The sequence below is a fragment of the Callithrix jacchus genome, chromosome 5 (assembly GCF_049354715.1).
Source record: "Callithrix jacchus isolate 240 chromosome 5, calJac240_pri, whole genome shotgun sequence".
Lineage (NCBI taxonomy): Eukaryota > Metazoa > Chordata > Mammalia > Primates > Cebidae > Callithrix > Callithrix jacchus.
Window position 1 is genome coordinate 47,124,707 of NC_133506.1, and position 288,358 is coordinate 47,413,064.

At 46.5% G+C, this 288,358-nt stretch overlaps 2 protein-coding genes across 7 annotated transcripts; both read right to left on the reverse strand.

Moving 5' to 3' along the window:
• Positions 1–6,712: 6,712 nt before the first annotated feature.
• Positions 6,713–174,374, reverse strand: ATP9A (ATPase phospholipid transporting 9A). 3 transcript variants are annotated; one of them, XM_078371998.1, is made up of 28 exons: positions 174,328–174,374; positions 140,074–140,218; positions 136,178–136,291; positions 124,684–124,792; positions 107,133–107,191; positions 105,798–105,849; positions 103,467–103,561; positions 96,207–96,287; positions 94,203–94,278; positions 85,105–85,181; positions 83,199–83,359; positions 79,266–79,408; positions 77,488–77,600; positions 63,844–64,056; positions 47,282–47,443; positions 40,586–40,678; positions 38,960–39,043; positions 36,631–36,801; positions 33,520–33,618; positions 30,801–30,890; positions 30,542–30,686; positions 29,062–29,126; positions 24,419–24,574; positions 20,967–21,031; positions 19,362–19,470; positions 18,405–18,462; positions 15,231–15,434; positions 6,713–11,503 (listed from the first exon to the last, which is right to left on the reverse strand). In XM_078371998.1, the coding sequence occupies exons 1-28, from the start codon at positions 174,351–174,353 to the stop codon at positions 11,367–11,369; spliced, it is 3,102 nt and encodes a 1,033-aa protein (XP_078228124.1). In that variant the 5' UTR covers positions 174,354–174,374; the 3' UTR covers positions 6,713–11,366. The 3 variants fall into 3 exon arrangements, with proteins under 3 accessions (XP_078228124.1, XP_035154834.1, XP_078228125.1); XM_035298943.3 differs by lacking the exon at positions 174,328–174,374 and adding an exon at positions 173,655–173,996; XM_078371999.1 differs by lacking the exon at positions 174,328–174,374 and adding an exon at positions 143,038–143,159.
• Positions 174,375–190,121: 15,747 nt separating this feature from the next.
• Positions 190,122–207,987, reverse strand: SALL4 (spalt like transcription factor 4). 4 transcript variants are annotated; one of them, XM_017972116.4, is made up of 4 exons: positions 207,772–207,987; positions 196,266–197,285; positions 193,805–194,085; positions 190,122–192,486 (listed from the first exon to the last, which is right to left on the reverse strand). In XM_017972116.4, the coding sequence occupies exons 1-4, from the start codon at positions 207,899–207,901 to the stop codon at positions 192,067–192,069; spliced, it is 1,851 nt and encodes a 616-aa protein (XP_017827605.4). In that variant the 5' UTR covers positions 207,902–207,987; the 3' UTR covers positions 190,122–192,066. The 4 variants fall into 4 exon arrangements, with proteins under 4 accessions (XP_017827605.4, XP_002747722.4, XP_078228127.1 ...); XM_002747676.6 differs by having other exon boundaries at positions 194,958–197,285; XM_078372001.1 differs by lacking the exon at positions 207,772–207,987 and adding an exon at positions 205,789–206,202 and having other exon boundaries at positions 194,958–197,285.
• Between the last annotated feature and the right edge of the window lie 80,371 nt (positions 207,988–288,358).

A 288,358-nucleotide genomic window follows, 5' to 3' on the forward strand; every position in this document is an offset into this window, starting at 1 on the left:
TAGTGTAAAAAGAGAAGTTTTTAATGATTGGCCAGTTCTATGATTTTCATTCTCCCTTCCAAATCCCCAGGTAAATGGATTCTTGAGGAGTCCCCTTGCCTTGTCCTCTGGCTGGATGCACCCCGCCCATGAGGGGTACGTTCTCCAGTCAGGGATGCCCAGGCCACCCCAGCAGGTTGGAGGCAGGATCGCCTCCAACTCTGGACAATGGCTGGGGCCACAGGATCCTGGGCAAGTTAGCAAATCCATGAAAGATGCACAGGAAGATTCAAGCTTGGGGCTGGGCGTGGTGGCTCACACCTGTAATCCCAGCACTATGGGAGGCCGAGGTGGGTGGATGACCTGAGGTCAGGAGATCGAGACCAGACTGGCCAACACGGTGAAACCCCGTCTCTACTAAAAATACAAAAATTAGCCAGGTATGGTGGCACCTGTAGTTCCACCTACTCGGGAGGCTGAGGCACAAGAATCGCTTGAACCCAGGAGGTGGAGGTTGCAGTGAGCCAAGATCTTGCCACTGCACTCCAGCATGGGCGACAGAGTGAGACTCTTGTATCAAAAAAAAAAGAGAGAGAGATTCAAGGTTGGATATTGCGTCTGCCCCCAAACTCTAGCCAGACAGGGGCATAAACCATTCTGATGAAGGGCTTTTGAGATTGGTGGAAATCAGGCCTTCTCCATTAGCAGCAGGCTTGAGTGATAATGACAGCTACTGTTTCTATGTCTGCACTGTCTCCAATGCCATCAGCCTCATGGCTGATCCTCACAAATGGGGTTCCGGCTCCCAACAACAGGCAAGGAATGAAAGCTCAGAGAACTGAAGGAATTGCCCCTATCTCACTCATTAGTAAGTGGGGGAACTGGCGTTCAAACCAAGCCTGTGTCAGTCCCAGCTGGGTCCAGGCCACGTTGTCCCCAACTCCAGCATACCCCCTGAAATGGCTCAGATTCATTTCTACTCCCAGCCCTTCAGGAGTCAGAAGAAAGGTCAGGCTTTCTCTTGGGGTCTTCCCCAAGCGTGACCAGACCTTTTAGAGCAAAAGCCTCCATGTCTGCATAAGCCTGGCTCTCAGATTTATTTCTGGCCTGATTTTCTCGAATTCTGGTAGTGATGAGCTGCCTGATAAAATTATGCTAAGTTATGTGCATAAAGAGTAGCATCTTAAACTCTAATTATTGGCTGCGTCTTTGAAGAATTCCCGTGCAATTTCCAGAGTAATCAGCTCACCTCTTTCTTTAAGCCTGATTAGCTGTTTGGGCCAATTTGAGCCCCCACCCCCAGCCCCACTCGAATCAGCGGGGTTCTGGATGTTGTTAGCTACTCCAATTGCCTTTTAAAAATCTGTTTCACATAAAAGGACAAATGAGAATGAATATTTGGCCATCTTTAAGACACTAACTACATTCTTTTCCACAGCCTGTTCTCGTTATTCTTTCTTTCTTCAGGAGGAATTTGAACACAGCCTGGGCTCTTGCAGTTCATGACAGCAAAAGGCTTCGTCTTCGAAATCTGACCCAAGTGGGCATATTCGGGAAATGTGGCAGCTTCAAAGAACATGACCCAATTAGGTCTTCTCTACCTATTCCCCCTCCGCACTCACCTCCCAGCCCCGGGCAGCTGGTTTACGCAGCCTGCTCTCCAGGACTCTCGAAGGAAGTTCAGCTACAGGCTGAACAGAGACCCTTCGCATTATTCGCTGGAAAAGCAAGAGGAAACTATCCAAGGACTGGCTTCTTCTCTCCTTTATTTATTAGTGTGGTTTATGTTAATAGTCATGCAGAGCCGCTGGGTAGGGGAGTGGGTTGTGAGAACAGGTGGGAAAGGCTCAGTGGAGTGGGGTAGAGACAGAGTGAAAACGGGCCCTCAGGAGTGGTTCAGCCTAGAGGGTTAACTTGAATAACACTTGCTCATTCTGCGACAAACTCCTTAGCCTGGATGCCAAGGTCTGCAGGCCCTCCCTGTCTCCCTGACCTCCTCTCCTCCATCACCCCCTCAGTCTCAGCACCCCATCCCTGTGCTCTTCCAACATGCCCAGCCTTTCCTACCCCAGGGCCTTTGCACACACTTCGACTGTAATGTCACTTCCCCAGATCTCTCTGAATGATGCTCTGCCTTTGCAAACTTGCCCAGGCTCCTGTGGCCCAGCCGTTGTTCAGAGTTGGAAATGAACCTCCCTCCAGTACGCTGGGCTGGCCTCAGTATCCCTGACTGGAGAACATACCCCTCATGGGGCTGGGCGTATACAGCCAATGAGAAGTCAAAGGGACTCCTCAAGAATCTATTTACTGGCCGGATGCAGTGGCTGACGCCTGTAATCCCAGCACTTTGGAGGCCAAGGCGGGCAGATCACTTGAGGTCAGGAGTTTGAGACCAGCCTGGCCAACATGGTGAAACCCTGTCTCTACTAAAAATACCAAAATTACCCAGGCATGGCAGGGGCCTGTAATCCCAGCTACTCAGGAGGCTGAGGCAGGAGAATCACTTGAACCTGGGAGAAGGAGGTTGCAGTAACCCGAGATCACGTCACTGCACTCCAGCTGAGCGATACAGCAAGGCTCCATCTCAAAAAAATAAAAATAAATAAAATAACCATTTACTTGGGGATCTGGGAGAATAAAAGTAATAGAATTGGCCAATCATTAAAAACTTATGTGCATTAAAACAAATTCATTAATAGAATAGAAAGCAAAAGTTGCTTGAGTTAAAAAACCATGAGGCATGAAAGAATTGAGGGAAAGGGGGTGGCTGGTGCCCACGTAGATGGGCAGGGGTGCTTCACCACTGGCATCTGCTCTTACAGGGTCCAGATGTGCACAGCTCTCTCCTTCCCATCCTGCAGTGCTCTGCTAAAGGGGTCCATCACCCGGGAACCCCTCTCTCACTCCCATCACTTTCCCCACCTTTATTCTCAGCTGGTTGTCATCCTCTGCCTAACGCTTAGGCTGCTTTATCTTAGGAAGCTTTATCTCCACCTGACGTTAGAGTCTGTATCTGTTTGTCTATCTTACATACACGAGTGTAATCACTATGAGGGCAAAGACTGGGCTCGTCTTGTTCTCTGCCATGCCTCCAGCCCCAAGAACAGTGCCTAACAATAAGGAAGTGCTCAGTAAATATTTGATCAGGCCGGGCATGGTGGGTCACACGTGTAATCCCAGCACTTTGGAAGGCGGAGGCGGGCAGATCATGAGGTCAGAAGTTCAAGACCAGCCTGGCCAACTTAGTAAAACCCTGTCTCTATTAAAAATACAAAAAAAAAAAAAAAAATTAGCCAGGTGTGGTGGCAGCTGCCTGTAATTCCAGCTACTTAGGAAGCTGAGGTAAGGAGAATTGCTTGAACCCAGGAGGTGGAGGTTGCAGTGAGCCAATATCGCACCACTGCACTTCAGCCCGCGCGATAGTGCAAGACTCCATCTCAAAAATAAAAGAAAAAACATACGATCAATAAAGGAATAAAAATGCCAGCATATTCCACACATCTCCTACCCATCCCCTGACACTTTTTCCCTTTCTTCTGGACTCTGTAATCCTTCTCAAAGGAAGTAAAAGATAGTCCTGGGTTTATCTGGACTTGACCTGATCAAAGAAAAAAAAATGTATTTCTCTTCAATCTCGTGAAAATGAACAGCACAGGCTTAGAACACCAAGGTCTTAATGTGAGCACACAGAACCTGCTGGCTGAATTCTAAGAAATGAGCCCTGGCCTGCCATCAGGCATAGGCTGTGGGGCTGATGACTTCACATGTGACTCAATTACCCCAAATTTTAGGAGGCATCCGTTTCAAAATCAAAATCTCGACATGAAAAGTGGAGGGTGGCTTTGTTTGGGCATTCCTGCAAGGAAGTAGGCTTTCTGGAAAGATGCTATGTTGTAGATAACTCACCCACAAAACGGGGCAGGCGGGATGGGGAGGAACCCCAGGATTGGGCGTATTTCTCAACTAAGGCTTTGGATGCAAACTGATCTGGGAATGCGTGATCCTCCAAAAATCCACCAGCCCCCAAACTGCTCGAGTTACCACTCCAACCACAGCCACATGGAGAATGAAATTAAATCCCACGGAAAGATTTGACTTTTTTAACATTATGCAATGTTTGGGTGAAAAAAGGGGGGTGGGGGAGGGATATCAGAAAAAAAAACCCATCTTTTTCCCAGAGTTTAGCAGAGCTATTTCTAGCTTTTAATGATACATTTCACCATCACTTCATGGGTAGTTTTGAGATGCACGAAGGCGGGACCCGTTCTGTTATGTAACCCATTTAAAGTAGGAAATTAGCAAGTCCTGAATGAATTCTGTCACTGTGCTCCCACTTCTGGAAAATTTGGAGCAACTACAGTTCTATTTTGAGGTGAGCAAATCCATCATTTATAGACCTCCTCACAAATACCACAGGGCTTCATGTCACCCTGAAAAGTTTCATAACAAAAACACTTAAAGTACTTGGGGTGTTGGAACATTTCGTCTCAAAACCTTATTAGCCTGAACAGTGAATTGGCAAAGCTTCCCACTTGCCAATTATTCAAAAATGCAAATATCCCAGAGCAAATAAATATTCATCTCTCACACTCTCCCCCGCCCCCTTTTTTTTTTTTTTTAACTAAGTCCAGCAAAATATTCTGGTCAACAACATGAAAAGAAATGTCTGTTTTTCACGGAGCCTCTGGCCATGAAACAAATTCTGAAGCTATGAAAGCACCGTCTTGAACCTCAGGGCAGCTGGGCACGTGGGGTCCGGCTGGTTGTGGAAAACAGGAAACAGAAATCTCTTTCAGTCCTCAAGCTCCCCCTAGCGGCTCCAGCGGGGAAGTGTCTGCACGTGGATGCAATTTCACTGCAGGCAAAGGCAGAGGCCTAAAGTCGCACAGGGCTAGCGCACGTTTAAGGAAAAGCATGTCGGCCTCCACCTTTGGGAGCACGTGCCTTCCTTCTCCCCAGGGGGGAGCCTCTGTCATGAGAAAACACAACAAAGTTACAATTATCTTTCTAATCCTTACACCGAGGATGGCACTTTCCACTGAGAAGCAAAAAGAGGGAAGCAGCAGTTCACCCTGCAGAGAGCTACTAAGGATACCATTTGGCCGGACGGAGGTATAAGGTGCTTCCTGAGACACATGAGCTTATACCTCTAGGCCTTTTCACAAATACAGACAAATGGTACAGCTGACATGTGCTGATTAAATTAGGATTTCTCCAGCCAGGCTCAGTGGCTCATGCCTGTAATCCGAACACTTTGGGAGGCTGAGGTGGGCAGATCGCCTGAGGTCAGGAGTTCAAGACCAGCCTGGCCAATATGGTGAAACCCTATCTCTACTAAAAACACAAAAATTAGCCAGGCGTGGTGGGGGGCGGGGGGAGGCCTGTGATCCCAGCTACTTGGGAGGCTGAGGCAGGAGAATCGCCTGAACCTGGGAGGCAGAGGTTGCGGTGAGCTGAGATGGCACCACTGTACTCCAGCCTGGGTAACAGAGGAAGACTCTGACTCAAAAAAAAAAATTAGGGTTTCTCAATGTTGGCACTTTTGACACTTTGGGCCCTGCTGTGGAAGCCACCCCATGAATCATGGGTGTTCAGCAGCAGCCCATGCCTGGAACACTCCTCCCCCCCCACCCCCCCAAGCTGTAACAACTGAAAAGGTCTTCAGATGCTGCCACACCTCCCCCGAGGGACAAAAATCACCTGACTGAACTCACTGGATTTCAACCACTTCCTACACAACAGCCTAAAATAATTTGTTTGTTTGTTTGTTTGTTTGAGATGGGGTCTTGCTGTGTCACCCAAAGTGCAATGGCACAAACGTGACTCACTACAGCCTCCACCTCCAAGGCTCAGGTGATCCTTCCGCCTCAGCCTCCCAAGTTCCTGGAGCCACAGGCTTTAGCCAGTACATGCAGCTAGTTTTCTTGTATTTTTTGTATACGGGTCTCGCCATGTTACCCAGGCTGGTCTTAAACTCCGGGGCTCAAGCAATCCTCCTGCCTTAGTCTCCCAAAGCTGGGATTACAGGCGTGAGCCACTGTGCCCAGCCTTAAAAAGGTTTTTTGCCAGCCGGGCACAGTGGCTCACACCTATAACCCCAGCACTTTGGGAGGCCGAGGCGGGTGGATCACGAGGTCAAGAGATCGAGACCATCCTGGTCAACATGGTGAAACCCCATCTCTACTAAAAATATAAAAATTAGCTGGGCATGGTGGCGCGTGCCTGTAATCCCAGCTACTCAGGAGGCTGAGGCAGGAGAACTGACTGAACCCAGGAGGCGGAGGTTGCGGTGAGCCGAGATCGCGCCATTGCACTCCAGCCTGGGTAACAAGGGCGAAACTCCGGCTCAAAAAAAAAAAAGTTTTTTGCCTAAAACTTAACTGACTCTTCCTAAATGTTCCATCCCTTGATTTTAAAAAATCCCAAAGATTCCAAAGTCATGAAGGACCGTGTATATAAATACAATATGGAGCTTATGGTTTTCATCTTTTTCTATTTACATCCATCACCTTTTGAAATTCTGACATGTCTGGGATGGACAATAGTACAGAATAATAAACAACATGCAATGACTTTTTTTTTTTTGCAAAAACCAAAATAATTTTTTGAACCGGAGTTTTTTTTAAACATTTCATGTACCGTGAAATACAGAGAAAATAGGAGCATAATAATAAAAGTCCTCGTTTTGACACCAGAATGCATGTTTCCATACAAATTAAAATAATCCCTCAAGGCAGAACGTACACAAGCTTTATTGGGCAACAGCAACGGGCCACGCTGGCAAACAATGAAAGCAGAGTCGCTCGGAAACACGGAGGATCACGTGTGTCATCACAGCATCGAGAATTTAAATCATCTGGAAGTTCCTGCTAAATTAAAGCAGACTGTGCCAGAGCTCGCCGCTAATCAAAACACGCCGTCCCAGTGAAAATGTGCAGTGAGGATTACACAGAGAGAGCAACTCATGAGGAGCCACAGACTCTTACACGAGCTTACAGTAAGCCCCCGCAACAAAATCATCAATGAGCCACAATTTGTTTCTTGCAAATGCCACGCCCCCCACCTGATCCCAGAAACACGAGAGTCACTGACATCGCCCAGCTATACTGACAGACTGCGCTTCAGACCATGCTGTGGCAGAGAAGGCAGAGCCACGGGTCACGCCACTTTGGCCTGAGAAGGTGCTTCAGAGCATCAGGTCAGGGCTGGCTGGTCACGCTGCAGGATGCTTTGCAGTTCCATTCAAAAACATCATATATTTTTTTCCATGAAGAACTGGACATAATTCATGGGAATATTTTAAGTATATATAAACAGCAAAAAAAAGCTATACATTAAAAGAAGGGGAAGAAATAAAATCTGTTGTATTTACAAAGCTCCTTGTATATTTTTAAAATGAAAACAAAGCTGGGAGTGATAGAATTTTAATGCAATGAAAACCAATATTTCTTTAAAAACCTTTAGATCATTCTCTCTCTTACACACACACACACACACACCATACACACACTTCAAACGTACAGAAAAGGTTAAAGACAAAAATAGCTGATAGGTGTTTGCTTTAAGTAGGATGGAACAGAAGAATGCGTATGTCCCATTTGCAATTTTGGCAAAGGTTTAAAATGCTGGCCTAAAGGCACGCACGCATGCCCAACCCACCCCAGTAAAAACAAGACAAAGTATAAAAAGAAAAGTCTGGTGGGGGCTAGGGGAGGCATTAACATATCAGTTTCCAATGAGCACAAAATTCAAACTACATTCACAAGTAACACAGCCTACATTTTCAGCAGAGAAAAATCGGAGGAAATGTTCATAAAGAGACAACGGTTTTTAAGATTACCATCACACACAAAACAGGTTTCATTTCACTCCAGGGGAGCGTAACTGGGATGGGAATGTTACAGTGCTGCCAGGACTGGGAGAAATCCCAGCACGTGGCCTCTTGGCCCCAGGGGCTAGAAATGGGAGGTCTACTCAAACTTTATGATGCTCCCTGGAATGCCCTCCCAGCAGTCAAGTTAGTGCCGCCACCTCACCTGGTGTCACAGTAACACATATGTGCACACACGGGCTTTCAAAATGAGGATGGAAGCTGTCCCATCTAAGAAATTACTCAAGATGGAGAAACTCGTCTGGCGATTTTCTTTTTTTTTTTTTTTTGAGATGAAGTCTCACTCTGTCTCCCAGACAGAGCAAGAAATTGGAGTGCAATGGCACGATCTCAGCTCACTGCAACCTCTGCCTCCCGGGTTCAAGTGATTCTCCTGCCTCAGCCTCCCGAGTAGCTGGCATTACAGGTATGCACCACTACAGCCAGCTAATTTTTTGTATTTTTAGTAGAGATGGAGTTTCACCATGTTGGCCAGTCGGTTCTCAAACTCCTGACCTCATGATTCGCCCACCTTGGTCTCCTAAAGTGCTGGGATTACAGGCGTGAGCCACCTAGCCCAGCCCTGGTGATTTTCTTAGAGAAAAGAGAGAAAAAAGGAAGGAGGGAGGGAAAAAAGAAACCAAACAGATCCTGCTGCCCCCATCACACAACCATCACCACAAGACGTATGAACAATAATAAAATAGTAATAGAAGGTCTTACTCTGGCAGAAATAGCTACTGTGGTCAGAGGGCGTAGGGAGCTGTGAGTTTTGCTTTCAGGAAAACTGTTCAAACAGTGCTGTGTGCCTCGAGGCCCTCTGACCTCAAATTAAATTGGCTGTCAGAGACAGAAGGCCCACGGAGCTCCCAGGTGAGGGTGTCAATGGTGCTTTATGTAGGTTCTTTCCAGATTGATGAACCAAGAAAAAGGCTAACTGAATCCTTATACTTAAGCTTAAAACCTCAGGAGAGCCTCTTGTACAGTATCTCTATTTCTTGTTTGCTTCTTTCTTTGCCTTCCCCACCACAATGAGATTACCTCCTAGAAGTCACCGAGCGCCCTGGGGTTCTCTGCTGGGCTCACGGTCTGATCTGTGCAGGTAAAGACCGTGTACTCTCACCGGACCGAACACTCCTGGCTGTGTCTCCGGTGTTTGAGAAGCGCGGCGTGCGCATTCCTAGATGTGTGGGGACCCTCCGGTGAATGGCATCAGCTGGCTGCCCACTGATGGGACGGGCCCACAACGCAGTAGCCTGCACTTGAGTTTTGGTCCTTTTCACCCTTGACTGCCTCTGCCCCAGTGCGGCTGAGACAACAGAACAGAAAGGTTTGTGAAGAACACAGACGAGTACCTTCCACTTCCGGGTGTGGCTCCTTCAGCCCCTCCCGGAAGCATTCTCCCGTGAAGATGTCAAGTGGTATCTCAAGTGTTGACTTGAAAAGTCAACTTGTGCACCTCGATCAAAATTGAGAATTAAGGAAAAGACCAGAGAGACCATCTTCATTCAGCTTCTGCTGGAAATCTCACACTTCCCGACAAGGCTCCCACACCCACTGCCTGCAGGACCCAGCATCTTTCATCTCTGAACAAAGCCAGGTTCAGGGTTTGCAAACTCTACACGGAACTATCTGAAGACTTCCCAGTGCTACAGACTGACTTCCAGGAAAACAGAGACTCAAAAACTTTCAGCGCAACTTTCTCCTCCTCAACCTTTGAAACCACACAAATTCACTCAATGAAGAAGTCAGATTTGCTCCGTCTTTCTGAAATTTTTGGACAAAGATCCTATCCTTAACTATTCACTCATTATATCCTTTCTGCAAAGCTTTTCCCTTGGCAGATGTGACTCAATCAGACAGGGAAAAATACTGTGAAACTGCAGAACTCTAAGACGAAATACAAGTTGTATCAACAGCCAATTTATCAGTGCCTGCAACGTGAGGTCATTCTAGAACGTTTTAAAAGGACAACACAAAATACAAAAGCTTATCAAGAGCGCTCCAAAGGCAAGGGACGATCTGATCCTTGTGTCTCTAGTTCTCCAAGAGCAGGAGTTAGTAGGCATCAGAAACCAGGCTGTAATGTACATCTCTGAAGCACAGAGAAGTTGCACCCGGTGGAGGGTTTGAAGGTATGTACTCATCAAGAAGTAAATGCAAATCCAAGATCTCAACCACACTTGGCTCCTGAAGACCCACCAACTTAACCCTCATGGCATGCAGATGTGGCTTCTGCAAGAAGTGACTTGAAAACCCAAGAATGCCTTGCTCTGCCACAGCCAACGATCACAAACTCCCTTCTTCCTCCGAAACAAGAAGCCACAGCTTTATAAGAAACATGCGTGCATGGAGTCCATCCTGGTAGGGAAGGAATCTTGACGACTGGCTGCCTTTCAGCAAGCTCCCCTTGAAATCCAGGTCCCAGAGCCGCAGCCTGGGCCTCCTCCCACCAGAGGTTCCTTGCTTTGAAAGCTGCCACCGACGAAAGGCAGCCTGGCAGGATGGCTCTGGCTTTGTGAGGTCATCCTCACTAATGCCTCCTACAGGAAACAGGCTTCTGTGGGAGAGAAGAGTCCCCGCTCCTGACCTTTCCGCTTTGGCCTTAGAGGATCTGAGTCACAGCTGCCATGTTGTCTAAGGAATTAGTTGAGTCTCTTATCACACTGTCGACACATTTAGGGGCCGTTCAGTGGCACGTTTCCTGCTAAAACAACTCTGCTGAAAATGTCGGAGGTCGTTCTCAGCCAGCCACTGGCTTTGTAATTGTTACCAGGTCCCAACAAAGTGGGATCGCACCTCTGACATTCTTTGACGAGGTGGCAGGTGAAGTTAACTCATGCACTATGGATGCTGAATCAGATCAAGGACAACAGACTGGATTTACGACACTCTCTCTCCCTCTCCTCCCAGTCACTGGTTACGATCCCAGGAATCCGGTGTAACCTGGATAAGCTCGGCTACCTGGAGAGGATACTGAGCATTTCTCAATGGAAATTATTGTGTGGATAACTTTTTACCAGATGTCACTGTCTCTTCCTCCCAAACCTACACCAAGAGCTTTCTATTCTTCTGACACCTCTTTTTAAAAGCAAGAAAGACTTAAAGAATACATACACGTTAGGACTTAAAAAAATAAAACGTAAACAAAAAACAAGCCTTCTACAACCTCTGGCTGGACAGAAACTTTTATCACGTGACAACAAAATTCAAGTTGTAAGGAAGCTCACACAGTAACCCATATACATCTCCCAGCTGAGCCACCAGCTTTAACATATTCACATTCACTCAAACATGAAGAATGAGGGGTTCAAACAGGCCCAGATGGGTCTCTCTTTAGGACCTCCCTCCTGCTGATGCAGCGGGACTCCGTTTAGGCACAGAGCCTCTTCCCATCAAAACTGCACGTGTTAGCAATTACTGCAAAATCCACAGGTGGCGATTAACATCCATGGAACTTGAGCTCTGTCCATCAGGGAAGCGCCAAGACCAGGGCCCCCTCCAGAGAGTGCGTGGCCTACGACGTGAGCTTTGAGTAGCTGGGGGGAGAGAACCGTCTTCTCAGGTACTTGAGGACATAGAGGGGCAGGCAGCTGACCAGAGTGATGACGGAGACTTTCCACAAGAATGACAAGGTGGCAATGAAGTACACATCTGCAAGCAAATGGGAAGACAGTGGTGAGCAGGCAGGAATACTCTGGAAAGTGCATATGGTCCAGAAAGAGGCCTCACAGCTCTCAAAGGGAAAGTCCTCTCCTGTCACAAACCCACAGCCTCCTGGCAATGGCCCTCTCCCTCCAGGGACTCTAAGGGAAGGCACCATGGCTAAGAGCACACGGCGCCATCAGCTTGATTCTCACTCTCTCTTCTGTAGCTTCCCGATAGTGAAATGCTAGTTTCAACAGGGAAAGAAAACTACAGGGCCCACCAGCTGCAGTGGCTCATGCCTTAATCCCAGCACTTTGGGAAGCCAAGGCGGGCAGATGACTTGAGCCCAGGAGTTTGAGACCAGCCTGGGCAACACCGCAAAACCCCATCTGTACAAAAAGTACAAAAATTAGCCAGGCATGGTAGTGCATGCCTATAGTCCCAGCTACTTGGGAGGCTGAAGTAGGAGGATCATTTGAGCCTGGGAGGTGGAGGCTGCAGTGAGCCAAGAACATACCCCTGCATTCTAGCCTGGGCAACAGAGTAAGACACTGTCTCAAAAAAAGAGAAAAAAAGAAGGATAGAGCCCGGGTGTGGTGGCTCATGTCTGTAATCTCAGTACTTTGGGAGGCCGAGGCACGGGGATCACGAGGTCAGGAGTTCAAGACCAGCCTGACCAACATGGTAAAACCCCATCTCTACTAAAAATACAAAAATTAGCCAGGTGTGGTGGTGTGCACCTGTAATGCCAGCTACTCAGGAGGCTGAGGCAGGATGCTTTAATCTGGGAGTCGGAGGTGGCAGTGACTGGAGATCACGCCACTGCACTCCAGCCTAGGCGACAGAGCAAGACTCCATCTCAAAAAAGAAAAGCAGCAAAGAAAATTGCAGGGGAAGAAAACTCACGAGATGCTTTTGATTTGGTGTTGTCTGACAGCTGGAGAGTCTTTCTTTCTAAGCCCCAGCCACTGGCAAGTGGAAAGTGACATTCAAATGCACCTTCTGCTTTCAGCAACTTCTTCCCTTCATCCCAGCGATGGTCACAGAAAACCATAGGGATGAATCTGGGTCATGGTGCAAAGTGGGCTGAGACCACCCTTGTCAGGTCCAGGCTTAGGCTGACCCTCAGGGGCTCTGATGGAAGGTGGAGCCAGGGGTGCTGCCTTTCCAGCTGCAGGACTGTAAACTCGGTTATGAGGCTTCCTCAATAGACGAGTGACAGTTTGTGGCTTTCAATATAGCAGAAGCTGAAGCAACCCCTTCCCCACTTTTCTGAGCACAGGATACTGAAATGCAGCTGGCACTGAGAGAGCACCTACTATGTGCTGGGCCCAAGGCTCAGCCCACCCTGGGGTTTTTCTGCACCTCTCCCCCGGCCCTGTCATGTGTCCACATCAAAAACAAGCTGAGCTTCCTGAGCAGGGGCTACATCTCTGTGACCCCTCAGGGCCAAGCCCATGAGCACACAGTAGGTCTCACAAAACGCTTTCTAGAGACTAGTGACAAGGGTGAAACTGCTTTCAAACTCCACTTTTCACAGGGATGGTCCTTTAGTTCCTAGAGCGCATAGTAGAAGCTCACAAATCCTTTCTAGAGACTGGTGATGCCACCATGAAACTGTTTTAAAACTACTTTTCACAGGGCTGTTTGTTTTAAGTTTACTAAAATCTTCCTAAGGAGCTTTGGAAGCTGGTAAAGGAGCCATGATCAAAGATGCTTCCAGGGTCGAGTTTCTCTGCTTTTTCTCGTTATTGCCCCTTAAGAAACCATTTTTTTTTTTTTTTTTTTTTTTTTGAGACGGAGTTTCACTCTTGTTACCCAGGCTGGAGTGCAATGGTGCAATCTCACCGCAACCTCCACCTCCTGGGTTCAGGCAATTCTCCTGCCTCAGTCTCCTGAGTAGCTGGGATTACAGGCTACTCATTACAGGCCATTATGCCCAGCTAATTTTTTGTATTTTTAGTAGAGACGAGGTTTCACCATGTTGACCAAAATGGTCTCAATGTCTTGCCCTCATGATCCACCCGCCTCGGCCTCCCAAAGTGCTGGGATTACAGGCATGAGCCACCAAAGAAACCTTTTTAGACTTCTCTTCTTTTTGTTTTGTTTTTTTTTTGAGACAGAGTCTCACTCTGTCACCCAGGCTGGAATGCATTGGCACAATCTCAGCTCACCGCAACCTCTGCCTCCCAGGTTCAAGTGATTCTCCTGCCTCAGCCTCCCGAGTAACCAGGATTACAGGCATGAGCCACCACGCCCAGCCTCCATAACATTTTTTATGTGTGGTGTGCCTGGGTCTCTAGCGCCTCACCCTGTGTATCTCTCTTGGTAACTTTGATCACATCTGATACTCCTGTGCTCAGACTCACTTATGTGTGTTTACATATGTTCCCAACAAGAAGGGCAGCTCCACGGTGAGCCCATCCACCTCATCTGCCACCATAATCCTGGATGCGGCAGGTGCTCCCAGGTCTATGGAACTGACGAGTACCTTCGGTACCTGCTTTGCTGTGCTGAGCAGCAGATTTTATTCCAAGACCCGTGGAGTCCCTTAGGAGCTCTATCAGGACACAGCAGCAAGGCAGGGCTGCACGGCAAGGTCTGGGGCTCGGCACCTCCAGAACTGCCACTGTGCCATCACAAGGCCCCATTACCAATGTTACGGATTGGACTTCAGACCAAGATTTCCTGAGAACAACAAGGTTTTGTGGCTCCAAAAAGATGATAGAGTGAGACTCTGTCTCAAAAAAAAAAAGAAGTCTGAAAAGTCATCAGCTAAGAGGACACTGCTGTGTCCTCAGATTTTCTTGGATTTGAGGAAGCCTGCTGGATTGTCATTTACATGAAAGTGAGACCTGGGTGCTCAACTTTCCCCCAGCTCAGCTGGGCCCCGTGCAGCAGCTGACCCCGTGGAGAAACCCAGTTAACTCCTACCTGCCAAGTTAAACAGACTTTCTTTCTTTCTTTTTTTTTTTTTTTTGAGAAAGAGTCTTGCTCTGTCGCCCAGGTTCGAGTGCAGTGGCATGATCTCGGCTCACTGCAACCTCCGCCTCCCGAGTTCAAGTGATTGTCCTACCTCAGCCTCCCAAGTAGCTGAGATTACAGATGTGTGCCACCGCGCCTGTCTAATTTTTGTATTTTTAGTAGAGACGGGGTTTCCTCCATGTTGGCCAGGCTGGTCTCAAACTCCCAACCTCAGGTGATCCACCGATGTCAGCCTCCCAAAGTGCAGGGATTACAGGTATGAGCCATTACGCCTGGCCAATGGATTCCCTTTCTAATCTAGTTAGCTCTGTGTGGTTTAAAAAAGAAAAACATGGCTAGGTATGCTGTTGGGCACCTGTGGTCCCAGCTACTCGGGAGGCTGAGGCAGGAGAATCTTTTGAACCCGGGAGGCAGAGATTGCAGTGAGCCAAGATCATGCCACTGCACTCCGGCCTGGGCGACAAGAGCAAGACTCTGTCTCACAAAAAGAAAAAAAAGAACAAGCTAAAAAAGAAAAATACTCTAAAGCAATCCTGCCCTCTGTCCTCAATTTCACACCCTGAAGCACAACTACTGCCTGTCTTTAGGGAACACCAGTAAGAAAATGCAGACAGCTGAGCGGGAGGGACTGCTGGAGGCATAGCCCCGGCTGGAGTGCTGGGAGACCCCTTCCCTCACAGGGCAGCAAGATATCTTGGCCTGATTCATTGGGAGTGACAGACAGGGTTTAAGCATTCGGGGGTCTTACCGATGAACTCGTGTAAGAATACCAGGGAGGCGATGTAGCAGGCCAGGCTGAGCAGCTCGGCCACTGTCATGAGCCAGTGCCAGGTCTGGATGGTCAGCGCCACCATAAGCAGCTCGGTGAGGATCAGCGAGGTGAAGGAGATGGCCACGATGTGCACGAACTCCGACTCAAACAGCAGCAGCGCCCCGTACATGATGGTGCTCCCTGCAAACACCAGAGAAGGCTGTTCCCCTCGCCCTCCCTGCAAAAGCCTCGCTCTGCTCACTCACACACGGCCCCTTGGCACCGTTTTCATTAGACATGAAAGGTATCACTTGTTACATGAGGTTAATGACTGGTGCTGTATGGAGGTCTGAACCTATAGTTTTCCATATTTTCCTCTTTGGCCTTGTAGGATAAATAGTCTATAATTACAGAGTAAGAAAAGGGAGAAAAAAGGAAGCCAGGCAGGGAGGGAAACAATACCTCTCTAGAGTTGATGGAAGAAACAGAAACTTAAGTATAATATTTAAAATGATGAAGCCGCAGCCACGCATGATGGCTCATGCCTGGGATCCCAGCATTTTGGGAGGCCAAGGTGGGAGGATTGCTTGAGCTCAGGAGTTCGAGAACAACTTGGGCAACACAATGAAATCCCATCTCTACAAAAAATGCAAAAATTAGCCAGGTGTGGTGGTGTGTGCCTGTAGTCCCAGCTACTCAGGATGCTGAGGTGAGAGGATCACTTGAGCCTGGGAGGTACCGGTTGCAGTGAGCTGAGATTGCAGCACTGCACTCCAGCCTGGGTGACAAAGTGAGATCCTGTCAAAAAAAAAAAAAAAGTAAAAATAAAATGATGCAGTGACTCACACCTGTAATCAGCACTTTGGGAGGCCAAGGCAGGAGGATCACTTGAGGCCAGGAGTTCAAGACCAGGCTGGCCATCACGGCAAAACCCCATCTCTACTAAAAATACAAAAATTAGCTGAGCATAGAAGCACATGCCTGCAGTCCCAGCTACTCGGGAGGCTGAGGCATGAGAATTGCTTGAACCCAGGAAACAGAAGTTGCAGTGAGCTGAGATCATGCCACTGCACTCCAGCCTGGGTGACAGAGCAAGACTCTGCCTCAAAAAAAAAAATAAAATAAAATAAATCCCAACAGGTGACATGAACAGTAAATTTATTTTTTAAAATAAGAAACCCCAAAGACACATGTCCATTTGCAAGTTAAACATGTATACCTGTCCAGATATATAGAGACAGCAGGACCATTTCAAATATATGCACCGTAAAACACAGAAATGGAAATACTCAAAAAGAGGGTTCTGGGCACAGTAGCTTATGCCTGTTATCCTAACACTTTGCAAGGCTGAGGCAAGAGAATTGTTTGAGTCCAGGAGTTCAAGATCAGCCTGGGCAACATGGCAAGACCTCATCTCTATAAAAAATACAAAAATTAGCCAGGTGTTGTGGTGGACACCTGTAGTCCCAGGTTTATAATGCTGAACTAGAAACAGGTTTCTAGACAGGAACTAAAGCCCGTGTCAGCACCCGATGGGGTCCACAGCAGAGCACAGGGGCATCTTGCTGGCCCTTCAGGGATTCGTGGCTCACAATCAATTGGGAAGAAATGAACTGACTTGGAACTGATTTGGGGATGGTGCGCACCTCTAGTCCTAGACTCAGAAGGCTGAGGTGAGAGGATCACCTGAGCCTGGGGAGGTCGAAGCTACAGAGAGCTGTGATTGCTCCACTGCATGCCAGCCTGGGCAACAGAGTGAGATCCTCTGCCACCTAGGGTCTCACTCTGTTTCTACATACATACATACATATTCCATATTATATATAATGCATATATTATATGTTATATATATAATATATAAAATATATATTATGTTATATATATAATAAAATATATATTATATATATGCATATATTATACATTATACATATATATGTATATGAAATCTATTATGTGCATTACAAAACATACATAAAAACAGAAATACTGGCCAGGTGCAGTGGCTCACACCTGTAATCCCAGCACTTTGGAAGGCTGAGGTGGGCGGATCACCTGAAGTCAGGAGTTCAAGACCAGTCTGGCCAATGTGGTGAAACCCCATCTCTGCTAAAAAAAAAATAATTAGCCGGGCGTGGTGGTGAGCATCGATAATCCCAGCTAATTGGGAGGCTGAGGCAGGAGAATCACTTGAACCCAGGAGGTGGAGGCTGTAGTGAGCCGAGATGGCTCACTGCACTCCAGCCTGGGTAACAAGAGCAAAACTCCATCTCAAAAAAAAAGAGGAGGCCGGGCACGTTGGTTCATGCCTATAATCCCAGCACTTTGGGAGGCCGAGGCGGGTGGATCACGAGGTCAAGAGATCGAGACTATCCTGGTCAACAAGGTGAAACCCCGTCTCTACTAAAAATACAAAAATTAGCTGGACGTGGTGGTGAGCTCCTGTAGTCCCAGCTACTCAGGAGGCTGAGGCAGGAGAAATGCTTGAACCCAGAAGGCGGAGGTTGCAGTGAGCCGAGATCGTGCCATTGCACTCCAGCCTGGGTAACAACAGCGAAACTCCATCTCAAAAAAAAAGAGGATTCTAGGCACAGTGGCTTTGCCCTCTGTCTCAAATATATATATATATATATATATATATAATATAAATATGTAAAATATATCTTTATATGTAATATATAAATATGTAAAATATATATTAATATATAACATATATATTAAAAGAGTTAGAAAACGTAATTACAAATCAAAGGTTTGCTCTTTTCTTCTTGCATTTCAAAGCCTCTACAGTCTGAGAGCCCCTCTCTGGAGGCCACTAAAGTAAACATGATTTTCAAAAACTATGACTTGACCTTACTTTCCGAAAAGGTACCAGAACATCCCAGAAAACAACCACGTTTCGTCACATGGGTGGAGCAGCTCTGCAGGTTTTGATTATGGCCCACTGCCTTCCTCTGGCTTCACTACCTCAACCCTCAGACAGCAGCACTGCATGCGTCTGACATTTAAGTCCTTATAACAGGGTGAGCGGGGTCTCCCTTGGGTCACCCTGTCACCCTCCTTCCTGCTATTTCAGATTCCACTTTCTTCTTTTCTTGTTCTACAGGCTAGAGCGGGACACTCCTGAGTCAGCACCAGAGCACAAGACAAACAGGTGTCTCCACTTATCCTTACCTTGGTAGATGCTAATCAAAACCCATATTAAGAATGTCTTGTAGGACAACGGCCGCCCCTAAATGAGAAACAGAAAAATTAGAGCAGGTTTCCTGGGGGACTCGAGCAGCATGCCATCAGCGTTCACGTTACTCTCCCGCTAACCAGCCAAGGCAATCCATCTGTCTTCATCAACAAAGTGGCTTGCACACATCTGAACACATTAGAGAAATTATTTCTTTAAAAAAAGAATTGACCAGGTGTGGTGGCTCACATCTATAATCCCAGCCCTTTGGGAGGCTGAGACAGGTGGATCAATTGAGATCAGGAGTTCAAGACCAGCATGGCCAACGTGGTGAAGCCTCCTCTCTACTAAAAATACAAAAATTAGCCAGGCATGGTGGTGCACGCCTATAGTCCCAGTTACTCAGGAGGCTGAATCAGGGGAATCACTTGAACCTGGGAGATGGAGGTTACGGTGAGTCAAGATCAAGCCACAGCACTCCAGCCTGGGTCACAGAGACTCAGTATAAAAAAAAAAATTGACATTAAATGGGAATAAATCTTCCCTTGGGTAAAAACCCTTGAACACAAGTAAAATTATAAGATGCCTGTGCCCATGCCACCACACACACTTTTTGGAAGTAGACACAGGGGCATCTCTGGGAGCAAACATAGGTTGCAGCTGCAAAGTGGAACTGTCAGGGGCTTTTTCAAAGTCGTGAGTTGGCTTGTTTTCAGTTTATCTATTACTGTACTCTTTCAAGTTCCAACAGTGCATATATTACTGTTTAAAGAAAAAATGCAAACTCCCACACCTTCCCCCCAAAAGTAAGAAAGCTACCAGTTCAAGTGTGTTCAAATCAGGAATGGAGGGTCTGTGTGAAATAAATTAAGGAAAAAAAAGTAGGGAGCGATGGAAGGAAGAGAAAAGAAAAGGAGGAAGGGAGGAAGGAGGGACTGAGAAGCCAACGGAACCTTGAGAAGATCCTTGTAGAGCTCAGGATACAGCATGGCAACTTCTGACTTGACGTCTTTGTCCAGGACCAGAGAAAACACGGGAAACATGGTGTAAATGGTGGAGTACCTGGGAGAGAAAGCCGCCACGGGTAAGACCTGGCCGATGGGGTAAGAGCTGTGTGCTATGCCAGCCTCCGGCACCCAAGTCCCATCCATGCCTCGGACAACTATTTACTGCTGGTCTATTACGCTCCAGGGCTGGCTGAAACCCAAGAGGAAAAATGGACAAAAATGTCTGCCCTCAAGGGTTTTCGTCCTAGTCAGTGAATCAATAAACAAATAAATTAGGTAAACTCTATGCGTGTTAGAGGTAAGCGCTGATAGAGAAATATAATGGCGCAGAGGAAATAAGGTGTGTGTATGTGTGTGTGCACATATGTGTGTATGTGTGTGTGCGTATGTGTATGTATGCATGTGTGTGTGTGTGTAGGGGGTAATAGCACAATTTTAGAGGCTAAGGAGCAGAACATTTGAGTGAACACTCAAAAGACGTAAGGGGCAGCCAAGCCAATCCCAGGAGGAAGAGCATTCCAGGGAGAAGAAATGGGCAGTGCAAAGGCCCTGAGGCAGTGGGTGGCTGTCATGTCTGAAAAAGAGCCCAAAGGCCAGTGTGGCTGGGGCTGAGGGTGATGGAAGAGGAAATGAGGACTCACAGGGAAGATGGTGTCATGCCATGGAAGGTCACATGCAGCACAGCTCAGGGAACCCCTGACTATATTGTCATGTTCTTTGACTCTTCCAGACCCCAACAAAGGACAGTCCGGTTTTCCAGCTAGAAGCAGGCAGAATTCCAGTGCCTCTGCTCAAGCTCAAGTCATCGGCCAAACGCAGTAAGAAAGAAAGCAGACTCCGCAAGCCTCTCCGGAGCGCAGCCGGCCTTGCTGCGCCGTCTCCTCATGACCACGCGTGGCCTCAGCTGCATGTCTCTGTATCTAGGGCACTTGATAAGCAAACTCCACCCACCTGGGTGATTCAAAGACTGAGCACAATCTCTGAAAACGTCAGAGGACCATCATGAAGTTCCAGGTCAGGAATGGGGGTGGGTTTGCGAGCAGCAAAGGCCCAAGTGACACCATCTCTGTCACCGTGGCACAGCAGGCAAGCTCTGTTACTCACACTTCCCTGAGGCAGTGGACTCTGGCCCTCCTTGGAGCTCCAAGGATGGGACTTCTACTGGGCTCAGTTCAGGCGAGGAGGGCATGTTTCAGCTTCCCCTTCCCTTTGATGAAGACCCCAGCGAAATCACCAAGCCTGCAAACCTTCCACCTTGCCTTCCTCAATCAACTGATAACCATGGGGTATTTTGTCATGACCAGGTTCAAGTGGCAAAGTACAGCACGCCACCTACATCTCCACCTCCACTTCCGTCTGGGGAAGGGCTTAACAGGTCAAAACCTTGGTAATTCCAGAAGGTTCTAAACCATGGTGCTGGGCCTGTGTTCGCTGGGGCTGAATCCGATGTGACTGGGGAACCCAAGAATTTTTCCACAACGTTCCTTCTCACTGCTGCGGAATTTGAAGGAAGTTTCATAAACAATTAATCCCTTGGCAGGATTTCCTTACCCAATGATGAGGAATCCTTGATAGAGAGGGACGGAGGCAAAGTAAAACACGGAGGAAAAGACAGCCTGTGCCAAGGAGAAAGGAGGGTGTCACCGAAAGTCACAACAAAGCCCTTGTGTCTACAGAATAAAAATAACACGTGATATTTACGCAGCCCTCACCCCGTGCTGTCAGGTACTTTACATGGATTCACTCATTTCATTCTTACAACAACAACCCTATGAAGTAGGTACGATTCTCACCATCCTCATTATGCAAAGGGGAAAGTGAGGCATAGAGAGTATGTGGCTTGCCCAAGCCCACACAGCTCATTAGCAGCAAATCCAGGAATCATTCCCAGGCAGGGTGATTTTACCACTCCAGGGTCCATTCCACCCACTGTGAATATTCATTAAGTTCCACGACCCAGGAATACTTTGCACATGAGCACACTGATCTCCAGAGCTGCCCACAGCATCAAGTCCTCTATCACCCACACTTTACAGAAGGGGAGACTGAGCAGGTAAAAGCCCAGCTGTAGCCCCAGAGCCCACACTTCTAACCAGCTCTGAATCCCCACCTCTGTAGGCACGCACACTGCCGGAGGCATGAAAATGCTTATGGAAAAAGAGCCTCCCAAGTGTCTATGGGGGCTGAAATGGCAGAGAAGGCTTCACTTCTTATATTACATGTTTCGGTATTTGGGGAAATTTTAGAAAAGAGCACATGACAGATTACTTTTGCAATTAGACAAAAGCAATGAAGATATTTACAAACCCTCACGGAAATGTCTGCTTCCTGCTTCGGAAAATATTAGCTGCTGGTAATAATGAATAGGCTGGGGAGATCCAATCAGCCTTGAAGCTCTGTTAGCTCCTTCTCTGGACCTCTATGGGCTAAAAGAGGGAACATGGTCTCCAGGCTGATTTCTATTCACATAAAGCTGAAGGAAGGCCAGAAACAAACACTGCCAGAAAGCTTTTAAAAATCTAAACACTGAAAGCAAGGCAGAGATACCCTAGTAACTGGTAACAGCATCAGACCAGGGCTAGGTCCGGGAGCATCTTCAATGGACGCAGAGAGAAAGCATGTAAGAAACGCGTGCCTTCTCTGCACAGAGCTCAGAGCGCAGGTGCCAAGGGGCCACAGGAAGCCCCAGCTGACCCTGGCCATGCCGGGAAAGCCACCTTTTCAGTGACATGTCACCCAGGCTGGGCTGCTGCATCGGAAGGATGGTTGTAAAAATGTCACAAGAAACTGGTGTTTATTTTGCAAACCAATTATCAGGAGTCCCTTCCTCTAAAAGAGTCATCCTAGCCATAAAGCCTTCATCTCAACAAGAGCATTCTGGGAAAAATTAAAACTATGTTCTCTGACCAGTGTCCAGGGGCAATTCTAACTGGGACTTGCTCTTGGCCATTTTCAGCACAGTGGACATGGGTTCAAGGCATTTTCTTTAACACAAAGAACAATGCCTCGTCCTGGAATTCTTTTCTACATCGATGTGAAGGGTAACATCCAGTTTGTGAAGAACTCAGCTCATCCCAGCCGGTTTTTATGGATGTGCCCAAGGATGAGCTGATTCCTCCCCTAGCGATTCAAACCACGGCATTATCCAGTCCAGTTGGTGAGTTAACATAAATTCAAGTACAGATGTGGTGTGGTGAACCACAGTAGCCGTTTAGGTTTAGATCATTTTGATGAAAGTCACTTTAAGGCTCCTCTACTCACAAACGCAATAGGTATTTAAAACATAAAATCACCCCCCAAAAATCCAGGGTAAAGTCAGTGGATGGTCAATTCACATGTACCCAAAGTAGCACCACTATGCAAGGAGGCCTGCCTTTCACGTAAGATTAAACATTCTCACAAGTTAAAATACCACCTGATGTTTACATATTCCCTTGTTTCACTTCTGCTAATCACGGTAAGGACGCCTCGGCACTGCTGACTTAAAAACCTCTCTGTTTTGCACAGTGGCCCTGTCTGAAGGCAAGGAGGATCTCATCATCCCTGTTTTCCAGGTGGGGAGACCGAGGCCTAGAGCAGGAAAGTTATTTGCTCCCGTTCTCACAGATCCTCAGTGGCGTGGTCAGGAGACATTGAGTTCCAGGATCTACTATGCCTACATTCTCACCACTCAACTGGGAGCATTTTCATCTCAATGCCCAAAACCGAAGATCAACCAATAGCTTTTCAACACCAAAAATGTTTTCTTTCCCTCCTTCGGCCCCCTTTCTACTCCACACTTAATTGCTACAGCCTGATGACAAATTCTGTTGTTGCCGCTGCTGTTGTTTTTGAGATGGAGTCTCACTCTGTTGCCCAGGCTGGAGGGCAGTGGCATGATCTCAGCTCACTGCAGCCTCCACTTCCCAGGTTCAAGTGAATTTCATGTCTTAGCCTCCCAAGTAGCTGGGATTATAGGTGTGTGCCACCACCTCCAGCTAATTTTTGTATTTTCAGTAGAGACAGGTTTTCCAGACTGGTCTCAAACTCCTGGCCTGCAGTGATCCACCTGCCTCGGCCGCCCAAAGTGCTGGGATTACAAGCGAGAGCCACTGCGCCTGGCCTGTGATGACAGATTTTGGAGGGGTTTGTGGGAGAGAAGGTGGGAAAATACATACTCTAGAATCCTTTTATGAAAAAGCAAGATGGGAGCAAGATGTTAACTTCCAAGGGTATTCGTGATCCTGATAACTAAACTCAGGTCCCCACTGGGCTCTGCTGGGTGACAGAACTGTGATGCCAAGGTAACCTCAGTCCCAAGTGTCACGCTGACCCCAGCAACTGCACATGGTTCCAGGCCCTCCATGACAAGTGCATCGAGAAGGATATTCAGATTGTGACTGCAGGCTTTGAGGTTTTCCTGCCTGAGCTGACTGAATCCCTGCAGGACACCGCAGATTTCTCATCCGTACTCAGTCTCAGCCTCCCCATCTGTAAAATGGGCTCAGGCTATTCTGAGACTTATGTGAGACACTGCATTGTGAACGCTCGGCCCAATGCCTAGCGTACAGGAAGCACGCAAACTAAGTCAGTTGTTCTTCTTTGGTGGTTGTTCCCTGATGGCCCTCACTCTGCCTGTGAAAAATCGGGGCCTAGAGTCATTCAGCACTTCACTCTGCGTCTGTCACTCCAGCAGACCAACTATAACAACTCACCCACAATTAAAACACCTCATGAACACTCCACTTGTCTCAGGCCAGGCACTGGACGTCACCACTGCTAACACACACATCCACACCACGTGGCAGGAATGACCAGCACTACTTCACAGGGGAGGAATCTTGAGCACCAGGATGTTCAGGGACCAGCTCAAGGTCTATCAGCTGGAATGTAGCCAGGTAGGGGGTTTAAACTGGTGAGGTGGGGGGTGACAGCTCCAAAGCATCGTCTAATTCCCAGGCTTTTTCCACAATAATCACATAGCCATATGCACCTGTGTGCAAAGGGGCCAGCTGCCCACCCACCTGCATGGTGCTGATACAGAGGCTCCTGTGAATCACGAACTGGCTGAGGGCGGCTGACCGCTTGTAGCTGTTCCGGCCATGCACCATAAGCAAGCGGCCAAGATGCTTAAATTGAGTGATGGAGAAGTCTGCGGCCAGCGAAGCCTGTTTGCCTTCCTAAAATCCAATAAAATGAGGCACTGTCAGAAGCACAAGAGGTCAGGGCAAACACATTTCCTTTAATTGAAAAAGCAAGACATTGTAAGGAGATATTTGAAGAGCTTCAAGAACGAAACTCTGGTTTCAAGTGATACACAGTTGGTGGTCCAAGTCTAAATTTGATTTTAAAAGGGGACTGTATTGAAATAAAAACCATTCTGAATCACACACAGTTATAATTTGGAGGTCAAGTGGATCTAATATTAAGCCTTGGGAGTTCAGCCCACCCCGTAAGTAGCAAAGGATCATTGAAAGATAGGTTTTTTAAAACATTCAGTTCCTTTAAGAGCTAATTAAACATGAGGTGAAAACCCAGAGCTCCTAACAATATTAGGAAATTCCTGAATATACAGCACTGCACACTCATAGAAGTGGAAATAACTTATAGTGCAGCCATATAATGGAATTCTCTCATTTTGCTTTTTTAATTTTTATTTTTTCTTGAGACAGGGTCCTGCTCTGTCGCCCGGGCTGGAGTGCAGTGGTGTGCCCTCAGCTCACTGCAACCCTCCCACCTCAGCCTCCCGAGGAGCTGGGACCACAGACAGGCACCACCACACCTGACTCATTCGTTATTTTTGGTAGAGATGAGATTTCCCCACGTTGCTGAGGTTGGTCTCAGACTCCTGAACTCAAGCCATCCGCCCACCTCAGCCTCCCAAAGTGCTGCAATTCCAGGCATGAGCAACCATACTTGGCCAAATTCTCTCATTTTAAAAGGAGGTGACAGCCAACAATGAAGGGACAGAGGGACTGTAGAGCCTCTGGATGTGACACAACAGGAGGAACACCAGCTCCTCCTGTGCAGTGCTGACATCAATCCAGAATCGGAACCCAACCAATCCGACTGGCTCACGGTCTGCATAGCGTGAGACGCTCTACAATTGTCCTGAATGCTTTGAAAACATCATTGACGTGAAAAATAAAACACCCTCCAATCAAAAAAAAAAAAAAAATAGAGAAAAGTGTTCTATAATAAGGAAGATTAGAGCCCTGCGCGGTGGCTCATGCCTATAATCCCAGCACTTTGGGAGGCCGAGGCGGGCAGATCACAAGGTCAAGAGATCAAGACCATCCCGGCCAACATGGTAAAACCCTGTCTCTACTAAAAAATACAAAACTTAGCTGGGCATGGTGGCGTGCACCTGTAGTCCCAGCTACTCGGGAGGCTGAAGCAGGAGAATTGCTTGAACCAAGGAGGTGGAGGTCGCAGTGAGCCGAGATCGCGCCATTGCACTCCAGTCTCGCGCCTGGCAACAGAGCGAGACTCTGTCTCCAAAAAAAAAAAAGAAGAAGAAGATTAGAAACATGACAACATGCTAGTAAACATGATTTGCAATCCTTCCTGGAGCTTTTTTTTCTTTTAAGGTATGAAGACATTTAGAGGACAGATGGGGAAATCTGAGCATGAATATTATACAGTACCATTATATCAATGTTACTTGCAGGGGTTGTGATGTTACTTTCCTTGTGTGGGAGAACATCCTTGTTCTAAAGAAATCCAGCTGTAATACTTAGGGGTAACATTATACGCAATTTACTTTCAACTGATTCAAAGAAAGAAAGACAATGCAGCAAATATTAACAACTGGCCAGTCAAGGTGAAGGGTAGATGGATGCTCACTGTTCTATTTCAACTTTTGTCATTTTTCAAAATAAAAAGGTACTCTTTCAGAGTAAGAAGTGATGGTTCTATATGCTCTAATGTAGGAAAAAATCCAGGATATAACAGATTTAAGTAAGCCGCATAACAAAATGTACAGTGTGTTTTCAATTTAAAAATTATACATGAAAATTAGATATATACATGTGTCAGGTAAGTGTACAGACAGCAAACCTACACACACTCATAACCAGTAATATACACACAGAAAAAATGTTGGAAGAATAACCAGGGGTACTCGTGTGATCCAGTTACCTAAATGAAAGGATGCACTTTACTTCTAGATTCTTTAATGTTACTTGTTTTTTTGAGACAGAGTCTCATTCTGTCACCCAGGCTGGAGTGCAGTAGCGCGATCTTCGCCCACTGCAACCTCTGCCTCCCAGGTTCAAGCAATTCTCCTCCCTCAGCTCCCAAGTAGCTAGAATTATAGGCTCCCACCACCAAGCCCAGCTAATTTTTGTATTTTTAGTAGAGACGGGGTCTCACCATTTTGGCCAGACTGGTCTTGAACTCCTGACCTCAGGTGATCTGCCCGTCTTGGCCTCCCAATGTGCTGGGATTACAGGCCTGAGCCACCGTGCCTGGCCTAGATTCTTTAAATTTTTTATAGTGAGCACTATTACTTTCACATCCCAAGAAACAAAGGAATCACAATACATTTTTAAGAGAAGGGAAATGCTTTAATTTTTGTAAGAACTGGTATAGAATTCCATTAAACTCAAACACGCTTTTTTTTTTTTTTTTTTTGGAGATGGAGTCTCGCACTGTCGCCCAGGCTGTAGTGCAGTGTTGCAATCTCGGCTCACTGCAACCTCCGCCTCCTGGGTTCAAGCAATTCTCCTGCCTCAGCCTCCTGAGTAGTTGGGACTACAGGCATATGCCACCATGCCTGGCTAATTTTTTCTGTATTTTTAGTAGAGACGGGGTTTCACCATGCTGGCCAGGATCGTCTTGATCTCTTGACCTCGTGATCCACCTGCCTCACCCACCCAACGTGCTGGGATTATACGTGTGAGCCACTGTGCCCGGCCAAACATGCTTCTTAAAACCTTCATTCAGGGAATCTACACAAACTTCTGATATATCCCATTCAAAAATCATTTCACAGCCAGGTGCAGTGGCTCACACCTGTAATCCCAGCACTTTGGGAGGCCGAGGCAGGTAGATCACAAGGTCAGGAGTTCAAAACCAGCCTGGCCAACATAGTGAAACCCTGTTTCTACTAAAAATACAAAAAATTAGCCAGGCACAGTGGTGAACGCTCCTCAGGGCCTTGGCACTCCTATACTTCACAAACTGTTTTTTGGGGATTTTTGTGGGTTTTTTTTTTTTGAGATGGAGTTTTGCTCTTTCACTCAGGCTAGAGTACAATGGCTCAATCTCGGCTCACTGCAACCTCCCCATCCCAGGTTCAAGTGATTCTCCTGCCTCAGCCTCCTGAGTAGCTGGGATTACAGGTACCCACCAGCATGTCCTGCTAATTTTTTTATTTTTAGTAGAGATGAGGTTTCACCATGTTGGCCAGGCTGGTCTCGAACTCCTGATCTCAAGTGATCTGCCCTCCTTAGCCTCCCAAAGTGCTGGGATTACAGGCTTGAGCCACCGCACCCAGCCCTTCACACAGTCCTAACTCAGTGACCCATCTTCTTACCTCTAGTCATTTAGAGGTCACAAATTAGGGCAGAGTAAACTATAAAAGGCAAGCACACAATCAGCAAGGAGGAAAAGACAGAAAAAAATGTTTCGTAACACATCAACTGTTAAAAATTGTAGCTCAGGTGGAGCGCAGTGGCTCACGCCTGTAATCCCACCACTTTGGGAGGCTGAGGCAAGTGGATCACAAGGTCAAGAGATCGAGACCATCCTGGCCAACATGTTGAACCTTGTCTCTACTAAAAATACAAAAATTAGCTGGGTGGGGTGGCATGTGCCTGTAGAGGCTGAGGCAGGAGAATCGCTTGAACCCAGGAGGCAGAGGTTGCAGTGAGTCGAGATTGCACCACTGCACTCCAGCCTAGGTGACAGAGCGAGACTTCGTCTCAAAAAGAAAAACTATAGCTGAAAAGGCCTTTTGGTGAGAAGCAAACCAAGCCACATTCTTCCATAAGTGCCCAAGAGATCAGCACATGGCAGGATAAATAATGCTTTTACTGACAATGCTGCCTGCCCCAGGGAAGTCTAAAGTACATTTCCCATACCGTGAGAAGATAGAGAAACACTTTATTTATTTATTCATTCATTAATTCATTTGACTGAGTCTCTATCTGTCGCCCAGGCTGAAGTGCAATGGCGCGATCTCAGCTCACTGCAATCTCTGCCTCCGGCGTTCAAGCCATTCTCCTGTCTCAGCCTCACAAGTAACTAGGATTACAGGTGCCCGCCACCACACCCAGCTAATTTTTGTTTTTCAGTAGAGACAGGGTTTCTCCATGTTGGCCAGGCTGGTCTCAAATTCCTGACCTTAAGTGATCCTCCTGCCTCAGCCACCCAATGTGCTGGGATTACAGGCATGAGCCACTATGCCCGGCCAAGAAACACTTTGTGGTTTGTTTTTTTTTTTATTTAGATCTTGGCAAATAAATGGTCAACCTTCATCTGTCTGTAAGATGTAGCAGTATAGACCTCTTTCTTCGCAGTGACAGAGGTAACTGTGACACATAGTTCCTTACATGTTATCATCCTTCATCTGGAATTTCCAGAAGCCTTAAAACTACATCTCTGAGGGAAAAAGAACCAAGAAACTCCAGAAAGTGGAGTCAAGCAGAGGGAATACACTCACCTTTCCTTCCACTCCCACGCCGCAGTCAGATTCCTGAATCATGCTGACGTCATTGCCCCCGTCCCCTGCAGGCCACACAGACCAGAGAGAAAGGACATTTGATTCTTACCTTAAACAAGAATGCATGCTTCTCTTTAACACACTCGTGTCTTTCACAGAGCGCTTGCTGAGTGCCTGGCCTGCACTGCGCATTTGAGCTCTCCCACTCCCGCACTACCAAGATCCCATCTCACAGGCAGAGTGGCTGAGGGTCAGAGAGCCCAGGTGGCTTGCTGAGGGTCCTGGCACAGAGCAGCGGCAGTGGGACTGAGTTCACACGGGTATTTATCACCACCTGTCCTCCTTGAAGGCCAGGGTATCCCGATATTACCATCAGCAGCAACCCACAGTGTGCTTACTGGATGCTTACCACGCTGTGTGGCAAGCACATTTTTTTTTTTTTTGAGACAGAGTCTAACTCTTGTCACCCAGGCTGGATTGAAGTGGCACGATTTTGGCTCTCTGCAACCTCCGCCTCCCAGGTTCAAATTATTCTCCTGCCTCAGCTTCCCCAGTAGCTGGGACTACAGGTATGTGCTACCATGCCCAGCTAATTTTTTTGTATTTTTAGTAGAGACGGGTTTCACCATGTTGGCCAGAATGGTCTCGATCTCCTGACCTTGTGATCTGCCCGCCTCCGCCTCCCAAAGTGCTGGGATTACGGGCGCGAGCATGGCACCTGGCCAGCAAGCACATTTTAAAAGTGATCCTTTTTAGGCTGGACACAGTGGCCCATGCCTGTAATCTCAGCACTTTGAGAGGCCAAGCAGATCCCCTGAGGTCAGGAGTTCGAGACCAGCCTGGCCAATATGGTGAAACCCTGTCTGTACTAAAAATGCAAATTAGCCAGGCTAATTGTAGTGGCGTATGTCTGTAGTACCAGCTACTCCAGAAGCTGAGGCAGGAGAATCGTTTGAACCCAGGAGGCAGAGGTTGCAGTGAGCCAAGACTGTGTTACTATACTCCAGCCTGGGGGACAGAACATTTCAACAACAATAAAAAAAAGGTGACCTCTTTTAAGTCCACGTAAACAACATTTGAGGAAGCCAGTATTATTATTCCCATTTCACCAATGTGCAAACGGAGGCTCAGATGGGTGAAAGAAGCCACCTGGGACACCTGCTGGGAAACGCCAGAGGAAAGATTTGAACCCAGATCCAACCCCATAGTGTGTGGTCTCTGCCCACTAGAAGGCTGTGCCCTTGAGCCACTGGCAAAGGAGTAGGGGCCTGGCTCACGCTTATCTGCTCTCCAAGGGAAATATTAAAAACAACAACAAAAAGAGAGCCAAAAAGTCTTTGAGGCAGAGAAAAATCATGACCTGAATAAAGGGGCCTGGGGAATTTGAAGAACAAGCAGCAGGGTCCAAAAACACCCTCAAGGAAAGGGAGCTGGGCGTACCGGCGGGCCAGGGCCAGCAGCACAGCTGAGCCGCGCCTACCTACTGCGCAGGTGAGCTTGCCCGTGCGCTCCTGCAGCAGGCGCACGATCTGGGCCTTCTGGGTGGGGGCGCAGCGGCAGCAGACCACAGCTGGGCACTGGCAGGCCAGCTCCATGAACTCGTACTCGTAGTACTTGAGGCAAACCTGCAGGGTGGAGGGAGAGGAGGTGCGTTAGTGGAGGTCGCTGCCCAGCCTGCAGTGCCCCGGATGAGGCCCAGGCTGCTGGGAGGACTGGCTCTCAGGGCTCCCTGAGCTCACCTCCAGGGAGTCTCCCGAGATCACCAGGGCGCAATCATGCTTCCTGCGGAAGGCATTCAGCTCGAGGTGAGCCTCCCCGCGGTTGGTGACCTGGAAGGGGACAGAGATGGAGAAGAAGGCATTGCTCTCCGGAGACCATAGAACAATAAACGGTGGCTTCCTAGAGCCAGCATGAAGACAACGGCCCCCCAGCCAAGGGTCCCTCCCCTCCCCAACCACAAGAGGCAGCACCAAATGGAATCCTGTTGGCTACGATTCTGTGGGAATCGGAAAAGCCCATACAATTTCCACCTACAATTTCCCTCAGGACTAAAAACACCTGTACTGGCCAGGTATGGTGGCTCATGCCTGTAATCCCAGCACTTTGGGAGGACAAGGCAGGCAGATCACTTAAAAAGTCAGGAGTTCGAGACCAGCCTGGCCAACATGGTGAAACCCCCTGTCTACTAAAAACACAAAAATTAGCCGGGCATGGTGGCAGGCACCTGTAACTCCAGCTACTCAGGAGGCTGAGGCAGGAGAATTGCTTGAACCCGGGAGGCGGAGGTTGCAGTGAGCCAAGATCGTGCCATTGCACTCTAGCTTGAGCAACACAGTGAGACTCTGTCTCAAAATAGAAAAAAAATGAAAACCAAAAAAAAGCCTGTGCTTTCATAAGACAGGCATTGGACTAAGCAGCTGTGGATTTTTCTCATTTATTTCTCACAACGGCTCTATGAGGTACCAAAAGAAGACTTTTTTGCACTTAAATGGAAGCATGGCGAAATTTGTCAGCGTGTCTGAAACTAGTGTGCTGTAGCACAGGTAGGCAGAGCCAGGCACCTGGCAGAGGCTGGCCCACTTTTCTGTAAAGGACCAGATGCTAACTGCTGTGGGCTTCGTGGACCACATGGTCTCGATCACAAACACTCTGCTGTTGTAACGCAAAAGCAGCCGCACACCATTCACAGACAAGTGGGTCTGTCTACACTCCAATAAAACAAAACGCCTGCTGTGTAGAAAACAGGTGGCTGGCACAGGTCATTCGTTTGTAATCCCTGAATTCTGGAACACACAGTCAATTCTCATTATTCATAGCAGCTACATTTTCTAAAGTCACTGTGCACGTGGAATTAGCAGATACTAAACCATCACCTGGAGGGGAAATACAGGGTTAAATTTTTGCCCCTGGTTGCAATGTTTATTTTATGTGTGTTTCTATTTAAAGACATCTTGATTAACTAATATTGAACCCACAGCCACCAGTGATGTAAGTCATGCCTGAAGGAAGCTCATCGGACACGTATGTTCTCCCTAAGTCACACCGACAGCCTTCCTGCACTTAGGAAGACGAGCCAGCAAAGCAGCACTGCGCTGGGACCATTTTAAACAACAAGCTGCCAACAAAAGGCACAAAAATGGGAAAAACCTGATACTTAAATGGACTGCAAAGAGGACATGTGTTCGCCACATGAGGCTGAAAGAAGGAGGCAGTGCGTGGCCTGCTCAGCCGCAGGTGGGAATGCACACATCACGCAGCTAAAATGCTAAGCCACTCTAGGCAGGGCGCGGTGGCTCATCCCTGTGATCCCAGCACTTTGGGAGGCCAAGGCAGGAGGATCACCTGAGGTCAGGGGTTCAAGACCAGCCTGACCAACAGGGTGAAACCCCATCTCCAATAAAAATACAAAAATTAGCCGGGCGTGGTGGCAGGCACCTGTAATCTCAGCTACTTGGGAGGCTGAAGCAGGAAAATTGCTTGAACTCAGGAGGCGGAGGTTGCAATGAGCTGAGATGCACCACTGCACTCCAGCTTGGTTGACAAGGCTCCATGTCAAAAAAAAAAAATTTTTCTTTAAGCCATGCTACGTATCACCGTGAAAGTATGAAAAGTACTGATTTGGAAGTCACAGATAAGTTTTAATGAGGAGGACAATTCACAAAGAATCTGCGAATGATGAGAACTGACTATACCTGCCTCTACACTATTCTAAAAATTGTTGCATTTTTTTGAAGCTTCTCTGTGCTATGGACCAAAGGCAGGGGTGAGGGGGAGACACCCAAACATCTAGAGACCCTCCAGTTTGCCATCATGGCTCTGGTTTCAGATCAGTGGGATTGCTATAATCTGCCCCAAAGAGGAGCCAGTGCCCCTTACCTCCCCAACGCGAGAAAGCCTAGTACAGGCCTCGCTGGACACAGTTCCTGATGTGTGCAGTGTTTCGCTCAATGCCTGCCACAGGGGCGGGCAATTTCTCATTTGCCCATCCAGTTCCCCTCCTTCAAAAGGCTCCTGAATGGTCCTGACTGCTTCCCCCTTGAGAGGGCACACAGGCCAGAATCTGTGGCCTGGAATTTCTTTCTTATCCAAGGACTGGACTTCCAGGGGTTCAGTGAAATCCCAGGAATCCCATACATAATTTCACGTGTATAAGTGGAGCTGCATCTTTCAGGGGTAGTGCCTAACTTTCATCAGCTTCTCAAAGGGACTGTGACCCCCTAAAAGGGTAAGAGCATGGCATTAGCACCAGACTCTCAGGAGGTGCTCCTAAACCACTCCTGGACGGAACTCTCCATCCGGCACCTGGCTCAACAATCATCCCACCCAAGGAATCATTCAACCATGGCTGAAGCTCCCCTCCCTAGGTGGTTCCTTCTTAAGGGGCCCACTTGAGGTTAGGAGGCTCAGGACTAATCAAACCTCTCCGCCCCCATGGCACTAACATAGAGGATGCTTTACCAGCCGGAACACATGGATGTCCTGGTTTCTGGTCACCAGGTGTGCATTCTTCGCTGTGCATGTAGCGGTCTCCAGCTTGTCCCCCGTCAGCATCCAGACCTGAAATGACCACACAGCAGAGGTCCTATTTGTTAGTTTTTGAGGCCGGCCTGTCAACTGCAACAGCTGAGTTTCCAAGAACGTGGAGCTGAACTTGAAAGGTTCCGTTTACCTCCTGCCGACACGTGCTGTCCCCAGCACAACTCAGCAAGCGCCCTGGCTGAAGGGCTTTAGGACTCCAAGCAAAACCACTGCTGGTAGCAGCAAAAGCTGGTGGATCCTTCTAGAAAGAGCCATCTGGCCACACACTAGAGGAGGTACTGTGAAGCTCAGTCCTTGGACCACATAATTCCCCTTCTGAGGATTTTTCTTAAAGTGATAAATATCCTAAAAGAAGGGAAAGGCTGTATGGGTGAGAGGGCACCTCTGTGTCCTGCAGGAAAGACTGATTTGTGATGCTGTGGACTTTCTACATAGTTGGATGAGCAAGACAGACCCTCCTGGGGTGTAACTCAGCTAGAAAGTGCTGACCCTAAATGAGCCAGGTTATTCCACATAATGTGTATCGTCTCACACTGCACTGCTCTGCTGTAGGCTCAGAGGAGGCAGGTGACTTGCCCCAGACCACACAGCCACCTCTCTTCCTAACCAAGCCCAGTCTTCAGTCCTCAGGAATGTGCTTTCCACTCTGCGATTTCACCTTATTAACCCTCTTGTTCTCTTTGCTCCCAGCTGGGAGAAGTCTTGGGGCTATCAGACAAAGAAAATCTGGAGAGCAGGGGAAGTGTAGGAAATAAAATCCTATTTTCCCGAGTCTCCCGAGGGTCCACTATGTGCCCAGCACCCATGCTGAGCTGCCTGTCACCTTCATGATAGCTTCAAACACTGGGGAAGGAATTAGCCTGGCACAGTGGGGTGTGCCTGTAATCCCAGCTACTCCTGAGGCTGAGGCACAAGAATCGCTTGAATCCAGTGCTAAGAGGTTAAGTCATTTGCCAAGGGTCACAGAAGGGAGAGGCAGGATGGAAACCCAGGCAGTGGGATGGGCAGAAGGAAGACACAGGGCACCTCTCAGGGTTGAGCCTCCCAGGCCCTCTCCCCTGGCAGGGTCTATATTTGCCCTCAATCTCCCGCCTGTCCTAAAAACAATATTCTGGTGAGCCTAGTGAGTCACAGTTCTCAGGGTTTAATGCAAGAGAACAAACACTGGGGAAGGAATTAGGAGGCTAAAGTTCCAGAAAAGCATGAAAAGAATGATCAGGTGCACAACGTGGCTAATGTCCCACACTGGGGCGATGAAGATGCTACAGGAAGGGCCGGAGACCCAGCTCCAGTCCCAGCTCTACCGCTTCCCAGTGTGGGAACCTGGGGAAAGGAGGCGCCTCACTCAGCCTCAGTTTCTACATCCACACAAGGGGCTAATGTAGAAAATTTCATGTGCAGCCGGGCGCAGTGGCTCATACCTGTAATCCCAGCACTTTGGGAGGCCAAGGTGGACAGATCATTTGAGGTCAGGAGTCCAAGACCAGCTTGACCAATGTGATGAAACCCTAGCTCTACTAAAAATGTAAAACTAGCCAGGCATGGTGGCACATACCTGTAATCCCAGCTAATTGGGAGGCTGAGGCAGCAAAATTGCTTGAACCTGGGAGGCGGAGGTTGCAGTAAGCTGAGATCGTGCCACTGCACTCCAGCCTGGGTAACAAGGGCAAAATTCTGCCTCCAAAAAAAAAAAGTCCTGTGCAAGATCGTATCTTAGACTTTAATTACCAACTAATCTGCCCCATCTCAGGCACCCCTCCCCCTCTCATCTAACAGGAAACCAGAAAGATAAGTCGCATCCACACTCTGTGAATAAAACATCTCATCTTGGAATAACACAGTTTTGGGAAGGAGAAAAAACCTAGAACAAAGCTGGAAGCAGAAAATGGAAACTCCTGAACTCCAAGAGAAGTTTTAGGAATCGCCAGGACCCAACTGCAGACTCCACAACGGAGCAGAAATGGGCTTCCAGCAGCCAGACTTCCGGAAACGAGGTCCCGCTGGTGATTTCCTAATGACGCACCAGGCCCGAGAGCCGAACACACACGACAGAATCGGTTTTACAACAAAAGAGGCACAATAGGGGTGGGAGTCCCTGGTGGGCCCGAATGTCATCTGGCGTCTACCCTTCCTCCTCCCATGGCTCTGCTGAAAGGGCAGGCCCCAGGATGCAGCAGAGAGCCACTTTTGAGTGGAGGCCAGTGGCAGGGACACGTTTCCAGGAGCTCCAGGCCAACGAGTTTGTTCACACCTCCCTTGCGTCCACTGAGGACCAGGTCCTCACGCGCCCTCTGCTGGCCTCTCTAGATTCAACTCCTAGTATTTTTTTTATTTTTGGCCCCAAACAGAAGAGTGCAAAATGCTAATATGACAGCGTCAAGGCGCTGGCGGCCATTCTGCTGGGTGGCCACTAGCTCACTCAGCCACACAACAGACAGATGTGCTGGTCACTTTACTAGAATATAATCGGCAGCTGTGCACGCCAGACACTGCTCAGCCCTGAGCACCAGGGAGCCCAGAAGGGTCAGGCAAACGCTACACAAGACGTCTTCCAAATCAGGGCTGGAGGGCTCGGCACGGTGGCTCCCGCCTGTAATTCCAGCACTTTGGGAGGCCGAGGTGGTTAGATCATCTGAGGACAGGAGTTTCAAGACCAGCCTGGCCAACATGGTGAAACCCTGTCTCTACAAAAATACAAAAATTAGCTGGGCATGGTGGTGGGTGCCTGTAATCCCAGCTGCTCAGAAAGCTGAGGCACAAGAATGGCTTGAATCCAGAGGTGGAGGTTGTAGTGAACCAAGATCGTGCCACTGCACTCTAGCCTGAGCGACAGAGCAAGATTCCATCTAAAAAAAAAAAAAAAAAAAAAAAAAAAAAATCAGGACTGGAGGGGCAGAAACAATGGCTGTGACCACTGCAGAGAAGGCACTCCTGGTCTCTGCTGTTCCTCCCGCTCTGATCTCCCTGCGCTGCTGAAGGGATAACTGGCATTACCCTGGAGTGCCCTTCCCTGCAGCCAGCCCACCCTACCTTGATGCCAGCATTCCTCAGGGTCTCCAGTGTGGGCCGCACATCCGCCTGCAGCTGGTCCTCCACGCCCGTCAGGCACAGAAGCTCCATCTCCATCTCCAGGCTCTCAATGACCGTGGCCACTTTGAGGGAGCGGTCGTGCACACTCAGCTTGGCCTGGACATAGCGGGCCTGGGAAACAACAGCAGATACGGTCACTGCTTAGGGTGAGGAGACACCCGGCTAACTGGCCGGGGCTGAGAGTGGATAGGCCGTGCCTGGTCCCCACCACACAAGGTGGGGACTCCAGCAGGTGAGCCAGACCCCACAGGGGTGACACAGGCTTCTGGCTCCCCGAGAAGTCCTCCATGGAGACACCATACAGACCTGAGTCCCACCCTATGCAGTACACTCGCCTGCTGGGGGGCTTCCAGTAAGTCACTTAACCGCTCTGAGCCTTGGCCATGAAATGACAGTAACAGCACCAACCTCACTGGGTCGTCTCAGGGACAGGCACAACCGAGATCTCAAAAAATAGTAAATCCCCCCACACTCCACATGCACTTTGTAAAGCACACGCTAGGTCACCAGGTTTTCTAAAGACCAGGTCGGGCTTCTGAAGACCATCAACCCAAACTTTGCTTCTTCTCTTTACCATGTTAGCAAAAGCCTGGGGGAAAACCAGCCATCTGCTAATGGGCCTGCTCAAAGCACACACTTTTAAAGTTACAAGGTGGGTAGCATCTATCAGGACTAGAATGCTTGTTACATAAAGGCTTACGAAGAACTCAAATACATTAATGAGAGACCCAGGCAGTTTCTCCAGGTAGAGCAGGGCAGGGACCCACAAAGCCTGTCTTACCTCCCTCCCTTGCATTCCTGCACGCTGGCTCCAGAGACACGGCAGTGAACAAGATAGGGACCCTCCCCTCAGGGAACACACTGTCTATGGGACAGGATGACAACCAACAAGTCACTAACCTGGTTCAACTCCAACACTTTAAAGAAATTAGGGATGCCAGGTGCAGTGGCTCATGCCTGTAATCTCAGCACTCTGGAAGGCCAAGGTGGGCAGATCACCTGAAGTCAGGAGTTCAAGACCAGCCTGGCCAACATGGCAAAACCCTGTCTCTACTAAAAATACAAAAACTAGACAGGTGTGGTGGCACATGCCTGAAATCCCAGCTACTTGGAGGGTTGAGGCTGAAGAACTGCTTGAACCCGGGAGGTGAGGCTGCAGTGAGCCAAGATCATGCCATTGCACTCCAGCCTGGGTGACAAGAGTGAAATTCTGCTCAAAAAAACAAAAAGGGAACTGAACAAGGTGCAGTGGCTCACGCTTGTAACCCCAGCCACAAGGAGGTTGAGGCAGGAAGACAGCTTGAGGCCAGGAGTTTGAGATCTGCCTGGGCAGCAAAGCAAGACCCCATCTCAAAATAAATGTGCAAAAAAAGAGAAAAGAAATTAGGGCTCCAAGAGGATGATTTATGCCAAATTTTCTTGAAGGCATACTATGTGCCAAGAACTATCTTTAACTATTAAGGATATAAGAACAAACCAGGCCAGGCGCAGTGGCTCACACCTATAATCCCTACACTTTGGGAGGCCAAGGCGGGTGGATCACCTGAGGTCAGGAGTTCGAGACCAGCCTGCCCAACATGTCAAAACCCCGTCTCTACTAAAAATACAAAAATTAGCCAGGCGTAGTGGCGGGCACCTGTCATCCCATCTACTTGGAAGGTTGAGGCAGGAGAATCGCTTGAACCCTGGAGGTGGAGGTTGCAGTGAGCCGAGATCGCACACTGCACTCCAGCCTGGGTGACAAGAGCAAAACTGTGTCTCAAAAAAAAAAAAAAAAACAGGCTTGCGAAGTCCCTGACCTCAAAAATATTTTTTATTCCAGAAAAGAGATGGATAAGATGAATGTTTTAAAAAGTATGTGAACAAGGTCAAGGTTACATTTTTCTGGCCTCTCCAGATTCAACTCCTAGACATATTGTTTTGGCCCCAAATGGTGGAGTGCGATGACAGTGACAAAAGCATTGAAAAAGTGACACAGTGTGATTGATGGAAAGTGAGAAGGTGCCTTAGACGGGTGGCCCAGGAAGACTTCTTGGAGGAGGTAGCTTTTCAGCTGAAACCCAAAAGAAGCAAGGGAATGGGTCATGGGGCTCTGTGGGTGAAGAGAGTTCCAGGCAGAGAGAATAGCAGGTAGAAAGGCCTCTCACAACAGCGAATGCCGTGTGCCCAGAAACATCAGAGTGGCTCGCACAGGAGGAGGGAAGTGGAAGGGGTGACTGGGAGGTGGGCGGGGCTGCAGAAGCCACGGAAAGGCCCCAAAACAACTTACTTCAAAGTCCTGATACTGCTCCTCCGCTAGAGACTTCTTCGCCACCACGAGCACCCGGAGCCCTTCTCGGGCCATGTTGCCACACTGAAAAGTAGACCACAGTCAGCGCGGGAGCTGTGCTGAGCGCTCCTGACTTCACTGCGGAGGGACCAGGGCCCAAGTGGACATGCCCCTCCCACGGCGACAAGGAAAATGGCAAATCAGAAAGTTGCTCTCCCCTGCAGCAGTCTTCCCTAGAGCAAACCTTCTATAGGAGAGGGGGCAGAGAGGCAGCCCATGGCTGAACACGGCCGCACATAGGTCATCTTTGACAAGCACATACAGGTTTCAAAATTTAAGTCAACACCGTATGGTCAGCCAGGCACAGTGGCTCATGCCTATAATCCCAGCACTTTGGGAGGCTGAGGTAGGTGGATCATCTGAGGTCGGGAGTTCGAGATCAGACTGACCAACATGGAAAAATCCTGTCTCTGCTGAAAATACAGAAAAATTAGCCGGGCATGGTGGCGCATGCCTGTAATCTCAGCTACTCGGGAGGCTGAGGCAGGAGAATCGCTTGAACCCGGGAGGTGGAGGTTGTGGTGAGCCAAGATCGTGCCATTGCACCTCAGCCTGGGCAACGAGTGAAACTCCGTCTCAAAAAAAAAAAAACAACAACAACAACATCATAGGGTCTCACACACAAATCTGGGTTGCTGAATGGGTGGAAAAACTGAGCATCTGATGAAATCAATCACTGATGGCTGAGAAGCAGTGGCCTCCGCAACCCTGCTCAAAAATCACAGCCTGTTCTGTTCATTTGCATTAACTGCCTGACCCCTGTAGACATCTGGGTTTGCAGCCCTTAAACTTGTAATCTAATGCAAAATGTAAATTCTCCATGTAGAGCTAAGGGATGGGACAAAACCAGCCAGAAAAATCTGAGCGCTGCTTCCCTCCTGCCGCTGGTCAACTGTCCACATCACAAACCAAGTTGGGCAGCCTCTGACTAGGCCCCCACTCCCTGGAACTCACATTCTGGGATAAGCACCTACCCTTTGAGTGTGTGCTGGACCAAGTGACTTGGCCCTAACAAACAGAACAGGTGAGAGTGAAGGGATGTCACATCTGAGCTCAGGTTAGGAAAGCCAGTCCCTTCCATCTTGTTTGCCCTCTCCTGTTCCCTCACCTGCTCTTTGATGGAGTCAGCTGCCAAGATGTGAGTGGCCCTATGGGAGAAGCCCACTTTCAAGGAATAGAGGATGGCCTCTGATCAACAGTCAGCAAGCACCTGAGACCCTCAGTCCAACAGCCCACAGGGAGCTGAATGCAGCCCACAACCACTGAGCTTGCTCACAAGTGGATCCAGCCCCAGTTGAGTCTTAAAATGAGACCACAGCCCCAGCCAACATCTGAATTATGGCCAGTGGGAGACCCTAAAGCAGAGAATGCAGTTCAGCCACACCAGGATCCCTGACCCACAGAAACCATCATCTATTAAATGGGTGCTGCTTTAAGCAGCTACATTTCAGGGTGGTTTGTTACACAGCCACTGATAACAAATACAGAGCCCCACCTTACCATGCCAGGGCTGCCTCTGCAGAACAGGCTTCAAGGTCTGGTGTTAACTCCCTGTACCACACTTACCTCTTCCTCCAACCAGTCGTTGTACTGCACAATGCCAGCCATGACCACATCTGCTCCCTTCATGTAAAACGTAATTTCTCCAGTTGATTCATCCTAGAGAGGGAGGCCAGAAGGAATGAGAAACTGAAAGAAACACCCTCTTCTGGCTGCAAAGTCCGCTTCCCATGACAGACGGTGTACAAAGTACACTTAACAGACACCAATGTTTTATCACTTGGCTGAAGATGAAAAGCCAGAAGGGGCCTCATTTGGGGTCAAAAGCTACAGAAAGCAAAAGAAAAACTCAACACATTTGGAAAATTAGTCAATGATGAAAGCAAGATCAAACAAATTTAAAATCCAGTTTTTTGTTTTTTTTTTTGAGAGGGAGTCTCACTTTGTCACCCAGGCTGGAATGCAGTGGTGCAATCTCGGCTCACTGCAACCTCCACCTCCCGGGTTCAAGCAATTTTCCTGCTTCAGTCTCCTGAGTAGCTGGGATTACAGGCACCTGCCACCACTCCCAGCTAATTTTTGTATTTTTAGTAGAGACGGGGTTTCACCATCTTGGCCAGGCTGGTCTCAAACTCCTGACTTTGTGATCCGCCCACCTTGGGGCCTCCCTAAGTGCTGGGATTATGGGCATGAGCCACTGCGCTCAGCCAGATTTAAGACCTTTGTTTTGAAAGTTATTACTATTTCGACTGGAACGGACTCGCACACCATGATTTTAGATTTATACTTGACACAGCAGATATCACCAAACTGCAGTCCACCGAAAGACTAGGGAAGACCAGGACCAGAACAGGGGAGCTCAACCTCATCACTGTGAACATTTGGGGCCGGATAACTCTGCTCTGTGGGGCCCCTCCTGTGCAATATATCCCTGTTCAGCAGCATCCCTGGCCCCTGCACACTAGACGCCAGTCACACCCTCCATGGTGGTAACCAAAATGTCTCTAGACTTTAGCAAACATCTACTGGGGCAAAACTAACTGTCTCAGCTGAGAATAATACCAGATGTCTACAACTACCTGATGACTGGCCTAGAGATCTGATTCCAGTTCACCCTGACCAGATTTCCTGGGTAGTACCATGGCACAGGCACCAAATACTTGGTCCTGGCACCAGTTCCTAGCTGTGTGCAGCTGGACAAGCTACTGCTCTTTCCTAAACCTCAATATTCTCATCTATACAACATGAGTCAAGCATGCAGCATAGAGACCGATGCACAAAAGGGGTCCCTCTGTGGTATAATTGCTGTTGGGAGGAGGGTGACTTCCCAAGTCCCACAGCCATCCTGTGCAGAGAGAACAAGACTTAGCCCAGGACTCTCCATGGGACAATGTGGCCCTCCAGGAGACATCTAGCAATGTCTGGAGACACTCTAAGTGTCACAACGCAGGCAATGTCCTACTGGCATCTAATGGGTGGAGGTAAGGGGTGCTGTTCACCCTCCTACACCATACAGGACGCCCCCAGTCGCCACCAGGAATTCCTCCAGCCCTGAAAGTCAACAGTGCCGAGACTGAGAAGTCTTGGCTTTGAGGAGTGACAGCGCGGCCATAGATCCCTCCCCCTTTTTGCCCCCAGTGATTCGGGTCACTGGGAGGTGGGAGGCAGTAAAGAAGGCATGAAAATGGAGCATGGCCACCAATACCTTGTGCCTACATTTTGCTGCTCCGGGAAGCCCAGAATAAACACCCATGAAGTCTTCACTGAATGTGAACCCGTGGAGACAGAAGTGACTGCATCTCGAGCCAAGCGCAGTGGCTCTCGCCTGTAATCCCAGCAATTTGGGAGGCTCAGGCGGGTGGATCACCTGAGGTCAGGAGTTCAAAAGCAGCCTAGCCAACATGGAGAAACCCCATCTCTACTAAAAGTAAAAAATTAGCTGGGTGTGGCGGTGCATGCCTGTAGTCCCAATGACTCAGGAGGCTGAAGAATCACTTGAACCTGGGAGATGGAGGTTGCAGTGAGCTGAGATTGCACCACTGCACTCCAACCTGGCCGACAAGAGCAAAACTCCATCTCAAAAAAAAGTGACTGCATCTCAGATGCGAACGCACCATGCTGACTCTGATTAGGCCAGTCCTTTATTCACTGTCCTTTATGCAAGAACACGTCAACCTTGATGTGATGCACAGATTACAGGTGATGACACAAACAGCCTTCTTGCCTCTCCTGGAGGGTGCCTGTCATTGTCCTGCTGAGGGACATGGACGCTTTCCCTGTGGAATAAGCCCAGGATCTAGGGAGTAACCATGCGAAGATCTACCTGCCTTGCTGCCCAAAACCACCCTTCTGTTAAGCTCCCACAAAAGCCACACTTCTATCTGCAAGTTCCCCGACTAAAACACCCTTTACTGACCCACTGCCTTGTCCTTCGGTTTCAGGCTCCTTCGGGGCCACTTTGCCCCTATAGCCCTTTCACGGGACAGAAATATCCCAAATCAGATTCATGGTAGAGTTTCCTCTTTTAAAATAACTTTCCAATATGCCCCTTAATCACCGACAATCTTTCAGAACAACACGCTAACTCATAAAAGCATCCCCAGGCCAAGACAGGCACCGCGTTTAAAAGCGTTCAACCGCACACTTTATCTTGGATGGATTGTGACTATGCCTGCTCTGTACGCAGCCAAAGGGAGCTGTGGGGTCTGCACACTCAAGCATCAGAGGTTTTATTTTTTCCGTCCCCCACCCCCACCAAAGGGTGCTCAACAACACGGCTGTAGGAACTGATGCTCCCCACCCAGCTTCCTCACTATGAAAGGGGCTCGGGTGAGTTTAGAAGCTCTGTCCAATATAAATACCCATCAACTATCTCCTCCCATGAGTCACTTCCTCCCATGGAGTTCATCGCAAGTTTACTTTGTTCCCATATTATGGCAAGATGACGCCATCAATTTACAGAGACCGGCCGGCTGTGTGGCATTGTCTGGGGGGCCTCATCTTTTCCCAGTGTGGTCTGTATCTGGCACCTGCTCAAAGGCGTCTTTTAGTCCAGCAATGACAGCGCTATGATGATCTACAGCCACGGTCCAAACCCGTGGCTCCACATGGGAAGGGGAGAAGGCATCGGAACATCTTGTACACAACGAAAACAAAACAGGGACACGACCTTCCTTCAGAAAGACAGCACACTTGCCCTTCTCTAACCTGGCTCTTCAGAGACAGAGATTCACACAACGAGATGACCTTGCTCTGTGGGTGGGAGAAGATGTGCCATGCACTGTGTGTGAGCTCACACGTGTTTAAAGAAGAGACGGGGGGGCAGGCGTGGTGGATCACACCTGTAATCCCATCACTTTGGGAGGCTGAGGTGGGCAGATCACAAGGTCAGGAGATAGAGACCATCCTGACTAACACAGTGAAATCTCATCTCTACTAAAAAAAAAAAAAATACAAAAAATTAGCCGGGTATGGTGGCACATGCCTGTAATGCCAGCTACTCAGGGGACTGAGGCATGAGAATTGCTCAAACATGGGAGGCAGAGGTTGCAGTGAGCTGAGATTGCACCACTGCACTCCAGCTTGGGTGAGACCCAACCTAGGACTGCCAACAGTCACTAAATCAAGTGGAGAGAAGTTTTTTTTATTTTTTTATTTTTTTATTTTTTATTTTTTGAGACAAAGTCTCGCTGTGCTGCCCAGTTGGTGTGCAGTGGCACTGCTCAGCTAACCACAACCTCTGTCTCCCAGAGCCAAACTCTGCCAACACCACTGACACCCGGATGTGGATCCCAGCACCAGAGAATCTGAGACCCCTTGAGCCCAGGCTGTGAGAGACTCTGAGCCAGAGGACCCAGCAAGCCTGCCACAGAAACTGTCCTGGCCACGGAAACTATCAGATAGCACACAGAAAAGCGAGCCCCCCAGTTAGGTGTGGTGGCTCATGCCTCTAATTCCAGCACTTTGGGAGGCCGAGACAGGAGGATCATCTGAGCCCTGAAGTTTGAGATGAGCCTGGGCAATATGGTGAGACCCCATCTTCACCAAAACTACAAGAATTAGCAGAGCATGGTGGTGTGCACCTGCAGCCCCAACTACTTGGGAGGCTGAGGCAGGAAGGTTGCTTGAGCCTGGGAGGTTGAGGCTGCAGTGAGCCATGATTATGCCCTGCACTCCACCCTGGGCAACAGAGCAAAACGGAAGGAAGGAAGGAGTGAGGGAGGGAAAGAGGGAGGGAGGGAGGGAGGGCAAGGGAAGGAAAAAGAAGGAAGAAGGGGAGGGGAGGGGAGGGGAAGGAGAAGGGAAGGAAGTAAAGGAGGAGAGGAGAGGCGAGAAAAGAGAAAAAAAGAAAAGAAAATAGGAAGGGGAGCTTCTTTACTCCAGGGGAATACATTTACTCCTGGAGTAAGGGAATGCATTTCCCTGTAAGAAAGACCTCAGTGCCTAAGACTGATCCCTATAAACGCTATGCGTTTTCCTACACATATCTACCTACGCTAAAGTTTAATTTATTAATTAGGCACAGTAAGAGGTTAACAACAACAACTTATAACAAAATAGAACAATTCTAGTACGCTGTAATCAAGGTGAAGTAAGGCTTGCTTGAACACAGCCCTGCAATACCCTAACAGCCTGAGGGCTCCTGAGTGACAGGAGCAAGCAGGTGGACGGCGTGAGGACACTGCACAGAGATGATGCATGTCCCGGGGGATGGAGTGGGGTGGCATGAAACTCATCACACTACTCACAACGGCACACAACTTAAAACCTATGAATTGTTTATTGCTTGGAGTTTCCATTCCATATTTTTAGACGACAGGTAACCACGGGTAAGCAAATGAGTAAGCATGACCACAGTGCTGTTTCAAGCCACTAGACGCGGAGTGATCTGTTACGCAGCGATATGGAGTTAATACCCTACACAGACATTACCATGGGTCCCCTGTGAGCTTTTCCACGTCCCTCTTGTCACACCCCAGTCCTAACCCCCAGGTCCTGCGGTACAGAGCCAGGAGCCGGAAGCCAGGCAGCCTGGAGCGAGTCCCAGCACCCCCCAGTTCCAGCTGTGGGAACCTGGACAGGTTTCTGAGCCTCCCTCCACTTCCATTTTCTCCTCCGCCAAGTATCAGTCTTAATGGTACCTACCTCACGTGGTTACAGTGGTAAGAATTAAATGAGTTACTTTATGCAAATCACTTAGAACAGCCTCTGGCACACAATAAGCCCCACTGAAATGTTACCTAGGCTGGGTAATACCAGCACTTTGGGAGGCCAAGGTGGGCAGATGGCTTGAGGTCAGGAGTTTGAGACCAGCCTGGCCAACATGGCAAAACCCCATCTCTACTGATAATACAGAAAATCGGCCGGGCATGATGGCACATGCCTGTAATCCCAGCTACTCAGGAGGCTGAGGCAGGAGAATTGCCTCAGGAGGCAGACGTTGCAGTGAGCTGAGATGGTACCACTGCACTCCAGCCTGGGTGACAGAGTGAAATTGTGTATCAAAAAATAAATAAATGTGCCGGGCACAGTGGCTCACACCTGTAATTCCAGCACTGTGGGGGTCTCAGGCAGGAGAATCAATTTGAGGCCAAGAGTTTGACACCAGCCTGGGCAATATAGTAAAACCCTGTATCTACAAAAATTAAAAAATTAGTCAGCCATGGTTTTGCAAGCCTGTAGTCCTAGCTACTCAGGAGGCTAAGGTGGGAGGATTCTTCTTATTAATAAATTATTTTAATAAGAATTTAAAAATTAGAAAGTTTTAAAAGAGCAAAGAGAAAAATATATCAAATCAGACTCTTCAGACTGGCAACATTTTTTAACGTCTGACACCATCAATTGTTGGTGAGGACATGGAGGAACAGTGGAAAAGAGATGAGTACAACCACTGGAGAAAAAGCCAGTGAATTCTGGTAACCAGAGTTGAAGATGCAGGCCGGGCGCGGTGGCTCACGCCTGTAATTCCAGATCACCTGAGGTCAGGAGTTTGAAACCAGTCTGGTCAATATGATGACACCCATCTCTACTAAAAATACAAAAATTAGACAGGTGTGGTGGTGCATGCTTGTAGATGCAGCTACTCAGGAGGCTGAGGCAGGAGAATTGCTTGAACCCGGGAGGCATTCTCAGCCTATCTCAGCCTCCCAAGTAGCTGGGATTATAGGTATGCGCCACCACGTCCAGCTAATTTTTGTATTACAGTAGAGCTGGGGTTTTGCCATGTTGGCCAGGCTGGTCTGGAACTCCTGACCTCAGATGATCTGTCCGCCTCAGCCTCCCAAAGTGCTGGGGGATTACAGGTGTGAACCACCATGCCCGGTCACAAGGTTTTCTTTTGGAGTGATGAAATGTTTTGAAACAAGAGGGGCGTGGTGGGTGCACAACCCTGAGAATGTACTAAATGCCAATGAATTTTTCACTTTAAAATGATTCTATTATGTGAATTTCACCATAACAAAAAAAATACATATTTAATATTAAATAACAGAGAATGAGAGATGTACTACCAAGAAATCCCCAATGAGTGTTCTCTTTAACTTTCACTCCGGATCCCGGGACACCACAAGCAGATCAGAGTTACGGAGTGTGTCCAATCAAGGAACTCATTTCCTTTCTGCTTAGGGAATTATATTCCCTTGTTAGTCTGGGTGAGACAGACACCACAGTAAAGAGGGTCAGAAAGAGTGTCAAGCCACAGGGACACACACAGCACACCGGGGGTTTTTAACCGCTTCAAGCCATGAATAAAAGACAACTCACCCGCACGATGATGCCCATGCGCTTGCTTTCATAGGTGAAAGGGAAGATCTGCAGAATGGTGAAGTTCAGGATCTGGTCGCCAGGGGTCCTCAGCTGCATGGAAGACTGGTCCCGGCCCACCAGGGTTAAGCCCACACTTTCAGTCCACTGTACCAGGGCCACCTAAACATAACACAGGGTTGAGGGTCAGATGCACAGCAGAGAACCTGGGTTTGCAGGCTGTACCATGAACACAAAGGCGGAAGGGGCTCGGAGACAGGGGAATCACAGCAGTTACTGCCCTTGGGGGCACCCAGTGCTCTCTGCTGGCTGGTGACAGTGTCTGTTCCTCTGGGCCTGCGAGGGCTCCCACGCTGAAAGCTGCCCTTCTGTAAGGCACAATTCATCTTTTCTAGGCTCAAAGCAGGCTGCATACCAGAGGCACCGAAGAAGGAGATGGCACAGGGTTAAGAGTGATTGGCAGCCCCACCCGCGCAGTGCTTTAGGCCTATAATCCCAGCACTTGGGGAGGCCGAAGCAGGAGGATCACGTGAGTCCAGGAGTTTGAGAGAAGCCTAGGTAACACAGGGAGACCCTGTCTCTAAAATCTTTTTTTTTTTTAATTATTAGGGTGGTGGCTCATGCCTGTAATCCCAGCACTTTGGGAGGCTGATGTGGGCAGATCACCCGAGGTCAGGAGTTTAAAACCAGCCTGGCCAACATGGTGAAACCCCATCTCTACTAAAAATACAAAAATTAGCCAGGTGTGGTGGCAGGCTCCTATAATCCCGGCTACTTAGAAGGCTGAGGTAGGAGAATTGCTTGAACCCGGAAGGTAGAGGTTGCAGTGAGTAGAGATCATCATGCCACCGCACTCCAGCCTGGGTGACAGAGCGAGACTGCATCTCAAAAAATAGTAACAATTATTAGGGTGGGGTGGTGCACGCCTGTTGTCTCAATTGCTCAAGAGGTTGAGGTGGGAGGATCGCTTGATCCTGGGAGGTGGAGGCTACAGTCTGCCATGACAGCGCCACAGTACTCCCACCTGGACAGCACAGTAAGACCCTGTCTCAAAAAAACATAATAAAATAAATGTAAGCAACTAATTCTCAGGGTCGAAAAGCTCATGAAGAAAATAAAACATGTCTGCAGATGGAGCTAGCCTAGGGTCTCCAGGAATACAAATGAAACAGGCGTGGGAAAGGGAAGGCAAGATGGGGAAAGGAGAAGCAGGGAGGAGTCGGGGACCCCATTCCTGGTTGCCCTTCATCCCTGCAGCCACAGGAGGATGGCCTTGGTGGGGTTGGGGGGTGCAAACAGTGTGAAGGGCCTGCATGTGCCCGCCGAGCTAGATGACAGGCTCATCGTGCTTACTCCCAGAATAGCAGGGGCTGGGTGAGCTGCTCTCGGCTGGCAGCTGCGACAGGCTGGGGCAGGATCTGGTCCCAGGTCTAGCTGACGTCAGTAAGAGGCCCAGAGTACAGTGCCATCCCAGTTCATCAGATGTCCCTTCTCAAATCACAGGGGCCTAAGTCAGGGTACTTGCACATGGGCACATCCTCAGTGGGAGGCCACCCCAACACACTATCACCCATTACAAAGTTGACAGGTGGGCTGGGCGTGGTCGCTCACACCTGCAATCCCAGCACTTTGGGAGGCCAAGGTGGGTGGATCACAAGATCAAGAGACCATTCTGGCCAACATGGTAAAACCCCATCTCTACTTTAAAAAAATACAAAAATTAGCTGGGTGTAGTGGTGCATGCCTGCAGTCCCAGTTACTGGGAAGCTGAGGCCAGAGAATCACTTGAACCTGGGAGGCAGCAGAGGTTGCAGTGAGCCAAGAGCGCATCACTGCACTTCAGCCTGGTGATAAAGCGAGACCTCATCTCAAAAAAAAAAAAGAAAAAAAAGTTGAAGGGAGGTGTGGCAGACAGAATAATGGCTCCCAAAGAGGCCCGTGTCCTAATCCCCAGAACCGGAGAGTGTTACCTGACATGGCAAAAGGACCTCAGCAGAAGGGATTCAGTGTAAGGACCTTAAAATGGGGAGCTTATCCCAGACCACCCAGATGGGCCCAGTGAGCCACATGAGTCCTCAAAAGGGACCCACTCCTGGTTGTGACCAGAGAGACTCAGGAACAGAAGAAGGGTTGGAGAGATGTGGTGATGCAGACTTTGAGGATGAAGGAAGGAGCCATATACCAAAGAATGCGGGCAGCATCTAGGGGCTGGAAAGGGCAACGCAACAGATTCTTCCCTAAAGACTCAGCAACAACGCAGCAATGGTGCTCAAGCGACCTCGATCTTGTCTCAGTGAGACCCTTGTCCCGTGTTCACCCATGATCTATAGAAATGTAAAAAAAAAAATCTATTTGTTTCATTTTAAAATAGATGGTGGCCAGGTGCAGTGGCTCAAGCCTGTAATCCCAGCACTTTGGAGGCTGAGGCGGGCAGATCACTTGAGATCAGGAGTTCGAGACCAGCCTGGACAACATGGTGAAATCCCATCTCTACTAAAATTACAAAAATTAGCCAGGCTTGGAAGCGGGCACCTGTAATCCCAGCTACTTGGGAGGCTGACGCAGGAGAATTGTGTAAACCCGGGAGGCGGAGGTTGCAATGAACTGAGATCGCACCAACGCACTCCAGCCTGGGCGACAGTGACTCCATTACAAAACAAAACAAAACAAAAAACACAAATGCACAGTAATTTGGTACAGCAACAACAGAAAGGAATACAGAAGGGCTTCCAATTTCAATACCAAACAAGCTGTCACTCTATTCCCATCCAAGTCCAAAGGTACAGTATCTACAAAAAAGATCAAGAAAGAAGAAAAGGCAGACCCTCCCACTTTCTTCTCATAAAGCTTAATCTGTAGGGGGAGAAGGGGAGGCAGGTTTTAGGAGGCTGTTGACAGGGGCTACGCATAGGTGACGGGGAGAGGGGTACTCGGGGGGCGCCACCTCCACTGGAAGTATTTGGTTATCTTTAAACCCAGCGGTGGGTGGGTCTAACTTTCCGCAGGCCTGAAATAGTTGATGATAATTGCTTGTTCACTGAGGATGGTGGAAGGTAAAGTCCATTTTCAGGGACTCCTTTAGTAGCCCAGCTGCCTCTTGCACATCTGTTTAATCTGGATTCCTGCCGGGCACAACTGCTCACACCTATAATCCTAGCACTTTGGCACACTGAGGTGGAGGATCGTTTGAGCCCAGGAGTTCAAGACCAGCCTGGGAGGGAGACCTCATCCCTACAAAAAATTAGCCAAGCATGGTGGCATGCACCTGTAATCCCAGCTACTTGAGAGGCTGCGATGGGAAGACAGATTGAGCCTGGGAGGCAGAGGCTACAGGAAGCTGAGACCATGCCACTGCACTCTAGCCTGGCTGACAGTGAGACTCAGTCTCAAAACAAACAAAAAAAAACTGGGCTTCCTCTTGAGTTCCTGTTCCTTTTATCAAGAGAGCGCTACAAAAGCCACAAGGTGAAGGTATGCAGCTCTCCACCCGCCGTCCTTTCTCTCTCTGGAACCCCTGGACGTCATCTTGGCTGACCTGTTATACCCTGAAAAGGAAATCAAGTTGGAGCTCAAAACTGAGGTTCTGGTCCCCGCTCTGCCACCAGCCTCCAGCCCCCATAGGACTCTGAAAAATAAAGATCTTGAAATAGATGACTCTCTCTCATTCCACTCCAGCTCTGAAAATGTATCTTTAGGCATCCTTCATCCACCATGCTCTGCTATCGAATTCAGTTTCCGTTGCTTCTATTAACTACATTTACATTAGCAAGAAATTATTTTTCAAGGCTCTACCTTGTTTAAATTCAAGTCATAATGAGTCAGCCAGCACTCGCTAGCTTTGAGCTTTGACCAGTGGAAGAAACTGTCATACTGACCTCTACCTTTCAAACAAAGGACAGATCAAGTAGTGGGATTTTTGTTTGTTTTTTAGTTTCAGTTTTTGGCTACCAGCCTAAGTCTTTGAAAACTCATTCACTTAGTTATTTAATTGAATGGCTGTGCTACAGACAATGTTTATGTTCCCTAAAATTTGTGTGTTGATACCTAATCCCCAATGTGATAGCAGTTGGAGATGGGCCTTTGAGAGGTGATTAAGTCATGGGGGTGGGGCTCCTCAGGAGTGGATAAGTGCCTTTATAAAACAGACCCCAGAGAGCTCTCTCACTCCTGCCATGACGAAGAGAGTGAAAAGAGGGCCTTTTATGAGCCAGGAAGCAGGCCCTCGCCAGACACCAAATCTGCCAGTATGCTGATACAGGACTCCCAGCCTCCAGAACTAGGAGAAATAACTTCTGTTGTTTACAAGATACTCAACTGACAGTATTTAGTTATATAGCAACCCATGCAGACTAAGACGCTCTAACTTTCAATACAGCCCTGTTGTGTCTGCTAACAATTTTCTTCCAAAGTTTAAAATTAACAAGTCAGTAATGATTCGAATGTATAAAATCATCCTGGATGGGTGTGACAGCTCATGCCTGTAATCTCAGCACTGTGGGAGGCCAAGGCAAAAGGATCACCTGAGTTCACCAGTTCAGCCTGGCCTACATGGTGAAATCCCATCTCTACAAAAATACAAGCATTAGTTGGGCATGATGGTGGGTGCCTGTAATCCCAGCTACTTGGGAGGCTGAGACAGGAGAATCACTTGAACCCCAAAGTCAGAGGTTACAGTCAGCTGAGATGGCAGCATTGCTCTCCAGCATGGGCAACAGAGCTAGACTCCGCCTCAAAAAAAAAAGAAAAAGAAAATAAAAGAAAAAAAATCCCATCTGTCTATGTAAAAAAGCTTGGGTGCAGTGTAAAAATGTTTATAGAGTGATACACATGGCGAGAATTACTTCTAGCTTTTACTTCTAGCTTTCTATACCACTGAAATGTTTTACACATGTAAATGCATTTCTTTCATGTTTAATTTTAATTAAGTAAATAAATATCCCAATACAATTCACATATTACAAATACCTTTTTGGCCTTGTTTACAAGCCAAAAAGCCTGACTAAATTTACACCCTTCCATATATACCCATTTAGTAACAAAGTAAAAAAAAAAATTATTCTTCAGATGCTTTCAGACACTTATGGAAATGATTTCTTTACTCCTGTTCTTGAGCAGCTATTACTGTGCACATTAATTGCCCTGAAAAGATGTGAAAAGTCTGTGATTCTGAGCATCCAGAAGATACACTAATTCCGGAAAGCTTGCTCTTAACTTCAATCAAGAAAGAACCTCTAACTCCAGAACCAGAAGTAGCTTCCAGGGCTGGGCAGCAGAACTCGGCCAGCCGCGCATACCCAGCTCCAGACCACGCAGGGCCGTACTGGCGAAAACGCTGAACAACTATAACCAGAAATGATCAAAGGCAAACGCTTTTGAGGAAAGACGAATTACAACTGTATGTAAACATCTTTAACCCTGCTTTCTTCCGTAGTAAACCTCTCAGTAGAGCTTAGGAGCCGACGACAGCGATACTTGTAGCCCTTCCCCACAACTGGGATCTACCATCCAAATCAAAACCTCTGTGAGGCCTGGTGAGGTGGCTCACGCCTGTTATCCCAGCACTCTTGGAAGCCAAGGCGGGTGGCTCCCTGAGGTCAGGAGTTCGAGACCAGCCTGGCCAACATGGTGAAACCCCCATCTCTACTAAAGATACAAAAATTAGCCAGGCGTGATGGCAGGCACCCATAATCCCAGCTACTCAGGAGGCTGAGACAGGAGAATCACTTGAACCCGGAAGGCAGTGGTTGCAGTGAGCCAAGATTGCGGCACTGCACTCCAGCCTGGGCGACAGAGCAAGGCTCCATCTCAAAAACAAAACAAAACAAGAAATTTCTCAGTCTCTGAGAGCTGATTCCAACAGGATGTGAGCCCTGCAGGAAGCCTCTCATTCTCACCTTCCACTCTCCTCCACGTTAACGTAAGTCAGTGTTAATTTAAAGCTACTTTCTTACAGGACACATAAAATCCCCCAGAGTCCTTCTCAGGGAAGGCCAGTTTAGAAGTGGGGAACTCACTCACACCTCTCCATTGTGGGCCAGACAAACATTAGGGAAGTGAGTTGAGATAAACTGCATTCCCTTCCAAAACAAAGTGATACACAGCGAGGTTACTTAACATTCTGGCAATTCCGGGCTTCTGTTCAAAGAAATCGCCCCTTATCACACCAGAGACAGGATTTCAGGGGCTTGGGTCTCACCGCTGTTAACAGCCTGAGTTAGAGTCTCAATAACTGCAGGTCAAGGCAGCAGCAGAAAATGCAACCTCATTAAGGTGGATGAATGAATGAACAGATACATTGGACATGAACTGGATAAAATGCTAGAAAGAGAAAAGGCGGAAAGGGGTCTTGTTTCAGGAGTCTGCTGTGTTTTCTGCTTTGGACAAAAAGAAGAAACCGAAGGAGCAGAGTCCACACTTTTCCCTTCTTCAAACGCCCATCTGAAGAACTCGTGCCAGAAGCCATCGTGAAAGGGCTTTTTCATCATTTCTTGTTCAGCAATAAACCACCTGTGACAAGTTTTTTAAGTTTTCCCTTTGTACCTGGGATACTGTGCTTGGGAAATAAGCCAGATCACGCTCAGCAGCCTTGAATTCTTGTCAAAAGCAGGATACATACTAATCATCAGAGCACATATGATACAAGACGGGAATGTGACATCTGATAAAAGGGGTTCTTTGGTGGCATTCAATAAGATAAACACCCAAGCTCACAAAGAGCCACTGGTCAGCCCTAATCCAGCCTTTCAGAATTATAAATCTAGCCAGACACACGGTTTTCTTTACTCAGTAAGAAAATACATTCAGCAATGCACCAGTTGATGGTTACAGGTTCAAATACTGACGGGTTGGGAGAGTGGCAGACAGGAGTAGGGCAGGGCCATGTGGGGGTCAGGAGTAAACTGAGGCAGCAGCTGCCCAGCTTGGCCAACCATTGCCAGGTAGAAGTTGGGTCACTATTTCCAGAGCTGATCTTTCTCGAGAAAAGCTAATTCTGCGTAAAATCAAGTGACCTTTAAATACTGCTTCAATTTTTTTTAAACACAACATCAAACAAAACACAGCCTGCTACGAATCAGCAGAAGAGACAGTAGTATAAAAGGTCACTTCTTGCCAGGCACAGTGGCTCATGCCTGTAATTCCAGCATTTTGGGAGGCTGAGGCGGGTGGATCACCTGAGGTCTGGAGTTCAAGACCAGCCTGGCCAACATGGTGAAGCCCTGTCTCTACTAAAAATACAAAAGTTAGCCAGGAGTGGTGACAGGTGCCTGTAATCCCAGCAACTCAGGAGGCTGAGGCAGCAGAATTGCTTGAACCTGGGAGGTGGAGGTTATAGTGAGCTGAGATTGCACCACTGCACTTCAGCCTGGGTGACAGAGCAAGACTCCGTCTCCAATGAATGAATGAATGAATGAATGAATGACCACATCTTGATCCAAATGTCCTGTACTTGAAATTGAACTTCCTATCACTTGACTCTGATGAAAATTAATATTTAAGAGAAAGAGGCTGGGCACAGTGGCTCACGCCTGTATTCCCAGCACTTTGGGAGGCCAAGGCGGGTGGATTAATTGAGGTCATGAGTTTGAAACAAGCCTGGCCAACATGGTGAAACCCTGTCTCTACTAAAAATACAAAACAATTGCCAGGTGTGGTGGTACATGCCTGTAATCCCAGATACCCGGAAGGCTGAGGCAGGAGAATCACTGGAACCCGGGAGGTGGAGGCTGCAGTGAACTGAGATCGCAGCACTGCACTTCAGCCTGAGGGACAGAGCAAGACTCTGTCTCAAAAAAAAGAAAAGAAATGACTATTTATTAACTCTATTCTGAGCCAACAGTAACATCACACAGGACAGAGCTTTTGCCTCTACGGCCCATGGATAAGCTAACACCAAGGGAGGTACATCCGACAGTTTCCCGCAGTGTCCGTGAGGCACCGTCCAGCCCCGCTCAAACCGACCCCACTGTCTTCTTCTGAACAACCACAATCCTGTTTTGAGACCCCACTTCACGGTTAATCAGTAACCCTGATGGAGGAGTTCCCCTTCAGTTCCCGACCTCTGTCCTCCAGCCTCACCCCTTGGGTCCGAGGGCACGGCAACGTGATGGTAAAACTCCAACACCCTCCTAAATCTTTCTGCTTCACGCTCTGAACTCATTCGTGTACAGGTCTGAATGCCGTCATTGTCTGGGCCTGAGGCTGAGGCTCAGGCTGTGCCCACGCTTTGAGGGGAACTGCACAGATTTTATGTTCACCAAGAATGTGTTCATAAAAAACCAACCGTCCAACCTCAGAGCCACAAAAGGACCGCGAGGTTGCCTGCCCTCCCCGAGCTCCTGGCAGTTTTTATACTCACGTTCAGCAACAAGGTGAAGACGCTAAAGGAGACAACGGGGACCTTCTACACACATGCTCAGAGATGTGCGGAGAGAATTAATATGGAAGGCGACGCGTCATGGCATGATTTCTGATAGCCAAAAGTGGGAAACCTCCTAAATGGTAAGCTTGGGAGAGAGAACAAATACTCTGCGGTGTATGTAGGCAGAAGACGGTAGTGTAAACATTAAAAATCCTCTTACTAGCCGGGCGCGGTGGCTCATGCCTGTAATCCCAGCACTTTGGGAGGCCGAGGTGGGTGGATCACGAGGTCAAGAGATTGAGACCATCCTGGTCAACACGGTGAAACCCCGTCTCTACTAAAAATACAAAAAATTAGCTGGGCACGGTGGCACGTGCCTGTAATCCCGGCCACGCAGGAGGCTGAGGTAGGAGAATTGCCTGAACCCAGGAGGCAGAGGTTGCAGTGAGCTGAGATCACGCCATTGCACTCCAGCCTGGGTAACAAGAGCAAAACTCCATCTCAAAAAAAAAAAAAAAAAATCCTCTTATTGCCCCATGCAGTGGCTTATGCCTATCATCCCAGCACTCTGGGAGGCTGAGGCAGGACAATTGCTGGAGTTCTGGAATTTGAGATTGGCCTGGGCAACATAGCAAGACCCCACTGCTACAGTAAAATACAAAAATTATCCAGGTGTAGTGGGGTGTGCACCTCTCATCCCGGCTAATTGGGAGGCTAAGGCAGGAGGATCATTTGAGGCCAGGAGGTCAAGGCTGCAGTGAGCCAAGACTGTACCACTATATTCCAGCCTGGGCAACAAAGCAAGATCCCATCACAAAAATAAATAAATGAGCAAAACACACTAAAAAAGAAAGAAATTCTGTCACTTGCAGCGATATGAATGGAGCTGGAAGTTGTTAAGTGAAACACGCTCATTTTAATTTTCCTTTCTAAGGGATGAAACCTAATGAGTGGTAAAGGCAAGATACTCAGAAGGTAAGCTGCCAGGGTCTGATAGGAAAAGTCTTCTTTTCTTTTCTTTTCTTTTTTTTTTTTTTTTTTTTTGAGGCAGAGTCTCACTCTGTTGCCCAGGTTGGAGTGCAGTGGTGTGATCTAGGCTCACTGCAGTCTCTACCTCTGGGGTTCAAGCAATTCTCTGCCTCAGCCTCCCAAGTAGCTGGGATTATAGGTGCCCCCCACCACGCCTGGCTAATTTTTGCATTTGCAGTAGAGACAGAGTTTCACCATGTTGGCCGGGCTGGTCTTGAACTCGTGACCACGGGCCTCAGCCTCCCAAAGTGCTGGGGTTACAGGCGTGAGCCACCACGCCCAGCCTCGAAAAAGACTTACTTTCACCAAGCTTGGAAGTTTCCCAGATGAGAAAAAAGGGATCCAAAAAAACAAAAAAAAACTCCACTGTACTTGGGAGATGCATAGTGTCTGAACATCACCTCCAAACATGGTACCCAAGGGACTAGAGTGGCTAAAAATAACCAGAGGTTGTGGAACTTCATCCGGTATCAGCCCTGAGTCTCCCAAACACAGGCATCTTCACTCTCTGCAGCATTTCAGGAGTTTACAAAGCACTTTCAAGCCATCATCCCATGGGTAGAAAAGTGGTATTGAAGGCTGCAAGTCCAGACTCCAGGCATGAGCTGTCTGGTTTTAATCTTGCCAGCTATGTGACCGTGGGAACCTTCCTTAGCCAACTTACACTTCATCTGCAAAATGGGCCCAATCATTGTAACTATATCATAAGAGGGGCTCACAGCCCAGGACCTGGCACAGAGCAGATATTCAATAGGTGGTCATTCCTCACTGCTGTCAGTACCACTGTTATCACCATTACTACCTCATCTTTCACAAGAACCTGTGAGGTCAATGGCCCTAACCCATGTTTACCTTTGAGGAGGCTGAGGTGCAGCAATGATTTGCTTGAAATCACACAGCTAGGCCAGGTATGGCGGCTCATGCCTGTCATTCCAGCACTGTGGGAGGCCAAGACAGGCAGATCACTTGAGGTCAGGAGTTCAAGACCAGCCTGGCCAAAATGGTGAAATCTCGTCTCTACTAAAAATACAAAATTAGCCAGGCATGGTGGTGGGCACCTGTAGTCCCAGCTACTTGGGAGGTAAGGCAAGAGAATTGCTTGAACCTGGGAGGCAGAGGTTGCAGTGAGCTGAGACTGCACCACTGCACTCCAGCCTGGGTGACAGAGCAAGACTCCGCCTCAAAACACACACACACACACACACACACACACGTTGATTGAAGTTGATTAAACTGAAAGTTACAGGTTAAACATGGCCAGCAACTCCACTGCAGAAGCAGGGAAGTCCAATGTGATGCCCTCACCTTTCATGAAAGTTAGGGGACAGGGTCTTGAAATACAGACATGCGTTTATCCCATTGGGAGGTTTCAGGAACCCACAGCAAATGTTTCAGTAAAACTCACTCCTCTGCTGAGGTCACAGTGCAATGATACTCCAGGTCCAGGCACACTCGTAAAAACTGAGCTACTGAAAGCAAGGTGCAAAGCTGCATCTACAATTTACAGTTGTGCTTTAACATTTTTTTTAATATTTTAATAAAGGGTGCGGGTAATTCTAATACATGCAAATAATTATCTCTGCAAGGATTCTTAGATATTAATAACAGTGGGTGCCTCAGAGGAATGGACCTGGGAAAAAGGAAGTCAGGGTGGGAGAGAGATGGATTTCTGACTCCATGCCAAGAGCACGTGCTAGCCACGCCGACACTCTGCATGTTACCAGAACTGGTGACTCATTGCTCTGGAATTATTCAGCTATTCAAGGCAGGGCCAAATACAGAAAGCAGCTTTCATTCATTCACACACACGGGCATCTATGTACACACACATGTGCTTCCATGTACACACACATACATGGCACACATGCAAATACATCACACGTACACACACGTCTATACACACGCACATAAACATGTGCCTCCACACACGTAAGTTCTACAGAAATTTGAAAGTCAGATGACTTTCTTTATTTTTTTTGAGACAGTCTCACTCTGTCACCCAGGCCCGAGTGCAGTGATACAATCCCGGAAAGCCATATGACTTTCTAAAGGATGTTATTCACCTTCCTTTCTGTTCAATGATATATACTATAGTATGATTCTGTTCTACTAATCTCATATATATATATATGTGTGTGTGTCAATATTTAATATATTTATATATAAATATATTATATATCAATATATTATGTCAATACTTATATATATATGTGTGTGTCAATATTTAATATATATAAATATATTATGTCAATACTTATATATAAATATATTAGGAACACTCTCTGTGTAGAATCTAAAAACAGATATTTCCAGCAAAACCCAGCCTATGGGATGTCAATATTTATATATAAATATTAGATATATATTTATATATAGACATGTTTAATATATTTATTCATAAATATCAACATAATATATTGATCTATTTCTTTAATATGTATATATATGTGTGTGTGTGTATATATGTTTCTTTTTTTTTTTTTGAGAGAGAGAGTCTCACTCTACCCAGGCTGGAGTGCAGTGGCACGATCTCAGCTCACTGCAACCTCTGCTGCCCAGGTTCGATGCTCCTGCCTCAGCCTCTCAAGTAGCTGGGATCACAGTCTCCTGTGACCATATCCGGCTAATTTTTGTATTTTTTTTTAGTAGAGATGGGGTTTCACCATCTTGGCCAAGCTGGTCTTGAACTCCTGACCTTGTGAACCACCCTTCTCAGCCTCCCAGAGTGCTGGGATTACAGGCGTGAGACACCGTGCCCAGCCTATATCTGTTTACGTGACATTTATTTACATAACACATATTATGATATGTAAATATATATTATATAAATTTAAATGTGCATATTTTGTATACATACACATAAAACACAAATATGTATTTCAGTATGCATACATTTAGAAGGAGTGTGAGAAAATCTGTACCAGAACATAAACAGTAGTTATCACCACGTGCTAAGAATCACAGCTTATTTTTATCTTTTTTTGATTCTATAATCTCTCCCTTTTCCGTAGTGAGGACATTAGTAATTGTGATTTTAAAACCTTTAAAAAGTTTTTTGGCCGAGCACAGCGGCTCACACTTGTAATCCCAGCATTTTGGGAGGCTGAGTTGGGTGGATCATTTGAGTTTAGGAGTTCAAGACCAGCCTGGCCAACATGGTGAAACCCTGTCTCTACTAAAAATATAAAAATTAGTCAAGCGTGGTGGCAGGTACCTGTAGTCCCAACTACCCGGGAGGCTGAGGCACAAGAATGGTTTGAACCCAGGAGGAGGAGGTTGCAGTAAGCCAAGATCACACCACTGCACTCCAGCCTGGCCAACAGAACAACACTCTGTCTCAAAAGTGCCTGGCCAAAAAGGAAAGTTTTTTAAACATGAAAGAATTCATGGAAAGGACAAGTGAATGAGTCGTGGACAGAACTGATCCTAGCTGCTTACAGGCAGCACCTCCTGGCTCACACCAAGAAACCAAGGCTTGGAAAGTCACACCATCACCACGGCCCCTACCCCCACTCCCTGCACCCCCACCCCCGATGCTATGGAACATTTTGGAAATGGTGGGATGCTATCAGGGCTGAGGCTTGCTAGCTCCAGCATCTGAGCAGGGCTTCTCCTGGTCCGACTGCATCTATTTCATTTCCCCAGTGAGTTACTGTATAGTGGCAGGGAGGGCCCACACCCCAGGCTGTAATTGATAGCTGAATAAAGACACTTCAAGGTTCCCAAAGTGGAATGTGCACAGGAAACAAATTTAGGAAATCCTGCTTTCTGTTACAGGAAACAAACCCTACGCCAACTGGTAGAAATTACTCCAGCAGCTCCCAAGCAAAACTCATACTGGTTTCTACATGTATTTCATGAACTACCTCGCCTAGGCTAGCAATGTTTTATTGATACTGAATTTCAAAGGCACAATTCTAGAGCCAGCCAAGTCTACGTGGAATCCTACAAGGACGTGGAAACAGCACGGCATTCTGAAAGATTTTACTTGAACTAGATTTAGCCTCCTTCGAGCCTCATAAGGCATTTATATAAACCTCTGTGTTTGGCACGAGGCAGCCTCTTAAGTAGTTTAGAAGGCTGATCAGAAAGACAGCAACAGTGACTACGCCTTTACTTAGTAAGATTATGCGTTACTTTTCACTTTCTAATCAATGCATTCAGGTGTTCTGCTACAGACACAAAATAACTATGCAATACGAAATAATAAAGTTGTAAAAAAAAACAGTAAAAAGGTAACGCTGGTCTCTGAAGACACAAAAGGCCAAAGGAAAGTAGTTTTTTTTTCTCAATCATGATTCAGAAACTTAGAATAACAAGACAAATCTGAATCCAAGTGCAATTCGTGCACAGAAGAGATAAAGCACCATTCACTTTGAGAAAAAGGGGCCAAGCAGCACAAAGCAATCCACGAAAGGTTGACCCTCATGGAAAAATCTTTGCACAGCCCTAAGACAAATACACCAAAGTCCAGACAGGCATGAAAACCTCCAGAGAGGCCCGTGTGAGTCTTAGGGGCCTCAGGAAGGACTTGCTTCTCGATGGCCAGCATCTGAAACTTGCTCAAATTTGAATCCCATCGGGTGTGGTGCTTCATTCCTGTAATCCCAGCACTTCAGGAGGCCAAAGCAGGCAAATCACTTGATGTCAGGAGTTTAAGACTGCACTGGCCAACATGGAGAAACCCCGTCTCTACTAAAAATACAAAAATTAGCCAGGCGTGGTGGTGCGTGTCTGTAATCCCAGCTACTTGAGAGGCTGAGGCAGGAGAATCACTTGAACCCAGGAAGTGGATGTTGCAGTGAGCCAAGATCACACCACTGCACTCCAGCCTGGGCAACAGAGCCAGACTCTGTCTCAAAACAATAAGGGCCAGGCATGGTGGTTCATACCTGTAGTCCCAGCACTTTGGGAGGCTGAAGTGGGCAGGTCACTTGAAGTTAGAGGCTCAAATAAAATAAAATAATAAAGTAAAATAAATTTGAATTCCATCAAATACCTACAGGTTACTGGTTCCCAGTCCATAGCTACCAAAAATACGGCCCTCTCTGACACTGGTGTTCCATAGGACCATTCCCAAAGAGAAAAACATCATCCAACAGACTAAACCTGCCAAGCCACAGAAAGAAGAAATGATGATAAACCTGAAATTGTCCGTGATATGGCACAAGTAGAGCAGGACGATCACCCAAACCGACCCCCACCCGAGCATCCAAACCAACCCCCACCCCTTCTCTCTGCACACAATTCCCATCTCGGAAGCTGGCCGGGGGTGCAACATTTCTCCCTCCTAAAAAGCCTGGTTCAAATGTCAATGGTCACGGATGAACTGGGGTTTCATAGCCTGAGCTGTTCCACAAACACCCTGCAGGCTGGAAGGAGGAGTCTTAAAGAATGTTTTTAACAATATTCAAGATGATGGAAAAACACAAATGATAAAACAGTAAGTGAAAAAAGGAGGGTACAAAACTATATCTATAGCAAAATTTCTGTTTTAGAAAATAAATTGAAAGGTACTGAAAGGCGGCCAGGCGCTGTGGCTTGCACCTATAATCCCTGCACTACCGGGAGACCAAGGCAGGCAGATCGCGCCACTGCACTCCAGCCTGGGCAACAGAGCAAGCCTCCATCTCAAATACAAACAACAAAAAAACAACACCTCAACAACAAAAAGACAAACAGACCAAGTACAAATGGGTAAAGGATATGGACAGACATTTTTCCAAACAAGATACACAAACGGCCAACAAGCACACGAAGATGCTCAACATTAGACGTCATCGGGAAAACACACATCGAAGAAACCACAGGGAGACACACTCCACACCGACTAGGACGTCTGGAAGCCAAAGAACTGACAGTAACAGGTATCGACCAAGATGTGGAGAAATGAAAACCGTCACGAGGTTTGCTGGTAGACACATAAAACAGAGCGGCCACTTCTGGAAAACAGTCAGACAGTTCCTCAAAAGGTTAACTACAGAGTCCCTATTTGACTCTGCCAACCCACTCCTAGGTATATACCCAAGAGAACTAGAAATTTACATCCACTCAAATACTTGTACACAATTGTTCATAGCAGCATTATCTGCAATAGACAAAAAATAAAAAACAACCCAAATACCCATTAATTGATGAATGGATAAACAAAATGTAATATATCCAATAAACACTATTATTCAGTTATTAAAAGGAATGAAGTACTGTGCATGGCTGTGCACAGATGAATCTCAAAAACATTATACTCAGTAAAAGAGGCCAGTCACAAAAGGCCACCTATTGTATGGTTCCAATTGTTTGGAATGTCTGTAATATGCAAATCTATAGAGGTAGAAAGTAGATAAGTGGGTGCTTTAGGGCTGGAGGAATGAGGAAGGGAAGGGGGTATAGCAGCAAAGTGGGTACAGAATTTCCTTTGGGGTGATAAAAATATTCTAAATTTGATTATTATGATGGTTGCAAAAAAAAAAAAAAAAATCCCAAAATACACTAACTATACTAAGAAGCCATACTGGCAGGGTGCAGTGGCTCACACCTGTAATCCAGCACTTCGGGAAGCCAAGGTAGGTGGATCACCTGAGGTCAGGGGTTGGAGACCAGCCTGGCCAACATGGTGAAACCCCATCTCTACTAAAAATATACAAAATTAGCCGGGTGTGGTGGTGGGCACCTGTAATCCCAGTTACTTGGGAGGCTGAGGCAGGAGAATTGTTTGAACCTTGGAGGCAGAGGTTGCACTGAGCCGAGATAGCACCACTGCACTCCAGCCTGGGTGACAGAGTGAGACTGTATTTCAAAAAGAAAAAAAAAAGTCTTACTCTAAATGGGTAGATTGTATGGAATGTGGAATTTATCTTAAGATCTTAATTATTTACATCTTTTTTAAAGTATGTGGTTTAAACAGGACCTTGTGCTCCTGTTATGCTGGCCTTCTGAGTTACAAAACCAAACCTTTAACTTTCCTAATTCAGGCTATAGCTCAAGTCCAAGGCTATTCTTTTAGAAGACCAGTTCTTTCCTGTATCTGAAAATATGTCTCCCAGCAGCCCTGCACCACGGCACCACCCTGGCTCCTGTCTGCCCTGACACACTGCTTCCTCAGGAAACCCGTAATTCCAGCAGACAGAAAACAAGCAGGGCCTCTCCATGGCCCGCCACACCTGCCCAGGCTTACCTCATCGGGGCTGGATGCCTGATACACGCGGCAGGAGTCTTCGTACTGCTTCTCAGCCTCAGCCTGGTCAGTCACACCGTTGGACTCGTAAACAGGAGTCACGTTGTGGCAGAGCGCTATGGCCTTCACAGCTTCGTGCACGCGGCTGCTCATGGTCCGTCGGACCTTGGTGGTGAGTGTGGGGCCCTTCTGGGCTGGTGGGTCCTGGGATTGCTATAGGAAGGAGAAACGAATAAGGAGGATGACCAGAGAGAGGAATGATTTGGAGAATGTGGAAGAGCAGCCATGCAGCTATTGCTTTTCTTGCTACATTTCCCACGCATGGAACTCTGAGGTGTATCTACAATGATGTTGCAAATAAATGACATGTAGTTTTCAGGGTTTGTCATTTACGCTTGGCAAATAAATAAATAATAAACAGAGGAGGCCAAGCATGGTGGCTTATGCCTGTAATCCCAGCACTTTGGGAGGCTGAGGCGGGCAGCTAAAGTCGAGAGTTCAAGACCAGCCTGACCAACATGGTGAAATGCCGTCTCTACTAAAAAATACAAAATAAGCCGGTTGTGGTCGCGCATGCCTATAATCCCAGCTACTTGGGAGGCTGAGGCAAGAGAATCACTTGAATCCAGGAGGCGGAGGTTGCGGTGAACTGAGATCGTACCACTGCACTCCAGCTTGGACAACAAGATCGAAACGCCATCTCAAAAATAAATAAATTATAAACAAACAGAGGAAACAATTACAATGTAATGAACGAGGATGATTCTACCTGCAGACTGAGTGAACCTGTCTTCCCTGGGGTGGTGCCAGGGGCTTTTGACAGAACGAAGACCCCACCACACTGAAAGGGATCCTGGTATTACGGAGCAGGGCTTCCCCACTTGGGCACTCCTTTGCTGGGGGGCATCATAGGGTGTTCGCCAGCACCCCTGTCCTCCAGCCACCAGATCCAGTGGATGCCAGCAGCATTCCCTTAGTTGTGACAAGAGATGTCACCAAATGTCCAATGGAGGCCAAAATCATCCTCAGCTTAGAACCAGTTTAAGCTCACAATCTTCTTAGTTTACAACAGAAGGCAACTACCTCATCAAGTACCCTAAGAAAGTAACAACCATCAACACCCAGGGCAGTGCAGTGAGGTGTGTCAGCAACAGCCGGAGGAAACCCTGGCTGGATGGGACTCACTGCCAAATGGTACCTGGCCCTCCACCGAAGCTAGACATTCAGGAGTAGTGGTAACTGTGCTCAAGTTTTGCCTTGCAGGCTGACTTTAGACCCCAGCTCTTGCCTGAGAGGCAGCTCCGTGGTACACCCTGGTCTCCTCCATCCCTCCCTACATACCTGTCAACACGGCTCAGCCTCTGAAGGGCCAGAAATGGGGAAAGTCTTGGAAAAATGGTTTTGAGCAACATGGTAAAGAGAGCACTGACGGTTCCCAAAGCTGAGCCTTATTCTTGGATGGGTGGGAAGCAGCTGGGAGACCTGCAGCAAGTGATGTCTGTTCTCTAAGCCTGTTTCCTGTCAATGAGAGGAGTGAACTAGAGGTTGTTTTCAATCCATGCTCTACACCAAGCCCCAGGAATACCAAGAAACCCGCTCAGCACCACCAACTGCAGCAGGATGGGAGACGCGGCCTGCAGCTCCATTCCTGTGTCACACATCAGGTGCCACCGAGGCTTTCCCCTTTTTTTTTTTGAGACATGAGTCTCACTCTGCCCAGGCTGGAGTGCAGTGGTGCGATCTCAGCTTACTGCAACCTCCACCTCCTAGGTTCGAGTGATTCTCCTGCTTCAGCCTCCCAAGTAGCTGGGATTACAGGCGTGTACCACCAGGGCCGGCTAATTTTTATATTTTCAGTAGAGACAGGGTTTCACCACATTGTTCAGGCTGGTCTTGAACTCCTGATCTCAAGTGATCCACCCGCCTCGGCCTCCCAAAGTGCTGGGATTACAGGTGTGAGCCACCACGCCTGGCCCCTGCCCAGGCTTCCTTTGAATAAAGGGTTCTACTGATTTAGAATATAATGAAAATTAAGATCACTGTGGAGAAAAAGCACTTGTTAACAATCTATGGCTCATGGTTCAGCACAAGCCAAACACCTTCCCATCTGAGCAGCACCTGCCTGCATCTCCAGCTGTCCCTCATGCCATTTTCCTCCTTGTTCACTCCACTCCAGCCGTGCTGGCCTTTCGGTTCTCTGGGCACCACCAAGCTGCTTCTTGCCTGAGGACCGCTGCACTTGCTGTTCGCCCTGCCTGAGACCCCATCCCCCAGCTCCCTTAAGCGCCTGCTTGCTCAGTCTCATCATTCAGGTCTCAATCTAACTTCACCTCCTCAAAGAGGCTCTCTCCTGAGCCCCTCCACTTCCCTTCCCAGTGAAGTCACGTTTGGGCAACACCCTGTGTGTTACTCTCTTCATTGTCTAAATTGTCCTATTGACGGGATGGGTCCCTCTCATTACACCACAGAAACAGAGGGCTCAACTGATGGGTTACTCATCACTGTATTCTTAGTACCCAGGGCAGTGTCTGGTATGCAACAGATATTTGCTGAACAATTAAACAGATTAAAAACTTAATATTCCAAGGTGGTGATGAGGAGTCCTCAAGTGACATGAATTTTTTTTTTTTCATTTTCAAAAAGAAACAACTATGAAATCAACCAACATCAGTTTCAGATTTTAAATCACAGATTTGGACAAAGGGTCACCTACAACATTCTTACCGCATCCACAGCTAACTGAATCGTGGAGGCTGGAAATGTGTATGGAGTTACCGGACTCTACATTCCATTAAAAACATATTTACCAAACAGGAGAGAAGTGATCTGATCCTTTCAAATGAGCCACACTTTACACCCATGACACCCGATTGCCCAAAATAGAGAACAGATGGGTTACAAGAAACAAGAAAATGACTTTCATTCAATTTTTTAATACTATTTTTAGTAGCAGCATTAGACTCCTCAGGTAATTAGACAATTACTAAATTATTCTGGTCATGCGGGGACACGGTGCTCCGGCTTCCTGCTCTGTTAACCTCTGGTGTCAAGAGCACACGAGTTTCACTTCCAGGCCAAAGGGCACTGCATGGTAACAATAATTAGAGTAATGAATCAGAACTCCGGTTTAAATGAACCATTATTTGCCAAGTGCTTTTAATTATAAAGAATTTAACTCTAAAATTATAAAGAAAAGATTTACAGAAAGGTTCTCTATTGGAGAGACTAAATCGAGAATCTTTTTTTTTTTTTCCAATTCTATAATTTACGTTCTAGCCATGAACATGTGTCTTCATTTCTGTCCACATTCCTCAGCACCTGGACCAAATCGTTATTTAACATTAGGTGCAATAACAAGACCTTTGACAAAGTAATTACTGTGCTTGGCAACTTTCAGTAACCATGGGTTTGAATGAAAAGCCATACTAAGGGCATCCTTCATGAACTTCTGGATTTTGTAAAGCAATCTGATTTCATGTCTACAAAAGTCACATACTTCCACTCATATTTCAAACATGGGATAACATAGAGCTACGGGACCTTGTATTCCAGTTGAAACAACTCCCAAGCCAGGCAAAAAGAGAACCACCAATGGTCAGATGTTCACAAAGGCCTCACTTTTAGATCTGGGACCATCTGACAATGAATCAATTGGAGGACAACTCTGATAGCCTGACCACCCTCACAGGCCACAGGTTCAAGGCCTCCACCCACATGTTTACTTCTCTCTTAAATTAACACTTTTCCCCTTTCCTACTAAGATGTTCCAGGAAGGAGAGGAAATAATCATTGGTGCTGAAACTGCCTCTTTTAATTGTTAAATAAAGTCTCATTTGCACACCAAACGGTCATGCACATATATCCTTAAGGCACTGAAATTGACCAGGGGCTGGGTTTGGATGATGCCTGTCTTAGGTCCCGTCTTCAAACATCCTCACATTCCCCATATGGAAGAGTTTCACATTGTACAGTGTTTATCTCTAACCTCCTCCCCATCGGCCCTTTAACCTACACGCATTTCTTCTTACTTAAAAAATACCAGGGGAAAACAAAAACAGATGTGGCATCCACAGAGGCAGGTTATGACTCTTTTTGCCCTGGGGAAAAACCACCGGTCCCCTTACGGAGGGAGGGAGGGCGGGCGGAACAGCTCCAAACGAGGTCAGAAGTGACTTTATAACCAAGCACAAGTCACTACTGGGAGAGGAATTAAGATCTCCAAATACAAAGGGCCCTGACTTGGGGCCCTGATTGGGTGTCTCAAATCATATAAAGCCCCCAAGTCATTTATAGCATTCCAGCCAATAAATGAGACACCAAGGTAGGGAAAGCAGGCTTCCGTTTCCCATTAATAATCCACTAGGGCCACTTCCCAACAAGAACTCCAGCCTGTATTATAGAAAAGAGTGATACAAAAATGAAACGCTGAGACACCAGGAACGCCAGTTTTCTTTCTAAATGCAGTTAAAACTTCACCAAATATGGGTATTCATAATCTTAACGGATATTAAGAATGGGTTGCAGTTGACTGAAATACACTTTTTTTTTTTTTTTTGAGACAGGGTCTCACTGTGTTGCCCAAGCTGGAATGCAGTGGCACAGCTCACTGCAGCCTCAACCTTCTGGGCTCAAGTAATCCTCCCACCTCAGCCTCCTGAATACCGGGACCACCAGGCGTGCAGCATCATGCCCAGTTATTTTTTTTATTTTTATTTTTTTTGCAGGGCAGGGGTAGAGATAAGGTCTCCCTCTATTTCCCAAGCTGTTTTCTAACTCCTAGGCTCAAGCCAACCTTCCGCCTTGACTTCCTAAAGTGCTAGGGTTACAGGTGTGAGCCACTGTGCCCAGTCAGAAATACACTATTAAAGAGAATGAATTTCTGTTACGATAACCCTAACCTGCTGCCCCAAGAAAGCTCAGAGCTGATGACTCATTCACCTCAAAGGTCCACCATCACAGAGACAGGGTCAGAGCTACTACCTGTAAATGAATCAGCTGAGCTACAGGCTGATTAAGTGACTGAGAAAATCCAATGTTTACCGTTTAAGAGCAACATTTCAATCAATTGCAACCCATTCTTCATATCCATTAATATGATGAATGCCTGTACGTGGCGAAGTTTTAGCTGCATTTAGAAAGAAAACTGGCATTCCTGGTGACTCAACATTAATTTCTGTATTACTCTTTTCTGTAACACAGGCTGGAGTTCATCATGCAAGACAAAGTCAATAAATGTCAGTGTGCTCAGATACCACCATCGTTCTCAACCTAGATGATTCTGCCCCTCATCTGGTCATGTCTGGAGACACAGTTGGTCATCACAACTGTGAGGGGACAGTGGTGCTACAGGAATCTGTAGTGTGCTGCTAAACATCCTACAAGGCACAGGACAGCCTCCCGTGACAAAGAATAATCCAGCTCCAATACAGTAATAACGAGAAGCCTGGCAGGAAGACACTGAAACTATAAATCCAGGGCTAGGACTAGGGTAAGTTAGCACAGCTGAACCGCGCTAGTGCAAAGTTGCATCTTGCCTTCGTTTGAGATTTCAGTATTTTGTTCTTCATGAATGTTTTTGCCCTGGAGTTTTTAAAATACTGTACCGTGCTGGGGTATGGTGGCTCACACCTGTAATCCCCACACTTTGGGAGGCCAAGACGGGTGGATCACCTGAGGTCAGGAGCTCAAAACCAGCCGGGCCAACATAGTGAATCTCCGTCATTACTAAAAATACAAAAACTAGCCAAGCATGATGGCAGGCACCTGTAATCCCAACTACTCGGGAGGCTGAAGCAGGAGAACTGCTTGAACCCGGGAGATGGAGGTTGCAGTGACCCGAGATTGCGTCATTGCACTCCAGCCTGGGTGACAGAGCAAGACTCTGTCTCAAAAAAAAAAAAAATCACCAAAATATGATTTGCTTTAATTATTTTGTTGGCACCTGGTTACATTTCCTACGTGAGCTCCTCACTTGTCTCACTCTAGTCTGGGTTGTGCTATGAAACCATTAAAAATGAGCCCAGTCAAAAACACAAAAATAAAAACAAAAAATAAGCCCAGTCCTTGACGTGAGTGAAAAGAGGGAAGTTAAATAGTGTTATTCTGGCAGTGGGTCTTAACCACGGAGGCTTCTCAGAATAACCAATAAAGATTTTTATTTTGAGAGTGTTTCACTGTCATCGCCCAGGATTGTGCAGTGGCGCAATCTCAGCTCACTGCAACCCTCGCCTCCTGAGTTCAAGTGATTCTTCTGCTTCAGCCTCCTGAGTAGTTAGAATTACAAGTGCCGCCACCACACCCAGCTAATATTTTTGTATTTTTAGCAGAAATGGGGTTTCACCATTTGGCCAGGCTGATCTCGAACTCCTGACCTCGGGTGATCCACCCATCTCAGCCTCCCAGAGTGCTGGGATTACAGGCATCGGCCACTGTGGCCACCAAGATTTTTAAAAATATGCAGGCCAGGTGCAGTGGCTGACGCCTGTAATCCTAGCACATTGGAAGGCTGAGATGGGTGGATCACCTGAGGTCAGGAGTTTAAGACCAGCTTGGGCAAATGGTAAAACCCCATCTCCACAAAAAATACAAAAATTAGCCAGGTTTGGCGACACATGCCTGTGATGGGCTACTTAGGAGACTGAGGTGGGAGGATCACCTGAGCCTGGGAGGTCAAGGCTACAGTGAGCTGTGATCACACCACTGCACTGTAGCCTGGGTAAGAGAGTAAGATGCTGTCTCAAAAAGAGAAAAGAAAAACAGCATTTCTCACACAATTAGCTAGTATCTCAAAATAACATATATTCAGGGTAAGGAGCCCTCAGAATTATAGACTTGAACTTAAATTTTTTTTTTTTTTTTTTTTTTAGATGGAGTCTTGCTCTGTCATCCAGGCTGGAGTGCAGTGGCATGATCTCAGCTCATTGCAATCTCTGCCTCCCGAGTTGCAGCTATTCTCCTGCCTCTCACCCTCCTGAGTAACTGGGATTACAGGCATGCACCATCACGCCCAGCTAATTTTTTTTTAATTTTTACTAGACATGCAGTTTCACCATGTTGGTCAAGCTGATCTTGAACTTCTGACCTCGTGATCCGCCCGCCTCAGTCTCCTAAAGTGCTGGGATTACAGGTGTGAGCCACCGTGCCAGCCTAAACTTAAATTTCAAATCATCACACCTGTTATTCAGCTAAAACGAGGAATAAAGTACATATGCATGCTACAGCCAAGAAGAACAGTGAAGACACTACGCTAAACAGCAGAGGGGCAATGTCCAGAAGAGGCAAAGCCAGAAACAGAAAGTAGACTGGCAGCTGCCCGGAGCTTGGAGGGATAGACCAGGGGCCTTGGGAGCTCAAGGGATGTGGGCTTTCTTTTTAGGGGTGATAAAAAAGTTCTAAAATTAGACAGTACCAATGGTTGCACAGTGTGGTAAACATATCAAAAACTATAGAATCATATACTTAAAAGAGCAAATTTTAAAGTTTTTAAATTGTATCTCAATTTTTCCCTTTAAAGTACCAATAAATGGCCGGCCACGGTGGCTCACGCCTGTAATCCCAGCCCTTTGGGAGGCCGAGGCAGGTGGATCACCTGAGGTCAGGAGTTCGAGGCCAGCCTGGCCTATATACTGAAACCCTGTCTCACAAAAATATTATCTAGGTGTGTTGGCACAGATCTGTAATCACAGGTACTTGGGAGGCTGAGGCAGGACAATCTCTTAAACCAGGAGGCGGAGTTTGCGGTGAGCGGAGATTGCACCACAGCACTCCAGCCTGAGGCGACAGTGAGACTCCGTCAAAAAAAAAAAAAAAAGTACTAGTAAATGAATAAATCCAGGGAAAAAATCATCACAAGTCTTTAGCTGGTTATGGTTTTCTCTCCTTATGTGTTGGCCATTTTCTTACTGTTTACTTGGCCTTTTATTAATAATCTGAAGCTTCCCTGCAGGAATCTTTTAAAACCACCTGCTCTCTTTACAAGGCCAGTTCAGTTCAATCACATCCTTAGAACAAGTCACCTGGACACTCATAAACTGCAGCCCACATTTCAACACAGGAAAAACAAACGATTATGGAATTCCAGCCCCTTCCACAGCACACCTCAAGGACCGGACCTGACAGGTAACTGTCTGATAGAGGGAGTGAGGGCCCTAGGTCAACCTCAATACTATTTGTAAGATTTTAATTTTGCATTAATTGTCAAGATGAAAATGAAATGTAAAGGCACTTCCTGCACCCCAGTGGGTCAGCTCTGCCTTGGAGTCCATAGGTTTAGATACTCACGCTCTGAAGAGGGGAGAACCTCAGCTTCACAGTATCTGTTCCCCAACCCTACTGTACTCTGGAACCACCTGGTTCACCTGTTAAAACTGCAGATCTGGCCAGGCAAGGCGACTCACGCCTGCAATCCCAGTACTTTGGGAGGCCAGATCACGAGGTCAGGAGTTCAAGACCAGCCTGGCCAATATGGTGAAGCCCCATCTCTACTAAAAACATAAAAATCAGCCAGGCATGGTGGTGCACACCTATAGTCCCAGCTACTTGGGAGACTGAGGCAGAAGAATCTGCCGGGAGGCAGACTTTGCAGTGATCCAACATCACACCACCGCACTCCAGTCTGGCGACAAAGCAAGACTCCATCTCAAAAAAAAAAAAACAAAACTGCAGGTCTGGGCACAACTCCTTGTACTTCTGACTCTGGCCCAAGTGATCTGGCCCAGGGGTTCCAAAGGCCGTACTTGAAGAAACATTGGGCCAGGTGCAGTGGCTCACGCCTATAATCCCAGTACTTTGGGAAGCCAAGGCAGGCAGATCACCCAAAGTCAGGAGTTCGAAACCAGCCAGGCCAATATGGCAGAACCCAGTATCTACTAAAAATACAAAAATTAGCTGGGTGTGGTGGCATGCACATGTAATCCCAGCTATTGGAAGACTGAGGCAGGAGAATCGCTTGAACCCAAGAAGCAGAGCTTGCAGCGAGCCAAGATCGCATCACTACACTCCAGCCTACATGACAGAGTGAGACTGTATCTTAAGAAAAAAAAAAAAAAAAAGGAAGAAAGAACCACTGTTATAAGAACCCCTTACAAAGCTCTAAAGCGGGGAGGAGTAACTGCGATGGATGCAGGGGAATCTCTCTGGGTGGTGGCATATTCTAAGATTAGACAGTTCTGATGGCTGCACAACTGTATATTCACTAGAAGTCACCAACTGTGTATTGAACATGGTTGAATGTTCAGGTATGTAAATCATCCCTCAATAAAATTCTTTTTAAAAAAGCATGCAAACGCTTTCATATGTCCCATTACAGACGTTCCTGTGCCTCTGGCAGGATTTTTAGACATCATGAGAGAAGGATGCACACAGCCTCCCATGGGTGGGTCTGTACTGTAATTCTGAGCTCACCCCAGCCTCACGAAGACCTAACCTCACAACACACAGCTATGTGAGACTCCAGGCCAGGATGGGCAAATCAATTTATGAGCTTCCCCTAAGGAAGGAGTATGGTTTTCTGACTTTTAACACTTTACAAAGAATGTTATCTGTGCTAAGCCAAAAATGAACCATAAAAGCTAAAATACACAAATATCCTAAGATGGGATAGCTTCCGTAAACACCAGGAGCTCTTAAAAATACCAGCAATACGGCATGGGTGTAACTCCCACCGGATGTACACACACCACCACCTATGAAGCTGTCTAATATAATCATCAACAGTCAGCACAGCTAAGAGGGGGCTGGGAGCTACACAGACATCTAGCTGGGTGCTAATATGCATGACAATCCAGTATGTGAGCCCCCTCGAGAGGGAGCCTGGTGGGCATTTAGAGTTGGTAGCTCCGAGGGAAGGGTCTAATTTAAGATGTGTTCACCCTGCCTGGATGGCTGAACCTCAGGAAGGGAAGGGAATGAAGACCAAGCCTAGATTCCACTGGAAGTCTCAGACCTCGCCTCGGAACTGATGGTACCGAGATGCTCCCATGCTCCTGAGAGGAGGGCGAGAAGGGAAGCCAGGAAGCTGCTGTGCAGGCCATCCTGAGAGACAGATGAGGGAGGGGGTCACCTCAGCTGAGCGAGAAGGGATGAAGACAAAAGGCCAAAGACGGCCAGGCAGGGTGGCTCATGCCTGTAATCGCAACACTTTGGGAGGCCGAGGCAGGGGAATCACGAGGTCAGGAGTTCAAGACCAGTCTGGTCAACATGGTGAAACCCCATCTCTACTCAAAATACAAAAAAATATTAGCCAGGCGTGGTGGCAGGCACCTGTAATCCCAGCTTCTCGGGAGGCTGAGGCAGGAGAATGGCTTGAACCCAGGAGGCAGAGGTTGTAGTGAGCTGAGATCATGCCACTGCACTCCAGCCTGGGTGACAGAGCAAGACTGTCTCAAAAAAATGAATAAACAAATAAAAATAAATAAAATTAGCCAGACGTGGCGGAGCATACCCAACACACACTTGTAGTCCCAGCTACTTGGGAGGCTGAGATGGGAGGATAACTCTCAAACTTCTTGAGCCCAGAAGTTTGAGATTACAGTGAGCTGTGTTTACACCCCTGCACTCAAACCTGGGAGACAGAGTAACACTCTGTTACTTAAAAAAAGGGAAAAAACAAATGAAAAAAAGGAAGGAAAGAAAAGGAAGAAAGAAACCAATAGGCTGAAGGGGTGATCTAGTGACCAGGTGGGACAGGCACAGGAGGAGGGCAGAGGCTGTCAACGGGGGTGTCGGGAGCCACTGGGATGGAGGGCGTGGCATGCACTGAGACAAGGGGCGCTGGGAGAGAACAGGTTTGAGGGGTGAGGGAAGAAAGTCAGGACAGGTCCTGGGTAATAGCATCCTTACGGGCCACATGCAGCAATGCCAAACATTTGGCTATCTTATAATCCAAAGCTCCAGGTCAGGCCTAGAGATGGAGATGGAGACAGAGCCACCAGCATCCACGGGGCGATGGAAGCAGGGGGAGGGGCCCCCCAGGGAGCCACAGTGTCTAGCACCAAGCCCCAGAGACGCCAACCTCTAATTACCACACTGAGTAAGACAGTCAGAGAGACAGAGAGGACACGGGCTGTGCAGCTCATCCTCCCTGTCCAGGGAAGCTCCTTGTGATTTCTTTCTTTTTTTTTTTTTTGAGATGGAGTCTTGCTCTGTCATCCATGCTAGACTGCAGTGGCATGATCTTGGCTCACTGCAACCTCCACCTCCCAGGTTCAAGCAGTTCTTTTGCCTCGGTCTCCTGAGTAGCTGGGATTACAGACGCCTACCACCATGCCCAGCTAATTTTTGTATTTTTAATAGAGATGGGGTTTCACCATCTTGGTCAGGCTGATCTCAAACTCCTGACCTTGTGATCCACTTGCTTCAGCCTCCCAAAGTGCTGGGTTTACAGGCGCGAGCCACTGTGCCCAGCTGTGATTTCTCAACAGTGCTAAAGTAGGCCAGGCATGGTGGCTCACGCCTGTAATCCAGCACTTTGGGAGACAGAGGCAGGCAGACCATGAGGTCGAGGAATCAAGATATCCTGGCCAAGGTGGTGAAACTCCATCTCTACTAAAAATACAAAAATTAGCCGGGTGTGGTAGTGCATGCCTGTAATCCCAGCTACTCAGGAGGCTGAGGCAGGAGAATCGCTTGAACCCGGGAGGTGGAGGTTGCAGTGAGCCATTGCACTCCAGCCTAGGCAACAGAGCGAGACTCCGTCTCAAAAACAAAAAAATAGATAGTACTAAAGTACATCTTTGGAAAAGGTCCACAGATCTATTTGGAGAACAGCTGTCACGCCTCACCATGGACCCTGGGAGAGCACTAAGGGTTTTGTCACTAGTTGTAGCTGGTGACAAGAACTGTGTCAAGTCAGCTGTTCTAACTTAGCACCCACTCCCACTGTCACGATGTCCCTGCTCAGGCTGGAAATCCAGCCAACTGGCAGATGTTCCAGAAAATTAAATGTCAATTGTGACTGTATAAAGTATTCAGGGATTCTGCCTTTAACCTGTATACAGAGATATTTCTTTCTTTTTTTTTTATTTTTTTTTTTTGATACGGAGTCTCCCTCTGTGCAATGGCATGATCTCAGCTCACCGCAACCTCCACCTCCTGGGTTCAAGTGATTCTCCTGCATCACTCACCCTCCCGCATAGTTGGGATTACAGGTGCCTGCCACCACACCCGGCCAATTTTTTGTATTTTTTAGTAGAGACAGGGTTTTGCCAGGTTGGCCAGGCTGATCTCAAACTCCTGACCTTGTGATCCATCTGCCTCGGCCTCCCAAAGTCCTGGGATTACAGGCATGAGCCACTGCACCCGGCCACTTCATTCATATTACTACTGGTCTTCTGACTATGGAAATGTTCTCTATCTTGACAAATTTAAGCAACACATGACCTCCTTATCCTCTTGCCATCTCCAGACCAGTGCTGAAATGGAGCTGGTCTAATGTGGTCTGGCTCAGCCTTGGACGGGCCTCAGAATTAGCAAGGGGTGTGTCTGTCTTCCTTTTAAAACCCAGAGCCAGGCCCTGCCCTAAGTCTTAATGAATCAGAATCTCCAGAGTACCAAGGCCAAATAAATGTCTCTTGTCTTTGTTCTGTTTTGTTTTGAAACATCACCAGCAATTCTGATGCACAGTCAAGATGGGGACCCACCAGTCTAACAGTTTAGGAATATTAAAATATTTGCCAGTAGTACTTTCTCTGAAAAATGACTGGCTTTGAAAAACTTGGTAGGAAAAATAAAGGTAGGAACAGATACGTTGCAAGTCATCTCTGATAAACGAATTTCTTCCTGGTGATTGCTGAGTTGAATGTAGCTAAGAAACTAAAGGTAATCAATAGTGTCATGTTTATTTCACAAGCAGATCATTTATTATTGGTGCTCTGGCTTATAGCCAGGGAGAAGGAAAACATAAACATGTGCATAACTAGAAGTATAATCAGCCAGCAGATTCCTTCTGGTACTATTTACTGGGCATACAATTTTCTCATAGGTTTTCCCTAAGGTCCATTGGCACCGCAGTAGAGCAGATTAGCCCTGAAGATGAGGAAGATGGGGTAGGACCCCGACTGCAATTTTATTCCAAATGTAAAGGAAGCATGGGGGTCACAGGTTTAGAAGGGAGGTACTGCCTGGGCGCGGTGGCTCACGCCTGTAATCCCAGAACTTTGGGATGCCAAGGTGGGTGGATCACCTGAGGTTGGGAGTTCGAGACCAGCCTGACTGATGTGGAGAAACCCCATCTCTACTAAAAATACAAAATCAGCCTGGTGTGGTGGTGGGCGCCTGTAATCCCAGCTACTTGGGAGGCTGAGGCAGGAGGGTCACTTGAACCTGGGAGGCAGAGGTTGCGGTGAGCCGAGATTACGCCACTGCTCTCTAGCCTGGGCAACAAGAACAAAACTTAGCTTAAAAAAGTAAATAAATAAGGAGGTATTGGGGGGACTTGGGGAGAGACTGCTGAAGCGTACAGGGTTTCTTTTTGGAGTGAACATAAAATCTATTGCAGTGATAGTTGCTCAAATCTGAATATGCTTTAAAAAACACAACCAATTATACTCTTGAAATGGGTGAATGTATGGTATTGTGAATTATATCTCAATATGCTATAAAAAAAAGTCAAGGAATTATTTGAGGTATTGAAACAAAAGGCTTTACCTGGGTGTAAATGCTGAAGATGTGGCTTTGTACTTCGTCCATTGAGTCGAGGCCGTAGGCTACCGTTCCGAGATGAAGCCGTTTGAAAACCATCTCATTCTGGGTCAGAGTGCCTAAAACGCAAGACAAGTGAGTGGCCAGCCTTTCTCTCAGGATGTTTGTTATTATTATTATATTTTTTATTTATTTATTTTCTTTTGAAACAAAGTCTAGCTCTGTCGCCAGGCTGGAGTGCAGTGATGCAATCTTGGCTCACTGCAACCTATGACTCCTAGGTTCAAGCAATTCTGCCTTAGCCTCCCGAGTAGCTGGGATTACAGGCACAAGCCACCACGCCTAGATAATTTTTGTATTTTTGGTAGAGACAGGGTTTCACCACCTTGGCGAGGATGGTCTCAATCTCCTGACCTCGTAATCCACCTGGCTCAGCTTCCCAAAGTGCTGGGATTACAGGCCTAAGCCACCACGCCCGGCCAGTTTGTTATTTTTAGCAGTAATGACAGCCGCCATCTTTGGAGAGTCTGCTGTATGCCACACACTGCAGTCAGTACTGTTCCCTGCTGGGGTAAACATCTGCAGCATGTTTCCTGCCTAGAATACCATTCCCCTTTTGAAAATGGCATCCTGGGTTTCCTAGGGGAAATTAACCATCCATGCCCATTCCCTAAGGTGGCCCAAGAGGACCATCAATCGGGGGCCTGGCCCATTCCATTGGCCAAGAAGGTGACAAATGACATACACTAGAGCAATCAGATTCTATCTTGAAGGATTCTGACCCTTGAGCAGAGAGATACATCCCCAATGGCAGAGCCCTACAGAGACCACCCAGAGGGTCCCGATGTGACTTGTCCAGAAATTTCCTGGTTGCTCTCCTCCCAGAAACTTCATTTTTCTCTGATTTGGTGAGCCGCCCAGGATCTCTGCATTGGCTTCTCTTCTAACCCATGGACATTAAATGGTAGAGATGAGGCTTAAACCAGATCTTCCCACCCGCAATCCTTGCTCTTCACCACTTTGATAGCCTAGTGCCTTGACAAGCATTCAGTTGTATAGCAGTATCAGGGCACGATCTGAGATCAGGCCTGGGTACCTGAGTTAAAGCTGGCTTTGGCTACTATGTGCCCATGACAAGTCACTTACCCTCTCTGGGCCACATTTCCTTATCTGCAGAAGGGAGACAGAAACACTATCTAACTCTCAAGGTTTGGATGAGGACTGAATGAGTGCCTGCACAGAAACTCCCCAGGACTAGCCAGGAGTGGTGGCTGGATTCATAAATTCAGCACTTTGGGAGACCGAGGCGGGAGGATCACCTGAAATTGGGAGTTTGAGACCAGCCTGAGCAACATGGCGAAACCCCATCTCTACTAAAAATACAAAAATTAGCTAGGTGTGGTGGCACATGCCTTTAATCCCAGCTACTTGGGAGGCTGAGGCAGAAGAATCACTTGAACCTGGGAGGCAGAAGTTGCAGTGAGCCAATATGGCACCATTGCACTCCAGCGTGGGCAACAAGAATGAGACTCCATCTCAAAAAAAAAATGAAAAAGAAAAAAAAATTCCCCAGGACTGTACTCTGCACATAATTCACCCTCTGTAAGGCTTTGCTGCTGTTACTGTCATCTTCAAATACTTAATCTTCATCAAAGGATGAAGAGACTAAAACAGCAGCAACACCTACCTCTCATATGTCCAGAGAGAGAGCTCGAATTTCAGCTAAAGCCCTCAGGCCCCTTCTCTCACCAGGTATCCCATGCAGGGCCCAGAAAGCAGCTCACCTGTCTTGTCTGTGAGTAAGTACGAGATCCTGCCCAGCTGCTCGGGGATAGTGCTGGAGCGAACCACAGTCCCAGGGACTTTTGAGTCCCTTCGAATCACCCAGCTGTACACGATCTTGCCCATGTCCAGGTTCACTCGCAAACTAGTTACAAAACCAGAGCAAACAGGTTAACAAGACAGAGGTAAGGCTCCTCCTATCTTTATAAACACACGGACTCTAAACACATTTGTGCCACGGCATCCAGACTCACCCCCTACAGAAGCACACTGCCGGAGCTGCAGCCACAGATTCGACAAGAGCCAGCACCAGTGACAAGTCACACACACTGAACAAATCCATTACTGTCATGAAACTCATGTTATACACTGAAGTCACTTAAAATACAGAAAGGGTAGCTGTCTCAATCTTACCTTTTAGAAAAATTACTGATCCCTGAAGCTAATATATTTTTGATGCTATATTCACTTTTTCTAATTGTGGTAAAATATATATAACAGGAAATTTACCATTCTATAGCATTGAGCATAGTCACATTGCTATCAGCCATCAGCGTCATGCATCTCCAGAATTCTTTCACCTTCCCAAACTGAAATTCCACACTCATTCAACAAGAACACCCCATTCCCCATCAACCCTAATCCCAGCAGCCCTTGGCAACGAGCATTCTACTTATGTTTCTGTGAATTTGATAAATTTTTTTTTTTTTTTTTTTTTTTTGAGATGCAGTCTCACTCTGTTGCCCAGGCTGGAGTGCAGAGACGCTATCTGGGCTCACCACAGCCTTTGCCTCCCAGGTTCAAGCGATTCTTGTGCCTCAGCCTCCAGAGTAGTTGGGATTACAGGCATGCGCCACCACACCCAGCTAATTTTTTGTTTTTAGTAGAGATGAGGTTTGCCATGTTACCCAGGCCCCAGACTGGTCTCAGACTCCTAGGCTCAAGCAATCCACCCACCTCAGCCTTTCAAAGTGCTGGGATTACAGGCATTAGCCACCACATCTGGCTGGAATTTAACTACCTTAGATGCTCCATACAAGTTGAATCATACACTTTTTCTGGCTTTTGGGAGGCTTACCTTGCTTAGCATAACATTCTCAAGGTTCGCCCACATCATAAGATGCATTAGAATTTCCTTCCTTTTTTTTTGAGACAAGAGTTTCACTCTTGTTGCCCAGGCTGGAGTGCAATGGCACAATCTTGGCTTACCGCAACCTCCACCTCCCAGGTTCAAGTGATTCTCCTGCCTCAGCTTCCTGAGTAGCTGGGATTACATGCATACGCCACCACGCCTGGCTAATTTTGTATTTTTAGTAGAGACAGAGTTTCTCCATGTTGCTCAGGCTGGTCTTAAACTCCCAACTCAGGTGATGCGCCCACCTTGGGCTCCTGAAGTGCTGGGATTACCGGCATGAGCCACCGTGCTCAATCCGAATTTCCTTCCTCTTTAAGGCTACAGTGTATTCCATTGTATGTATCATATTCATTTTGAAATTTAATTTTATTAAAAAAAAATAAACAGAAGTCTTCAAATTAATTCATCATCATATAAACTAATCAAATTGCTTGCCATTTTACTGGCTAGCCCTGGGCCATATGGAGAGTCGATTCACTAATTTTCAATCATGTTACAGACAGAACTTTGAAGGTAACCATGTCACTCAGATCACAACATGAATACTTGTTTTGCTAGCAGTAAAGTCAGTAAAGTGGACATAATGGTTCTCTGAATCCACCATCAGGAGCATACTGACTAGGGCACTATCACCTGGTCCCTGTCACAGTGTTGTACCCAAAACCACAATCTCTGTCCCCAGAAAAAGACAAATTCTCACCAAGATGATCTAAATATGCAAAAAATAGCAAGACAAAATATTATATTAAGTATAAGAGAGATTATTTTGCTTGTTTGTTTGAGATGGAATTTTGCTCTTGTTGCCCAGGCTGAAGTGCAGTGGCACGATCTCAGCTCACTGCAACCTCCCCATCCCGGGTTCAAGCAATTCTCTTGCCTCATCCTCCTGAGTAGCTGGGATTACAGGCACCCACCACCACACCAGGATAATTTTGTATTTTTAGTAGAGATGGGGTTTCTCCATGTTGGTTAGGCTGGTCTCGAACTCCCGACCTCAGGTGATTCGCCCACCTCAGCCTCCCCAAGTGCTGAAATTATAAGCATGAGCCACCGCACCTAGCCTATAAGAAAGACTATAAACACTGAAAGTTTCAGGAAAAAAGATACATAGTTTAGTATTTACTGATTATTATGGGGGGAAAGTAGAAAACATAGAACAATATGGGAAAAAGTGGATTGTTAAAGTTCTATCACAGAGCAGATCTAAAATATGACGGGACACACATATATGTGATGTGAAAAGTTATTTCAAACACACTGCTCCAATGTTTTTAGAAAGGCAGATTCTCTGGAGACCAGAATCCCATTTTTCTAAAATCAAAAGCACTCTAGAAAAAAATATATCCCAAAGTATCAACAATGATACTCACTTGGCAGTGAGAGCAGAGGTGATTTTTATTTTATTCCTTTGCTAATATGGGTCTTCATTTTTTTCTACTATGAAATTCTATTATTTCTATCACTTTAAAAAACCAGGCCATGCTCAGTGGTTCATGCCTATAATCCCAGGATTTTGGGAGGCCAAGGCAGGTAGATCACTTGAGATCCGGAGTTCCAGACCAGCCTGGCCAACATGGTGAAACTCTGTCTCTACCAAAAATTAAAAAATCAGCCAGGCATGGTGGTTAGTAATTCCAGCTAATTGGGAGGCTGAGGCAGGAAAATCGCTTGAACCCAGGAGGTGGAGGCTGCAGTGAGCCAAGATCACACCACTGCACTCCAGCTTGACCAAAAAAGCAAGACTCCATCTCAAAAATAAACAAACAGGCCGGGTGCAGTGGCTCACTCCTGTAATTCCAGCACTTTGGGAGGTCGAAGAAGGCAGATCACCTGGGGTCAGGAGTTTAAGACCAGCCTGACCAACCATGGAGAAACCCAGTATCTGCCAAAAATACAAAAATTAGCTTGGAGTGGTGGTGGGCACCTATAATCCCAGCTACTCAGGAGGTTGAGGCAGGAGACAGAGGTTTCGGTGAGCCAAGATCGGGCCATTGCACTCCAGCCTGGCAACAAGAGTGAAACTCCATCTCAAATAAATAAATAAATAACCATTTATTCAACCTCCAAATCAGGTAGGCAAATGATTGGCATGTGCCACCAAGCTTCCAATGCACATCTCCAGCAGATACTGCTGTCAATCATAACACCATTTCCCTTTGAGCCCAGGCACAAGCTCAGAATCCTTCTCAACGCAGCAGTCCCAATAGCCAATATCAACCTTGCAGAGTTCGCTGATGACAAGAGCTCTAAGTGGCATCCCTAGCATAGACTGGTCAAGGTAAGGAAAGATCCCTGATTCAGGAAAGGATGGCTTGTGGACTGGAAGAACGCAATTTTCCACTGCTATAGCCTCAGTGTGGTTCACACTCCTGACTCTGATTGCTCTTGGTCCCCACTTTACAAAGACATACCCTCCTTCTAAAAGCTGGCCAGGCATAATAGCTCACGCCTGTAATTCCAGCCCTTTGGAAGGCCAAGGCAGGCAGATCACCTGAGGTCAGGAGTTTGAGACCAGCCTGGCCAACATGGTGAAACCCCATCTTACTAAAAATACAAAAATTAGCTGGATGGGGTGACACATGCTTGTAGTCCCCACTACGCGGGAGGCTGAGGCAGGAGAATCACTTGAACCCGGGAGGTGGAGGTTGCAGTGAGCCAAGATAGTGCCACTGCACTCCAGCCTGGGCGACAAGAGCAAAACTTCGTCTCAAAAAATAATAATAAAAGCCACAGAACCATCATCTTTGAATGATCAAAGAAAACTTCCCAACAGCCAAACTTTAGCTCATTGCCTGCTTACCTAATGGGGATGATGTTGGAAAACAAGAGGAGGAAGCGGATTATCTGTAGGTACCAACGACCTGCAAAGTGCTGAAGGGCAACCATGACCAGTGAGACCACCACCAGGGCACCAAAGAGGATCTTGGTAAGGCAGTTCACTTCCAGGTCGAACAGGCCGATCTGTGGGACGAAGCACAAACCGGGCTTGAGATTAGCTGGTGCAACTCACAGCCTGCAGGAGAAGAGGTCCTTCCCCCGCAGACACCTCTACCCCAGGGAGGACAGGGGGCTCCATCGATTCGCAGATCTGTGGTCTGAGAACACTGTGCTTCCATGGGCTGGAGTTCATAACAAGCAACCAAGGGAACTCAAAGAACTCTGAAAATTCAAAACAACGTTTACACTTGGAAATACGGAAGTAAGTTACGGCTGCATGGCACAGCCTCTGCCACCCCACACAGTGGCCTTAGCCTTGTGAAGTGACTCAGACCCTCAACTCTAAACACTGCACCCAACACCACTACTTTTCAGATAGTGCCTGAAAGTCTGAGGCAGATCCCAGTGGTGTCACCTGATTTTTAGGTGCTGCATTAATGGACATTATTATTTTATTTTATTTTTTATTTATTTTTTTGAGACAGAGTCTCATGTTGTTGCCCAGGCTGGAGTGCAGTAGTGCGATCCTGGCTCTGTACAACCTCCACCTCCTGGGTTCAAGCGATTCTCCTACCTCAGCCTCCCAATTAGCTGGGATTATGGCACCCACAACCACACCTGGCTAATTTTTGTGTATTTAGTAGAGATGGGTTTCACCACGTTGGCTAGGCTGGTCTTGAACTCCAGGTCTCAAGCAATCCACCTGCCTCGGCCTCCCAAAGTGCTGGGATTACAGGCGTGAGGTACCGCGCCCGGCCCTAGATATTATTATTTTAATAATGATACATTTACTTTCATGTATAGACTTTAAAAGAGTAACTAGCATATCATATCTATAACTTCACAGAAATATGTCCCAGGATAAGGTTGAAATATTAAACAAATGATTTTATAGTTGTAATGAGGGCCATAACATGTAATGGTGGCGTGACTAAGACTGAAGCGTGGGGGACACAGTATTCCTTCCTGTTATTGACAAAAGACATTATTCTGTGATGTTGTGACTCTTAGAAATTGGAGGAGGGGTAGGCTGGGACGGGGGGGGTCATGGTTTGAATCACAGGAGCCTGCCCCGTCCTCACTGTTTAGCCTGAACAGGGCAAGGTGCTTCCTGAAGCCGTTTCTCATGGATAAAAGGAAACACAGCACTCACAAGGCTGTTATAAGGATGAAATGATGCATGTCAAGGATGAAACACAAGACATGCAAATGGTACCTGCTCCGTAGTTTAACCTGAAAGCACAAAAAATGCCGGCACTGTGGAACACGCCTATAATCCCAGCACTTTGGGAGGCTGAGGCGGGAGGATCACTTGAGGTCCAGAGTTCAAGACCAGCCTGCCCAACATGTTGAAAACCCATCTCTATTAAAAATACAAAAATTAGCCAGGCTTGGTGGTACATGCCTGTAATCCCAGCTACTTGGGGTGTGGAGGTGGGAGGATCAATTGAGCCCAGGAGGCAGAGGTTGTAGTGGGCCAAAATTGAGCCACTGTATTCCTGCATGGGTGACAGAGTGAGACCCTGTCTCAAAAAAAAAGGAAAAAAAATGTCATATATCCATAAACACATGACTACATGTTTATGTACTCTTATATATGCATATGTATATGTATTTATGTGCATATACTCACACATACACATATGCATAAAAAGATAGTATGTCTGTACAAATAGCACTCTTAGGTGTTCCTACTTTAAGATCTGGTTATTCACCCATGGCACCAACCAGCATACAGCCAGTCAATGCACTCATGACCTCGTACACACCTTACTTCGAGGATTTGAGGTATTCATGACACTCCGGAGTTCTCTGCCAGTGTAAAGAACGACACCCACAACTGTACCTAAAAAGAAAAAAACAAAACCCAAAGAAATATTAATACAGACAGGCAGGCTTGCAAACAGACAAGTCTGAGCCTCTTGAGAGACTGGGTTATTTTTTTTCTTTTCTTTTCTTTTTTTGAGACGAAGTCTCGCTCTGTTGCCCAGGCTGGAGTCTGGAGTGCAGTGGCGAAACCTGAGCTCTCTGCAAGCCTCCCAGGTTCACAAGATTCTCCTGTCTCAGCCTCCACAATAGCTGGAATTACAGGCACGCACCACCATGCACAGCTAATTTTTTGGGTTTTTTTTGTTTTTCTTTTTAGACAGTTACACTCTTGTCCACGCTGGAGTGCAATGGCACAGTCTTAGATCACTGCAACCTCTGTCTCCTGGGTTCAAGCAATTCTCCTGCCTCAGCCTCCCAAGTAGCTGGGATTACAGGCACCTGCCACCACACCCAGCTAATTTTTGTATTTTTAGTAAAGACAAGGTTTCATCATGTTAGCCAGGCTGGTCTTGAACTCCTGACCTGATCTCCTGACCTCAGGTGATCCAGCCACCTTGGCCTCCCAAAGTGCTGGGATTATAAGCATGAGACACCGCACGCAGCCTCAATTTTTGTATTTTTAGTAGAGATGGGGTTTAACCATGTTGCCAGGCTGGTCTTGAACTCCTGACTTCAAGTGATTATAGGCATTAGCCACCATGCCCAGCCTCATTTTTCATTTATTTATTTATTTATTTATTTGAGAAACTGTCCCACTCTGTTGCCCAGGCTAGAGTATTGTGACACAATCATATCAATAACTCACTGCAGCCTCAGCACCTGAGCTCAAGCAATCCTCCCATCTCAGCCTCCCGAATAGCTAGGACCACAGGTGCATACCATCGTGCTCAGCTAATTTTTGTGTTTTTTGTAGAAATGAGGTCTCACTATGTTGCCCAGGCTGCTCTTGAATTCCTGAGTTCATGTGATCCTCCCACCTTGGCCTCCCAAAGTGCTAGGATTACAGGCATGAGCCACCTCCCTTGGCCAATAAAGCATGTTCTAAACCCAACAGCCATTCCATGAGAACATCAGAGGTTTTATATTAGGGCCAAACCAATGACCCGTGGCTATGCTGACCAACAGAACAACCACTAAACACTGAAAACTCTAAGTTTAAATTCAAATCCGTTAAATACAGTCCCCATCCTCCCTAGCCACATGAGCTAGTGGCTACCTCGTCGAAAGTGAAGAAGAAACTTGGTGAATGCTGGTCTACAGGGCCCAGAGGCTTCTAATGGAAGGAGAGTGGGGAAGGGGGTGGCTTGCCCTTTGTGTCCCGGCCGTAGAGGCTTCCAGAGGTGCCCGGAACATTCCTACCTTCATAAACTATTATGGAAACTCAGAAACAGAGGCTTCTTTTTAGAGCACATTCCTCCTGCTAAGCCTGATTCTTTTTAGCCTAACTTGCCCATTTGGGGGATGTCTGTCCCAATGACAGTTCTTTCCTGAGAACTCCCCCACCCTTTCTATCCCCCAGGCACAATAAGAAAAGGCATTGGGCCAGGTGCAATGGCTCATGCCTGAAATCCCAGCACTTTGGGAGGCTGAGGCAGGCGGATCATGAGGTCAGGAGCTCAAGACCAGCCTGGCCAAGATGGTGAAACCCCATCTCTACTAAAAATACAAAAATTATCTGGGCTTGGTGGCACACACGTGTAATTCCAGCTACTTGGGAGGCTGAGGCAGAAGAATTGCTTGAACCTGGGAGCCAGAGGTTGCAATGAGCTGAGATAGCACCACTGCACTCCAGCCGGGAAGACAGAGCGAGACTATGTCTCAAGAAAAAAAAAGAAAGAAAGAAAAGGCATCAATCCTTCGAAAGTCAACAATTTACTGAAGAAATAAAAATGTCCAGTGAACAACAGGAAAATGTTCAATCTAGTAATAATCAAAAAATGCAAAATAAACCATTTTTATCCCAAATAGGCAAAAATTCAAAAAACTGAGAACAACCAGGGTTAGCCAAGAGCGGGGAAGCAAATCCTGTCATACACACTGGCAGCTGACATGCACACGGGCGTGATCTATTTTGGACAGAAATTTGGCAATATCCGTCAAAATTTCACCTGTCTCCCCTTCTCAGTGTGTGCCAAGAAAATTAACATGGCAGGAAAGACAGAGAGTAAAGAAGGAAACCAAGAAACTCGCCGTGACAGAGAGTGAGTGGGGTTAGGCTGAAAGTCAAGCCAACCAGAGAAACAGACAGGAGGGGAAGCAGGGAAGTGGGGCGGGGCGTGCGGTTTGCACTGTCTCCGTTCATGACATCTGAACTGAAACTTGGAACACGAAGGAGGCCAGCCCTGCCAAGCTCTCAGGGAAGATCCCAGGAATACAAGCAATTTGGTCTCTGCTGGAAAAAGAAAACACCTCCCTCTCTGTCCTCTCTCCCACCTCACTCTCAGGAACACCACTGTCAGGAGATAGAAAAATCCAAAGAGGCTGAAGTGCATCTGTGGTAAAGAGCCCACCCCCAAATGCAGCGCTGGGACCACATCTTGGACAAAGCGCCCTGAGAGGAGGCACTGACAACCCTCCAGTGTGAGTGTGAAGACTAACATACTCCACCAGGCAAACAATGTTCTCCTTCCAGGGAGGCTCCCAGCAGATGGCAGGCCAGGGAGAGTTGCGGTAGCTTCTCAGCAGATGGCAGGCTCCTGTGAACACAGGCAGCCCCTCCCTTCGGGCCCCTGCCGTCACAGCAGATGGCTGGACAGTGGGAGCCAAGCCCAGGCTGAGCTTGGCATGACCGCACGACTGCTTCATCTACTCCTATGCAGATGCAGCTCAGCCTCAATCCCAGAGCTCAGGGTGAGAGAGGGCCCTAGTAACAAGGGGGACCCCAAAGGGAGTATCCCCCACAGCTGACCTGGCCAACCATGATGCCATCAATCGCTGCCAAAAATGGCCTTTCCCATCCCACGCCCTCTTGTGCTCAGGACACAGGCTCTGCCTCCACAAGATCCAAACCCCAGCCTCATCCTCAGCGAGCCCACCACCCAGAGAGGACGCACACACCACAGCCACGGATGCGCATCAGCTTGGTCTGCACTGTGCTTTCAAGGTTCTGAGTAACTGGCCACTTTTAAATTCAGGAGCTCGCCTATTCAAAATAGTAATAATAATAATAAGGCCAGGCATGGTGGCTCACATGTGTAATCCCAGCAGTTTGGGAGGCGAGAAGGGTGGATCGCCTGAGATCAGGAGCTTGAGACCAGCCTGGCTACCATGGTGAAACCCTGTCTCTACTAAAAATACTAAAATTAGCCAGGTGTGGTGGCGTGTGCCTATAATCCCAGCTACTTGGGAGGCTGAGGCAGGAGAATCACTTGAACCAGGAGAATCACTTGAACCAGGGAAGTGGAGGTTGCAATGCACCGAGATCACGCTGCTGCACTCCAGCCTGGGCGACAGAGTGAGACTCTGTCTCGAAAAAAAAAAAGTTAAAACAAAAAAAGAGATCTCTGGTTTTTTCTGGAAGAGTGGAAGATCTGATGACAGAGTCCATGTTCCTCATGCTATACTCAGTGAATGCCGAGGAACAGCCACCTCTTAAGGTATGTGCTCTCAGCTCACCATGGTCCCCGTCCACCACTCTCCACTCCTTTAAGTCTCCTGCCCAATTTGTAACTGTTGACCCGAACGTCTCCACCCCCAGGCCTCTGATCCTCTCCTTCCCCTGCTTTCACCACTGCAGCTCCTCCTTGCTCTCAAGGTCCTCTTCACTCCCACCCTCCCCAGCCCACAGTCCAGGCAACCACACAGCCCTTCTCATTCTCCCAGCCAGTGCCCATCTGGTTTCTCCAAAAGGCCAGGAGGTCATGGTCAGGCATTTCACCGAGTTCTAACTGACTCTCTGGAACAGTGTGGTGCTGCTGGGGGTCAGGGCTACTCTGTGACCCCTTTGTTCCTCATACACAACAAAATAAATCCTGAACAACCCGAGAGTCAGCATTTGGAAACTTTTAGAGCAATGAGATATTGCTGCAACATTTGAGCCTGTGATCAGAGGAGCAGTCTCATCTAATGGGGTAGAGACCATACAGGCACTATCAAACTGTTGTGTGCCGGGCAAGGTGGCTCACGCCTGTAATCCCAGGACTTTGGGAGGCCGAGGCAGGTGGATCACTTGAGGTCAGGAGTTCGAGACCAGCCTGGCCAACATGGTAAAATCCCGCCTCCACTAAAAACACAAAACTTAGCCAGGTGTGGTGGCACATGCCTGTAATCCCAGCTACTTAAGAAGCTGAGGCAAGAGAATAGCTTGAATTCAGAAGGCAGAGGTTGCAGTGAGCTGAGATCATGCCACAGCACTCCAGCCTGAGCAACAGAGTGAGATCCTGTCTCAAAAAAAACTGCTGTGGCAAACTGCACATAGTGTGGCTGCCTATTACTCACACACAAAGGCAAGACCATAAACCACTCTTAAACACATCAGGGTGAAAACCCAACAAACTGGTCCCTCTCCATAAAAAGTTTGAGAAGAACTGGGTTACAGCACCTGGGGTCTGTAACATCCAGGCCACCTTCTCTAGCAAGCCCCTGGTCCTCCTCTATCCCTTCCAGTATCCATCACGCTGGTGCTGCCTTGCAGCCTTGCAGCCCTGCCTGGGTTCCCATCGCAACCACATCTTCTACAGATTGATGCCGGCTGATGCACCCGGACCTCAGCACTGCTTGGAAAGCTTTCATTTTTTTTTTTTTTTTTTTTTTTTTAACTTCTAACAGGTAACAGCAGACCTGTTACCTGTTATCTGTACCCAAGAGGCAGGAGTTACATCCTAAAGGGAACACAGAAGCAAAATCTCACACAATGAAGATGACTCTTGCTGGCTGTTCCTTGTGTTGAGAACTAGAAGGAAATGGCTTGTGTTGAACTCCACGTTTACATTAGATTACATTAGATACAGAAGAGCAATTAGATGTCTATACTCAGTGAGATGCAGGGGAAACTGAGGCCAATTAAGGAAATGCCCAGCTGCTCATACTAACTCCAAATCATACACCCACTAAGGGCAGCATAGGCAATCTCATCACTCCTGTGCTCTCTCCCCCCCACCACATTACCCAGCACACAGAGAGGAATTCACACAAGGGAAAATGTATCTTCACCTCCACAAGGCTTCTCCCACGCCTGTCTAAAGTATCTTTCATCTTCAAGACACCAGTTTGCCTTCCACTCTCCTCCTCCCAGATGACCTCTCCAAGGTGTGGCCTTGGACAAGTTGCTTAACCTCTTTGAGACTCAGTGCCTCGTTCCATTAAATATCCTCATGGAATGTTATGAGACCAAATCAAGAGAATGGCAGAAAAGAACTTCGTAAATTAAAAGTAACTGATTCTTTAAAAAAAAAAAAAAAAAAAAAAAAAGGAACTGTGGGCAGGGCACAGTGGCTCATGCCACTGTAATCTCAGCACTTTGGGAGGCCAAGGCAGGCGGATCATCAGAGGTCAGGAGTTCAAGATCAGCCTGACGAAAATGGTGAAACCCGTCTCTACTAAAAATACAAAAATTAGCTGGGCGTAGTAGCGGGTGGCTATAATCCCAGCTACTAGGGAGGCTGAGGCAAGAGAATCACTTGAACACAGGGGGCGGAGGCTGCAGTCAGCCGAGATTGCACCACTGCACTCCAGCCTGGATGACAAGCAAAACTCTGCCTCACAAAAAAAAAAGTAACTGATTAAGTGAAGACTTAATTAGTATTGTTCATGTCTGAGATTAAGACTGACAGGCCCTTCCAATATCACTCCTTCCACCTCATATTTCTCTACATTTTCAGCTAAATTGTTTTCCTTTTTACTGGTTTCAGAGGAAATACATAAATCTCTCTCCCATTTCCTCTATAACCCATCCTAAACTTCGTTTGTTTGTTTATTTATTTATTTATGAGGCAGAGTCTCGCTCTGTCACCCAGGCTGGAGTGCAGTGGTACAATTTCGGCTCACTGCAACCTCCACCTCCCAGGTTCAAGCGATTTTCCTGCCTCAGCCTCTGAAGTAGCTGGGAATACAGACGCCTGCCACCACACCCAGCTAATTTTTGTATTTTCAGTAGACATGGCATTTCACCATGTTGGTCAGGCTAGTCTCAAACTCCCGACCTCAGGTGATCCACCCGCCTCAGCCTCCCAAAGTGCTGGGATTACAGACGTGAGCCACCATGCCCCGCATCCATCCTAAACTTCTAATAAACTCTAAGTCCCGTGGTGTGGGCACACACATCTGTCTCCTAAGGCACTGCCACAGCCACTGGGCCCAGCAATGGAGCTCAGCACAGAACAGGTGTGCTCTTGCTGCATGGAAAGGAGGAAGGAAAGAGAGAGGAAACTCATCAGGAAAAACAAACAGGCATGGGAAAATGCATTTTATTACTGAAATGCTAGCATTTTAGTGGTGATTACCCTTGGGCAGGTGTGGGGGAACTAGAAGGGAGAGGAGGGGAGCTTCTTCTTGGGGTGCTGATAATATCCTGTTTCATGATCTGGGTGTTAGTCACACCAATGTGTTCCCTGTGTTAAAATCCATCAAGCACAGGGTGGAAAGAGGGTGAGGATCAGAAAACACTACCTATAGAGTACTATGCTTTCTACCTGGGTGACGATATCATCTGGACACCAAACCCCCACAACATGCAAGTTACCCGTGTAACAAACCTGCAGGCCAGGGATGGTGGCTCACGTCTGTAATCCCAGCACTTTTGGAGGCCAAGATGGACAGATCACCTGAGGTCAGGAGTTTGAGACCAGCCTGACCAACATGGAGAAACACTGTCTCTACTAAAACTACAAAAAATATATAAAAAATGCACCCGTAACTCAGCACTGCTTGGCTGAGGTCATGGTGATACGGTGGCACATGCCTGTAATCCCAACTACTCAGACGGCTGAGGTAGGAGAATCGCTAGAACCTGGAAAGCAGAGGTTACAGTGAGCTGAGATCAGACCACTGCACTCCAGCCTGGCAACAAAAAAAAAAACCTGCACATGTACCCCCTGAACCGAAAATAAGTTGGGAAGAAAAAAAATAAATCCACCGAGCACTGTGTTTAGGATTTTCTGTGTCTGTACTATCCTTCCACAAAAGGTTTAGGAAAGAAGAAATGCTGGATTCTCCACAAGAAATGAAGTACATCTTAGTCACACAGCTGTCTAGTAAGGAGGCAGGCACACCACAGGCAGTCGTGAATTTCCAGCCCTGCCTATGCCAGATGCAACGGGACATGACAACTTCAACCTCAGCGTGCTCTCGTCTCCTTCAGCGCCTCTCTATTCCACCCAAAGACACAAGCATTTGACACTCACAGCACCCATTCTAAAGTGTGTTGCTTTTCATTGTATCATTCTTTTTTTTTTTTTGAGACAGAGTTTCAGTCTTGTGGTCCAGGTTGGAATGGAGTGCAATGGCACAATCTTGGCTCACTGCAACCTCTACTTCCCAGGTTCGAGTGAGTCTCCCGCCTCAGCCTCCTGAGTAGCTGGGATTACAGGCAGATGTCATCATGCTTGGCTAATTTTTTATATTTTTCGTAGAGACAGGGTTTCACCATGTTGGCCAGGCTGGTCTCTAACTCCTGATCTCAGGTGATCCACCCGCCTCAGCCTCCCCAAGTGCTGGGATTACAGGCGTGAGCCACCGAAGTGAGCTGAGATAGTACCATTGCACTCCAGCCCAGGGAACAGAGACTGTCTTTAAAAAAATAAATAAAAAGCCAGCAAGTAATTTACAAAGAAACAAAACAGAAAGATTCAAAGATGACCACCTGCCAGGTAATCTAGGAAATTCAAACTAAATGAGATACTTATTTTTCAGTCAAATTATCAAAGTGGTAATTAATTATTTGTTAATAAATGACTTGAAAGAAAAAAATTGGTTCAGGCGATGTGGGTGGTAAGTGGTGAGGAGGGGCAGAATGTGAACGTCTGCACGCTGCGTGCCCTGGGTGGCTATGCTTAGGCGTCGCCCAGGCATGACTGTACAGAATTTCTCACTCTTTAGTCATCGAGGGACTGAGAGACATTCCAAAATTTGATGAAAATAAAGGCAGGAAGTGGAAATGAAATGTGGCAAAAAAACCTCAAGGGAGGGCCAAGTGCGGTGCCTCATGCCTAATCCCAGCACTTTGGGAGGCAGAGGCGGGTGGATCACAAGGTCAGGAGTTCAAGACCAGCCAGGCCAACATGGTGAAACCGCGTCTCTACTAAAAATACAAAAATTAGCCAGGCATGGTAGCGCATGCCTATAGTCCCAGCTACTTGGAAAACTGAGGCAAAAAGAATTACTTGAACCTGAGAGGCAGAGGTTTCAGTGAACCGGTATCGTGCCATTGCACTCTAGCTTGGGTGAAAAAGCGAGACTGTCTCAAAAAAAAAAAAATACAAAAATTAGCCAGGCATTGTGGTGCAGCCTGTAGTCCCAGCTACTCGGCAGGCTGAGGCACAAGAATTGCTTGAACCCAGGGTTCAGGGGCAGAGGTTACAGTGAGCCAAGATCATGCCACTGTACTCCAGCCTAGGTGACAGAGTAAGACCTTGTCTCAAAAATAGAAAGAAAAGAAAAGCAAAAAATAAAAAGAAAGGCACCAATGTCCACTTCCTCTTGGTGTTTAAACACAGGCACTCCAGCTCAAGCCCATGCCTTTCCTATGAGCTGGGAGCCCGATGCCACAGTCCTAGCGCCACATCCCCCATGAACAAAACCTCCAGCCATTCAGAATGTCCAGGCTATCTCCACCTCTGGTACAGATTAGAATGTCAATCTGCATGGCAATTAGAGCTATTCCCAGAGTGGATGCTGCAGAAAGGTCCACAGGCCACGCCAGCTTCTCCCCAGGCCTCTCTAAGTGTCCGAGCTGCAATTAGATGTCAGTTTAATTCCCTGGAGGTGGCGGAACAAGTGGAAAATGCCATTTGACCGAGCACTAATTTTTCCAACTGACAGATGATTATTCTAATTACAAAAGGATTTTCTTTCCTTTTCAAATTGCTACCACATTCCTCACCTGATGCAACCACGGTGCCAGCCCACAGCGTGTTCTCTATGCTGAGGCTCTCGCTGATCGGGGGGTCGCTGTCTTCCTGGAAGAGACCAAATGGACACACATTCACCCCGAGGCTTCCCCAGAATCCACAGGCTGCTTCCAGCCGGTTCTGCTCAAAACAGAAGAGGCTCCCCGTGATGAAACAGGGCTCGGTTTGGAAGCCATGAGGGGAGGTCTGAGCTTTTCCACTACTGCCCTTAGGGTTTTCATCTCCCACAGAAATACATGAAAAGGTTGGCCTGTGATTTAAAACGTGCAGGCCTCAGTAGGGAGCAGTGGCTCATGCCTATAATTCCAGCACTTTGGGAGGCCGAGTTGGCCACATCAGGAGGTCAGGAGATCAAGACCATCCTGGCTAACACAGTGAAACCCTGTCTCTACTAAAAATACAAAACATTAGCTGAACATGGTAGTGTACACCTGTAGTCCCAGCTATTCAGGAGGCTGAGGCATTGAACCCAGGAGGCTGAGGTTGCAGTGAGCTGACATCACGCCACTGCAGTCCACACTGGGTACCAGACCAAGAATTCATCTCAAAAAAAAAAGCCAGGCGCAGTGGCTCAGCCGGGTGCGGTGGCTCACGCCTGTAATCCCAGCACTTTGGGAGGCCAAGGCAGGTGGATCACGAGGTCAAGAGATCGAGACCACCCTGGTCAACATGGTGAAACCCCACCTCTACTAAAAATAAAAAAAATTAGCTGGGCATGGTGGTACACGCCTATAATCCCAGGTACTCAGGAGGCTGAGGCAGAATTGCCTGAACCCAGGTGGCGGAGGTTGCAGTGAGCCGAGATCGTGCCATTGCACTCCAGCCTGGGTAACAAGAGCGAAACTCCGTCTCAAAAAAAAAAAAAAAAAGGTGCAGGCCTCTTAGCACTGAAAAATATTTTGCATGGTGAGAATCAAAATGTAAAAGCAAGCCACTCAGGCTGTTTGCAGGCCAGCTTTGTTCGTGGCTTACAGAAAGAGAACATGGACAGTGTAATGTGGGTTCTAAAAACGTGTTGACCCATATTCCTAAAATAAATTTTATATATTTTTTAAGACAGAATCTCACTCTGCTGCCCAGGCCTGAGTGCAGAGGTGCGATCTTGCACCTGCAACCTCTGCCTCCCAGGTTCAAGCAACCTCTGCCTCCCAACCACTGCAACCTCTGCCTCCCAGGTTCAACCAATTCTCCTGATCTCAGGAAATCCGCCCACCTCAGCCTCCCAAAGTACTGGGATTACAGGCATGAGCCACCACTCCCAGCCTCCAAAAACAAATTAAATCCAAATCTAATTTCTCTTCTGAGAAGTCTCGAAGTGGCTTAAAAATTAGGAAACTGGCAGACAGGATTTGTATGAATAAAAGAGGACAAAGCCAGGCACGGTGGCTCACGTCTGTAATCCTAGCACTTTGGGAGTCCAAGGCAGGTGGATCACCTGAGGTCAGGAGTTCAAGACCAGCCTGGCCAACATGATGAAACCCCATCTCTACTAAAAATACAAAAAATTAGCCAGGTATGGTGGTGCACGCCTGCAAGCCCAGCTACTCAGGAAGCTGAGGCAGGAGAATCACTTGAACCCAGAAGGTGGAGGTTGCAATGAGCCAAGATCACACCCCTGAACTCGAGCCCAGGCAACAGAAGGAGACTCTTGTCTCCCCCCGCCAGAAAAAAAAAACACACACACACACAGATCCATCTGAAGGGCACAGAAAGAAAAACTGCTTTCAGACGTCAGAGTTCATGTGGATTACAGCAAATGCTTGGCTCAGGTCATGCAAGCTCTTCCAAGGCTGAAAGAAAATTCCATTTGTGTCGACCTTTACTAAGAAACAATACACTGGCTTTCAAGGTGGTGCCTTCTTTATGTCCCCACCTGACATAAAACTATTTCCTGACAAAGAACTGTCTATACTTCTTGGCCTTCATCCCTTACACACTCTCAGTGACAGGATCCCGTGTGAAATAAGCTGACTTACTCGGGTAAAGGTTCCCACAAAGTTGTGAATGTCGATATTTGGCTCCTCTGCGTACACGTACGATCGAATCTGAAGAAGGTCCTGTTCAACAGAAGTCACATTTGGGAGTCAATGCAAAGTAATTTCACAATTTAAGACTTCAGGAGGTATCTGCTTTTTTCAAAAGCAACAGAGCAAACAGGCTCTGAAAATCACAGGGGAGGTGGAGAGGAGAGGAGAGTTTCTGTTAAGTAAGTTTATGAGTCGCTGCCTACCGTATCTCAAGACACCCTTAGAGACTCTACAGTGAAGACCCTCATTTCTGTCCCTTTACCCAGCACTGTCCAGACTTGATCAAGGGATGTTACACACCTATTAAAACCCTCGAAAGGGGCAGACTCTCCTCTGCTAAATTCTGGCTTTCGAGACTTGTTTGTACCATTTAAAATATTCCTTCAGAGGGCCGGGCACGGTGGCTCAAGCCTGTAATCCCAGCACTTTGGGAGGCCAAGGAGGGTGGATCACGAGGTCAAGAGATCGAGACCATCCTGGTCAACATGGTGAAACCCCGTCTCTACTAAAAATACAAAAAATTAGCTGGGCATGGTGGTGCGTGCCTGTAATCCCAGCTACTCAGGAGGCTGAGGCAGGAGAATTGCCTGAACCCAGGAGGCGGAGGTTTCGGTGAGCCAAGATCATGCCATTGCACTCCAGCCTGGGTAACAAGAGCGAAGCTCCATCTCAAAAAAAAAAAAAGAAAGAAAAAGAAAATACTCCTTCAGACCAGGCATCGTGGCTCATGCCTGGAATCCCAGCACTTTGGGAGGCTGAGGTAGGTGGATCACTTGAGGCCAGGAGTTTGAGACCAGCCTGGCCAACATGTTAAAACCCTGTCTCTACTAAATATACAAAAAATGTAGCTGGGGGTGGTGGCACGTGTCTGTAATCGCAGCTGCTCAGGAGGCTGAGGTAGGAGAATTACTTGAATACGGTAAGCAGAGGTTGCACTAAGCTGAGATCACGCCACTGCACTACAGTCTGAGCAACAGAGCAAGACTCTGTCTGGAAAAAAAAAAAGAAAAGAAAATCCTCATTCAACGAATGGTTACTGGGCATCCACTCTGTATAAACCTCTGGGAAGAGCTGAAAAAGCAAGTAAGAACACCTCACACCCACAAGGATGGCTGCTATCAAAAAAAAAAAAAAAAAAAAAAAACGAGTGTGGTGAAGATGTGGCAAACTTGGAGGCCCTGTGCACTGTTGGTGGGAACATAAAATGGTGCAGCAGCTCTGGAAACCAGCACAGCACTTCCTCAAAAAATCAAAACAGAACTACCATATAATCCAGCAATGCCACCTCTGAGTATACACAAAAGAAATGAAAGCAGGGACTTTAAGTGATCATCTGCCCACCCATGTACAGAGCAGCATTATTCACAATAGCCAAGAAGGAGAAGCAACACAACCAACCATCAGCGGATGAATGGCTAAACAAAGTGTGGTCTCAACGGACGAGGGAATATTACTCAGCCTAAAAAGGGAAGTTCGGACCTTGAAGACGTTATGCTAAGGAAAATAAACCAGTCACAAAAAGACAAAAACTATGTGATTCCACTTACAGGAGGAACTTATGGTGGTTTAATTCACAGAGTGAGAAAACAGAAAGATGGTTGCCAGGGGCTGGGCCAAGGTGGGAAATGAAGTTACTGCTTAATTAGTCCAGAGCTCCAGTTGTGAAAGATGAGAAAAGTTCTGAAGATGAACACTGCTGATGACTGCATGACAAGGTCAATGTACTTAATGCCACTGAACTGTACACTTAAAAGTGGTGACAATGGTGAGATCGCACCATTGCACTCCAGCCTGGGTAACAAGAGCAAAACTCCACCTCAAAAAAAAATGGTTACAATGATAGATTTTATGTTGTGTGTCTCTTAGCACAATTTTTTTTTTTTTTTTTTGAGACAGAGTCTCACTCTGTCGCCAGGCTGGAGTGCAGTGGCGTGATCTCAGCTCACTGCAACATCTGCCTCCTGGGTTCAAGTGATCTCCTGCCTCAGCCTCCTGAGTATCTGGGACTACAGGCTCGTGCCACCATGCCCAGCTAATTTTTTGTATTTTAGTAGAGATGGCCAACTATGTTGGCCACGATGGTCTGAAACTCTTGACCTTGTGATCTGCCCACCTCAGCCTCCTAAAGTGCTGGGATTACAGGCATGAGCCACTGCGCCCAGCCAGCACAATTTTTTAAAAAAGCAAACAAGAAGGCCGGGCGTAGTGGCTCACGCCTGTAATCCCAGCACTTTGGGAGGCCGAGGCGGGTGGATCACGAGGTCAAGAGATCAAGACCACCCTGGTCAACATGGTGAAACCCCGTCTCTACTAAAAATACAAAAAATTAGCTGGGCATGGTGGCGCGTGCCTGTAATCCCAGCTACTCAGGAGGCTGAGGCAGGAGAATTGCCTGAACCCAGGAGGCGGAGGTTGCGGTGAGCCGAGATCACGCCATTGCACTCCAGCCTGGGTAACAAGAATGAAACTCCGTCTCAAAAAAAAAAAAAAAGGCAAACAAATCTTAGGTGATAAGAAAGACTAAAGGTGAACCATCGTGGCAAAAACATTTCAAAGCATCATATGAGTAGTGGCACAAGACAGGTACAGTCGGGGGATCAGCAGTCGCTTTCAGAATGAAGGATAAAGGAAGCAGAAGGGGACTGGGTAACAGGAAAGGCAATGTAGGGGGCAGAAGGGAAGCCCAAGAGGAGGAAGGGACAGGCCAAAGCACAGAGTGGAAATGGAAACAAGGTTTAGGAGCAGGAAACCCCATCGGGCGGGGACAGGACAGGGAAGGAATCCCTGCACTGGCACAGACAGTTTCCAAGAGGAAATGGCAGGGCAGGGCCCAGATCATACAGCAAGTTAAAGGCCAAGCTAACAATGTATCATTACATCATATACACACCCACTCCCGCACTCACACATAGACATGGCGTGGGGACAGGAGGCTCTATTCTAGAGTTGGCTTTTTCTCAATTACTTTTCTTTTAATAGCAACGGAATCTGCTATAGGGGCTCTTGAGTTCCCATACTCAGCCAACTGCCTGCTGGCCAAAAATGAGGCTTTGCACACACAGAGCTAAGAGCAAACCCCAGCCCTCATGTACCAGGCGTGTGAATCTGGAGAAACGAATGACCCCTCTAGGCTGTCTCTGGCCTGCTAAACGGCCACACCGCCACTACATTTTAGCGGGGCAGTGCAGAGTCACTATGGGGCCCAGTTTCCACACCTGCCGCATGGAGGGACACAGCTGTCCTCGGGTTGGCAACAGCTATGGCAGGATGTGTGTTTTACCAGAGCGCCCTGAGGCCGCTGCTGCTGTCACTGCAGCCAGTTCTGCCCCTGCACCTGGTTACTGGAGCTGTTTCTTCTCCTCAATTCCTTTTCCAGATTCTTCTTATTTCCTCATCGTTTTAACAAAATTCTTTGAAAACTGTGCTGCCAATCCTGGCAACACGGCCCAGGCAGGCCCATGACTCCTGCAGGAGAAGCCGGCCAGGCCTGAAGCAGCTGGATGAGCTAGAAGCAGATGTCTGGTGTATCTGGTCTCAAATCTGCAGCTCCTGCCAACAGCCTGTTGTGGCATGTCCCCAACCTAGTCATTTACAGGTTTCTTTGTACCTTGCATTTACCTGACCTTTTAAAGGGAAGTTGGAGTCATTTCTAGAAAAAACAGGGAAGCAGGAATTGCCTTACTAGATAAATCTTGCTTATAACCAAGATACCTGATTATAAAGTGCTAGATAGACCAAAAAATGCCCAGAAATATTAAAGAACGGGAAATGGATATACTGTGATAACCACATGTCTTGGAATACTGTGCAGATGCAAAAGAAAATGAAACTACACTCTAAGACCAGAAGTAGTGGCTCACGCCTGTAATTCTAGCACCTTGGGAGGCCGAGATGAATGGATCACTTGAGGTCAGGAGTTCGAGACCAGCCTGGCCAACATGGTGAAATCCTGTCTGTACTGAAAATACAAAAATTAGCCAGCTGTGGTGGCAGCACCTTTAATCCCAGCTACTTGGGAAGCTGAGGCAGAAGAATTGCTTGAACCCGGGAGGCGGAGGTTGCAATGAGCCAAGATCGCACCATTGCACTCCAGCCTGGGCGACAGAATGAGATTCCATCTCAAAAAAAAAGAGAGGGAGGGTGAAAAAAACTGCAGAAAAATGAATAGATACAGTCTTACGGCATTTATGTAAAGCCACACGCCACAAACTAGTCTGATTCTGCATATTTATAAGTAAGTGCATTGAGAAAGATCTGGAAAGACCACTATCAACCTCACATGACCCCCGATTCCTTCTGGGAAGAGGATCTGAGGTAAAGGCTGCGGCAGGACTTCTCACTTTTCTTCCGTAGCTTTCCATACAGTTGAATTGTTTTTAACAAAAATACATCCATTCATATATTAATCAGGTCATCATTTCATATAAAGCTTTTTTTGTTTTTTTTTGGAGACAGGGTCTTACTGTTGCCCAGGATGGAGTACAGTGGGAAGATCTCAGCTCACTGAAACCTCTGCCCCCGGCCCCAAGCCATCCTCCCACCTCAGCCGCCCAAGTAGCTGGGACTACAGGCACGTGCAACCAGGCCTGGCTACTTTTTGTATTTTTTTGTAAAGACGGGGTTTCACCATGTTGCCCAGGTAAGTAACCTGCCTGCCTTGGCCTTCCAAAATGCTGAGATAACATGTGTGAGCCACTGCGCCCAGCTCCTATAAATCTTATCATCAAAAACTGTGTTAAAATGCTGTTCCCCAGCCAGGCACGGTGGCTCACGCCTGTCTGTAATCCCACCAGCACTTTGGGAGGCTGAGGTGGGCAGATCATGAGGTCAAAAGATTGAGGCCATCCTGACCAACATGGTGAAACTTCATCTCTACTAAAAATTTAAAAATTAGCTGGATGTAGTGGTGTGCACCTGTAGTCCCAGCTACTCAGGAGACTATTGCAGGAGAATCTCTTGAACCCAGGAGGTAGAGGTTGCAGTGAGCCAAGATCACGCCACTACACTCCAGCCTGGCAACAGAGCGAGACTCCGTCCCAAAAAAAAAAAAAAAATGCTGCTCCCCATAGAGACCACCCCCCAATAATCTCACTAAGATTGAGAGTTCCTTGACAACAAAGAAGGTGGGATCTCATCTTTCTCTGAACCCAGCCCAAGCCTGGACCCAACGAGAGGCAAAATGAGCTTTCATTAAATCGTGTCATGCATCTAAGTCACATACCAAGAAACGCAACCCTGCGAGGCAGCACCTTTACTACCTGCCCCTCTCACCTCTCTCGAGAACAGGTCTTTTAAACTGTTTCGAGAATCAGAATGCTGTCGTCAGATTGGCTCCATCTCACAGGCATGACGGTGCCTGCTATGAGGTCCCAGGGGCTCCTAGCTGGGAGTAAGAAACTCACTGTTCTAAAATTCCTGGTTTAGGCTGGGTGCGGTGGCTCACGCCTGTAATCTCAGTACTTCAGGAGGCAGAGCCACGTGGATCACTTGTGGTCAGGAGTTCGAGACCAGCCTGGCAAACATGGTGAAACCTCATCTCTACTAAAAATACATTAGCTGGGCATGGTGGCAGTGCCTGTAATCCCAGCTACTGGGGAGGCTGAGGCAGGAGAATCACCTGAACCTGGAAGGCAGAGGTTGCAGTGATCATGCGACTGCACTCCAGCCTGAGTGACAAGTGCAAGATGCCATCAAATAAATAAATACATGAAGTAATTAATTAATTCCTGGTTTAAAATTAACAGTAATAATGGTGCTATTTCACTTTTTATTAGCCATGATAAATTGCCCATAGGGTGGCTGCATGTCCTGTTACGTCTATCTCGCCAAGACACGGAAGTTTCCTCCTTTCTCAGGCGACACAGTAAGGAGTGGCTTGGATCCATGTGGTGTGAGCACAGGGAAGCTTCTGTGTCGCACTTCATCCTTCCAGACCTCAGTGGGGCCTGCCAGTCACTGGGCACTTAAGCTACACTCAGCCAACTACTGTGGCCCTCCTCTGAGCCTGGGCTTCGCCCCGTCATACATACTGGGGTACGGCAGAGAATACAACAGGCAGAGCCCACCTGCAGGGACACTGCCTGGAAGTGAGCAAAGCAGAAATGCAGGGAGAGGTTTGCAGAAAGAGCCTCTCCAATAAGGAGACTCATGTGCAAAAGCTCAGTGGAGTGTGGAGATGCCCCGCCAGGCAGACTCACCAGGGGTCAGAGGGCTCCTGGTGGAGGAAATGGCAACAGCCAACATCCAGAGGCAGAAACACAGTCACTGAGAGGCTGGCGGACAGGGGAGAATGGGCCCAGCACTGAGGTCGGATTCCCAGCAGAGAGAGAAACGGGAAGGGGCAGAAGATGACAGCAAGCACCACAGAATGGATTCCCAGAAATCTTTGGAGGGTTGTTTTTTATTTTGTTGTTATTACTTTTGTTAGACACAGGTGTCACTATGTTGCCCAGGCTGGAGTGCAGTTGCTATTCACAGGCACAACCATAGCCCACTGCAGCCTCCAACTCCCGGGCTTAAGCAATCCTCCTGACTCAGCCTCTTGAGGAGCTGGGACTACAGGTGCCTGCCACTGAGCCTGGCCTACCGTTGTAGGTTTTTTGGTTTTGGTTTTGTTTTTGAGACAGAGTCTCACTTTGCCACCCAGGCTGAAGCGCAGTGGGGCCATCTCGGCTCACTGCAACCTGCACCTCCTAGGTTCAAGCAACTCTCCTGCCTCAGCCTCCAGAGTACCTGGGACTACAGATGCGCGCCACTATGTCCAGCTAATTTTTATATTTTTAGTAGAGATGGGGTTTCACCATGTTGGCCAGGATGGTCGCCATCTCTTGACCTCGTAATCCACCCACCTCAGCCTCCAAAGTGCTAGGATTACAGGCGTATGTCACCACGCTCAGCCCCTTCACAGGTTTAGTGCAGATGACTGACACGCTCTGGCTTAGCTTTTAAATTCTGGTGAGGCACCTTGGCATGGTTTCTTAGGTTTTCAGCTTCCCATTAGAGAGCTCACTCCCCACACTTGGGGTCTGCCTTTGGCCTGGCCACATCTGTGGAAGCCACCAAGTCCCAGAGGCTCTCCAGAACCCCACGCTCCCTCAGCAGCCCCACTTCACAGCTGATACCCCATGCCTGGCCCCCAGGGATATCTGAGTTTGAGAACCCTCCTAACACGGGTTGCCTGCATGGGCTTCTGCAGGGAAAGCTACTCACAGCAGCTGTGGGGAGCCTCTGTGTGCAGGCCACAGGGAGGCGCAGCTTCCAGTCTGTCTCCCCATCTAGCTGATCCGTCCGCAAGAAGCATGACCCTGTGGAAGGAAGTTGGGCACTGTCACCTTCACCCCAAGGACCCTTCCCCTAGCAGCTCTGGGCAGCGGCTGCTCTGGTCCTTGTAAAAACAGCCAACCAATGGCCAGCAACCACAAGGGAAATTAATATCCTATTTCCCACTTCTCCATAATCAGTTCTGGGGTCAGAAAGATCCGAGTTCAAATCCTCACTCCGCCACTGCAATCCCAGGCTAGTTTCTTGTTCCTGTTAAACTTCAGTGTCTGTGAAATGTGGAGAAACACAGACCTTGCAAACTTGCTATAAGGATTCAGTGGGGAGACAGAACAGTGGCCAGCACACCAGCATTCCGAGCCGTCTGGCCAGGCATCGCCAGCACCTTCGCAGGACTCAAACCACGTGAGTGCAGGTCCAGGCTCTGCCACATACTAGCTTTGTGCCCTGATAGCTGCCTATCCTCTCTACGCCTCAGTTTCCTCATGTGTAAAGTGGAGCTAGGAACAGCACTGACCCTGCAGAGGCGTCGTGAGGATTAAAGAACTGATCTGTGCAGAGCTCAGAACAGTGCCGATCAGTCCAGGCCAGCACCAGTTCATTATGGGCTGGCATATTTCCGAAGCGTATCTTTCAGTCTCACATACAGATCCATGCAAGTCGTCAGCTATATCCTCCATCAGACAGAACGTGCCCGATTCACTGACACTGCAGTTCAGACTCTCAGAACTATTTATGTAGCGCACTCATAATTTAGTGGGGTCTTTTTTTTTTTTTTTTTTTTTTAAAGAAAAAAGAGCATGCCGGGGCCCTACTCCGTAATGCTCTGCTTGCACTAAATAGGACACTAGAATGAATTTCGAGACAAAGCTGCAGTTTTTCAAAGACTGTTTTAATTAGTGCCTTTTACCTCCTGTATTGTTACTCATTAGTATAAAATTTTACTTTAATTCCATTCACAATGAAACGTGTCGCAGTGTCCTCAAAGGCATATGAATGTAAATTTTTCAGGTGTTCAGACACCTCCAATTATGCCAGATAAGAGAAAAACAGCCTTGATTCCTCAGAACAGCTTTAATAACAAAAATTAAAACTAAGGCTATTCAGGCGAGGCACAGTGGCTCATGCCTGTAAGCCCAGCACTTTGGGAGGCTGAGGCAGGCTGATCACCGGAGGTCAGGAGTTCGAGACCAGCCTGGCCAACACGGTACAACCCCATCTCTACTAAAAATATAAAAATTAGCCAGACATGGTAGAACACAGGAGGCTGAGGCAGGAGAATGGCTCGAACCCAGGAAGTGGAGGTTGCAGTAAGCAGAGATTGCACCGTTGCACTCTAGCCTGGGTGACAGAGCAAGACCCTGTCTCAAAAAAAAAAAAAAAAAGGCTGGGCGTGGTGGCTCACACCTATAATTCCAGCACTTTGGGAGGCTGAGGCGGGTGGATCATGAGGTCAAGAGATGGAGACCATCCTGGTCAACGAGGTGAAACCCTGTCTCTACTAAAAATACAAAAATTAGCTGGGCATGGTGGTGCGCACCTGTAGTCCCAGCTGCTCCGGAGGCTGAGGCAGGAGAACTGCCTGAACCCAGAAGGCAGAGGTTGCGGTGAACCGAGATCGTGCCATTGCTCTCCAGTCTGGGTAACAATATCGAAACTCCATCTCAAAAAAAAACCTAAGGCAATTTTAGTAGACTGATGGGGTGGGCAGGCAATGGTAGCTGCCACCCAAGGAAATAACTATAAAGTAAGAGACTTCAGAGATTCTCACCCCGAAAACTCAGGCTACAATAAATAAATCAATAGGTCCTATGGCAAGGTCCCCCGACTCATGAACGATGGGCAGAAAAGATGCCCACTCCTCCCCACTTTCTGTACTGCCCTCACTCAAGACATGTCTCCTGGTATCAGCTTAGAAGAGAGGGGATTTCTGTTTACTTCTACATGTTAGAAACACTTCCTCATCCCAACTCCTGAAGCGGAGCTTAACACAGCCCAGGGAGGAAAACCAAGGCCACTGCATGCGTGACTTCACCAGCTGCAGCCAGTGCTCCACAAACTGTATTTTTTTAATGATCAAAATCTATTGACTTTTAAAGACCAACAACACTGTTTAAAAAGAATGGTCTATTGAACAAGATGCTTTTGATTTGCCTCCGTGGGTCCAAAATGATAATCTACTTTGTGACATTTTCAAATGATTTTGCCAAATTACCACTGAAAGGTTAATGGTTATTTTCCAAATTGATCTCAGATGTTTACCGTTTTTTTCTGATGTCCTCAGGAAGATCATGTCGGCAGGGACCCGCTGGTTCTGTGTTATGAAAAGAAAGACTTACTGTGAATGAATGCCCGTGTGGCGGGGGTGGGGGTAGGAGTTTCCGCCCCCACCCCCAACCCCTCGGTGGGTTTGGAGGTGGGGGATGAAACTCACAACCTCTTTTAAGCTTCTACCTTTGTCAAAGACAGATTTGGGGATTTACGTTGTTTTGAATCTGCAGAATCTTGCACACTGCTGCTACTTTACTAATCCCCTATCAAAATCTTATCTTGGAAAGAGAGCTTCTAGTTTTCTGGTGAATTCAACCATTACCTCCTGAAATCCCGAAAGACTGCCTCCCCAGCTGGCTCTCTTCCAGGCGGTCTGCTGAGACTCAAGCCAGACCCTCCACTCACGCTTTCTGTATCTACCAACTTCCCAGCTTGATGTTTGGCTTTTAGTGGATTTTAATAAGGAAGGAGAGTAGTAGGAAGCAACAAAAGCCATTCTGAAAAAAAGGGGGAGGGGGGCAGCCAGCAGACCCCATTTAATTATGAACAGAAAAGTACGTGATAACATAGGGTTTGTGTGGTTCTGCTGGGCTGCCACCTGCAAGAGTTTCACTTTACCTCAAAGTAGCTTTGAGTTCTTGGATTTAATCCTTTTAAAAGAGCATAGTTCAATTTCTAGAGAAACAAGTTAAGACACAACACTTTTCTAATCAAATATTATTCCAAGCCTCTCCAGAGCCACCCCTGAAAATCCAATACCTTCCAAATATACACACTAGAAAAAGACATGAGTGTTTACTAACATAACAAACACACAGACATGGCTGTTTTTTAAACTGTATTTTGGGTCTTTTTACTGTTCTCAGGTTACAGTTAATCCCTGCTCCCCATAAAATAATAGACAAGCACAATGGTTAGGTCAGGACATGGCTCAAAAGGTAAATGAGGTAAATATTCTAAGTGTCTATGTAGTAAGCTGACTTCTAGGAAAGATTTTATGGTATTTTTTATTTCAAAATAATAAGCACATCGAACCGAATTGAAACTTGTACTTGTGTTTATAAGCCGGATTCCTGGCTAACCAACCCATATAAACCTTAAAGAATGTGTGTGTGTGTGTGTGTGTGTGTCTCTCTTTCTCTCTCTCTCTCTCTCTCACACACACACACACACACACACGCGTGCGCGCGCAAGAGATTTTCTCCCCAGGCAGAGTTGTTGGACAGAATCCCAAAATGCATCATTCAATTTGTCTACCAGATACACAAATTACACATTAGGATACCTGAAGCAGCATTCACACGCAAGCTTCCAGATCCTGCTCACCTTTTCAACGATAATAAGGTCTCCAACTTGGATGTTGGAACTCTTCACCTTTACCGTGCCTGCAAAGCAACAGGTTTAAGATACATCACCATCTTAATTCATTCAATTCAACCTGTCTTTACAGAGGGTCCAGCCTGCAAAGCCAACAATGCCATACGCCCAGAATTACGTGCTCCCACCCACGGCAGCCGCCAACCCCAGCACCATTATCTCCTGCCCCTCCAGGAAAGGGCTCATCTGCTCCGGAGCCCACTCCAGAAGTCAATGTCCACTTCACAGGGCACTGGAATAACTGTGCCCTTCGTGAAAGATCATTTACCTTAACAGTGACTTAGATGGAAAGTACTGGAAGGAAAAAGTCTTAATTTTCAACACCACCAGAAAGAAAGAAGCTGACAAATTCCAAATGACTGGTTTATTTTTAATTTACAATTGCTATATGCTTTGATTTATATGATTATAATCAGACTATATAATTTTTGCTAGTTGTTAATCTAGATATAAACAGTAAAAGCTAACATTAAATGCTAATGCTGTGCTCAGCACTACACAGATTTTGATGGCTTCATTTAAACCTCACAAGAGCCCTCAGAAGAAAGTATTCCCATCTCTAGCTTCCAGACTAGGAAAGGAGACTCAGGATGTTCCACCTTCCCCTAACAACCCAGGGTTAGAACAGGCCAGTGCTGGGATTCACACCTGCATCCCACTCCAGAGTACAGAATAAAAACAGCGAGTGCCAGGTGCAGTGGCTCACGCCTGTAATCCCAGCACTTTGGGAGGCCAAAACGGGCGGATCACAAGGTCAGGAGTTGGAGACCAGCCTGACCGACATGGTGAAACCCTGCCTCTACTAAAAATAATTAGCCAGCCATGGTGGCAGGCACCTGTAATCTCAGCTACTCAAGAGGCTGAGGCAGGAGAATCACCTGAACCAAGAGGCAGAGGTTTCAGTGAACTGAAATCAGGTCACTGCACTCCAGCCTAGGCAACAGAACAAGACTAAGTCTCAAAAAAAAAAAAAAATCAGTGAGTTCAGTTCAACCCAAAAAACATGACTGGGGTAGGCACAGTGGCTCACATCTGTAATCCCAGCACCGTGGGAGGCCGAGGCGGGCAGATCACAAGGTCAGGAGTTCGAGACCAGCCTGGCCAACATGGTGAAACCCTGTCTCTACTAAAAATACAAAAATTAGCTGGGCATGTTGGTATATGCCTGTAATCCCAGATAATCAGGAGGCTGAGGCAAGAAGAGAACTGCTTGAACCGGGACCCGGGGGGTGAAGGCTGCAGTGAGCAAGACTGCGCCACTGCACTCCAGCCTGGGCTACAGAGTGAGACTCTGTCTCAATAGTAATAATAATAATAATAATAATGGATGAAGGGGGTTGGAGAATCAGAGGGGTGGCTGTCAGCAAACACTCTGTGGGAGAGTTGAGGCCAGCATTAGACAGATGAAGCACACTGTGTTACCATTAACAGATGAAAGGCAGCCTGGGAAGCAAGAAAGTGGGACAAGTGAACAGCTAACAGCACATACACGGCCAAAGGCTAGAACTCCTTCGGCAAGACCTGAGCATCAGGAAAGCAGGGAACAGCGAGACATGAAGGAGGAAGGGGCCAGGTGGGGCCAGGTGGCCCCGCACGCGGTGAGTGAGCCCAGAGAAGAAGAGAGAATTTATTCTGGTGATAGGTAAAATTCACATACAGGGAGCAACACCACAAAATCTTTGTGATACTGTATCTTATTAACAAGCCCACGTAACTTACAAATGTTCAGCTAAGAGAGAAATAAAAAATAATTATAAGGCCAAGCATGGCTCACACATGTAATCCCAGCACTTTGGGAGGCAGGTGGATCATCTGAGGTTGGGAGTTCAAGACCAGCCTGACCAACATGGAGAAACCCTGTCTCTACTAAAAATACAAAATTAGCTGGGCATGGTGGCACATGCCTGTAATCCCAGCTACATGGGAGGCTGAGGCAGGAGAATCACTTGAACTCAGGAGGAAGAGGTTGCAGTGAGCCGAGATCGGGCCATTGCACTCCAGACTAGGCAAAAAGAGCACACAACCATCTCAAAAATATTAATTATTATCATAGAGCCAGGTGCAGTGGCTCATGCCTATAATTCCAGCACTTTGGGAGAGCAGGGCAGGCGGATCACAAGGTCAAGAGATAGAGACCATCCTGGCCAACATGGTGAAACCCCGTCTCTATTAAAAATACAAAAATTAGTCAAGTGTGGTGGCATGTGCCTATAGTCCCAGCTACTTGGGAGGCTGAGGCAGGAGAATCACTTGAACCTGGGAGGCAGGGGTTGCAGTGAGCTGAGATTGCACCACTGCACTCCAGCCTGGTGACAAAGCAAGAGTCCATCTCAAAACTAATAATAACAATAATAATAACAATAATAATTATAAGGATCCATCATCTCCTTCAATAAGCAGACGCCAGAGTAAGAGTGAAATGGGAATCGTGAATCTGGTATTCCCTTGGTGTTTTCGTTTGAATATTCAGCAAATACCCAGCATGCAGTAACCAGGATTTCCAGCTTTCATTTTTTTGGCTTTATGAAGAACTAAGACACCAAGGCCTGGGCGAGGTAGCTCACGACTGTAATCCCAGCACTTTGGGAGGCCAAGGCGGGCGAATCACCTGAAGTCAGAAGTTTGAGACTAGCCTGGCCAACATAGTGAAACCCCATCTCTACTAAAAATAAAAAAATTAGCCAGGCGTGGTAGCAGGTGCCTGTAATCCCAGTTACTGAGGCAGGAGAATCTCTTGAACCCGGGATGTGGAGGTTGCAGTGAGCCAAGATCTCACCATTGCACTCCAGACTGTGCAACAAGAGCAAAACTCCATCTCAAAAAAAAAGAACTTAAAGACATAAAATAATCATAAGTGCACAACTCTAGGTTTTTACAGAGTCACAATATTTTATATTTTAAAAATACCATTTATTTTTTAAGTACTTCACTAACACTGAGATTTTTCAGAGCATTCCAGTTTTTTTGAAATTGGAATTCAGAGCATTCCAATTTTATTGAAACAACTCTCTTTAATTGGTTCCATAAGGTTTCATTTTAACCGATTTTTTTTTTTTAGATGGAATCTCACTTTGTCACCCAGGCTGGAGTGCACTGTCATGATCTCAGCTCACAGCAACCTCTGCCTCCTGGATTCAAGCGATTCTCATTCCTCAGCCTCCTGAATAGCTAGGATTACAGGCACGTGCCACCACACTTGGCTAATTTTTTATTTTTAGTAGAGATTAGGTTTCACCGTATTGGCCAGGCTGGTCTTGAACTCCCGATTTCAAGAGGCTTCGGCATCCCAAAGTGCTTTGATTACACTTTGGGTAAGCCACTACACCCAGCAATTTTAACTAATTTTTATATGTCGTTAAATTCTGTCATGAAACAGTAAGAACTGACATCAAAAGGTCTGATACAAACACTGCTGACTTCTAGAAAGCACTCAGCTAATGGCAGTGAGTGAAACCAGCCCTCTACTGTCGGTGAGACTTCTGGACTCTCCTGGTGTGAGCATCTCACCCTACTAAGTGAGCACCTAGCTTCTAATGGTACCTCATTTTCATAAAATATGACGTTAAACTCAATCCAGTAACTGGAGCCCTGGCATGCTAGAGAGAGACCCACTGGCCTCGTTTTATAACATTTTGGGCTTTGGTCAATATATTTACAGAGACTGGAGAACATCCAATTAAATGATTAGAAATAGGTAAAGAGGCCTGATGCGGTGGCTCACAACTGTAATCTCAGCACTTTGGGAGGCTGAGATAGGTAGACCGCTTGAGCCTATTAGTTCAAGACCAGCCTGGCCAACATGGCAAGACCCTGTCTCTACAACAAATACAGAAAATTAGCCAGGTGTGGTGGTGTGCACCTGTACTCCCAGCTACTCGGGAGGCTGAGGTGGGAGGATCGCTTGAACCCAGGAGACTGAGGCTGCTGTGAGCGGAGATTGTGCCAGTGCACTGCAGCCTGGGCAACAGAACAAGATCCTGCCTCAAAAAAAAAAGAGAGAGAAATGAGTAAAGAGAGGGTCTAATCGGCAGAACGCTTTCATGGCCTGAACCACTCTGCTTGCTCCACTAGGGGGCAGAAGGAGAAACAGCCACAGACGTGTCGTTTTTCTGGGAGCTCAGAAAGATCATAAATTCAACATGGCCCTCAGCGCCGATGAACTTTTCCTTCACCTGAGCTTGCCCCAACTTTCCCAAACATAAATTTACACATTGTCTTTGGTTTGATTACTAAAATTTATGCCGCTGCTCTGGCCCTAACAATCACGCCTGGGGTCCGATCTTCACGCTCTCCTTACAGGTTCCCTCTTTAACTCAAAGAAGAGCATATGTTTCCATTCTTATTAAATAATAATCGCCTATGTACACGTGTGTATGTTAGCAGGACAGACGACAAAATCAGGGAGATTCTACTGAAAGGATCGGCAGGGCTTTCTCTGTCATAGATATTTTGAATTTTGTAAATTCTTCACATGAATTGTTTCTCCATTAAGCATAAGGTTGCTTTCCTAATAAGAAAAAGATAAAAATTAAAATTAGCTCTGATTTTTAAGTGACCAGACTCAGATTTTTCCCTTCTGCAAGCGAGTCCTGATTTACGACCCACTAATGTGAACTCTGCCTCTCTCTGTCCATCTGTTCTGCCTCAACAAAAACCCCTTTAATCCTCTGTGTTTGCAGAGCAGTTTCTGAGTAACCCCAGCAGGCCAATCCTTCACACAAACACACCTACTGTACGGACTGTCCATCCGCCAACAGAGCTCCACCTCCAAGGGGGTCACAGGAGCTGCACTACCAGAGGTCACTTGGGTTTTTTGCCATAGTCATTTATTAGCATTTCAGTGTTTTGGGGTGACCAGCCTCGGATGCGCAGCTTGAACAATGGCAGCTTCCCAGACTCTCCCCACTTCTATTGAGCCACTAGAGAGTGCTGACTGTCAATGTGGACTTTGTGACCCATGTTGCCTTTTTTTGGTAGTGTAAAATATGTAGTTTAGCTAGGCACAGTGGCTCACGTCTATAATCCTAGCACTTTGGGATGCCGAAATGGGTGGATTGGTTGAGTCCAGGAGTTTGAGACCAGCCTGGGCAGCATGGCAAAACCTGTCTTTTTTTTTTTTTTTTTTTTTTAATTAAACTGACCAGTTGCAGTGGCTTATGCCTGTAATCCCAGCACTTTGGGAGGCCAAGGTGGGTGGATCACAAGGTCTGGAGTTCAAGACCAGTCTGGCCAAGATGGTGAACCCTTCTCTACAGAAAATACAAAAAAATTAGCCAGGCACAATGGCAGGACCCTGTAATCCCAGCTGTTTAGGAGGCTGAGGCAGGGGAATCACTTGAATAAGGGTGGCAGAAGTTGCAGTGAGCTGAGATGGAGCCACTGCACTCCAGCCTGGGAGACAGAGCGAGACTTCATCTCAAACAAAAAAATGAATTAAATATCTACAGATATGTAGTTTGCGCCTTCATGCTGGATGTAGTGTGTGTTTGTGTGTGTGCATGTGTGTGTGTAAAATGAGAAAAAATACAAATAAAACCAGAATGAAAAGGAGAAAAAGCAGCAAGAAGAAATGAGATAAAAAACAGATACTGTTATTTACATTCCCATATTTACTGGAGTTTTCCGCCAGCCAGGCACTAGGCTTGGCTGTCAGCATTTGACTAAAATGTCCCTCTCTAAGGAGCTCTCAAGCTGGTAGGGACAAAGAAGGAGAGAAAAGCCAGACGAAAATGAGAAGTGGGGACCAAAGTGAGAAGTGGGGACCCACTGGGCATTCCATGGTCAGAACCGACTTCCAGAATGAAAAACTTGGTAAGGTTGTGGACAGGGCTCAAAACACGTGACTTCTGACCTCACATGGTTCTGAGTCTTCTGCGTTGTTGCAAAAAAGGGGAAGAACAAGATACAGAGAGGCAATCTGACAGAGAGGTTCTTGTTCTCCTAAGTCCCAGGAGAAAGAAAAACACAGCACATTGACAGTAATTACTATCAATCTCAAAAAAGGGCAGGAACTCTCCCTACAGTTTACCTAAACAGGAAAGAAAATGAGGCCGGGCCCAGTGGCTCACACCTATAATCCCAGCTGAGGGATTTGGGAGGCTGAGGTGGGCAAATCACGAAGTCAAGAGATCAAGACCATCCTGGCCAACGTGGTGAAACCCCATCTCTACTAAAAATACAAAAATTAAATGGGCATGGTGGCACACACCTATAATTGCAGATACTCGGGAAGCTGAGGCAGGAGAATTGCTTGAACCGGAAAAACGAAGGTTGCAGTGAGTTGAGATCGCACCACTGCACTCCAGCCTGGCGACAGAGCAAGACTTCATCTCAAAAAAAAAAAAAAAAGAAAATGCCCTCCCAACACGCCCCTGATGGGCACACTTCCCAGGTACTCCCTGTTTGCTGTTGCTGTTGTTGCTGGTTTTGGTCTCATCTTCCCCAGAGACTCCTGAGACAGAAAAAGGACCAATACAACAACACAGGGCACCCAGCTTCAGTGACGCTTTACTGTCAAATGTCTTAAGATGCTTCAAAAGTTTGTTTTTTTTTTAACTCAAGATCTAACCATCTGATCTTAATATTTTTTGAACAACCCCCCACCCCACCTTTTTCATTTTGCACTGGGTCCCACAGATTGTGTAGCTGACCCAGAAGGGAAGTAAAAACACCCAAGAATATCTTCTTTATAAAGTATGCAGGAAAACCTGTCTTATGAACCGAGGCCACGGAACTCTGAACTCTTCCCCTAAGACCTCTCTTCTCTTCTGAAGCCTGTAACACCCCATCTCCAATACAGAGGCTCTAAGATTTTTAAATGCATTTGTAGAAACTCGACAAAAGGTAAGAGATTTTTACAAAAGTTAGGTGGAAAATTCTCTGCCTGACACATCCTAAATCAGGAAAAGTCTTCTAATAAATCTATCACTTTCAGCTTTTGCCACTTCACCCAAGTCGTCTCTCAGTCAGAGTTTATAACGGGGAACAAACTTCCAATTATTAGAGCTGTTTATTTCTGTAGCAACGGACCCCAAGCCTTTCGTAAGCAAGCCTGTTGAGCCCAAACCATGCCTTTCATGGATGACAGCTTCAGAATAAGAGCAGTTTGTCTACATTGCAGGGAGAAACCAGATGTTTCCCTTGAGTCAAAACAAGCAAATGACAATTCGGTCAAACTGCAGAACAGCCTACCAAAAAAAAAAAAAATTTTTTTTTTTAATAAATTCCAGGGCACTAGTATGTGTGGGCCTATTTTGTGACCCTGAACACCTCCAGCTATACTTGCATTTTTCATTGTTTGTGCAGGATATTGATTGCTTTTGTAGATCTCCAACAACAATCTCCATGCACTCACCCTGGTTAATGTATTACTCTTTAACTCACACTCTAATCTAACTGTGACAGTGATGAGTTGTAAATTCTGCTTCATGTGTACATTTCCTGGGGTTGACATTAAAACGCCTCTGCAGACCCAGCAGAGTTCAGAGGTTTAAAGTTGAAATTTTCATATTCAAATAGAGTTGTCTGCATTCCCCAAAGCCAAAGAAAAGACTGTTACTTGAAAACAGGCAAAGAGTTGAAAGGATTATTATAAATAATCACTACCACTTCCTGGGGCTTTGTTTAAATAGTGGGAACTTACCAAAAAAAAAAAAAAAAAAAGGCTGCAGTTTAAATCTAACAAGTTTATACCCAACAGTGGCTTTTAAAATAAATATATAAATGGTCTTGCCAGTGTATGGGGCCTGAAAGTGATGAAGCAGGCGAACACCCTCACGGGGGAAACACCTTCCGGGAATGATAGCAGTGCAATTTCAATTTGCAACTTGAGTTTTTGGTGGTGTTTTTTTTTTTTTTTCTAATTAAACAATAAAATGAAATTGAGTACTTTGAAAGGAAAATTTGAACTCTGTGGATTTAAATAAATAACTTTATATCTGGGCCAGGTACAGTGGCTCACACCTATAATTCCAGCACTTTGGGGGGCCAAGGTGGGTGGATCACCTGAGTTTGGGAGTTCAAGACTAGCCTCATCAACATGGAGAAACACTGTCTCTACTAAAAATACAAAATTAGCCAGGTGTAATTAGCACATGCCTGTAATCCCAGCTACTCAGAAGGCTGAGGCAGGAGAATTGCTTAAACCCAGGAGGCCGAAGTTGCAGTGAGCCGAGATGGCGCCACTGCACTCCAGCCTGGGCAACAAGAGCAAAACTCCATCTCAAAGTAAATAAATAATAATTTTATATCTGTATGAGACAGTATGAAAAAGTATTTGGCAAAATCTGTTATAAATAAGACTCACTCATCCCTGCTGATGCCCTGAATCTTAGACAAGGGAAACTGGGAAGGGAATTCTTTGCTCACGGAATTGTCCTTGAGGTCCCTAGTGAAGGATCTTTACAGCAGTTTTGCTGCAGTAACACTGAAAAGTCTATCAATATAATCTTCTTTTAAAAAATATCATAAAGCATATCTTAGGAATACAGAGTTTCAATTTAGTTAATGAATAGCTAAACAACTCCCTACATTATTATACCTTCCGACCAACCCCAATGACATACAACTCCAAAAAAGAAAAACGTGCATCCTTAGGTCTCGAAATTTAAGTCATATTAATTGCAATCCTAGATAATGGTGCAACGTGGGTTTTGTGCTAAACTGAAAAAATATATCCTCAAATGAAAGTAAGATCCTTGAGGTTACAGGAGATTCTGTAAATGGGAAAGGGTGAGCAGAGAACATCGCTGAATTATCTAGAAAGAACTGGAAAAGGAAGATAGCAGGTCAATTTTTTATACCACATATGTAGGAGAAAGCTGAAGATATGCAAAAGAGCATAGACCTTTGGCTTATGACTTGTGGTCAGCCTGCCCAGATGTCCCCAGCGGGAAAGAAGAACCAGCAATTGTGTTAATTATGCCCCTGTTTGCACTTCTTTCAAGGCTAATTGTCCGCTTGCTTCATTTAGCCCTTGATCAGAAGTTAGTCTGGGAAAGCATTCCTGGTATGAAGACCCATGGAATTCATCTTGTGAAAATGCAAATCCAATTTCCCTCACCACCTGTAATAATTGAGGCAACCCCCCCACCCCCATTAAACTTTTGGCTTGGGGAAGGCAAGAATAAAGAGAAATCATTTCTTCACTAATTATTCTTTTCCAATCCAACCCAATTCTCTTGAGTAGCAAAACTACATTTTGCTGGGTCTGCTACAACTCCAAGATCTTCTCTTTTCTGGCTTTATTTCCAGTGCCACTGAATGCTATTAATTTAGGAAGACAGCTCTATAATTAAAAACATAAAAACTCATCAAGGTCTAAGAACAGCTCTTAAGTCTCTGATGTTTAAATGTGAATTTTAAGTAGGAGGAAAGGGGATGCTTGTTTATCCAAAAGCACTACCTCATGTGGTTTTCAACAGTTTGTCCATCCTACAATGAGGAGGTTAGATTGATAAGTTTCTTTGGACTCAGAGATGTGTTTTAAAACTACTCAAATCTTTATTTATTTTTTTTTTTTTTGAGATGGAGTTTCCCTCTCATTGCCCAGGCTGGAGTGCAATGGTGTAATCTCGGCTTAGCACAACCTCCACTCCTGGGTTCAAGCCATTCTCCTGCCTCAGCCTCCCAAGTAGATAGGATTACAGGCATGAACCACCACACTCGGCTAATTTTGTATTTTTACTAGAGACAGGGTTATGCCATGTTGGTCAGGCTGGCCTCAAACTCCTGACCTCAGGCGATCTGCCCACCTCAGCCTCCCAAAGTGCTGGGATTACAGGCGTGAGCCCCTCTGTAGCATATGTATTAAAGCTGAACACTTTAGCAACTGTTGAGATATTACACGCAAAAGTGCTGAGCTGAGCTCCTGACACATAGTAGGTACCTAGACTTAAAGGCTAAGGTTTTTTTTTGGTTTTTTTTTTGGTTTTTTTTTTTTGCCAATCAGTTTGAGCTTATGAGGTTGCTCAGGTTAGCCTTGAACTGATGACCTCGCCTTCGCGAGCGCCATGACCTCCGGCGGGAGCCACTTTGGACCCCAAGGCTAAGGTTTTACACGCAAATAAGCCTCGATTCACATCCCACCTCTGCCCTTTGCTAGCTCATCATCCCAGACAAGATGCTTTTCCTCCTTTTATCAGAGCCTCATGAACCTAGCAATGGGTGAGAGAAAGACATTTTCTCCTTCCCTACATCCACACCCATGAAAGCTACCTTCACAGGGCTGTCTAGAAGACTACTAGGCTGGGCATTGTGGTTCGTGCCTATAATCCCAGCAATTTGGGAAGCCAAAGCAGCAGAATCACTTAAGTCCAGGAGTTCAAGACCAGCCTGGGCAACATAGCGAGACCTCATCTCTACAAACAATTAAAACGTTAGCCAGGTGTCGTGACATAAACCTGTGGTCCTAGTGACTTGGAAAGCTGAGGTGAGAGAATCACTTAAGCCTGGGCAGTATAGACTCCAGTGAACTGTGACTATGCCACTGCACTCTAGCCTGGGTGACAGAGTGAGACCCCTATCTCAAACATAAAGAAACTACAGATTAAACCTTATCTAGCACCTAGCTAGCTAATGGCAGGTGGCCTTTCTTCATTCTTTCTCCTGCTTCCTACTTTGAACAGCAGTTTAAAACAGCTCAGTGCCACCTTTGTCCTAAGGCATGCCTGTACTGTATGCGAATTCTGGAAACACAGAATGAATGCTTCCAGAGCCTCAGGTTCTCACGGGCCTGTGTGGTCTTTTCTTCAGCCTAATCGGAAACAACAAGCTAGTGTTGGAACCTGGGGTTCCATAGCCTGCCACCCCCGCCATCACAGGCTGTGGCGTTGGATTCAACTTGATGTTCTTTCTGGAGAACTCTTTACCAGGGCATGCCATCTGAGTCTTGCCATGAGTCTCATGTTCAGGAGGGTCCCGTACTTGGTTCAAGGCCCTGCTGTTGCCATCTTGAGATTCCTAATAATTTCTGAGTAAGGGTCCCACATGTTCATTTGAATTGGGTCCCACAAATCATGTAGCCAGTCCTGCTCTCTTCCATCCTCTAAGATTCAAGATGAAGGTCAGGTCTTCCAGAAAGACATCACCATTCTCTCTGAGGGACTCCCATCACCCCTGGCTCATATCTCCATTAATTCACCTACTGTCACTTAACAAACACATGGTGTGGCCCAGTGCAGGGGCTCACAACTGTAATCCCAGCACTGTGGGAAGCTGAGGTGGGCAGAACACCTGAGGCCAGGAGATCGAGACCAGCCTGACCAACATTGAGAAACCCCGTCTCTACTAAAAATACAAAATTAGCCCAGGATGTGGTGGCACGTGCCTATAATCCCAGCTACTTGGGAGGCTGAGGCAGGGGAATCACTTGAACCCGGGAGGTGGAGGCTGCAGTGAGCTGAGATGGTGCCATTGCACTTCAGCCTGGTTAACAAGATAGAAACTCCAACTCAAAAAAAAAAAAAGAACACGGCCGGGCATGATGGCTCATGCCTGTAATACCAGCACTTTGGGAGACTGAGGCAGGCAGATCACCTGAGGTCAGGAGCCTGACCAAAATGGAGAAACCCTGTCTCTACCAAAAATATAAAAAATTACCTGGGTATGGTGGCACATGCCTGTAATAGCTACTCAGGAGGCTGAGACAGGAGAATCGCTTAAACCCAGGAGACGGAGGTTACGTGAACTGAGATTGTGCCACTTGCACTCTGGCCTGGACAACAAGAGCAAAACTCTATCTAAAAAAAAAAAGAAAAAAACTAGCTGGGCATGGTGGTGCATGCCTGTAATCCCAGCTACTTGGGAGGCTGAGGCAGGGAAAATTGCTTGAAACCAGGAGGTAGAGGTTATAGTGAGCTGAGAACATGCTATTGCACTCCAGCTTGGGCAACAGAGTGAGAGTCCATCTCCGAAAATAAATAAATAAATCTAGTTTTGAGGCCACATCCAACGAGTACAAATGGAGGGACAGGATACAAAGTAACTGACCTGAAACCAGCCTGTCCTCTTCAAAATGTCAAGATCATGAAAGACAAAGAAAACCGAGGTGCTCTGCCAGGTTGGAAGAGACCAAGGAGAGAGGACAACTAAACAAAACTGACCAACCCGTCTCTTCCTCAACTAAGAAAACAATGCTATCAAAGGACATTTTAAGGACAGGTGGCAAAATTTTAAAATGGATTATAAATTAAATTAATAGCAATATATTCATGTTCAATTTTTTGATTTTGGAAATTGTACATAATTGTGTTATATAAGAGAAATGTCCTTTAAGGAATTAAGTACTTAAGTATTTAAGGCATAAAAGGGAATTGGCCAGGCTCAGTGGCTTACGCCTCTAATCCCAGCACTTTGGGAGGCAGAGGCGGGTGGATCACAAGGTCAGGAGTTCGAAACCAGCCTGGCCAACGTGGTGAAACCCCATCTCCAGCAAAATACAAAAAAAGAAAAAAAAAAATTAGCCAGGCATGGTGGCGTGGGCTTGCAGTCCCAACTACTCAGGAGGCTGAGGCAGGGGAATCTCTTGAACCTGGGAGGCAGAGGCTGCAGTGAACTGAGATCACACCACTGCACTCCAGCCTGGTAAGAGAGCAAGACTCTGTCTCAAAAAAACAAAAAGAAAGAAAGAAAAAAGGGAATTATGTCTACAACTTGTCTCTAATGACCCCAGATATACCTATATGTATATTTACATGGGGAGAAAGAAAGTATTAAAAAGCAACTGTGGCCAGCACGGTGGCTCACGCCTGTAATCCCAGCACTTTGGGAAGCTGAGGCAGGTAGATTGCCTGAAGTCAAACATGGCGAAAGCCCATCTCTACTAAAAATACAAAAATTAGCCATGTGTGGTGACATACACCTGTGATCCCAGCTACTGGGGAGGCTGAGACAGGAGAGTCGCCTCAACCTGGGAGGCGGAGGTTGCGGTGTGCCAAGAATGCACCAGTGTACTCCAGCCCACACAGGGGAAAGAAAAAAGACTAAAATCAACTGTGCATCCTGGGCAACATGCCAACCCCATCGCTACAAATAAAAAATAAAAATTTAGCAGGTCATGGTGGTGCACACCTGTAGTCCCAGCTACTTGGAGGCTGAAGTGAGAGGATCGCTTGAGCCTGGAAGGTGGAGGCTGCAGTGAGTCAAGATCCCACCACTGCACTCCAGCCTGGGTGACACAGGGAGACCCTGTCTCTAAATAAATAAATAACTGTGACAAAATGTAATAATTCATGAATCTAGAGTAAGGGCATATTGGAGTACTCCATACAATTTTTGCAAATTTTTGGCTAGTTAGGAATTATTGCAAAAACAAATTTTAAAATTTAACTATAATAGCACGAGTACACAAAAGGATGTGGCAAGTAGCTAAATACCATGGCTTAAAATCTAGTCATCAAGGCACTATGATTCCTGAACATTTTCACCCCACAAAATAGAGCTGGAAAGTACATTGTAAGACTTCATGTGATAAAAAGGTAACAGCCCGTCATGAACATACATATACATACTTGTTTCATTTTGCTTTTGATCTTACTAAGTGAAGATGGTGAAGTTTCACTCAAGGAAATACCAGGAAAGAATTCGACAGGGAAGTCAAAAAAGGCTTGTTTTTCTCCCTCTTCCCTGCAATCTCCCAGTTGAGGTTTGCTACCCTGGCCCTCCCCCAAAAGCGTAGCAAATAACTAAACGCACCTGGATCACTTTCCAAGCTGACAGTTTCTTCAGTGTTTTGTTGGGCTTTCACAACAAATTGCGGAGCTAGCGTCTGGGTTAATATTCAGAACTGTGTTGTTTTCCCTACAGTGCCATTGGCATGACAATAGACACCACGGGCCACAAAGGGAGACCCACAATGGAAGACACGTTTTTAATGCTTGAGCCATCTGCCAATTCTCCTTAGGACCTTTTCAAGAGCTGAGTGAAGTTAAAGCAAGAGCCAGGAAGGGGTGTGCAGCGGAGGGCAGAAAAATCATTCATGGGAAAAGCAATTGCAATATGAAAAGAACCAAAGAAGGGTCAAAGCCTGGATGGATGAATGAATGGAATCCAGGCCTCTTCTCTTGAGCTCTGAGATCTACCGCACCCTCTCCGATGGGGCTTTTGTTGGTTGCCAAGCATTTTAAATGTTATAGTAAGAATATGTTATTAAGGGAGGATTTAATACACACGAACCACACAAGAAAAAGCCCTCCAGAGAGGTCTTCTGACCACTCACGCGGAAAGCCCAAGCCACCTGCCTCTGCAAAGATTACACTGATTCTTTTTCTTTTGGTAGCAAGATGTCCTAAATACAGTAGTTTAGCATGAATAAAGCATTTCTATACCAACTGGGAATTCCCCTTTCTTACAGAGACTTGCACAGTTTTAAGACCACCAACCATGACAATGTATTCAAATACACTAAAACAAAATATTTTCATACCCTTGAAAAACACAATTAATATTTGCTTTTTTTTTTGAGATGAAGTCTTGCTCTTGCCCCTCAGGCTGGAGTGCAATGGCACAATCCTGGCTCACTGCAACCTCCACCTCCCAGGTTCAAGCGATTCTCCTGCCCCAACCTCCTGACTATCTGGGATTACAGGAGCCTGCCACCATGCTTGGCTAATTTTTGTAGTTTTAATAGAGACGGGGTTTCACCATGTTGGCCAGGCTGGTCTCCAACTCCTGACCTCAGGTGATCCGCCTGCCTCAGCCTCCCTAAATGCTGGATTGCAGGCATGAGCCACAATACCTGGCAGAACTTTGCATTTTTTTTTAGCCCAAAACATATACCTCTGACATTTTTCCCAAAAGGAAAACTCTACTGAAAACCCCCAAGAAACCTGCTTCCTTGAAAGCATAAAGCACTTAACAGAACAGCAGTTCAGACCCTGCCTGGCTTGAGTGCTAAATCCTTTGGCATCTATCCATCTTATCTGTTTCCAAATTCTCAATTTCCTGAAGGCAAGGCATAGCCTTTATTCCCCTCAACCTCTTTAAATAGCATCCATCCCTGAATGGGATCAGGAATCTCAGAGGAAAATCAAATAGACTTTCCTTGGCTAGATTAGCAAACTTTAGGTAACATTCTCTCATTTCTGAATGCAACCTTACAGTAAATCTGTTGTAGTTAGAAGGCAACGGCTGAGTGCCACGTGGCTCACACTGGTAATCCCAGCACTCTGGGAGGCCAAGGCGAATGGATCACCTGTGATCAGGAGTTCAAAACCAGCCTGACAAACATAGAGAAACTCCTTCTCTACTAAAAATACAAAAATTATCCAGGTGTGGTGGTGCATGCCTGTAATCCCAGCTACTCAGGAAGCTGAGGCAAGAGAATCACTTGAACCTAAGAGGCAGAGGTTGCCGTGAGCCGAGATGGCGCCATTGCACTCCAGCCTGGGCAACAAGAGCGAATAGAAGTCAACATTGGCTGGATTGTTTTGTGGTTTTTCCACAGTGTGTTTGAGTGGGTTTTTAAGTTCCATTGTTTAGAATATGCACATATCTTGCAAGGGGGTCAGTGATTAAAGGATTTTCATATCCCTGGGAAATGTTATTAACATTTCAATTTCAATTTTTTTTTTTTTTTTTTTGAGACTGAGTTTCACTTTTGTTACCCAGGCTGGAGTGCAATGGCGGGATCTCGGCTCACTGCAACCTCTGCCTCCTGGGTTCAGGCAATTTTCCTCCCTCAGCCTCCTGAGTAGCTGGGACTACAGGCATGCGCCACCATGCCCAGCTAATTGTTTTGTATTTTTAGTAGAGATGGGGTTTCACCATGTTGACCAGGATGGTCTCGGTCTCCTGACCTCATGATCCACCCGCCTCGGCCTCCCAAAGTGCTGGGATTACAGGCGTGAGCCACCGCGCCCGGCCCTACTTTTTTTTTTTAAGACGGGGTTTCACCATGTTGGTCAGGCTGGTCTTGAACTCCCAACCTCAGGTGATCCGCCCGCCTTGGCCTCCAAAGTGCTTGGATTACAGGCATGAGCCACCACACCTGGCTCAATTTTTTTTTTTTTTTTTTGAGACTATTGTTACCCAGACTGTTTCGCTATTGTTACCCAGACTGGAGTGCAATGGAATGATCTCGGCTCACCGCAACCTCCGCCTTCTGGGTTCAAGCAATTCTCCTGCCTCAGGCTCCCAAGTAGCTGGGACTACAGGCGCACACCACCATGCCCAGCTAATTTTTTTTTGTATTTTTAGTAGAGATGGGATTTCACCATGTTGGCCAGGCTGGTCTCTAACTCCTGACCTCAGGTGATCTGCCCGCCTTGGCCTCCAAAGTGCTTGGATTACAGGCATGAACCACGAGGCCCGCTCAATTTTTTTTTTTTTTTTTGAGAGGGAGTTTCCGGCTGGGCGCGGTGGCTCACGCCTGTAATCCTGGCACTTTGGGAGGCTGAGGCAGATGGATCACAAGGTCAAGAGATCGAGACCATCCTGGCCAACATGGTGAAACCCTGTCTCTACTAAAAATACAAAAACCAGCTAGGCGTAGTAGTACCTGCCTGTAGTCCTAGCTACTCGGGAGGCTGAGGCAGCAGAATTGCTTGAACTGGGGATGTAGAGGTTGCAGTGAGCTGAGATCGTGCCACTGAACTCCACTCTGGGCAACAGAATGAGACTCTGTCTAAAAAAAAAAAAAAAAATAGAGAGAGAAGCAGTTTCCCTCTTGTCACCCAGGCTAAAGTGTTATGGCATGATCTCGGCTCCCTGCAGCCTCCACCTCCCAGATTCAAGTGATTCTCCTGCCTCAGCCTCTTGAGTAGCTGGGATTACAGATGTATACCACTGTGTCCAGCTAATTTTTGTATTTATAGTAGAGACAGCTTTTACCATGTTGGCCAGGCTGGTCTGCACCCCTGACCTCAGGTGATCCACCCACCTCAGCCTCCCAAAGTGCTGGGATTACAGGCATGAGCCACCGTACCAGTCCAAAATTTCAATTTTTTGTTTTTGAGCCAAAACATACAACTCCAATATACACATCTGGTCACTGTCTTTGGATCAGACTCCACACTCTCCAGGCTTCAATTTCCAGGATTTATAAAATGCCTTCAAAGAAATCTTCCCGGATGCAGTATTTACCTAAATCTGTACTCAAGTTGCAACAGTTTGGCTTTAAAGAAACCACTGCCGAAAAAACTCTTTGCAGCCTGCCATGTGAACAGCAGGGGCACCCTCCTTCCCTCCTCAGCCAGGTGGCAGAAAGGGAAAGGGATTAGCCAGCGAGGATGCCAGCACACAGAACATCATTCTAGACTGATGACACACAAGTTATGTGACAGGACCAATACCAAGAGGCCTGTGGATGCCGCCAGGGCCTGGTGACCCCATCAACCTGTCATCCAGGGCAGATGGAGGCCTCCCTGGTGCTGGGGCCACCAAGCAACTGTTCAGCCACGTGGCCTTCCCACACCCATAGCCCAGGCCTTGAACTCTTCTCCCCTGACTGTCAGTGGCCCATGATTGACCTGCACCCCTGTGGCCCAGGAGCCAGGAGGCTGACCTCGAGCTGTGAGCCGGCTGTAGACCTGGGAGTTGACTTCCTTGTCCCGAACGTAGCATCGGATCTCTTCCACCGCCTCACGGATGACAGTGACGGCCAGCACGAAGCCCTGCAGAGACAGACGACAGTGAGCCTTGCTACAGGCAGTGAGCCCCGCTGCAGCCAACTGTCCTCTCCTGGTGCCAGGGGCAGAAAAGGCGAGAGGCCACTTGGGAGTGTGCTGCGGGGCAGGACCTTTGGAGCACCCCCAGGGGCAGGGAGTGCCTCGAGTTATTCCAAATGCCCTCGCCCCTGCAAGCCCCCCTCTCCGAATCACTCTTAGGGAACACACACTCACAAACACACCCTGCAGAAACACTACCCTAGAGACACACTCACTGCCACACACATACAAGATGTCCACATTTAACACCTTGGAGTGAGGGTGACAAACACAGGAACACTCCAACTGTTCCTCCCCAAGCAAGTGATGGTGACCTCAAACACTGTCTCTCACCCACCATGTGCTGGGCACTATTGGAGGTGCTTCTCACCCTCACAACTCTATGAGATACAACGCTCTCGTAACTAAGATCCACATGCAGACGAGAAAACTGAGGCACAGAGAGGTTGAGTAATCTTGCCCAAAGACATAAAGCTACTAAGTGATAAATGGGAATCAAAATGTAGGCAATCTTAATCTTTACTGCCTCTAAAGAAACATAGGTAGATGGAGCCAGTGAGAGGGACCACCAGGCAACAGTTAAAAAGAATAAGATACATGTGTTGCATTCACAGAGCCAAGTAGAAAACTCAGTCTTTCAGGACACACACTGTAACACCATTCACATATATAGCAACAAAGATCCTTTTTTTTTTTTTAACCCCTACTCTGTCACCTGGCTGGAGCGTAGTGGCACCATCTCGGCTCACTGCAACCTCCCCCTCCTGGGTTTACGCAATTCTCCTGCCTCAGCCTCCCAAGTAGCTGGGAACATAGTCATGCGCCACCACGTCCAGCTAATTTTGATATTTTTAGTAGAAACAGCATTTCACCATGTTGGCCAGGACGGTCTCGATCTCTTGACCTAGTGATCCATCCACTCAGCCTCTTAAAGTGCTGAGATTACAGGCGTGAGCCACCGTGCATAGCCATACATACCAACAAAGATTCTATACACTGTTAAATGTTTTCAATTTCCTTAACTACCAGTTAGATTTCTCTGCCAGGAAAGAGACTAGGATAGGGAGGGACTGAAATGAGCTTCAGACTATCTGTAATGTCTTCAGTTTTTTGGGTTTTTCTGTTTGTTTGTTTGAGATGGGGTCTCACTCTGTCGCCAAGGTTGGAGTATAGTAACATGACCTTGACTCACTGCAATCTCACCTCCCAGGCTCAAGAGATCTCCCTGCCACAGCCTCCCGAATAGCTGGGACCACAGGCATGTGCCACCATACCTGGTTAATTTTTTGTATTTTTGGTAGAGATGGTTTTTTGTTGTTGCTGTTGTTAAGACAGAGACTCACTCTGTTGTCCAAGATGGAGTACAGTGGCACAATCCCGGCTTACTGCAACCTCCGCCTCCCGGGCTCAAGAGATTCTGCAGCCTCAGCCTCCCAAATAGCTAGGATTATAGGTAGCCACCACCACGCCCAGCTAATATTTGTATTTTTACTAGTGACTGGGTTTCACCATGTTGGCCAGGCTGGTCTCGAACTCCTGACCTCAAGTGATCTGCACACCTCAGCCTCCCAAAGTGCTGGGATTAAGCCACCATGCCCAGCCAGAGATGGGTTTTTGCCATGTTGCCCAGGCTGGTCTCGAACTCCTGAGCTCACGAAATTCACCCACCTGAGCCTCTCAAAACGCTGAGATTACAGGCATGAGTCACTGCACCCAGCTGTTTTAAGTTTTTATAAGGAAACCATATTAAGGTATTAATTGCATAAGTAGCAACTAATAAAAATTTAAAATTTCCCCAGCCTTCCCCTGAGCTGGGAACCCTGACTTGTAAAATCTGGTTGAGTGGAGGGAGTCACCCACAGCAGAATCTACTTCCAATCTAGATGTTTTTCCTCTTGTAATCAATAAAGCCAAAATCAGTCATTCATTTTACTTATGCGCTTATAGTCATTCATTTTCCTTGTCATTCCTCACCCCCCACCCACTTTTAGAGCTTGCAAGGACAGTTAGTTTTTAAAATACAGATAGTATCACCACCCAAAGGTTAGCAGTTGTGGTTCTTGGAGAGTTTCACTTTCATACTGTTTACGCTGTGAAATATATTAGCTTTGATTCAAACGACTTTAAATCTCTTATGTAAATCTATTCAGAGATGTGCTGCTTTGTGAAACTCCTCCCAATGCCCATACATCTTTACAATCAAAGGATTACAACTGTTTCCAATCAGATGTAACGTACACACTGCAGCCAAAAGAAAATCGGTACATTTCATAATCAAAGCATAACCAGACCACATAGGGAGAGAGAGAAAACCTGCTTCAGGAGGAGCACAGAACCGGTTTGCAGAACTCCCCAATTACCATGCTGCTATTATGTTGTTCTGTGCAAAAACCCAAGTTTTTGTTGTTGTTTGTTTTTTTGAATGTTTCAGTTTCTATTTCTCTCTGCATGGGCCTGGCTAAATCCCATTGATGTTCATGGAAAGTGTGTGCTCATACAAAGACAGGAGCTGACCTCCCAGCTGCAAATAAATACTGCCTCCTAAATTATCATGTTTCCCCGCACATACACACATAGCTCTCATTCATCCTAGAGGCCACGCCATGCCTTGAGCTAGAAATTGCTTTACAAAGAGATGCAAATGTAGTCCAGGAGTAAATTCCAACCATCCAATTTAGGAGTCCTTACTATCCATCCACAGATATTTAGAAAGAAGCTTTAAGGGGCAGGGCAAGGGGGTACTGAAGGAGACAACTGTCTGAGCTGGTGAAGAATCACAGGCAAGTGGCCAGGCACAGTGGCTCACGTCTGTAATCCCAGCACTTTGGGAGACCGAGATGGGTGGATCACTTGAGGTCAGGAATTTGAGACCAGCCTGGCCAACACGGTGAAACCCTGTCTCTGCTAAAAATACAAAAACTAGCCAGGCATGGTGGCAGGTACCTGTAATCCCAGCTACTTAGGAGGCTGATACAGGGGAATCACTTGAACTCAGGAAGTGGAGGTTGCAGTGATCCAAGATCGCGCCACTGCACTCCAGCCTGGGCAACAGGGCAAGATTCTGTCTCGAAGAAAAAAAAAAAAGAATCACAGGCAGGGGTAACTCATAGACAAGCAACTCTGAAAGTGCAAGCCTCTTTTGTAAAGTTGTACATAAAAAACTAATTTACTAAAGCAAATCTAATCTATGGGAGACAGAAATCAGCAAAGCAGTTGCCTGGGTCATGGGGGTATGTGGGTGACAGGGACAGGCACTAAGGAACTTCCTGGGATGATGGAAATGTTCTATCTCTTGATTGAGGTGGTATTTATGTGGGTGTTGATGAACGTCAAAACTCAATGAATAGGAAGATCTGTGCATTTTATGGTATATAGATTATATCTCAGTAACAAAAATACCCTAGATTTACTTTGTTATCATACTATGTTATAGATTATTTCTGCTCTCCTGTTACTTCTCCCCTAACATATTAGTACCAAGAAAAAAATTATTAAAAGCTAAAACGTGGCTGGGTGTGGTGGCTCACACCTATAATCCCAGCATTTGGGGAGGCTGAAGCAGGAAGATCGATTGAGCCCAGGACTTCAAGACCAGCCTGGGCAACATAGGGAGACCCCATCTTTACAAAAACTATAAAAAGAATTAGCCAGTTTCTACGAAAGAAAATAGAAACCTGAAACGGTGAGGCTGGGGGGAAATGAGTTGGGCATGGTGGCTCATATTGTGGTCCCAGCTACTCAGGAGGCTGAGGCAGGAGGACTGTCTGAGCCCAGGAGGCAGAGGTTGTAGTGAGCCGAGATCAAACTACTGCACTCCAGCCTGGACGACAGAATGAGACCTTGTCTTGGGGGAAAAAATTTAAAAAGCTAAAATGTAATCTGAACAATGAAAAACATGTCATTAGTGGCAGAATTAAAAAATGAAAATGAGGGCCGGGTGCGGTGGCTCACGCCTGTAATCCCAGCACTTTGGGAGGCCAAGGCAGGTAGATCACAAGGTCAAGAGATCGAGACCATCCTGGTCAATATGGTGAAACCCCGTCTCTACTAAAAATACAAAAAAATTAGCTGGGCATGGTGGCGCATGCCTGTAATCCCAGCTACTCAGGAGGCTGAGGCAGGAGAATTGCCTGAACCCAGGAGGCGGAGGTTGCAGTGAGCCGAGATCGCGCCAGCATACACCAGCCTGGGTAACAAGAGCGAAACTCCGTCTCAAAAAAAAAAAAAAAAAAAAAAATGAAAATGAGAACATTTCCTGAGAATTCTATATAGCCACATGAAGCATTTTACTTGCAGTAGTTCATCTAAACTTCCCAACAAACCAAGGCAGTAGAAAGGATTGTCCCTTTTTACAGATGACAAAACTGAGGCTCAGAAAAGTAGGCTGGGTTCAAATTACATAACTTCCTAAAGTGCAATTAAGAGCTAAACCCAGTTGGATGCAGTGGCTCATGCCTATAATCCAGCACTTTGGGAGGCCAAGGTGGGAGGGTCACCTGAGGTCAGGAGTTCTAGACCAGCCCGGCCAACATGGTGAAACCCGTCTCTACTAAAATACAAAAAATGAGCTCGGTGTAGTGGCCACCTGTAATCTCAGCTACTCAAAAGGCTGAGGCAAGAGAATTGCTTGAACCTGGAAAGCAGAGGTTGCAGTGAGCTGAGATCTTGCTGCTGCACTTCAGCCTAAATGACAGAGCAAGACTCTGACGGGGAAGGTGGTGGGGGGGGAGGGGGAAGAGAAAGAAAGGGGAAGGGGAAGGGAGCTAAACCCAAACCACTAGGCTCCACAGCTCTCATTCAGAACCACTGCATTTAGGAGCTAGGTTTGAAATGAGGCAACTTTCAGAATGGACAGAAGACATTTCAAAAAGTGTTCTAGCAAAGAACTTAAAATTGACTCTTTACATAAAAATCTATTAAGGGTGGCCAGGTGCGGTGGCGCATGCTCATAATCCCAGAACTTTGGGAGGTTGCGGCGGGTGGATCACCTGAGGTCGGGAGTTCAAGACCAGCCTAGCCAACATGGTGAAACCCCGTCTCTACTAAAAATACCAAAAAAATTAGCCGAACATGGTCTTGGGCACCTGTAATCTCAGCTACTTGGGAGGCTGAAGCAGGAAAATCGCTTGAACCCGGGAAGAGGAGGCTGCAGTGAGCCAAGATCACGCCATTATACTCCATCCTGGGCAACAAGAGCAAAACTGTATCTCAAAAAAAAAAAAAATGTATTAAGGGAAATCAGCTATGTCACCTAGAATTAGATGCTGTCTGTCTAGTTTTTCACCCCAAACCCGTTTTCCTGTAGTTCCTGGAAAGAGAGGCAAAAATATAAGACAGATATCCCCCAACTTAGCCATCACCGGAAAAGCTGACTATAAAAGGGTCTCCAGCCTGGAAACTAACAGACTGCTGGAGGTGCCAAAACCTAGAGACAAGCTGCTAACTGCCTGCCTTCTGTCCTGAGCTATGGTCAAGGGAAAACAGGCCAGTCATTTGGGAGACAGCAGAGGGTGGGGGTAGAGGCCGAGAAGGCCTCAGTGGAAATACATTTTTTAAAAATAGTAACTGTGGGGTGTGCTGGCTCACGCCCATAATCCCAGCACTTTGGGTGGCTGAGGTGGGCAGATCTCAAGGTCATGAGTTCAAGACCAACCTGGCCAACATGGTGGAACCGTCTCCACTAAAAATACAAAACTTATTCGAGCGTGGTGGTGCACGCCAGTAAACCCAGCTACTCGGGAGGCTGAGACAGGAGAATTGCTTGAACCCAGGAGGCAGAGGTTGCAGCAAGCCAAAATCACACCACTGCACTCCAGCCTAGGTGACAGAGCAAGACTCAAAAAAATAATAATAATAATTACTATGGCCTACTTGAAAGTCAGGACTTCAGGTTTCTTTTGGAAAATCAGAGCATTATTTTATTTGGTTTGTGTTTATTTTTTTGTTTTTGTTTTTTAAGAGACAAGGTCTTGCTCTGTCACCCAGGCTGAAGTGCAGTGGCATGATCATAGCTTATTACAGCCTCAAACTCCTGGCTGAAGTGATCCTCCTGCCTCAACATCCCAAGAAACTGAGACTACAGGCATACACCACCATACCTGACTAACTTTGGTTTTTATTTTCAGTAGAGATGAGGTCTCACCATGCTGCCCAGGGTGGTCTCAAACTCCCGACCTTGAACCATCCTCCCACCTCAATCTCTCCCAAAGCGCTGGGATTGCAGAGGCAAGCCCAGAGCATTGGGAGTTACAGGCCCAGCCTCAGGGCATCATTTTAGCAAGGAGACACTGACTGGAACTGAGGGCCAGGTCCCCTTTGAAGAATGTGAGGCTTCCAGGTCATCCCGGTCCCCACCACTCACTCTAGCCACCTGCTTCCCCTCACTGGCTGGTGCTAGAGTTTGCCATCACCACTGCTGATATGGACAATACTAGTAAGGGAAACAGAATGGCATGTGCCACAAACTCACATTAACAATTTGATCTACATTCACAACCCCAAGTACCAGTCTGGTCTCCCGCTGAAGGTAGAAACAACTTTGTTCTTAAGCGTTCCAAACACCCTAAATGCACATTTCATGTATTTCATTTCCTGTAACTCACTGACTTCCAGAAAGGCACTGGGGTGACTTAAGATAGCAGTCCTGGCACAATAAGATTAAAAACACTTAAAAGAATAAAAGGCAGGCCAGGCGCTGTGGCTCACCCCTGTAACGCAGCACTTTGAGAGGCTAAAGTGAGTGGATCACCTGAGGCCAGGAGTTCGAGACCAGCCTGACCAACATGACGAAACCCCATCGCTAAAAATACAAAAATTAGCCAGGTGTGGTGGCACACATCTGTAATCCAGCTCTTCAGGAGGCTGAGGCAGGAGACTCGCTTGAGGCTGGGAGGCAGAGGTTGCAGTGAGCTGAGATCATGCCCCTACACCCCAGCCTGGGTGACAGAGCAAGATTCCATCTCAAAATAAAAAAGAAAGACAGAAAAGAGATGTGGCCTGAGAGATGGAGTCTCGAGCATTCCTTGCTGGGGGCCTGGGAGGGGCCTCCTGAGCCCAGAAGCAAAGCAGTGAGGTAATAGGAAAGTCCCTCACCTTCAACCACAGCAGAGAGGCCAAGGGACAGTCTGATCACCAGGAAAAGGGTGGAACCAATTCACATGCTCCTTTAAAAGTTTTTTTAATGAATGTTGTAGATATTTAAAAATCAAGAGTAAAATATACTAAAAATTTTTTAATATTTCAGAACTATGTATATCTTGTTTTTTTCCTAGGAAGAAACGTGGGTTGGGCTCAGTGGCTCACGCCTGTAATCCCAGTACTTTGGGAGGCCAAGGGTGGGAAGGATCACCTAAGGTCAGGAGTTCAAGACCAGCCTGGCCAAAAATGGTGAAACCCTGTCTCTACTAAAAATACAAAATGAGGTCAGGTGTGGTAGCTCACACCTCTAATCCCAGCATTTTGGGAGGCCAAGGCTGGTGGATCATGAGGTCAGGAGTTCAAGATCAGGCTGGCCAATATGGTAAAACTTCATCTCTACTAAAAATACAAAAATTAGCCTGACATGGTGGCGGGTGCCTGTAATCCCAGCTACTTGGGAGGCTGAGGCAAAGAACTGCTTGAACCCGGAAAGTGGAGGTTGCAGTGGGCTGAGATCTCACCACTGCATTCCAACCTGGGAGACAGAGCAAGATTCCATCTCAAAACAAAACAAAACAAAACAAAAATTAGCTGGGTGTGGTGGCACACGCCTATAATCCCAGCTACTTGGGAGACTGAGGCAGGAGAATCACTTGAGCCCAAGAGGCAGAGGTTGCAGTGAGCCCAGATCATGCCACTGTACTCCAGCCTGGACAACAGAGTGAGTGAGACTATCAATCAATCAATCAATAGAAAGAAAGTTGTAAGAATTTTTATTCATCGTTCTTGTTTGTTCATAAAGCAACTCTGGAGGGAAGGAGAAGAAGTGAAATTATTTGGGAGGCAAAACTGGATAGAAGTAGATTCTTCACAAGGGACATATGTATATTTCTTGAGTCATGTGAATATATTACCTTTCAAATAACTACACTTTAAAAAGATAACCAATAAAAGGCAATAGGATAAATGATATTTTATATACATTGTAGACTAACTTTGTTTAGGTAACTTATGGTTTGATTTTATATTAGTATATAATAAACAGTTATGGAACTAATAAACTAAAATGATGTTAGAGTATTTCACATAGAACTATAGAGTTTGTAACTGTTGGGTCTGACAACTCCTGGTGCCTGTTTGTAGCTGACTAGAAAGAGTAGCCGATAGGACCTTTCTCATCCTCCCAGGGCTTAATTCTATCAGCCCAGCTCTAGAGCATCTATTTATAAGGTAAGGGCAACAGTTTCCAAGGCCTGGTGCAGTAAGGGCAACAGCTTCCAAGGCCTGGTGCAGTAAGGGCAACAGCTTCCAAGGCCTGTAATCCCGGCACTTTGGGAAGTCAAGGTGGGTGGATCACTTGAGGTCAGGAGTTCGAGAGCAGCCTGGCCACCATGGTGAAACCTTGTCTCTACTAAAAATATAAAAATTAGTCAGGCGTGGTGGTGGGTGCCTGTAACCCCAGTTACTCAGGAGGCTGAGGCATGAGAATCGCTTGAACCCAAGAAGTAAAGGCTACAGTGAGCTGAGATGTGCCACTGCACTCCAGCCTGGGTGACAGAGCGAGACTCCATCTCAGAAAAAAAAAAAATTGTTTCCCGATGATCACAATATCAGTGCTTAAAAGTGCAGGCACCACCTGGCACTTGGTTCAGCATGCCACCTGACACAGGCAGGAATGTCTGTTATCAGAGGGGCAGGATGCTTGGATGAAGGGCCCCTTTAGCTCCCAGGATCCTAGTTCACCCCAAAATGACTCAGAGCAGGAGAGAACTATTCTCGTCATTCCAAAAGCACCTGCACTGTTTGCGTGGAAGAAATAACCCCATTCCTCTTCACAGGGCGAGAGCTGCTGGCATCACTTGCCTAATAACATGGCACGTACAGCGTAAGCACGCCCACTCCCAGGCCCCTGAGCATGTGACTTCCTCCGTTCCACAAGCACCTCCGCACCAAATCCTCATCATCCCTCGCTTGCTGCCAACAGCAAAAAGGTTTATTGTTTCTGCTTCTTTTTTTTTTTTTTTTTTCCATTTTGAGATGGAGTTTTGCTCTGTTGCCAGGCTGGAGTAAAGCAGCTCACCGCAACCTCTACCTCCTGGGTTCAGCCAATTCTCCTGCTTTGGCCTCCCAAGTAGCTGGGACTACAGGCATGCGCCACCATGCCCGGCTAATTTTTGTATTTTCAGTAGAGATGGGGTTTCACCATGTTGGCCAGGATGGTCTCGATCTCCTGACCTCGTGATCTGCCTGCCTCAGCCTCCCAAAGTGCTGGGATTACAGGCCTGAGCCACCGCGCCCAGCCTAAAAGCAAATTCTTTAATTAAAAATAAAAATATTAATAAGATTTATGAACAGAAAATCTGAGTGTTCCCCCTGGGTCCCACCTGGTGAGAATATAAAAAGCAACTGCAAGCCTGTAATCCCAGCACTTTAGGAGGCCGAGGCGGGTGGATCACAAGGTCAAGAGATCGAGACCATCCTGGTCAACATGGTGAAACCCCGTCTCTACTAAAAATACAAAAAATTAGCTGGGCATGGTGGCGCGTGCCTGTGGTCCCAGCTGCTCAGGAGGCTGAGGCAGGAGAATTGCCTGAATCTAGGAGGCGGAGGTTGTGGTGAGCCGAGATCGCGCCATTGCACTCCAGCCTGGGTAACAAGAGTGAAACTCCATCTCAAAAAGAATAATAATAATAAAAAATAAAAAGCAACTGCATTTCATAATATCTCTATTTGGAGAAAAAGGGTATCAGTTCTGTCCTCTCCACAGCTACGTGACTGGATCTCTTTCTGTTTCTCAAATGCGCTAAGAAGAACATGCCTGCTGCAGGGCCTTTGCACTGCTGTCCGCTGGAACATTCTACTTCCCATCATTCCTCAGGAGGCCTTTCATAGCAACACAGGCTAAGGTTACCTCTCCACATCTCCTACCCTTCACCCTCATTTGTGCAAAAAATACTAAACGTACCTTGGATACCCCATCCTTCCTATGACCTTATTCTGTTACCATCAGAGCACTTTTCACAATTTGTAACAATTTCATTTACCGGCTTATTGTCTATCCCCTCTGGATGTCAGCCCCACAGGGCAGAAATGTTTGTCTACTCTGTTCATGGCTGTACCCCCAGAACTCAGCACAGGGCCTGGCACACAGCAGGTGTTCAACCACCCTCTGCCAAAGCAAGGGAAGAAAGAAAAGGAGGCCGGAGAAGGAGCAGAGGGGGCTACTCGGTTCTGCTGTGCAGCACAGATTCTGCTACTTTTCCAACCCCTCACACTCAAATACTCTACATTAGACACAAAGAAAATGTGAGCTTGGAAAACAATTCAAATACAAGTTGGGCATCCCTGATCCAAAATGCTTGGGAGCTGAAGTGTTTGAGATTGCAGATGTTTTCAGACTGGGGAACATCCGTACCATCCTTACCAGCTGAGCATCTCAAATCGGAAAACAGTGCTCAAAAGGTTTTAGATTCTGGAGCACTATTTTTATTAGTTTGGAATTTCTTGTTTGTTTTTGTTTTTGTTTTGAGACACATCTTGCTCAGTCACCCAGGCTGGAGTGCAGTGGTACAATCTCAACTCACTGCAACCCCTGGCCTCCCAGGTTCAAGCAATTCTGGTTCCTCAGTCTCCCAAGTAGCTGGGACTACAGATGCATGCCACCACACCCAGGTAATTTTTAGTAGAGGTAGGGTTTCACCATGTTGCCCAGGCTGGTCTTGAACTCCTGGCCTCAAGCAATCTACCTGCCTCAGCTTCCCAAAATACTGGGACTACAGGCATGAGCCACCATGCCCGGCCAGATTTTAGAGAATTTGGAATTTTGGATCTGGGATGCTCAACCTGTGATACAATCCACGAGGACAGGAGATTTGTCTTTCTCATTTGCCACTGTGTTCCCAGAGTCTAGACTAGCGCATATACAATAAGCATGCAATAAATCCTTGCTGAGGTCATGCAAGACCCAACAGCTGACTGTATGAATGAACAGCACAGGCTTTGCTACAGTTTGATCCAGGTGGTGTATGAAATGGAGCTTCAACATTAAAGTCTCAGGGACTCCCAGTGTGTTGGCCTGAGGGCATCCTTTCCCTTACAAGGCCACCATCCCATTCCAGATGCCTGAGTGAGAGAAACAAAGAATTTTCTGTTTCCAAACCTCTGTTACTGAACAAACAATGCCGATTAACTCACCAGGGGAACCCAGTAGGTGTAGAGTGCGCCAAGTCTCATCTCAGGAACAAACTGAGAGCAGGCAAGAAGTAAGAAATAGAGGTTGAAAAAGTATTTGAACTGGTTGAACAGCACCTGGAATGGAAAGAGACAACAGAGAAGAGACACTCAGGGCTTGTCTGATGAGATCTGGAACATCTGGAGGAAAATGAGTGATTTTTTTGTTTTTTTTGAGATGGAGTCTTGCTCTGTATCCCAGGCTGGAGTGCGCACTGGTGTGATCAAGGCTCACTACAACCTCCGCCTCCTGGATCCCGGTTCAAGCAATTCTCCTACCTCAGCCTCCCAAGTGGCTGGAATTACAGGCACGAGCCACCACACCCAGTTTATTTTTGTATTTTTTAGTAGAGATGGGGTTTCACCATGTTGGCCAGTCTTGTCTTTAACTCCTGACTTTGTGATCTGTATGCCTCAGCCTCCCAAAGTGCTGGGATTACAGGCATGAGCCCCACAGCCAGCTGGGAAATGAATAATATTTAAAAAACATCCTGCGGCTGGGCGTGGTGGCTCACACCTGTAATCCCAGCACTTTGGGAGGCTGAGACGGGCAGATCACCTCAGGTCAGGAGTTTAAGACCAGCCTGACCAACATGGCGAATCCCTGTCTGTACTAAAAGTAAAAAAGTTAGCCGGGCGTGGTGGCAGGCACCTGTAATCCCAGCTACCTGGGAGGTTGAGGCAGGAGAATCACTTAAACCCAAAAGGTGGAGGTTGCGGTGAGCCAAGATCACGACATTGCACTGCAGCCTGGGCAATAAGAGCGAAACTCTGCCTTAAAAAAAAAGTTCCTGCACAAGAATACAATGTACACGATACCTTTCACATAAAGCTTAAACCCTTCCATATGCTGTTTAGAAAAACACGGGTAATAAAAGTATCATTTATTAAAGAAAGAGTAAATAATGATACCCATGAAAACTGAAAACACCGAATTCAGAAGAGTAGTTACTTCCTAAGGTGGAAGTAAAATCTAACATGGAGGGGCACACAGGGGCATCAACTATGTTATGTGTGTTTTGGGGCTTGGTTTGGTTTGGTTTTTTGAGACCGAGTCTCACTCTGTCATCCAGGCTGGAGTCCAGGGGCATGATGACAGCTCACTGCAGCCGTGAACTCCTGGGCTCAGGCAATCCTCCTGCCACAGCCTCCCAAGTAGCTGAAACCACAAGCATGCACCACCACGCCCAGCTAAAATTTTTGTTATTTGTAGAGACAGGGTCTTTCTACGTTGCCCAGCTTTGTCTTCAACTCCTGGGCTCAAGCAGTCCTCCCACCTCAGCCTCTCCAAGTGTTGGGATTACAGACCTGAGCCACTGCATCCTGACTGTGTTATTTCTTAGACTATATACTTTGTAAGTTCAATAGACCACTCAAGATAGTGTTCAAGCGGAGATTTTGGTGGGAAATGCTTATGCTATAAGGTTGAATCCAAAAAGAAAGATAAAAAGTTATGTCCGCAACATGCCAGTCACAGTGATACAGGACTGTAATCCCAGCACTTTGGGAGGCTGAAGTGGGCAGGTTGCTTGAGTTCAGGAGCTCGAGACCAGCCTTGGCAACATGATAAAACTCCATCGCTACATAAAATATAAAAATTAGTCAAGCGTGCTGGCATGCACCTGTAGTCCCAGCTACTCAGGAGGCTGAAGCAGGAGGATCAATTGAGTCCAGGAGGTGGAGGCAGAAGTAAGCTGAGATCATGTAACTGAGCTCCTGCCTGGATGACAGTGGGTCCCCCATCTCAAAAAATAAAAAGTGAAACCATGGCTGGGCACAGTGGCTCACGCCTATAATCCCAGAACTTTGGGAGGCTGAGGCGGGTGGATCACGAGGTCAACAAATCAAGACCATCCTAGTCAACACGGTGAAACCCCGTCTCTACTAAAAATACAAAAATTAGCTGGGCATGGTGGTGTGTGCCTGTAGTCCCAGCTACTCAGGAGGCTGAGGCAGGAGAATTGCCTGAACCCAAGAGGCGGAGGTTGCGGTGAGCCGAGATCACGCCATTGCACTCCAGCCTGGGTAACAAGAACGAAACTCCGTCTCAAAAAAAAAAAAAAAAGTGAAACCCTATCTCAAAAAATAAAATACAAAATAATTTTTTAACGTTATATCCACAATATGACCTTAACTCTGTAAAATAATACAGTTGAATCCTCCCCTGGGGAGCAGCTGGGTGCTAGCATGGTTCTGACCACTGGCGTGCGCCCAGGAGTGAGACTGATGCCACATGACTAGTCTGGGTCGATAGGTAATGAATAGAAGTACTGTGTCTCTTCGAGGCTAGGGCAGTTAAGAGCCATCGGTGCCTCTTGCGCCACCATGGTGACTTTGGTGGCCACATAATCCAGGTGGCATAGCTAGAAAGAAGATGGAGGAATGTGGCCCAGTCTGCATCTGACTTTCCACGAATGAGAATAAACTTACTCAAATTGCTGCCTGGGAAGCTGAAGAGGAACTTCACTTGAGCCCAAGAGGCTGAGGCTGCAATAAGCTCTGATCATGCCACTGCACTCCAGCCTGGGCAAGAGAGTGAGATCTGGTCTTTAAAAAAAAAAAAAAATTCAAATTGACCTTGAACTACACTATATAGCAGCTTTCTGCCTCTGTACTGTCACTCAATATCTAACACTGCCATTATGTTCCTTTCTGCACTGGAGCTAATTGCTACTGCCGCTTCTCAAAGTCAACTGGTGTGTGTTTGGAAGCTAAAAATAGATACTGAATTCATGTGCATGTTGGGAGAGGTTTGCTGAGTACATGTCCATGGATTTGTGTAAGTTAATATGGAAGCATTAAGCCACCAGAAACATTTATTATTAGCAAACATATTAATAAAAATTCTCTCTAGAGATGGGTAGGATTAAAATATATCTTTATTTTTTCCCCTCTAAGCTTTTATCTCCCAACTTGCCCATACTGACTAATATGTCATGATGGGGGGAAATTTAGGCACTGCTGACATTCTTTTCTGTGGTTTTGGTCATAATGCTAGGTTCCCAGCATCTCTTTTTCACTCTTAGGTTCAGCATAGCAAATACATGTGAAGTTATTCTAACTGAGCAGGTGGGGTCACACAGCCTTGCAGACAGTACCCCTTCCATCCCATCCCACCCCACTCCCCCAATGCCACCACCACCCAGTGCTGAGCCCAGGGAAGATGAACAACCAGGGGCTAAGGTGGCACAGAAGAGTCACCAACATCTGCCACAGGGAACTCATCTTTTAAGACTGTACCAGCTGGTGGAGACGTTCATGCCTATAATCCCCCAACTTTGGGAGGCCAAGGTGGGTGGATTACCTGATGTCAGGAGTTCAAGACCTGCCTGGCCAACATAGTGGAAACTCATCTCTACTAAAAATACAAAAATTAGGCCAGGTGCAGTGGGGCTTGAGCCTGTAATCCCAGCACTTTGGGAGGCCAAGGCAGGTGTATCACCTGAGGTGAGGGGTTCAGGACCAGCCTGACCAACATGGAGAAACCACATCTCTACTAAAAATACAAAATTAGCTGGGCATGGTGGCAGATTCCTGTAATCATACCTACTTGGGGCAGGGTGGCTGAGGCAGCAGAACTGCCTGAACCCAAGAGGTGGAAGTTTCAGTTAGCCGAAATCATGCCATTGTACTCCAGCCTGGACAACAAGAGTAAAACTCTGTCTTTAAAAAAAAAGCAGCCGGATGTGGTGGCAGGTGCCTATAATCCCACTACTCAGGAGGCGCAGGTTACAGTGAGCCGAGATCACGCCACTGCACTCCAGCCTGGAGTGAGACTCCATCGAAAAAAAAAAGGACTGTACCAACACATGTATTTGCCATGGAGAAAAGAAAAGAATGCGGTCCCTGCCTGCACGTACCCCAGGAAGAAAGGTGAAGAAATTGTACTTCTGGTTGTTGATGACATTTCGAGGATACCTCTGGTCCCTCTTCTCTGGATGCCCCAACCAGACAGTGCGGGGCCTGGGCTCCCCTCCCCCGCAGCATCTCAGCCACTCGCAGCACCTGTGGGAAAGACAGACCCACACATCAAGGCCACACCCACGCATCGAGGCTGTGCTCATGTCTGCCCACTCTTCTTAGAATGCTTTTCTCCAAAGCATCTTCTCTGGCTCAGGACCACAGCCATACCTGGGGCTTCATCTTTCAGTGAAACAGGAAAACAGAGCAGAAGCTCCCAAGAAGCTGTGGTCCAAACAAAAGATGCTTTGTCACCAAGATGCCCATCAACAGTGGACTGGATAAAGAAAATGTGGTTCATACACACCATAGAATATGATGCAGCCATAAAAAAAGAATGAAATCATGTCCTTTGCAGCAACATGGAGACAGCTGGAGGCCATTATCTTAAATGAACTGATGTAGGAACAGAAAACCAAATACTGCATGTTCTCACTTATAAGTGGGAGCTGAACATTGAGAGCACATAGACACAAGGATGGGAACAACAGACACCGGGGACCGCATGAAGAGGGACGTTTGAGGAGGGCATGGATTGGAAGGCTAGTTATTGGGCACTGTGCTCACTACCTGAATGACAGGATCATTCATACACTAAGCCCCAGTGAAACCCAATTTACTTACTTAACCAACCTGGACATGTACCACCTAAACCTAAGATAAAAGCAGAGGAAAAAAAAATTTTTTTTAAAGGATGCTTTGTCCCCAGTCCCAAATGATTTACACCCATGCATTGTTAAGCGAAAGGGATTCAGTTTTTTGTTTGTTTGTTTTTTGAGATGGAGTTTCGCTCTTGTTGCCCAGGCTGAAGTGCAACAGCATGACGTTGGCTCACCACAACCTCCACCTCCCAGTTTCGAACCATTCTCCTGCCTCACCCTCCCAAGTAGCTGGGATTACAGGCACCCGCCACCACATCTGGCTAATTTTTGTGTGTATTTTTAGTAGAGACGGGGTTTCTCCATGCTGGTCAGGCTGGTCTTGAACTCCCGATCTCAGATGATGTGCCCACCTTGACCTCCCAAAGTGCTGGGATTATAGGCATAAGCCACCATGCCCAGCCAGGGTTACATTTTAAGAAATGCAGTAGGCCATTTCAGCACTGTAGAACATTCTAGAGTGACTTACACAACCTGATGCGATCACTTACTACACACTAGGCTTGATGGTACAGCCTATTACTCCTCAGCTGCACACCTATACAGCATGAGACTGTGCTGAATAAGGCAGGCAGTCACAGCATAATGGTAAGTCCTTATCTCTAAACACAGGAAAAATACAGTATTATAATCTAATGGGGCCACTGTGACATATGTGGTCCATGGTTGGCTGATACGTCATTATGTGGCATAAGACCGTGTTCCAAGAAGTAGGATTCCGCCAGTCATGGTGGTAATCCCAACACTTTGGGAGGCTGAGGCAGGAGGATCATTTGGGGCCAGGAGGTTGACACCAGCCTGTGCAACAAAGAGAGACTCTCATCTCTGTTAAAAATTAATTTTTTTAAGATAGGCTTTATTTTAAAATAAAAGGATTTAAGAAAATAAATATATCACAATAAGTACTATTATTACACCTACGTTTCACAGATGAGAGAGAAACTTGGACCGGGCACTGTGGCTCATGCCTATAATCCCAGCACTCTGGGAGTCCAAGGCAGGCGGATCACCTGAGGTCAAGAGTTTAAGAGCAGCCTTACCAACATGGCAAAACTTTGTTTCCACCAAAAATATAAAAATTAGCCAGGTGTGATGACACATACCTATAATCCCAGCTACTCAGGAGGCTGAGGCAGGAGAATTGCTTGACCCCAGGAAGCGGAGGTTGCAGTGGGCCAAGACCATGCCACTGCCCTCCAGCCTGAGTGACAGAGGGAGACTCCATCTCAAAAAATAAAAATTAAAAAAAAAATGTGAGGGCCAGCAGGGTGGTTCACACCTGTAATTCCAGCACTTTGGGAGACCACAGAGGACAGATCACAAGGTCAGGAGTTTGAGACCAGCCTGACCAACATGGTGAAACCCCATCTCTACTAAATATACAAAAAAAAAATTAGCTGGGTGTGGCGGCATATACCTGTAACCCCAGTTACTCAGGAGGCTGAGGCAGGAAAGTTGCTTGAACCTGGGAGGCGGAAGTTGCAGTGAGCCAAGATCGTGCCACTGCACTCCAGCCTGGGTGACAGAGGGAGACTCTATCTCAAAAACACACAAAAAAAGGGAGAGAGAAACTTGGAAGAGCTAAAGCACCCAAGTTTTCAGAGACGTAAGAAACAGCTGGTTCCGGCCTTGAGCTGTGTCAACCTTATTCCAAAGCCTAGCGCCTCTTCCCCACCCCATGCTGTCACAGCTGCTGGTTATACCAAGATTGCTATATAAAGGAAAAGAGGGGGCGGGGGAATCTCCTCTCCTCCCCTGGCTTTCCTTTTCAGCAACACATTAGAGGAGCAAGCCACAAAGATGATGTCTCAGAGCTCCATATAACCTGGAGAGAAGCCAGCACACCAGCTGTCGGCAGAACTACCCTAAGGGCACCCCCAACCTGGTATTCCCAAGAGGGCAACTCACTGGTGCCAACATCAGCACCCCACTCCCAGGTCATCCTCCCAGGATGAAAAGGAACATCTCGGAATCTGGGCTGCTTTGACAAAACAAAGCTACTCTGAGGACCCCAAAAAGGGTAGCTTTATTAAACAGGGCATTTTTAAAAGTACGAGCTCCTGAAAAACAGCTACAAAAACGTCCCTTGCTGGACTGCTCACCTCACTGCCACTACACTCACAGGCTGGGGCAAGGCCCCAGCCCTGCCAGGCCCCTGGATGACACCAGCTGAGGTGAAACCAACCAGATGTGGCAGCAACTCACATATTACTTGTCCACCGCAGACCTTCCTTCTTCCCTTCCTCCCACAGGGCAGGTGCTACGGGGTGCTGAGGTACAGAGCTGAGCAAACACAGTCTCTGTGCCTCTGGACCTTAAAGATGAATGAGCCAGCAGGCTGCCTGCTCAGAGGCTCAAAATTTCCATGATGAAACACAATGCTCTTTCTTAAAAATAGCATCCTCATTCCAGTAAACCCGCGCTCACGTTGGAGTGTGGCTCTGCTAAGAGGTTTCACTTCTAGTAACTCATTCTTGTTGGCCCCTTTCTAAGTTGTCCAAAAGCCAGAGACACACACAGAAGCCTCAAGAAGTCCAACCTCTCTCCCCACTCCTGTTCCTGAGTGCAAATCTCCCATGCTGGCCATCAGTGGACACTCACTGAACAGCCTTTGAATAAATGGAGGAAGCAAAGGAGGAGGGGAAGAGGAAAGGGATGGGAGAAAAAGGGGAAGGACGGGAGGAGGGAGGGAAGATTCATTTGACAGAAAGCACATCACTGGATTTGCAGAAACCTTCCTGGATGGTTAAGACTGACTCCTCTGTAAGCCAGTAATTCTCTCCCAATCCTATACTGATTTTCATAGTTGTATAGTTCTAATGAAAGATGAAAAATGAATTTAAGGGAATCACAAACTGTCAGGTTGACTGTTTATACAAATTTTTTGTTCTGTTTTGTTTTAGCGGAAGTTTCCACACATCAAGCTATCTGGTTACACTATTCATTACTTAGCCTATGATCTCTGGGCCTACACACAAAGTACAAGACACTCTGCACTGTGGGAGCAAGAGACTGGAAACAAACTTGACCATCTGTCTCAGTCTCTTCCTGCTGCTATAACAAAATACCTTATGCTATGTAATTTACAAACAATGGAAATGTATTGCTCATAGTTCTGGCAGCTGCAAAGTCCAAGATCAAGGCACTAGTAGATTCAGTATCTGGTGAGGCCCATTCCTCATGCCTTTTTTTTTTTTTTTTTTTTCTTAAGGCAGGGTTTTGCTCTGTTACCCAGGTTAGAGTACAGTGGTACAATCACAGCTCACTGCAGCCTCAAACTCCTGGGCTCAAGCAATCCTCTTACCTTAGCCTCCCAAGTATATGGGACTATGTGTCACCATATCTGGCTAATTTTTTAATATTTTGTACAATTGGGGGTCTCACCATGGTGTCCAGGCTAGGCTCAAATACTTGGCCTCAAGCTATCCTCCCAAAGTGCTAGGATTACAAGTTATGCCACCATGCCTGGCCCCTCATTCATTTTTTTTTTCCTTGAGATGGGGTCTCAAGTTGCCCAGGATGGAGTGCAGTGGCATGATCTCAGCTTGTTGCAGCCTCAACCTTCCAAGCTCAAGCAATCCTCCCACCTCTCAGTCTCCCACATAGCTGGGACTATAGGGCATGCACAACCACACCTGACTAATTTTTGTATTTTTTTTTGTAGAGACGGGGTTTTACCACTTAGCCCAGGCTGGTCTCAAATTCCTGGGCTCAAGCGATCTGCCCACTTCATCTTCCAAAGTGTTGGGATTACAGGTGTGAGCCACCGCACCCAGCCCCTCATGCCTCTTTTATAAGGGAATTCATGAGGATTCTGTCTTCATGACCCAATCACCTCCTAAATGCCCCACTTTATAAAAATATCACATTGGGGGTTAGAATTCCAACATATGCATTTAGGGGAAAGGGAAACATTCAGACCATAACACTCATCAAAGGGAGGCTGGTTAAATAAACAGGGATAAACCAGAAAAAGAAATTCCAAACATCCTCTAGAGAATAAGATCCTCTTCCAGTTCCAGGCACTTTGGGAGCCACAGGTTACGGTGCAGACATGTCCAGGTCCACATATAACCACATACAAACAGTCCCGAAAATGGAACAGAAATGGCATCAAGAAATCATAGTCTACATGTATCCCATTGGGGTTTTTGATTTTAAAAGAAATTTTTTAAAAATCCCAGTCACAAAGATATAAACTAACTTCCTTCCTTCCTTCCTTCCTTTCTTCCTTCCTTCCTTCCCTCCCTCCCTCCTTCCCTTCCTCCCTCCCTTTCTCTCCCTCCCTCTCTCCCTCTCTCCCTCTCTCCCTCTCTCCCTCTCTCTCTCTCTCTTTGATGGAGTCTCTGTTGCCAGGCTGGAGTAGTGTGGCGTGATCTTAGCTCACTGCAACCTCCGCCTCCCGGGTTCAAGCGATCCTCCTTCCTCACCCTCCTGAGTAGATGGGACTATAGGCGCGTGCCACCACACCCAGTTAACTTTGGTATTTTTAGTAGAGACAGGGTTTCCCCATGTTGGCCAGGATGGTCTCCATCTCTTGACCTCGTAATCTGTCTGCCTCAGCCTCCCAAAGTGCTGGGATTACAGGCATGAGCCACCACACCCGGCCAAAGATACAAATTTCTTAAGTGGGTAGACCCCAAGTTCCTGAGGAACATGCACTTTGCCAAGAAGCACAATGAAAAGGGCATGAAGAAGATGCAGGCCAACACCACCGAGGCCATGAGTGCACACGTCGAGGCTATGGAGACGCCTACAAAGCCCAAAGAGGTTAAGCCGAGGTTGTGTCAGCAACAACCTCGATCCACCTGCCCACACTACCCACTCCAAGCTTGGGACGTGTGCTCATGCCCGCACTGTTAAGGGTCTCAGGCCGTGCTGGCCAAAGCCAAGGATCAAACCAAGGCCCAGACTGCAACTCCAGCTTCAGTTCCAGCTCTGGCTCTCAAGCGTGCCTGGGCCCCTGGCCAAGATGGTGAAACCCTGTCTCTACTAAAAATACAAAAATTAGTCAGGCATGGTGGCAGGTGCCTGTAATCCCAGCTACTCTGGAGACCGAGGCAGAGAAATGCTTGAACCCAGGAAGTGGAGGTTGCAGTGAGCCAAGATCGTGCCATTATACTCCAGCGTGGACGACAGAGCGAGACTTCATCTCAAATAAAAAAAAAAAGTGCCCAGGTCCCTAAAAGGCTTCAGAGTAGAGATCTTTGTCTGCCAACGTGAGGACAGATGGATCTGTATGACCTCTGGGCTGCCGTCCACATGGGGCTGGCGTCTTCACCAAATAAGCCCGAGGCAGGAAGAAACAAGCAAACAACAGAATAGAGCTGTGTGCACAAAATGACCCAATATGCAAATACACAAAACTGAAAAGCAAGGGCTAAAAGGTGTGTGTAGGATGCCATTCTTTGCATGAAAGCAAGAGGACATACATGCAGGGAGATGCTTACATGTGCACAATCTCCATGACAAGCTGGTAACACTGGCTCCCTTTCAGGAGGAAGAGGTAGGGACAACTTTTCCTGTATATTCTTTGGTAAGATTTGTGGTTTTTTACATTCCAGACATATTGTCTATGGGACTAAATGTTCCTGCAGCTAAATTCATCGTACTAAGCGTTCTTTTATTAAGTGCTCACCTGGTACAAAGTACTATTCTAGGTCCTTTGGGACCAATCATTGGAAGAGAATCCTTGCCTTCTCCTTCCTCACAATCTCACTGCAAAACTGGAGTGTTCGGCACAGGATAAAATAAGAACTTTGTGTTACCTGAGCCAAAAGCCCATCTCATTTAACCAACTTGATTGTTACCACATTCATTCATTTTCTACCTGCACTGAATGTAACCTGCACCCTTTAATACAGGATTTATTTGAGTTTCAAGTCAATAGTATTTACTGAACACTCAGTAACAAGGCAAGTCACAGCGGCTTCCTTTTTGGCACTCATTCATTCCCAAGTGTGCCCTGAGTGCTCGCACAGTGGCCGCCCTCACCTAGGAACTGGGCATTCAGTAGTTAGCCAGACAGACCAGGTCCTCCTCCATGGAGCCTGTAACCCAGTGGAGGGAGACAGTAAACAACTTCCCACAAGAAAATAAGGCCAGAGGCCAGAGAGTGGATGGGGAAGGTAAGGCCAGGGGCCAGAGAGCGGATGGGGAAGGTAAGGCCAGGGGCCAGAGTGAATGGGAAAGGGGTGTGGCCCCAGGAGATCGGGTGGCCAGGGAGGTGAGGTGACAGTTGAGCTGAGTGCCAAGAAGTAACTGCCATGCACCCATACGAGGAGGTGGAATCCAGGCAGATGGAACAGCAAAGGCAATGATCCAGAGGTGGGAAGCGGCCTGGCACTCAAGAAGCCTGCAAAGGCAGCGGCTGGCTGCAGCAGAAATGCTCTCATCACATGGGAGAAGATCAAGGACAAGGAAAGAGGAAATAAGGGGCAGACAACACAGCGCTTTGTCGCCAGGGCAAGGACTCTAGATGTTGCTGCGTACACAGATCATGTGAAGGTTATGAGCAGGAGAGTGGCATGATCTAATTTATGGTTTTAAAAGGTCCCCCAGGCCACTGGTCAGAGAAAACACTGCAGTGAGCAAGAGCTGAAGCAGATAATGGTATATAGGCTTTCTTTTTACGGGAATGAAATGTTCTAACATTGCAGTGATAGCTACACAACTCTACAAGTGTACTAAAACTTGCTGAATTGTACACTTTACACAGGTGGATTATAAGGTATGTGAGTTACAGCTCAATAAAACCGTTATATTAACAACAACAACAAAAGTGGAAACAGGAATTATTTACGAGGCTGGTGCCATCATCAAGACAAGAATATACAGTGGTCCAGGTGGGGAGTGAGGCATAGGGTACCAGGGCACAGACTCTCAATGTTATGGATGTAGAAATGCACAATCTCTAAACTGTCAACAACGATCAAGAAATGCACTGTCCCATTTAATGTCCACAACAATCCTACAAGGTACACGCACCACCCCTATTGTTACAGTGGACAAAGGGAGCCCCAGAGGACTTGGTGGCTTGCCAAGATCATGTGCTACATCCGCTCTCTCTCCTACAGAGGGTCAGAAGCAGGGATGGAGCCCAGGCCTGTCTGATCCAGACCCTGGGCTAAGAGCTTTCATCCTGCACTACCATGAACAGCCTCATCTGCAAAATTCTTTCACGGCACTACTTTTTTCCCAGTCATTCAGTTCATAAATGGGAAGGCTCTTTGGGGACCATCAAGAGTGACCATTCTGTCCATTCAGGAGCTCTCTTGCCCCATACCCATTCACCTTTGAGCCACTTACCAGTGTGTTCTCTCAGCGCCAACGTCACGCCTGATTACCTGCTCTGCCACAATGGACAGAGTTCCTTTATGCTACTCTCCCTTATGAATTATTTCCTTTTCTAATTACACGGATTTTTCTTTTCTTTTTTTTTGAGACAGAGTCTCACTCAGTCGCCCAGGCTGGAACGCAGTGGCGAGATCTCGGCTCACTACAACCTCTGCCTCCCAGCTTCCAGCAATTATCCTGCCTCAGCCTCCTGAGTAACTGGTACTACAGGCATGCACCACCACGCTGGCTAATTTTTTATATTTTTAGTAGAGACAGGGTATCACCGTGTTAGCCAGGATGGTCTCGATATACTGACCTCACGATCCTTCCGCCTCGGCCTCCCAAAATGCTGGGATTACAGGCGTGAGCTACCATGCCCGGCCTTAATTACAAAGATTATTAATCTACCAGGTCACTCTTTGCACACATGTGGGGCCCAATGTCTGTACAGACATTCAGCCTTACCAAAAATAAGTATTCCCAGTTGAACTAAGAAGTGTATTCACAGAAAAAGAATACAAAAGATACTATTCACAGTATCGTTGCTGGGAAGTGAAAAAAGAGAGCTGTTAGATGAAGTCACTTGTACTTTCTGCTGTACTCACTTCTGCGTATTCTAATTTCTTATAAGCATGTATTACTTTTCAATATTGATTTTAAAGATGATGTTAACTAAGCAAAAAACTAAGCAGAGGTACTGTGGTGCTGAGCTTTGAGCTTATATGCCTCAAGGACTCATACTAGGGGATACAAAATCAAACACCTCCAGGGGACAGCCAGGTAAAATAAGTAAGCAAAAGAGCCAGGTGTGGTGGCACAGAGCCATATCCCGTCTATATGCTATGCCCTATATATCCTAAGCATCTACAGTCCCAGATACCCAGGAGGCTGAACTGGGAGAATCACTTCAGCCCAGGAGTTTAATTCCAATCTGGGCAACATAGCAATATTCATTCAGTTGCTAAAAAAAAAAAAATTTATATATTTAAAAAAAATTTTTTTTTTTGAGACAGTCTTCTCTCTCACCTAGGCTGGAGTGCACTGGCGAAATCCTGGCTCACTGCAACCTCCGCCTCCTGGTTCAAGCAATTTGAACCATTGTGATGGGATGACCCACCACCAGCTAATTTTTTTGTATTTTCAGTAGAGACAGGGTTTCACCATGTTGGTCAGGCTAGTCTCAAACTCCTGGCCTGAAGTGATCTACCCACCTCAGCCTCCCAAACTACTGGGATTACAGGCATGAGCCATGGCACCCAGCCTAAAAAAAACCTTTATTTTTACTTACTTTTTTTTTTTTTTGAGACAGAATCTCACTTCATCACCAGGCTGGAGTACAGTGGCACAATCACGGCTCACTGCAACCTCTGCCTCCCAAGGTGAAGCAATTCTCCTGCCTCAGCCTCCTGAGTAGCTGGGATTACAGGCTTGTGCCACCAAACCTTGCTAATTTTTTGTATTTTTAGTAGAGATGGGATTTTGCCATGTTAGCTAGGATGCTCTTAATCTCCTGACTTTGTGATCCTCCCACCTTGGCCTCCCACAGTGCTGGGATTACAGGCATGAACCACCAAGCCTGGCCAAAATTTTTTAAAAGGAAGCAAACTGGGCCGGGCAGGATGGCTCATGTCTGTAAACTCAGCATTTTGGGTGGGTGGATCACTTGAGGTTGGGAGTTTGAGACCAGCCTGACCAACATGGAGAGACCCTTATCTCTAGTAAAAATACAAAATTAGCTGGGCATGGTGGCACATGCCTGTAATCCCAGCTATTAGGAAGGCTGAGGTAGGAGAATCGCTTGAACCCAGGAGAAGAAGGTTGCGGTAAGCTAAGATCACGCCACTGCACTCCAGTCCGGGCAACAAGAGCGAAATTACGTCTCAAAAAAGAAAAAAGTAAGCAAATTGAACTCAATATAGATTGTGGCAAGTAGGGAAGCACAAGCTCCATCAAAAGTGTATACACCTCTCAACCGGGTACAGTGGCTCACTCCTGGGATTACAGAATCCCAGCACTTTGGAGGCCAAGGCAGATGGAACACCGGAGGTCAGGAGTTCAAGTCCAGCCTGGCCAACACAGTGAAACTCCATCTCTACTAAAAATACAAAAGTTAGCGGGGCATGGTGGTGCATGACACACCTATAATCCCAGCTACTTGGGAAGCTGAGGCAGGAGAATCTCTTGAACCTGGGAGGCAGAGGTTGCAGTGAATAGAGATCATACCACTGCACTTCAGTGTGGGTGAAATAGCAAAACTCTGTCTCAATGAATGAATGAATGAAAAAGAAAGTATATGCCTCTCTCCTTTACAGTGCTCCAATGTTAAGCTTTCTCAATAAAGAATGCTGCAGGGAAGCTAGTACGGTGGCTCACACCTGTAATCCCAGCACTTGGGAGGCTGAGGCGGGTGGATCACTTGAGGTCAGGAGTTGAAGACCAGCCTGGCTAACATGGCAAAACCCCATCTGCACTAAAAATACAAAAATTAGCCAGGCCTGGTGGCAGCTGCCTGTAGGCCTGAGTCCCACCTATCTGGGAGGCTGAGACAGGAGAATCTTTTTTTTTTTTTTTTTTTCTTTTTTTGAGACATAGTTTTACTCTTGTTGTCCAGGCTGGAGTGCAATGGCATGATCTCAGCTCACCGCAACCTCTGCCTCCCAGGTTCAAGAGATTCTCCTGCCTCAGCCTCCCAAGTAGCTGGGATTACAGGCTTGTGCCACCATGCCCAGCTAACTGTGTATTTTTAGTAAACGCAGGGTTTCTCCATGTTGGTCAGGCTGGTCTTGAACTCCTGACCTCAGGTGATCTGCCCGATTCAGCCTTCCAAAGTGCAAGGATTACAGGTGTGAGCCACTATGCCCGGCCTAGGAGAATCTCTTGAACCCAGGAGGCTGAGGTTGCAGTGAGCTGAGATCAGCCTGGGCAACAGAGCGACACTCTGGAGGGACACATGTGAACCACCAGCTATGACTCACCAGCCCCACCTGCATTTAGGAAGGTGGCTTCCCCCTTCCCCACAGGTGCAGACCACCTCTGGCCCTGCAAGCCTGCCAACTTTCTTGCCATCCAATAGCCTGGACCCCACTGTCCCCAACCAGTTATGAACCCTGCCTCCAGAGAGGGCCCCTTCCAAGCATGTCCTTTCTTGGGTCTACTCCCTCAGTCCTAGGCTGCCATACAGAGGTCTCTTCTATCCTACACTTAGTTTTTATTTATTTTTCATTTTGAGATGGAGTCTCACTCTATCTCCCAGGCTGGAGTGCAGGGGCATGATCTCAGCTCACTGCAACCTTCACCTCTAAGGGTTCAAGCAATTCTCCGCCTCAGCCTCCAAAGTAGCTGGGATTACAGGCACCTACCACCACACCCGGCTAACTTTTGTATTTTTGGTAGAGATGGGGTTTCATCATGTTGGTCAAGCAGATCTTGAACTCCTGATCTTGTGATCCACCCATCTCAGCCTCCCAAAGTGTTGGGATTACAAGAGTGACCCAACCCGACCAGACTTTTTTTTTTTTTTTTTTTGAGACAGCGTCTAGCTCTGTTGCCCAGGCTAGAGTGCAGTGCACAATCTTGGCTCACCGCAACCTCCGCCTTCCAGTGTTGAAGCGATTCTCCTGCCTCAGTCTCCCGAGTAGCTGGGATTTTAGGCGCCCACCACCATGCCCAGCTAATTTTTGTATTTTTTTAGTAGAGACAGGGTTTCACTGTGTTGGCCAGGCTGGTCTCGAACTCATGCCCTCATAATCTGCCCACATCAGCCTCCCAAAGTACTAGGATTACAAGCGGCGGCCACCACACCCAGTCTTTTTTTTTTTTTTGAGACAGGCTCTCACTCTGTCGCCCGGGCTGGAATGCAGTGCTGTTAGCTCACTATAACTTCTGCCTCCTGGGTTTAAACCTCAGTCTCCTGAGTAGCTGAGATTACAGGTGCCCACCACCACACCTGGCTGATTTTTGTACTTTTAGTAGGGATGGGGTTTCACCACATTGGCCAGGCTGGTCCTGAACTCCTGACCGCAAGTGATCCACCCACCTTGACCTCCCAAAATGCTGGTATTACAGGCATGAGCCATCCCACACCCGGCCCGCTTATGCGTTAATCATGGTTTTAAAAGTCAATTTCCTCCATCTTCTTTCCACTGGTTTAGCTGAGCCCAATCCCATATCTGAATTTCAGGTATGATGAGCGCAGGCTCCAGGCTTACCCAGGGAGAGCCCTGGATATTCTGGACACAGTGACTGGCTTGAGAAGGGACAGTGAGACCCCTGGCTGGGATTTTGCTAAAAATACTCAGAAAGACATGTTCTTCTCCCTGGGGTTGCTAAGGTAGCAGAAAACATGCCTGGGCAGGGGACAGACACCCTGTTCCTGTTTAGGGACTAATCAGCCTAAAAATGAAGCCCAGAGGAAAACAGCAGAGACGAGAAGATCCTGGTAACCCACAAAGCCTCACCCACCCCTGGACGCAGCCTCAGAGTCAATAAAATGGCTTCTGTTGTATTTTACTTCACTCAAGCCAATTTACTTTATTTTATTATTATTGATTTAGAGACAGAGTCTCGCTCTGGAGTGCAGTGGCACAATCTTGGCTCACTGCAACCTCCGCCTCCCGGGTTCATACGATTCTCCTGCCTCAGCCTCCTGAGTACCTGGGATTACAGGCATGTGACACCACACCCGGCTAATTTTTTGTATTTTTAGTAAAGACCTGTTTTCACTGTGTTAGCCAGGATGGTCTTGATCTCCTGACTTTGTTTTCCACCTGCCTTGGCCTCCCAAAGTGCTGGGATTACAGGCATGACCCATCACACCTGGCCATACTCTGACTTCTTCACAGTTGTACTGTCCAGTTCACCTTAGTGGCTTCTCCCACATGTGACTATTTAAAGTTTCAATTAATTAAAATAAGCCAAGTCCTCCTTTTCCCCTAGGCACACTGAGTGCTCCGTAGCGATATGTGACCACTAAACATGAACAAGACTGTGCAGACGCAGAACGTTCCATCACGGCTGAAAGTTAGTTCTACTGGGCAACACTGAGAGCATCCCTTTCAAGACCCCTCCTCCCACCTTACTCTTGAACTGATGGCAATGCCAAAGACACACGTGTGAACATTAGCAGGTGAACCTCACAACAGAGGGAAACCTGTCTAATCAGAGTTTCCAAACTTCAGCCATTTTCATGCACACACGGGATTTCTATGATCTCCAAATGACTCTACCTTCTACCTGCACAATTTTGTCTAAACATGATTGCCTTACATCAGTTCTCAACTAGAAGCAGTTTTGCACCCCTAGGGTGAGTATCTGGCAATATCTGGAGACACCGTTAGTCATCAAGACTCCAAGATGCTACTCTCATCTGGTGAATGGAGGCAGCCAGGGATGTCGAGAGATACCTTATGACGCACAGACAATCTCCATAGCAGAGAAGTATCCAGCCCCAAATGCCACGTGTGCCCAGTTGAAAACTCCTGCTCTAGGTTTTATAATAAACTATTTGTTTAAAAATGGATTCATCCTATTCACATAAATGTATTTTAAATGATAACCTCTGGCCAAGCACGGCTCACACCTGTAATCCCAACACTTTGGGAGGCCAAGGCAGAAAGATCACTTGAGTTCAGGAGTTGGAAACCATCCTGAGCAACATGGTAAGACCTCATCTCTACAAAATTCAAAAATAATTAGCCAGGCATGTGGGCACATGCCTATAGTCCCAGCTACTTGAGAGGCTAAGGAGGGAAGATTGCTTGAACTCGGGAAGTTGAGGCTGCAGTGAGCCCTGATCATGTCACTGGACTCCAGTCTTGGGGACACAGCAAGATGCTGTCTCAAAAAAATTTTTAAAAAGATAACCTCATGCCATTACCATAACTAGAAACCAGTATCACTTGCCATAAATAGAAGATAAATAACAAAACCAGCACAATGAAAAGCAAACTGTGTTACTCCACTCCAGCTGGCTGCTGCAGCTGGCAGTGCCTCTGAGCCCAAAGTCTACCCTACTGCTGCTCCTTCTTTCTTCTTCCCTTTTTCTTTTTTTTTTTTTTTGGAGATGGAGTCTCACTCTGCCACCCAGGCTGGAGTGCAGTGGCACCATCTCAGCTCACTGCAACCTCCGCCTCCCAGGTTAAAGCAATTCTCGTGCCTCAGCCTCCCAAGTAGCTAGGATTACAGGTGTGCACTACCATGCCTGCCCAATTTTTTATTTTTAGTAGAGACAGAGTTTCAGCATGTTGGCCAGGCCTGTCTCAAACGCCTGACCTAAAGTGATCCACCCACCTCGGCCTCCCAAAGTGCTGGGATTACAGGCATGAGCTGTTGCACCCAGCCCCTCCTTTCTTTATTGCTGAGAAGTTAGCAAGTGTCTAGTGTTAAAAAGTGGGCCCTTGGATGTCTGCAATCCCAGAACTTTGGGAGGCCAAGGTGGGTGGATCACGAGGTCAAGAGATCAAGACCATCCTGGCCAGCCTGGTAAAACCCTCTCTCTACTAGAAATACAAAAATTAGCTGGGAGTGGCGGCACCTGCCTGTAATCTCAGCTATTCAAGAGGCTGAGGCAGGAGAATTGCTTAAACCTGGAAGGCGGAGGTTGCGGTGAGCCAAGAATGTGCCACTGCATTCCAGCCTGGCAACAGAGCTAGACTCTTTGTCTCAAGAAAAAAAAAAGTGGGCCCTGACAGTACTGTAAATATTGAAGGGAAATTGAAAAATAAACAAGCATCTTGCTGAATGAAGGTGACTCAGCTCCTGCTCATTAATTACTTAAATTTATCACTGCAGCACCCAGTACCACTGCCTGCCCGACATTTTGGAACTGTTGTAGAAAACTTGAGCGTGGTGGCACATTTAATACAAGTGACCAAATTCCCCCACATCTGTCCAAACAAGAGAGGTGGCAGCCAAGCTCCCTACTGAGGAGTGGCTTTACACACGCAGCTCCCTCTTCCCCAGGAAGCTGCAGCCACACCCTGCCTGTGTCCTGGATGGACTCCAGCTCCCTGGAGCCCCAGGGTCCAGAGGAGCAGCTGCCCAAAGCTGTGTTGAAGCAGCTGTCACCTTGGTATTGTGGATGCTGCTGTTGTTCCTTAACACCAAACTGAAACTGGACCATCTGACACTCGCCACGACAAAGAAACTTCCATCCCACATTCCAGACAGGCTGGGGAAATGGGCTGCAAGACCGAATCCTTTACGAGTAAGAAATTAGGCTGGGAGCAATGGCTCAGGCCTGTAATCCCACTTTGGGAGGTGGGTGGATCACAAGGTCAAGAGATCAAGACCATCCTGGCCAACATGGTGCAACCCCATCTCCGCTAAAAATACAAAAATTAGCTGGGCGTGGTGGCACTGGCTGTAGTCCCAGCTACCTGGGAAGCTGAGGCAGGAGAATCTCTTGAACCAGGAAGCAGAGGTTGCAGTGAGCCAAGATGGTACCACTGTACTCCAGTCTGGTGATAGAGCAAGACTCTGTCTCAAAGAAAGAAAGAAATTAATGAAGATTCTGAAACAGAAACCACAGATAGAAGCTGCAGTTTCACAAGAGCTGGACCAAGTGGGCTGGAGTAAGGAACCTGGATGTGAAGCTAGACAGACCTGGGTGCAAATCTCAGCCTTGTTCTATTCAGCTACTCTTCTTTTTTTTTTTCTCTTTTCTTCACTTTTTTTTTTTTTTTTTGAGACAGAGTGTCACTCTGTTGCCAGGCTGGAGTGCAGTGGCACAATCTCGGCTCACTGCAACCTCCGCCTCCTGGGTTCAAGCAATTCGCCTGCCTCTCAGCCTCCTGAGTAGCTGGGACTACAGGTGGGCACCACCACACCCAGCTAATTTTTGTATTTTTAACAGAGGTGGGGTTTCACCATGTTGGCCAGGATGGACTCCAACTTTTTTTTTTTTAACTCTTTTTTTTAGAGACAGGGTCTCGCTCTGTTGCCCAGGCTAGAGTGCAGTGGCTATTCACAGGTGTGATCCCACTACTGATCAGCACGGGAGTTTTGACCTGCTCCATTTCCAACCTGGGCTGGTTCACCCCTCCTTAGGAAACCTGGTGGTCCCCCGCTCCCGGAAGGTCACCGTATTGATGCCGAACTTAGTGCGGACACCCAATTGGCATAGCGCACTACAGCCAGAACTCCTGGACTCAAGCAATCCTCCAGCCTCAGCCTCCTGAGTAGCTGGGACCACAGGCACGCACCACCACGCCCAGCAGGTCTCGATCTCCTAACCTCATGACCCACCTTCCTCAGCCTCCCCAAAGTGCTAGGATTACAGGCGTGAACCACCTCACCAGGTTCTCTTTTTTTTTTGAGACACAGTCTCACTATGTGCCTAGTGCCTGCCCGACACTGGCCTTGAACTCCTGAGCTCAAGTGATCCTCCCACCAAAGCCTCCCAAAGTGCTGGGATTACAGGTGTGAGCCACTGAGCCCGGCCCTGGACGACCCAGCTTAGATTCCCACTTTTTCTATCAGAAGAATGATAATAAGACCCGCCTTGCTAAATTACTTTGAGGATTGGACATTTTATATATAAAGGATATGGGACAGTGCCTACCACATAACAGGCCTTCCGTTAGTAATAGATATTCTAATAGATATTCTTGGCTGAGTGTGATGGTTCAGGCCTGGAATCCCAGCACTTTAAGAGGCCCAAAGTAGGCGGATCACTTAAGGTCAAGAGTTCAAGAACAACCTGGCCAACATGGTGAAACTCCATCTCTACTAAAAATACAGAAATTAGCCAAGCATGGTGGAGCACGCCTGTAGTTCCAGCTACTTGGGAGGCTGAAGCAGAGAACTGCCTGAACCCAGGAGGCGGAGGGTGCAATGAGCCAAGATTGTGTCACTGCACTCCAGCCTGATGACAAGAGCAAGACTCCGTCTCAAAAATAAACAAATAAATAAAAATAACAGACCTTCTTAGACCAGGCACAGTGGCTCACACCTGTAATCTCAGCACTTTGGGAGACCGAGGCAGGCAGATCACTTGAGGTCAGGAGTTCAAGATCAGCCTGTGCAACATATTAAAACCCCACCTCTACTAAAAATACAAAAATTAACCGGGTGTGGCGGCACACACCTGTAGTCCCAGCTACTGGGGAAGCTGAAACAGGAGAATCGCTTAAACCGAGGAGGTGGAGGTTGCAGTGAGCCAAGATTCTGCCACTGCATTCCAGCCTGAGTGACAGAGTTAAGACTGCATCTTTAAAAAAAAAAAAAAAAAAGATATTCCTTCTCTTAAGCTATTTTCCTGGATAAAAAAGGAAAACATGAAATAACTTTCTCATCTGTTGATAACAATAGCCATTCAACTAGGTTAAAGTGTAAGTTTAGAAATAACAGTTTACAATGCTTCGTGCTTAGACCATTTATTTATTTAATTTTTATTTTATTTAATTATTTTTTTGAAACAGGGTCTCACTCTGTCACCCAGGCTGGAGTGCTATGGCCCAATCTTGATTCACTGTAACCTCCACCTCCCAGGCTCAAGTGATCCTCCCACCTCAGCCTCCGGAGTAGCTGGGACTACAGGGCCGTATCACCATGCCTAATACTGTATTTTTAGTAGAGATAGGGTTTCTGCATGTTGGCCAGGCTGGTCTCAAACTCTTGACCTCAGGTGCTCCACCCACCTCAGCTTCTCAAAGTGCTGGGATTATAGGCGTGAGCCACCTTGCCCAGCCTAGACCATTTATGTAAAAGAAAACCAAAACGGATTTTCTTAGGACTTGACTCTACAACAAATACAGGTTTTAACAACAGATAGTCTGCTGACCAGATGTGGGATGGTTTCATAAAATCTGGCTGAAATGCAAGGCAAAAGCAAATATTAGATTAGCAGAGCCAAGGGAACAATGTTTCTGAAAAAGGTAACTAATGTAACAGGGAGCTGGCCTCCACAGAAACCATCATCTCTGCTGGGAGTTCCCTACAATCAGTAAGCACTGCGCAAATATTTGCTGAATTGCCTGCATGACACACCAACCTTTCAGGAAGCTAGAGTCCAGGAAACAACAGTCTCAGGACTGACACTATGCTAATCCAGGAAGAACATAAAGAAAAATTAAAAGAAGCCCAGCATGGCGGCTTACGCCTATAATCCCAGCACTCTGGGAGCCTGAGGTAGGCGGATCACTTAAGGTCAGGAGTTCGAGACCAGCCTGGCCAACATGATGAAGCCTTATCTCTACCAAAAATACAAAAATTAGCTGGGCGTGGTGGCAGGTGCCTGTAGTCCCAGCTACTAAGGAGACTGAGACAGGAGAATCATTTGAACCCAGGAGATGGAGGTGGTAGTGAGCCACTATTCTGCCACTGTACTCCAGCCTGGTGACAGAGTGAGACTCTGTCTCAAAAAAAAAAAAAAAAAAAGTAAAAGCAGTATGAATTAAATAGTCTACAGCAGTGGTTCTCAACAGCAGGGTGGGGTGATTTTGCCCCCTGGGGACACCTGGCAATGTCTAGGGATATGTTTGATTGTCACACTGCAGGGAAGTGAGGTGCTACTGGCACATAGTGGGCAGAGGCCAGGGATGCTGCTAAACATCCTACAATGCCCAGGAGAGCCCCCACCAGATAGGGTCATCTGGCCCCAAATGTCAACAGTCCAGAGGTGGAGAACGCTGCCCTGGGCACAATGCCCACTAGGTTTCTGTGATGATGGAACCATTCCATACTGCACCATCCAACACAGTAGCCACCAGCCACATGTGGCTGCTGAGTACCCAAAATACGACATTCAAAGTTTATTTCAATACCCAAAGGAATATAAATCATTCTGCCATAAAGACACAAGCATATAAGTGTTCACTGCAGCACTATTCACAAAGCAAAGCCATGGAATCAACCTACATGCCCATTAATGACAGACTGGATAAAGAAGATATGGCGCATATACACGTGGAATACTATGAAGCCATAAAAAAGAACAAGATCATGTCTTTTGCAGGAACATAGATGGAGCTGGAGGATATTATCCTTAGCACATTAACACAGGAAAAGCAAGCCAAATACCACATGTTCTCACCTATAAGCAGGAGCTAAGTGATAAGAACTTACAAGCGGGCCAGCCGGGGTGCTCACACCTATAATCCCAACACTTTTGGGAGGCCAAGGAGGGCGGAAGGTTGAAACCAGCCTGACTAACATGGTGAAACTCTGCCTCTACTTAAAATACAAAATTAGCCAGGCATGGTGGCACATGCCTGTAATCCCAGCTACTAGGGAGGCTGAGGCAGGAGAACTGCTTTAACCTGGGAGTCAGAGGTTGCAGTGAGCCAAGATTGCACCACTGCACTCCACAACCTGGGCAACAAGAGCGAAACTCTCTGCCTTAAAAAAAAAAAAAAAAAAAAAGAACTTACAAAGAAGGGAACAACAGACAGTGGGGTCTATCTGTAGGTAGAAGGTAGAAGGTAGGGAGACGAGCAGAAAAGACAACTATTGGGCACTGGGCTTAATACCTGGGTGATGAAATGGTCTGTATAGCAAACCCCTGTGACATGAGTTTACCAGTGTAATGAACCTTCATATGTACCCCTGAACCTAAAATAAAAGTTTAAAATTTTTTGTTTCTTTCACTTAATTGATTTCAATAGCCATGTGGTACCATAATGGACGGCAGTAGTTAGAGGGCAGTTAAGAGTGGAAGGAGGCCGGGTGCAGTGGCTCACGTCTGTAAATCCTAGAACTTTGGGAGGCTGAGGAGGGTGGATCACCTGAGGTCAGGAGTTCAAGACCAGACTGACCAACATAGAAAAACCCCATCTCTACTACAAGTACAAAAATTAGTCGGGCGTGGTGGCACATTCCTGTAATCCCAGCTACTCCAGAGGCTGAGGCAGGAGAATTGCTTGACCGGGAGGCGGAGGTTGCAGTGAGCTCAGGGTGCACCACTGCACTCCAGCCTAGGTAACAGAGTAAGACTTCATCTCAAAAAAAAAAAAAAGTGGGGAGAGTGGGAGGAAAGATATGAAGGAAATCTTGCTCCAGCCTAGGTGACAGAGTGAGACTTCATCTCAAAAAAAAAAAAGGGGGGCGGGTGGGAGGAAAGATATGAAGGGAATCTTGCTCTTCCTTCTAAATGTGTCTAAAGGCTATTTTTTTGTTTGTTAGTTTTGAACTAGGTAAATACAAAACCTAAGTCAGGAAGGATCCAAAGAAAGAGGCAAATTCTCAAGTGTGAACATATCTCTGCCACAGAAACGCTACTGGCTGGAGGAGAACTGGGAATATATCAACCACTTCATGAGAAAAGCCAAGTCAGTGTGGCGGCTTCTCTTTAAATGGAAAGCTCAGGTCCTCTGACCCGGCAAGTCCCCCCAGAGGGAGGTGGGGAGCGTCTTACACATATACTGATCCTAGTGAGCAATGGGAGATGCACGAGGATGTTCGCAGCAGCAGCAGGGAGGGCAATGCCTGGGAATGGCAGAGGCACCCCCTGTGCAATGGATTTGTAGCAACTGGAGGTAGACATACACACAATGGCAGGCCAAGATCCAGGTGGTTACGTGGGAAGAAAAAAAGAAGGCAAGAAATATGGAATTTATTGTTTTGTATCTTAATACAAAAATATGTGTTAATATAAGTCTAGGAAAAAGCACTGAGAAACAAACACCTACTCCGCCCCATGAATGTTACCACGGGTGCTCCCAGGGGATGGGTAGTCAGGGATGGTGGGACTGTCGCCTTTCCCTGTTTCTCTGACCCTAAGTCTTTCTCTATGGGTATCCTGCTGTTCATTCAGCAGGCCTGACTCCTGTTACAGAAATATGACTCGCATTGGGCGGCTCACGCATGTAATCCCAGCACTTTGGGAGACCAAGGTGGATGGATCACAAGGTCAGGAGATTGAGACCATCCTGGCTAACACGGTGAAACCCTGTCTCTACTAAAATGCAAAAAATTAGCTGGGCATGGTGGCCAGAGCCTGTAGTTCCCGCTACTTGGGAGGCTGAGGCAGGAGAATCGCTTGAACCCAGGAGGCGAAGGTTGCAGTAAGCCAAGATCGTGCCACTGTACTCCAGCCTGAGCAACAGAGCGAGACTCCGTCTCAAACAAACAAACAAACAAAAAGGCCAGGTGCGGTGGCTCACGCCTGAAATCCCAGCACTTCAGGAGGCTGAAGTAGGCAGATCATGAGGTCAGGAGTTCAAGACCAACCTGATCAACACGGTGAAACCCTGTCTCTACTAAAAATACAAAAATTAGCCAGGTGTGGTGGCATGCACCTGTAACTCCAGCTACTCGGGAGGCTGAGGGCAGGAGAATTGCTTGAACCTAGGAGGTGGAGGTTGCAATAAGCCAAGATCACACCACTGTCCTCCAGCCTGGGTGACAGAGTGAAACTCCATCTCAAAAAAAAAAAAAAAAAAAAAAAAAGGTGTCCCAGTCCCACAATGATCCAGCAGCTATCACACTCAAAAAGGCTCTCACCTTTCCATCTCTGCTATCCCATTATCAAGTACGCTCCTGCAGCCAAGGCAGGCATGACTGGAACCCGATGCTCTCATCTTCCCCACCATTCTACTTTTATGGAACTACCGAACTTCTCTCTAAGACCCACTCACACCAGACATCCTCCTGCAAGCCTGTCCCTTCATCTTCTATTTATCCTTCCAAACCTAACTCTATGCTCTTCACAAAGAGAGGAGGAGGAAGCTCTGAGCTCTTTAGACTTAACTGGTCTGTTTCTGTCTAAACCAGGACTGGCAAACTCAAACCTACAGGGGTCTAGCAAGCCACATAAAAGAATAAGTAGGCCAGGTACAGTGGCTGATGCTTGTAATTCCAACACTTTGAAAAGCTGAGTCAGGAAGATCACTTACCACCAGGAATGTGAGACCAGATTGGGTTACATAGTGAGATCCCATCTCTATTTTTTAAAAATGAACGAAGAAGAAAAAGGAGATGGAGGAAGAAGGAAGAAAGGAGGAGGAGGAGAAAGAGAAGAAGAATAAAATGAATGAAAATAAACACACAGTCAAGTGGTACGTGGCACACCTCCAGTCCAGCTCCTACACAAGCCTAGACCAACTGATTCCTCAAGACAAAGACATTCTGAAGAGCAAATGCTCCGGGTTTTTTTTCCTTTCTTTCTTTTTTTTGAGATAGAGTTTCGCTCTTGTTGCCCAGGCTGGAGTGCAATGGCCCAGGATCTCGGCTCACCACAACCTCTGCCTCCCAGCTTCAAGGGATTCCCCTGCCTCAGCCTCCTGAGTAGCCAGGACTACAGTTGTGTTCACCATGCCCAGCTAATTTTTGTATTTTTAGTCACAACAGGGTTTCACCACGTTGGTCAGGCTAGTCTCAAACTCCTGACCTTGTGATCTGCCTGCTTCAGCCTCAGCCTCCCAAAGTGCCGGGACTACAGGTGTGAGCCACCGCCCCCGGCCAGAATGTATTTTTCTTTTCAAGTTTTAATCAAAGCTTGTATATAAGATGACTTTATTCCTGCATCTTCTCAACTGTTTCTTCCTTGTATTTGCCCTTTTCCTTTCCTACTTGGTGAGATTTGGCTCCTGTTCAAGGATCTTCTTCGGTCCTTGTCCAGTTTTAGCCTAGTGATAACCCCCTTGCTGGGTGAATGCCTACGTGGACACTTGTGCCATCAGCCTTTTCCTGCTGCACCTGGTCAATGTAGACAACATATTTCTCCTGTAAACCTGGACTACTTTGCCAATTTGCTGACCTTTATAGTGTCCTCGTACAACCTGAACTTCATCATCCTTTCAGATGGGCATGGATAGCACGTTGTGTCTCTGTGTCAGCTCTCCAGAAAGAGGGGAAGACATCATCCTCCCATGAACGTGGGAGTGCCTTGAAATGCCTTTTTCGGTTCTTGCTTCAGTGGGAAGTCACAAAGGGATTAAACTTCATTTTGGCCACTCCCGCTTCGGTGATGGCCAAAAAAGGGAAGAGAACTACATGCTCCTGGCCAAAAGCGATGGCTCACACCTGTAATCCCAGCATTTTGGGAGGCCAAGGTGGGTGGATCAAAAGGTCAGGAGATTGAAACCAGCCTGACCAACATGGAGAAACCCTGTCTCTACTAGAAATACAAAAGTTAGCTGGGCGTGGTGGCAGGCACCTGTAATCCCAGCTACTCAGGAGGCTAAGGCAGGAGAATCGCCTGAACTCAAGAGGCAGAGGTTGCAGTGAGCTGAGATCATGCCACTGCACTCCAGCCTGGGCGACAGAGCAAGAATCTATCTCAAAAAAAAAAAAAAGAACTACACTCTGCTTCTGATTCTGTTTACCAGAATGTATTGCTAAGTGAAAAAAAAAAAATGTACTGTGTAGGGCATAATAATAATTAAATAAAAAATAATCTGTCTATCTGTATAAAGGTACATATGCTTTTTTTGATAAATGCTTCAAAATTTCTGGAACAATACATTAGAAACTGGTGAGACTGCTGGCTAGGTAAGGGTACAGGGTAGCTGACTAGAGAGAGTGGGAGGGAAGCTGACTGCAACGGCTCCACCTCTGCACTTCTTAAGTATTAAACCATGTGACTCTGACTCAGTACACTTTTTTCTAATTTAAAAATGAAATAGGCCAGGCGCAGTGGCTCACACCTGTAATCCCAGCACTTTGAGAGGCCAATGCAGGTGGATCACGAGGTCAAGAGATCGAGATCGAGATCATCCTGGCCAACAAGGTGAAACCCCGTCTCTAACAAAAAATAAAAAATAGCCAGGCATAGTGATGGGCACCTGTAATCCCAGTTACTTGGGAGGCTGAGGTGGGAGAATCACTTGAGCCCAGGAGGTGGAGGTTGCAGTGAGCCGAGATCACACCACTGCATTCCAGCCTGGGCAACAGAGCAAGACTCCATCTTGAAAATAAATAAAAACAGGCCCGGTGCAGTGGCTCTCGCCTGTAATCTCAGAACTTTGGGAGGCTGAGATGGGCAGATCACCTGAGGTCAGGAGTTCGAGAGTAGCCTGATCAACATGGCAAAACCCTGTCTCTGCTAAAAAAATACAAAATTAGCCAGGCGTGGGGGTGGGCACCTGTAATCCCAGGTATTTGGGAGGCTGAGACAGGAGAATCCCTTGAACCCGGGAGGCAGAGGTTGCAGTGAGCTGAGATTGCGCCACTGCACTCCAGCCTGGGCAACAAGAGCAAAATGCCATCTCAAAAAAAAAAATTAACATTAACATTAAAAATAAAATAAAATAAAATAATCAAGCTCACCCTACTGCCCAAACAGCACACAGCTCCATCCGCAGCCTCTGATCTTGCCATGAGCTTGCAGTTCAGAGACCAGATATCATTCATCTCCCCTAGCAGGCCTGGCACAGACAGGAGCTCCATCACTGAGCGTGGGCTGATGACTCACTCTCCTGGCCCTTTCACATTCCCCCATGCCCAACACTCCCCCCTCACGCACTTGTGTTTACCTAACACACTCGGTCATAGGTGCTAACGCAGATCTATCTAGGCCAAGCACCTGGCTGGCAACCCCACATAGCACGAGCCTACAAGATTCCAGAGAACAGAGCAGAACCCGGTGGAAGGCAATTTCCTAGACACCAAAAAAACAAGCAAAGACATGAGCAAGTGCTGAGTATGTGTGCCAAGCGCTGTGGCAAAGCCCTCATTCAATTCAAATTACCTGCCTCGCTCCTCCCAGTCATCCTACAGTCGGGGCTTCTACCCCTGCCCTCTTGTAGATGAGGACACTGTACCTCAGAGGGTCTCGTAGTCTGTAAGGGGCAGAGCCAGGCTGTGAGTCCAGCAGGCTGACCCCAGAGCCAGCCCTCTTAGCCAAAGATTGGCAATCTCATTTTGTCATAGAATCTGAGAGCCACCTCTGAATCGTCTAGATGGCAATGTAGGGAGGAATCCAAATGACAGGAACACAGCACACACATACCAAGGGTTCCCCCTGGCACTGCCAGGCGCACCTGCCTCCTCCCTCCAACCCCGCTATGGGGGCTGGCACTGCTATGGTAGCTTCCATGAGCAACACACACTGGGGTCTAAGAACTCTATGAACAGCCGAGTGCAGTGGCTCAAGCCTGTAATCTCAGCACTTTGGGAGGCCAAGGTGGGCAGATCACGAGGTCAGAAGTTTGAGACTAGCCTGGCAAACATGGTGAAACCCCGTCTCTACTAAAAATATATAAATTAGCCGGCCGTGGTGATGAGCGCCTGCAATCCCAGCTACTCAGGAGGCTGACACACGAGAATCTCTTGAACCTGGGAGGTGGAGGTTGCAGTAAGCTGAGATCATGCCACCACACTCCAGTCTGGGCAACAGAGCAAGACTCTGTCTCAAAAAAAAAAAAATAAAATACCTAAGACATGATGCTGGCACCCAATAAACCAACAGAGTTAACAAAATTCTTACTAGAAAATCTACTGTGTGGCTAGAATGGAAGCCCCATGCTGTCAGGGATTTCTGTTCCATGTGTTGACTGCTATATCCCTAATATTAAACTGCCAGAGACAGAGTCAGTACTCAGTAAATATTTATAGAGTGAATGAATGGATGAATCAACAGGAGTTATTTTCAGTCTTCAGGCTATAAACCTCTGTGAACGTTTCTGTGACTGTGCAGAAATCTGGATGCCCTTTCAAACAGCCAGCAATCCTCTGAAACGTCCAAAAACAAGGCCAAAATTCTTAAGCACTGGTTTTCTGCGGCATCACACACAAAGCTGCAGTTTTGAGTGCTTCTTTGTTGATCAGGCTTATCCAACCCCAGATAGGTGACTTCTCAGGCTGAGGCAGGAGTCAGTGCCTTTCTCCACTTTCCCTTTGTTTGCTTTTGGAGGGCCAGGATTCAGAATGAAAAAATTACTCATGGCCAGCTGCAGTGGTTCATGCCTGTAATCCCAGCAGCTTGGGAAACAAAGGTGGGTCAATCACCTGAGGTTGGGAGTTGGCAACATGGTCAAATGCTATCTCTACTAAAAATACAAAGATAGCCAAGTGTGGTAATGGGTGCCTATCATCCCAGCTACTGGAGAGGTTGAGGCAGGAGAAATCACTTGAATCCAGGAGACAGAAGTTTGCGTGAGCTGAGATCATGCCACTGCACTCCAGCCCAGGCAACATGTCTCGAAAAAAGAAAAGAAAAAGAAAACACTATTTCTAAAGAGAAAATAAAATACAAATCAACTTATGAGAATATAAGATACTGGTTAAGTAAATTAGAGATGTCTATTCAAAGAAATATTATGCTGTCTAACAAAATACCTTAGACTAAAGCAAATAATTTAAAATTTGTAAAAAGAAAATTTTTTTAAAGAAATATGCTGTCATTTAAAATGTCATTTGCATATGGCAAAACCCCATCTCTACTAAAAATACAAAAATTAGCCGGGCATGGTGGTGTGTGCCTGTAGTCCTAGCCACTTGGGAGGCTGAGGCAGGAGAATCACTTGAAACCAGGAGGTAGAGGTTACAGTGAGCCAAGATCACACCATTGCACTCCAGCCTGAGCAACAGAGTGAAACTCCATCTCAAAACAATCAATAAAATGAAATGTCATTTGCTAATAAATACATTATAATACACAAAACGCTTTACAGTAAAATGCTAAGTGAAAAAGTAAAACATAAAAACCTGGGGCCGGGCGTGGTGGCTCACGCCTGTAATCCCAGCACTTTGGGAGGCCAAGGTGGGTGGGTCACCAGGTCAAGAGATCGAGACCATCCTGGTCAACATGGTGAAACCCCGTCTCTACTAAAAATACAAAAAATTAGCTGGGCATGGTGGCATGTGCCTGTAGTCCCAGCTACTCAGGAGGCTGAGGCAGGAGAGTTGCCTGAACCCAGGAGGCGGAGGTTGCGGTGAGCCAAGATCGCCCCATTGCACTCCAGCCTGGGTAGCAAGAGCGAAACTCCATCTCAAAAAAAAAAAAAAAAAAACTAAAACATAAAAACCTATGTGTCACACTGGGCAATATAATGAGATCTCATCTCTATAGAGTATCTAAAAAGTGTGGTAATACATACCTATGGTCCCAGCTGCTTGGAAAACTAAGGTGGGAGAATCACTTAAGCCCAGGAGGCAGAGGTTACAATGAGCATTGATTGTGTAACTGCACTCCAGTCTGAGAAAGAGTGAGATCCTGTCTCAATAAATAAATAAATAAATAAATAAAAACCCATGTGCTGCATGCTTCCTACTCATAAAGCAATGTACACGCAGAAACAGGAAGAAAGCATCATCTGCTAACAGGTCTGTGTTCCCTGTGATTGTCTTTGAAGGAAAACTAATGCCAGCATTTCCTTTATCAATTTTCTCTGTTCTCTCTTTTTTATTTTTTGAGATGGAGTCTCACTCTATTGCCAGGATCCAGGCTGGAGTGCAGTGGCATGATCTCGGCTCACTGCAACCTCCGCTTCCCGGGTTCAAGCAATTCCCCTGCTTCAGCCTCCCAAGTAGCTGGGACTACAGGCGCACCACCACACCCAGCTCATTTTTGTATTTTTAGTAGAGATGGGGTTTTGCCATGTTGGCCAGGATTGTCTCGATCTCTTGACCTCATGATCCTCCTGCCTCAGCTTCCCAAATCTCAGCTTCCTGGGATTACAGGCGTGAGCCACTGCTCCTGGCCTTTTTTCTTTTTTTTTTAATGAGACTGAGTCTTGCTCTTTCGCCCAGGCTGGAATACAGTGGCACAATCTCGGCTCACTGCAACCTCCACCTCCCAGGTTCAAGTAATTCTCCTGACTCAGCCTCCCAAGTAGCTGGGATTACAGGCACTCACAACCACGCCCAGCTATTTTTTTTTTTTTTTTTTTTTTTTTCAGTAAAGGCAGGGTTTCACCTTGTTGGCCAAGCTGGATTCAAACTCCTGACCTCAGGTGATCCACCCACCTGGGCCTCCCAAAGTGTCGACAGGCCTCCCAAGTAGCTGGGACCACAGACTCAACCCACCATGCCTGGCTTTATTTATTTATTTATTGTAGAGACAGGGTTTCACTATGTTGTCCAGGCTGATCTTGAACTCCAGGGCTCAAGCAATTCTCCTGCCTCAGCCTCTTAAAGCACTGGGACTACAGGTATGAGCCACTGAGCCCAACTGGAATTCTATTACACAATAAAAAGAAACTTTAAAAACTTCATGCTAAATGAAAGCAGCCAGACACAAGAGGCAGCATGTGGTGTGATTCCATTGACATACAATTTCCAGAAAGGGCAAACCTATGGAAACAGAAAGAGGCCCACTGGTTGCCTGGGACTGGGGCAAGGACAGAGATGAACCGCAGATGGGCTGAAGAAGACGTTCGGAGGTGATGGAGATGTTCAAAACCCGCGTTGGAGTGACTGTTGCGTAACTCTATACATTTGTTTGTTTTTAAAATCAATGGTTTGTGAACTTTCAATAGATGTATGCTATGTAAATTATACCTCAATAAAGCTGTTTTTAAAAACCATGATAGACGATGTACCTAAATATTCAGCTCTTCTTTCTCAATCTGATTCATATTCAAAACTTCCTAGTCCCCCAAATCCAAATGTAACAAGCATCCAAGCATCCTCATCCAATGTGGCCACAAAACGTAGATTGTTACCACGAGGTGAAGCCTTGGGCCACCTGGTATCTAAGCTCCCATCACTGCCACAACATCACACTAGGGCCTCGACATACTTGGATGGAATGCTCTCGACAGTTATTCATTTTCCTGAATTCGATCAGGAAAAAGCAATGAAGTTCATAATATTTCTAAATTTCTCATAAAAGGCCCTCCTCTCAAAGAAGTATGCTGCAGACCCAAGAGCAAACCTCATACAACAACTAATTATCACCATTAGCTCCAGTAAACACCTCAGGCATACTGAGCACTTACTCTTCTAAACTCTACAGGGACTAAACAACTCTATGAGATATATAATTATTGTTACTCCTTTTTTTTTTGAGACAGTCTTGCTCTGCTGCCAGGCTGGAGTGCAGTGGTGCGATCTCAGCTCACTGTAACCTCCGCCTCCCGGGTTCAAGTGATTCTTGTGCCTCAGCCTCCTGAGTAGCTGGGACTACAGGCACATGCCATCACGCCCAGCTATTTTTTTGTATTTTTAGTAGAGACAGGGTTTCACCATGTTGGCCAAGATGGTCTTGATCTCATGACCTCGTGATCCACCCATCTCAGCCTCCCAAAGTGCTGAGATTCCAGGCATGAGCCACTGTATTATTCGGCATTATTTCCATTTTACAGATGAATCAACAGAAACTGAGAGAGGTATTTTCCCAAGATCACACAGCTAGTAAGCAGCAGAGCCTAGTGTAAACCCAGCTCCTCGACGGACTCCTGCATCCTGGCTCCTAACAAACAATCCCTGCTGTGTCACCATGAGAGGAACTCCATTCAGCCATCAGCAAAGGACACGATGTCACAGGATGGTTTCCAGCAACGCAGGTGAAATGCCTTGTTTCCTAACTATACCATTTCAATCATTTCCTCAACATCAGGATGTGGTAACTTTCTCAAGAGACAAAAGAGCTTTGAAACCAGGGTATTCCTCCAGCAAATAAACCGCATGTCTTCACGACATATGCTAAGTGACCCCAGAAATGACTGCATTCTGTCCCCTACAACATGTGGCATCTTGTTTTTGGTTTTTTTAACCACAAATCTCCCAACCATTCCCCAGCTTTATTGCCTAGAACCAGTAAGCGAAATGGGTGGATCGGGTTCAAAACTGCCTCTTCTCACTTACTATCTCAAAGACCGTGAACAAATTGGTATCAGTGAATCTTTGTTTCTCTGTTCAATAAAATGGGAGAATTAACTCCAAAAACTCACATGGTTGTTTTAAGGATTAAAACAGTGCTATTGGGCCAGGCCAGCCGTGGTGGCTCACACCTGTAATCGAAACACTACGGGAGGCCGAGGTGGGTGGATCACCTGAGGTTGGCAGTTCAAGACCAGCCTGATCAACAAGAAGAAACCCTGTCTCTACTAAAAATACAAAATTACCCAGGCGTGGTGGCCCATGCCTATAATCGCAGCTCACTGCGATTATATATCCTCTAGATATATACTCTAGAGGCTGAGGCAAGAGAATCGCTTGAACCCAGGAGGCAGAGGTTGCAATGAGCCGAGATCACACCACTGCACTCCAGCCTGGGCAACAAGAGTGAAACTCAGTCTCAAAAACAAACAAACAACAAACAAAACAGCACTATGTATCTCAAGTATCCAGTAGACAGCCTGACCCATTACATATTCCTTTCTTCGTCCTTTACCGACCCACCAACTTTAGCGCTCATGCTGCCATCCCCCAGTCTCCAGTTATATTTCAGGAAGCTCCTCCATCTCTCTGGGCTTCTCAAAATGTCTCCAAACTTCAGGATTCCCATCTTGACATTGCTACTCCTGAAAATGCAGATTATATACAAGAGCATTACACAATTTGAATCCAAACTCTTGCCACTGTCTAAGAAATACATTGGCCAGGTGAGGTGGCTCATGCCTGTAATCCCAGCACTCTGGGACACGAGGCGGGCAGACCACCTGAAGTTGTGAGTTTGGGACCAGCCTGACCAACATGGAGAAATCCCATCTCTACTAAAAATACAAAATTATCTGGGGGTGGTGGCGCATGCTTGTAATCCCAGCTACTGGGGAGGCTGAGGCAGGAGAATCGCTTGAACCCAGGAGGCAGAAGTTGCAGCGAGCTGAGATCGCGCCATTGCACTCCAGCCTGAGCAACAAGAACAAAACTCCATCTAAAAAATAAAATAAAATACATAAAATAAAAAAATAGATCGATTCCAGGCTAAACATGGTGGTTCCCGCCTGTAATCCCAGCACTTGAGGAGGCCAAGGCAGGTAGATGACCTGAGGTCAGAAATTCAAGACCAGCCTGGCCAACATAGTGAAACTCCATCTCTAAAAATACAAAAATTAGCCGGGCATGGTAGCAGATGCCTGTAATACCAGCTACTTGGGAAGCTGAGGCAGGAGAACGGCTTTGAACTCAGGAGGCAGAGGTTGCAGTGAGCCAAAACCATGCCATTGCACTCCAACTTGGGTAATGAGCGAAACGCCATCTCAAAAGAAAGATTAGTTTCAAAGCTAGCAAACTCTAAAAGGGGCGTAATACTCCATTCTAACACTAACCAGAAAACTTACTTTTATTTTATTATTATTTTCCTCCTGTGTAGCCTGGTTTTGGAGAAAACTTACTTTTAAATAAAAGTATCCTTCTGGGTCTCCATATGAACGGCTCATATTTCAATCATGCTAATGATCACTTTTGAACAAGATTTGAATTTTTTTCTCATGCACTGACTCAGAAGTTCTCAAGTCTGATTGCATATTTAAATCATCAGGGGAGATTAGAAAAAAATATTTATATAGATTCCCAAGGCCAACCCTAAATTCTCATTTTAAAGGGCTAGAATGGGTCAGAAAAGGGTAGTTAAGTTTCCCTGGTGATTCTAATGCACAGCCAGGGTCAGGACACACACACACACCTGTTGGGCAGGTCATCTTTCATTTATCCTCGAATCCCAATCATCTGGAGTGGCTCCTGCACATAGTAGGCTTCTCATAATCGCTCATGGCACGAATTAATAACCACCTGATTTTACAATCCACTCATGTTAATTCATTACAATATTTAATGATGGTGTAGGATGCACCAGGCACTATTCCAGGCATACAGTTCAAGTCAAATGTCATTATTAAAATGCAAGAGGGCCAGGTATCCTGGCTGATGCTTGTAATCCTAGCACTTTGCGAGGCTGAGACAGGTGGGTCACCTAAGGTGAGGAGTTTGAAACCAGCCTGGTCAATATGGCAAAACCCCGTCTCTACTAAAAATACAAAAATTAGCCGTGTGTGGTGGCAGGTGCCTGTAATCCCAGCTACTCAGGAGGCTGAGGCAGGAGAATCGCTTGAACCCGGGAGGCAGAGGTTGCAGTGAGCCGAGATCATGCCATTGCACTCCAGGGCAAGGCTCCGTCTCCAAAATAAATAAATAAATAAAAATAAAAACGCAGGAGGCTGAGGCGGAGGGTTCTCTGAGGCCAAGAGTTCCAGGCCAGCCTGAGCAACATAGCAAGACCTTCCCCTCCCATGCCCCCGTTTAAAAAAATAAACGCAGAACAGAGAAGGGAGGGGTGAGGGAACTGTCTTTGGGTCAGACATTACGGAGTTCCATCTCCATTTTGCAGTCTTCCCTGCAGCCCTTACGACCTCCCTAAGCGCCACTTTCCTCCGTGTAACCTCAGTGAGGCCTCCTCTTCAGAGGATTCTGGAAGCCAGGGACAAAGACCCCACAAAATGGCCGCCGGCACCATTCTTTTATTTTTTTTAATTCCACTGACACCTGGTGAAGCCACCCTTGGGGTTCACCCCACCCGCTGCGTCTCCTGTTCCAAGCAGCTGACGCAGCCATAAGCGGCTGCCACCGGGAAGTGCCCAGGGAAGCCAGAGGAAGGGCGGAGCAGATAGGACGCCGGCCCCGCCCGGCGCCGCCGCGCTCAGCCTCCCGCGGGCTCCAGCCTCACCTGCGCGGCCTGTGGAAATGCACATTCCCCAGGCCCCACCCCCCAGAACTCTGATTGGCGGGTCTAGGCGGGGCCAGGGGATCTGCATTTGCACCAGCGCCCACCCCCTTCCTTCCCACCCCCGCCCCTCACGCCCAGGTAAGTCTATGGCAGGCGATGCGAGGGCAAACCTCCACAGGTCACGCTGCCATCCTCCGAACAGGAAGACCGCGAGTTGCAAAATACCAACCCGTCCCCTCTCCCCTCCTGCGGGAAAACCCTCCCTTCTTCCGCGCCTAGGTTGCCCTCGGGGTCTCCTGCTGCGGGAAGGGCACAGCAGGTGGCATCCCCTATCCCAGCTGTGGGAATCCTCCCCCCAAATTGTGGGAGAAGAACACAAGGGGTAGTGTCACCAAGAGACCAGGAGGAAGCCCTCCCACCCTCCTGCGGCTGCTGGTTCGGGTCCACCCCAAGCGGAGGAGGAAGCGGCCACCGGAGCGCAGGTGGTCTCCGCGCAGCCTCCTGGGACTGGGGCCAGGGGCGCTGATGGGCAACCCCGCGGCGTAGGCCGTGCCCCCTAAAAGCTGAGCGTATCTGGGCTTCCCAAGGAATGCTCCAAGCGCAGAGCTCGGTGAGATACTGACCAAATCGTAATCGCAACCACAGATACTAATTACGGAACAATAAAACGGTTAGAAAATACGGCTGATCCGAATTCCGCGAGTGTGTAAACAGCGCTGGGGCGGGCCCGGCTTCTCCGGGTTTCTAAAGGAAGGTGGGCCGGGGGGTAGGGGGCAGGCCATCGGGCGCTAGAACCCCACAAGGTCGGGATCTGGCTAGCGGCCGGCCGGGGCTGGAGCGCAGGGACCCCCTCCCCGCCTCCCCGGCCCTGCCCCGGGCTCATGGCGCCGGGCGCCGGGCGCCGCGCGGGGCCAACCTGTCAGGCCCGGCCAGGCTGCCTGAGCGCCGGACTCGGGGCGGCCCGGACAAAGAAGGAAGCGGGCCGGGGCCCACTCACCCGGCGCGGGGCCTGCTGTCCATCCGCTTCTTCTGGCGCACTGGCTGCAGCGGGATGTTGTCCGTCATGTCGGCAGCGCCGCCCGCCTTAGCTGCCGCGCCCCCCGCGCTGCCTGGGCCGCCGCCCGGTCCGGCCTCCGCGCCGCCGCCCGCCGGCGCCGCGCAGCCCCGGGGGAGGAGGCGGCGGCAGCGGGCGGACCGGGCCCGCAGCGAGGGGGCGAGCTCGCGAGCGCCGGGCCACGCGCGGAGCCGCCCGCGCGGCCCGACCGACGGACACGGGCGCACCATGGGCCCGAGCTCCGCGCTGCGCCCGCTCGCTTCGCGCTGCACCGCGCCTGCCACTGGGGGCGACCGGGCCGTGTCCGCGCCGCCGCGGCCGCCGCAGTATCCCCGCCCCCGGCCCGCGCCGCGCGCCCCCCACGCGCGCCCACCCGGCCACGCGCCCCCCGCCCACGCCTGCCGTGCGCGCGCCCCGTACCCCCCCCACCCAAATCCTACATTCACAATCACATACCAGCCTACACACGCGCGCTGTCACACTCATCTGCACCAACATCTGATATGCACAATCACACGGGCATCCGGCCACGCTCACCCCATCAGTCACACTCATTCCCACTCGCTCACTCTTGCACCAACTTGCACATTCAGGTGCAGGCCCTACACACACACACCTGCTGCTGCTCACTACCGGCAACATCCGGCATTCACAATCACAGGTGAGTTCTGCGCTCGCACGCGCACACACACATACACACGCTCACCCTCCCGTTGGTCACCATCATCCATGCACCCAACTTCTCAAGCCTTACACACATGCGCCCGCAGAAATCACAGTCACACAGGGACCCTCGGCTTTTCAGTCTCCCTCACCCTCAGTCCTTTGCCATCCTCACCCTCATTCTCTACCTGGATTGTGAGAACTCACCGTCACATACACACACCGGCCTCTTTCATCCAAACACCCTTCAATAATCGGAACACCCTCATTCTCACACCAGCCACTTTCTCTGACTTGCACATGGGCCCCCATCTCAGGCCTCAGTCACTCTGCATTCCCCGTCCCTGTGATTCAAGCTCACACACACACCTATCTCCTTCACCACATCCCACATTCACAGTCCCTTGCACACTCTCCCACATACTGTCTAGGATCATGAACTTTCCAAAGGCCTGATAAAGTTTTGAGAGCAGAAAAAAAAAGTGGGAAGGAACAAAGTGAAGGAGTTTAAAAATCAATATGTAGGCCGGGCGCGGTGGCTCACACCTATAATCCCAGCGCTTTGGGAGGCCGAGGCGGGTGGATCACAAGGTCAAGAGATCAAGACCATCCTGGTCAACATGGTGAAACCCCGTCTCTACTAAAAATACAAAAATTAGCTGGGCATGGTGGTGTGTGCCTGTAATCCCAGCTACTCGGGAGGCTGAGGCAGGAGAATTGCTTTAACCCAGGAGGCGGAGGTTGCGGTGAACCGAGATCACGCCATTGCACTCCAGCCTGGGTAACAAGAGTAAAACTCGGTCTCAAAAAAAAATCAATATGTAGACCGAGTACGGTGGCTCACCCCTGTAATCCCAGCATTTGGGGAAGCTGAGGTGAGCGGATCACCAGAGGTCGGGGGTTCGAGATCAGCCTGACCAACATGGAGAAACCCCATCTCTACTAAAAATACAAAATTAGCTGGGTGTGGTGGTATATGCCTGTAATCTCAGCTACTCAGGAGGCTGAGGCAAGAGAATTTCTTAAACCCGGGAGGTGGAGGTTGAGGTGAGCCAAGATCGAACCATTGCATTCTAGCCTGAGTAACAAGAGCAAAACTCCATTCGAAAAAAAAAATCCATATCTAACAAAAGAGCCTGAAAATGTAATACCATATAAACTAATCTAAATCTGACTTTTATGTAGTTACATCTAATGACAGATCATGTTGGGTGTGGATGCCATTTCTTTTCTTTTTCTTTTTGAAATAGCATCTCCCCCTGTCACCCAGACTGGAGCGCAGTGGTGAAATCTCAGCTCACTGCAACCTCCACCTCCCAGGTTCAAGCAATTCTCCTGCCTCAGCCACCCAAGTGGCTGGGATTACAGACACGCCACCACTGTGCCCAGCTAATTTTCGTATTTTTAGTAGAGATGGGGTTTCACCATGTTGGCCAGGCTGGTCTTGAACTCCTGGCCTCATGTAATCTGCCCACCTCGGCCTCCCAAAGTGCTGGGATTACAGGCGTGGGCCACTGCACCTGGCCCTTTTCTTTTATCTTTCCGTTTTTTAACTTAGTGCTAACTGCCGGTAAGTGAATGCCTTTTATGTTTGCGATCATACAGGGTGGAATCACCAAATAACCCAGTGTCTGGGGTGGATCTCAAACCAAGAAGTGTGACTTACCTCATGCCCCAGAGAAGTCTCTCAAGAAAAGAAGCATGTCATTAGTAATTGCTGCATTGGTGAAAGCATGCATTAGTAATTGCTGCTTTGGAGAGGAAATAGCATTCTCTAGCCAACAGATCTGTGTGTTTTGCTTCCTGCTATCTCTTCTAGATCTAAAATGATGCTTCATACATAGCATGGCACACAGTTGGCACTCAATAAAGGCTTCTTGCATGGAAGAAGTATAAACACTCTGACATGCCAATTATGGCATCAGAGTGGGTGCCACCATCTCCCATCTGCTTTGCTAGACATCCACCTTTCAAACCTACACCCTCTACTACACGGGGTACAAGAGAAGATCAAGGAGGCTGGGCACAGTGGCTCACGCCTGTAATCCTGACACTGAGAGGCTGAGGCAGGAGAATCACTTGAACCTGGGAGGCAGAAGTTGCTGTGAGCTGAGACCATGCCGCTGCACTCCAGCTCGGGCAACAGTGTGAGACTCTGTCTCAAAAAAAAAAAAAAAAGAAAAGAAAAGAAAAAAAGTTATTGTAAAAGCCACTTGTGTTTTGCTAGAGAAAACATGGAGTGTCGACAAAACAAAGTAAGGAAATATTTAAGATCCACCTGGATGTACCACACTAAGGCAAAATGTTAATATGGGAAATTGTCCCTGTGACTGGGGACACGGATATAGGATGGGGACATATGGAACTCTCTGGGCTAATCTGCTTGCATTTTCTATGAATGGAAAACTACTAAAAAAAAAAAATTCCCTGCTAATTAAATTGTATTGTAAAAACCCACCTGGAATCTTTTTTTCAGAGTCAATCACTGATAATGCTCTTGTGTTCATTCTTGAATTGGGGAAAAATATGAATATTCATATCACAGAAATAGGACCTGTAATAGCTAACTTTTTTTTTTTTTTCGAAACTGAGTCTCGCACTGTTGCCTGAGCTGGAGTACAATGGCGTGATATCGGCTCACTGCAACCTCCACCTCCTGAGTTCAATCAATTCTTCTGCCTCAGCCTCCTAAGTAGCTAGGATTGCAGGTGCTCACCACCATGCCCTGCTAATTTTTTTTTTTTTTTTTGTATTTTTAGTAGAGATGGGGTTTCATCATGTTGGCTAGGCTGCTCTTGAACTCTTGACCTCAGGTGATCTGCCCACCTTGGCCTCCCAAAGTGCAGGGATTACAGGCGTGAGCCACTGAGTCCAGCTAATAGCTAACCTTTGATGTGCATTTACATGTGGCAGACGTTGTACTAAGTTCTTTTTTACATTTTTCATGATTGCACTTAATCATTCCAACAATTTTTTTTTTTTTTTTTTGAGACTGAGTCTCACATTGTTGCTCAGACTGGAGTGCAGTGGCACGGTCTCAGCTCACTACAACCTCTGCCTCCCAGGTTCAAGTGATTCTCCTGCCTCAGCCTCCCAAGTAGCTAGGATTACAGGCACCTACCACCACGCCTGGCCACTTTTTTGCACTTTTAGTAGAGATGGGGTTTCACTATGTTGGTCAGGCTGGTCTCGAACACCTGACCTCATGATTGCACTTAATCATTCCAACAATTTTTTTTTTGTTTTTTTTGTTTTTTGAGACAGAGTCTTACCTTGTTGCCCAGGCTGGAGTGCAATGGTGTGATCTCGGCTCACTGCAACTTCTGCCTCCCAGGTCAAGAGATTCTCCCGCCTCAGCCTCCCAAGTAGCTGGGACTACAGGCACACCCCGGCTAATTTCTGTATTTTTACTAGAGATAAGATTTTGTCATGTTAGCCAGGCTAGTCTCAAACTCCTGACCTCAGGTGATCTACCTGACTTGGCCTCCCTAAGTGCTGGGATTACAGGTGTGTGCCACCACACCTGGCCATTTTTAGTTTTAGAGACAGGGTCTTGCTCTGTTGTAGCTGGGACTACAGATGTGCACTGCCATGCCAGGCAATTTATTTAATTTTTTTGTAGAGACAAGGCTTCACTATGTGGTCCAGGCTGGCCTTGAACTCCTGGGCTCCAGCCATCCTCCTCCCTTGGCCTTCCAGTGTCCTGGGTGTGAGCCACTGCACCAGGCCAAGACTCCTTTTCAGCAAGGTAATCCCTCAGGAAGGGAGACACTCACAGGTTTTAATCTTACGCTTGAGAGAGAATCAGATGCCTGCTTGGGACAGGCAAGACACCCAAGGGATCAACAGAGCGGCGCGAGGGTCTGGGAGAGAAGCAAGGCTGAGGGCAGCGATGGAATGTGAGAGCTTCATCTGAGGTCCCCTTCTGGGGATGCAGCACCTCTCTTCCTGAAACAGCACTGCCTTCTCCCCAGGAATGGTCACCTAATGGTTCTGCTTCCTCAGGGAAAGCCACTTGCAGAGGTCCATGACAATCCTCTCCATCCAGCAGGCCCTGGGTGCAGTACACCCCTGACTCCTAGGTACCTGGAGTAGAAAGGTCCTGGAGAGATAAGTCAATCTAGTCTGACTTCTACTTTCCAGAAATCAGAGAGCCTGTGGCCCACAGAGGTCACATTACATGCCTCTATGTCATATGCCATCCATACCTGGTGAATGCCAGGCTGGAGCTGGAATATATCCTGAAACTTTCAGTTTGGTCCACCATGAAGCCTATAAACCTTCAAGCCCACTGCTGCTTTATTTTTTATTTTTTTATTTATTTGGAGACGGAATCTCGCTCTGTCGCCCAGTGGTGTGATCTTGGTTCACTGCAACCTCCACCTCCCAGGTTCAAGCAATTCTCCTGCCTCAGCCTTCAGTGTAGCTGGGGTTAACAGTGCCTGCCACCACAGCTGGCTAATTTTTGTATTTTTAGTAGAGACAGTTTTTCACCACGTTGGCCAGACTGGTCTCGAACTCCTGGCCTCAGGTGATCCACTGCCTCAGCCTTCCAGAGTGCTGGGATTACAGGTGTGAGCCACTGTGCTCTGCCCCCACTGCTACTTTAAACCTGCTGCAAAGAAGGGGCGTTTGATGGTAAGCAGGCAAGAAGTCAAGGGTAAGGGCAGTGATGAGAGATGAAGGAGGCAGGGAAAATGGAAATAAATAATAAATACGCTTTGGGAAAACTCAGGCTGGGAGTGAGAAAATAAAATCCTTTTAGTGCCTACAATGCTGTCCCCACGAATTCTCTCTGAATAAACATTCTAAGTATCCCCCAAAGTCTCCCTACACTATTGCAGTTTGGGCTGAATATCTATCATGGCGGCTGTGCTGTGCATTATGGGACATTTAGCAGCATCCTTGGTTGCTACCAACTAAATGCCAGTAGCTGCCTCACACCAGCTGTGACAACCACAAATGTTTTCAGACATTGTTAAATGTCTCCTGGGGGAAAAAATTGTCCCTGGTTAAGAACCACTGAGTTAGAATGTGATGTTAAATCATTTTAAAATTTCTAATAAGACTGTGTGTGTCTTTTTTTTTTTTGAGACGGTCTCACTCTGTTACCCAGGCTGGAGTGTGGTGGTGTGATCTTGTCTCACTGCAACCTCCACCACCTCCCGGGTTCAAGTGATTCTCCTGTGTCAGCCCCTTGCGTGGCTGGGATTACAAGTGTGCACCTCCGTGCCTGGCTAATTTTTGTATTTTTAGTAGAGATGAGATTTCACCACGTTGGCCAGGCTGCTCTTGATCTTCTGGCCTCAAGTGATCCTCCCAAAGTGCTAGGATTACAAGCCTGGCATGACCCACCATGGGCAGCCGACTGTGTCTCTCTCTAACACTTACCAATCCAATCCTCTCCCAATCCTTTATTTATTTTGTTTTGTTTTGTTTTTGGAAAGAAAATGTCTTAGGTTGAGAACTTTTAACAAGCAGCAATATCTAGCTAAAATTTAATAATATTCTGAGCTGGGTATGTGTTTTTGAGATAGGGTCTTGCTCCGTCCAGCCCAGGGTGGCGTGCAATAGTGTAATCAAGGCTCACTATACCCTTGGCTGCTCAGGCTCAAACTATCCTCCCACCTCAGCCCCCCAAGAAGCTGGAACTATAGGCACGCACCACCATGCCCAGCTAAGTTCTGTATTTTTTTTGTAGAGATTGGGTTTGCCATGTTGCCCAGGCTGGTCTCAAACTCCTGAGCTCAAATGATCCTCCTGTCTCAGCCTCCCAAGTGCTGGGATTACAGGCATCAGCCACCACACCTCAAAATATTCTATTTTTACTTCCAAAAGGGGCACTAAGAAGGTTAGGGAAAAAAATCAACAGATGTCCGATCATTCCATCAGGCAGTAATGTATGGTCTATACGTAGGGGGGTACAGTCAGACACAGCCCTTGTTTCAAGAAAAGGACATCCTCCTGAAGGTTGTCAAAAGCTTTGAAAGCATGAAAAAGATTACTTGATAACCTGCCTTAGCACACTTGTCCAGGTTCCCTGTGTCTTTTATTGTCCTTGAGCTAGTTTACAACTCTAAAAATTGTAGAAAACTGATAATTATGCAAATGATTTTTGTGCATAGAAATGCAAATATATTTTGTCCAGTGGAATGATTGCCTGTGGATATTAATCATGCTTTGCATCTGTTTGTAACTTCTTTTCAACATTCCTAATTGCCAGCAATTTAGGAGTTCATTTTAAATTCTCTGGGCTGGATGAGGTGACTTAGCCTGTAATCCCAGCACTTTGGGAGGCTGAAGCAGGCAGATCATGAGGTCAGGAATTGGAGACCAGCCTGGCCAATATGGTGAAACCCCATCTCTACCAAAAATACAAAAAAATTAGACGGGTGTGGTGATGCACACCTACAGTCCCAGCTACTCAAGAGGCTGAGGCAGAAGAATCTCTTGAAACTGGGAGACGGAGGTTGTCGTGAGCCAGGATCACACCACTGCACTCCAGCTTGAGCAACACAGCGAGACTCTCTCAAAAAATAATAAATGAATAGATAAATAAATAAATAAATTCTCCTCTGAATCAATTGTAAATTTGTTAATAATTCTTTGACATGTGTTCATTTTATACAAGCATACCTGAGAGATATTGTGGGTTTGGCTCCAGATAAATAAATAAAACAACTTTTATCTCAGTAATGCAAGTGTTTTTAAATTATCAGGCCCAGAGAGACATTTAAAAGGAAGCGGCAATCACGTTCTACTCCCTCCTTTGAGCTACATATTTATCTCCTGAAACTGCACGTTATTGCCACAAGTAGCTAGAAATTAACCTAATAATGCTGCACCAGACACTATAACCCACACCCTACAGGTTAACAATGTATAGTCAATTACTAATCAATGTTATTTCTGTAAGCCAATGAGAATTTCTGATGAACAACTTTGTATCAGCCCAATCCCTGTCCTAATTTTTCCCTTTAAAAACCTGCTAATGGCCTGGTGCAGTGGCTTGCACCTGTAATCCCAGTACTTTAGGAAGCCATGGCAATAGGATTCCTTGACCCATCTGTACAAAAAACTTAAAAAATTAGCTGGGCGTGGTGGCATGAGCCTGTGGTGTCAGCTACTCAGGAGGCTGAGGTGGGAGGATTGCTTGAGCCCAGGAGGCTGAGGCTGCAGTGAGCCATGATTGTGCCACTGCACTCCAAGCTGGGTGACAGAGCAAAACCCTGTCTCAAAAATAAATAAATAAATAAATAAATAAATAAATAGGGCAGACTCAGTGGCTCATGACTGTAATTCCAACACTTTGGGAGGCCAAGATGAGAGGATCACTTAAGTCTGGGAGTTTAAGACCTCCTTGGTCAATATAGTGAGACCTCGTCGCTACAAAAAATACAAAGTTAGCTGGGCATGGTGGTACATGCCTGTACCCTCAGCTACTAAGGAGGCTGAGGTAGGCAGATTGCTTGAGCCTGGGAGGTTGAGGCTGCAGTAAGCCATGTTCGTATCACTAAACTGTTGACAGAGCAAGACCCTGCCAATCAATCAATCAAGCAAGCAATAAACTGGTTTGTAACAAAAGCCATACAGAGGTCATATCCAAGGTTCCTTGGGTCTGAGTCTCCAAGCAGCTGTCCTCACTTTCGCTCAAGTAAACTCTTTCAATTCTGTCTTGTGCCTCAGCCTCTTCCTTTCAGATCAACACAGACCACAACAACTAAGCAAATATTGCAAGAAAGCAAGTCACATGACTTTGGGTTCCCAGTGCATATAAAAGCTAGGTTTACACTATTCTGTATCCTATTAAGTCTGCAATAACATTATGTCTGAAAAAACAATGTACATACCTTAATTATAAATTCCATTTTTGTTAAAGATGCTAATAATTGTCTGAGCTTTCTGGAGTTATAATCTTCTTGCTGGTGAAGGATCTTATCTTGATGTTGAAAGCAGTTCTCTGATCAGGGTGGTGGTTGCTGAAGGTTGAGATGGCCATGCCAATTTCTTTTTTTTTTTTTTGAAGATGGGGTTTCACCATGATGGCCAGGCTGGTCTTGAACTCCTGACCTCAGGTGATCCACCCACCTCAGCCTCCCAAAGTGCTAGGATTACAGGCATGAGGCACGGCACCCAGCCGCCAATTTCTTTAAAATAAGACAATGATGTTGGCTACACTATTGACTCTTTACATGAGATATCTTTGTAGCTTGTGATACTGTTTGAAAATATTTTACCCAAAACAGAACTTCTTTCAGAATCAGAGTCAATCCTCTCAAATCCTGATGCTGCTTTGCCAACTAAGTTTATGTCATATTCTAAAACCATTATTGTCATTTCAACAATGGTGAAAGCATCTTTAACAGGAGTAGATTCCATCTTTAAAATCCACTTTCTTTGCTTGTCTGTAAGAAGCAGTTCTTGATTCATTCAAGTTTTCTCATAAGATTGCCACCATTGGCCAGGCGCGGTGGCTCACGCCTATAATCCCAGCACTTTGGGAGGCCGAGACGGGTGGATCACGAGGTCAAGAGATCGAGACCATCCTGGTCAACAAGGTGAAACCCCATCTCTACTAAAAATACAAAAAATTAGCTGGGCACGGTGGCGCGTGCCTGTAATCCCAGCTACTCAGGAGGCTGAGGCAGGAGAATTGCCTGAAGCCAGGAGGCGAAGGTTGCGGTGAGCCGAGATCGCGCCATTGCACTCCAGCCTGGGTAACGAGAGCGAAACTCCATCTCAAAAAAAAAAAAAGAAAAGAAAGATTGCCACCATTTAGTCACATCTCGCGCCATTGCACTCCAGCCTGGGTAACGAGAGCGAAACTCCATCTCAAAAAAAAAAAAAGAAAAGAAAGATTGCCACCATTTAGTCACATCTTCTAGCTTCACTACTAATTCCAGTTCTCTTGCTATCTCTGTCACATCTGCAGTTACTTCATCCACTGATTTCTTTTTTTTTTTTTTTTTTTGGTAGAGACAGGGTTTCACTGTGTTGACTGGTAGCCTTAAACTCCTGGCTCAAGCTATCCTCCTCAGCTTCCCAAAGTACTGGGATTATAGACACGAGCAATGACGCCTAGCTCTTTCACTCAGGTCTCAAACACATCAAAATCATCCATGAGGGTTGGAAGCCATTTCTTCCAAACTCCTGTTTATGTTGGTATTTTGACCTCTTCCCATGAATCATGAATGTTATTAACAACATCTAGAATGGTGAATCCTTTCCAGAAGGTTTTCACTTTACTTTGCCCAGACCCATCAGAGAAATCACAAACTCTAGCAATTATAGCCTTACGTAATGTATTTCTTAAAGAATAAGACTTGGAAGTTGAAACTCTCAGAGGCATTTGAACTGGAGCCACTCTATCTTGAGTAGGGGCTGGGCAAAATAAGACTGAGACCTACTGGACTGCATTCCCAGAAGGTGAAGGCATTGTAAGTCACAGGATGAGATATGAAGTCAGCACAAGATACAAGTCATAAAGACCTTGCTGATAAAACAGGTTGCAGTAAAGAAGCTGGCCAAAACACACCAAAGCCAAGATGATGACAAGAGTGACTGCTGGTCATCCTCTCTCCTACATGGTGCTACCCCCATCAGCACCCTGACAGTGTACAAATGCCATGGCAATGTCAGGAAGTTACCCTATATGGTCTAAAAAGGGGAGGCATGAATAATTCATCCCTTGTTTAGTGTATCCTCAAGAAATAAGCATAAAAATGGGCAACCAGCAGCCCTTGGGGTTGCTGTCTATGGAATAGCTATTCTTTTATTTATTTACTTTCCTAATAAACTTGCTTTCACTTTATGGACTCACCCTGAATTCTTTCTTGTGCAAGATCCAAGAACCCTCTCTTGGGGTCTGGATCCAGACCTCTTACCAATAACAAAACCACTCCTTGATCCATAGACTACAAAATGGATGTTGTGTTAACAGGCATGAAAAACAGTATTAATCTTGTACATGTTCATCACAGCTCTTGAGTGACAGATGCATTGTTAATGGGCAGCAGTAATTTTTGAAAGAAATCTTTTTTTTTTCTTCTGTGCAGTAGGTCTCAACAGTGAGCTTAAAATATTCAGTAAATCATGCGATAAACAGATATGCTAAGCCAGGTGCAGTGGCTCATGCCTGTAATTCCAGCACTTTGGGAGGCTGAGGCAGGTGGATCACTTGAGATCAGGAGTTTGAGACCAGCATGGCCAACATGGTTAAACCCCGTCTCTACTAAAAATACAAAAGGCAGTGTATGCCTGTAATCCCAGCTACTCAGGATGCTGAGGCAAGAGAAGCACTTGGACCCAGGAGGCAGAGGTTGCAGTGAAATGAGATCATGCCACTGCACTCCAGCCCGAGCCACAGAGCAAGACTCCATCTCAAAACAAAAACAAAAACAGATACGCAGTCATCCAGGCTTTGTTGTTCCATTTCCAGAGCACAGGCAGAGTAGAAATAGCATCATTCTTAAAGGCCCTAAGATTTTCAGAATGGCAAATGGCCGCTGCTTTAGCTTAATGTCATCTGCTGCATTAGCCCCTAACAAGTCACCCTGTCCTTTGAAGCAAGGTGTTTTTTCCTTTCTAGCTATGTAAGTCCTAGATGGCATCTTCTGATGGAAGACTGTCTTGGTCTTGTGTACATTGAAAATCTATTGTTTACTGTAGCTACTTGTTATTGTAGCTAGATCTTCTGGATAATTTGCTGTAGCTTCTACATCGGCATTTACTGCCTTACCTTTTTTTTTTTTTTTTTTTGAGATCGAGTTTCGCTCTCCTTGCTGAAGTATAATGGCGCAATCTCGGCTCACTACAACCTCCGCCTCCCGAGTTCAAGCAATGAGACTGGGTTTCTCCATATTGGTCAGGCTTGTCTCGAATTCACCACCTCAGGTGATCCACCCGCCTCGGCCTCCCAAAGTGCGAGCCACTGTGCCCAGACTGAGTTTTTTCTTTAGAGTAAATAGCTACTGTCAATTTTTTGGCTCATGGGAGCCAAGAGCAAAACTATTTAGACACAGCCATACTTGTCACCTGAGTGAGAATGACAGCCTATCACACACACACACACACACAAAAGACCTGGAACCAACAGTATTTTGCCACATTGTGACTTCCAACAGGCCATCTGAATGTCCTGTGTGTGTGGATGGTGGTGGTGAGTGGGCCATATAAAATGTGGTAACTCCAGCTGAAATACTCAGCTGTTTGTTTGACCCTTGCTTGAAGAGACACATGGAATCCCTACCTTAAAAATTAAATCCATTTTTCTTTTAATTTTCAAAGTAATCATGGGATAATGAAGTATGCCATGGCAGGGATGTCCCTTGGTTTATTTTATTTATTTTTTTGAGATGGAGTCTCACTCTGTCACCCAGGCTAGAGTGCAGTGGCGATCTTGGCTCACTACAACCTCCGCCTTCTGGGTTCAAGTGATTCTGCAGTCTCAGCCTCCCGAGTAACTGGGATAACAGGCACTACCACCATGCCTGGTGCCTAATTTTTGTATTTTTAGTAGAGATGGGGTTTCACCATGTTGGCCAGGCTGGTCTGGAACTCCTGACCTCAGGTGATCTGCACACCTTGGCCTCCCAAAGGGTTGGGATTACAAGCATGAGCCACCACGCCCGGCTGGTTTATTTTTATTTTTTTGAGATGGAGTCTCGCTCTGTCACCCAGGCTGGAGTGCAGTGGAGCGATCTTGGCCGTCCCTTGGTTTATGAGCTGCAAAAGCTCATGCCACCAAGGCATAAGTGTTGCCCACCACTGGCTACTTTCTGACCTGGGTGACCTCCTCCCTCAGTGTCAAGAGACTGAACCATGAGAATCCACTTACCTAGAGTTAAGACAAATTCTGCATCAGATAGATTTGGAGTCAAAAAAAAAAAAAACAAAAAAAAAACAATGCAATGGCTACCACATTGAATACTGTGTCCCAGATTAAGTGTTTTCAGGATCTCATCAACTCTCACCGTAATTTTATAAATCCAATATTATTCCCATTTTGCAAACAAAGTTACTGAGGCTTTAAAGTTCTGCCCTGGGGGAACCAGCAAAAGTGCTGAGCTACGACTTCTGTTCCAAATGAAGTTACCATCTCTTCACGAACCCATCCTTTCCCTAGGATTGGAAATGTAACTTTGTCATCTAACTTTTCACTGCTTTTCTGCTTTGGGACTTATGCATGCTGACACTAATGAAATTTCCTGTTTGGGCTCAAAAGATCCACTAAGTCATTAGTAACAGGTTATGTCACTTTTTGAGTTGCCTTTGAAACTCATTTGCGAGCTTCCTGGAAATGCAGATGTGTTAACACCTTCCTCCATGTTGTGGTTTAGCTAACCCATCACCGGGCTCAGGTCAGACATAACCGAATGGAACACCACTTTACCCTGACCCCAAGCAAAGCAGGCGTGGGGGTCCCAACTTAAGGAAAGGACAAAAAGAGGAATTTTTTTTTTTTTGAGGTGGAGTCCCACTCTGTCACCCAGGCTGGAGTGCAGTGGCGCGATCTCGGCTCACTGCAACCTCCATCTCCTAGGTTCAAGCGATTATTTTGCCTCAGCCTCCCAAGTATCGGGGGCTACAGGCATGTGGCACTATGCCCGGCTAATTTTTGCATTTTTAGTAGCGACGGGGTTTCACCATATTGGCCAGCCTGGTCTCGAACTCCTGACCTCATGATCTGCCCACCTCGGCCTCCCTAAGTGCTGGGATTACAGACGTGAGCCACCGAGCCCAGCCTGTTTTTTTTTTTTTTTTTTTAAGATGGCGTCTCACTCAGTCCTGCAGGCTTGAGTGCAGTGGCGCGATCTTGGCCCACTGCAACCTCTGCCTCCCCGGTTCAAGTGATTCCCTCCTGCTTAGCTGCGATTACAGGTGCGCATCATCACGCCTGGCTAATTTTTGTATTTTTAGTAGAGACTCTGTTACACCATGTTGGTCAGGCTAGTCTCAAACTCCTGACCTCAGGTGATCCATCCGCCTCAGTCTCCCAAAGTGCTGGGACTACAAGCGTGAGCCACTGCGCCTGGCCTATAACTATATTCAAACACACAAAAGGTGCAGTAAAAATCGGTATTATAATTTCATGGGACCATTGTTGTATACATGGTAACTGACAAAACGAAGTGATGACCACACTGTGTGGGCATCATCTACCTGCAGAGGTGCAATCACAATCTACCCTTTAGAATTGACTCCAGCTGGGCACGGTGGCTCGCGCCTGTAATCGCAATACTTTGGGAGGCCAAGGCGGGTGGATCACAAGGTCAGAAGATTGAGATCATTCTGGCTAATGAGGTGAAACCTCATCTCTACTAAAAATATAAAAAAATTAGCCGGGCGCAGTGGCACACGCCTATAGTCCCAGCTACTTGGGAGGCTGAGGCAGGAGAATTGCTTGAATCCAGGAGGTGGAGGTTGCAGTGAGCCAAGATCGCCCCACTGCACTCCAGCCTGAGCGACAGAGCAAGACTCCGTCTCAAAAAAAAAAAAGAAAAAAGAATTAACTTCAAAGATTAAGGCTGAGAAGAATGGTGGATATCCACTCTAGGTAAGTGGATACTTTTGGTTCAGTCTCACCCAGGTCAGAAAGTAGCCGTTGGTGGACACACAATTACACACTGTGTTATGGAAATAGCAAACACACACAGCGGATCATCTTTTTCCTAGCTATCTCAAGCAGGAATTTACCCTGGAAATGAACTCAGAAAATACCACAAAGGCAATCAAAATCAAATTCATGGGGCCAGGCACAGTGGCTCATACCTGTAATCCCAGCACTCTGGGAGGCCAAGGCCAGTGGATCATTTGAGGCCAGCTTGGGGAAAATGGTAAGACCATGTCTGGAAAAAAAAAAAAAAAAAAAAGGTGGGAGTAGCAGTCAGCTATGATTATGCCACCGCACTGCAGCCTGAGTGACAGAGACGTTTATGGGAAAACACCAGCAGTGCAGGCAATTGATGACTAGACCATCATTGTCACATAATTGCAGGTATTTTAAAGGATTAGCCAGAATTGGGTTTTACCTTGAAAAGATCTCTGAAATTATGTGTGAGAGGAGAAAACAGGTGAGGCATGGTGGCTCACATCTGTAATCCCAGCACGTTGGGAGGCTGAGGTGGGCAGATCACTTGAGGTCAGGAGTTTGAGACCAGCCTGCCCAACATGGTGAAACCCCATCTCTACTCAAAATACAAAAAATAGCCAGGCTCAAATTACAAAAATTATAGGTGTCAGGCACCTGTAATCCCAAGTAGGGAAGCTGAGGCAGGAGAATCACTTGAATCTGGGAGATGGAGATTGCAGTAAGCCAAGGTCATGCCTGAGTGACAAGAGCAAGAAGCTGTTTCATAAAACAAAAATGCTGCGGGTTTAGTATCAAGAGGGAGAACAGGTAAGCACTGTTGATACCTGAGGCCAGGTCACGGTAGCTTAAATTAGAACTTCAAGCTGTGCACAGCATGGTGGCTCTCACCTATATTCCTAGCACTTTGGAAGGCTGAGGCAGGAGGATCACTTGAGCCTGGGAGGTCAAGGCTGCAGTGAGCTGAGATCATACCACTGCACTCCAGCCTGAGTGACAGTGAGACCCTGTCTTAAAAAAAAAAAACAAAAAAACGCTGGGTACAGTGGCTCACACCAGTAATGCCAATATTTTGGGAGGCCGAGGCAGGCGGATTTCCTAAGGTCGGGAGTTTGAGACCAGCCTGACCTACCTGGAGAAACCCCGTCTCTACTAAAAATACAAAATTAGCTAGCTGCACGTGGTGGCACATGCTTGTAATCCCAGCTACTCCAGAGTCTGAGGCAGGAAAATCACCTGAACCTGGGAGGCAGAGGAGGTTGTGATGAGCAGAGATCGTGCCACTTCACTCCAGCCTGGGCAACAACAGTGAAACTCTGTCTCAAAAAAAAAAAAAAGAAAAGAAGGCCAGGTGCGGTGGTTCACGCCTGTAATCCCAACACTTTGGGAGGCCCTGAGGCAGGTGGCTCACAAGGTCAGGAGTCAGAGATAAGCTGGATGACCACGGTGAAATGCTGTCTCCACAAAAAAAAAATTAGCCAGGCATGGTGGCACAAACCTGTAATCCTAGCTATTTAGGAGGCTGAGGCAGAATTGCTTGAACCCGGTAGGCCAAGGTCTCAGTGAGCTGAGATTGTGCCACTGCATTCTAGCCTGGGTAACAGAGTGAAACGGTCTCAAAAATACAAAAGAAAAAAAGAAAAGTGGCCAGGCGTGGTGGCTCACACCTGCAATCCCAGCACTTTGGGAGGCTGAGGAAGACCGATCACAAGTTCAGGAGTTTGAGACCAGCCTGACCAACATGGGGAAACAGTCTCTAAATAACAAAAAAAAGAAAAAGAAACAGTCTCTACCAAAAATACAAAAATTAGCTGAGCGTGGTGATGCACACTTGTAATCACAGCTACTCAGGAGGCTGAGGCAGGAGAATCACTTGAACCCAGGAGGCAGAGGTTGCAGTGAGCCGAGGTTACAACATTGCACTCCAGCCTGAGTGACAGAGACTCCGTCTCAAAAAAAAACCAAAAACCTAAAATGCAATTAAAAAGAAAACACACACACACACCAAAAACCAAAACACTAAGGCAAGCATGGACATGATCAAATGCGCATCTTTTTGACTCTAGGAATGAGAGTGTCACAAGGCAGTTGAAAATGATTAAGTAAAGATTCTGAGGTATAGAGCATTAAGTACCAGAAGAACTTACATATACACTTGGTGGGAAAAAAAAATTCAAAATTTATTTTCCAACAGACAGCATCAGCAGGTACAACTACAGGGGTTTCTCCGTAGATCATACATTCACAAGGCATTATTAGCTCAACAGTCAGCCACTGGTGTGTTTTCTGTAACAATATCCACTTCACAGTGTAAACAGGTACTAGTATTGTGTTCACTTACAATTCCAGAAGGAAAGGCACAACTTGGCAAAAAAAAAAAAAAAAAAAAGTGTGTGTGGGGGATCCTAAAGTCAGGTGCAACGATGAGGAGACAACGCTTTGGCTAAGAGTCTTGGATCCACATTTCTGTCAGGACCTTCCACATAGAGGGAGGGGAAAGACTTTTTCTCCCAGAAGTTAAGAGTTTTCTTCTTTCTTTCTCCTTTCTTTTTAAACCAAGAGCAATGTTTCATTTGCTCAATAGCACATATACAATAGGAGGCTAAAAAAAAGGCATCACAAAAATCATCTTGAACGTTCAGCTCTTCCCACCAATACATCAACTCTTCGGTTTTAGATAGGGCCTGGGAATACTTACGCGGTCTTAAAATAGGGAAATATACACTATGGCTACAAAACATAAAGAATAAATGAGGTAGATAAATTAAAGCTTTCACACCCAGGACTTGCCTGTGCTAACTTCGTAGCCTTCATGAAATATTCAGCAAGAAAACAAACAAAAAATCTTCATAATTACTTGGCAGAAGTCACACCAAGGAAATTCACCAACAAAAAAATCAGCATGTGAACCTGTGATAGGAAACACGCCCTTCCACGAGTTTCTTCTCGAGAATGAAAACCCAGTTCTTCAATAGAGTAGGCACTGGCAAAGTAAGTTAAGTCACCTGAGATTCCCCGCTCAGGCGCCCACCACTTCTAGGGTTCAGGAAGAGGAAGGCATCTAAGAGGTGTGGGGAAAATATTGGCACTCTCGGGGCTCCGACTGAACTGTATTTAAATAAGCAGCAACACGTACATTGACTCCCTAAGGACTGCCGTAAGTCCATTTGAGGGGATCCTACTCAAGGTTCTAAGGTTGAAGCAATTTTATAATTCTACAACCTTAGTTTTTTGTTGTTCCTTTTTTAAGTACATTCAAAAAAAAAAAAAAAATGGGAACAGGATTGGGGCATAGAAAACAGGTCCCTAAAGAGATGACAGACCTTGTCCTTTTACCCGCATGTACAGTCCCATGGAAGTATAGAGTTAGAGAGAGGAAGAATACAGAACCCTCTCCCTTAATCAGGCTATGTAGTTGTCTTTTCCACTGTTGGAAGTTCCAACAGTCCTACCTTGAAAGTCTTTGGAAAAAGTCATTCTAGGTTGTACAGAGGCTCTACGTATACGTCTGTTACAAGTTAAGAAAGCTACTTTGCAAGACCCGCTTCTTTCCAACATTAAAAAAAAGTGCCGGGCACAGTGGCTCATGGTTGTAATCCCAGCACTTTGGGAAGCCAAGGCAGGTGGACCACGAGGTCAGAAGTTCAAGACCAGCCTGGCCAATTTAATGAAAAACCCCCATCCCTACTCAAAATATAAAAATTAGCTGGGCACAGTACCATGTGTCTATAATCCCAGCTATTCAAAAGCTGAGGAAGGAGAATGGCTTGAACCCGGGAGGCGGAGGTTGTGGTGAGCTGAGATCACACCACTGCATTCCAGCCTGGGTGATGGAGCGAAACTCCGCCTCAAAAAAACAAAAAACAAAACAAAAGTCTATTTGTTTTGGTATGAATTTTTTTTTTTTTTTCAATTTTTTGCAAAGCAGCATAGCAACAATCGTGATTGTAGGACTTGCCTGAGGTTGTGGTCACAACCAGGGTAAACATCATTTGCATATCAGTGAGAAAAAGAAAACAGGAGGAGATGAGTTCTCACGAAACAAAGCAGATTCTAGAGACTTCACTGTCTGCCCTTCTCCTTCCATGCACGTTCTCCTTTAGCTTAGCTGACCGCAATCTTGTTTTCTTCCAGGAAGTGAGGAAACTGGTGTTTGGGAACGCTGTCAGTAGCACCTGGTTTTTCCACGTCTGCACCGATACCTGATTGGGAACCATCCATCTTGGAGACAGTGGTGTTATTCACCACGGAGCTGGCCCCCAAGGAAACTGGGAGGGTAGGAACGCCCCCACTCTGGATCACAGAGATCTCATTGGTCTTCACGGCCAGACCACCGTTGAGCATGCTGGTGTACTGGTTCCACACAACAGGGTCCACGTTCACAGAGGGGGCCAGGATTTCCTTGGGAAACATTTCTGAGACTCTTTTTCCGTCCGTACCTAACAGAGCCATGGTGTTCTCGATGGCCAGCTTCCTTCCACGGCGGGCTGAGTTATTGTTTGCTCCGTGTGTCATGTAGTGAACCTACGTGAACAGGAGAGAAAGGTGTTTATCAAAATAGAGATTTGTTAGCTCACTGGCAATCCAAGAATCAGTCTGCATATGGATTTCATTCTACCCAGGGTTTTAACATACAGATGATCCTATGGCCAGGCACGGTGGCTCACGCCTGAAATCCCAGCAGTTTGGGAGGCCAAGGCAAGTGAATCGTGAGGTCAGAAGTTCAAGACCATCCTGGCCAACATAGTGAACCCCATCTCTACTAAAAATCACAAATATTAGCTGAGTGTGGTGGCGGGTGCCTGTAGTCCCAGCTACTAGGGAAGCTGAGGCAGGAGAATTGCCTGAACCCAGGAGACGAAGGTTTCAGTGAGCTGAGATCACGTCACTGCACTCCAGCCTGGCAAACAAGTGAGACCCGGTCTCAAAAAAAAAAAGAAGAGAAAAAGAAAGATTATGGGTGTTGAGCCACTCCACCCAGCCAATATATTTAATTTTTTAAATAAAAATTTAGGCCAGGCGCGGTGGCTCATGCCTATAATCCAAGCACTTTGGGAGGCCAAGGCGGGTGGATCACGAGGTCGAGATATCGAGACCATCCTGGTCAACAAGGTGAAACCCCGTCTCTACTAAAAAAAAAAAAAAAAATTAGCTGGACATGGTGGTGTGCACCTGTAGCCCCAGCTACTTGGGAGGCTGAGGCAGGAGAATTGCTTGAACCCAGGAGGCAGAGGTTGCAGTGAGCCAAGATGGTGCCATTGCACTCCAGTCTGGGTAATAACAGCAAAACTCCATCTCAAAAAAAAAAATTAAAATTTAAGGCTGGGCACAGTGGCTCACGCCTGTAATCCCAGCACTTTGGGAGGCCGGTTTGGGTGGATCACGAGGTCAGGAGTTTGAGACCAGCCTGACGAACATGATGAAACACCATCTCTTAAAAAAAAAAAATTTTTTAATTTTAAAAATTATTACTATTTTTTAAAGAGACAGGGTCTCATTCTGTTTTTTAGGCTGGAGTGCAGTGGCATGATCACAGATCACTGCAGCCTTGATCTCTCAGGCTCAAGCGATCCTCCCACCTCAGCCTCCCAATTAGCTGGGACCCAAACATGCACCATCACACCCAACTAATTTTTTTTTTTTTTTGAAAGATCTTGTCTCCCTGTATTGCCCGGGCTGGTCTCAAACACCTGCACTCAAGCAATCCTCCCACCTCAACCTCCCAAAGTATTGTATGACACACAGGAGCCACCGTGCTTGGCCATCCCACCTGGTCTTAATGGGAACTCATCATGGATAGTGCCAATAAGCCCCCGCCCTGCTGAAGCCCACACAAACCCACCTTCAAGTTGCCTTTGGTGGTAAAAGCTCGCCCACAAATGTTGCACACAAAAGGCTTCTCTCCAGTGTGAGTCCGCTCATGGATCTGAAGAGCGCTGGCAGATGAGAAGTTCTTCCCACACCGTGTGCAGCCATGTTGCTTGGCCTGTCGGCGTGGCTGGGCTGCTAACAAAGGGGTCATCCCTGGGGACAAGGCTGAGGGTCCCACAAACGTGCCAGGAACTTCAACCTTGACATAGGTCGGCTGGGCTCGGATAAACGTGGAAGGGAGACTGCTCCGACCTGGTACACAGAGGAAAAAAAGCCAGACCTTTATCACCCAACATTCACCCTTCTTCAAAACAAGGAAGACCTTTGAAGATAACTGCCTGCTAGTTTGAGAGTCTGGAGCTGGCTTTTAAGAAATTAACACCTCAAAATCACCTTAACAGAAATTAACACCTTCCTTTGAATTGTTTATCTGCACAAAGAATAAAACCTCTAACACGTGGGAAAAGATGACTTTGCATTTTTTAGAGGTATGGGCAACCTATAGCACACATTTCTGCATAAGAAGGTACCTGTCTGGTATATGCCCAGACACCATCTTTCCCTGATTCTATGATATAGCTTTTCCCTTATTTTGCCATTAATGACGTCAGTCACATCTCAATAGATACGTGCATTTAAAATGGGTTCATCTTTCCCTGCTTCAAGAGTGGTTTATTTGTGAACATTTTATCAGGCAGTGGGGCCTCAGTCAGGGAACCGTGGTTTATTTCAGTGGTCAAAAAACAGCGCCCACTCCCTCAAACATACTCTTAAGACACCCATATACAGAATCATGGTGTAGAGAAAAAAAAAAGAAAAAAACTAAAACAAAACAAAATGAGACTACCCCTATGTCCCAACGGGCTCAAAGACAAAAATAAAAACCAATAAAAAAGGTATGCTGTCTATACCCATTTTGCATTAACCACCATAAACAAAAAGCATGTTCGTTACTAGGATAGAGGCAGTTACTATTGCCCTCTACCCAGAAGTATAGAAAAGCTAATTGCCCTCTAGAAGGGGCTACTTCAAGTCATACTCTCCATTTGTAAAGTTCAGCCCAGGTGCCTTTTTGATGACCTTGAGCCCAAAATGGACATAAGTTAAATCCAAAGCTCTATCACCTTCCATCTCAGTGCGGCTGTTCTCGGAGCTCTCTGCTTTGCTCCCAGCATCGGGAGACTTTGACTTGATGCTTTCGGCTTGACTATTGGCCGGGGAAAGTGCCTGGAAGGATGTGGTTTCCAGGATGTCTGGGCTCCGGCTCTGATACTCCTGGTCTCCCATCAGTGATGATGAGTCATTGGTCAAGCCGTCGCTCTCCACGGAACCGTTTTCTCTGCTGCCCTGGCGCTGCAGGTTAAAAGGGGCAGGACCCACTTTCCCTGGGGCATCTAAGGAAGCCATCATGGCAAACCCAAGTGTGGGTGATGCTGAGTGGATGCTGGGAAGAGGTGTGGGGACCTTCGAGGAGCTGCCGGGGGCCTCCTGGGAGCCAACTTCGTCTACATCGATGCTTTCGATGACATTGTCATGGCAGATGGTGCCAGTGCTGCCATTCTCACCCACCGTCATTGGCTCAGGACCCGTAAAGTCACAGGGATTCTCTGGCAGGGGCGTGTTGGGAATCTGACCGCCCATGTGCATGCGAATATGCTGCTGCAGCATCACAGCATTGGTGAACTTCTTCTGGCAGATGGGGCACGAATGCTGCGTCTTAATGGATGTGTTGGTTCGGTGAACCCCGAGGTGTGTCTTCAGGTTTCCTTTGGTAGAAAAGGCTCGGCCACAGATCTTACACTGGAATGGTCTCTCCCCGGTGTGGGTGCGGTAATGCATCTTGAGGGAGCTCTGGCAGCTTAGGACACGGTGGCAAATGAGACATTCGTTGGGATCGGTGGTGGCCTTGTCAATGTTCTCCACCAGCTGCTGCAGTTTCAGGGTCTCTGACCCTGGCTCGGGGGTCCCACTCCCTTGGAAGCCACCAGCCCTTGGGGAATGCTGGTCTGGTCCCACCCCAGGGAGTGTGGGTCCACCCTCACTGTCTGGAGAAGGCCCAGGCTGGTCACTGGGCAAGGGGCCACCCGAGAGGTCCTTGAGATTAGTCCCCGAAGAGAGATTCTGAGGTAGCCCTACAGAGGGGGTTACAAGGACAGGTTTGCTGTCTAAGGAAAGACTCGATTCATCTATGGGGTCAGGTACAGAGAGCGCATAGGGGGTGCCATTGCCTGCCGCCACTTTGTCCTGGAACTCGGTAAACAGCTGGGGGTTTGCCTTCACCTGGGGATGTCGGTGAAAGTGCACCTTGAGGTTGCCCTTGGTGGTGAAGCGATGACCACAGACAGAGCACACGAAGGGTCTCTCTCCAGTGTGGGAGCGGAGGTGGATCTGCAAGGAGCTATCAGTCCCGAAAACCTTGCTACAGTACTTACACTTGTGCTTGTAGAGGACCGCCTCGTCCTTGGGTTTGACTTCCACCGCGGAGACGTTTGGGGGCTTCCCCTTCCCCTTCTTGGATGTGTCTAGCGCCATGGTGGAGAAAGGGCTCTGGAAGAGCACCGAGCCTGGGGCCTGAGGAAGCAAAGCGCTCGGGAGGCGGGACATGACGTTCGGGAGCACCCGGGTCCCATCCGGCTTCAGAGTGAAGGGCGCCAGCCCTGGGGACAGGGAGCTGGTAGCAGTAGGGATGTTGGCGTGAGGTAGCTTGGCTTGTTTCAAGGCATCCAGAGACAGACCTTGGCTTCCAGCTTTCTGGCTGAGCAGAGCCACAGCTGCAGACACCTGCTGGGACACGTGGCTGCTCAGGGTCTTCAGCGTTTCGGCCCCTGCCCCACTCGAGTGGAGGGCGTGGGAGGCCCACATGTTCACCTGGACGCGGATCTGCTCAGTAAGCTGGATCTGCTGGAGCTGCTGCTGCTGCAGACACAAGATCTGCTCCAGGACCCACGGGATGCTATTGGCACAGGGCACAGGGGCAGGGAGGGCATCCGCGCTCCGCTGATTCACTGCCACCTTGGTGCCCCGTAGTGCCTGCAAGGTCACGTTAGTGTTGGCCACTTTGCCTTTGGGTAAATAGCTTATGTCCTGGGGGGTGGGTGGCAGGGCTGTCTCTGTCTTTAGGTACACCACAGACTCCGCACCTGGCTTCTCCTTCATGTCCCCTGAGCTGCCACCATTCTCCCTGTGACTGTCCTTACTGCTGGGACTGGGGGACTGTTGGCTCAGTACAGCTCCAGAGAAGTCTTCTGAAGGCACCGGGCCCTCGCTGTCATTCATGATGAGGACAGGTGGGTGTTTAGTGCAATTTTTCTTATGTTCCAGGAACTCAGAGATGCTGAAGAACTCCGCGCAGCATTTCTCGCAGACGTGCGTCTCCTCCCGACGAAGCCGCTTTACTATGGCTTCGTCCTCACCCGCCTCATCGTCATTCCCTGGGTGGTTCACTGGAGCACCTGTAACAAGAAAGAAAAAGCTAAGAACTCTGTCCTCCCGAGTAAAGGATGTGTGGAAGGCTGGGCACAGTGGCTCACGCCTGTAGTCCCATCACTTTGGAAGGCTAAAGTGGGCAGACCCACCTGAGGTTGAGAGTTCAAGACCAGTCCGGCCAACATGGTGAGATCTTGTCTCTGCTAAAAACACAAAATTTAGCCAGGCGTGGTGGCAGGCTCCCATAATCCTAGCTACTTGGGAGGCTGAGGCATGAGAATCGCTTGAACCCAGGAGGCAGAGGTTGCAGTGAGCAGGGATCATGCCACTGCACTCCAGCCTAGGTGACAAAGTGAGACTCTGTCTCAAGAAAAAAAAAAAAGGCTGATCCCTGAATTTCTTTTGTAACTGGGGTTTATTTACTTTAGGGTTAGTGCCAGTCTACACACTGCAACTCCAAACTTGGGACTGGTTCTAGCCAGATGCCCTGGTCCTTTACACAAGAAGCCTGGAAGTCTCTCAAAGCTACTTTATTGTTCTCTCCTTCCCGCTGCCCTCTCGGGTAGACCCCCCCATCACCAGGATATCACTGGAGCTGGGGGCCAGGCCACAGGACAAACGGGCATATCTCAGACCCAGCGGCTGAGCCTATGAATCTAAATCAAACAAGAGACACTCAAACGAGTATACAATGATCTAGGAATTTTTGTTTGTTTTTTCAGAAATGTTCACAGCAGCAAAGAAGTAAATTTTGCCATCTCCACCCATAGTGTAAGAATTATGCAGAATTCCTGTATGCCACAGAAATGAGGTGAAAGACACGGGCTGAGCAACAATATGTACAACATGACCACTTTGTTTAAAACAAAACCTGTGTTTGAGATGCACAAATGTGGCTGGACGCAGCGGCTCATACCAGTCACCCCAGCACTTTGAGGCCACTTTTGAGAGGCTAGGAGTTCGAAAGCAGCAACACAGTGAGACCCCGTCTCTATAAAAAATAAGAAGATAAAAATAGCTGGGCATGGCAGTGTGCCCATGTAGTTCAAGCTACTCAGCACAGGCTGAGGCAGGAGAATCGCTTGAACCTGGGAGGTCAAGCCACTCCAACCTGGGTGACAGCGTGAGACCCCGTCTGGAAGGGAAAAAAAAAAAAAAGCAAGCACAAACTCACAAGGAAAAGGGGCCAGGAAGGGCTGGAGTATAGTGGCTCAATCTCGGCTCACTGTGACTGCCACTTCCTGGGTTCAAGCTATTCGCATGCCTCAGCCTCCTAAGTAGCTGGGATTACAGGCATGCGCCACCAGGCCTGGCTGATTTTTGTAATTTTAGTAGCGGTGGGGTTTTACCATGTTGGCCAGGCTGGTCTCAAACTCCTAGGTTCAAGTGATCCGCCTGCCTCAGCCTCCCAAAGTGCTGGGATTACAGAAGTGAGCCACCGCACCCTGATACAACCCTGGGCTTTTGATGGCACAGTCCAGCAGCAAGTTTCCAGGAGGGACTGATCTGGAGCCATGGCCTTAACAAACTGATGGAATCTTTACTTATTTCAGACTGGGTCACAACATGAAGTCTTGCAAGGTATGTGTAGGCTGGAGGTGGCTCAGTGGAAGAGACAATAGCCATGGGAGGTCCGGCCTGCCAGAGTTAAGAAAGCTTGGCCAGGGCCAACCTAGCCACACCTGTCAATAGGAGGTCGGAGATAGCAGGTGCACCCCTGAGAATGCTGACTCAGCACGCATAATCAAGATGATAATCCAGACAGATGCCTGGATTTATTAATGCAATCAGTACTGCTGAGAACAACGCCTTAGAATCAAACAGTTTAGGCCGGGCATGGTGGCTCACACCTATAATCCCAGCACTTTGGGAGGCCGAGGAGGGTGGATCATGAGGTCAAGAGGAGAGTGGATCCTAGTCAATGAGGTGAAACCCCGTCTCTACTAAAATTACAAAAATTAGCTGGGCATGGTGGTGCGCGCCTGTAGTCCCAGCTACTCAGGAGGCTGAGGCAGGAGAATTGCTTGAAGCCAGAAGGCGGAGGTTGCGGTGAGTGGAGATTGCGCCATTGCACTCCAGTCTGGGTAACAACAGCGAAACTCCATCTCAAAAAAAAAAAAAAAAAAAAAAAAAGAATCAAACAGTTTAATGCCTCTCATTAAAGAATACCTACCTCCTATTGTGTGCAAAGCAGGGGTTGAAGACCCAATGGTGAAAAGATGAGCCCCATAAAGATTTTGTACCCACAGATGTCCACACTATAATCATTTAATCCTATTAAATATCAGCTCCATTTAAAGATGAGGAAAAAACCCGGCACAGTGGCTCATGCCTGTACTCCCAGTACTTTGAGAGGCAGAGGCGGGCAGATCACCTGAAGTCAGGATTTCAAAACCAGCCTGAGCAATATGGAGAAACTAAATTTTTTTTTAGTCTCTACTAAAAATAGAAAATTAGCCAGGCATGGTAGTGCATGCCTGTAGTCCCATATACTAGGGAGGCTGCCACGGGAGAATCACTTGAACCCAGGAGGCGGAGGTTGCAGTGAGCCAAGATCACACCATTGCACTCCAGCCTGGGCAGCAGGAGCGAAACTCGAAAGAAAGGAAAGAAGAGAAGAGAGGAGAAGGAAGGAGAGAGAAGGAAAGAGGAAGGAAAGATGGAAGGAAGGAAGGAGAGGAAGGAAAGAAGGAAGGACAGAAAGACAAGAAGGAAGGTAGGAAGGAAGGAAGGGAAAAACAAACAGTGTGACTTCTGCCACACAAAAAGTTACTGACAGATAACTTTCGGGCACTTACTTTGTATGTGCCAGGTGTGATTATAAACAATTTATATTAACAACTCTGAAATAGAAACTATTATCCTATTTGACAGAGGGGATAACTGAGGCACAGAGGACATTAACTTGCCCAAGACAAAATGTTAAGTAAACTGCAGAGCCCATATTAAAACCCAGGGATGGAGTAACATCCTCTATTGGAAGCCTTTATTTGTACATTTCTGAGCATGTTTCTTCTGTTAGGATTGCAACTATCTTTCCCCTCACAGAAACCTTAAGGTAGGACAGCAAAGAGGCTGCCTTGGTTAGGAAGGGGTGGGAGGAGACCACCCATTCCTGTCCTATTTCTGGGACTTCCAGAAGTTGTTCTGAAAGTGTTAGGATGCAGTACGATGCTGCTACTTCCATGTAGAGTTCCAGGAGCAGGCACAACACAAACTCTCCTTTCTCACAGCCCAATACTGCTGCCAGTCTGCCTCATTTCAATGATCAAGTTAAAAATGTTCCTCAATTTCCAGAACACTGGCAACTATTTATCTGGGAACCACCAACTCTCAGATAAATAGTATCTATCTGTATGATTTCCCAAGACTGGTAACCAGTGCTAGTGGGAGTGTTGGGGGGCACAATCATTCTAGAAGAGTAATTTTGATGATTATGTGTCGAGAATGTTAAGTGAAACAGTTTCTCTTGTTAGGGAAGGAAGTACTATTGGTAGGAGTATACACATGGATACAGCTCTTTCAGGGAGTCTGGCAACATCTTGATTTTAGTAAAATTTCCTTTGACCTAGCAATGCCTTTTCTTTTCTTTTTTTTGAGATAGAGTCTCACTCTGTTGCCAGGCTGGAGTGCAATGGCACGATCTCGGCTCACCGCAACCTCCGTCTTCCGGGTTCAAGCAATTCTCCTGCCTCAGCCTCCCAAGTAGCTGGGACTACAGGCGTGCACCACCATGCCCGGCTAATTTTTGTATTTTTAGTAGAGACAGGGTGTCACCATGTTGTCCAGGATGGTCTCGATCTCTTGACCTCGTGATCTGCCCACCTCAGACTCCCAAAGTCCTGGGATTACAGGTGTGAGCCAGCGCGCCCGGACACAATTCCTTTTTCAGGAATTTCCTCAATGTACTTCGAGGATATTGCTTATAGCATTTCTCATGTTAACAAACAGCAACAAAAATGAATGCACCTTGGTCCATCAGTAAGATTTTGGTTAAATAAATTAGGGTGCAGAAAAGATGAATGCTTTATAGCCTCCAGAAATAAAAGTAGAACCAGGCAGGGCATGGTGGCTCACACCTGTAATCCCGGCACTTTGGGAGGCTGAGTTGGGTGGATTACTTGAGTGTAGGAGTTCGAGACCACGCAGGCCAACACGGTGAAACCCTGTCTCTACTAAAAATACAAAAATTTGCCAGGCAGGAGAATCACTTGAACCCAGGAGGTGGAGATGAGCAGAGACCACACCACTGCACTCCAGCCTGGGCAATGGAGAAAGACTGCCAAAAAAAAAAAAAAAATCAATAAATCTCATGCAAAAAACATTATAACCACGCCATTCTACTTTTCAGAGGCCAACATTCACCACCACCACCCTCTCCAAGCAGGAACAAAAACATACAACTTCATCCTCTTAGACCTTAAGGCAAGCTTGTCCAACCCAGGCCCTGACCAGCTTTGAATTCAGCCCAACACAAATTCATAAGCTTCTTAAAACATTATGAGATAGTTTTACAATATTTTTTAAGCTCATAAGCTATCATTAGTGTCAATGTCTTTTAGGGGCAGCCCAAAATAACTCTTCTTCCAATGTGGCCCAGGGAAGCCAAAAGATGAAACACCCTGGCCTTAAGTCATTTATCTTCACAGCCACATAATCAAACAAACTCCCTTGTTTCCATTTTGCAGATGTGGAAAACAGGCTCAGAACTAAGTGGCTCAAGATGGCATACTGCTCATCAGAATATAGAGGTGCCTTTAATACTATTTAATGGCACTCAAATTAGTGGCCCAATTCATACTGGTTTCCTCTAGAGCCGAGTTTCTCAAACTCTTCTTCATTTCCCCCCTCTATGGAGGCTTTTAACTTTTCCCTAATAGCTCCCCCCTTATAAAGTTCTAATATCACAAATAGATTGTACATACTTATATCCTTTGCAAGGCCACAAACCTTATGGATATCAATGTTTTCATCCCCTTAGGTTAAAATATCTCTTGATTGAAAATGCATGTTCTATTCAACACAGGCATTTTGAAACTTTAGGGGAGGGGTGGTCTATGAAATTAGGCAAGAAAATGTTAATTTTCACTAAGCTGAACTGAAACGTAACACTTCTTTCAATGATGAATATAAGGAACCTCCCTCAGTGGTATTAATAGAACCTGTGTGTCATCAGTGGAGGCCACAGATATTTTCATATGGTGTTACAGTCATTATGACTTGGAAATTCTACTGGATCTTGTTATTTATCATATTAATAAAGTAACAGATATTACTAAGCTAAAAAAGTTTTTTATTTTTGATGACTATATTTCAGGGCCACTTATTTCCTTGGTCGTCTATTTATTTTATACATGCAAACACGTTATGTTGAGAAGGCTTCTGTGGCACAAAAAAAGTTAAGCTCCCTCCGCTCATAAGGATCCAGCAGTTCCCAAGAGTGATTTACAGCCTGAATACCAGCTTGCCTTTGCTGTATACACAAGCTCGCCTCTTCTGTAGCCTCCACCAGCAACATCCCACTTGAGTCTTAAAACGGCAGCAGCTCTGTTTGCCTGAGCGGTAAAAAGTACTTGTACATCCAGACCGCCACTGGTAAATAGTGAAACTGTATTTGCCAAAGAGTAAGAAGATTCTGCTATGAACAACTGCCGGGTATGCTTAAGTTCACCCAAAAGGAAAAAAAAAAGCAAACAAAAACAAAATTCAGAGGGATTACGAAGCAGCTAGTTCTTCCATCCCTCCACCCCGCCCCCAGCCCGAATTTTAGGAATGTTATCTCTCAGCATCTAGTTATCCAATAAGTTGGAAGAATGCAGTAAACCCAGCAGGGGTCTTAGATTCAATCACTGCCAAATGGATAGAAAATACTCTTACTATTGTATAGGAAGAAATTTCATCTACTAGTGACCAATCAAATTCTGAAGACACTGAAATGCTTAAAAAGTAAAACCTGTATATCTTGATAAAAGCACTACGGACTCAAGCTTATCTGGTTTTCATTCCTACATTTAAAGAGCTACAATGAGCAGATTATCTGAAGCACACAACATCTTCTACCCTCCCCCACCCCAGGATAATTGCTTACCAAAAAAACAAAAGGAAATTATGTGCCTTGAGTATTTAACCAGTTCAAAGAAAAGTGCCTCTTTAAGCTGTTTAATTTTAGCAGTCAAATAAAGTCTTCAACTCAATTCATAGATGGCAAATTAAGACTTTAAGTTTCTACCCAATTAAGATCTAAAAAAGGCAGTTTCAAACAGCCTTGAAACAAAATTCATGGATTCTGCTGGAGAGTTAAAAGAGTAAATGGCTCAAAGAAAGCTTCATAGGCGCTAAGGCATGTGACCTCTCTCAGCTTCCAAGGTTAGAAATGTGTCCCACTCCACCCCAACTAGAGATCATGCAAGTTTGTAAACTCCATGAGGGCAGGAGCTTTTGTTGCCTTTCTCCAGAGCCCCCTTGAACAAAACCTAACACAGACATACAATTCGTTTTGGTGGGCCCTGGGGGGCAGAGGGAAAGGATTGTGGTGACTGGCAATGCAGTTCTTGTCTGGATTTAGTGGTTTTTAAAAAGGTTTAGACATTTTGGACAGGCGTGGTGGCTCACGCCTGTGATCCCAACACTTTGGAAGGCCAAGGAGGGCAGATCACAATGGTCAGGAGATCGAGACCATTCTGGCTAACACGGTGAAACCCCATCTCTACGAAAAATACAAAAAATTAGCCGGGTGTGGTGGCACATCCTGTAGTCCCAGCTACTTGGGAAGCTGAGGCAAGAGAATCGCTTGAACCCGAAAGGCAAAGGTTGCAGTGAGCCAAGATCATGCCACTGCATTCCAGCCTGGGTGACAGAGGGAGACTCCATTGCAAAAAAAAAAAAAAAAGTTTAGACATTTAAAAAAAGAGTCAAAAGTACTCTAGGTTAAAGGTGATGAGGAAGAGAACTTCTGGAACTCTCCGTCATCAATTTTTCCAAGGTAGTACAACCCACAGAAGCCAACCAAACTCCAACGTTGTTTTACTTCTGGGGCTGTTGTATCAAACTGTACGAAGGCACATCCCAACATTTAAGATGGCAGAGGAGAAGCCACCAAATCCAATCAGCCAAGCACCAATCACGGCTGCCTTGTCAAAGATGCCAAAAAGCAAATCTCATCACATCACCAACTAAACACACAGCTCCTTGGACTCTGGGGCCGAGGCTAAAATCAAGCAGGACAAGACACCATGGGCAAAGCCATTTCAAACAGGTGCTGCAATTTACTCTAAAATGAGTAAAAGTATGACTATCAATTTTGGCCTTTAATATCTGGAATTAAAGATAGCTCTCTAGTCCCCAGCTTGGCATCTGGCAGGCAGCGCACTGCTGTTTCTGCTCAACTGCCTCAACTGGGAGCTCAACACCATCTTGATACAATGGAGAAATACAAATAAAAACATTTCGGTATTTTGAGCCAAATTAACATTGATCACATTCCCCATTTATAGCAGGCCTTCTATAGTTGAAATTATCTAAACAGGGCATTTTATCACCACTATACAGAGGAGAACCCAAAAACTCAGGGGAAAAAAATAAGAAAAACACCAAGCTGGCTTCGGCTGAAAGTCACAGCCAGACTGGAATGCGGATCTCACCCTAAAACCTGACTTCCCAGGCATCAGCGTAACACTTAACATTTTGAAAAAGGAAATGCGAACTATCCACTGCCTCCCAAGATGGTTCCCCAACCCACAGCCCAGGAGGAAGCTCAGTAACAGCAGCTTGAATGACAAAGTATCATTTGCTTGTGCACTGCATATGTTTATTGAACAAAAAACTGTTTGGCAAATTGCAGCTTCTCTCCCTGTGAGAAACCCATATGAAGTCTAACTAGAAATTTAGCCTGAAACGTTAACTAATGTCAAAATCTTTCTAGCCAGTGCGGGTCATTTTGGTGAGTAACTGGAATTAGGAAGTTATTGGAAACTTGGGAATCCTAATCGTTGATGTTTGTAATCCAGTTTAGCACAAAGGGCATTTGAAACCCTTTTGAGAAAATGCTAATTTTTCCTGTAAGTAGTGTTAGCCCCGAGACCACCTGCAGATTTTTTGATCTGCTAATAGATCGCCAGACGTCATTTTCCTCCCTCAAAAACTGCACTCAAATGGCTTTGCCAAGTAAGACCAGCCCAATCTGCATTTTAAAAAATTATGTGAAACATATACATACATCTAAGTTACATATGTAACATATATATAATTTCAGGCGCATCAAATGCAAACAACTCAAACGCAGCCATTAAAAACGCACTGCTTGGGAAAACCACCTTCCGTCCCAAGGAGGCAATTGGAGGCTCTACAAACACATTCTAGCAGCCAGGAGTTATGACCCAGAGTTCCAGACTTGGCAAAGACCAGCGGGCACAGATGGCTATCGCGCCGGCGACCCGCACGAATCCCCTGGGGTACCCATCCTCGGCCCAGCCCAGTATTCTCCATTAGCCGCCCCCTCAACCGTCCCACCCACCAGGTGTGAGCCGGTACCTGCGAAGGGACCCGCCTCCCAGCAAAGGGCTAGGCTTCAAGCTGGGCCTCCAGGGGGCGTCCGTGCGCAAGCCGGGTGGGCTGTCCGCGACAATCCCGGTGATCAATAGCGAACTCCCCGCCCAAATCGCGGTGGCAGCGCACGGCCAGGCCTGAGGTCTCAGCTCAGCTCAGGTTGACTCTGATTCCAAACTCCAACCAGCGTTAATTTCAAAAGCTCTCCCATAACAAGCTTCCCTCCCGAAAGGTGCCAAACACCACCAAAAGCCCCACGTGTGTGCGCCCACCCAAAATGAAGGGGGAAGGGGAGGTCAGAGTAGGACCAGGGGAGGGGTCAGAGCCAGGAGCTCGCCCCTCCTCTCCGGAGGAAGCGGGCGGGCTGAGCGTTAACCCTTTTGTTCCAGGTGGGCCAGGCCACGAAGCCTTCACGCTCCCCTCAACCCCCACCACCACCCCGCCCCCAACCCAGGCACAAAGAGAGTCCCTACAGGCGCGGGGGACCTCGGGTGCGCGCTGCGCTGCATCCGGCGCCCCGAAAACGCCCAGCCGTCCCCTCCGTCAAACCGATCCTTTTAATTTGCCCTGGAAAAATGTTCCACGGGGGATTTCATCGACCTACTTATAAACTTGGGAAATGTATTACATTCGGTTTCCGACAAAAAGGGGAGGGTACGGAAGCCAAAAAGTAGCGACCGTCTTCTCGGGAAACTCCGGGCACCGGAGATGGGCTCTGAGAGTCCGTCGGGGTGGCCGCGCACAACCGCCTGCTGCGGGGAAATTAGAAAGCAGGCGGGGAGCGGAGCGACGAACAAGGCGGGAGAGGAGGCTACGAATCCCCCTCCCCCAACGCGTACGCTAAAAACTTATCAGGCGACAATTTGGCGGGCCAGGATGGAGAGGAGATAGTGGGAAACCGCCTCGCTCCCAAAACCTCCGCGGTGAAGTGGGGAAAGAGTTGGCCCCGCGGCTCCGGGCGCGGCTGGGGTCCCGAACTCCCCTCGATCCGGGAAACGCTGGCCGCGGAAGCGCGGGCCGGGTCAGCCGCGGGAGCTTGCCCGGGTCCCCCACCTCTCTCCCCTTTCACACCCGGGCGCGAATCTGGAAAGCCGGGCGCTCCAGAAAAGCCACGCCAGACGGGAAGGCGATGCACCCCAGCGGGACTGCCGCGCGCCCGCCACCCCGGCCACTGGGGGCTCGCACCCTCGGGCTTGCCGCGGTTATTTTTAGGAAGTCGGAAATCAAAGATGGCTGGAGGTCAGGCCCCGAAAGGTTAGGGCGAAGATCGGCAGGCGGCGCAGCCCGGGCAGAAAAGGCGAAAACCAAAAAAAAAAGAAAAAAATTTTAAAGGGTAACATTGAGCTCTCCTCCCCCACCCCTCTGGGCCCTCCAATCCCCGGCGCAGCGCGGGTGGCCCGCACCCCAGCTCCTGAGGGTGGGGAGAGGTCGCGCCCCCTTCCCCCACTCGGCCCGGGAGGGGCGCGTGCAACAGATCGTCCTCCTCCGGGGGGTCTTCCAGGGGTGCGCCCCTCCTCCGGCCTCCTAGAAATGCCCCCAAGGGCCGGTGGAGAGGGTGGGGATCCCCCGGGGTTCTTTCTTTTGAAAGCGACGCGAGGGAGGGGACCTAAATTACAAGGAGGGGGGAAACACCAGTGAGGGGAGTGGAACCAATTAAGTGAGGGGCAGAGGACAAGGAGAAGGGAACCTTTCGGGAACCAGGAGCGCGGCGGAGTGAGTGGGGGTCAATTTTTCAATAAGCTGGGAAGGCTGGGGGTGAAACTTACACCAGAGGGGAGAAAAGGGAAAAAGTGTGAAATGTGTACCAGGCGGGGTGGTGGGAACAGGAGCTGCCGCTCCTCCCGGGCACCGGGCCCCTAAATCTCGGTTCCTGAATTTGCGCGGAGCGCCCCGAAGCCCGAGCCCTCGAGGATCCCGCGGACGTACGGGAAGCTACCCTCCCTGGGCGTGCGCCCCAGCCCCACTCACCCGGCTCCTCCGCCGCGGGCGCCGCTGGGGCCGCATCTGCAAACTCCGGGGTCGCCTGCTGCGGCTGCTGCTCGCCCTGGTCCTCCTCGGAGTTGATGTGCTGGGGTTTCGCCTGCTTGCGCCTCGACATGGTGCGAGCATCTGGGCGCCTGGAAAGCCTCAGTTATTTGCCCTCTCCGCCACAAATTCCTGGAGTTGGGAAATTTACCCCCCTTCGGCCGGAACGCGCATGTCCCAGTAATTATTATTATCAATAATGCATTGCGATTTATCATGAGCCCTGACAGCTGATTGGCCTGGGTCCAAGACCTCAGAGATCATTTAAATAAGCCCTCATTGATCAGGGAGGGGCGAGGCATTCTGGGCTTTGTAGTCCGGGCCTACTTGTGACAAAGGCGTGTTCATCAGGGGAGCGCAGCTAATTAGCATCCGGGCTCACATTGGCTGGGGCGAGGACGGAATCAGAGGGGGACCCATCCTCGGTCCAACTATCTGAGTCCTTGGAGAGGAAAAGAAAATGGGGGGAAGTGCGTACTTATTAAAAAATAGCAGCGTTTAAGTAAAAGTTTTGGAACGGGCGTATTTGGTAGTATGCTCCACAGATTACTTTGTAAGGTTGATGTCCACCAGCCGAGAAGGGAGGTCTCTTCACCGTGGAATAGTTTGGCTCAGTTTTCACATCTACGCGCGCATACACACACTCCCCCAAACCTGAGATGTGACCCCTCCCATCTTTTTGGTTAAAAATGTTTGAGTCTGAGATAACTGAAGGAGGATGAATGGTGGTGTTTTCAGCTCTCCCACCCATCTCAACTCTTAAAGTGAGCTTGGAACTTCCAAAATTTCAGATTACCCCACCACCACCACCATGACTTATCTCTTCTAAAAGCTTTCCATTTTGCTTGTATTCCTGATTAATAGCGCCCCTGTTCACAAGGACTGGTTTGTTGCCACAGTGCAAACCTTGATTTTCTTTTTTAAGTTCAAAATGACTGGCTATTAAATATAGAAATGACAAATTATAAGCAAGCATAGTCAGACATAATATCAAAACAGCAAGCGATTGCATTTTTCCCCAGAAGCCATAAATGCCTGATAACATTTTTTACTTCGATAATGCTTTTGCATCTCCCATGGAATAGCAATGGGGCTGTCACAGTATCTGGGTATTACTAATCACTATTGGATTTTTTTTTTTTTTTTTTTGCAATACAGACATTACTACAGAAAAAGTATATAATTCAAAGTGATTGTATCTTTCTGACACATGATACCTGGAATTTTCTAAAGTCAGGCTTCTGTGTGTGTATATGACATACTACATGTATATACATTTCTTTCGTAAATCCATGTGTATGTAATTTAGCTAACTGCTTTGCACGATGTACATGCTCAATAAAGGTTAAATGGATGATGAAATCGTCAGCCTGCTAAATCTTTGATTGGTCATTCCATAACTGCTCTGGGCATGCGTCTTTGTTGGGCATTTACTTCATTGTAAGGGACTGTGCAGATATAAAACCTTCCTCCACATTTGTGCATTGCATTCTCTTGATTAGTTATTCATCACGTTCCCAGCTTGTAAACTCATCAGGAATAGAAGCAAAATGGAAAGCTGGGCTCATCAATGTGTTCACCTGGGCATTTGGACAACCCAAGGCAGAAAATAAATCAGCTTGATCATCTTTTTTATATTTGTGGCCATCAGTAAAAACTTATTGAAGGAAGATTAACCCCCAATTTTTGAGTCTCTGAAAAAGTCTTGCATTATTTTATGTATAACATCTAAAGCAAGTAAGACAGAATTATAGCCCACAGCCAGATGGGAAAGGTAAGAATTTGGTTTAAAAATGCATGGAAGCAGCTCAGAATTCTGATACTGAGTAAAAAGGCCAATTAACACCTGCCTTGCTGACTAATCTACTGATATTCCCAACACCTTTTCTATGTAAGGTAGTGTGGCAGGAGATCTAACTTACAAATCCAAATGAATGTGCGGTCGGTTTACGGCTCAAAAAATACTATTGGGTTAAGGAAAACTTCATTTATTATACAGTTATTTATTTTTTAGTAGATGATAGTTGTAACATGTTAGTCATTTCTGCTTAGAACAAGATAAAATTGTGCCACTTGACTCTCCAAGTGATAGTAATAGTAATAATTGATTGAGCCCCTTGTACATGCCACAGACAGCATTAAATAAATGCACTCTGCCTTATTTTGTCTTCCCATGGAGGTTGGCCCTATTGTCTTCACCATTTTGAAAGTGAGACTCCAAGACATCAAGTGACTTCATTAGAAAGTGGCTGAGCTGGTGGTCAGTTTCTGACTCCAAAATTCTATCACATCCTAATACCTGTCTTCCAACTATAGCTGAATTATAGACAAGATAGCTAAAGAAGAAAAATCAGAGCCCAGTATGCATATGTTCAATTTAAAGTGTCCTAGAAAAATCTTGGGTCTTCAGAAATCATTCCAACAGATGAAATCAAGAAGTTTCCCTCAAATGGAAACCTTCCACAAACGTCGTATCAAGAAAAGCAGGGCATGGTACATGTTTCGAATATACCCCTAGTTTAAGAGCTGCAGAGAGGAGCTAGTTGGCAGAAAATAAAGTAAGTCCTAGAGCAAAGCAGGGAATGAATGGAGGGTGTAGCAGGAGGCAAGCCCTAATCAAAAGTTGTTTCAGGCTGAGCACAGTGGCTCATGCCTGTAATTCTAGCACTTTGGGAGGCCAGATAGGCGGATCACTTGAGGTCAGGAGTTCGAGACTAGCCTGGCCAACATGGTAAAACTCCGTCTCTACTAAAAATACAAAAACTAGCCGGTCATGGTGGCATGCATCTGTAATCCCAGCTACTTGGGAGCCTGAGGCAAGAGAATCACTTGAACCCAGAAGGCGGAGGTTGCAGTGAGCCAAGATCTAGCCACTGGGCGACAGAGTGAGACTCCATCTCAAAAAAAAAAAGAGCTTTTTCTTAAACCAAAGAACCTGGGCGGGACCTGAGCTTGAAAAGAAAATGTTCAGAGTAAAGGATGATAGATGACATTAAACTTTTTCCTGTTAACATCCTTTGTTAGGTGATTGGGTTGATATAATCCATTCATTGTCAATGTTTAATCCAGTCATTTTCAATGTTTATAAAATCCAGTCATTTTCAATGTTTATAAAATCCAGTCATTTTCAATGTTTAATATTGGAATATTAAAAATATTTTAAATATCTAATAAAAATTAATATTTTTCATATAAAAATATTGGAATATTTAAAAAATCACTTCTTGGTATCCTTTTCACTAGTTTTATTTATAAGGAGATCTGGAATGCATAATCCCATTTTATCCTCACAAAAATCCTTTTTTTTTTTTTTGAGATGGACCTCACAGTCACCCAGGCTGTAGTGCAGTGCCACAATCTCTGCTCACTGCAACCTCTACGTCCTGGGTTCAAGCTAGTCTCCTGCCTCAGCCTCCTGAGTAGTTGGGACTATAGGCACCTGCTACCACACCCAGCTAATTTTTGTATTTTTAGTAGAGATGGCGTTTCACCATGTTGGCCAGACTGGTCTCGAACTCCGACCTCAAGTGATCTGCCCCCCTCGGTCTCCCAAAGTGCTGGGATCACAGGCGTGAGCCACCGCACCCAGCCTATTGCCTATTTCTATGCTATTTATGGAAAAACAGAAGCTCATAGCTCCCATCAGCCCCTAGTGAGTACTAATGAATGCATGCCAAATTATGAATTCAGTAACTTTGCACAGGTCTCGGTGGAAGGCAGAACTTTCCTTGAAAACCCCACCTCTGCTCATTTCTACAAAGAATCTTCCTTTCCACTGCTTGCCGTTTGCCTCTCTTCACCTGGTCCATTCCTAAGAAATGTGTAATCTCTGCTCCAAGTTCCCTTCCTAAAACCAGCCTTCCTTCTTCCAAAGTAGGTCTCATTTATCAGTACTCTAAGTCTTTTTTTTTTTTTAGATGGAGTTTGCTCTTATTGCCCAGGCTGGAGTGCAATGGTGCCATCTTGGCTCACTGCAACCTCCACCTCCCGGGTTCAAGTGATTATCCTGCCTCAGCCTTCTGAGTAGCTGGGATTACAGACATGTGCCACCATGCCTGGGTAATTTTGTATTTTTAGTAGAGATGGGGTTTCTCCATGTTGGTCAGGCTGGTCTGGAACTACCAGCCTCAGGTGATCCCTCCACCTTGGCCTCCCAAAGTGCTGGGATTACAGACATGAGCCACTGTGCCCGGCCTTAATCTTTGTATTTTTAGTAGAGACAGGGGTTTCACCATGTTGGTCAGGGGGGTCTCGAACTCCCGACCTAAGGTGATCCACCCACCTTGGCTTCCCTAAGTGCTGGGATTACAAGCATGAGCCACCACACCCGGACATCAGTCAGTACTCTCGGTCTTTAAGAAACCACGTCTTTCTTTTTATAGCATAGTTCAGAATGTATAATGACAGACTTTCTCGTGTATCTGTTGATTGCTTATTTCTCACACTGCAGGCTCCATGAGGGCAGACACCTTCATCATGGTGTCCTTAGCACTTAGCCACAGTGATGGAACACAGAAGTCACAACAAATAAATCACGAATGACTCAATCCATGCTGAATAACTTTAGAGGCCTGAATATGAAATAAAGTGTTAAAGGCAATGTAGTTTATGGGAATGAATGTAAAATGTTGCAGTCTCTCTAGAAAACAATATGGCAATTCCTCAAAAAATTTAAAAAAGGATTACCATTGATCTAGTTATTCCACGTGTGGGTATACAGCCAAAAGAATTGAAAGCAGGGTCTCAAAGCAGTATTTATATACCCATGTTCACAGCAGAATTATTCGCAATAGCTAAAAAGTAGAAACAGCTCAAGTGTCCATGGACAGATGAATGAATAAACTAAATGCAGTCTATCCATACGATGGAATATTACTCAGTCTTAAAAAGGAAGGAAATTCTGATACATGCTACAACATAGATGAATCTTGAAGACATTATACTAAGTAAAATCAGCCAGTCACAAAAGGACAAGGAAATTACAAACTAGATTATCATGATGGTTGCACAACCGTCAGATTCATAGAGACAGAGAATAGAATGGTGGTTGCCAGGGGCTGGAGGGAGGAGAATGGATGAGGGGAAGTTTACTGCTTAATAGGCGTGAAGTCCCAGTTTTGCAAGAAGAAAAGGATTCTAGATAAATGTGTCGATTTTAGCTGCTTTTGCCACAAAAACAAACAAAATCAAGTAACAATGCAAGAAAGATATGCTCATTTGCTTCACTATGTTAATCTTTTTACTATCTATATACATCCCATAACATCATGTAGTATGCCTTAAATATACACAATAAAATTTATTTTTTTAAAAAAGAGATCTGGGCCAGGCACGGTGGCACACGCCTGTAATCCCAGTACCTTGGGAGGCTGAGTCGGGAGGAGCACGAGGTCAGGAGTTCAAAACCAGCCTGACCAATATGGTGAAACCCCATCTCTACTAAAAATACAAAAATTAGCCGGGCATAGTGATGTGTGCCTGTAATCCCAGCTCTTCAGTAGGCTGAGGCAGGAGAATCGCTTGAACCCAGGAGGCAGAGGTTGCAGTGAGCCAAGATCATGCCAGTGCACTCCAGCCTGGGTGACAGAGTAAGACTCCATCTCAGAAAAGAAGGAGAGATCTGGAGATTGGTTGTTCAACAATGTGAATGTATTTAACATTTCAGAACAGCACACTTGAAGATGGTTGGGATGGTAAATCTTATGTTACGTGTATTTTAACACAATTGCAGAGAACAAAAGGAAATTACAAACTAGATTATCATGATGGTTGCACAACTGTGGATCTACTAAAAATAATTCAACTGTGCACTCAACATTGGTGAGTTTTATATGTAAAGCGTACCTAAATGAAATGGTTTTTAAGAAGACAATTAGATACTTGGCTATCCCTGTAAGTGAAAGAACCACAGTTATGTGTGTGTTTTTTTCTATGTGGGATTCCCAGCATCTCAAGCTTGAAATGACTAAAGGAGCGAGGCTGAGTCCCATAAATCACGATCTGCCACTGCAAAAGTATGGCCACTTTGGACCTCTGTTTATTCATGCCAGGAAGCATAGTCCACTGACTTGGTAACCACTGTTGCTTCAATTTGGAAAATGTAAGGTTTGGAATCGGGAAGTATCCCAACGTGGACCAACCTCTTAGAGTCTCTGGACTTTTATATGTCATCGTACATTTGATATCTGCCTACTCCAAATGAAAGGCTTGATGTCTGGAAGGCACTCCTCAAATTCTAGAAATTTAGAAGTTGAGCTAAAATTGCCTCCAAAATCATGCTTGTAATTCAACGAGACTGATTTATTATGGGGCCAAATGTCCACTTTTCTGAGTGTCCTGGCGCAGAGCCCTTCTGTTGTGACGATTTATGGTTGCAAAGTTGGCTAATTGCAATAATCACCACTTAACTGATGATATTTTGCCCATTTTAATATCTCTCTGCTTGTTGCCATTTCATCAATTCCAAATTGGTATTGAACAATTTCTAGCTCCAATTAGTCTTCTTTGTTGCAGCTGATGTATTGAATTCTACAATTGTGTTCTCAAAAAAGAAAAAAAAACGTAAAAATATTCCCAGTCTGGGCACCGTGGCTCACACCTGTATCCTAGCACTTTGGGAGACTGAGGTGGGAGGATTGCTTGAGCCCAGGAGTTTGAGGCTGCAACAAACCTTGATCATGTCACTGCACTCCAGCCTGGGACAGAGCGAGACTCTGTTTCAAAAAACAAAAAATATTCTGGCTGGGTGTGGTAGCTCACACCTGTAATCCCAGCGATTTGGGAGGCTGAGATAAGAGAATCACTTGAACGAGGGAGGCGGAGGTTGCAGTGAGCCAAGATAGTGCCATTGCACTCCAACCTGGGCGAAAAGAGTGAAACTCCATCTCCAAGAAAAAAAAAATTCCAACAAGTTTATTAAAGCAAGAGGGAACTGTCAGAAATGATACTTTCAGGCCGGGCACGGTGGCTCAAGCCTGTAATCCCAGCACTTTGGGAGGCCGAGGCGGGTGGATCACCAGGTCAAGAGATCGAGACCATCCTTGTCAACAAGATGAAACCCCGTCTCTACTAAAAATACAAAAATTAGCTGGGCATGGTGGCGAGTGCCTGTAGTCCCAGCTACTCGGGAAGCTGAGGCAGGAGAATCGCTTGAATCCAGGAGGCGGAGGTTGCGGTGAGCCAATATCATGCCATTGCACTCCAGCCTGGGTAACAAGAGCGAAACTCCATCTCAAAAAAAGAAATGATACTATCTCCTGTAAGTTTGTTGGTTAAAGAATAAATGGATTCAGAGATTTTATTACCACCAGGCCTCCTTTACAATAACTTCTAAAAGAAGCATTATATATAGAAAGGAACAACCAGTATGAGCCTTTCTAAAAATACATCAAAAAGTAAAGAGCATTAACATAAAGAAGAATTTACCTCAACGAAAGGATAAAATAGCCAGTTAATCTCAAATGGCAGTAACCCTAAATTTAAATCGACTAAATCCCCCAATCAAAAGATACAGACAAAATCTAACGGTATATCTAAAGATATACAAAGACTCAAAATAAAGGGTTGGAAAAAACTTACCAACCAAATGGGGAGCAAAAATAAATAAATAAAAAGCAGGAGTTGCAATTCTCATAATTAATAAAATAGATTTTAAAGCTACAAGGATACAAGGGTAAAAGGATCAATGTAATAATAAGAGATCTTAACACCCAGATACATAAGACCCATAATGAGATTTAGATTCAACGAGACAGAAAATTGATAACGATATCCAGGACTTGAACTCAGATCCAGAACAATAAACTCAATAGAGCTCTCCATTTTAAACACACAAAATATACATTATCCACTTTAAACACACAAAATATTGATCGGCCATTATTGATACCTATTTTAGGAACGAAGTAATATTTCTTTTTCCCTCTTTTTCCCTCTTTTTCTTTCTCTTTCAAAAAAAAAAAAAAGAATGAACAAAATCAATTTTGTATTCTTGCTTCTCCAGGGTGAATACCAACTCATAAAAAAAAAAAAAAGAATAAATGGATTAAGAATAAAAAAGTTTGTGCGACTGGCTTTTTTTATTTCTCAGTCACTTGAAACTCTTGCTAGTCCAAGCATGCAAGTCTTTCGGTCAATCTCAGGCACACAAGCGGTCGAGAATGTTGGTTTTCTAAGTCCATAGGAGCAGTTCTTAATGGGGGCAATGTGCCCTTTCCCCCACCAGAGGACATTTGGCAATGTCTGGAGACATTTTTGGTTGCTACCTACTACACAACTGTCTAGTAGGTAGAGGCTGGGGTCATGCTAAAGATCCTACACTGCCGGGGGGCCAGGCGCGGTGGCTCACGCCTATAATCCCAGCACTTTGGGAGGCCGAGGTGGGTGGATCACGAGGTCAAGAGATCGAGACCATCCTGGACAACATGGTGAAACCCCGTCTCTACTAAAAGTACAAAAATTAGCCGGGCATGGTGGCGCACACCTGTAGTCCCAGCTATTCGGGAGGCTGAGGCAGGAGAATTGCCTGAACCCAGGAGGCAGAGGTTGCGGTGAGCCAAGATTGTGCCACTGCACTCCAGCCTGGGTAACAAGAATGAAACTCTGTCTCAAAAAAAAAAAAAAGATCTTGCACTGCCCAGGATGACCTCCACAACAAAGGATTACCTGATCCAAAATGTCAAGGGTGCCGGAGATGAGAAATGAGGTCTACAGGTAATATGATTTCAAGGCCATATCAGCATCTAACTAATGCCACTAAAAAAAAAAAAAAAAAAAAAAAATAGTAAAGTCCTTTCTAATAAAACTTTTAAGTATTAAATCATAATCAAATCCTCTTATCTTCTCCAGGGGAGGCTTCTCAGCCTTCCCGACTAAATCAAACTTTAGCATTTTGACCCTTTCCCTCGAAGATTGCACAATTGCAGTCTTATATTCACTCATGTGACGATTTGAGTAATGTATCTACTTCTCCTCCCAGATTAGAGAAAGATAACTTTTGGCATTGTGTTTATTTCACTGAATGGGATACCATAAGATTTTCCCACCACGTTAAAACGAATCTTTATAAATATATTTTGTAACTTTTTCACTCTGTGGATGAACCTTTAATTTACTTACCCAATCCGAGTTGTATATTTGAGATCTTTGTCTTTACTATATAGGTAACATTTCAGGGAACATACAGAGCTCATACAGCTCTGCCCAAATTTTGAATTTCTTGTCTTAAGACCTACCATCTTGAGTCTTTCTGAAATGAATGTTGAAATGCATTTCACAAATTCACAGTCGTTTGAGAGCTTTTTTCAAATACTATCTTATTTCTTTTGTGGGCTCTTGTGCAAGACCAGGGCCTGAGTAACAAGAGTGATCAAGCTACATGGGTCATCTCATAAACATGCTTATCAGGACGCTCACATATTGCGTAACTGGACAGCAGAAATGTATAGATTTTCAAAAACAAGTCAAAGGTTCAATTGATTGAACAATTCTTTTTTCTGCTAGAAATGCTTTCCATTTCATTTCCTCTTTAAACAAATCTGATTCACTCTTCACTTAAATATTTCTGTACGAGAGTCCAAACCCTTTCTTAAAAGTTTTCTCTTGCTTTAAAAAAATTTTTCTTTTTTTTTTTTTTGTAATCTACCAGGCACAAATCCAACCCCCTAGTTCCCTAAAAAGTGCTTATTGTAAATTCTACGTTTAAAACATATTACTGAGAAGGCTCTTCTTTAAATTCGCTGCAAACTTTATTATAATAAAACAAAGCCCTAAAAGCATGGCACAATGGAAAGCTTACTGTTACAAATAAATATCTATCCAGCTTTGCAATACAAATGATAATTAAAAATAAACTCATTAGAGAAATCTAGGCAACATACGAAAAGTGAGTGGGTTAGAACTCGGCAATTAAGAATGTTAATTGGAGCACAGAGAAAAGCAAAGGACAGTCATTGTGAAGATAACTGCTCTATAAACACCTAAATGGCTTCTGTGAAGGGAAAGAAAGGATCATCTTTTGACCATGAAAGGGAATATAAAATGTTCTTTTCTTTGTTTGAATGTGTGGAGAGATCTTAAACTTCTTCTCTCAGCTCAGACTCTCAAGTAAACAAATGACTTGGCCCTACTCTGGTGTGGGTAACAAAAGGCAGAGAAATGGAGGGAAAGAGAAAACCCAAGTGGGTAGGCGAGAAGTGAAGAGAGCCAATGCTGAAGAAGAAGAAAAATAAGGGAGGATGATAAACGTACAGGAACAAAGCGAAAAACCAAAACAGAAGGCATAACCCCCTGGGAAACAGAACGAGAGTTAAAGACAGAATAAGGAGTCATCTCATTTTTTTCACTCTCCAGGTGATCTACAAGTTAATTTCTTAAAGATAGCAGAGTGGACAAGCACAGTCAGACAGACCCAGATGCAGATCTTGCTTTTTGGCAATTTCCATCTGGGCGGTATAATTTCTGCCAGGTTCTCAACCTCCTTATGCCTTCATTTGTTCCCTAGTCAATGGGGAGGGTAATCACTGCTTATGGCCTTGCTGCAATATCAGAAATGATGTGTGTAAAGCCCCTGGCATATTGTTAAGTATTTAGGAAACATCTATTATCACATGAATTACTTCAGGGTACAGCAGGGATGTTTAAGGTTTCTCGTAATATTAAGCAGATACACAACATCCATGATAGTTTTGCAGTTGGAGTTAATTTTATTTACATGGTCATTTATTTGATCATTCATTCATTCATTCAAGGAGTCATTATTTTGTCTGCTATGCATAGGGCCTTGAGCTCACGCAGTGCTGGAAATTTATTTATTTATTTATATATTTTTGAGACAGAGTCTCACTCTTTCACCCAGGTTGGCATGCAATGATGTGGTGCTCACTGCACCCTCTGCCTCCTGGGTTCCAACGATTCTCCTGCCTCAGCCTCCCAAGTAGCTGGGACTACAGGCGTGTGCCACCACACCCAGCTAATTTTTGTATTTCTAGTAGAGACGGGGTTTCACTATGTTGGCCAGGCTGATCTCGAACTCCTGACTTGTGATCTGTCTGCCTCGGTGTCCCAAAGTGCTGGGATTACAGGTGAGCCACTTTGACCAGCCAGTGCTGGGAATTTAGAGATGAAAAAACTTAAGTAGTTCAGTCTAAAATGTCTAAAAGTGTAATGTCAAAATTGCGGGCTTGTGCAGAAATGTTGGTCTGTGGGCCAGTGGTAGTCTATGGCACATTGATTCTGCCTAGAATATAGCTAGGATAGGATGGAATCACTAATGGAGGACATATTTTTTTCCACAATAAAACACTGCATGACGGAAGGGGCTGTGGTTATCTCACTCACCGTTGCATAAACAAATTGCATTGCATAAGCAAATACCCTTAATTAATGGCATCTAGGAGCAAGTGCTTTGAAGACAGAATAAGGTAAAAGGACAGAGGGCATCAGTCCATGCTCTTTTGTAGGGTGATCAGGAAAGGCTTCACTGCTGAGACATGAAGGACGTGAGGGAGAGCGCCATTTAGATCTGTGTGAATTGCATTGCAGACAGAGGCAAAAGGCAGTGCAAAGACCCTGAGGCAGGAACATGCTTGGCGTGTTTGAGGAACCAGAAAAAGGCCAGTGGGGCTGGAGTGGAGTGAGTGAGGAGTAATGGGGGCAGAGGACATATGACCTTAGAGATGATGGCTCTAGATATTTTGCTTTCCAATTTTTTTTATTGTGGTACAGTACCCATAATACACAAAATTTACTTTAATTTTATTTTTCCTGAGATGGAGTTTTGTTCTGTCACCCAGGCTGGAGTATAGTGGCATGATCTCAGCTCACTGAAACCTCCATCTCCCAGGTTCAAGTGATTCTCCTGCCTCAGCCTCTTGAGAAGCTGGGATTATAGGCACATGCCACTAGGTCTGGCTAATTTTTGTATTTTTAGTAGAGATGGGGTTTCACCGTGTTGGCCAGGCTGGTCCTGAACTCCTGACCTCAGGTGATCCACCTGCCTCAGCCTCCCAAATTGCTAAGATTACAGGTGTGAGCCACTGCTCCTGGCCTATAATCTTAGCAAGTCCTTCCTTTTTAAGGCTGAACAATATTCCATCTTATGATTAGAACACATTTTGTTCATCCATTCATCTCTGTCATGGACATGTGGGTTGTGTCCACCTTTTAGCTATTGAGAATCATTTTGCTGTGAACATGGATGTACAAGTACCTCTTTCACACCCTGCTTCCAGTTCTTCTGGGTATATACCCCTAAGTGGAACTGCTGGATAATGGGGCATTTTTAATTTTTAGGGGACCCAGGATACTGCTTTCTACTGTGCCTGCACCATTCATATCATGACCGGGTGTGCTTCAGTTCTAATTTCTCCCCATCCATGCCGACACATGATTTTCTGTTGTTTTTTTTTTGGTAGTAGCCACCTAATGGGTGTGAGGTGGTATCTCATTAGAGTTTTGACTTCTATTTCCCTAATGGTTAATGATGTTGAGCAACTTTTAATATGTTTTGTCATAGAGATAGATAGATATCGCCATATATCTGTATCTATCTATCCCAAATAAAAGATTTTGTTATTGCCTCCTTTTCCATTTATTTTATTATTTTATTTTTGAGATGAAGTTTTGCTTTTGTTGCTCAGGCTGGAGTGCAGTGGCGGGATCTCGGCTCATTGCAACCTCCACATCCCGGGTTCAAGCGATTCTCCTGCCTCAGCCCCCTGAGTAGCTGGGATTACAGGCATGCGCCACCACACCCAGGTAATTTTGTATTTTTAGTGGGGACAGGGTTTCTCCATGTTGGTCAGGCTAGTCTCGAACTCCAGACCTCTGTCTTGACCTCCCTAAGTGCTGGGATTATAGGCGTGAGCCACCACGCCTGGCTGTTTTCACTTATTCTAAATGTCATCTCATAATGGCAGCTTAGCAAATAGATATCCATATAACTGCTTGAAAATTTTTAGGTTTAAGAAATACTCAAAGGAGTGATTAGTAGTAGAATGCTTAATAAATTCTTAATTTGGCCAGGTGTGGTGGCTCACGCCTGTAATCCCAGCACTTTGGGAGGCTGAGGGAGGTGGATCACGAGGTCAGGAGATCGAGACCATCCTGGCCAACATGATGAAACCCCATCTCTACAAAAATAAATAAATAAATAAATAAATAAATTCTTAATTTTCAGGCTGAGTATGGTGTCCTGTAATCCCAGAACTTTGGGAGGCCAAGACAGGTGGATCACCTGAGGTCAGGAGTTTGAGACCAGCCTGACCTACATGGCAAAACCCTGTCAACTCTACTAAAAATACAACAATTGGCTGGGCATGGTGGCATGTGCCTGTAAGCCCAGCTACTCAGGCAGCTGAGTCATGAGAATTGCTTGAGACAGGAGGCGGAGGTTACAGTGAACTGAGATCAGGCCACTGTATTTCCTCATGGGTGACAGAGGAAGATTCTGTCTCAAAAAAATTAAATAAATAAACAAATTTCTAATTGTCCTAAACCAAAAATGTCTAAGGAAACAAAGCGTGGTGGTACACACCTGTAGTAGCAGCTACTGGGGAGGGTGAGGCAGAAGGATCACTTGAGCACAGGAGTTGAAAGCTGTAGTGCACCATGATGAGTCCTGTAAATAGCCTCAGGAACCCAGCCTGGGCAATATAGTGAGACCCGGATCTCTAAAAACAAAAAACCAAAAACCTAAGAGTTGAAATATTTAGATAGGTTTCATCTTTTTTTTATTTTTGAGACGGAGTTTCACTTTTGTTACCGAGGCTGGAGTGCAATGGCGTGATCTTGGCTCACCGCAACCTCCGCCTCCTGGGAACAGGCAATTCTCCTGCCTCAGCCTCCTGAGTAGCTGGGATTACAGGCATGTGCCACCGTGCCCAGCTAATTTTTTGGTATTTTTAGTAGAGACGGGGTTTCACCATGTTGACTAGGATGGTCTCGATCTCTTGACCTGGTGATCCACCCATCTCGGCCTCCCAAAGTGCTGGGATTACAGGTGTGATCCACCGCTCCCGGCCCTGGGTTTCATCTTAATATGACTGTCAAGTCAATTAGCAATAGGACAGCTATCCCCAGTTTTTTGTTGTTGTTGAGATGGAGTCTTGCTCTGTTGCCCAGGCTGGAGTGCAGTGGTACGATCTTAGCTCACTGCAACCTCTGCCTGCTGAGTTCAAGTGATTCTCCTGCCTCAGCTTCTTGAGTAGCTGGGATTACAGGTGCCTGCCATCACACCTGGCTAATTTTTATATTTTTAATAGAGAAAGCGTTTCACTATGTTGGCCAGGTTGGTCTTGAACTTCTGACCTTGTGACCTGCCTGTCGTGACTCCCCAGAGTGCTAGGGTTACAGGCATGAGCCACCATACCAATTTTTTTTTTAATGAACATTGCTTTGGTTTTTGTTTGTTTGTTTAGTGACATGAAAGGCTATCAGAGCGTTTCGATCAGAGGAATGACATGATTTTCCTAGGTTTTAGGAGAAGTCTGAGGGAGGTTATAGACCCAAGTAGGTGGGGGAAAGGGTGGATGTGGGGAGAGCAGTGAGGACTCTACTACAGTAGCCCAGGAGTGAGAAAATGGAGCTTGGACCAAGGTGGAAGTGGTGGGGATGGGAGAGATGAAAGAGAGATGTGGGGAATTTATTGTGATCATGTGACTGATAGAACTTGCAAACTGATCGAATGCAGGTATAAGACACAGGTGTTAAGGATGACGCCTAGATTTCCAGCCTGAGCATCCAGAAGGGTGCAGATACCAGGTACAGAAATAGGAAAGGCTGTGGGAGACGTAGATTTGGCAGAGGAGGGTGCTTGAGAACTCGTTTGGAACACGTTATGTTTGATATGCCACTTCGACATTCAAGAGGAAAAGTCAGCTGGGCGCGGTGGCTCACGCCTGTAATCCCAGCACTCTGGGAGGCTGAGGCAGGTGGATCACCAGGTCAAGAGATCGAGACCATCCTGGTCAACATGGTGAAACCCTGTCTCTACTAAAAATACAAAAAATTAGCTGGGCACGGTGGCGCGTGCCTGTAATCCCAGCTACTCGGGAGGCTGAGGCAGGAGAATTGCCTGAACCCAGGAGGCGGAGGTTGCGGTGAGCCGAGATCGTGCCATTGCACTCCAGCCTGGGTAACAAGAGCGAAACTCCATCTCAAAATAATAGAAAAAAAAAAAAAGAGGAAAAGTCAGATCAACAGTTGGAGCCAGCAGTCTGAAGTTTAGCGGCAAGGACCAGCAGGCAGTTAACATCAGTATGAGATGGTGTTTGAAGCTGAGAAACGGACTCAGATCATCTAGGCAGTGAATGGAGATAGGGAACAGAAAAGTGCAAGGATGAGGCCTGGGGAACTTCTCGGTTTAAAGGAGGGAGTTGAGGAGAAATATATATAGGTTCAGAGAAAGAGCAGCCAGGAATCAGGATGACAGAGAGAGCAGTCCAGGAAGCCAAGAGAGGAGCGTGCTTCACAGGGAGGCAGGGACCCACTGCCCGAACATGATACTGGTGTGTCAAGGCAGATGAGCACGGGAACTGAGTGCTGGGTTTGGCAATAGAGACAACCAGTCGTTAAGGGGACGCTTGGGGATACTGAGGGGCTGGAGCTGATTGGAGAGGGTTGGGGAAGAATGAGAGAAGGTGGTAAACTTTTTAGAGTCAATTCTTTTTTTTTTTTTTTTTTGAGATGGAGTTTCGCTTTTGTTTCCCAGGCTGGAGTGCAATGGTGCGATCTCGGCTCACCGCAACCTCCGCCTCCTGGGTTCAGGCAATTCTCCTGCCTCAGCCTCCTGAGTAGCTGGGATTACAGGCACGCACCACCGTGCCCAGCTAATTTTTTTTGTATTTTTAGTAGAGACGGGGTTTCACCATGTTGACCAGGATGGTCTCGATCTCTTGACCTCGTGATCCACCCGCCTCGGCCTCCCAAAGTGCGGGATTACAGGCTTGAGCCACCGCACCCAGCCGAGTCAATTCTTTTAAAACTGTTTCTGCCTGTAATACCAGCACTTTGGGAGGTCAAGGCAGGCGGATCACGAGGTCAGGAGGTTGAGACAAGCCTGGCCTCCTGAAACGCTGTCTGCACTAAAAATACAAAAATTAACTGGATGTGGTGGTGGGCACCTGTAATCTCAGCTACTTGAGAGGCTGAGACAGGAGAATCACTTGAACCCAGGAGGCAGAGGTTTCGGTGAGCCGAGACTGCACCATTGCACTCCAGCCTGGGTGACAGAGCAAGACTCTGTCTCAACAAAACAAAAAAAAACCCTGTTTAATGGTGAGTGGGAGTCGGGAGCTTCAGGGGGAATATGAGTGTGAGGGAGATAACACAACAGGTGCTGGATGACATTGGGAGGATCCAAGGGAAGGGGAAATGTTGATGACGCAGCAGAGAAAGGGAATAGTTCCAGAGTACAGATGCTCCTTGACTTCTGATGGCTTTACGTCCTGATAAACCCACTGTAAGTTGAAAATATAACAAACTGGGGCCGGGTGTGGTGGCTCACGCCTGTAATCCTTACACTTTGAGAGGCTGAGGCGGGCAGATCATGAGGTCAGGAGATCGAGACCATCCTGGCTAACACGGTGAAACCCATCTCTACTAAAAACACAAAAAATTAGCCTGGCGTGGTGGCAGGCACCTGTAGTCCCAGCTACCTGGGAGGCTGAGACAGGAGAATCACTTGAACTGGGAGGCGGAGGTTGCAGTGAGCCGAGATTGCACCACTGCACTCCAGGCTGGGTGACCGAGGCTCAAAAATAATAATAAAATAAATATATATGTGTATACATATATATACACACACTCATATATAACATACAATATTTTATATAAATATATATATTTATAAAACTGAAAATGCATTTAGAGGCCAAGGCAGGTGGATCACTTGAGGCCAGGGCTTTGAGACCAGCCTGGCAACATGGCAAAACCCTGTCTCTACTAAAAATACAAAAATTAGCCAGGCATTGTGGTGCAGGCCTGTAATCCCAGCTACTTGGGAAGCTGACCAGGAGAATCACTTGAACCCATGAGGCGGAGGTTTCAGTGAACCAAGAACGTGCCACTGCCCTCTAGCCTCGGTGAAAGAGCAAAACTCTGTCTCAACAAAACAAATAAATAAATAAATAACAAACACCCAAATGTTAGCTATTGAATGAATGAGTGAATGAATGAATGAGTGGGTAGGTGAAGTGGAGGAAGATATGAAGTGGGTGGGCGTGAGGGTGATAGAAATCTGTGGTGGTGGCTCACACCTGTAATACCAGCACTTTGGGAGGCCGAGGCTGACTGGTCACCTGAGGTTGGGAGATCAAGACCAGCCTGACCAATATGGAGAAACCCCATCTCTACCAAAAATGCAAAATTACCCAGGCATGGTGGTGGCAGGCACCTGTAATCCCAGCTACTTGGGAGGCTGAGGCAGGAGAAGCGCTTGAACCCAGGAATCGGAGATTGCAGTGAGTACTCCGGCCTGGGTGACAGAGTGAAACTCCATCTTATTAAAAAAAAAAAAAAAAAAAAAAAAAAAGCAGCAGCAGCTACTGTCCTTGGTGTGCAGTCAAGAAAAAAAATGGGAGAAGTTGAGGTTAGGGATGGGTGGGGCCAGATCACAGGTGGCTTATAGGCCCTGCCTATGGCTTGACTTTCATGCTAAGTGATGGGGGCTTTTTTTTTTTGAGATGGAGTCCCGCTTTGCTGCCCAGACTGGAGTGCAATGGTGTAATCTCAGCTCACTACTCGGCCTCCAGGTTTCAAGCAATTCTCCTGCCTTAGCCTTCTGAGTAGCCGGGATTACAGGAGCCTGCCGCTACATCCAGCTAATTTTGTATTTTGAGTACAGATGGGGTTTTACCATGTTAGTCAGGCTGGTCTGGAACTCCTGACCTCAGGTGACCCGCCTGTCTCGGCCTCCCAAAGTGCTGGGATTACAAGTGTGAGCCACTGTGCCCAGCCATGATGGGGGCTTTAAGCTGGGGAGGGAGGTGATCTGATTACCCTGGAAGAGTGCCCTGGATGCCTGTGAAGAAAATGAAGAGGGCAAGACGGAAGGCAGCCTGGAGACATACCCCGAGGATGCCATTTCCCACCTCACCTCCATTGCTCCTCAGGAGCTTGGGTGAAACCACCTTCCATCCAATCCTTCCAGTTCCCACCTCTCTAGTTGAGGGGGAGCCTAGCAAGTTGTGGTAGTGCCTGACATACAATTAGTTGGGCCCAGTGCTAAAGGAAAATAAGGACTCCTTGTTCAAAATTACTAAGACATGCAAGATGCTGACAGCAGAGCGTTGAGCCAAGCATGAGGCCCTTCTGCGCGCAGACCCCATGAAGCTGGCCCTGGGGAGAAGACTGTGGACTCAGTGGTTAGGGAGGCTTCTCTGAGAAGGAGACACCTGACCTCCTTCAGAAATTATGACCTTTTGGGACTGGTATGGTGGCTTACACCTGTAAGCACTTTGGGAGGATCACCAGAGGCCAGGAGTTCAAGACCAGCCTGGGCTATATAGTGAAACCCATGTCTCTACAAAAAAAAATTTTTAAAATATTAGCTGCATATGGTGGTACATGCCTATAGTCCCACCTACCCAGGAATCTGAGTGGGAGGATCCGTTGAGTTCGGGAGTTCAAGGCTATGATTTCACTGCTGCACTCCAGCCTGAGTGACAAAGCCAGACCCTGTCTTTATTTTATTACTTTTTGAGACGAAGTCTCAGTCACAATGCTGGCATGTAGTGGTACGATCTCAGTTCACTGCAACCTCCGCCTCCCAGATTCAAACGATCTCCTGCCTCAGCCTCCTGAGTAGCTGGAACTACAGGTGAGTGCCATCATGCCCAGCTAATTATTGTATTTTCAGTAGAGATGGGGGTCGGCCAGGATGGTGGTGATCTCTTGACCTCATGATCCACCTTCCTTGGCCTTCCAAACTGCTAAAATTACAGGCATGAGTCACCTCTCCTGGCCTAGACCCTGTCTACAAAACAACAACAACAAAAAAAACAGCCCGGGTGCGGTGGCTCATGTCTGTAATCCCAGCACTTTTGGAGGCCAAGGTGGGCAGATTAGTTGAGGTCAGGAGTTCAAGATCAGCCTGGCCAACATGGTAAAACTCCATCTCTACTAAAATTACAAAAAGTTATCCAGGCATGGTGGCAGGTGCCTGTAATCCTAACTACTTGGGAGGCAGAGGCAGGAGAATTGCTTGAACCTGGGAGGCGGAGGTTGCAGTGAGGCAAGATTGTGCCACTGAACTCCAGCCTAGGAGACAGAGCAAGACTGTATCTCAGAACAAACAAAAAGACACAAAGAGAGTGAGAGAGAGAGAGATTATGACCTTCTTGATGCCAGCAGACGTTGCTTTGTAATCACCAAGTAGAAAGAGGGAGCGGCAGCCTGCCTTCTTACACACCTGGGCCACACTGCCCACCTGCACTGTTCCCCACAGTCTTCCTCTTGAGTAGCTGGGACTACAGGCACATGATACCACACCCAGCTAATTTTTTCATTTTTTACAAAATTATTTATTTTTCCTAGAGATAGGGTTTCACTACGTTGGCCAGGATGGTCTCGAACTCCTGACCTCTTGATCTGCCCACCTTGGCCTCCCAAATTGTTGGGATTACAGGCGTGAGCCACCGCACCTGGCCTGTTTTTGTTTTTTTAAAGATGGGAGAGATTGTACGTGCTGAAGGGAAGGCTGTCATTCAAAAAGGAAAGCTTGTGTATTCATGGAGCATCGGGAGCGAAGAAGGTTCTGAGACGGCAGGCAGGGCTGGGAGGTGGGATTGGTTTTCAGAGAAAGGACATCCTTTAATAGGAGGAGAGAAGCTGGGGACCAGGAGCGAAGCCTAAGGCCTTCCCAGGCCCTGGAAACCCTCGGTGCTGGCCGGTCCCCTGCTGCTTCTCTGCTTCACTTCCTTTCTCAGCCTCTCCTCACTTCTGCTCTGGCCCCCTGGCTCCGTGGCTTTTCCCCAAGTCTTCCGACCAGGCACCAGCCTTTGCCTCCCTTTTCCCTCTCTCTGGGACATTTTTGCTGCAGAGATCCATGTGGCTCAGTCCCTTGCTTTATCTGGGTCTCTGCTCTCCTGTTGCTTTTTCAGAACTCTTCCCTGACTACCCCATGGGTAACGGTATCCTCCTATCACCTCTATTCAGACCCTCTCCCTTACCACAGGGCCTTTGCACCTGCTATTCTCCCTACCTGAAACACTGTACCTTTCCTGATATATATATATATATATTTTTTTTTTTGAGACAGAGTCTCACTCTGTCATCCAGGCTGGAGTACAGTGCACGATCTCAGCTCACTGCAACCTCCACCTGCTGGGTTCAAGTGAGCACATGTGACTAATTTTTGTATTTTTAGTAGAGATGGCATTTCACCATGTTGCCCAGGCTGGTCTGGAACTCCTGATCTCAAGTGATCTACCTGCCTCAGCCTCCCAAAGTGCTGGGATTACAGGCATCCACCACCACACCCGGCCTCTGATTTTTTTGTTCATTTTTTTGATACTGACTCTCCTGCTGTTACGCAGGCTGGAGTGCAGTGGGGTGATCTCAGCTCACTGCAACCTCTGCCACACTCTCCTAAGTAGTTGGGATTACATGCATCTGCCACCATGCCTGGCTAATTTTTGTATTTTTAGCAGAGATGGGGTTTCACCATGTTGGCCAGGCTGGTCTCGAACTTCTGACCTCAGGTGAGCTGCCTGCCTTGGCCTCCCAAAGTTCTGGGATTATAGGTGTGAGCCTCTGTGCCCAGCCTGATTTTATTTTATTTTTTTTTTTGGTAGAGATGGGGGGCTTGCTTTGTTGCACACGCTGGTCTCAAACTCCTGGGCTAAAGCTATCCTCCCGCCTCAGCTTTCCAAAGTGCTGGGATTATGGGAATGAGCCACCAAGCCAGGTACCTTCTCCGGTCTTGTTAATGACTCAAACTTCACCCTTAGCTCAGGTATCTGTCTTTAGTCTTGCCTCTGCTTTCTCCCCGACTAGGTCCGGTTCCCTCACGCATGACCCTTGGAGGCACTTCTCCAAGAGCATTCGCTGAATTTACTATTTTTCATTTGTGAGATTGGCCAAGACCTCTTTCTTGCTCCAGCCTCCAGGCACCATCCAAGCAGGGACCACATTCATCTTACCCAAATGTGTATTTTCAGTGTCTGCTGTAGGTGCCAGGCACCCAGCAGGGACCCAGAACTTAGAGTGTTGGGTGTACTCATGGCTCAGAACTGCAGTTCAGCCCAAGCTGTAGGCCTGAAGAGTGAAGCTCAAGATATGCCATCATCAGAGATCAAGGGTGGGAGGTTAAAAAAAGAAAAAGAGGCCAGGTGCAGCGGCTTATGCCTGTAATCCCAGTACTTTGGGAGGCCAAGGCGGGTGGATCACCTGAGGTCGGGAATTCAAGACCAGCCTGGCCAATATGGTGAAACCCTGTCTCTACTAAAAATACAAAAATTAGCTGGGCATGGTAGTGGGCGCCTGTAATCCAAGCTACTCGGGAGGCTGAGACCAGAGAATTGCTTGAACCTGGGAGGTAGAGGTTGCAGTGAGCTGAGATCGTGCCACTGCACTCCAGCCTGGGTGACAGAGCAAGACTCCATCTCAAAAAAGAAAGAAAGAAGAGAGAGAGAGAGAAAGAAAGAAAGAGAAAGAGAGAGAGAGACCAAGCCAGGCGCAGTGGCTCACACCTGTAATCCCAGCACTTTGGAAAGCCGAGGCAGACAAATCCCTTGAGGTCAGGAGTTCCAGACCAGCCTGGACAACATGGTAAAACCTCATCCTTTCAGAAAATACAAAAATTAGCTGGGCGTGGTGGCATGTACTTGTAGTCCCAGCTACTCGGGAGGCTGAGGCAGGAGAATTGCCTGAACCTGGGAGATGGAGGTTCCAGTGAGCCATAATTGCGCCTGAACTCCAGCCTGGGTGACAGAGTGAGACTCCATCTCAAGGAGGGAAGGAAGGAAGGAAGGAAGGAAGGAAGGAAGGAAGGAAGGAAGGAAGGAAGGAAGGGAGGGAGGGAGGGAGGGAGGGAGGGAGGGAGGGAGGGAGGGAGGGAGGGAGGGAGGGAGGGAGGGAATCAATACTCATTATCAAGTACTCAAACCCGTATCTGTCTATACGTGCTACTGACCTAAACTATATTTTTCAAGAATATTCTTCATTGCCCAGGCTGGAGTGCAGTGGAGCTATCTCGTCTCACTGCAACCTCTGCCTCCCAGGTTCAAGAGATTCTCCTGTCTCAGTCTGTCAAGTAGTTGGGACTACAGGCATACACCACCACACCCGACTAATTTTTGGTAGAGACATGGTTTCGTCGTGTTGGCCAGGCTGGTCTCAAACTCCTGACCTCAGGTGATCCGCCTGCCTTGGCCTCCCAAAGTGCTGGGGTTTCAGGCATGAGCCACTGCACCTGGCCTCAAGAATACTGTTCATTTGCAGAGGCATAGAGGTGAAGAGTACCCTCTGCAATTACACAGCCTGGATTTGACTCCTACCTCTCCTCTCTGCAAGTTTTCTGGCACCAGTATTGTTGGTTCAGCTCCCTCTGGGCCTCACTTACTCATCTGTAAAATGGGGATATTAACACCTGCCTTGTCCATTTACTAGGAGGATGAATGTGATTATTACATGTAAAAGGCTGGAGCTATGCCTGACACATGATACATATTCAAACTCCAGTCCACCTTCTCTTTTTGAATGCCAGACTTTGTGCTAAACTCTTACTGGCTTTTACACTGAGCCCCAAAAGATCATCAGCCCAAATTTTAGGGCACGGCGTTTTTGTTAATGTCTCAGAAAAGTCGGATTGGAAGTTGCATGCACGGTTCTTGCCGCAACAGAGTAAAGCAGCAATCTCTCTGCACTACTGCATTTCCAGCTGGCAGAGTTCAGTTTTTAAAGAGCAGTAAATACTTACAAGAGACGAACGGCAGGAAGTGAATGAAGGAATAGATACATTTTTAAGATCCACTGACAGCTTGGACATTCTGGAAGCCGTGTGGGTCTGGGAGATGAATTTATTGGCTTTAATGTCAGATGCTGTGCAGGTCCTGAGTGGTGCCTTTTGTCCTGACGTCAGCTGAGAGTGGATCTTTGGAAGGATTTGCCCATTGAGCACATTTGCTGAAACATCTTGGCTTCATTACATTTATGAGTTTTAAAAGCATGTAAAATATTTTATGTGGTTCTTGCAAAAGGGTAACAACATAAATAACCTGCAGGGATAGGATGATTTTTCCAGAAATGGGGTCAGCCGGCAAGCCAGCGTTCGCCCTGTGGACATCCTGAGTGTACCGAGTATTAATACTTCACCTGCCCCTCTGGATCCACTCTCCGTGTTCTCTTCCCTGCCCTGTGCCCGAGGCTGAGCAGTGGGGACTGCATCTGCTGGTTCTGGGACATCTGGGTTTCTTGCTGGGTTCAGCCAATAAAGAGCAGGAGTGGGAGATGGGAGGACCGAGGTAGGGCTGAGGTATTGACTCCCTGGCTGGCAATGGTCTGGCCTGTGTCCCTCTACTGAAAGCCACGGCTCCTGTGGTGTGGCCTCTTTCTCATGGAGCTTGCCATTTTCTGATAACCACTGCCTCCTGCTGCCTTGGCAGGTCTTGAAGAGGGAAGAGCTTCCGGTTGTTAGTACCCCTGGGGGGCTTCATCAGTGCCGGTGGTTTCTCTATACCTTGCTTACACCTTTGCAAATATCTCCTTTATTAAACTCTCCTTAGCAGGTATGGTGGCATGTTCCTGTAGTCCCAGCACTTGTGGAGGCCAAGACAGGAGGATAACTTGAACCTGGGAGACGGAGGTTGCAGTGAGCCAAGATTGCGCCACTGCACTTCAGACTAGGTGACAGAGTGAGATCCTGCCTCTGTCTCCAAATAAAAAAAAAGCAAAAACCACTAAAAGACTCTCCTCAGTTACTCTGCTCAAGTGAGGCTTTTAATTATCTTGAGGATCTTGAATGGGCACAGTTATTATTTTGTTTGCTTTTGACACAGAGTTTCGTTCTTCTTGCCCGGGCTGGAGTGCAGTGGTACGATCTCAGCTAACCACAACCTCTGCCTCCCGGGTTTGAGCAATTCTCCTGTCGTAGGCTCCTGAGTAGCTGGGATTATAGGCATGCGCCACCACGCCTGACTAATTTTGTATTTTTAGTAGAAATGGGGTTTCTCCATGTTGGTCAGGCTGGTCTCAAACTCCCGACCTCTGGTGATCCACACACCTTGACCTCCCAAAGTTCTGGGATTAGAGGTATGAACCGCCATTCCTGGTAGTCATAGTTATTATTACCATGTTATATGAAAAATCAAAATCTTATAGAATCTTAAGCCTTTATATCAAGATGGCTTCCTGTCCCTAAGGCAAGAGAATCCTTATAGAGAGAGGCCAAGCTCAAAGTTGTAGCCAAACAATTTGGTAAATAATTTTGCATTCCTCACATTAAATAGGCAGGCTACACATGATCTCTACCATCCAGAAATACCTGTTTTAGCAGAAAAGATAGATCATCAGGTAAGAAATTACACTATGGAAGGAACATGAGGCAATAAAGTCTCCATTTGTTTTCTGGGGCTGCTGCCACGGAACACCACAGATGGAGAGGCTTAAACAGCACAGATGTAAGGCCGGGCGCAGTGGCTCACACCTGTAATCCAGCACTTTGGGAGGCTGAGGTGGGTGAATCACCAGGTCAGGAGTTCATGACCAGCCTGGCCAACATGGTGAAATCCCATCTCTACTAAAAATTAGCTGGGCGTGGTGGTGTGTGCCTGCAGTCCTAGTTGCTTGGGAAGCTGAGGCAGGAGAATTGCTTGAACGCGGGAGGTGGAGGTTGCAGTGCACCGAGATCATGCAATTGAACTCCAGCCTGGGCAACAGAGCAAGACTCCGTCTCAAAACAAAACAAAGGAACAAACAAACCAGCACAGATGTGTTGTCTGAAGGTTCTCTGAGTGCTGTGAGAGAAAGATCTGTGCCAGGCCTCTCTCCTTGGCTTGCAGATGTCCATCTTCTTGTGACTCTTCTGTCATCTTCCCTCTATGTCTGTCTGTCTTTGTGTCCAAATTTCTCCCAAATGTCACCTGTTCTATTGAAATCGGGTCTCTGTAAAAACCCTATTTCCATGTAGAAATAGATTCTGAGGTCCTGGGTTTTAGGGTCCAACATGGCAGGATACAATTCAACTCACAGCAGAGTCTGACATCCATGAGTTCAAATCCAGGTTGTGTCACCTTGGGCAATTTATTTATTTATTTATTTGTTTGTTTGTTTGTTTGTTTGAGACCGAGTCTCGCTTTGTCGCCCAGTCTGGAGTGCAATGGTGCTATCTTGGCTCACTGCAACCTCCACCTCCCAGGTTCAAGCAATTCTATTGCCTCAGCCTTCCAAGTAGCCGGGATTACAGGCATGTGCCACCACCCCTGGCTAATTTTTGTATTTTTTAGTAGAGATGGGGTTTCACCATGTTGACCAGGCTGGTCTTGAACTCCTGACCTCAGGTGATTCATCCACCTTGGCCTTCCAAAGTGAGCTGCTGCTCCCCGGTATTACAGGTGTGAGCTGCCACGCCCAGCCATTTTAGGCAAATTATTTAAACTGTTCAGTGTTTGTTTTTCATCATCTACAAAATGGGGATAGCTTGGCCACCGTGGCTCACACTTGTAATCCAGCACTTTAGGAAGCTGAGGCAGGAGGATTGCTTGAGCCTAGCAGTTTGAGATCAGCCTGGGCAACATAGCAAGACCCCATCGCTACAAAAAATTTTAAAAAATTGGCCAGGCCTGGAAAGAACCAAAAAGTCTATGAGTTGTCAAGATTTCCACTTTGGGGCACAGTGGTTCTTGCCTGTGATCCCAGCTCTTTGGGAAGCTGAGGCACAATGATCGTCCGAGCCCAGGAGTTTGAGACCAGACTGGGCAACATAGCAAGACTTCATCTCTAAAAAAAAATTTTTTTTTGAGACAGGGTCTTGCTCTGTCGCCTGCATTGGAATGCAGTGGCACTATCACAGCTCACTGCAGCCTCAACCTCTCAGGCTCAAGTGATCCTCTCACCTCGACCTCCCAAGTAGCTGGGACTACAGATGTGCACCACCACACCTGGCTAATTTTTTTGTAGTGGCGAGGTTTCGCCATGTTATCCAGGCTGGTCTTGAACTCCTGGCTTGAAGTGATCCTTCCTTTTTGGCTTCCCCCCAAAGTGCTGGGATTATAGGTGTGAGCCATCATACCTGACTCTACAGTTTGTATTTTTCAAGTTAGCCAGGCATGGTGGCACATGGTTAGCCCAGCGAGGTGAGGTGGGAGCATCGCTTGAGCCCAAGAGTTGGAGGCTGCAGTAAATTTTCATCCTGCCCCTGCCTGGGCGACAGAATGAGATTCTGTCTCTAGAAAAAGAAAAGAAAAGAAATGAAATGATTCCTGCTTTGGAAAAATGGCTAGGGGCTGGGAATCTAGAATGGATCAGGAGTGGGCAAGTCTTGACTTCTTATAACAGCAGAATCCAGATGGATGCGTGGGTGGGCTGGGGTAACAGATCTACTCAGGGTGGGGGCTGGGGGTATCTCGAGGTATTTAAGCCTGTCAATAAAAAAAGTGACCGCTGCTTTGTATCTGCAGCTACTCAAGGGAAATAAAGCCGTTTGCTTATAAAAAATTTCCATAAACATTTCTGAGGCTGTGTATTGGGGTAATCTTGGGATGTGCATTAAACTAAACAGGGTAGTATAAACACAGGAACAGGCTGAAAGGGGGAGAATAAATGGTCCAGGTTTGCCCTGGCCCAACGGCCTTAGGCAATTGTGCAGCTTACAGAAACCCAGAGGCTTCAGATCATTATTTAAAGAAGGCGGAGACAAAGCCAGAAAACCAAATGCAGCCCTCCCATGGGTAGACAGATTTTGGAATAAGCTCTGCAATTGAACTGTCTTTTTCTCTCCTCCTGGGGTTCAGTGCTTTGGATTCCTGAAGTTACCTATGTTGAAATACTCGAGAGACGGTTAAGAGAACAGGAACAGGTGGCTTTGGGAGGCGCGTGCTCTGGGCGAGGCACAGTTCCAAAAGCTGCATATGCGCCATCTCATTTCATCCTCCTGATACCGCCTTGGGGAAGATAACACTATTGCCTCCACTTGGCAGATGAGGAAACTGAGGCACAGAGAAGTGTGATGACTTGCAGAAGGATACATAACTCATTAGAGTGGGGCTTCATCTACAAAAGATGCTCCACCCTAGGAGGAAAAGGTTCATTGCTATCATCATCTACATTTGGTCGCTGAGGCTTGGAATTTATATTGAGGAAACTCCAGGACACACAGTGGAACTGATCACGTGCCTCCATTCATGGCCTGCTTTTATCATTGGTTTGTGCAAAGGGATGCTTTTAAAATTATTTACTTATATTATCCATACATGAATGAGTTAGCGAATTCAAATGATTCAGGCCGGGCACAGTGGCTCACACCTGTAATCCCAGCACTTTGGGAGTCCAAGGTAGGCAGATCACCTGAGGTCAGGAGTTTGAGACCAGCCTGGCCAACATGGTGAAACCCATCTCTACTAAAAATACAAAAATTAGCCGGGCGTGGTGGTGTGCACCTGTAATCCCAGCGACTCGGGTGGCTGAAGCAGGAGAATCTCTTGAACCCAAGAGGCACAGGTTGCAGTGAGCTGAGATTGCACCACCACACTCTAGTCTGGACACAGAGTGAGACTCCATCTCAAAACAAACGAACAAAAAAAACCCACAAAAAATCCACAACAAACAAGCAAACAAAAAACTTCAAATGGTTCAAAAGTATACAAAGGGAAGGAAGGTCTCCCTCTCGCCATGTACAATGCCCTATTCGCTCTCCTCCTAAGGCCCTCCGGGATCAGTCTCTTTATGTCTCCCTAGAAGTCCATACACAGGCAAACAAATCGGGCTATCTGTATGTGTGTACACACCTGCGCAGGCATGTCCTTTTGCTTACACATTGTCTTGTCCCTTGCTCTCTTCATTTAATAATGCATCTTGGAGTTTATTCCATAGCTCTAGGTGAAATATAAATCTACTTCATTCTTTAAATGGCTATATAGTATTTCACTGTATGGATATTTAGGTTGGTGCAAAAGTGGCTGGGTATGGTGGCTCATACCTATAATCCTAGCACTTTGGGAGGCCAAGGTTGGCAGATCACCTGAGGTCAGGAGTTCAAGACCAACCTGACTAACTTGGAGAAACCCTGTCTCTACTAAAAAAGAAAAAAATACAAAATTAGCCAGGCGTGATGGTGCATGCCTATAATCCCAGCTACTCGGGAGACTGAGGCAGGAGAATCACTTGAATTTGGAAGGTGGAGGCTGCAGTGAGCCGAGATCATGCCATTGCACTCCAGCCTGGGCAGGAAGAGTGAAACTCTACCCCCCCCCCAAAAAAAAACAGTTGGTGCAAAAGTAATTGTGATTTTTTTTTTTTTTGAGGAGTTTCACTCTTGTTACCCAGGTTGGATTACAATGGTGCGATCTTGGCTCCCCGCAACCTCCACCTCCTGGATTCAGGCAATTCTCCTACCTCAGCCTCCTGAGTAGCTAGGATTACAGCACGCGCCACCATGCCCAGCTAATTTTTTGTATTTTAAGTAGAGACGGGGTTTCACCATGTTGACCAGGATGGTCTCAATCTCTTGACCTCATGATCCACCCACCTTGCCTCCCAAAGTGCTGGGATTACAGACGTGAGCCACCGCACCTGGCAGTAACTGTGATTTTTATCATGGATGTGGCCAGAACCCACAGCCTATTTATAAGTATTTACATTGTTTCTAGTATGTTGTGATTATAAACAATGCCTTATTTTCTGGGAGAGTGTGTATAATTTCGTACATGTGGGTATGCAATTTCAAAGTATATCTAAAATATCAATACACAAGAGTAGAATCTTAGAGATCCATTAAAAATTATTTTACTATTATTCCCCTTCATCTCCATCTCCAATCCCATTTCCTTTCAATAGAGCCACTGCATGTATTGAAAATGAGTCCTTTCTGTCTTTCCTTTTCTTTTTTGAGACAGAGTCTTGCTCTGTCACCCAGGCTGGAGTGGAGTGGTGCAATCTCAGCTCACTGCAACCTCCACCTCCTGGGTTCAAGCGATTCTTCTGCCTCAGCCTCCCGAGTAGCTGGGACTATAGGTGGTTGCCACCATGCCTGGCTAATGTTTGTATTTTTAGCAGAGATGGGGTTTTGCCAAGTTGGCCAGACTGGTCTCGAACTCCTGACCTCAAGTGATCCACCCATCTCGGCCTCCCAAAGTGCTAGGATTAAAGGCATGAGCCACCGTGCTCGCCTGAAAACAAGTCCTTTCAATCCACTTATTTTTTTTTGAGACGGAGTTTTGCTGTTGTTACCCAGATTGGAGTGCAATGGCGCGATCTCAGCTCACCGCAACCTCCGCCTCCTGGGTTCAAGCAATTCTCCTGCCTCAGCTTCCCGAGTAGCTGGGACTACAGGCCCACACCAACATGCCCAGCTAATTTTTGTATTTTTAGTAGAGATGGGGTTTCACCTTGTTGACTAGGATGGTCTTGATCTCTTGACCTCATGATCCACCCGCCTTGGCCTCCCAAAGTGCTGGGATTACAGGTGTGAGCCACCGCACCCAGCCCCAATCCACTTTTTATATATTATTAACTCTTATGCTATGTATCTTGAAATATATATAAACCCATATGTATATGCATACATACAGTATTGTTTTGTGTATGCTTAATTTATACAAATAATTTGTGTATATATTTCATTGTATTTCTTGCTCTTGCTTTTTTTCATTCACTTTTTTTTTCTAGACAAAGTCTCTGTCGCCCAGGCTGGAGTACAGTGGCACAATCTTGGCTCACTGCAACCTTCACCTCTTGAGTTCAAGAGATTCTCCTACCTTTGCCTCCCAAGTAGTTGAGATTACAGATGCGTGCCACCATGCCCAGCCAATTTCTGTATTTTTAGTAAAGACAGGGTTTCACCATGTTGCCTAGGCTAGTCTCAAACTCCTGACCTCGGGTGATCCACCTGCCTTGGCCTCTCAAAGTGCTGAGATTACAGGTGTGAGCACCGAGCCTGGCCCACTGATCTTTATATAATTTTTTTTTTTTTTTGAGACAGTGTCTCACTCTGTGCCCAGGCTGGAGTGCAGTGGTGCGATCTCAGCTCAACCTCCGCCTCTGGGTTCAAGCAATTCTGCCTCAGCCTCCCGAGTAGCTGGTATTATAGGCATGTGACACTACACCTTGCTAATTTTTATATTTTTAGCAGAGACAGTGTTTCATCATGTTGGCCAGGCTGATCTCAAACTCCTGACCTCAGGCGATCCACGCCCACTTGGCCTCCCAAATTGCTGGGATTACAGGTGTCAGCCACCAAGCCTGGGCTTTATATAATTTCTAGATGTATGGAGTATTGGAAAATATTGCAGAGTTTTCTTTATGCCTTTTCCCCTTGTGCTACGATTTTACATAACGATATAACTATCAAATCAGGATATTGGCATTGGTACATGCGAGTAACTAAACTATAGACATGAAAATTCCAGTCAAAGAATACTGGTCAGTTATTTTGTAAAATAAACTTGGTTTGGGATTACCTGAGGTTTTCTCATGATTAGCATAAGGTTATACATTATTGGCAGGAATGTCATAGAAGTAATGTGTCCTCTGTGAACCACATCAGGAGCTTCCTGTTGTCAATGTGTCTTATTGTTACTGATGTTAACCTTGACTCCCTGGTTAAGGTGCTATCATTGTCATTTTCAAATCACATTTCATCTGAATGCAATTCTTTCCCTATGACTGCTACATAGTATTCCTCCTTTGCTATATTGTACTTATCCTGCATAACATGGTGAAAATGTTATTTCTTCTGAAATAAATTACTTTTTAAAACTTTAATCAGACCAAGAGAAGAATTATTAAAGAAAGTGTGTTTTTTTTTGAGACAGAGTCTTGCTCTGTCGCCAGGCACCAGGCTGGAGGGCAGTGGCACAATCTTGGCTCACTGCAATCTCCACCTCCTGGGTTCAAGCAATTCTCCTGCCTCAGCCTCCTGAATAGCTGGGACTACAGGCACGCCCCACCACATCCAGCTAATTTTTATATTTTTTAGTAGAAACGGGGTTTCACCGTGTTGGCCGGGGTGGTCTTGATCTCTTGACCTCGTGATCTGCCCACCTCGGCCCCCCAAAGTGAAGAAAGTGTATTTTATTAATATTCTAGAATACAATGCAGCTGTCAGAAAAGTAAAATCAAATTTTAAAAAGTTAAAACTATAGGTGGGGGACGGGTGCAGTAGCTCATGCCTGTAATCAGCACTTTGGGAGGCCAAGGCAGGAGGATCACCTGAGGTTGAGAGTTCAAGACAGGCCAGGCCAACTTGGTGAATCCCTCTCTCTACTAAAAATACAAAAATCAGCCAGGCGTGGTGACAGGCACCTGTAATCCCAGCTACTAGGGAGGCTGAGGCAGGAGAATAGCCTGACCCTGGGAAGCAGAGGTTGCAGTGAGAAGAGATCGTGCCACTGTACTCCAGCCTGGGAAACAGAGCAAGACTCTGTCTCAAAAAAGAAAAAGAAAAACAAACAAACAAGTAACAGTAGGTGGAGATAGCAGAGAAATGCCCAAGTCATGATCATGGTTAAGAAGTTCCAGAAAAATTAACGTTTTGAATTCAATGTTTTGCAAAAATATTTCAAATTATTTGAATATATATATATATATATATATATATATATATATATATATATATTTTTTTTTTTTTTTGATGTGGAGTCTCACTCTGTCACCCAGGCTGGAGGGCAGTGGTGCAATCTTGGCTCATTGTAGCCTCCGTCTCCCAGGTTCAAGCAATTCTCTTGCCCCAGCCTCCCAAGTAGCTGGGACTACAGGCAGGTACTGCCATGCTAGGCTGATTTTTGTATTTTTAGTAGAGATGGGATTTCACCAGGTTGGCCAGGATGGTCTTGATCTCCTGACCTCGTAATCCACCTGCCTCAGTCCCCCAATGTGCTGGGATTACAGGCATGAGCCACCTTGCCAGGACATTTGAATATATTTATATGTAAGTGCAAAAAAATCTGGAAGAATAATCACTAAATGATTAACAGTAGTGGGTTAAAAACTCCAGATAATAGGTCAGGTGTCATGGCTCACGCCTGTAATCCCAGCACTTTGGGAGGTCTAGGTGGGTGGATCACCTGATGTGGGTGTTTGAGACTAGCCTGACCAACATGGAGAAACCATGTCTTTACTAAAAATACAAAAATTAGCGAGGCGTGGTGGCATATGCTTTTAATCCCAGTTACTCGGGAGGTTGAGGCAGGAGAATGGCTTGAACCCGGGAGGTGGAGGTTGTGGTGAGCCGAGATCACACCATTGCACTCCAGCCTGAGCAACAAGAGCGAAATTCGGTCTCAAAAAATGAAAAATAAGGCTAGGTGTGGTGGCTCATTCCTGTAATCCAAGCACTTTGGAGGCCAAGGCGGGCGGATCACCTGAGGTCGGGAGTTCAAGACCAGCCTGACCAACATGGTGAAACCCCGTCTTAAAAATAAAAAAAAAATTTAGAAAAATGAAAAATAAAAAGAACTCCAGAGAATAAAAACTGGGGGTGGGTACAGATGTAGGTGTTTCACTCTGTGAACATCTGTATTGTTTGTTTTTTACAAAGAACATGCATTTCTTTTTTCTTGAGATGGAGTTTCGCTCTGTCGCCCAGTCTGGAGTACAGTGGTTACAGTCTTAGCTCACTGCAACCTCCACCTCCCGGGTTTAAGCCATTCTCCTGCCTCAGCCTCCCGAGTAGTGGGGCTTACAGACTCCTGCTACCACACCTGGCTAATTGAGCACTGATGGTGCTAACTACGTTAGCCAGGCTGGCCTTGAACTCCTGACCTCAAGTGATCCCAAAGTGCTTGGATTACAGGCGTGAGCCACTGCCCTGGCCAGAACATGCATTGTTTTATGGGACAAAGAACAAGTCAGGACATAAAATACATCTTAATAAGCATTTAGAAAAATGTTATGGGATCCAGAATTACATACAATCGAAACAGCACAGGTTAGGAAGAAACACAAATATTCATCAGTGGTTAGACTTTATGGACCCTTCATTTAATGCAATACAATGTGACTGTGTCAAAGAATGAGGAAACTCCTAGAGACTGATGTAATCAAAAGATCTTTGAGATATGCGGGGCTAGGCTTGGTGGCTCACGGCTATAATCCCCGCATCTTGGGCGGCTTAAGGCAGGGGGATCCTCTATGTCTCCCAGACTTTGAAACCAGCCTGGGTAACGTGACAAAACCTTGACTTTATACAAGCAAGAAAAAAATAAAAACAGAAAAAATAAAATTTAAAAAAATGTCATAAAAAGGGTAAAGAAAAGCTGCAGAAAAAAAATTGTGTACAGTATCTACTATGTATGAGAACAGAAACAAAATAATACAAAAAATCAGAGGTAGATAAGAATCCATATCTGTACCTGCCAGGAGCCAGGTGTAAGAGGATTAAGTGTTGGGAGAGCCAGGCACAGTGGCTCATGTCTGTAATCCCAGTACTTTGGGAGGCTGAGGCAGGCGGATCACCTGAGGTCGGGAGTTTGAGACCAGCCTGACCAACATAAAGAAACCCCATCTCTAACAAAAATACAAAATTATCCAGGTGTGCTGGCGCATACCTGTAATCCCAGCTGCTCAGGAAACTGGGGCAGGAGAATCGCTTGAACCTGGGAGGCGGAGGTTGCAGTGAGCCAAGATCGCTCCATTGCACTCCAGCTTGGGCAACAAGAGCGAAACTCTGCCTCAAAAAGAAAAAAAAAAAACCATAGTTGGGGGAGACTTTCTACTGTATCCATTCTTTCTAGGTTTTGGGTCATATGAATGTATTATCTTTTCCAAAATTTGATTTTTTCCCCCGTTTTTCTTGTTCCTGGTCAACAAGAGTGAAATGCCATCTCAAAAAAAAAAAAAAAAAAAAAAAAACTGAAAAACTTTTAGGAATGCAAAGGCAACATGTCCCAAAGGATTAAAATGATACAACCTTGCTTTGGATGTGAAGGTCAGTTACAGAACTACATTAGCCAGCAAGCAGGTGAGAGCAGAGATTAAAATGATAATGGAGATGGCCATTCCACAGCCTATTCTAACTACATAGAAATTATCTTCCTTGACAGTAGCCATTCTGTGCTTACATTCTCTCTCTTTCTCTCTCTCCCCTCTCACCTGCTTGCTGTGACCTATTTCATAGTCCTGGCACATATTAAATTCCTGGCAAGAACTGCAGAGGACAGAGACACAGTGCTCCGAAAAGGTTGAATAGTAACATGACCATGGCCGTTTTGGTGATTACAATATCTACATTTCCTGCGGGGGCGGTCCCAGGATCAGAGAAATTGTTTCAAGTTAGCCCCAGGCTGCTCAAAGCTGAGACAGAAACATCTGGGAGAAAAGGTTAAGTAAAAAATCTGGTTGTTTTTATATAACTGGATTCATTCATTCAATGATGATGTACTAAAGACCCACCATATGCCAGACCACAGTGAGGTGTGGGCAAGGCAGGCACCTCAGGCACAAAATGCAAGAAGGCCTCACTCTCTGTCAAGCTACTCTTGCAAAACCCCTTGAGTGAGGTTCCCTTGCACTTCCTGCCCACGGTGCCTCCCTGGCCTCATCCTAGGGACTGTACCATACCCGACACTGTTCTAAGCACTGAGGCTGCAGCAGTGAACAAAACAAGAAGTTGAACAAGTCGGGTGGCTCATGTCTGTAGCACTTTGGAGGGCCGAGGTAGGCGAATCATGAGGTCAGGAGATGGAGACCATCCTGACCAACATGGTGAAACCTCATCGCTACTAGTTATACAAATATTAGTTGGGCGTGGTGCTGCATGCCTGTACTCCCAGCTACTCAGGAGGCTCAGGCAGGAGAATCACTTGAAGCTGGGAGGTAGAAGTTGCAGTGAGCAGAGATTGCACCACTGCATTCCATCAGCCTGCTGCCAGAGTGAGACTCCACCTAAAAAAAAAAAAAGAAAAAGAAGTTGGACAAATGATCAAGTCTCCACATTTCAGAACTGGGTATTTTGGTGCTGAATTGACTGTGTTAAGAAACAGAGGTTAGCCAGATGCAGTGTGTCATGCTTGTAATGCCAGAACTTTGGGAAGCTGAAGTGAGAGGGTCACTCAAGCCCAGGAGTTTCAAGATTAACCTGGACAACATGGTAAAATCCCAGCTTTACAAAAAAATATAAAAATTAGCTGGGCATGATGATACACTAGTTCCAGCTACTTGGGAGGCCGAGGCGGGAGGAGTGAATTGAGACTGGAGGCTACAGTGGGTTGAGATTGCACCACTGCACTTCTGCTTTGGCAACAGAGCGATACTCTGTTTAAAAAAAAAGGAACAGTCTGGCCAGGTACCGTGGCTCCAGTGCGGTACAGGCGAGCCTGTAAACCCAGCACTTTGGGAGCCCAAGGTGAGCTGATCACGAGGTCAGGAGTTCAAGACCAGCCTGACCAACATGGTGAAACCCTGTCTCTACTAAAAATACAAAAATTAGCTGGGCGTGGTGGTGTGCACCTGTAAGCCCAGCTACTTGGGAGGCTGAGGCAGGGAAATTGCTTGAACCCAGGAGGCGGAGGTTGCAGTGAGCCAAGATGACACCACTGCACTCAAGCCTGGGCAACAGAGCAAGACTGTGTCTCAAAAAAAAAAAAAAAAAGAAAAAAGAAATAAACAGACCAGGTGCAGGGGCTCATGCCTGTAATTCCAGCACTTTGAAAGGCCAAGGCAGGTGGATAACCTGAGGTCAGGAGTTTGAGACCAGCCTGACCAACATGGGGAAACCCCATCTCTACTAAAAATACAAAAATTAGCTAGGTGGCATGTGCCTGTAATCCTAGGTACTTGGGAGGCTGAGGCAGGAGAATCACTTGAACCCAGGAGGTGGAGATTGCAGTGAGCTGGGATCATGCCACTGCACTCCAGCCTGGGCAACAAGAGCAAAACTTCATCTCAAAAAAAAAACAGAGGTCTTTGCCCACTCTTCAGCTTGGAGTTACTAAGTGATCTCAGTCTTCCTTCAGCTGGCTTCTCCCTCTGCATCCTCAAGTAGCCCTTTGCTGCTCAGGACTAGCTTGGACAATGGGACGCTCCATTTCTGAGTGCTCCCCAATGTCCGGGCTATGGATGGATGGACCAATGCAATCTATGTCATGCTGCATGACATGGGACCAGTGATTCTCACCACTCTCCAAACTGAGGTCACGGTTGGTCTGTAAGTTGGGAGGGGTCCCCATAGAGAAAACTGGCCAAGATAAGATTCAGATCTGGCGTGAGTCTGAGGCTCCTGCATGGTACTCCAGCACTCCACACGGTACTTAAGTTGGGTTGGGCTCTGAGGCACAGATAAGTGTGATGACTTTCTGAAGGCTGCAGAGCTCTTCAGATCAGGGGTCCAGGGTCTGAGCTCTTCAAAAGAGGCTCCACCCTAGGAGGGAAGATGCTCATTGTCATCGTCCTGGACATTTGATCACTGAACCTTGGGATATCTTTTGAGGAAACTCCAGGACACACAGTGGAACTGATGACGTGCCTCCATTCACAGCCTGCTTTCCTCATTGGTTGGTGCAAGGAGACGCATCTAAAATTATTTATTTATATTATCAATATATAGATGTGTTAGCCATTGCTCCTCCCTGTCTAGTATAATACCTCCAAGACTTTATCATCCCCCACATCAGTGCTCACTGTCCTACCCTCTGGCCCAGCTGCAAAGAATGGATCTAGCTTAGCTTTCTGATCCCTTCCGCCATCCCAATCCCATCTGCTCTGATTTGTCACTTCCTCCCTCAGCATCCTCACCAAAGCCCTTCAGCACCAATATCAGCAACAACAGCTCATATGCCCTGGGTCTTCCTTCCTGTCCTCCTCCTTCAAGTAACAAGATCATTACTGGACTGCCTATTATATGCCAGGGTAGGCATATAACATATGCTGTGGTTGGCACTGGAATGCAACAATAAACACAAACAGATATGGCACCCAGCTTCATTCAGCCCCACAGTCTGGTGGAAGGAGATGGACACCAGTTAAATGATCACCCACAAAGCCGGGTGCGGTGGCTCATGCCTGTAATCCCAGCACTTTGGGAGGCCAAGGTGGGCAGATCACGAGGTGAGGAATTTGAGATTAGCCTGGCCAGTATGGTGGAACCCCGGCTCTACTAAAAGTACAAAAATATTAGCCAGGAATGGTGGTGCGTGCCTGTAGTCCCAGCCACTCGGAAGGCTGAGACAGAAAAATCACTTGAACCCGGGAAGCGGAGGTTGCAGTGAGCCAAGATCATGCCACTGCACTCCAGCCTGGGTGAGAGGGAGATTCCATCTCAAAAAAAAAAAAAAAAAACAAAATTACCCCCAAATAGGCAGACAGATCTCAATGCACACTATGATAATGGATATGGAGAAAAAGTGCCAGGCGCTACCACCAGGAGTTGAGGTCAATCCAGGAGGGCTTCTCTGAGGAAGAGACCTTGGACATGAAACGCACAGAATGAGGCAACCTGGTAAAGCGGGCAGAGAGAGCCTCTGGGCAGAGGGTCCAGCAATGACACTGAAGAGGAAGACCGAGGCCCACTTGGGAAAGACCTTGAGCTGGGTCTGAGGCAGGTGATGGGGAGCATCTATGGAACTTACTCTGAGCATTTATGGGATTCAGTTAGGGTGCAATCCAGTCCCCCCGGCTGCAGCTGGAACTCACTGGAGGCAGGCAAGAGTGCAGGGGAAGACAAGTGAAGAAGCTCTTGCTCATCTATAGGTGAGGCACGATGGGGATAGTAGGGGGCAGTGAGGGGTCCCTGACTGCCTGCTCGAGCAACTGGAGCAACAAACAGCAGACCCTCAGATGATCTTCCCAAATTCAAACCGTCCTTCCCTCCCTGGCCCAGGTGAGAAACATCACTGAAGTCTCTACACTGAAGACAGAACTTTCATTCCTGTTTCTTTTTCTCTATGCTAATTCAAATGCCCTTTGTAAATCTGTCCAAAGGAAACTTTTCCTTTTTTTGGCCAATGAAATTATGTTGAGAAACCTGAATCTCATCTCATCTCTCTTCATGACTTACATTCTCAAAAGACACACTATCGCTCGGTGTCAGGGCAGGATAATGAGCTGATCGAAACAACTTTGGCGTCATTTGAAGCTTAAGTTCATTAGCAAATAACAAGTGTTTCAGATACCACCTTGGGGCCTCTAAATTTGATTTAATCAATGTAGGAAGGTCTCAGAGGCTTTGCAGCTTGAAAGTCGATTAAAGTGATTTTTCCTTCATAGAAGTTTATAGCTGTACAGGACACACAGCTCCTTAGTCTTGCAAAGCCACATCTATATTATTTTCCAGGATGACTGTCACCAAAAAAGAAGTGAGTTGCAGAACAATAAGGAGATATGATCTCATTTATGTAAAAATAAAACAAAGCGGAGACACAAGCTAAAATGGAAAATCACTCAAATTTCAGCAGCATTGGCATCACCGTGGAGCTTCTTAGAAATAGGGAATCTCAGATCCTACCCAAAACCCACTGGAGCATTTTATTTATTTATTTAGAGACGGAGTTTCGCTCTTGTTACCCAGGCTGGAATACAATGGTGCGATCTCGGCTCACCGCAACCTCCGCCTCCTGGGTTCAGGCAATTCTCCTGACTCAGCCTACTGAGCAGCTGGGATTACAGGCACACGCTAATTTTTTGTATTTTTAGTAGAGACACACACACACAGCTAATTTTTTGTATTTTTTAGTAGAGACAGGGTTTCACCATGTTGACCAGGATGGTCTCGATCTCTTGACCTCGTGATCCACCCGCCTTGGCCTCCCAAAGTGCTGGGATTACAGGCTTGAGCCACCGCACCTGGCCCCACTGGAGCATTTTAACTAGATCGACAGGTGATCCTTCAGCACATTGAACTTTGACAAGCACTGCTTAACAGTTCCTTTCTTTTCTCTTTTTAAAGACAGGTCCTCATTCTGTCACCCAGGCTGGAGATCCCAGTTCACTGCAGCCTCCTGGGTTTTTGCAATCTGCTCGCCTCAGCCTTCCGAGCAGTTGGGATTACAGGAGCATGCTATCACACATGAATCTTTGACTTCCTTCCTTCCTCCTTCCTCCTTCCTCTCTCTTTCTCTTCTTTCCTTACTTCCTTTCTCTCTCTTTCTCTATCTTTCTTTCCCTCCCTCCCTCCCTCCTTCCTTTCTTCCATACAAGATCTCACTATATGGCCTAGGCTGGTCCCAAACTCCTGGACTCAAGCAATCCTCCCACCTCAGCCTCCCAAAGGGCTGGGACTGTAAGTGTGAGCCACCGCACCCAGCCTATCTTGATAATTCTTTTTCTTTCAGTTTTTCTTTTTTTTTTTTAAGGTGGAGTCTTGCTCTGTCACCCAGGCTGCAGTGCAGTGGCACGATCTCGGCTCCCTGCAACCTCCGCCTCCCAGTTCAAGCGATTCTCCTGTCTAAGCCTCCCAAGTAGCTGGGATTACAGGTTCACATCACCATGTCTGGCTAATTTTTGGTATTTTAGTAAAGACAGGGTTTCACCGTGTTGCCTAGGCTGGTCTAGAAGGTCTAGAAGTCCTAAACTCAAGCAATCCACCAGCCTCAGCCTCCCAAAGTGCTAAGATTACAGGCGTGAGCCACCGTGCCGGCTGTTGAGGCAGGAGAATTGCTTGGACCTGGGAGGTAGAGGTTGCAGTGAGCTGAGATTGTGCCATTGCACTCCAGCCTGGGCAACAGAGCAAGACTCCATCTCAAAAAAAAAAAAAAAAGAGAGAGAGATCAAGCTCTATATGTGTTAAGATGGAATAAATGGCCATGAGAAATGGTTCCTGCAGGGACAAAGGTGCCGAGTCATCTGGATGGTATGTTAACATTTGTGTAGAAAGGGTGGGGGAGTGAAATACTTATTTTTATTTTTTTATTAGATGGAGTCTTGCTCTGTCACCAGACTGGAGTGCAGTCACGCGAACACAGCTCACTGCAACCTCTGCCTCCTGGGTTCAAGCTATTCTCCTGCCTCAGCCTCTCAAGTAGCTGGGATTATAGGCACACGCCATCATGCCCAGCTAATTTTTGTATTTTTAGTAGAGACAGGGTTTTACCATGTTGGCCAGGCTGGTCTTGATCTCTTGACCTTGTGATCTGCCTGCCTCGGCCTCCCAAAGTGCTGGAATTACAGGTGTGAGCCACCACGCCGGTGGAATACACATTTACATTTGCTTGTATATGGACACTATGGCTCTGAGTTTCATGGTATGTGACATAAAGAAGTAGCAGTTGACTATGAGAAGGGGACACACTGGGTGGCTGTGGGAAGTAGTTAAGAGACTTTTCACCATTTGTTAAACCTTGTGATGATTTGAAGCACTTGGATGTATTACCTATTCAAAATCTTACTAAAACAAGAACAAAACAAACAAACAGAAGCTTCCAGGATTCTTTCTCTGAGAATCCTTGCTCCTGGGAACTACATCTGGGGAACTCATTGTGAGCCCAGTAACACAAGGGCTTGGTTTCCCATGAAAAGAAGGCTGCCTTTCAAGGAAGGAGAGGGACATTCTCCATCCTAAGGAGACACCCCCCCACCCCACACTTCCTTTATTGCCATTTTGTCCTTTGCTGCTCGCATTTGATGTGGCTCAGCTTTTTTCTTAAAGGTCCCATCAGTTCTCTTTAAAGACAGCACCAAAATGAAAAATAAAAATTAATTTAATTTTGCTTTTAAAGCACCCCACTATCTTTTAAGTTTATTTTTACAATAACAAAGATCTTATTCTAGGGTGAAAATAACGAATAGGAAAGAGCTGTTCATTCTTCCTTCTTCCCACTCCTGAATACTGAAGTAAAACAACAAAAAAAGTGACTGGGAACAGCAGACAAGGGGAAACATGTCAGAATCAGAACTTCTTATGTCATCTTCAGGGCTGGGGGAGAAACATCTTTTGTGGTACAAGGTCCCAGTACCAAAGAAATACAATTTTTCAAAAAGGTTTATAAGTGATACATGCTTGTTACAAAAAATCTCTACCATTTTCAAAGTGTAGCCACCAGGAACTCCTTGTTAGCTGGTAATTTCTTTAACTTTCTCATGCTTTCCTGATATGGGAATCAAGCTTGAGAAAAAGAGGAAACGAAAACAAGACAGAAAATAAAGCTTCCTTAGGTAATCGGCTAAGAAAGGCTTCCAAGAAGAAGCATAATTCACTGAGTCCCAGTTTATTGAGAGAATCCCCAAACAAAGGACTTTTGTGAAGGGATCAGTCTTGGCCACCATAACTTAGCATACAATGGGATGGCTTAATAAAAGAGCTTTCCAAAGGCCAAGACGGTTATCGAAGAGCTCCCAATGAGAGAGGGAGAAGAGAGAGAGAAAAAGAGAGACAGACAGAAGGAATAACCTTCTGGAATGTTCCCAACTGTCTTTCCAGTTAGCATTCATGAATACATGAAAGGTTTCTTATCACTAGGAGTCACACCCATTTTCAAAATAGGAAGCTTCTGCCATTTTCTTCTGGATCCATCACTGGGTCAAGAGAAGTCTCTGCCTCTAGTCCAGGAGATTTGGATATCTATTGCTTGTTATTTATGTATGAGATAGGGTCTCACTTTGTCGCCCCGGTTGGAGTGCAGTGGCACAATCATGGCTCACTGCAGCCTCGCTCTCCCAGGTTCAAGTGATCCTCTCGTCCCAGCCTCCTGAGTAGCTAGGACTACAGGCATGCATCATCGCACTCCGCTAATTTTTAAATATTTTGTAGAGATGGGGGTCTCGCTATGTTGCCCAGGCTGCTGTCAAACACCTGGCCTCAAGTGATCCTCCTGCCTTGGATTCCCAAAGTGCTGGGATTGCAGGTGTGAGCCACTGCAATCTGGCCTAGATTTGTAAATGTATGTAATTACTTTTCCATGAATATTTTAATGAATATTGCAACTTATGTCTCCTTGTTTACCTTAAATGACTGGGTGAAATAAACAGCTCCTCAAATTTTGTTATGATATCTGCCATATTATATCACATACCATGCATATTGTTATATTGTATTACATATATCTATACATTGGTTTATGTGTATGTAGATGTTTATACACACAGCATATTAAATCCATCAAACTTTCCCACAAAGGTGAAAGGTTAGAGACTTCACAAACTAAAATAATGCAGGCTGCAGAGTGAGAACAACTTCTCGTTGTCCCACTGCACTTACTTACACAAGTGACTTAACCTCCCTAGGCCTCCATTTCCTCTTGGCAAGTAGGGGTGGTAATTGCCCACTTGGAGGGAATTCCACGAGATAAATTTCGAAAGACACAGGCAAGTGGCATAAAGCAAAGGCAGCCGTGGTTGTCCCCTCTAGGGAGTTGTTATAAAAAAGACGTATAAGCTGGGCATGGTGGCTCATGCCTATAATCCCAGCACTTTAGGAGGCTGAGGCAGGCAGATCAGTTGAGGTCAGGAGTTCCAGACCAGCCTGGTCAACGTCGTGAAACCGTTTCTACTAGAAATACAAAAATTACTGGGTATGGTGGTGCATGCCTGTAGTTCCAGCCCACTCGGGAGGCTGAGGCATAAGAATCACTTGATCCTGGGAGGTGGAACCTGGGCAACAAAGTGAGACCCTGTCTCTAAAAATAAAAAAGAGACACATGTTCCCTGCTTTAGGAGATTGCCGTGGGAGCTGTGCAAACACGGTCGACTCTATTCAAATTTTGGATTTCTTTTTTTTTGGAAATGGAGTTTTGCTCTTGTTACCCAGGCTGGAGTGCAATGGCGCGATCTTGGCTCACCACAACCTCCGCCTCCTGGGTTCAGGCAATTCTCCTGCCTCAGCCTCCTGAGTAGCGGGGATTACAGGCACACAGCACCATGCTCAGCTAATTTTTTGTATTTTTAGTAGAGATGGGGTTTCACCATGTTGACCAGGATGGTCTCGATCTCTTGACCTCGTGATCCACCCGCCTCTGCCTCCCAAAGTGCTGGGATTACAGGCATGAGCCACTACATCCGGCTTGCTCTTTTAATTTAAAGACCTCTACTCCCCCTTTCCCCCTTCCCTTCAAAAAAAACTCGAAAAAATACCAGTTGCAGATGCTGATTAGCATGATACGACAATTTGTAGCCATTTATGAATTCTCTCTATATATTTCATTACTTTTTAAATTTTGATTTTTCAGAGGCAGGGTCTCACTCTGTCATGCAGGCTAGAGTGCAGGTGTGATCATAGTTCACTGTAGCCTCAAACTTGTGAGCTCAGGCATTTTTCTCACTTCTGTCTCCCGAGAAACTAGGACTGCAGCCATGCACCGCCACACCAAGCTAATTTATCAGTTTTTTGTAGAGACAGGATTTTGTCACATTGGGAAGGCTGGCCTCCAACTCCTGACCTCAAGCCTTCTCCTGTCTTGGCCTCCCAGCATGTTGGGATTACTGGCATGATCCCCTGCATTAGCCTCTATATATTTTAAAATTTGTTTTGGTAAGCCAGAATTTGATATATATGTGTATATATATATATATATATATATTGGTTTCTGTAAAGCTCTTGGGTCCTTGGATCTGGTACCCCAGCACCCTGTAAAAATATCCCTGAAAATGGAGGTAAGTAACCCTTGGTTTTGTGGTGGAACTGATCCCACTTGTCTGGTTTCATTAACTGTTTATCTCAAAGCACATTTCTGATTTCTCTATTTCATTCTGTCCACTGTAGCCTGAGGTGGTGAGGGTGGGACTCTGAAGATGGCTGAGAGGTGGGGCCTGTGTCCAGGTGTGTCTCGTAATCTGAGTATTGCTTAATCTTCCACTGTATGCAGATACTTGACTGACTACTTGATAGGAAGAAATATAGAACAAAACCCTTTAGAAGATTGCAAATGAATACCATGGAGGAAGCTAGCAGGCATGTATGAGAAAAGATTCTTGACCTCAGGCATGATAAGAAAAATGCAAATATAAATTAGTATCTCTTTCTCTTCCTTATCAGATCAACAGATATCCAACCCTTTGATGATGCCCGCTTTGCAAGGTGTGGGGAATCAGGCTCTGACACACACTGCCAGGAGTGGGGGGAGTTAAAAATGGTTCAGTCTCCTTGGGAGTATTTGAAAACATAAACTAAAATAAAAGCTGTACATATTCATTTATATTTTCTTTTGAGACAGGGTCTCACTCTGTCGTCCAGGCTGGAGTGCAGCAGCACGATCAGCTCAGCTCACTGTAACCTTCACCTCCTGGGTTCAAGTGATTAATGTGCCTCAGGCTCCAGAGTGGCTTGAACTACAGGCCCACACCACCACGCCCAGCTAAATTCTTTTTTTTTTTTTTTTTTGAGACGGAGTCTCTGTCTCCCTGGCTGAAGTGCAGTGGTGCCATCTCGGCTCATCACAACTTCCGCCTCCTGGGTTAAGGCCATTCTCCTACCTCAGCCTCCCAAGTAGCTGGGACTAGAGGTGCCCGCCATCATGCCCAGCTAATTTTTGTATTTTTAGTAGAGGTGTGGTTTCACTATGTTGGCCAGGCTGGTCTCAAACTCCTGAGCTTGTGATCTGCCTACCTTGGCCTCCCAAAATGCTGGGATTATAGGCCTGAGCCACCGTGCCAGATCTTTTTTTTTTTTTTTTTGTATTTTTAGTAGAGACTGCGTTTCACCATGTTGGCCAGGCTGATCTTGAACTCTCAAGGGATCTACCTGGCTTGGCCTCTGAAAGTGCTGGGATTACAAGCATGAGCCACCATGCCCAACCAAGATATACATATTCTTTGACCTAACAGTTATTCTGCTGGAAATTTATTCTGTAGACCCACACTCAGGAATATATGATAAACAATGTATGTATAAGGAAATACATCGCAACATTGTATGTAAAAGCTAAGTAGTAGAAACAACCAAAATGTCCATTAGAAGAAACTGTCAAGTTCTGGCCCTCTATAATATGGCATTGTATTTCTGCAGCTGGAGGCAGCTCTGTTTGAACTGATATTCTGTGAGCAATAGACTGAAATGAAAAACATAAACTGGGGCTGGGTGTGGTGGCTCATGTCTGAAACCCAGCATGGGAGGCCAAGGAGGGCAGATCACCTGAAGTCAGGAGTTTGAGACCAGCCTGGCCAACATGGTGAAATCCCATCTCTACCAAAAATACAAAAATTGGCCAGACGCTGTGGCTCACACCTGTAATCCCAGCACTATGGGAGGCGAAGGTGGGCGGATCATGAGATCAGGAGTTCAAGACCAGCCTGGCCAATATGGTGAAACCCTGTTTCTACTAAAAATACAAAAATTAGCCATGTGTGGTGGCGCTCCCCTCTAGTCCCAGCTACTAGGGAGGCTGAGGCAGAAGAATCGCTTGAACCCATGAGGCAGAGGTTTTAGTGAGCCAAGATTGTGTCATTGCACTCTAGCCTGGGCAAGAGTGAGACTCTGTCTCAAAAAAAAAAAAATTATCTACCATTTTCTAACTTAGACATCAAGCACTTTGCACCTATTCTCAGTGGGTGCTCAAACAAACCTTAGGAGGAATATGCTACCAGTATAATTCCCTTCTTTTTTTTTTTGAGACAGAGTCTTGCTCTGTCGCCCAGGCTGGAGTGCAGTGATGCAATCTCAGCTCACTGCAGCCTCTGCCTCCCGGGTTCCAGTGATTCTCCTGCCTCAGCCTCCTGCGAGGCTGGGATTACAGGCACACGCACCACACTTGGCTAATTTTTTTATTTTCAGTAGAGATGGGGTTTCTCCATGTTGGCCAGGCTGGTTTCTCTTTTTTGGAGGCAGTGGCTTACTTTGTCACCCAGGCTAGAGTGCTGCGGGGCTCTCTTGGCTCACTACAACCTCTGTTCCCCATATTCAAGTGATTCTCCTGCCTCAGCCTTCCAAGTAGGTGGGATTACAGGTGCATGCCATCACACCCAGTTTCTCTATGTTGGCCAGGCTGGTCTCGAACTCCTGACCTCAAGTGATCTGCCCACCTCGGCCTCCCAAAATGCTGGGATTACAGGAGTGAGCCACCACAGCTGGCCAGGACTTCATTAAATTTAAAAACTTTTGTGCATCAAAGAACATTATCAAGAAAGGAAAAAGACAACTCACAAGATGGGAGAAAATATTTGAAAATCAATCAGAAATCTGATAAGGGTCTGGGATCTAAATTTTTTTTTTTTGAGACAGAGTCTCACTCTGTCACCCAGGCTGGAATGCAGTGGCTCAATCTCAACTCACTGTAACCTCCGCCTCCTGGGTTCAAGCGATTCTCCTGTCTCAGCCTCCCAAGTAGCTGGGACTACAGGCGTATGCCACCATGCCTGGCTAATTTTTATAATTTCAGTAGAGATGAGATTTCATCTTATTGGTCAGGCTAGTCTCGAACTCCTGACCTCAGGTGACCCATTCACCCACCTCGGCCTCCCAAAGTGCTGGGATTACTGCTGTGAGCCACTGCACCCGGCCCTACATTTTTTTTTAGCCACCATGCCCAGCTAATTTTTGTATTTTTAGCAGAGATGAGGTTTCGCTATGTTGGCCAGGCTGGTCTTGAACTCTTAATCTCAGGTGATCCACCCACTTCAGCCTCCCAGAGTGCTGAGATTACAGGCGTGAACCACCACTCCCAGCCTGGGATCTAAAATTTATAAGGAACTCTGGCAACACTACAAGACAAACAACCCAATCAAAACATCAGCAGAGGACTTGAAGGGATATTGTCCTCCAAGAATATGTATAAAAGGTGAGAAAGCACATGACAAGATGCTTAACATCATTAGTCACTAGAGAATGCAGATCAGCCGGGTGCGGTAGCTCACGCCTGTAATCCCAGCACTTTGGGAGGCTGAGGTGGGTGGATCATGAGGTCAAGAGATTGAGACCATCCTGGTCAACATGGTGAAACTGTCCTACTAAAAATACAAAAAATTAGTTGGGCATGTTGGCGCATGCTTGTAATCCCAGCTACTCAGGAGGCTGAGGCAGGAGAATTGCCTGAACCCAGGAGGCAGAGGTTGCGGTGAGCCGAGATCATGCCATTGCACTCCAGCCTGGGTAACAAGAGCCAAACTCCGTCTCAAAAAAAAAAAAAAATGCAGATCAAAATCACAAGGAGACATCCTTTCACATCCACTAGGATGGTTATTATCAACAAAACAAAATATAACAACAAAACCAGGCCAGGAGCATTGGCTCATGCCTGTAATCCCAGCACTTTGGGAGGCAAGGTGGGTTGATCACCTGAGGTCAGGAGTTCAAGACCAGCCTGGTCAACAAGGCAAAAAGCCCATCTCTACTAAAAATACAAAAATTAGCTGGGTCTGGTGGTACATGCCTGTAATCGCAGCTACTCAGGAGCCGAGGCAGGAGAATGGCTTGAACCTGGGAGGCAGAGGTTGCAGTGAGCCAAGATTGCTCCTCTACACTACAGATGGAGTGTCAACTCCATCTCAAAAACAAAAAACAAAAAACAAGAAAAGAAAACAGGCATTCAAATTCACTTACATACATGTTCAGAGTAGTACTGTGTACAATAGCCAAAAGGTGAAAATATCCCAAATGTCCATCAACTGGTGAGTGCAGAAATGAAAAGAAGTACTGTGTAAGTTCTGTTGTATAATATTCAGCCATAAAATGGAATGAGATACTGATGCATACTATAATGTGAATGAGCCTTAAAACATTACAGTAAGTTAAAGAAGCCAGACACAAAAAGCCGCATATGATTTTGTTCATATGAAAAGGAATCTGAATCTGTTCATGTTAACCAGAATAGGTAAGGCAATAGAGACAGATGCTGATTCGTAGTTGCCAGGGCTTGGGGGCTACCGTAGACTCTGGGAGCAACTGCCTACTGGCTATAGGGTTTCCATTTGTGGTGATGAAAATGTTTTGGTACTAGACAGAGGTGGTGAGACACAATACTGTGAATATATTAAATGCTCCTGAATTGGTCACTTGAAAATGATTAATTTTATGGTATGTGAATTTCATGTCAATTTTTAACTTTCACTTTTGATTTCAGCGGTTTGGAAGTTTGCTGCCCCTCACCATGGAGTTTGCTGTAGCCAGTGTGGGGGTGAAAAAGGGAAGAGCAAAACAGGCAGATTTCCTTTAGGAGAGATGTTACAATTTATCTGATCTCTTGTCATTTCTGATGCCAAAGAGCGCTGGACTCCGAGCCTGAAGAACTGAGACTTCCCGACATTTGGCCTTGAGCAAGCCTGAGCCTAGACTTCTTGAGCTTTTCCTGCTGTTTTGTGTTGGGCAGCCCCATTCCCCTGGACAGCTGCAGGGAAAGTGGGAAGTGACAGATGCGTGCGTGTGGGCCTGTCCCTTCCTTCTCTATTCCACAGGTTGTCAGGGTACAGGTGTGTTTGCACACAAGAAGGATGTCAGCCCTGGGGTCCCAGAGGCACCAAAGAACTGACTAGCTTCGTCCAGCTCATCCAGGATCTGGTCATTGGGATACAGAGGCAGCCATCACACCAGGCCTTTGCCAACAAAGCAGACAGACGGCTGCCTGGTCCAGGAACTGCCCACTCTTCAGTCGCCTGTTGGTGTGAGCAGATGCAGCCATGACAGCAGGGTTACAAAGGCCACACCAGCCAGGCCACCACCCTCTACCAGGGCTCTGCCAGGATGGATTGAACCCTGGCCCTCATATGTTACTCGATGACAGCAAGATATCTGATAAGAAACTGTTTGGATGTCACAGAGAACACATTTTAACAGCCTAGAGAGGAGGGATTATCAGAGTGGTGTAAAAGAAGCAAAATTATTTCGGATAAACCATGAAGGAATTTTATTACCCAGTGCAGTTATAAATCAAGTTCTCTGTATATGCAATAAAACAATTGTTTAGTCTGCATGATTCATACCACAAACCTCAGGATTCTTGGTTTTGATCTTATTGCCGCAATAAACTGTCTAGACAGCAATTAACAAACTGTTTTTCCTTCAGATGTTTAGAGTGCCGGTACAGCGGGAATCGGCACTTAGAAATTCAGGGGCTTCTTCCTGGCTCCTATTAATTATCAGGTTGGGTGAGTGGGAAAAGCCCAGAATCTTCCTCAGAATTAGCCTTCTGGAAGTATCCTTCCCCTGTGAATGTGCCACTTCACCACATAATATTCACTTGTAATTGGCAGAAAATCTAAATATTCAGATTGTTCTCAAATCTTGTCATGTTATTTTACTGTCACTTTAGAGAGAAGTGAGCAGAATTAACATTTTTTTGCAGGAGGGTGGGGGACAGAGTCTTGGTCTGTCACCCAGGCTGGAGTGCAGTGGCACACTATCTGGGTTCACTACAACCTCTGCCTCCCGAGTTCAGTCGATTCTCCTGCCTCAGCCTCCCGAGTAACTGGGATTACAGACATGCACCACCATGCCTAGCTAATTTTGGATTTTCAGTAGAGACTGGGTTTCACCATGTTGGTTAGGCTGGTCTCGAACTCCTGACCTCATGTGATCCATCTGGCTTGGCCTCTCAAAGTGCTGAGATTACAGGCTTGAGCTACCATACCTGGCCTAACTTTTACATATCCTTGGAGAAAATTTTATATACAGACAAATCATTCCTTCATGCATTAATTCATTTATTCAGCATTAGGGTATGATAGTTTAGCACACTCACTCAGGAGTCAATTCAACTTTAGTGCCATTTCAGGCACATGATTTAACCTTCCTGAAGCTTATTTTGCATATGTTGAAAGTCGTGGGGGAGAATTAAATGAAATTTCTGTGTAAATTGCCTGACACATAATAAGAGCCCAAAAGTGCTATTATCTCATCCATGCATTCATCTGTCCATCTACCCATTCACCATCCCTCAATCCATCCATCCATCCACCCACCTAACCATCTATTCCTTCACTCTTCCTTTCTTCCTTCCTTCTATCCATTTATTCACTTGTCCATTCTTCCTTTTCTTTCCTTCCTTCCATACATTTATCCATCTATTCATCCATCCATCCATCTGTCCATTTACCTACACACGCACTCATTCATTCCTTCTTTGCCTGGTTCTCTATGCCAGATTGTTGAGATTATAAAAACAGATAAGACATATCCCTGACTTCATGGGAGATCCCAGTTTAGATGGAAAGACAGAATTAGGTCTCTGGCTATAGGGAGCCTCTGATCCTGGAGGAAATAGTGAGAGAAAACCTACGGAAGTATTTAGTTTCTGTTCTAGCCCTGGTGATTTAAGAAGGTATATAAGACCCACTCACCTCCCAGGGCTCTTGATGGCTAAGACCTCAGTGGATGAACATGGCTTCATCCACACAGTCAGTTACAGGATGATACTATACATTTGGCAAATGCCCTCAGCAAATGAACGAAATAATAATTTGGGTTCAATGTGACAGCAAATCACACTCTTCAAACCTAAACAGTCTCCTCTGGGCTTCTTTCCGCCTTTTCTTCCCTTCTTTCTGCCCCCTTCACTTCCATTTTGCATCGTGCATTGGGAGGACATTGCTAGGTCACACTGGGGACACTTGCTCTATTTACAGAGAAAACAGGGCTCCTCAGATTCACAGGGTTTGCAAGGGAAAGCCCTCCCAGCAAGGAATTCCAGCCTTCCCTTCTGAGGGTGCAGCAGGGTTGGGAGCTGCAGGAACCAACCAGAGAAAGTGACTCAGAATTCCCTTCGGCCACAGTGCGATTTTGAGAACCGTTTTAAATATGAGCTGCAGCTCCCCTCTCACTTTTTCCTCAGCCTCCAGGGAGCTGCCATTTAAAAAATATTGGCCCCTAAGGCAGACATGGACTTTGGTCACCAGCCCTTTCCTCAGAGGCTCCATGTTTACTGGGAGAGACCATGAACCCGCCTTGGAATTACCATGTAGTACCATTGAGTTTTAGAATGAGAGGAACTGGACTTGTTTTGTTTTGGGTAATAGTAACAGAATCGGATTAAGCCAAATAGGGATTTTTAACTTTCTTTTTCTTTTCTTTCTTTTTTTTTTTAATAGACGGAGTCTAGCTCTGTCTCCCAGGCTGGAGTGCAGTGGCGTGATCTCTGCTCACCGCAACCTCCGCCTTCCAGGCTCAAGTGATTCTCCTGCCTCAGCCTCTTGAGTAGTTGGGACTACAGACATGCACCACCAAGCCTGGCTAATTTTTGTATTTTTGGTAGAGATGGGGTTTCATCATGTTGGCCAGGCTGGTCTCGAACTCCTGACTTCAAGTGATCCACCTGCCTCGGTCTCCCAAAGTGCTGGCATTCCAGGTGGCAGAGGCGGGCAGGTCACTCTTGACCTCAAGTGATCTGCCCTCCTCAGCCTTACAAAATGCTGGGATTACAGGCATGAAACAAGGCTCCTGGCCAGGCTCCCTTTCTAAAGATGTCTGAGCATACACTAAGCCATCGAGGCTCACAACTGCCCTGGCAGGGTTGCCCTCTCATCTCTTTCTTTCTTTCTTTCATTTTTTTTTTTTTTTTTCCGAGGCGGAGTTTCGCTCTCCTTACCCAGGCTGGAGTGCAATGGCGCGATCTCGGCTCACGGCAACCTCCGCCTCCTGGGTTCAGGCAATTCTCCTGCCTCAGCCTCCTGAGTAGCTGGGATTACAGGCACGCGCCACCATGCCCAGCTAATTTTTTGTATTTTTAGTAGAGACGGGCTTTCACCATGTTGGCCAGGATGGTCTCGATCTGTTGACCTCGTGATCCACCCACCTCGGCCTCCCAAAGTGCTGGGATTACAGGCTTGAGCCACCGCGCCCGGCCCATCTCTTTCTTGAACTGCACAGTCCCCTCCTCATCAGCTCTGCCTCCACCTCCATGGTCTGTTCTCCACATTCAACCAAAGGGATCCTGTTGACACCTACGTGAGATCTAGTCCCTCTTCTGCTCAAAACCCTCACTTCACTCAGAGCCAAAATCTTGACTGCAACCTACAAGGCCCTGTATCATCTGCCTCATCTCTCAGATGTAATTTCTTGCTGTTCTTACTGATTTTTTTTTTTTTTTTTTTGAGGTGGAGTCTTGTTCTGTAACCCAGGCTAGAATGCATTGTTTGCAAAACATTGCATGGAAAACATTCATTTTTCTGGAACTTCATAAACTTAATAATATCTTGGGCATTTCTCTCCCATCCCCACCTGTAGTTTTGTTTTTTTGTTTTTTTTTTTTGGTCGCTGGTATATGTTTTTTGAGATGGAGTCTCATTCTGTTGCCCAGGTTAGAGTGCAGTGGTGCGATCGCAGCTCACTGCAGCCTCTGCCTCCCAGGCTCAAGTGATTCTCCTGCCTCAGCCTCTCGAGTACAGGGTTACAGGTATGCACCACCATGCCTGGCTAATTTTTGTATTTTTAGTAGAGATGGGGTTTCACCATGTTGGCCAGGCTGGTCTCGAACTCCTGACTTCAAGTGATCCACCTGCCTCGGTCTCCCAAAGTTCTGGCATTACAGGTGGCTATTACTTTTAATGGTGAAAATCAATACGATCTGGCTCTCCACAGAGTAAGTTTGCCAATCCCTGTATAAAATGAATCACTTGACCTCAAAGTGAGCATTGCTGCTCTAGTAGTGGTGTGGGATGGGGTCTGTGGCTCCAAGTCAGATGAAGCTACGGGCTTCGGAACCAATGCTAACTGCCATTCTGCAGGTATGAGTTTAGATATAGGGTTGGGGTAGGCGCTGTGACAGAGACCCACAATAACTGAGGTTTAATTAGAAAGTAATCCATTTCTTTCTCATGTACCAACATCCAGATATAAGCAGTCCAGGGTGGGTATAGCAGCTCCTTTGGTAGGACCCACCTCTACTGTGCTGTCATGCCTGGCATGCTGCCCCATCCCCATGGTCTAAGGGGCCTCTCCTCCACATCCCCATCCAGCCAGCAGAAAAAGGAGACAATACTGGGTGCAGTGGCTCATGCCTGTAATCCCAGCACTTTAGGAGGCCAAGGTGGGTGGATCATGAGGTTAGGAGATCAAGACCATCCTGGCCAACATGGTGAAACCCTGTTTCTACTAAAACTACAAAAATTAGCTGGCTGTGGTGGCGTGCACTTGTAATCCCAGCTACTTGGGAGGAAGAATTGTTTGAACCCAGGAGACAGAGGTTGAAGTGAGCTGAGTCGCACCACTGCACTCTAGCCTGGTGACAGAGCGAGACTCCATCTAAAAAAAAGAAAAAAATAAAATAAAAAAAGAAAGGGGAGACAATGAATGGAAGGCACACCCCTGAAGGATGTGCCTCTGAGGCACACATCACTGTATGCTTATTCCATCGCCTAGGATTTAGTCACAAGGCCACACAGAGGAATTGCACTCTTTGTTCTGGTTGGCCATGTGTCCACGCCTATCACTACACGGAGGTGGAGATGGCCATGGAGGGAGAACCAGCAAGGTCCTTCACATCCTCCTATGGCCTTGATCCATCCAGTGGATAGATTTCTGAGCCCCTCACTTCTCCCACTGCCTCTCTGCTGGGAGCATGACTCCCAGGCTGCAGAAGGACAGGCTGGTGCATTGAGAGTCTTCAGGCTCTGCTTGAATTATAAACACTCTGGTTTTCTGGCAAGAAGGAGATGGGTCTCTGGGCAGAAGTGTCAGAAGACCCTGGCTGCATCTTAACTTCACGGTTTTTGGGTCTGAGACTTTGAACTTGGAAATGAAAAAAACCTCTGAACCTCAGTGAAATGTGGAAAAAAAAAAAAATAAATGATTGGCTGAGCACAGTTGCTCATGTCTGTAATCTTAGCACTTTGGGAGGCTGGGGCAGGTGGATCACCTGAGGTCAGGAGTTTGAGACCAGCCTGGCCATCATGGTGAAACCTTGTCTCTAATAAAAATACAAAAATTAGCCAGGCATGGTGGTGGGTGCCTGTAGTCCCAGTTACTTGGGAGGCTGAGGCAGGAGAATTCCTTGACCCTGGAAGGCAGAGGTTGCAGTGAGCCGGGACTGTTCCACTGCACTCCAGCCTGGGCAACAGAGCGAGACTCCATATTAAAAAAAAAAAAAAATTTCCATAGAGTTGTTTGGAGGACCAAGTTGCGTTACCAAATACATTCTGAAAAGGTTAGAGTTCTCCAAATGATTGTGTGTTTTATCATCTCTACCACCACCACTTTTCTTTTATCTTTATGCATGTATTTGTGTAAGTACAGTGGATCTATGATGAAAATGTATTTATAAAATTTTTTTTTTTTTTTGAGATGGAGTCTCACTCTGTCACCCAGGCTGGAGTGCAGTGGTGTGATCTTGGCTCACTGCAGTTTCCACCTCCTGGGCTCAAGTGATTCTCTTGACTCCAAGTAGCTGGGATTACAGGCGCCCACTACCACGCACAGCTAATTCTTGTTTTTTTTTTGAGATGTAGTCTCACTCTCATGGTGCAGGCTGGAGTGCAGTGGCGCGATCTCAGCTCACTGCTAATTCCATCTCCCAGGTTCAAGTGATTCTCCTTCCTCAGCCTCCCAAGTAGCTGGGATTATAGGCATGTGCTACCATACCTTGCTAATTTTTGTATTTTTAGTAGAGATGGGATTTCACCATGTTGGCCAGGCTGGTCTTGATCTCCTGAGCTCAGGTGATCCACCTGCCTCGGCCTCCCAAAGTGCTGGGATCACAGGTGTGAGCCACCTAATTCTTGCATTTTTAGTAGAGATGGAGTTTTGCCATATTGGCCAGGCTGGTCTCGAACTCATGACCTCAGTGATCTGCCTGCCTCAGCCTCCCAAAGTGCTGGGATTACAGGCATGAGCCACTACACCTTGCCTATTTATAGAAAGTTTATTTGGAGAGAAAGGTATAGTCTTTCTCTAAACATTTACAAAATTACATTCTTTCAAAGAAATGCGAGCAACTTCTGAAGGTACTGGCCAGGGCTCAAGGCTCAGATCTGAGTCTGGGAAGATTCTATGAACAGGTCCTGGTCAGGTTTGGGGGGTGCCATGAGCAGGTCTTCTTGGCAGGAACAATATCTCTCAGAAAGGAACCCACAGAATAGAAATTGAAAGGGCAAAAAGACTTCCTTTTCCAAGAAAGGCCATGATGTCTTCAGGAATAGCATAAATATCCCCTGCAGGTATTATGCCAGAAAAGAACATTAGAGGGGCTCTGAGTTGCTCTGCGCCCACAACAGATCCCCTGCTCCAAATGCTCTCTCTTGTTGCCAGCTCTCCACCCAGGCTCTACCTGGACTGCTCTTCCCTGACTTGTCCTCACCCAGCCCCTTCATCTGAGCCGCAGTGAGTCCTCCAGATAGTGTCCCGGCGAGTCCTGCTGGGGCTGTCGTAGTAAAGGCTCAACAACCTTTAAAGTGAGTTGAAGCCAGGCTCTGTTGTGCCCACCTGTAATCCCAGCACTTTGGGAGTTGAAGACGGGTAGATCACCTGAGGTCAGGAGTTTGAGACCAGCTTGGCCAACATGGTGAAACCCTGTCTCTACTAAAAACACAAAAATTAGTCGGGCACGGTGGTGTACGCCTGTAATCCCAGCTACTTGGGAGGCTGAGGCAGAGGTTGCAGTGAGCCAAGATTGAGCCACTATACTCTGGCCTGGGCAATCGAGTGAGATGCTGTCTCAAAAAAAAAAAGTCAGTTCAAACTTTGAGATTCAACAACTGGGTGACTTGGCTCTTGAGAGTCAATGAATTCGCCCACCCATAGATGCTGATGAGCTTGACCTGAGCTGCCTGAGGGGCTGAGCTGCAGTGAATGCGATGCAGCAAATGGAGCCAGTTTGGCAAAGCAGACCCTCTGGCTACACAGAGTGCGCCCAGGACTCCCTCAACATTCTCCCTTTTATCTACACAGACTCCCACGACAGGTTCTCAGCCCTGGTTGTACTTGGGAATCAGCAGGAAAACTTCTACAAGTTCTGATGCCTGAGCCACACCCACAGATCAATCATATCAGAATCCCCACAGCTGGGAGCTGGGCGTCTGTATTTTAAAGCTTCCCAGGCGATTCCAAAGTCCAGCCAAGACAGACATCAACTGCTCTGGAGACTTTGCCACCCCACAGGCCGAAGGCCCCATCTGCGACCACTTTTCTAAGTTCCAGACTTGCATATTAATTTTCTCAACATCACTATTTCAGTGCCTAAGAGACAGCTCATCTTGTCAGAGTAAAGTGGATTGTCCCTGCCAGGATCCCCAAGCTGTTTCAGGGCAAAAACCGAGCACCTTCTGATTCTTGTTTTGTTTTTTTTTGAGATGGAGACTCACTCTGTCACCCAGGCTGGAGTGCAGTGGTGCAATCTTGGCTCACTACAACCTCCGCCTCCCAGGTTCAAGTGATTCTCCTGCCTCAGCCTCCCCAGTAGCTGAGATTACAGGCATGTGCCACCACGTCTAGCTAATTTTTTGTATTTTTAGTAGAGATAGGGTTTCACCATGTTAGCCAGGATGGTTTTGATCTCCTAACTCATGATCCGCCCACCTTGGCCTCCCAAAGTGCTGGATTACAGGCGTGAGCCGCCAAGCCCAGCTGCTGATTCTTCTCTTTGTCTCACAACCTATAGCCAATTTGTTAGGAATTCTCTTCAGCTTTAATCTCAAAATATATCCCAGTTCTAATCTCTGCTCCCCACCTCCCTTGCTAGCCTTCCTCGAGATTCCCTGTTCCTTTGAATCCTTCTAGTTTGGTCTCTGCCAACAGCTTGTGTAAAATCTATGAAGAGTGACACTCTGGGTTAGGTGTGGCGGCTCACATCTCTAATCCCAGCACTCATTGTTGCTGTTGTTTTCAGACTGAATCTTTTTCTGTCACCCATCTCAGTGGCTCCATCTCGGCCCAACCTCAGTGGCTTCAACCTCTGCCTCCCAGTTTGAAGAGATTCTCCTGCCTCAGCCTCCTGAGTAGCTGAGACTACAGGCGTGTGTCACCATGCCCGGCTAACTTTTTTTTGGTATTTTTAGTAGCGATGAGGTTTAACCATGTTGGTCAGGCTGGTCTTGAACTCCTGACCTCAAGTGATCTGCCTGCCTCAGCCTCCCAAAGTGCTGGAATTACAGCTGTGGGCCACCATGCCTGGCCAATCCCAGTACCTTGGAAGGCTGAGATGGGAAGATTGCTTGAGCCCAGGAGTTGGAGGCTACAGTGAGCCATGATTGTGCCACTGCACTCCAGTCCAGGCAAGAGTGAAATCCTGTTTCCAGAAAACAAATAAAAACCCCCAAAAACTCAGCATGAAAATATGCTCAGCTCATTAGTTATTGGGGAAATTCAACTAAAACCACAAGGAGGGTGGGGTGCAGTGGCTCACGCCTGTAATCCCAGCACTTTGGGAGGCCAAGGCGGGTAGATCACCTGAGGTTGGGAGTTCGAGACCAGCCTGGCCAGCATGGAGAAACTCTGTCTCTACTAAAACTACAAAATCAGGTAGGCATGGTGGTGGGTGCCTCAGCTACTTGGGAGCCTGAGGGAGGAGAGTCGCTTAAACCCAGGAGGTGGAGTTTGCAGCGGGCCGAGATTGCGCCATTGCACCCCAGCCAGGGCAACAAGAGTGAAATGCCGTCTCAAAAAAAAAAAAAAAAATTTAAGAGACATATGATGACTATAAAGAATTATAATGTCACAGATTCGCATTTGCCTGCCACCCTACTGTAGAAAACATTACTATGGAGTTCTTCATATCCTATCTGTCAGCTCCTCTTCCCATACTATCCATATAATGAATTTTACATCTACTATTGACTTTTCTTTTTCTTTTTTTTTTGAGACGAAGTTTCACTCTTGTTACCTAGGCTGGAGTGCAATGGCGCAATCTTGGCTCACCGCAACCTCCGCCTCCTGGGTTCAGGCAATTCTCCTGCCTCAGCCTCCTGAGTAGCTGGGATTACAGGCACGCGCCACCGTGCCCAGCTAATTTTTTGTAATTTTTAGTAGAGACGGGGTTTCACCATGTTGACCAGGATGGTCTCGATCTGTTGACCTCGTGATCCACCCGCCTCGGCCTCCCAAAGTGCTGGGATTACAGGCTTGAGCCACCGCGCCCAGCCTCTTTTTCTTTTTTTTTAAGAGAGTCTCACTCTGTTGCCCAGGCAGGAGTACAGTGGCGCGATATCGGCTAACTGCGACCTCTACCTCCCAGGGTTCAAGCAATTCTCCTGCTCAGCCTCCTGAGTAGCAGGGACTACAAGCACATGCCACCACACCAGGCTAATTTTTTGTATTTTTAGTAGAGACAGGATTTCACCTTGTTAGCCAAGATGGTCTCGATCTCCTGACCTAGTGATCTGCCTACCTCAGCCTCCCAAAGTGCTGGGATTACAGGCATGAGCCACCATGTCCAGCCGACTTTTCTTTATAGAATCACTGTGCATGTATACATGTGATCATGTATACATACTAAGCAATCATTCTCTCTGTTCTTGCACACTTTTTTGGAAACACCACGCATTCTTTTGTACTGAGGGGTTTTGCTTTAATACTATGTGCCTGAGATTCATCCAGAATCACTACTGATTTTCACAGTTTTTTTAATTTATCATGATCACATAATTTTTACCCATTTTCTTGGGAAGGGGCACTTAGGTTGTATCCAGATTTTTGCTGTTACTCACAATGCTGCCAAGAGCATTGTTGTACATGGCTCCTGGGACATGTATGCAAGAAATCTTTAGGGTATTTAAGAGTGAAAGTACATGGTCACAGGGTCTGTCCACCTTCAGCTTTATCTGATATTTCAAAGCTATTTTTTAAGGTGGTTGTAGCCATTACGCTTTTTACCAACAGTGTAAAAGTTTCCTTTTTGTCTTATATTCTTACCAATACTGGGTGCCATTAAATTTATTAATTGTTGCCAATCTAGTGGCTTTAATTTGTATTGTCTCGATTATTGAGGTTAATTATCACATTTATACATTGATTGGGCATTTATCAAAAAATAGAGCTGTGTATTTTTATATGGGAGTGACTGCACAGAAAAAGATCTGAAACTGTGATTCTAAGAAGGGAAGTGGACAAGGAGGGCTGGGACGTGAATATTTTGTTCTGTGTGATCTTGACATTTTTACAACAAAAATTATTTAATATGCTTATAAAACTAATATAAAAATGGCCAGGCATGGTGGCTCATGCCTGTAATCCCAGAACTCTAGGAGGCCCAGGAGGATGGATCACTTAAGGCCAGGAGTTCAAGGCCAGCCTGGCCAACATGACAAAACCCATCTCTACTAAAAATACAAAAAAAAAAAAAAAAAGAAAGAAAGAAAATCAGCTGGGCATGGTGGTGCATACCTGCAGTCCCAGCTACTTGGGAGGCTGAGGCTCACTGGAACCCCTGGGAGGTCAAGGTTGCAGTGAGTCAAAATTGCACCACTGCACTCTAGCTTGGGTGACAGAGTGAGACTCTGTCTCAAAAAAAAAAATTGATATAAAAATTAAGCAACATAGCCAGGTGTGATGGCTCACATCTGTAATCCCAGCATTTTGGGAGTCTGAGGTGGATCACTTGAGGTCAGAAGTTCAAGACCAACTTCACTATGTTTAGTGAAACCCTGTCTCTGCTAAAAATATAAAAAATTAGGTGGGCATGGTGGTGGGCGCCTATAATCCCAGCTACTAGGGAGGCTGAGGCAGGAGAATCACTTGAACCTGGGAGGTAGAGATTGCGGTGAGCTGAGACTATGCCACTGCACTCCAGCCTGGGCAAGAAGAGCGAAACTCGGTCTCAAAATAAACAAACAAACAATTAAAGATATAGATCAGTATGCATAATTGATCTTTTTATTTTTACAAATTATATGTAAACACACCCATACATGCATTGCTTTATGTGTGTGTGTGTGTGTGTGTGTGTGTGTGTGTGTGTGTGTGTAGAAGGCCTGAAATAATTTTCTCAGGGTTTTTAAGGTGGTTTTCTGTTTGGAGATGGAAATGCAGCTGTGTAGTGGTGGTGGTAAAGAGGGTAGGGGTAGTAGGGGGTGGTATATAATTTTTCCCTTTTTATTTTATATACTTTTTAAATTGGATATTTTCTTCAATTTTTAATCCCAAATTCACTAGGTCTGCAATTTAACATTTTTATAGTTATTTTACAAAAATGTTTCTATTTTCTTCATTCTAAATGTCCAAATTTCCTGTGGACTATCATAGGCACAAAAAGCACCCTATCCCCCACCCCCCATTCCCGCCCCCCAAAAAAAGAAAAAAGTAAAACAAGGCTCCATTGACCTAGAACATACCTAACTCTGCCTCAGTTGGTAACTCTGATACGAACAGCACACATCACAAGAACAGGGCCGCCGCTGTGATAGTTGATTAAATTCCCTTTATCATAAACACATACAACAATTACATATCCATAATAATTAGAAATTTAAAAAATTTAGGGCTGCATGCAGTGGCTCATGCCTGTAATCCCAGCACTTTGGGAGGTTGAGGTAGGCTGATCACAAGGTCAGGAGTTCAAGACCAGCCTGGCCAACACGGTGAAACCCCATCTCTACCAAAAAATACAAAACTTAGCCGAGCATGGTGGCGTGTGCCTGTAATCCCAGCTACTCAGGAGGCTGAGGCAGGAGAATTGCTTGAACCTGGGAGGAGAATGTTGTAGTGAGCAGAGATTGCACCACTGAACTCTAGCCTGGGCAATAGAGCAAGACTCTATCTCAATAAATAAATAAATAAAAAGGTAAATCTAAGCAAAAAATAAAGTTTCCTTTATGCTGTTGAGATCTGAAAAGGAAATTATATGCGCAGGCTTCATAATACCTATTATTAATCTCTGTTTATGAGTTTAAAACTATGCTGTCCAATATGTGGCCTGTAGTCATACTTCGCTATTTAAATTTAAATTGACTCAAATTAAATAATATTAAAAATTCAGTTCCTTGGTTACACTGGTCCACTATTTCAAGGGTCCCACAGTTACTTTGGGCTAGTTGCTATTATATTAGATAATGCAGACTGAAAATATTTTTATCAATGTGGAAAGTTCTGATGGACTGTACTGGTTTAAAACCTCATAATATACAGATATTATCCTTGTTCACCACAATGTGAGATTTCTACCACAAGAAGGAATTGCTCTTTTTTTTTTAATTATTTATTATACTTTAAGTTCTGGGGTACATGTGCAGATCATGCAGGCTTGTGACATAGGTATACACGTGCCATGGTGGTGGTTTGCTGCATCCATCACCCCGTCATCTACATTAGGTATTTCTTCTAATGCTATCCCTCCCCAACACCCCACCCCCTGCTATTCCTCCCCTAACCCCCCACTCCCCACACCTCAGTGTGTGATGTTCCCCTCCCTGTGTCCATGTGTTCTCATTGTTCAAACACCCACTTATGGTGAGAACATGCAGTGTTATGTTTTCTGTTCTTGTGTCAGTTTGCCGAGAATGATGGTTTCCAGTTTCATCCATGTCCCTGCAAAGGACATGAACTTATCCTTTTTTATGACTGCATAGTATTCCATGGTGTATATGTGCCACATTTTCTTTATCCAGTCTATCATTGATGGGCATTTGGGTTGGTTCCGTGTCTTTGCTGTTGTGAACAGTGCCACAATAAACACGTGTGCATATCTTTATCATAGAATGATTTCTAATCCTTTGGGTATATACCCAGTAATGGGATTGCTGGGTCAAATGGTATTTCTATTTCTAGATCCTGGAAGAATCGCCACACTGTCTTCCACAATAGTTGAATTAATTTACACTCCCACCAACAGGGCAAAATCGTTCCTATTTTTCCGTATCCTCTCCAGCATCTGTCTCCTGTTTTTTTTTAAATTGAGACAGGATCTCACTCTGTGGCCCAGGCTGGAGTGTAGTGGCACAATCATAGCTCATTGCAGCCTCGACATCCAGGGCTCAAGCCATCCTCCCACCTCAGCCTCACAAGTAGTTGGGATTGCAGTTGCCTGCCACCACACCCAGCTAATTTTATTTCATTTTTGCAGAAATGGGATCTTACTATGTTGCCTAGGCTGGTATAGAACTCCTGGGCTCAAGTGATCCTCCTGCCTCGGCCTCCCAAAATGCTGGGATTACAGGTATGAGCCACTAGTCCCTGGGACACTCTTGTATTTTAAGTACTCAGAGACACCCAGGGAAGGTAACTGAGTGGGTAACTCCACCACTTGAGAGAGTGCCTAGTGTGTGATTCTGAGCTCATCACTCCAGGGACCCATCACTGAATTCCAGCTGCATCTCTCCCCCATTTAAATCACCCCCTGTGGATCTTATTAAGTATTCTCCCGTTCTGGTCAAACTGGTTTATGAAACTACTATTTGAGAAGTCCAGTCTTGCAGGCCGACGGGACCCTGCCTTTGTGTGGCCGTATTAGGTTATTTATGGTGGCTGGAGCTGATTCTCCCAGAAGATGAAAGGTTTGGTGGTAAAGGAAAGCAGAAGCTTGGGGAGCAGGTTTCTCCTTATAGCAATGACTCTCCAGATAGGATAAATCACCCGGGACCATTAAACCTTCAAGAAGAGTGCTCATAAACCTCCGCTCGAAACTCACAAAGCATTTTCTCTCCTGGAACAGCCCATGTGGAGAGGGACCCGCCTCTTTTTCCAAACCACCAGCCAGTCACAGTTTAACCCTGCTGCCATCTCTGCCCGGGACACCGAAGCAGAAAATCACTTTCAAAGTCATCCTTTCAGGTGGCCAACTGTCCCTGTTTGCCTCAGACGAAAGGGTTTCCTGGACAGGAGATCAGGAAAGTCCCAAGCAAACCTAGACAACTTGGTCACTCTATTTCCTCAGTACCTTGGGGACAAGCACTGCCTGTGACCCAATAGGACAAAAACCTCTGTTCATATTTAGCTCCCATTTATGAGGTTCTGCAATGTGCCAAGTGCTGGGCAAAGACAGTGCTTTACCTGACTTGTCTCCTTTCATCTTTTTTTTTTTTTTTTTTTGAGACGGAGTTTCGCTCTTGTTACCCAGGCTGGAGTGCAATGGTGCGATCTCGGCTCACCGCAACCTCCGCCTCCTGGGTTCAGGCAATTCTCCTGCCTCAGCCTCCTGAGTAGCTGGGATTACAGGCATGGGACACCATGCCCCACTAATTTTGGTTTTTTTTTTTTTTGTATTTTTAGTAGAGACGGGGTTTCACCATGTTGACCAGGATGGTCTCGATCTCTTGACCTCGTGATCCACCCGCCTCGGCCTCCCAAAGTGCTGGGATTACAGGCTTGAGCCCCCACGCCTGGCCCATCTTTTTTTTTTTTTTTTTTTTTTGAGATGGAGTCTCCCTCTGTCACTAGGACTGGAGTGCAGTGGCTCCATCTCAGCTTACCGCAATCTCTGCCTCCTGGGTTCAAGTGATTTTCTCCTGCCTCAGCCTCCCAAGTAGCTGGGACTATACGCATGTGCCACCATGCCCAGCTAAGTTTTGTATTTTTAGTAGAGACAGGGTTTCACTATGTTGGCCAGGATGGTTTCAATCTCTTGACCTTATGATCCACCTACTGTGGACTTCCAAAGTGCTGGGATTACAGGTGTGAGCCACCGCGCCTGTCCTGTCTCCTTTCATCTTAACAATCAAATGAGTTTGGTGTTATTATTATCCCCATTTGGCAGGTGAGGAAACTGAGGCTCAGAAAGCTGAAGTGACTTGCCCAAGGTCACATGTTAAATGGTGTTTGTGTCTCCACAGCTCATGCTCTGAACTGCACTTCTAGTTCTTCCTCATCTTTCTTTTTTTTTTTGGAGATGGAGTCTCACTCTTTTGCCCGGGCTGGAGTGCAGTGGGGTGATCTGGGCTCCCGGGTGCAAGCAATTCTCATGCCTCAGCCTCCAGAGTAGCTGGTATTACAGGTGGACACCACCACATCCAGCTAATTTTTGTATTAAAAATTTTTTTTTTTTTTTTGAGACGGAGTTTCGCTGTTGTTACCCAGACTGGAATGCAATGGCACAATCTCGGCTCACCGCAACCTCCGCCTTCTGGGTTCAAGCAATTCTCCTGCCTCAGCCTCCCGAGTAGCTGGGACTACAGGCGCACACCACCATGCCCAGCTAATTTTTTGTATTTTTAGTAGAGATGGGGATTCACCTTGTTGACCAGGATGGTCTTGATCTCTTGACCTTTGATCCACCCACCTCAGCCTCCCAAAGTGCTGGGATTATAAGTGTGAGCCACCGCACCCGGAAAAAAATAATTTTTTTTTTTTTTTGAGGTAGAGTCTCAGTGTATTGCTCAGGAGTGCAATGGTGTGATCTTGGTTTACTGCAAACTCCATCTCCTGGGTTCAAGTGATCCTCCTGCCTCAGCCTCCTGAGTAACTGAGATTACCAGGGCCTACTACCATGCCCAGCTAATTTTTGTATTTTTAGTAGAGATGGGATTTCACCATGTTGGCCAGGCTGGTCTCGAGTCCTGAAGTGATCTGCCTGCCTCGGCCTCCCAAAGTGCTGGGATTACAGGTGTGAGCCACCGTGCCTGGCCTGTATTTTTAGTAGAGACAGAATTTCACCATGTTGCCCAGGCTGGTCTCAAACTCCTGAACTCAAACAATCCACCTGCTTCAGTTTCCCAAAGTACTGGGGGTACAGTGTGAGCCACTGCACATGACCTTCATCTTTCTTAATCTGCCTTGGATTTTTGGGGTTTCCAGAAGCTTCCCACAAAAAGGGTCACTAAAGCATACTTATGTTGTTAACCAATGAGGTAGGAGAATTACTTACAGCTAAACTTTATTTGCACATTAAAAAGTCAAGTCTAATTTTGTAAAACTATCTGGATTTTTTCACTGGCAAAAGCCTAGTAGGAAGGTAAGTCAATAAATCCCTCACAGACCTACACTGGCCATGGCTATGCAAGCCTGGTACTGCTGGCCTGGCCACCCGGGAGCACCAGACACAAGATGGGGTGAGAGTTCCCCACCAAATTCAGAGCACATCAGAGCTCAGAGTACCTGCAACCAAATGGAAATACCCCAAACACCGGCTTCAGGAAAGTTCTCAATTAGCTAGATATAAGAAATCTTTGCTCTAATTCTTAGTATCGGCTGATAGATCACTTTTTTTGAGGGATTTCTATGTGCCAGGCAATGCCTCTTTCATTCACTTCTAATGTCCAATTATCTGCAAAACAGGTAAGATTATTATCCCAGCCCAGAGATGAGGAAACTGAAGTGTGGAAGCTGGCAGGATTGATCTAGACCAGTGGTTCTCAACCAGGCGAGGGTTTATCTTAAGTGCACATTTGGCACTGTCTGGACACATGCTGGATCATCACAGCTGGATGCAGGTGCTGCTGGCAGCTAGTGAACAGAGGCCAGAATGCTGCTCAGCATTCTACACTGCGCAGAGCAGCCTCCCTCTCACCCAATAAAAAACTTACATGGCCCCAAATGCTGATAGATCTGAGGTGGAGAAGCTCTGGTCTAAATCAAGAAAAGGGGCTGGGCACAGTGGCTCATGCCTGAAATCCCAGCACTTTGGGAGGCCGAGGTGGGCGGATCACCTGAGGTCAGGAGTTCGAGACCAGCCTGACCTACATGGAGAAATCCTCTAACAAAAATATGAAAATTATCTGGGTGTGATGGTGGGCGCCTGTAATCCCTACTACTTGGGAGGCTGAGGCAGGAGAATCGCTTGAACCCAGGAGGCAGAGGTTGCAGTGAGCCGAGGTTATGCCATTGCATGATCTGCCTTGGATTTGGGGGGTGACAAGAGCAAAACTCCATCTCAAAATAAATAAATCAAGAAAAGGGTTGCAACTCCTGGGGAACCCCTCACTCCAGAGCCTGAGGGACTCACATGCCTAGCAAGGGGTAGAGCAGCAATTAGATCCCACTTGCTTTTACCGTCCTGTGCCCTGGAGAACAATCACTGACAGGTCAGTTCAACAGGGTATGAGCTTGTTGCTGTGTGATGTTGTAACAGTGCTGGGCACACTTGAGTGCTCAGTATCTGTTGAATGAATGAATACTAAGTATTAATGCCATTCATTGAGGGCTGTCAATGACCACACCAAGTATATTGCCGCATCATCTCATTTGATCCTCGGAGTACACCCCAGAGGCAGGTACTACTCCTATCGTTTATAGAGTAAGAGACAGAGAGAAGAGGCTCATGCCAGAGTCATAAAGCTCTGCCAGTGACTGAGGTTTTCCATTCAAGGTGGTCCAAATTTAACTTCTAATTGCATTGCCTCATACCAGAATCTCTGGAAACAAGAATAACTGTCAGGGCTTACATGTAGCAACTTTTTTCACTGTTCCAGGTTTTATAAATATATCCCCCTTTTCAGCACTTGCTCTCCACTCTCACCTCCGCACCACCCTTTTTTTCTTTTTTAGGCAGGGTCTCGCTTCGTAAGTCAGGCTGGAGTGCAGTGGTGCGATCGTGGCTCACTGCAGCCTCAACCTCCTGGGCTCAAGCGATCCTCCCCGCTCAGGCTCCCAAGTAGCTGGGACTACATGTGTGTGACACCATGTCTGGCTAAGGTTTTTGTAGAAAAGGGGTCTCACTATGTTGCCCTGGCTGGTTCAAACTTTTGGGCTCAAGCTATCTCTGCCACCTCAGCTTCACAAAGTGCTAAGATTACAGGCATGAGCCACTGCACCCAGGCTGGCCCTTTTAAAAAAAATAAAACAAGTTTTGACCCAGATAAATGCCATACACTATTCTACAAATAAAAGGGCTTCAGGGTTAGCTCAGGAAAGGCCCCAGTGGCAAAACTGTCCTGTGATCAGAGATGAAAAGTTCAAAATAAGATTTTAGTTGGTGATGGAACAAGGCAGGGATTATGAATCTATGAATCTCACTGGTGTTTCATTTCTCCAGAAACTGAAGGCAGCTTTGCCCTTTGCCAGTAGAAAGAGGCAGTTTCCCATCGTGGGGACCCAGCCTTGACTTCCCCAGGATCTGTCCACATGAACGATGTAATGAGTCCACCCAAGATGGGGGTCTCCATTGTATTTCCATTTTATGACATCTTTTTATATTTCACAGGAGAGGATTCTGAATAAAAATGAGCTGGGCTTTTAGGGCTGTTTTTTATTATCAGCATTTGGTAAAAAACATCCTTAATGAGGTGTTAAGAGTCATCCTGCATCCTATTGTGGAGGCGGCCTGGGAGCTCATAAACCCCTGAAAAGCCACAGGGCAATTTATGATCCTTGATGCCACCCCTTCCTGACACAACTGCTTCAGAGGGAGCATCTTTAGTTCTCGGGCACTTCCTGCAATTTACACGCCCAAGCTGCTTCAGCCACATTCTGAATTCAACCTTATTAAAGTTTAGCCCGGGATTCTTCTCGCCAAGCTGTTCACCTCTGAGCAACTCTGGCCAGCCTGCCCGAAATTAATTAAATTTTCAGTTGAGTTGGCGCTGAAGGTGTGGCTCCTAGAAAGTGTTCACATTTCTCTCCTTATTGCTGAGGGACTGAACAATTACAGTGCTGGGGGAAAACAACAACAAAAAAATCAAACAGAAAACCCCTTTTGCTCCTCTACAGGAAGAGGAGCTCCTTGATAAATACTGTGATATTTTACTCGTAAGTTATTATCCGACGCCAGGCGTGGTGGCTCATATCTGTAGTCCCAGCACTTTGAGAGGCTGAGGTAGATGGGCCATGAGGTCAAGAGATCGAGACTATCCTGGCCAACATGGTAAAATCCCAACTTTACTTTAAAAAGTATAAAAATTATCTAGGCCTGGTGGCATGTGCTTGTAGTCCCCAGCTATTTGGGAAGCTGAGGCAGGAGAATCGCTTGAACCCAGGAGGTAGAGGTTACAGTGAGCCAAGATTGCACCACTGCACTCCAACCTGGTGACAGATCAAGACGCCGTCTCAAAGAAGAAAAAAAAAAGTTAATATCCTTTCTGAAATAGACTTCAATTAAGACTGAGGGTGTCTTTCTAAATGATATGCTATTTCATTAATAAAAAACAAATACAGGCTGGGCATGGTGGCTCATGCCTATAATCCCAGCACTGGAAGGCCGAGGCAGGTAGATAATGAGGTCAAGAGATTGAGACCATCCTGGCCAACATAGTAAAACCCTGAAAATACAAAATTAGCTGGGTGTGGTGGCACCTGCCTATAATACCAGCTACTCGGGATGCTGAGGCAGGAGAATTGCTGGAACCCGGGAGGCGGAGGTTGCAGTGAGCCGAGATCACGCCACTGCACTCTCGCCTGGCAACAGAGCTAGACTGTCTCAAAAAAAAAAAAAAAAAAAAAAAAAAAAAAAAAAATACTGCCAATTACATGAGGGATCTAAAATAGCCAAATTCATAGAATCTAATTTTGGAAAGGTAGCTGCCAGGGGTTGTGGGAGAGGGAAACAGGGACTCACCAATCAACCAGTAATCATGGGCGTAAGGTTTCAGTTAAGCAACAGGAATAAGTTCCAGAGATCTGCCCTATCACATTTAACCCAGAGTCAATGACAGTGGATAATACGCGGAAAAATTTGTTAAGGGGGCCAGCCTTGGTGGCTCACACCTGTAATCCTAGCACTTTAAGAGGCCAAGGTAGAAGGATTGCTTGAGCCCAGGAGTTCAAGGTCAGCCTGGGCAACATAGGGAGACCCTGCCTCTATTTTTTATTTAAAAAACCCAAAAATTTGTTAAAAGCATATATCTCATGTTAAGTGCTCTCTCAATCAAGTAAAATAAAACAACCACCGCAAACCAGACTTTGTGATGGCAACAAATGTCTCAGGTTTAACCTCGAAATCTGTAAGTTGAAGAACAAAGAAAATAATTGAATCCTTTCCTTTATATATTTCTTCTTTGTTTGAGACAGAGTTTTGCTCTTGTTGCTCAGGCTGGAGTGCAATCTCAGCTCACTGCAACCTTTGCCTCCCAGGTTCAAGCAATTCTCCTGCCTCAGCCTCCTGAGTAGCAGGGATTACAGGCATGCACCACCGCATCCAGCTAATTTTGTATTTTTAGTAGAGACAGGGTTTCAACATGTTGGTCAGGTTAGTCTCAAACCCCTGACTTCAAGTGATCCATCCACCTCGTCCTCCCAAAGTTCTGGGATTACAGGTGTGAGTCACCAAGCCCAGCCTATTTACTTTTATTATAATTGACAGTTATTTAATTAGGTATAAACTTTGAGCTAAGTGTTATGAATGTGTTATGTCACTTGACTATAAAGTGTGGACAGTTATTAGCATAACAGGTAAGGTTCTTGAGCCTCAGAGAGGTGAAGCGACTTGCTCATGGTCACACAGCCTGCAAGTGGCAAAGCTGGGATTTGAACCCAGGAACGCATGACTGCAAAAACAGTACTGCAAGTCATTTGACATGAAGCTGCCTTTTGATGATGTAAACGAGACTGTGAGTTGTAAAGCTGTCTCTAAATGCTTAGTTAAGAGAGATGTGGCCAAGACATCAGAAATTTTGAGCAAAAGAAGGTTTTTGGAATCAACTAATTATATAATGTGATTTCAGATCATTGAGGCTGAGCGTCTACCTTGGGTCAGAAACTAAGGTGGAGCTGTCAGATGAGAAGGCAGAGGCCCAGCTGCTCCCTGGGCTCCCTGTAGTGCTGTGCTTAGGTTCTCAGACCCGGGAGCCAGAGCCTGGGCTCTGTATTGAGCTCCATTGAGTACTAGCTGTGTACCTTGAACAAGGTACTTAAATTCTCTATACTTTAGTTTCTGCATCTCTAAAATGGGATAGCTAAGAGTAATTACAGACCGAGTGTGGTGGCTCACGCCTATAATCCCAGCACTTTGGGAGGCCAAGATGAGTGGATTACATGAGGCCAGGATTTTGAGACTAGCTTGGCCAACATGGAGAAATCCCATCCCTACTAAAAATACAAAAATTAGCCAGGCGTGGTGGTGCACATCTGTGATCCCAGCTACTTGGGAGCCTGAGCCAGGAGAATTGCTTGAATCAGGAGGCGGAGGTTGCAGTGAGTTGAGATTGCACTGCTGTACTCCAGCTTGGACAACAGAGTGAAACTTTGTTAAAAAAAAAAAAAAAAGAGTAATTATAGAAAGATTATACAAGTTTAAAATGTGTGAAATGCTTAAAATAGCGGTAACTTATAAGTGTATCAGTATTCTGGCCACTGATGGTCTTTGAAATGCATCATTCTTAGTTGATGAGTTGAACATACAAAAACATCCATCGGCACATTACCATCTTTATCTCTTGGGAAGAGTTAATGATGAATAAACCTGTCTAATTCATTTTTCTTTTTCTTTTTTTTTTTTTTTTGAGGCCGAGTTTCGCTCTTGTTACCAGGCTGGAGTGCAATAGCGCGATCTCAGCTCACCGCAACCTCTGCCTCCTGGGTTCAGGCAGTTCTCCTGCCTCAGCCTCCTGAGTAGCTGGGATTACAGGCACGCGCCACCATGCCCAGCTAATTTTTTGTATTTTTAGTAGAGACGGGGTTTCACCATGTTGACCAGGATGGTCTCGATCTCTTGACCTCATGATCCACCCGCCTCGGCTTCCCAAAGTGCTGGGATTACAGGCGTGAGCCACCACGCCTGGCCCTATAATTCATTTTTCTAAGCCGCTAATCTGATCATTTCGCTCCCTTAATTAACACTTTTCCGTAAAGTATTTACAAATCACATATCTGGTAAGTATCCAAAATACCTAAACTCTCAGCACTTGACAATTGTATTCATTGGTTGTTTTTTTTTTGAGATGGAGTTTTGCTCTTGCTGCCCCAGCTGGAGTGCAGTGGCACAATCTCGGCTCACTGCAACCTCTGCCTCCTGGGTTCAAGCGATTCTCCTGCCTTAGCATCCTGAGTAGCTGGGATTACAGGCATGCACCACCATGCCTGGCTAACTTTGTATTTTTAGTAGAGACGGGGTTTCACCATGTTGGCCAGGCTCATCTCGAACTTCCGACTTCAGGTGATCTGCCTGCCTTGGCCTCCCAAAGTGCTGGGACTGCAGGCATGAGCTACCGTACCCAGCTTGTATTCATTGTTTTTAAGACAAAATATCCAATTAAAACATGGAAAAAAAATTGAATAGACATTTCTCCAAAGTACATGCACCAATGGCCAAAAAGCACATGAAGAGATATTCAAGTTCATTAGTCGTTAGGGAAATGCAAATCATAACTGCAATGTGATGCCACCTGAGACCCTGTAGCGTGGCTACAATAAAAAATGTGGACAGTAACAAGCGTTGGCAAGGAATATAGAGGAACTGGAACCCTCATGCACTGCTGGTATGAGTAAAAATGGTACAGCTGCTTTGGAAACCAGTCTGGTAGTTTCTTAAAATATTAAACGTAGAATTTTCATTTGAACCAGAAGTTCTACTCCCCGGTGTATAGTCAAGAGAAATAAAAACATATGTCTATACAGAAACTTTTTTTTTTTTTAAGACTGAGTCTCACTCTGTTGCTCAGGCTGGAGTACAGTGGTGCGATCTTGGTTCACTGCAGCCTCTTCCTTCAGGGTTCAAGCAATTCTAGTGCCTCAGCCTCCCAAGTAGCTGGGATTACAGGCATGTGCCACCACACATGGCTAATTTTTGTTTTTTTGCATTTTTAATAGACATGGAGTTTTACCATGTTGGCCAGGCTGGTCTCAAATTCCCAACCTCAAGAGATCTGCCCACCTTGGCCTCCCAAAGTGCTAGGAGCTGCCAAGCCTGGCCCTCTACACAGAAACGTGTATACAAATGTTTATAGCAGCGTTATTCCTCACATCCACAAAGTAGAAATAACCCGAATGTCCTCTCACTGATGAATTGATAAATAAAATATGGTATATCTATACAACAGAATATTGTTCAGCTGTAAAAAGGAGAAGTAGATCACTGGCACAGAATAGAGAGCCCAGAAATAAACCTTCACGTATACAGCCTAATGATCTTTGAAAAGGATGCCAAAACTACACAATGGGAAAAGGATGGTCTTCAACAAGTGGTGCTGGGAAAACTGGATGTCTACATGCAAAGGAATAAAGATGTGTTCTAGGCTGGGCACGGTGGCTCAAACCTGTAATCCCAGCACTTTGGGAGGCTGAGGCGGGTGGATCACGAGGTCAACAGATCAAGACCATCCTGGCCAACATGGTGAAACCCGTCTCTACTAAAAATACAAAAAATTAGCTGGGCATGGTGGTGCGTGCCTGTAGTCCCAGCTACTTGGGAGGCTGAGGCAGGAGAATTGCCTGAAGCCAGGAGGCAGAGGTTGCTGGTGAGCCGAGATCGCGCCATTGCACTCCAGCCTGGGTAAAAAGAGCGAAACTCCGTCTCAAAAAAAAAAAAAGATGTGCTCATACCTTTTTATGCTATACCCAAAAATTAATTCAAAATGAATTAGAAACCAGGGCTACGCATGGTGTCTCACGCTTGTAATCCCTTCACTCTGGGAGACTGAGGCAGGAGGACTGCTTGAGGCCAGAAGTTTGAGATCAGCCTGGGAAACATAGCAAGACCATATGTCTACAAAAATAATAATTTTAAAAAAGGATTAAAAATGTAAATATAAGATCTGAGATTATAAAACTTCTAGAAGGAAATACAGTGGGGCAGGGCACAGTAGCTCATGTCTGTAATCCCAGCACTTTGAGAGGCTGGGGAAGGCAGATCACCTGAGGTCAGGAGTTTGAGATCAGCCTGGACAACATGGTGAAACCCCATCTCTACTAAAAATACAAAAATTAGCTGGGTGTGGTGGTGGGTGCTTGTAGTTCCAGCTACTCAGGAGGCTGAGGCAGAGAGGATTGCTTGAACCTGGGAGCAGGAGTTTGCAGTGCGCCGAAATTGCACCATTGCACTCCAGCCTGGTGACAGGGCAAGATTCCATCTCAAAAAAAAAAAAAAAAAGAATTTAAAATTAAAAATGGAGCTCCCCGGGCACGCTAGTATATTTCCAGTGCTCAGTACCCACATGTGGCAAAGGGTTAGTGGAGTTTCCATATAGAACATTTCATTTATCACAGAAAGTTCCATTGATGAAATTGATTAAGATCAGTGATTCTCAACTGGAGAAGATTTTGCCTCCCAAGGGGCATTTGGCAATGTCTGGGAACCTTTCTGGTTATCAGAGCTTGGAAGAGGCACCTGACATCTAATGGGTAGGCCAGGGATGCTGCTAAACACCCTGCGATGCACAGTAGGGAAGTATTTGGCCCAAAATATCAGCCAAGGTTGAGAACACAGTTTGCAGGAAGGCACTTGGGTGAGAATTTTCTCTGTATGACCAGAATGCTATATTCCTTAGGCTTTGGATGAGTTTGTTTGCAATTAAATGCCTGATAAGGACTCTTTAGTGTATGTGGCAGGGTGTCTACCTTCCTGGCTTAAATTCCTGGAATTCCTCATACTATTTCAAATAGGATATTAAAATCCAGAAATTATCACCCAACTGTGTTTTCAAGTGTCCATCCACACTTCCCCATGAGACTTATTTAATATGGTTCACGTCCCTCTGACCAAAAGACATCTCTAAGGCTAGTTTGTTCTAGATCAAGGGTCTGTAAGCCCTCGTCCCGGCCAAGTCTGCTTATGAACAGAATGGCTTTTATACCCAATAAAAATCGAATATTTTGGCCAGGCACAGTGGCTAATGCCTGTAATCCCAGCATTTTCAGAGGCTGAGGCAGGCAGATCACGAGGGCAGGAGTTCGAGACCAGCCTGGCCAATATGGTGAAACCCCATCTCTATTAAAAATACAAAAATCAGCCAGGCATGGTGGCACATGCCTGTAATCCCAGCTACTCGGGAGGCTGAGGCAGAAGAATCACTTAAACCCAGGAGGGGGAAGTTGTAGTGAGCCGAGCTCATGCCACTGCACTCCAGCCTGGGCAACAGAGCGAGATACCATCTTAAAAAAAAAATCAAAATTTTTAATTGGATGAGAAATCCCAGAGTTTTGGGAGGCCAAGGTGGGCAGATCACGTGAGGGTAGGGCTTGGAGACCAGCCTGGCCAACATGGTGAAACCCCATTTCTACTAAAAATAACAAAAGTAGCTGGACATGGTGGTGCATGCCTGTAATCCCAGCTACTCAGAAGTCTGAGGCAGCAGAACTTTGAACCTGGGAGGCAGAGATCACGCCATTGCACTCCAGCCTGAATGACAGAGCAAGACTCTGTCTCAAAAAGAAAAAGAAAAAAATCAAAAGAATAATATTTTGTGACACATGAAAATTATATAAAATTCAAATCTCAGTGTCCACAAAGAAAACTTCTTCGGGACAATCACCACCATAATTTACATGCAAGTGTTGCTCAGGGCTGCTTTTGTGCCGTAACACAGAGTTGTGTGGTCCCACCACAGAAGCCCTAGGATCCACAAAGCCGAAAATATTCACCATCTGCCCTTTCACAGAAAGACTTTGCTAATTCCTGCTCTAGATACCAAAGACCTTAGTGGATTTTTTTTCTTTCCTTCCCTCCCCCTACCCATTTGTTCTTTTATTTTCTTAAGATCAAAATTATCCTGATAATTTGCAGGTGTAGACACAGAGCAAATGACCAAATGGACATTCTTCGGGAAGCTGAGTGCAGAGGGGATTAGTGGCCATGCAGGGGCGTTCATGTGAAAGATTCCTCTTAGATGAATTTAGGGAACAAAGCCCCGTGGTCAATGATTGCTGTGGGTATGAAAGTAAAAGACTGGCTGAGTTCTTTTGTCAGTTTTGCAGCACACATCATACAGTTACTGAATACACCCCTCCACGGTAGTATTCTTTTAATGCCTCACTCCATGACCTCACAAAAATAATTGCTGGGAAGCAAATTTACCTCGCCCTCTGCCTTTATTTGCTGACCAAGGGGCTCTGCTGAGATAGCCGTATTGTTGATGGAAATGCAGAAGGGGGTGGAGAGAAGGAGAAAGAATACAATTTGGCCAGGGAAGATGGATGTATTGAAACGATTCAAGGGTTTGCCCTTGCTTTATAATTGGAGTCAGGATTTTCCTTCAAGTTACCCTGTGCAGACTGGAAGGAAACCTCTCTGGGCTCCTCCGCCCGCATTGCCTGTTAAACTCTTTCTCAACAAGTTGAAAGCTGACTTTTAAATCCTTGTCATTTTTACAATTATAGTGATGATATATTATAGTGATTATATATATTTAATGATTATGGTGAACATTATAACTTGTCCAGTGAATGGGCTTTTTCAAAAAATTTTTTTTTGTTTTTGGTAGTGAGCAGATCCAGCTATGTTGACCAGGCTGGTCTTGAACTCCTGGCCTCCAGCAATCCTCTTGCCTTAGTCTCGCTTTTTCAAATTCTAAAAATGTCTTTAGTCAGAAAGAAAGCCAAAACTGATTAAAAATGACCTTTATGCATTGGGAGCAGCTGAGATTTTTTTTTTTTTTTTTTCCCTCTAAGTCCACAGGAGTTTTCACTGATGGCTTTCAATTCACCTTGGAATTTTCAGCAACAGAAGCTAGCATCTTGGAAGCAAATCTACAACCAGCCTTATATTGTCCCACACCCTCCTTTTAGAACACAGACCACTCTTTGATTACTGTGGGGATTACCTGGAGTCATTTGGGATTCTCTTGGCAGGCAGCAAGGTGGAGAGATTTTCTAGCCCTTTAATTTATAAAATGAAAACCTGTGTTGGCTGCTCCTGGTAAAAAAATAAAAAATTAATACACTCTAAGTAAAAGTTAGCAAGGATAACGGCCAGGCCAGACACAGTTTGTTGTAAACCCCCAATTCGCAATATTGAAAGTGGTTTCCTTCCTCAATACTTGGCTTCCAATCAGTCAAACCATCTGATAACTGCCTATCTTCTCTAATGCCACGGAGATGTGTTTGATGACTTTGCATTTCAATCCTAAGGCTCACCTTAGGTAAGCACCTTGAGGTGCTAAAAAAATTCATGCGTCTCAGCTTTTGCATTCATGGAATTTTCTTTTCACAATGGAAGGAAAGTAAAGCTGGTGTGCGTTAGGGGGAGGGGTACGGGGTGGCTGAAAACCTTTGAAAGGGAGGGACGCACTGCCTAGTTTGTGTGTGTGGTATAGTACACACACACGTACGCACATACAAAGGTAAAACACTTGATTTGGGTTAAATGCTTGAAAAACAGTCAAAAGAAAAATATTTTATGATGCGTAAAAATGACAGGAAATTCCCATTTCAGTGTCCATTAAGAAAGCTTTATCGGAAGGTGGCTTCCGGTCTTAGAAGCCAAAATAGTCAAGCAAAGTAAAGCAATCCTAAGAGAGAGGGAAAGATGAATTAGCTGCTCAGTGCTTCATTTTTATTTATCGGAGGTCACAGGAAAATAGAAAATGTGTATAAGGAAAGATTTCCAAGATTTGCGGTCCTCATAACTTGGAACATCTGACTTCCTGCACTCACAGCCCTTTTTACAATCCTCCACCCAGCAATCTACTGTGAAATGGGGAAGAAGCGGGGCACCTCTCATATGGGGGTAAAAGGCTGATAAATAGGCACATGTTTACTATAGCCTGGCACACAATAAACACTCAGAAAATCTTAGCTGTTGTTCTTACTGGGGTGGTTATTGCTCACAGCAGTTGTGCTTGTACTTTTCCATCTGCTATTGTTGGGGAAGTATTAGATTGGTGCAAAAGGAATAGCAATTTTTGCTTTTTATTTAAAAAAATTTTTTTTATGATGGGGTTTCGCCATGTTGGCCAGGTTAGTCTCAAACTCCTGACCTCAGGTGATCCACTCACCTTGGCCTCCCAAAGTACTGGGATTACAGGCGTGAGCCACCACACCCAGCCTAATTTTTTTTTTTTTTTTTTTTTTAATTTCGAGATGGAGTATTGCTCCGTTGCCCAGACTGGAGTGCAGTGGTGTGATCTTGGTTCACTGCAACCTCCACCTCTCGGGTTCAAGAGATCCTCCTCCCTCAGCTTCCCCAGTAGCTGGGACTACAGGTACCTGCCACCAAGCCTGGCTAATTTTTTTTTTTTTTGAGACAGAGTTTCGCTCTTGTTACCCAGGCTGGAGTGCAATGGCGAAATCTCGGCTCACCACAACCTCCGCCCCCTGGGTTCAGGCAATTCTCCTGCCTCAGCCTCCTGAGTAGCTGGGATTACAGGCACGTGCTACTGTGCCCAGCTAATTTTTTGTAATTTTTAGTAGAGACGGGGTTTCACCATGTTGACCAGGATGGTCTCGATCTGTTGACCTTGTGATCCACCCGCCTCGGCCTCCCAAAGTGCTGGGATTACAGGCTTGAGCCACCACGCCTGGCCACCTGGCTAATTTTTGTATTTTTAGTAGACACAGGGTTTCACCATGTTGGCCAGGCTGGTCTTGAACTCCTGACCTCAGGTGCTCCCTGAGGTGCTGGGATTACAGGTGTGAGCCACCAGGCCTGGCCACCTTTTGCCTTACTTTTGAATGGCAAGTTATAGTTGGTTGGTGTAAAAATAATTGCAGAAATACTTTTGCACCAATGGACTATAACTCGGTATAACCTCATTTGGGAGCAGTTTGGCAGTATTTGCCAAAACACATACTTTAACCCAGCAACTCAGCTTATAGGAATTCATCCTGTGGATAAACTCCCGCTTCATATGTTAATCAGAATTCATATCTTTGTTTTGAATTCCAAGCCACGTGCATGTTTTATTGTTTTAGGTCTTTGTTATCAGGATGTACATAGTTAGGATTATGTCACTTGGTGAGCTGACTCCATTATCATTTTGAAAGGTCCCATTTTATCTCTGGAAATATTTCTCAAATTGAAATCTCCTTTGTCTGAAATTAATGCAGCCATCCACTTTATTAGGCTTTGTGTTTGCATGGAATATCTTTTTCAATTCTTTACTTCTAATCTATCTGGGTCTTTATATTTAAAGTGGGATTTCAGGCTGGGCACAATGGCTTATGCCTGTAATTCCAGCACTTTGGGAGGCCAAGGCGGGCAGATCGTCTGAGGTCAGGAGTTAGAGACACGCCTGGCCAACACAGTGATGAAACCTCGTCTCTACTAAAAATACAAAAATTAGCTGAGCATGCTGGTACCTGCCTGTAATCCCAGCTACTCAGGAGGCTGGGGCAGGAGAATCGCTTAAACCTGGGAGGCAGACGGTGCAGTGAACTGAGTTTGTGCCACTGCACTCTAGCCCAAGCAACACAGTGAGACTCTGTCTCAAAAAAATAAGAAATAAGAAATAAAGTGGAGTTTCTTAGGGACAGCATAAGGTTGGGACTTGCTGTTTTACAAAGTCAACAATCTAGGCCAGGTGCAGTGGCTCACGCCTGTAATCCCAGCAGTTTGGGAGGCCGAGGTGGGTGGATCACCTGAGGCCAGGAGTCCGACACCAGCCTGGCCAACATGATGAAACCCCATCTCTACTAAAAATACCAAAAATTATCTGGGTGTGGTGGTGCGCACCTATAATCCCAGCTACTCGGGAGGCTGAAGCAGGAGAATCACTTAAACCCAGGAGGTAGAGGTTGCAGTGAACTGAGATCTTGCCATTGCACTCCAACCTGGGCAACAAGAGTGAAACTGTCTCAAAACAAAACAACAACAACAAAAACCCAACAATCTCTGACTGGAATTGAACTATTTAGATCATTTACCCTTACAGGAATTTTTATATGGTTGAACTTAAATTTACCACCTTGCTCGTTACATTTCACTGTCCTATCCGTAACTTATTCTTTTGCCTCCTTTTTTCTTGGCTCCCTTCAGATTGAGTTATTTTTTAGGATTCCATTTTATTTCCATGACTGGTTTACTAGCTAGATCTTTTTTTTTTTCGGTGGCTCTAGGGTTTAAAATATGCATCTTCAACTTTATGACAATGTACCATCGAATGATAACACTTCACATATAATGTAAAAATCCTGTAGCAATATACTTCTATCCCCCGCCATGTCTTTTGACTGTGTTTGTCATAGATTTTATTACTACTTATGTTATGAGCCCAGAAATATTTGTGTGTTTTTTGTTTTAGAGTCAACTCTTCTTTTTTTTTTTTTTTTTTTTGAGACAGAGTCTCACTCTTGTCACCCAGGTTGGAGTGCAGTGGTGCAATCTCGGCTCACTGCCACCTCCACCTCATGGATTCATGGAATTTTCCTGCCTCAGCCTCCTGAGTAGCTGGGATTACAGGCACCCACCACCACCCTCAGCTAATTTTTGTATTTTTAGTAGAGATGGGGTTTCACCATGTTGGTCAGGCTGGTCTCAAACTCCTGACCTGGTTATCCACCCGCCTTGGCCTCCCAAAGTGCGGGGATACAGCTGTGAGCCACCACACCTGGCAAATTCTCTTCTATTTAATTTTAGAACAGTTTTAGGTTTACAGAAAAATTGAAAAGACTGTACTGAGTTACCATATAACCTACACACAGGTTCTCCTGTTACTCACATCTTACATTAGCATGGTACATTTATTTTAATCAATAAACTGTCAGCCAAACATTCTTACATTCTTTTTTTTAATTTTGAGACAGAGTTTCACTCTGTCACCCAGGCTGGAGTGCAGTGGCATGATCTTGACTCATGCAACCTCTGCCTCTTTATTTAAGCAATTCTCGTGCCTCAGCCTACTACAGGTACCCACCAACACACCCGACTAATTTTGTGTGTTTTTAGTAGAGAGGGTTTTACTATGTTGGCCAGGCTGGTCTCAAACTCCTAACCTCAATTGACTTACCCGCCTTGGCCTTGTAAAGTGCTGGGATTAGAGGCGTGAGCCACCGCACCTGACCAATTTTTGTATTTTTAGTAGACAAGTTTGGTTTCGTTTGGTTTGGTTTTTTTGAAATGGAGTCTCGCTCTGTTGCCCAGGCTGGAGTACAGTGGCATGATTTTGGTTCACTGCAACTTCTGCCTCCCAGTTTCAAGCAATTCTTCTGCCTCAGCCTCCTGAGTAGCAGGGATTATAGGTGCCCCCCTGGTTTCATCATGTGGGCCAGGCTGGTCTCAAACTCCTGACCTCTGGTAATCTGCCAGTCTTGGCCTCCCAAAGTGCTGGGATTATAGGTGTGAGCCACTGTGTCCAGCCAGTCATACATTATTGTGAATTCAAGTGCATACTGTATTCAGGTTTCCTTGGTTTTCACTTAATATCTTTTTTCTGCCTTAGGATCCTATCTAAAACACCACATTACATTTAGTTTTTTTTTGTTTTGTTTTTTTTTTTTTTTAGAGATGGGGTTTCTCCATGTTGGCCAGGCTGGTCTCAAACTCCTGACCTCAGGTGATCTGCCAGCCTTGACCTCTCAAAGAGCTGGGATTACAGGCATGAGCCACCATGCCCGGCCAAATTTTGTTCTGATGTCTCTTTAGGTTACACTTAGCTGTCAGTTTCTCAGACTACCCTTATTTTGACAAAGTTGACAGTTTTGAGGAGGACTGGGCAAGTATGTTGTAGAATGTCCCTCAATTGGGATTTATTTGTTGTTAAATGTTTGTGGAAGGAAAACCACAGAGGGTTTTCTCATCACATCAGTTCAAAGGTATCAGCGTGACTTATCGTTACTGATGTTAACTTGGATCTCCTGGCTGAGCTAGTATTTGTTTACTTTAAAGAAAATCTTGGCCGGGTGCAGTGGTTCATGCTTGCAATCCCAGCACTTCCGAGGCTGAGGTGGGCGGATCATGAGGTCAGGACTTTGAGACCAGCCTGGCCAACATGGTGAAAT

Bases quoted from the DNA above. Each gene is read 5' to 3' on its own strand.
- ATP9A (XM_035298943.3), bottom strand. From the start codon at position 173,941: ATGGTGCGCCCGTGTCCGTCGGTCGGGCCGCGCGGGCGGCTCCGCGCG. The intron at 124,793-136,177 runs GTGAGTTAATCG...CTGTCTCTGCAG, and splicing joins ACACCTACTGGGTTCCCCTG to GGCTTCGTGCTGGCCGTCAC. The intron at 105,850-107,132 runs GTGAGCAGGATC...TTCATAACACAG, and splicing joins ACCTTATTATCGTTGAAAAG to AACCAGCGGGTCCCTGCCGA.
- SALL4 (XM_078372000.1), bottom strand. From the start codon at position 197,583: ATGATCCCTGCTCACTGCAACCTCTGCCTCCTGGGTTCAAGCGATTCT. The intron at 197,286-197,408 runs GTGGGTCTGCCC...TTCTTGTTACAG, and splicing joins TCTTGAACTCTCAACCTCAG to GTGCTCCAGTGAACCACCCA. The intron at 192,487-193,804 runs GTGGGTTTGTGT...CTGTTCACGTAG, and splicing joins CCACCAAAGGCAACTTGAAG to GTTCACTACATGACACACGG.